This window comes from Chrysemys picta, chromosome 7 (genome assembly GCF_011386835.1).
Source record: "Chrysemys picta bellii isolate R12L10 chromosome 7, ASM1138683v2, whole genome shotgun sequence".
Lineage (NCBI taxonomy): Eukaryota > Metazoa > Chordata > Testudines > Emydidae > Chrysemys > Chrysemys picta.
In genome coordinates, this window is record NC_088797.1 from 34,601,123 (window position 1) to 34,844,915 (window position 243,793).

The following is a 243,793-nucleotide window of genomic DNA, read 5'->3' on the forward strand; positions in this document are numbered from 1 at the left end:
TCTGCGCAGCTCCGGGAAGAGGCTGGAACGTGGGGAAGGGGGGGCGGAGGCGCTGTGTGTGGCTGTTACTTTAGGTCGCGCCCCCAGCAGCTCCCATTGGCCGGGCAGGGGCGGGGCCTCATGGAAGGAGGGGTGAGGGGGCGGGGCCAAGGGCGGCGGGGGGGGAGGTGTCAGTAATGCGGCCCTCGGGCCAATGTACTAGTCCTCATGTGGCCCTCATGGTCATTTGAGTTTGAGACCCCGGGGCTAGGTGGTGGTACTGCTGAGAAGGATCTGGGGGTTATAATGGATCACAAACTGAATGAGTGATGCAGTTGCAAAAAAGGCTAATATTCAGGGGTGTATTAACAGGAATGTCATATGTAAGACATAGGAGATAATTGTCCCATTCTACTCAGCACTGGTGAGACCTCAACTGGAGTGCTGTGGCCAATTCTGGGCACCCCCACTTTAGAAAAGATGCGGAAAAATTGGAGAGTACAGAGGAGAGCAACAAAAATGATAAAAGGTTTAGAAAACCTGACTTATGAGGAAAGGTTAAAAAATACAGAGTTGTTTAATCCTGAGAAAAGAACACAGGAGGTGGACCTGATCAGTCTTCAAATATGTTAAGGGTTGTTATAAAGAGGATGGAGATCAGTTGTTCTTTGTACCCACTGAAGTAGGATGAGAAATAATGGGCGTAATCTGCCACAGTGGAGACTTAGGTTAGATATTAGGACAATCTTTCTAATTATAAGGGTAGCTAAGCTCTAGAATAGTGGGTTTCAAGGGAAGATGTGGAATCCCCATCACTGGAGGTTTTTACGAACAGGTAGACAAACACCTGTCATGGATGGTCTAGATATGCCTGGTCCTGTAGCAGTGCAGGGGGCTGGACTTAATGACTTCCCAATGTCCTTTCTGTGTCCATTAGCTTGAGAGAATAATGAAACTGTGAAGAGATTTGTGCATCAAGAGAATCCACTATTCATTATCTTCCCCAATCTGACTATCAGTCTAGTTTTCCCTACAACTGGCTTGTATAGATGCTAAGTAGGTGGGCATTGGTGGGACCATATGATGCATACTCTTGGTCATATAACACCACACAGTGTTAGGAGATACTGCTTGTCCAACAGCAGGAGGAAGGAGGTAATGCATGATTTTGTGTAGTGATGTCCCAGTTCTACTCAGGAGCTGTGGTTTTTTGATGGTGGTTATACTAGACAAAGATGACCCTTGCTCCTCCAAGATTTGATTGAAGAAAAAATGATCCAGAGCCTAAAATGTTTGAACCGACAATACCAATTATGGCTAACACAAAAGAGACTTAAATTGTTTCTATCGATCCATCTTTCAGAGGGAGTATCTACATATTTCTACAGAACCGTAGGTGTGACTAGTACTTTAGAGCTAGCACTGAAAGAAAAGGCAAATGAGGTGTAGAGAGGATTCTACAGAACAGACACCTGTTGCTACATACTTACAGTAGCTTGTCCCCATTTTGCTTGTTTTATTTGTATGTATTTATGTGGTCAGTTAACATGTAAGAGTATTCCAGGCACTGGAGAAGGAAGAGGTTGGCAGTAAAAAGCTAGCCAAACCAGCAGTTGTAAGGAAGGATCTGAAGGGGAGGGAGATGATCTGGTGTGCAGGAGGGTGAAGGTTGTTCCAGGTGTAAGGGGTAGTGTGAAGAGCCATGGGAGAGACCAGAGGTTTACTAGGGTAAGAGGAATTTGCAAAGCACAGGTCACAAAGCGGGTGTGTGCATAGAAGGGTTGAGATGTGGGCAGGGGTGGAGCTGTACATAGCCTTGAGGTGTAGCTAGACAGGAAGTGATTTAAGCGATTAGAGTAGGGGGGTGATGGTGTAGTCAGTATACTGGGGAAGGAAGATCAGTTTAGCTGTAGCATTTGGAATGGATTACAATTGAGTGGTGGGGAAGCAGGAGAAGAGGAGCTTCCATTACTCCATATAAGAGAGAACCATAGCAGGAAATGTTCTGGCAGAATGGGTTAAATTTGAAGGTGAGCCTTGATGTAGCCACCCCCCCCCACCCCCCGCCAGTACTCCAGGCTCTGATTCCTCCAGTAGAGCTGGATGCCTACAGAGGGGTGTGTGCATGTGTTTGTGTGTTTTGGGGGGGCTGCCTGGATGCCTGTGTAGGTGTTGGGGGGGAGGGGCACCTCACCTGAACAATGAGTCCCAGGGATTTTGTGGGTCTTTCCAGTTCCCCAGCTGGTGGGAGTGGATGTCAGGGCCACCCTTGACATGTATGTGGAGAATACTTTAAAAGTGTGTTGCATATTCTGATATCAGGAAGAGCTATTGTAGTTGAAACATACTGCCCATTATTGCTAAAACAAAAGGTACTGTGTATCACACTCAAAACTGGTGAGTGCTCCGTATCCAGAAGTTATTGGGATATGGTAAAGTGAGCCTGTGCCAGAACTTCATTCCAAATGAGGAATTTTCCCTAATGGACATGGCTGTCAGCAAAGCCGATAAGAAGTTAGCCAACAGACTAGGACATCTGGTCTAGCAAGTGTCGAATGATCAAAAACAACTCATTCTGTCAGCAGGGAATTGAGGTGAAAGTGAAATAGTGACATAATTCAGCCTCAGCTGTGAATTTATTCTTGAAATCAACACCTGGACTGTAAATTACAGGATGCTTCAATCCTTATTTGGAACTATTTGGTGTATTTTTACAGTTTACCAGGAACGGGAGGGGGGGAGAGAGAGAAGGGCGGGGCTTATCTGATAAAATTCCAGCAGTGCTTTGCTATGTCTTGAGTCTGGCACAATTCTTCAAGTGTGCTTCAATTGAAATACCTACCTGAACATCAGAAAGACCTAGTGAAATACCCATCTGATCCTCAGGCTGAATGAAATAGCCAGCTGATCTTGATTACAGCCCTAACTTTGATCCTAATATAGCTATTCAAACTGATCTTTGTTTGGACAAGAACTTCAGATCAGGCTGAATTTTATGAACTAAGTGGGTGGAGAGACTTAAAATTCAGTTTTACTGAAATTAGTAAATCCAGCATCACTTGTACTGTTTTGAAGGCCCAGGCCGTGATACCTCAGATGCTGAGGCAGGAGTGCTAATAATCTGCTGAAACCTTCTGAGATTGTCTTTGAAAGACATGATTTTAGTAAATATCTTTAATCTTCGTTCAGTATGGTTGGAAAGTCACACAAAGGTAATTGAGAAGTAGTTTACAGTTAACCTTCTCTACAAAGAAAAAGATGCAGTAGCTGGAAGGCAGCCATACTTCACAGCATGTTAATTTTGTCATTTTGTTTTAGGCTGCACAACAAAGACAGTAGAGAAAACCCAAAATGTTAACGTGGGTTTGTTGTGACTTTTATAAGATAGAGGCTGTATGTGTGTGTATTTTTTGGGTACCTGTTAATATGTCTAGCTGCATGGGTATAACTGGTAAGAAACAGCTATGCCTAAAAGTGATTTAATAGAGAGACACATCAAGATAGAACCAGACTTTACCAGCGATTTTCTCAGCATCTAAGAAAGCTGGATCACAGCTGACAATAAGCATTTCTCCACATTCTAATTCTTCTATGTTCAGATAAGAGCTAGCAAGACTTTGCAATAGTGTCATCCAGTGACTTCTAGTAGTGCTATGTAGTCTATTGCTTGTTGTGGCAGTACCATAAACTGTAGATTGGAGTGAAGTATGTAAACAGTACATCAGTTGTCAGTTACTTAGAACAGTGTAATTTCCTTGAAAACACCACTTTGAGAATCTTAAAATATGAGATTAAATAAATTTTGAAAATTTATCTGGTTTTAGCCACATGTCCTCTGTTCATGTGATTATTATTATTTTTTGTTGGTTTTGCTTTTCAGTTTACTTTAGTCTCTTTGGTATAAAATACATTAATCATTTGGGCAAAAATATGTGTAAAAAAAGTTGAAAGAATTCTGGTATGACGTTGCATTCCATATGCTTTATGGAAGTAGGCTTATGAATATTGTGACGTTGCACCCCATAAGACTTTATGGAAACATGCTTATGAATGTATATATGACATAACTGGAATATGTTTTATACTACATATGCCATGTAACATGTCCCTGTAAAGGTTATGATCTACTGAATTTATTCATCATATTTGTATTCATGTGTCGTTGTTGTATTTGAAGTTATGAATATTGGCTGTGTACTTGCTAGATTTCTAAGTAGCTTTTGTAAAGCATTTGGTCACCTTCTTGAGAAAGGAATTAAGTGCAAATTAAGTGCCCAATCAAGAAAAACTTAAAGGACAATGAATCTTGGAAGCCTCCACTCCACATATGAAGTCTACCTGAAGATGTTCAGGGTAGCATGTAAACAATGGCTGCTGCCTGTAAAAACTGAGTCATGCATGGACATGTGTCTTGCCATCTTGGAGCTGGACTTTGCATAGGAGAGTGGAGTGGGTCTCCACCGACAAGAGAGAGTCTATTTAAACCCCTAGGAAACCCCTCCCTTTTGTCTTCAGATGGCTCAAGAGATAGGCTCTCCACCCCCCAAGAATACCTGAAAGAAACTGGAAGAAAGGACAGTAACTACAGGGGTGTGAGTGATTGCTGGACCCAGACTAGAAGGAGACTAGTCTGTAAAAGGAAGCCTACTGGAACACCACTGAGGGTGAGATTTTGTCTGTATTTAGTTTTCTTACTGTATTAGACTCAGACTTGCGTGTTTTATTTTATTTTACTTGGTAATTCACTTTTTTCTGACTGTCACAACTTGGAGCCACTTAAATCCTACTTTCTGTATTTAATGAAATCACTTTTTACTGGAATGTGCTTTATGCAAAAGGTCTCTTGTAAGGTATCAGTACAAAGTTTATAATCTACTGTGTGTTCATCCTATTTGCATGCATGTATCATTCTTGCATCTGAAGCTAGAAATATCAAATATAACTCTGAGGTCCTATTGTAATTATTCAAAGTGCGGGCTATTAATGGTGATTTAGAATCTTGATGGTTCCCATTGACTAGGATAATTGGTTGTAAATGGCTATGTTTACTTGCAAACCTTCCTGTGTATGCGTGGGCTAGCCCAGGAAGAATGGAGGCTGGGGTCTCACAGGACCTGTGATCATGTCACCTGATACTGGAATCCATCTTAAATCTGGTACTTTTCCATTTAGAAGGAGGGGTGAGGACCCAGAGAGACAAAAGATTCCTGCCTTGTGCAAAGCTATAGAAAGGGGTGGAGCAGGACTTCTTCAGCTCCTGTAGATGAGGTAGCTTTATATACTGTATATAAAAGTAATTGATGTTGTTTGGATTCCCCGCCTCTGAACTCTGGGGCATAGACGTGGGGACCCACATGAAAGACCCTCTAAGCTTATATTTTACCAGCTTAGGTTAAAAACTTCCCCAAGGCACAAATTTCTTTCCTTGTCCTTGGACGGTATTGCTGCCACCACCAAGTGATTTACACAAAAATTCGGGGCAGGGTCACTTGGAATCCCTATCCTCCCAAAATATTCCCTAAGTCACTTCACCCCCTTTCCTGGGGAGGCTTGAGAATAATATATCAACCAATTGTTTAGCAATGTAAGTACAGACCAGACCCTTTATCTTTAGGACACTAAAATCAATTAGGTTCTTAAAAGAAGAACTTTATTATAAAGAAAAAAGTAAAAGAATCACATCTGCAAAATCTGGATGGAAGGTCACTTTACAGGGTAATAAAAAGATTTAAAACATAGAGGACTCTGGACTCAGCTTCACAGTTACAAAAGCAGGAATAAAGCTACCCCTTAGCATAGGGAAAATTCACAAGCTAAAACAAAAGATAACCTAACGCATTTCCTTGCCTTACTTACAATTTTTGTAATCTTAGATGGCTCATTTCAGGTATGTTTTCAGGAGATGTTGTACCTGCCTGCTCTATCTCTCTCCATCTGGAGGGAGAACAACAAAGAGAGAGAACAAACAAAACCTCCCCCACCTCACCCAGATTTGAAAGTATCTTCTTTCCTTATTGGTCCTTCTGGTCAGGTGCCAACCAGGTTATTTCAGCTTCTTATCCCCTTACAGGTAAAGCGATTCAGTACAGCTGCCAAGGAGGGATTTTATGCTACTCTTTCCTTTATGTTTATGACACCCCCCCAAATCACAGATGGTGCTGGACAGCCTGTTCCACACTGGCTGTGATTTCTCCCTGGAGCTCTGTCAATGGAGTGATATGCCCATTCAGTCCATCCTGGGGTGGCTGAGAACATCGTCATGAAGCTAGTGCACAGCTCCTTGATCTGCTGTTGCTGCATACGTCCGAGGGTCATGGAGAGGTTCACCTCTTCCACGCCACAGTCAATTTTTCCTTCATAGTATACACCTTCAGGCCACTCAGCGTCATCTCCTCCCTGGGCTGTAAACTGACAGCTTTAGAGAATTAACATGGTACACTTTAGGTTTTAGGGTTGAGTTCGGGGATGCTATGAGATAGTTAACAGCTCCCCGGTGCTCTTGGACCGTAAATGGCCCTTCCCACGATGTTTCCATCTTATAGGCCTGGAGCACCTGGACCATGACCTGGTCCCCTACTTTGAAGGAATGCTCTCTGGCATGTTTATCATACCAGGTCTTTTGCTCTTCCTGAGCATCTTTTAGGTTTTCTCTAGCAAGGGCTAAAGAGTTTCGGAGGGTCTTTTGTAGGTTGTTTACAAAGTCCAGAATGTTAGTTCTGGGAGAAGGTGTAAACCTCTCCCATTGGTGCTTCACTAACTGTGATTGCCCCTTAACATCGCGGCCATACACAAGCTCAAATGGTGAAAACCCCAAACTGGGATGTGGTACAGCCCTGTAGGCAAAGAGCAATGCTGCAACATTAGGTCCCAATCATTGGAGTGCTCATTTATAAATCTATGTATCATGGCCCCCAAAGTTCCATTAAACTTCTCCACCAGGCCATTCGTTTGATGGTGGTAAAGGGTGGCAACCAAGTGGTTCACTACATCAGCTTCCCAAAGGCTTTTCATGGTCCCTGCCAGGAAATTAGTTCCCGAATCCATAAGGATGTCGGAGGGCCAACCTACCCTGGCAAAAATGTCTGTTAATTCCTGGCAAACACTTTTAGCCCTGGAGTTGCTTAGAGCTACTGCTTCTGGTCATCGGGTGGCAAAATCCATGGAAGTCAGTATGTACTCTTTCCTTTGGGTGTCTTTTTTGGGAAAGGACCCAGAATATTCACAGTTACTCGCTGAAATGGAACCTCAATTATGGGGAGTGGCTGGAGACGGGATTTGACCTGGTCTTGGGGTTTTCCCACTCTTTGGCACATCTCACAAGACCGGACATAGGTAGAAACGTCCTTGTCCATTCCCTCTCAGTGGAATGACCTTCCCAAACAGTCTTTGGTCCTGTTCACCCCAGCATCTCCACTAGGGTGATTGTGGGCTAAGCTTAAGAGCTTTACCCGGTACTTAGTTGGAACTACCAACTGTCTTTGAGGATGCAGTCCTCCTGGTGCCCACCAGAAAGAGTTTCCTTGTATAAAAGTCCTCTTTCTACAACAAACTGGGATTGATTAGAAGCGCTGAGAGGTTGTGGGTTGCTCTGTGCCGCCGTCCAGGCTTCCTGGAGGCTTTCATCTGCTTCCTGTTCGCCTGGAACTGTTTCCTTGATGCTGGAGACATCAGTTCATCACTGGATTGTGGACTTGGGCTTGGTCCCTCTGGAAGCAATGTAGGTGATGGGATTGTTTCCGCTGACTGTGAACCGCTCTCTGCTGGTGCACTATATTGTATTTCAGGCTCCAGCTGAGCCTCTTGTGCAGGTTTAGCTGCTGCTGCTAGTGCAGTCTCAGTGGTTCCCTCTGGTGTTGGAGTTGCAGACGGGGTTGCAAGCACTGGATTCAGTGCTGGCAATGGTTCTGGTACTGGTTGCTCTGCCCGTTCTGGTTCTGGCACTGGTTCTGGTTGGGTCTCTGGGACTGGATTCACTACTGCTGTTGCAGTTGGTGGCAGGGGATCCAGTTCCACCACCTTAGTCTGGGTCTCTGGTAACACAGACAGGGCCCTTGTAGAAAGCTCAGGAACAGGGATAGGTGTGGAGGCTTGCTTAGCCTGGCTGTGGGTGACCATTCCCACCCTCTTGGCTAGCTTCACATGGTTGGCCAAGTCTTCCCCCAGCAGTATGGGAATGGGATAATCATCATAGACTGCTGTCAGGGTTCCCTCCCCAATCTGAACTCTGGGGTACAGATGTGGGGACCAGCATGAAAGACCTCCTAAGCTTATATTCTACCAGCTTAGGTTAAAAACTTCCCCAAGGCACAAATTCCTTTCCTTGTCCTTGGACGGTATTGCTGCCACCACCAAGTGATTTAAACAAACATTCAGGGAAGGGTCACTTGGAGCCCTATTTCCCCAAAATATTCCCCCAAGTCCCTTCACCGCCTTTCCTGGGGAGGCTTGAGAATAATATACTAACCAATTGGTTACAAAGTGAGCACAGACCAAACCCCTAGTTTTTTCATAGATTCATAGATTCTAGGACTGGAAGGGACCTCGAGAGGTCATCGAGTCCAGTCCCCTGCCCGCATGGACACTGAAAACCAATTAGGTTTTTAAAAGAAGAATTTTATTTTTTTTTAAAAGGAAAAGAATCACACCTTCAAAATCAGGATGGAAGGTAACTTTACAGGGTAGATAAAAAGATTTTAAACACAGAGGACTCCCCTCTGACTCTGCTTCCCAGCTACAAAACAGGAATAAAATTACCTCTTAGCATAGGGAAAATTCACAAGCTAAAACAAAAGATGATCTAACACATTTCCTTGCTTTACTTACAATTTTTGTAATGTTAGATGCTTATGTTAGGTATGTTTTAGGAGATGTTTTTTCCTGCCATGGTCTCTCTCTCTGTCCAAGAGGGAACAAAACAAAGAAAGCCCAAACAAAACCTCCCCCACTCCCAGATTTGAAAGTAGCTTCTTTTCCCATTGGTTCTTCTGGTCAGGTGCCAACTAGGTTAATTGAACTGATTAACCCCTTACAGGTAAGGGGATTATGTACCTCTGGCCAGGAGGGATTCTATGTTACTGCATACATAAGGGTTGTTACCCTTCCCTTTATATTTATGACAAAAGTTCACATTCCTGACCAGCCCTTGTACTGGACAGGCAACTTGGCTGTAGGCAAGTGTAAAGCATTTGACTTGAAGGGTTGAATCATCACTTGGGCCTCTGGGTTGATGAATTTGGGGTCCACTAAGGATTGGTGGATAGCTGACACCTGTGCTCTAGTGTCCCTCCATGCGATAACCTTCTTTCTGCCCACACTCACAGTTTCCCTTCGCTCTGAGGGTATCTGGGAAAGATCTGGGCTGGAGGACCTTTGGTGTGATTCCGGTGCAATGAACTGCAATCTGTTGGGGTTCTTGGGATAGTTGGCCTTTACGTGCCCCAGCTCGTTACATTTAAAACATCGCCCAGCTGACTGGTCACTGGAGCGAGGTGGATTGCTGGAGAATGGTGTGGTGGGACGATAAGGTGTCTGGGGTTTTCCTTGGGGTGTAGGTGGGGCCTTGGGCTGCCGCCAGTGGTAGGGTGTTGTCTTGGGTTGCCCCTTCTGACAACTCCACTCCAGTTGCTCCATCCAACTGCTACTAGCTTTCTTTTTCTCCGCCACCTCCACCCATTTGGTTCTGATCTCCCCTGCCTCGATTACAGTTTTGGGCTTCCCATCTAGGATGTACCTTTCTATTTCCTCAGGAACACTCTCTAAGAACTACTGCATTTGCATTAGGAGACACAGATCTTCCAGAGATTTAACACTTGCTCCTGATATCCAGGCATCCCAATTTTTTACAATGTGGTAGGCGTGTCAGAAAATGCCACGTCTGGTTTCCACCATAGTGCTCTGAACCGCCAACGGGCACACTCGGGTATTAGCCCCATTCTAATTCTGGCCTTTTAAAAAAAAAGTTCATAGTAGTTCATGTGTTTTTTAGGCATTTCAGCTGCCACCTCTGCTAAGGGTCCACTGAGTTGCGGCTTCAGCTCCACCATATACTGGTCTGTAGAGATGCTGTACCCAAGGCAGGCCCTTTAGAAATTTTCTAAGAAGGCCTCCGTATCATTGCCTACCTTGTAGGTGGGGAATTCTTCTTCGAGTGCTGTCCCTGTGGGTGCTCCACTCCAGGTGACGGTGGATCCCGGTGCCATTGATCGGAGATCTTCGGTAGCAGTGCCTGGTTAGGACGCATGCACTCAGCTGCTGTCTCGCAGCGTCATTAGGGTCTGCCTGAGTGCGTGCGTCCCGCACCCCCCTCAGTTCCTTCTCAACCGTCCTTGGCTGAAGACGGGACTCGGGGCAGTGCTCATCTCTTCCCTGGTTTCTGTAGGAAATAAGTAGAAAAAATAGAAATAGTTAGCTAGCCATTTCCCAGTTCTCCCTTTCCTTTAGCATAGTTCGTTAGTTTAAAATTCACCCCCCCCCCAAGTTAGTCTCTCATTGAGACTTCCCCGGCCACTCATACTTTCATTATGCCGGGGTCACCAGGCTTTAAGAAATGTGGCTCCTGCAAGAAGTCTATGCTGTGGTCTGACAGGCAGGCACTCTGCATTAAATGCCTCAGCGAGACACACGTCCCTGCAAAGTGTCTCCACTGCACCACTTAAAAACTAGAGCTCGCCGTGACAGAGACTTGCGTCTAAAAATGCTTCTAATGGAGAAAGCTCTGCAGCCGCCTATGGAGGAGGGCAGTAAACCCTCTCCCTCACACTCCCCGGCCAAGTCAGAACTGACCGGGAGCACGGCTTCACCCTCTCATGGGAATTGGCAGGAAGCCCTAATTTCTACTCTCAGAGACACTCAAAAGGATAAAGGATCTCTTGCAAGGTCTTTACCCTTGGTGCTGACAGCGCTGAGAGCAGGCAACACTGACCGCCCCAGCACTTCAGCAGCAACTCTCGTGGGGCGCAAAAGCAGAGACCCGACTTCCCGCAACGGGAAGCTCTCCTTGGCACCAGTGCTGCCGGCACCGATAATGGACCTGGTGCTGGCAACGCATTCCACCCCAGTGCCCACAAGAACGTCAGCACCGAGCCTGCCTGCCAGATTCAGACCCCCTGCGGGGCTCTCACAAATATCTTGCAGCTCCTACAAAAGCGGAACAAAAATCACTCCGGTCTGCCACTCACACTTCATGCTCCGCAGCACACCAGCCTATGGAGCAGCAACAATTCCTGCATCAGCAGGATATCTCTGTGGCCCCTGAGCCTGACTCTCTGCTCCTGGACATGGAGCACTCAGTTTGAACAGCAGCTCTCATCACTTGACCTGGCTACTTTAACTGACAGCGGGAACGACATACATCAGCAGGCAGAGTTCTCCCTGCCTGAGTCTCTCCCTCCACTGGAGCCATACACATCCCAAGACATGGTGCATCATAAGAATCAGCCTCAGTTTTCCTACTTTGTCCCCCAGTGGCCGGGACCCAACTTTTCCTACCCAGTGCCCTGGCCTCAGTGATATCCGTGGTCAGCTCCTGCCATGGCTCCTCCTTGCGCCCCTTCTACCAGACCGCAAGCTCATCCTACACCTATATCCCCAGCTCCATCAACATCTAGAGTCCTGAACCCCCTCTTGAAGAGGTGGGCTATGAACCCTTCCCGGATTTACTGGCTCCTGCCTCACCATCAGCCACAGAGGATGCCCTCATGCCTCCACCTCCACAAAACGTGAACGACTTTAAGCAATTCCAGGATCTTTTCAAGAGGGTGGCACTCAGTTAGGACATCCCTTTGGAGGAAGTCCAGGAAACACAACATAGACGCCTCAAAATCCTCCAACCCTCTGCACCCTCAAAGATCGCACTACCCATAAACTAAGCCCTCCTAGAACCAGCTGATACTCTCTGGCAGACCCCTGCCTCCATCCCACCAACATGCAAGAAAGCTGAACGTAAATACTACTTGCCTGTGAAGGACATCGATTTCTTATTTTTCCACCCACAACCCAATTCTCTTGTGGTGCGTGCAGCAACGCAGAGAACAAAGCAGCCACGCTACCGGCCCACTCCACAGGACAAGGACCTCAAACGCCTTGACCTCCTGGGCCGCAAAGTTTATACCTCTTCTACTCTACAATTTACAATGGCAAATTATTCCGCCCTCCTCGCAAGCTATGACTATGACAACTATAACAAGCTCTTTGATTTTGCCTCCCATATACCGGAGGACAGGAGAATGGACTTCAAGTCAGTCCTCATCGAAGGTTAGTTGGTGTCTAGGATGGCACTACAAGCGTCCATGGACATAGTAGATACAGCAGCCCGCACCACTGCCAGTGCAGTGGTGATGTGCCGGTCTTCCTGGCCGTCTCCATCCGGTATCCCAAAAGATTTGCAGACCAAAGTGGAGGATCTTCCCTTTGACAAATTTAAACTCTTTTCCAAAAAAAAAAAAAAAAAAAAACGGTGAAGTCTTTCACACTATGAAAGAATCTAGAGCCACTTTGCACACACTGGACATATACCCATCCATCCCTAGGAGACAACGCTATCAACCTTATCAGTGGCCCCATGCACAACAATATCACTGACCCCAGTCCAGACCGTATGACAATGGGAGAAACCGCAACAGACATCCTAGGTGCAGGCAAAACCAGGTGCAACCAACTACTTCCCACCCATCGGGTAACAAACAACAATTCTGAAGTGCTGGTCGGGGGTCTGAGCGACCACCCCTTGACTCCACCGCCTATTTGCCCATTTGGCTACCGCCTCCAGGCTTTCCACCATGTCTGGCAACAGATCATGCAGGACCGCTGGGTCCTGGAAATAGTTCAGTCAGGTTACTCCATCCCTTTCTTATCTTCCCCGCCCACCTTTTCCCCTTCCCCGTCCCTCTTCAGGGACCCTTCTCACGAGCACCTTCTCCGCGTGGAGGTGACTCGTCTTCTCCACCTAGGTGCAGTCGAACATGTACCAACGCAACATCAGGGAAAAGGGTTCTACTCCCACTACTTTCTGATGCAAAAGAAAAGCGAGGGAGGAGACCTATATTAGACCTACGCTGACTGAACAAGTTTGTACAAAAATTCAAGATGGTTACATTGGACAAAATAATACCCATGCTGGAACAAGGGGACTGGTTCACAGCCCTCGACCTACAAGACGCCTATTTCCATATATCCATTCACCCAGCACACAGATGCTTCCTGTGATTCACACTCGGACACGACCACTTTCAATACCCTAGCTGTAGTTGTAGCCCACCTCCGCAAACACGGGATTATATTTTTCCCCTACTTAGATGACTGCCTTATCAAAGCCAGCTCCTACGATGAGATGTTAAAAGCGACGAACTTTACCATCTCTCTTTTCCACAGTCTAGACTTGAAAATAAATTTCAAAAAATCTGCCCCGATACCTACACAGCAGATAGAATTCATAGGAGCTCACCTGGACTTGATTTGAACCAGAGCCTCGCTTCCACACCACAGATTCCTCACTATTACGCATCTCATATGCATTATCTCTGTTCACCCCAGAATACAGGCACGGGCCTGCCTACAGCTTCTTGGTCACATGGAAGCCACCACCTTTGTGGTCAAATATGCCAGGCTGAACATGAGATGCCTTCAGGGTTGGCTCAAGTTCTGACGGACAATATAGCATGTATGTTCTACATCAACAGGCGGGGGGAACATGATCTCACTCCCTATGCACAGAAGCCATCCGACTATGGAATTGGTGCATACAACATCAAATAGAAATCACCTGCCTGGGTGTCACAACGCTACCGCCAACACACTCAGCAGACACTTCTCTGAAGAACACGAATGGGAATTACGTCCCACAATACTCTGACAGCTCTTCTCCCACTGGGGCACTCTGTCAATAGACCTGTTTGCCACTCCTCAAAACCACAAATGCCATCTATTTTGCTCCAGAATCGGACTCGGGCACACATCTCTAGAGGATGCGGTCCTCATTCCTTGGAATGACTCCCTCATGTAAGCTTTTCCACCGACTCCACTGATACACAGGGTCCTAAGCAAGATCACAGAGGACAAGGCCCGGGTCATACTTATTGCCCCAGCTTGGCCCAGACAAACATGATTTCCTTACCTGTTACGCATGTCCATCCGTCCTCCAAGAACTCTCCCCGACAGACCAGATCTCCTCTCCCAGAACTGTGGTCAGCTTCTTCATCTGCATCTCCGGAAATTCCATCTGACGGCTTGGTTCCTTCATGGTTTCAATCCCACGAATTAACCTGCTCGGAACAAGTCCTCCTGCACAGTAGAAGGGACTCCACTCATAAGACTTACCTGCAAAAGTGGAAACGCTTCTCCATCTGGTGCTTCCACAGATGCCTGACACCCCAGACTGCAACCCTCCCTGACATCTTAGGGTATGTCTACACTACGAGAGTAGTTCGATTTTACTTAAAGCGAATTTGTGGAACCGATATTACAAAGTGAACGTGTGTATCCACACTAAGGACAGTAATTCGACTTTGTGAGTCCACACTAACAGGGCAAGCATCGAGACTGGAAGCGGTGCACTGTGGGTAGCTATCCCACAGTTCCCGCAGTCCCAGCTGCCCACTGGAATTCTGGGTCGAGCCCCCAATGCCTGCCTGGGCAAAAAAATGTGTCGAGGGTGGTTTTGGGTAACTGTCGTAATTCAACCCTCACTCCCGCCTTCCCTCCATGAAAGCGCCAGCGGGCAATCAGTTCACGCACTTTTCTTGTGATTGACAGCGCGGATGCCACAGCACCGCAAGCATGGAGCCCGCTGCGATCATCGCTGCAGTTATGGCCGTTGTCAACACCTCGCGCCTTATCATGTACCTTTTTCAGAGGCAGATGCTGAGAAATCGGGCGAGGAGGCTACGGCAGCGCGGTGAGGACATTAAGTCTGAGAGGGGCACAGACCTCTCACAAAGCACGGGACCCCGTGCCGTGGACATCATGGTGGCAATGGGTCATGTTGATGCTGTGGAACGGCGATTCTGGGCCCGGGAAACAAGCACGGACTGATGGGACCGCATAGTGCTGCAGGTCTGGGATGAATCACAGTGGCTGCGAAACTTTTGGATGCGTAAGGGAACTTTCCTGGAACTTTGTGAGTTGCTGTCCCCTGCCCTGAAGCGCAAGGACAGCCAGATGCGAGCAGCCCTGACTGTCCAGAAGCGAGTGGCCATAGCCCTCTGGAAGCTTGCAACACCAGACAGCTACCAGTCAGTCGCCAATCAATTTGGAGTGGGCAAATCTACCGTGGGGGTTGCTGTGATGCAAGTAGCCAACGCAATCATTGAGCTACTGCTCTCAAAGGTAGTGACCCTGGGAAACATGCAGGTGATCATAGATGGCTTCGCTGCGATGGGATTCCCAAACTGCGGTGGGGCTATAGATGGAACTCACATCCCTATCCTGGGACCGGACCACCAGGCCAGCCAGTACATTAACTGAAAGGGCTACTTTTCAATGGTGCTGCAAGCACTGGTGGACCATAGGGGACGTTTTACCAACATCAACGTTGGATGGCCAGGCAAGGTTCATGACGCTCGCATTTTCAGGAACTCTGGTCTGTTTAGATGGCTGCAGGAAGGTATTTACTTCCCGGACCTCAAAATAACTGTTGGGGATGTGGAGATGCCTATAGTCATCCTCGGGGACCCAGCCTACCCGCTAATGCCCTGGCTCATGAAGCCCTATACAGGTGCCCTGGAGAGTGAAAAAGAACTCTTCAACTACTGGCTGAGCAAGTGCAGAATGGTGGTGGAGTGTGCTTTTGGACGTCTGAAGGGAAGATGGAGAAGCTTACTGACTCGCTCTGATCTCAGCGAAACCAATATTATTGCAGCTTGCTGTTACCTCCACAATCTCTGTGAGAGCAAGGGGGAGACGTTTATGGTGGGATGGGAGGTTGAGGCAAATCGCCTGGCTACTGATTACGCCCAACCAGACACCCGGGCGATTAGAAGAGCCCAGTGGGATGCGCTGTGCATCCGGGAAGCTTTGAAAGCTAGGTTCCAGAGTGAGCAGGGTAACCTGTGACTATTACGTTTGTTTAAACAGAAGCTGAACCTGCCCCCGTTTCTTTACCCAGTTAATGTTGACTATCCTCTCCAGTTACCAACCACCTTTCCCCCCTTCCAACACACCTTTAAAAATAAATGAAACTTTGTTCATTAACACCGTTTTCTTTATTAAGGATTTCGCGGTAAAGGGTTGAAACTGGGACGCAGACTGTGGTGGGGAGCGGGTGTAGTGATGGAAAGGACACTTCTAAACTCGAGGAATGACAGGCTCCTGCTCCTAGAGCGGTCTGCAGTGGTGGACTGGTTGTTTCAACGGAGCCTGCCACCCCTCCTTTTCGAGACTCTGTGTGTGGGGGCTATGTGACTTTGTGGCGGGGGAGGGCGGTTACAGATCCCCTGCTGTGTGGCTCTGCCATCCAGGCTAAGGACCGCTGCATAAGATCTGTAACCACCCTACCCTGCCACAAACTCACATAGCCCCCCCCACCCACAGAACATGAAAATACCTCCCAGACTGACCAGGGTGCCTAGTGACTGCAATGTGTGTGTGACCCTCTGCTGAACCTGCCCCCATGTCTGTACCCTGGTAAAGGTGACTGTGCTCTCCAATTACCAACCCCCTCCCCTCCCTTCAAACACACTGTCCTCTAAAAGAACATGACGGAAACAGTAATTAACAGAAACGTGTTTTTTATTAAGAATTTCACAGTTAGGGGATGAAACTGGGATGGGGGCTTGGGTGAGGTGCATTTGGAGGGAAGGAAAGGACGTATCAAATCTTTGGGAATGAGAGCCTTCTGCAATTTGAGCAGTCTGCAGGGATGGAGTGACTGTTTTCACGGCCCCTGCCGCCCCTCCTTCTTGGGACTTTGGGTGAGGGGGGGATGGGACTTTGTGGCGGGGGGAGGGCGGTTAGAGATAGACTGCAGGGGGGCTCTGTCCTCCTGCCTCCGGTCCTGCAGAACATCTACAAGGCGCCGGAGCATGTCCGTTTGCTCCCTCATTAGTCCAAGCAGCGTCTGAGTCGCCTGCTGGTCTTCCTGTCGCCACCTGTCCTCCCTTTCGCTGTGTGATCACTGGTATTGCGACATGTTCTCCCTCCACTGGGTCTGCTGTGCCGCCTCGGCTCGGGAACAGACCATAAGTTCTGAGAACATCTCGTCCCGTGTCCTCTTCTTTCGCCGCCTGATCTGTGCCAGCCTCTGGGAGGGGGATGCTGGGGTAGCTCGGGAGACGCTCGCAGCTGTGGGATGGGAAAAAGGAAGTGAATTCCTCAAAAAGATACATTTTGGCAAACAATGAATATAGTCTTTCTCTGTGAACAAGACCATGCACAGTACCTACCACATGTGCACTCAGTACAAGGTCGAATTTTCTGTCTTCACCTTGAGTGCCTGGGGTCTTGCTGTACAGATCACACAAGTGGGGCCGGACTCCGGAATTCTGCTAGCAGGCGGCCATGGTAAGCTGTAGACTTTTGGCTGCTTAAAGCTTAATTTACAGCAGTGCCCTCCTTTCACGTTCCAAGCAATGCTCCTAGTGTTGGCCAGTTCCTGCTGCCGGCGATCCAGCCGGCATGAACTTTGCCCCTGTCCCACCCCCGTCGTGGCTGTCCCTGGGAAAGATCCCTGCATGCTGCCGGCGAACCGCTCAGCAGAAATGGTTCGCCTCCCCGCCCCCACCACGTGGCTGGGCTCGGGAAAGATCCCTGCCGGTTACAGTTATTTAAAGGAACAGGCAATCAGTCCCCATACTAAAATTCCCCTAATTCAAAGCAGGTCACCATGAGTGATATCACTCTGATGAGGATTACGGAGGCAAAGAAAGACCGCATGCTGCATGAATGCCAGCAAACACCAGGGCTGTATGCTGCCATGCTTTGCCAGGCAATGATACCAGAGTACCTGCTGCTAGCCTGTCGTGGAAAAGATTCCTACCATGGAGGAGACAATAAGGCCGCTCTCCCCAGGAACCTGATGCAAAAGCTTTCACATTACCTCCAGGAGAGGTTCGTGGAGATGTCCCTGGAGCATTTCTACTCTATCCCCAGACATGTTAACAAATTTTTCCAGTAGCTGCACTGGCAAGGACTAAAAAGTTAAGCGCCTAGGGCAAACTGATCATTAAAAACCCATTGCTAACATACCATGCCTATTCTATTCAAAATAAATGTTCAAAACACTTACCTACTGATGTTTCCCCTGATTCACGGTCTGGGTTACTGCCTTGGGAGGGTTGGTAGGGGATCTCTGTGAGGGTGATGAAGAGATCCTGGCTGTCAGTGAAATCAGCGTTGAAAGCGCTGTCGACTGCCTCGTCCTCCTCATCTCCTTCCTCATCTTCCCTGACTGCGAACAGCTCCGAGGAAGTGGCCATCGACAATACCCCATCGTCAGAATCCACGGACAGTGGTGGGGTAGTGGTGGCGGCCGCACCTAGAATGGAATGCAGTGCCTCGTAGAAACGGCATGTCTGGGGCTGGGATCTGGAGCGTCCATTTGACTCTTTGGTCTTCTGGTACGCTTGTCTCAGCACCTTGATTTTCACGCGGCACTGCGTTGCATCCCGGCTGTATCCTCTCTCCGTCATGGCTTTTGAGATCTTCTCGTAGATCTTCGCATTCTGTCTTTTCGATCGCAGCTCCGAAAGCAAAGACTCATTGCCCCACACAGCGATCAGATCCAAGACTTCCCGATCAGTCCATGCTGGGGCCCTCTTTCTATTCAGCGATTGCATGGTCACCTCTGCTGGAGAGTTCTGCATCGTTGCCAGTGCTGCTGAGCTCGCCACGATGTCCAAACAGGAAATGAGATTCAAACTAGCCAGACAGGAAAAGGAATTCAAATTTTCCCGGGGCTTTTCCTGTGTGGCTGGTCAGAGCATCCGAGCTCAGACTGCTGTCCAGAGCGTCAACAGAGTGGTGCACTGTGGGATAGCTCCCGGAGCTATTAGCGTCGAATTCTGTCCACACTAACCCTAATTCGACATGGCAATGTTGAATTTAGCGCTACTCCCCTTGTCAGGGAGGAGTACAGAAATCGATTTAAAGAGACCTCTATGTTGAAATAAATAGCTTCGTTGTGTGGACAGGTGCAGGGTTAATTCGAATTAACGCTGCTAAATTCAACATAACCTCCTAGTGTAGACCAGGCCTTAGACTATCTTTTCAAACTAAAACAGGATGGACTTTCCCTCAGTTCTATTAGAGTACACCTCATGGCCCTTACCACCTTCCATGACACTCTGGACGGCTATTCACTTTTCGCCCACCCCACCATGAAATGCTTCCTCATGGGCCTGCAAAATCTCTACCCTGAGAGTCATTCACCAGGAGCCTCCTGGAGTCTCAGCCTAGTTCTCCACGCTCTTATGAAACCTCCTTTCGAGTCCCTAGCTACCTCATCTCTGCTCCACATGTCCATGAAAGTGGCTTTCTTGGTTGCCATAACATCAATGAGAAGGGTTGATGAAATAAGCGCCCTGATGGCCTACCCTCCCTACACCATTTTCTCTAAAGGCAAGGTTAGTATGCGATCCCACCCCAAATTCCTCCCCAAGGTGGTGTCTACCTTCCACCTTAACCAGCCAATACACTTACCTGTATTCCATCCCAAGCCTGACACGACTCCACAGGAAACGGCGTTACATACCCTCGACGTCCGACGGGCTCTTGCATTCTATCTTGACAGAACTAAACCATTTCGTAAATCCCCTAGGCTATTTGTTTCTACTACTGAGAGATCAAAGGATGAGGCTATCTCTAAGCAAAGACTCTCCAAGTGGATCTCGAACTGCATCAGATCCTGCTATCAGACGCACAATGTTCAACCACCAGAGAGTGTTAGAAATCATTCTACTAGAGCAATGTCAACATCCATTGCCTTCCTCCACAACGTACCTATTACAGACATATGCAAGGTGGCCACATGGACATCTGACCACACATTTGCCAAACATTATGATATCACATAGGATACCACAGCAGACACCATAGTCGGCCATACAGTACTATCTACTGTTATCCCTCATGCAACTCCAAAATCCCACCAACCATTGTGGGTACTGCTTCACATTCACCTTGAGTGGAGCACCCACAGGGACAGCACTTGAAGAAGAAGAGAAAGTTACTCACCTTGCAGTAACTGAGGTTCTTCGAGATATGTGTCCCTGTGGGTTCTCCACTACCCACCCTCCTCCCCTCTACTTTGGAGTACTAATCAGACAACTGTACGGTAGAGAAGGAATTGAGGGGGGTGCGGGACGCACGCACTCTGGCAGACCCTAACGATGCCGCGAGACAGCAGCTGAGCACGTGCATCCTGACCAGGCACTGCTACCGAAGATCTCTGATCAACAGTGCCAGGACGCATCATCACCTGGAGTGGAGCACCCACGGGGACACACATCTCGAAGAACCTCAGTTACTGCAAGGTGAGTAACTTTCTTGGTGTTAGGCAAAAAGATTATTTTCCCCAAGAAATAGGCAAGCAGACAATACTGAAGGGGGTTTATTTACCGTACCGGGAAGACTGACAAGCAGCTTTGAAAATATGGTGCCATAGTGGCCAGTTATATATACTCTTTTATTAATTTATTTGTATATACAGAGATAGACTGTTACAAATCAAGAGGGAACCCTGAACAAAGATAAAAATAAGAACAGTACGTACATATAGAGGTCATTTTAATTGCATTAAACATTTATGACTACCTTATGGGGGAAGGAGGCGGGGTCAGGGAGGGTAGGATGAGTGCTTACAGACATCCAGTGGGTTATGAAGGAAGGGTTAGCATTGTTCTAAGAACTGAGTTACTGGGCAGGATTGACCATATAAGCAGAGCTAAGTTATCAGGTATTGTCAGAAACTATGTCCTTGCTTCTCAGCAGTTTCTGTCTTTTCTGCTGGCTAGATTTTAACTCCTTCCTGACATTGGAATGGGGAGTGGTACCTGGAGAAGGACTGCTAGGGTTATCTGGTAGAGCCAGCTTAGCCCTTTCCAGCTCTAAGTGCTTCAGCTTTAATTCCATCTCCAAGTGCTTCGCCTCCGCCTCCAAGCGTTTCGCCTCCATTTCCACCTCCAAGCACTTTGCCTCTTTTCTCTCCTCCACCTCCAAATCCAAGCGCTTTAAGTCCATTTGTTTTTTATGTTCCTTCTGTTTTTCTTCAGCCTCCAATTTGGCTAATTCCAGTTTCTTCTGGACCTCACTTTCAGTCATCTTTGCTAACCTTCCTGCCCTTAGCCTAGCCTCGTCTGAGATCTAGAAAAAAAAACAAACAACAGCTTGTGAATTCCCTTGCTTAACTACTCTGCCCCCAGGCAAAGAAAAAAAACTCCAGCTGCTCTCTGCTTAAAAAAAAAAAGTGTCCTTTTAAAATCCTGAGGTCTGTGCTTCTGGTTCAAAATGATCCCACCGCTGCCATGTCAAGGTTCCCCCCCACACTCTAAACTCTGGGGTACAGATGTGGGGACCCGTACGAAAGACCCTCTAAGCCAGCGGTGGCCAACCTGAGCCTAAGAAGGAGCCAGAATTTAACAATGTTCATTGCCAAAGAGCCACAGTAATATGTCAGCAGTCCACCATCAGCTCCCCCACTCCCAGCGCCTCCCGCCCACTGGCAGCCCTACCGATCAATGCATCCCCCTCCCTACCCGAACCTCCCAATCAGCTGTTCTGTGGCGTGCAGGGGGAGGGCGAGGAGTGAGGGCACTGCAGGCTCAGGGGGAGGGGGTGTGAAGAGGTGGAGTAGGGGCAGGGCCTGTGGCAGAGCCAGGAGTTGAGCAGTGAGCACCCCCTGGCACATTGGAAAGTTGGCGCCTGTAGCTCCAGCCCCAGAGTCGGTGCCTATACAAGGAGCTGCATATTAACTTCTGAAGAGCCACATGTGGCTCCAGAGCCACAAGTTGGCCACCCCTGCCCTAAGCTTATATTCCACCAGCTTAGGTTAAAAATTTTCCCAAGGCACAAATTTCTTTCCTTGTCCTTGGACGATATTGCTGCCACCACCAAGTGATTTACACACAAATTCGGGGCAGGGTCACTTGGAATCCCTATCCTCCCAAAATATTCCCTAAATCCCGTCACCCCCTTTCCTGGGGAGGTGAATAATATATCAACCAATTGTCTAGCAATGTAAGTACAGACCAGACCCTTTATCTTTAGGACACTAAAATCAATCAGGTTCTTAAAAGAAGAACTTTATTATAAAGAAAAAAATAAAAGAATCACACCTGCAAAATCCATATGGAAGGTAACTTTACAGGGTAATAAAAAGATTTAAAATACAGAGGACTCCCCTCTGGACTCAGCTTCACAGTTACAAAAGCAGGAATAAAGCTACCCCTTAGCATAGGGAAAATTCACAAGCTAAAACAAAAGATAACCTAACGCATTTCCTTGCCTTACTTACAATTTTTGTAATCTTAGATGGATCATTTCAGGTATGCTTTCAGGAGATGTTGTACCTGCCTGGTCTCTCTCTCCGTCTGGAGAGGGAACAAACAAAGAGAGCACAAACAAACCACCCCCCACCCCAGATTTGAAAGTATCTCCTTTCCTTATTGGTCCTTCTGGTCAGGTGCCAACCACGTTATTTGAGCTTCTTAACGCCTTACAGGTAAAGCGAATCAGTACAGCTGCCAAGGAGGGATTTTATGCTACTCTTTCCTTTATATTTATGACAGATATTGACTCCATTAAAAGGGCTCTCCTAATATGTAATTATACATTGTTTGTGTGGTTAGGAATGTGCTTAAAATTAGAAGCATAGTGTGTGTGATGGGGAAGAATAGGAAGGAAGGAAAATAACTTGATCACTTCCTTCCCTCTCAATATTTTATTTATAAAATAGTTTTAGCATGTCTAAAACTTCATGAAAGTTCTCTAACAGGCAAGTTTTTTGTACACCATGTGACTTTTGGTGCAATTGTGCAACACAACCATTCATTGTGAGGCCTGTGTGTTTATCCAGAATATGTATGCCCTGGCTAGCTTCATAAATAAAATGTTTAGAACAAATAGCAGAAACATAAAAGGAAGCTAATATGCAAACACTTTGAATTATGTAAAGTCATTCGAAATTGGATAAGCCATGTGATTCAACCACTCACCACTTGTAGCGTTGTTAGAGTGTGTAAGATCAACTGACAAGTAAAGACAGTTCTGCTTCCTCCTTTAGCCTCCCAGAAAACGTAGCTTTTTCAGAAACATTATTAAGGGGCTGGAAGACATGTCTCCACATTGTTCAATAAAGACTGTTGTGGTTTCTATACACAAACATTAACAAATAGCAGAGTCAAGGTTCTGGTGTTGTAGCATTTGGCCTTCAAGACCAGCAGTACTCCAGGCTCTGATTCCTCCAGTAGAGCTGGATGCCTACAGAGGGGTGTGTGCATGTGTTTGTGTGTTTTGGGGGGGCTGCCTGGATGCCTGTGTAGGTGCTGTGGGGGAGGGGCACCTCACCTGAACAATGAGTCCCAGGGATTTTGTGGATCTTTCCAGTTCCCCAGCTGGTGGGAGTGGATGTCAGGGCCACCCTTGACATGTATGTGGAGAATACTTTAAAGGTGTATGTACTGCATATTCTGATATCAGGAAGAGCTATTGCAGTTGAAACATACTGCCCATTATTGCTAAAACAAAAGGTACCGTGTATCACACTCAAAACTGGTGAGTGCTCCGTATCCAGAAGTTATTGGGATATGGTAAAGTGAGCCTGTGCCAGAACTTCATTCCAAATGAGCAATTTTCCCTAATGGACATGGCTGTCAGCAAAGCTGACAAAAAGTTAGCCAACAGACTAGGACATCTGGTCTAGCAAGCGTCTAATGATCAAAAACAACTCATTCTGTCAGCAGGGAATTGAGGTGAAAGTGAAATAGTGACATAATTCAGCCTCAGCTGTGAATTTATTCTTGAAATCAACACCTGGACTGTAAATTACAGGATGCTTCAATCCTTATTTGGAACTATTTGGTGTATTTTTACAGTTTACCAGGAACGGGAGGGGGGGAGAGAGAGAAGGGCGGGGCTTATCTGATAAAATTCAAGCAGTGCTTTGCTATGTCTTGAGTCTGGCACAATTCTTCAAGTGTGCTTCAATTGAAATACCTACCTGAACATCAGAAAGACCTAGTGATATACCCATCTGATCCTCAGGCTGAATGAAATAGCCAGCTGATCTTGATTACAGCCCTAACTTTGATCCTGCTTTAGCTATTCAAACTGTTCTTTGTTTGGACAAGAACTTCAGATCAGGCTGAATTTTATGAACTAAGTGGGTGGAGAGATTTAAAATTCAGTTTTACTGAAATTAGTAAATCCAGCATCACTTGTACTGTTTTGAAGGCCCAGGCTGTGAGACCACACTCAGATGCTGAGGCAGGAGTGCTAATAATCTGCTGAAACCTTCTGAGATTGTCTTTGAAAGACATGATTTTAGTAAATATCTTTAATCTTAATTCAGTATGGTTGGAAAGTCACACAAAGGTAATTGAGAAGTAGTTTACAGTTAACCTTCTCTACAAAGAAAAAGATGCAGTAGCTGGAAGGCAGCCATACTTCACAGCATGTTAATTTTGTCATTTTGTTTTAGGCTGCACAACAAAGACAGTAGAGAAAACCCAAAATGTTAACGTGGATTTGTTGTGACTTCTATAAGATAGAGGCTGTATGTGTGTGTATTTTTTGGGCACCTGTTAATATGTCTAGCTGCATGGGTATAACTGGTAAGAAACAGCTATGCCTAAAAGTGATTTAATAGAGAGACACATCAAAGTAGAACCAGACTTTACCAGTGATTTTCTCTGCATCTAAGAAAACTGGATCACAGCTGACAATAAGCATTTCTCCACATTCTAATTCTTCTATGTTCAGATAAGAGCTAGCAAGACTTTGCAATAGTGTCATCTAGTGACTTCCAGTAGTGCTATGTAGTCTATTGCTTGTTGTGGCAGTACAATAAACTGTAGATTGGAGTGAAGTATGTAAACAGTACATCAGTTGTCAATTACTTAGAACACTGTAATTTCCTTGAAAATACCACTTCAAGAATCTTAAAATATGAGAATAAATAACAGTTTTGAAAATTTATCCTGTTTTAGACACATGTCCTCTGTTCATGTGATTATTATTATTTTTTGTTGGCTTTGCTTTTCAGTTTACTTTAGTCTCTTTGGTATAAAAGACATTAATCATTTGGGCAAAAATATAAGTGTAAAAAAAGTTGAAAGAATCCTGGTATGACGTTGCATTCCATATGCTTTATGGAAATAGGCTTATGAATGTGATGTAACTGGAATATGTTTTATGCAAAAGGTCTCTTGTAAGTTATCAGTACAAAGCTTATAATCTACTGAGTATGGTCATCCTATTTGTATGCATGTATCATTCTTGCATCTGAAGCTAGAAATATGAAGTATAACTCTGAGGTCCTATTGGAATATTGTGACGTTGCACCTCATAAGGCTTTATGGAAATATGCTTATGAATGTATATATGACATAACTGGAATATGTTTTATGCTACATATGCCATGTAACATGTCTCTGTAAAGGCTATGATCTACTGAATCTATTCATCCTATTTGTATGCATGTGTCATTGTTGTATTCAAAGTTATGAATATTGACTGTGTACTTGCTTGATTTCTAAGTAGCCTTAGTAAAGCATTTGGTCAGCTTCTTGTGAAAGGAATGTGCAAATTAAGTGCCAAATCAAGAAACACTTAAAGGACAATGAATCTTGGAAGGCTCCAATCCACATAAGAAGTCTACCTCGGGACGTTTAGGGTAGCATGTAAACAATGGCTGCTGCCTGTAAAAACTGAGTCATGCATGGACATGTGACTTGCCCATGTGACTCCAAAGCTCCATCTTGGAGCTGGACTTTGCATACGAGAGAGGAGGGGGTCTCCACCCACAAGAGAAAGTCTATTTAAATCCATTGGAGACCGCTCCCTTTTGTCTTCAGCTGGCTCAAGAGAGAGCCTCTCTGCCCCCAAAGATACCTGAAAGAAACTGGAACAAAGGACAGTATCTACAGGGGGTGTGAGTGATTGCTGGACCCAGACTAGAAGGAGACTAGTCTGTAAAAGGAAGCTTACTGGAACAACACTGAGGGTGAGATTTTGTCTGTATTCAGTTTTCTTATTTTATTTGTCTCAGACTTGCGTGTTTTATTTTATTTTACTTGGTAATTCACTTTGTTCTGTCTGTCACTACTTGGAACCACTTACAGAAAGTAAGATGTATTTAATAAAATCACTTTTTACTTATTAATTAACCCAGAGTATGTATTAATACCTGGGGGGCAAACAGCTGTGCATATCTCTCCATCAGTGTTATAGAGGGTGAACAATTTATGAGTTTACCCTGTGTAAGCTTTATACAGGGCAAAATGGATTTATTTGGGGTTTGGACCCCATTGGAAGTTAGGCATCTGAGTGTTAAAGACAGGAACACTTCTTAAGTTGCTTTCAGTTAAGTCTGCAGCTTTGGGGTACGTGGTTCAGACCCTCAGTCTGTGTTGGAGCAGACTGGCGTGTCTGGCTCAATAAGACAGGGCGCTGGAGTCCCAAGCTGGCAGGGAAAGCAGGGGCAGAAGTAGTCTTGGCACATCAGTTGGCAGCCCTAAGGGGGTTTCTCTGATCCAACCTGTCAGAAATATGATGTAACTTAAATATGCTTTATGCAAAAGGTCTCTTGTAAGGTATCAGTACAACGCTTATAATCTACTGAATGTGGTCATCCTATTTGTATAAATGTATCATTCTTGTATCTGACGCTAAAAAAAAGAAGTATAACTCTGTGGTCCTATTGTAATTATGCAAAGTGCGGGCCATTAATGGTGGTTTAGAATCTTGATTGCTCGCATTGACTAGGACAATTGGTTGTAAATGGCTCTGTTTACTTGCAAACCTTCCTGTGTAGGTGTGGGCCAGCCCAGGAAGAATGGAGGCTGGGGTCTCACAGGACATGTGATCATGTCACCTGATACTGGAATCCATCTTAAATCTGGTACTTTTCCATTTAGAAGGAGGGATGGAGACCCAGAGAGACAAAAGATTCCTGCCTTGTGCCAAAGCTATAAAAATGGATGGAGCAGGACAGAGGGGGTTGCCAGTCATGAGAAAACCCCTAGTTTCCACCTAAGATGTCTGCTAACAAGGACTGTACCAGGGGAAAGGATTGGGCCCAGACTAGGAAGGAGTCTAGTCTGTAAAAGAAACTTACTGGAACATCTCTGAGGGTGAGATTTTACCTGTAAATAGTTTCTTAATGTATTAAGCCTAGACTTGCGTGGTTTTGCTTTATTTTCCTTGGTGACTTACTTTGTTCTATCTGTTATTACTTGAAACAACTTTAATTCTACTTTTTATACTTAATAAAATCACTTTTGTTTATTAATTAACCCAGAGTAAGTGATTAATACCCAGGGGAGCAAACATCTGTTCATATCTCTCTATCGGTGTTATAGAGGGAGGACAATTTATGAGTTTACCCTGTATAAGCAGTATACAGAGTGGTATGGTCAGTCAGGATCTGGTCGTCTGGGGACTTCAGATTCTGCACGGTGTGATTGGCAGGGTGTTGAGGTCTGGCAGTTCTGATCTTGGGGTTGTGTCCTGGAGTTGGTTCCAAAGAACTTCCTTTTGGACCCCAGTTTATTTATATAGTGAAACTTGAGTCCTGCTTAGCTGTACCTTAACCAATCATTTTAAACTAAAGTACTCAAAACTGTATTTTTCACCAATCTTAGCCCATTATGAAACAATTCTTTAGTCATACCCCCACCTTAATTGATTTAAATCTTGTAAAACTGTTTCTGTCTGTTGCATAATTAATCAAAGAACTAGAAAGGAACCATACAAATAAACAATAGAGAAGTTAGGGACCATAAAGGTAAAACAATAAAATAGATTTCACACTTACAACTGTTAAGTGATTCCTTGCCAGACAGAATGCCATCAAAGTTTTCTTTAAATATCTTAAGAGATTCCTTGCTTATCTAGTGATGGTGAATACTATTGGGAGGGGAACCTTAAGAGCCTGATATTACATTGTTTTGATATAATTTGATGGAATGCGAGGATGTGACTGTGACGATGTATCCCATAATGCTTTATGTGAAACATAACTGGAGTATGTTTTATGCTACATGTGCCATGTAATGTATCTCTGTAAAGGTTATGGTTTACTGAATCTATTTATCCTGTTTGTACACATATATCATTTTTGTACTTGAAGTTATGAATATTAGCTGTATACTTGCTTGATTTCTAAGTAAGCTTTGTAAGGCATTTGCAAAGTTAAGTGCCCAATCAAGAAGCACTTAAGGTACAATGCATCTTGGAATGCTCCAATCCACATAAGAAGTCTTCCTGGAGACATACAAGATACCATGTGGGCAATGGCTTCTGCCTGTAAAAACTGTGAGTCATGCATGGACATGTGACTTGCCCAGGTGACTCCAGAACTCATCTTGGAGCTGGACTTTGCATAGGAGAGAGGAGGGGGTCTCCACCCACAAGAGAAAGTCTATTTAAGCCCGTGGGACACCCCTCCATTTTGTCATCAGCGGGCTAAAGAGAGAGCCTCTCCACCCCCAAAGATTCCTGAAAGAAACTGGAACAAAGGACAGTACCTACAGGGGGTGTGAGTGATTGCTGGACCCAGACTAGCAGGAGACTAGTCTGTAAAAGGAAGCTCACTGGAACTGGTGAAGTGTTATTTGTGTTAAGTTTCTTAGATGTAGACTTGCGTGTTCTATTTTATTTTACTTGGTAATTCACTTTGTTCTGTTACTACTTGAAACCACTTAAATCTTACTTTCTGTATTTAATAAAATCACTTTTTACTTATTAATTAACTCAGAGTATTTGTTAATACCTGGAGGGGGCAAACAGCTGTGCATATCTCTCTATCAGTGTTATAGAGGGTGAACAATTTATGAGTTTACCCTGTATAAGCTTTATACAGGATAAAACAGATTTATTTGGGTTTAGACCCCATTGAGAGTTGGGCATCTGAGTATTAAAGATAAGAACACCTCTGTTAGCTGCTTTCAGTCAAGCCTACAGCTGTTAGGGGACGTGATTCAGACCTGGGTCTGGGTTTGCAGCAGGCTAGCGAGTCTGGCTTAAACCAGGCAGGGCACTGAAGTCCTAAGCTGACAGGGCAGGAAAGCAGGGACAGAAGTAGTTTTGGCACATCAGTTGGCAGCTCCCAAGAGGTTTCTGTGATCGAACCCGTCACAGTGACTTTCTGCTTCTTGGCTCATGACTGCTGCTCTTCTACTATGGCTGCAAAAAAAGGCCTCAGACGTTACAAGGTCGCTGATATTCTTTAAATAAAAAAGAACTGAAACCAGATACCCCACCAGGCACAAATCTCCAATACGCACATTCGTACTTGCTTTTTGTCCTTAATTCCCCACTTGAACCAATCTTTCCAGATTGACCTATTCTATGTAGACTGAGACTTCCGAACTAAAACACGCCAGTATCTGTCTTTCAGGAATAGGTGCTGATCTAGTGAAATCACAGCAGGAAGTTGTAAATTGTGTGTGTGTGTGAAAATAAAAATCCTACTAACCCAGGAGTGATGGGTGTATCAGGCCCTTTGAGGTCCCCTGCTAGAGGCCTCATGGACCTTCCATATTCTGCCCTAGAAAAGGATCAGTAAAGGTGGGTCCTCCAGGCCTGCCTAGAAAGGTTGCAGTGACACCGCCGCTCAGAGTTCAGCAGGCTCAGTTAAAAGGAGCTGCAGGGCCCCTGAGCAGTACAGTTGCTGTCTGGGACCAGAAGGGTAATGAAGAGTGGAAGGCTGTGAAACTCTCCAGGCAAGGAGGTCTGAAGAGACCCTGCTCAAACAGGGAACAGACAGAGAACCCAAGAATAGGAAAGGGCTATGTGGGAAATGGCCCAGAGAAGAATAGCAGCAGCTGTTGTAGGAAGCAGCATGTGACCGCTATTTATCGAGTCCCTGGGTTGGGACCTGCAGTAGTGACCAGGCCCAGGCCCCCCACCAGTCACTGGCAGTGTGGCCTAAGCCCTGAGAAGCGGATAAGGCTTGTTTAGAGGGCCAAGTAAAGGGCAGGACTTAGAGTCTCCAGGGAGGAAGCCCTGGGGGCATTGCTCTTAGGGTTACCAACCCTTCAGGAAAACAATGAGGGTTCTGCTGGCACTTTCAAGACTAACAGATTTATTTGGGCGTAAGCTTTCGTGGGTAAAAAAGCCCACTTCTTCAGATGCATGGAGTCCCTCCAGGATTGTCCTGGAGTCTCCAGGAATTAAAGATTGATCTTTAATTAAAGATTGTCATTTGATGAAACCTCCAGGAATATGTCCAACTAAAATTGGCAACCCTAACTGCTCTATACCAGGGCAGACATGGACTTAAAGCTAGCCCAGAAAGGGCTGAGGGCTGAGCCCAGAGACAAGGCTAACGACATTACTGAGGGCCCAGGGACAAGCCCTGTTGGACCTTTTTAGGTTGGTTTGTTCATTTATGCGTTTAACTGTGACATGTATCTGGATGGCTGAGTCACTGAAGACCTGCCAATTTTAATTGCTGAAAACCGGACCCCCCTGCTCTGCCTCTTCGCTTGAGGCCCTGCCTCCTCCCCCTGCTCCTCTCCCTCCTTCCCCATTGCTTACTCCTTTCCCTTCTCCCCCTTCCTTGTTGCTCGATCCTCTCCATCCTTCTTCCCCCACCTCCTAGCTGGACTCCCTCTGCTTTGGGGCTGGGACGGGAGCTGCAGCTTGATGTGGAGCCTCCGGGCCCATGATGTGCAGGTAGGAGGTGTCCCCGACTGAGCAGGTGCTGATGCAGGTTGATGACCCGGCACCTCTTCGTCCCTTCCCCCACCCAGATAACCAGACTTCTGATGTCTGGTCAGAACATCTAACTGGATACTGCCAGGTCCCCTTTTTGACCGGATTTTAGGGTCAAAAACTGGACACCTGGCAACCCTACACCTGAGGAGGGCAACAGCCGACAGGGGGTAACATGAACAGAGGAAGTGGAGGTTCACACCCAACTGACAGGAGGCGCTCACAGAAGGGTGAATGGGCCCTGTCACACCAGTCCACAGGGAAACTAGACAGTGTCTTGTACTATAATTGTTCTGTGGTATTTGTGCTACTATTGAGCTCACAATTCTCAGGAAGCCAGCTGTCTTGTGTTTATAAAAGAAAGACTTTTCTCTCACCCCACTGTGCAAACTCCAGATATCGTCAGTGAGCAACTAGGTTGGAGCTACTTTGTGCAAACCCTTTTTTTAAAAGTTGTGCTGAAACTTTAAAAAAAACTTCTTTTGGAGGAGTGAAGAAAGTTTAAAATGGGATTGGGATAAAGTTTTGTTTGTGTTAGTCAGGCACAAGTGCCAGCAAGAGTAGGGGATCGTGCAAATCACTTTTTACAAGAAACTGGTTTGGTGGCATTAATGTGTTAATTTCTTTCATCTGTTCAGTGGTATATCCTGGACCGCTTGGCCCTTTACAGTAGGTAGAAAACTAACTATTATGTGTACAGGCATCCACATTTCTACATTAAAATGTTTTCAATTTCCCAAACTTATCCTGACCCTAGGGAAAAAAAAGTCTGAGGGTGAATTAGTATGTACCCCCTTCTGGCATGTCCAGTGAAAGTAATTTTAAATGGTTTGGAGGCTACCAGAAGGTTCCAATATTAGCTATTTAATAGTGGAGAGGCCAAGGACTTTGGTGCGAGTTTATTCTTTACACGGATTTCCCATCTATGCCTCCCCTAGAAGGGTTTAAATTAGTCAGTGCCAAAAGGATGAGGTGGTGTTCGCCTTGTCATTCAAAGCCTTAGCCACTGGAGGGAGTGAGACTAACATAAGAGCTGAATCATTTGCCACTGTTGGGTTGAAAACGACCAGTTCTGCAATACATTCATAGGTTAACAAAATAAATACGTTCTCCTAACTGATCAATGAGTTTAAGTTTGACAGCTATTGCTTTTCTCTTTTTTTTGTAGGTTAATTCGCAAAGACCAGGAGTTGGTAAAGTACATTGTTCCCGTGTCTTGTTCTATCTCCACTGCATTTAACTCCTGGAGTTTCACCATCCATGCCAGTATCCACCTGATCTGAAAATAAGAATGTGATGGGTTGGATCACAGAAACCCCCTGGGAGCTTCCACCTGATGTGCCAAGACTACCTCTGCTCCTGTTTTCCCTGCCAGCTCAGGACTCCAGCACCCTGTCTTGCTGAGCCAGACACTCCCGTCTGCTCCAACAAAGACCCAGGGTCTGGATTATTTGCCCCAAAGCTGCAGGTTTACCTGAAAACAGCTCACAGAAGTGTGCTTGTCTTTAATACTTAGATGTCCAACTCCCAGTGGGGTCTAAACCCGAATAAATCCATTTTACCCTATATAAAGCTTATGCAGGGTAAACTCATAAATTGTTTGCCCTCGATAACACTGATAGAGAGATATGCACAGTTGTTTGCTCCCCCAGGTATTAATACATACTCTTAGTTAATTAAGAAGTAAAAAGTGATTTTATTAAATACAGAAAGTAGGATTTAAGTGGTTCCAAGTAGTAACAGACAGAACAAAGTAAGTCACCAAGCAAAATAAAATAAAATGTGCAAATCTATGTCTAATCAACTGAAAACAGATAATCTCACCCTCAGAGATGTTTCAGTAAGTTTTTTCCTCAGACTGGACACCTTCCAGGCCTGGGCACAATTCTTTCCCCTGGTACAGCTCTTGTTTTAGCTCAGGTGGTAGCTAGGGGATTCTTCATGATGGCTTCTCTCTTTGTTCTGTTCCACCCCTTTATATATCTTTTGCATAAGGTGGGAATCCTTTGTTTCTCTCTGAGTTTCCACCCCCCCTCACTGGAAAAGCACCAGGTTAAAGATGGATTCCAGTTCATGTGACATGATCACATGTCACTGTAAGACCTCAATTCTTCATTCCTCCCAGCCTGACTCACAGGAAGGCTTGCTTGCAAACAGAGCCCCAGTCAATTGTCCTGGTTGATGGGAGCCATTAAGATTCCAAACCACCATTAATGGCCCACACTTTGCATAATTACAATAGGCCCTCAGAGTTATATTTCATATTTCTAGTCCCAGATACAAGAGTGATACATTTATACAAATAGGATGATCACACTCAGTAGATTATAAGCTTTGTAATGATACCTTACAAGAGACCTTTTGCATGAAGTATATTCCAGTTACATTATATTCACTCATTACCATATTTTTATAAAACCATATAAACTGCACAGCGTCACAAAGAATAACACATCTCTGTTGCCTTTGGATAGATTGTATGTGTGTGTGACCCTATAAATGCCTTATGTGTTTGAAGAGATATGGTTCTACTGCTGGCACCAAGTTCAGGACTAATAGCATACAGAGCCGTACGCTGCATCAAGCAATCACTGACACATTTTCACAAAAGAGAGTTTGTTTATGGAAATATTTGCTTACATTTCATTGCTAATGACACTTCATTCTGTTTTACACTTGCAGTCTTTAAAGTTAATGTACTTGAACTGATGACTAGAAAATCGTATTAACCCTGGCAGGAGTACAGTGCCTTGAATTTAAGCTTTACAATTCCAGCTGGAAAGTGATGTAAAAATATTTTGATAGGTGTATTTTATTTTCAATCTGCTTGTGAGTTTAAATTTTTAGTTTGAAAAATACCCAAAGCTTACAATTGAAGCACTTGGTCAGTTTTGTTCCATTTTCTTCTGCAAATGCTTTTATTTTAATTGGTTAGTTGTACTTAATTTTTTAAGACCTTTTAAAAGTTTGCAAGATGAGATTTGTCTGAGACACTGATCTAAATAGTGAACTATATATGTTTATAATTTTAAAAACAGGAGCAATGAAAGTAAGTGGTGTATACATACAGGTAATAGTTTCAGGAAGTGCAATTCATTCTGTTCTGCAGTTTCTGGTAAAGTTGTTGTCAATGACAACTTATTTTTGTAACAGGGAGCTGGCAGGCAAATACTGCTTTCTTTTAGTTCAGATTGATTAGACTTTCTTTCTTTTAGTGGGCTTGTGTAATTCAGTTAAATTACACATGAATGCATGTTTCGTTAAGTGACAAATCTAACTGAAATCTTGATTATAGGGGAACCCTCCTCTGGGTTTCTATAAGAACTATGTAAGTACGATATTTGCATGTACTCTGCCTTCAGTTCTGTAGCAATATTGGTTAAGACTGGTATCTTGTCTCTGAAGTGCTAATGGAATTCACACTGCAAGGGATTAAATATAAAGCTCTTATGTGACCAATGAGTCATTCAAGTTTTAGTATTTGTCCACATCTTGTTTGTTGTTTTTTTCCTTAAATTTGCACTATACCTGGCATGATCACCTCTTATCCTGTTTTGAAAGTTGATTTTTGTCCATTTTACTATATATAGCTACATTGTTAACTCTCAGTCTAAATGCACAAGGTAACCACTCAAACTGACTTGCTGATGATAAGATTAACTTAAAAAGAAAGTAGTAAGGGAAATAATTATGGCACAAGTAACAAAACACTACATGGTCAAACTTGAAGGAACATTGCTTAATGTCTCTTTACTGCAACGAAAGGTGGAGATGTCTTGTGCTGCCAAGCTGTGAATTTGAGTATAGTTCTATTGTATTTTCACTATTATAACCGTCTAAAATATTTTGTTTGAACCCTTTAAATATATTCCATCAATGCAGCTAGAATTGAATTTTATTGCAATTATTCAGAGTCTTCTAGCTGGGCAAAATACTTACTGTACTAAGAGATTTCTGTTCTGAAACATGTACCTTTTAATTTGTTTGGTTTTTTTTAGATTAATGTCTGTAAGCTTCATAAGCAAACACAGAAAAATGAATCAGTGAATCGGTTTCTCTATTGCCTGTTGTATAGATCATTTCTTGTACACTGACAAAGTCAGTGGCACTAAACCATCAGAGATTGTGTATATTAAAAAAGGAATAATACATGCTTGAAAACTGTGGAAAAACCTGGTATTTTCCTGATTCTTTGAAATGTGTTGGTCTCTAATTGCACTAGACAACTCTCCTCCACCCTCCCAGTCCTCTGTTCCTTTTGTTGCATTTTAAGGAGCAGATGCTGCCTTCCCTAGTTCTCAGCCACTTTCTCTAACTTCCACTGTCCCAGGGTATGTAGCAGTTGAAGAGAGACTGTGTGCAAGGAGTCTGCACAGTGCCCATCTCTTCAGTCATACTTGTCTCAGTGTTTCTCATGCTATATTACACATAGGCTGTGAAACAGACTCCACTGGAACTTCCAGTTGGTTGTCTTAAGTGAATTGTACCACTAGGAACATTACAGAGACCTGATAAGCTAACAAAGCTAGTTAGGTAGTGGGAAGACACTTGCATTTGAGTGACTCTCCTGTGATGAAGTATCAAAGCTCCCCTTGTAACTCAACCTTGCAATTATTTAAATGTGACAAATATACAGATGAAACTCAGCCCCGATGTTTGGATAGTAACTGTGTGCACCATGGACACCCTTGAAAGACACTCTGACTCTCACAGATGGTATTGTAGAGATGGAAGGACAGTAACTGTAGGGCTGACATTAAGTGCTTTTCTTTAAAATTTTCAACTTTCCTATGTATCCAAGGATGGAGCCCTTAGGGCCTACATGCTCCTGAATTAAATTATTTTAAAAATTTTAAAATATAAATCACAATTCTCCAGCTAGCCCAAGTCTCTTGTTTCCAGAAACCACAACACACTTGAAAGAATGAGCAGTTGCTGCTTTACTGTTGTCTATTGTGCATCCAAGAAGAGTCAGCAATACTGTATTTACAAATGGTATTTGACTCAAATAAATGAATGTGGATAATACATGAAATGATTGAGCTGTAGGCTGTTCCACTTTGAGATTTTTTGGAATGATAGTCACTGATTCTTTTAAAATTGGAGAGTTTAAAGTCCTGGTCTCATCAAGCTAAAGATTCTCCAGTGCAGTATTCTGAATTTGAAAAACAATCATATGTATTAAACCTACAAAACAAGCCTCATGGACTTACAATGAAACCCCCTAATACAGCTGTCATAACTATAAAGGGAAGGGTAACAGCCCTCCTGTGTACAATACTATAAAATCCGTCTTGGCCAGAGACACCAAAATCCTTTTACCTGTAAAGGGTTAAGAAGCTCAGGTAACCTGGCTGACACCTGACCCAAAGGACCAATAAGGGGACAAGATACTTTCAAATCTTGGTGGGGGCTTTATAGTTCCTTGACCCACCTGGTGTCCAAGGTAAGTCACTCTGTTTAGGCCTATTTGACACTTTTTAGCCCTAACAGTTAGTCCTGCCTGCCTTATGCCCCCCCACCAAGATTACCTCAGATGTAAAATTCTGGGGGGGATTTCTAGATGAGCAGTTACGTCTGGCCTACTTCTTAATTTACTTAATTGTGTCAACCTCTTCATGTGCAGAGACCAATAAAAATCTCTTCTGTTCAAGGAGATCAGGTTCTAAGCCTGGATCTTGTTCTTTCTCTTACTGCAAATAAGTTAAAGAAGTGCTAGCCCCGATTAACAGGAAAAGGTTGGTGTCAAGGTTTATGAATTTACTTGTAATCAAAGAACTTGATGCTTGAAGGGATTTGGAGGTGCTCCAAAACTGCTTCAGATGCTGTTGGTAATAAATCTAGGGCTTAATCTTAGATAGTCCCAACAGATCTGGCATGATACAACATTAGAGACCTGGCTAGATAATAACTTGGTTTCGTTTTATGAATTAACTGGTCCCTCTTGGTTTTTTTCAGCATGCCAGTTGTAACATAACAGAGGTGCAGTGGCTATTCATTTCTAGAACCAGTGCTGAGTGTAGAACTTTCCCCCTGGAATGATTTCCAGACTCGGAGTCTGGAGGCCTGAGTATTTTAAGCGTTTGGGTCTTCTACATGCAAAGCATCAGTATGTTTTAGGTTTTTCTTGATGAATATGCAAACACTGTGTATGCCAGGGAAGCTTCTAGCAGAATTTGGTTAATCTCTGCTGTAACAATGGAATTTCTGAGAGTCCTTCTTGATGACTTCAATGCCTGGAAAGTGAGGGGAACTTGGATTAATTTATTCTGATACACTGACTGCTGACGGCTTTACTGCATGTTAGTGAAGTCGCAGATTAGAAAGGGCCATATGTTGGACTGATCTCATGGGATTTAATCTCCAGGGTAGATTCTCGCCCTGTGAGAAGATCAAATCATCATGGTCTGCTCTCCAGCATTAGGGTCTTACTTCCAGCCCCAGGATCAGACCTGTAATATTGACTGTTAACAAAACAGCTCCTTCAAACTATGAATGCAGGGTCATACTGAGGATTTTTGACTACTACACATCATCCACTGGGGTTGCTGATAGACATAAAGAAACGTACAACACAGGCATTGTGCCTTTAGGACGTCAGTGCTGGGCCTTTGTGGTTCTGTCGTTGTTACTCAGAGCACTGAGGCTGGGCTCAGCTTTTGGCGACTTTTGAACCTTAATGGCTCAACAAATTTAACTGCTGAATGGCATTTTTGGCTAGAGAATGATTTGCAAGTCTCCCTGCAAATACAAAAATGGTAAAGCAGTCTGTATTTGGTGAGTAACTTGCATAGTATTTTCTGCTACAGAACTAAATGAGTTTGATAAACTTTATGGTGTCAAGTATCAGAGGTGTAGCCATGTTAGTCTGTATCCACAAAAACAATGAGGAGTCCAGTGGCACCTTAAAGACTAATATTTATTTGGGCATAAGCTTTCGTGGGTAAAAACCCCACTTCTTCAGCTGCAGGAAGTGAAAATTACAGATGCAGGCATAACTATACTGGCACATGAAGAGAAGGGAGTTATCTTGCAAGTGGAGAACCAGCACTGACAAGGCCAATTCAATCAGGGTGGATGTGGTCCACTCTCAGTAATTGATGAGGAGGTCACGTCAATACCAAGAGAGGGGAAATTGCTTTTGTAGTGAGCCAGCCACTCCCAGTCCCTATTCAAGCCCAAATTGATGGTGTTAAATTTGTAAATTAATTGTAGCTGTGCAGTTTCTCTTTGAAGTCTGTTTTTGAAGTTTTTTTGTTAAAGGATGGCTACTTTTAAATCTGTTATAGAATGTCCAGGGAGATTGAAGTGTTCTCCTACTGGCTTTTGTATGTTACCATTTCTGATGTCTGATTTGTGTCCATTTATTCTTTTACGTAGAGACTGTCCGGTTTGGCCAACGTACATGGCAGAGGGCATTGCTGGCACATGATGGCATATATCACATTAGTAGATGTGCAGGTGAATGAGCCCCTGATGGTGTGGCTCATGTGGTTGGGTCCTCTGATGGTGTTGCTAGAGTAGATATGGGGACAGAGTAGGTAATGGGGTTTGTTCCAGGGATTGGTTCCTGGGTTAGTGTTTCTGTGATGTGGTGTGTAGTTGCTGGTGAGTATTTGCTTCAGGTTGGAGGGCTGTCTGTAAGTAAGGACTGGCCTGCCTCCCAAGGCCTGTGAGAGTAAGGGATCATTTTCCAGGATAGGTTGTAGATCGTTGATGATGTGCTGGAGAGGTTTTAGCTGGGGGCTATACGTGATGGTCTGTGGTGTTCTGTTATTGTGTGTGAGTATATCTATGCCTGCATCTGTAATTTTCACTCCATGCATCTGAAGAAGTAGTTTTTTTACCCACGAAAGCTTATGCCCAAATAAATCTGTTAATCTTTAAGGTGCCACTGGACTCCTCATTGTTTTTGATAAACTTTAGTAAGTATTGCAGTTTACTTTATCTTATAGGTATTCGCAGGAGGCCTGTTTGTCTCACATGTTGGCCATACATGCTGTGGGAAATTGGCTGTTGATTTATAATGTACCCAACTGCAACACATCTAACCCCAGGTCTACACTATGGGGACTAGGCCAGCATAGCTATGGTGCCATAGCTATACCAGCATAACCCCGTAGCATAGACACAACCTACACCAATGGAAGGGGTTTTTCCATTGCTGTAGGAGCACTACCTCCCTGAACAATAGTAACTAGGTCAACTGAAGCATTCTTCCATCAAACGACTAGCATCTATGCTGGGAGTTAGGTCGGCATAGCTATGTCACTGACCGGTGTTAAGTGCAGACCAGACCTTAGTGCAGTTCATAAGGGCTGTAACAGAATACGGGCATAATCCAGGTTGCCAACCAACCAAACACATGGGAAATGTGGAAAAGACCACTCTGCAATAGGGTATCCAGACAGGAAGTTAAGATGTTAGTGAAGATCAATATATGTTGAGCAGGACAAATATGTTGTAAAAAATCATTTAGCTTGCTATTGGGATTTCTTTTATTTTGCAGGGCTGACAGTTTCTTTAAGAAACTGTCTAATATCCCTTTTCACTGTTTACTCTCTTTTTCATTCAGACTGTCAGTGGCAACTGGATATTGTGTGAAATAAAATCAGTTTCTTTTGATTTTCCCTCCTCCCCGCACTAAGGACAAGGTTTTGTGTTTAATGATTTTTCCTGTATTCCTTTATGCAGTTAACAGGGACATAGTCAGATGCTGAGGTCTCAGTCTCTGTACTGTAGAGATTTCAGGCTAGCTTCAGAATTTTAGAGGTATTCTTGGGGATGTGGAATAGTTAGTACAGGAATCTGGAGACCTGGATTCTATATTTGATTTTTGTTGCTGACTCATTGGAAGAGGAAGATGTGAAATGACATCTTGTATGAGAAATTCTGATCCACTCTACGCAATTTTGTAATTTCTTTCTAAGCATTTTTATTTATAGTCGGAAACTCAACAATGCTATGCAAAATTAAAGGCAAAATATTTTTTTTGAGGGGGGGGGAGATTTTGTTTAAAAAAAAAAAAGGTTCCCTTCTGCTATGGACTTAAGAGCTGAGCTCCTATGAGCAGCATGCAAAGAAGAGGGGATGGGAGACTGCCTTGTATTTACCTTAACCCTTGGAGTACTTTGCAAATAAACTCCCTGTAATTTTACAGCAGTCAAATGGCTGCTCAACTCAAGGTGGCTACCCAGGCTTTGTGTTCCATGCTGTAAACAAAAACAGCCTTTTGCTGACTCACTCAAAAGGTACAGCCTGGATTAGGCCTTTACTCAGGCCAGGCTTTCAGGTTTTAAGAAGGGGACATTCTTCCTCCCCTGTCCCAGCTTTACCCAGAACTGCCCTGTTAGAAGAAACAACAAGCCTTTTTTACTATGTCTGTTGGTCCCTGTTTAGCTTCTGTCTGCTCCCAGCCCTGGTAACCGCTGGAGGACTAATTTTCATTGTTCTGCCTGCAGCTGATCTTGAGTGGCCTCCCTAGGCAGCTCCTGAATGTCTAAACTTGCTGCTCTTTTCCCCCCAAAAGAACACCTTTGGGTGGGGTGCACCAAAGTGGTGGTGCCTCCTGCAGGGGGCAGCAAATGCCTAGTACATCCTGTCACAGATGTATCTAGACCTAACTTCAAGTTCTTTCATACAATCATAATTTAAGTAGCTTTCAAAAAAGCAAAACTAGGGCTATATATTCAAATGTTAGTAGAATGACAAAAAGTTCTAATTCTATTTAATTTTCTCCCAGTCATAAAGAAAATCATTAAGGGTAATATTCTTTTAAAAATCTGCTTAAATCCAGGAAACCTACAGAGAACTTCACTGGATAGTAAGATTGTTACTTGGCATTTGCTTTTACAGACTAGCCACGTTTTCTTGCCAGAGTTAAATACTGTTGTCAGGTCTCTTCCACTTTTAAGTCTAAAAATATTCTGTGGGAGAGTTAGTAATTGGAGCAAGTCTTTGAAGACATTTTAAAAGTGTCTTCAATAGGGGACAAGTTAAAATTACATGGTGGGTGATTTTTCTTGATTCACTGAAGGCTGCTTTTGACTGTCCCCTGGGTTGAGATGATGTAGAAATGAGTTTATAGAAGTAATCTTGTGAGTGATCATTCACTGCAGATAACCATTTGAGTGCTTGGGAGTGGTAGCTTTTTTAGTGCTGTCATTGATGAAGGGGAAAAGAGTGGCCACTATTCCTATGTCTCAAACTCTTCCAATCTCCAGCTGTTGTGCAGCCAAAGATTCAGTTGCGTTCCTTCTATCCAGGTTCTAACTAGAGACCCAGGACCTTTCACCTCTGCTTCTATGGCTACATCTACACTGCACACCACTTGCAGCAGCGTGTAGGCTATGTGTAGCTACCTGCCTCAGGAAAAACAGGCAGCATCCACACTGGTGTGGAGCTACATGTGTCAGTGAAAGGCTTTGCCAATGGGAAGCCTGCCAGAGCCTGTCCCTGCTGCTGGAGTCAGTGACTGTGGCAAGGAAAACAGCAGTGTAGATTGGCGAGGCACAGCTTCAGCTGCAGAGAGTTGTGTAGGGTCTATACTCAGGTACATACCCCCAGGGGTCAGGTGTGTCTTTACTCACCTGAGCAGTGCCTCATCATCTACACTGCAATTTATATTCATGCTGTGGAGGCGTGCAGTGTAGGTATGCTACTTGTTACCAACAGGAGTCTGCAGTGTAGAGGTACCTTATGATACCATGACAGTAGGAAGTCCTGTTTCTCCACAAACCTCACACTCTCATTATCTCCTCCTCCCAAGGCTGGAACATGGCATAATGTTTTGTGAAGCATTGTTTGCCTGCCATGTCTGTCTCTTCCAAACATCTGTTCTAAACAATAACATCTTATGTAGATGCCATTGTTCACCAAGTCACTACTTCCCTACACTCAAAGCTATAATAAATTAGATTCTTTTGCCTCCTGCACATATGTATATGGAATAGGGATAGTGTAGGAATACAGAAAACATAACCCAGACATTTTAATCAACCTGCACTGAATACCCTGACTCAATAAATCATGGCAGCCAAACGACATGCCGTACAAGCAGTAAAAGTCTACACAGAAGCAGGGTCACAAATAACCACTTTGTAGACTAAACTGGAATTGAAAAATAGATACATGATAGACTGTGTGCTCCTAATACTTAGCTATTGTGCCACCCATTCTATACCCCAGGTGTAAGGGAATTGAAGCTGGTCTAACACAAATCAAGGAGCTGTGAGAGGCTGGGGGCTACTTGTACATCAGTGGTTCTCAACCTTTCCAGATTACTGTACCCCTTTCAGGAGAGTGATTTGTCTTGTGTACCCCAAGTTTCACCTCACTTAACTGCTTGCTTACAAAAATCAAACATAAAAGTATCACAGCACTATTACTGAAAAATTGCTACTTTCTCATTTTTACCATATAACAAAATTAATTGATTGGAAAATAAATATTGTACTTATATTTCAGTGTATGGTGTATAGAGTAGTTTAAACAAGTCGTATTAAATTTTAGTTTGTACTGACTTACCTAGTGCTTTTTATGTAGCTTGTTGTAAAACTAGGCAAATATCTAGATGAGTTGATGTACCCCCTGGAAGGCCTCTGTGCACCCTCAGGGGTACGCGTACCTCTGGCTCAGAACCACTGTTCTAAATGACACATATTTTATTTGCTTCTGGCTTTTCTGCATGTAAGGTATACAAGCTTTGATTCCCTTACATATGGATGGCAGATGTAAATAAGTGTCTCACTGAATAGTAAAGGGGGTCTAACTTATACATTCTATACCTCATTCTGATTTTGGCCCCTTGCTTCTTTCTCTTCGCTTCCATCAAGTACAGTGAATAAGAAATTCCCTGCACTGTGGTTCTGTCAAGTATCTGTGGGAGTAACCAGCACCCTCCACACCAAGGATGAGTGTATGTCATATCACTGACACACTCTTCCAGTAGTGACTCAGCTTTCCAGTGAGCTTGGCAACAAATCACTGCACAGCAGCCTGGCTCGGTATGTTTACTCTCTTATAGTTTTAATAGGACCTCTCCCTAATGGCTTCACCACCAGGAATTAGGCTTCCCCACAGTAGGACAGACTTTGTTGTCCTTCCTCCTGTGCTTCTAACTGCAGCATAGGGTGACCAGATGTCCCGATTTTATCGGGACTGTCCCGATATTTCCTTGTTTGTCCTGCGTCCCGACCAATGTTAGGTCGGGACACTGGACAAACAAGCAAATACTCCGGAATCCGGAAGTGCTCGCGGCCCCCCCACCCCCCCGTCCCGCCCTGACTCCGCCCCCTCCTTCCCCCATTGGCTCCCTCCCCGAATCCCCGCCTCTTCCCCAGGCTCGCCATTCCTCCTCCATCCGGCGCTTGTGGAGGGAGGCCCGGGAGACGCAGGGGAAGCGCGGGGCTGGGGTGAGTGAGAGTCCGGCCTGGCCCCGAGCGCAGGCAGGACTCAGTCGGGCGGTAGGGAGAGTAGGGGGGCGGCCCGTGGGGCCAGGCGGCGGCTGTTCTCCCCCCCCCGAGCAGCGGGACTTGGGAGCAGCCGCTGCTGCAGCTCCCACTGCCGCAGGGGGAGGAAGCAGCCGATGGTCAAGCTCGGCGGCTGCGGCTCTGGCGCCCGGGCCTGAACCCCCTGAGCCCGGGCCTGCTGCGGGGACCCAGCAATGCGCACGCTGCGCCCAGCCCCTGGCCAGTCGTGTCTGGGCTGCTGCCCAGCTAGTGCTATCCCGCGGCGGCCCCGAAGTGGGGGCAGCAGGCCCCAGCCCCCCCATCCTGCTCAGGTGCTGCAGGGGAACCAACGGGGCTGGGCTGCTGATGCCTCCGCCCCGGGGCCGCCGCGGGATAGCACCAGCTGGGCAGCAGCCCAGACGCGACTGGCCAGGGGCTGGGCGCAGCGTGCGCGCTGTTGGGTCCCCGCAACAGGCCCAGGCTCGAGGGGTTTGGCGGCGCCAGAGCCGCAGTCATCAGCCGCTTCCTCCCCCCGCGGCAGTGGGAGCTGCAGCAGTGGCTGCTCCAGAGTCCCGCCACCTGGCCCCGTGGGCCACCCCCCTACTCTCCCTACCGCCCGACTGAGTCCTGCCTGCGCTCGGGGCCAGGCTGGACTCTCACTCACCCCGGCCCCGCGCTTCCCGGGCCTCCCTCCAGCGCTTGTGGAGGAAGGGGTGTGTGTGTGTGTTTTTTTTTTTTTTTGCCCTACCCCCTCCCGCCACGCCCCCTCGCGTCCCGATATTTGACTTGGGTGATCTGGTCACCCTACTGCAGCATGTTCCCTGAAGTATGACCCTCTTTCGTCCCTCACTAGCCTCTTTAGGCACACTTTCGTGGCCCCACTGAGCTAAGCAGAGCTTCTCTGTAACAAGCTAGGGGGAGCCCCTGGGCCACTACAGCCTAGCTGGGAGAGTAGAAGCATTCCTAGAGATAGATCATTAATATTCCTATAGCTTTTCAGTGTAGCTCACAAACATGCTGTTTTTATTAGGGTATGAAATGAAATGTTATAAAAAGTGCCAAATGGAGACAAATAGCTGATTTCATGCCATCTGATTCATTGCATGGGATTAACTGAGAAGGAAGAACTGTTTTTTTCCCCCTGTGTGATCCCTTCCTATAGAACTTAGGCCTTGGCTACACTTACCCGCTAGTTCGGCGGCTGGCAATCGAACTTCTGGGTTCGACTTATCGCGTCTAGTCTGGACGCGATAAGTCGAACCCGGAAGTGCTCGCCGTCGACTGCGGTACTCCAGCTCGGCGAGAGGAGTACCGCGGAGTCGACGGGGGAGCCTGCCTGCCGAGTGTGGACCAAGGTAAGTTCGAACTAAGGTACTTCGACTTCAGCTACGTTATTCACGTAGCTGAAGTTGCGTACCTTAGTTCGAATTAGGGGGGTAGTGTAGACCAAGCCCCAGTGTCCTAAGTGTCTCTGTCCTGTGCAGACCCATCTGAATGTTCTCCCATAGGTTAGATGTGAAGAAGACATACTTGGTTTAGAGTTTCATCTGAAACATTTCCTGTTGCCCACAGTGGACTCCAGTAAACTTCGGCTACTCAACTCCTGGGCTGCTAAGGACCCAACTCCAGCAGTTAAAATGCTCTGCATCAATAACTGGATTCAGAAGCAGGGCCCTTTTAACAGCCCTGTCACATTCCACCAGCTTCATGAGGTGTATTAACAAATAAGTGTTTGATGTAGCAACCCATTCCCAGGCTTTTCTGGTGAGGTCCAAATGGAATGTGTGGGGTTTGTTTTGTTTTGTTTCGCTGACACCAGTACTTGTGTTAATTTCCCAGAGCTCGACGTCTTTTCCTGTATGTAGCCGAGTATTAGGATGAATGTGCTTTTCCATACATTTCTCCTGAGCAATGCTCAGTGAGTCACGCAAATATAAGCAAAACGTATGTACCTGAGTATAGACATTACAGGGTTTAACATAACAAGCAGATGCATGAAAGAGAAACAGTCAGCGGCACTGAATACAAACTCAGCACTAAAAAAATGCACAGCTTAGTCCCTGCCCGGGCAAAGTCAGTCAAAGAGTGTTTTCTTCCAGATTACACAGAAGTGAGGTTGAAATGAGTAACCTCCTGTTTATGCAAATCACGGGGGCAGTATGGGGTAGTGGTTAGAACATTGGGCTGGAAATGCAATGGGTTCGAGTCCCAACGATACCTTTGACTTGTTGTATGACACTGAGCAAGTCAATTAGGATATGTCTGCAATGGAGCTAGCTGCTGTAATTCCCAGTTTGAGGAGACATACTGTGCTACTTCTGATGCTAATGCACTGAAAATAGAAATATGGTACAAATGGTGGGAGGGGCTAGTCACCCCAAGTATGAACCTAGGGTCTTGGATGGGCTTATACTCAGAGCTGCTAGCCACTGATGCCACTGTGGCTATACTTCTATGTTTAGCATGCTAGTCTGATCACAGCTAGTGCATGTATGTCTCCTAGAGCTGGAAATTCTACCTTCCACCTCCTGTGTAGACATACCCTTGCCATGCCTCCTTTCATAACATGGGGCTAATGACTACCTAGCTTAGTTAAGTACTTAGATCATTGCATAAATAGCTCTATGCTTGTGTCACGGAGTGTGGGGGAGTCAGGGCGATTCAGCGTGACTCTCAGCCAGCCAGTAAAACAGAAGGTTTATTAGATGACAGGAACACAGTCTAAAACAGAGCTTGTTTGGTACAGAGAACAGGACCCCTCAGTCAGGTCCATCTTGGGGGGTAGGGAGCCCAGACCCCGGTTCTGGGCCTCCCTCCATTTCCCCAGCCAGCTCCAAACTGAAAACCCCATCCAGCTGTCTCACCCAGCCACACGCCCCAGCCCCTCCTCTAGCCTTTGTCCAGCTTCCTGCGCAGAAGGTTTAACCTGGCCCCAACCCCCTCCTGGGCTCAGGTTATGTGCTCAAGTATCATCCCTCAAGTGAAGGCACTCCCTTATATCCCACCACCATCTAGTATTGATGCAGACAGTAAGCTAGTGAAATGTCCATGCAGCATTACCAGGTTAATACTCCCTACTCCATCACAGCTTGTGACAAGTATTAATAAACACTTGCAAAGAACACATGCCTAGCGTGCTTTGCTATGACTCTGTTCCCCTGAGGGGCAAATGTTTTCAACTTGGCTTGGAAGAGGCGGGAGAGGGAGAACCACATCTGACAGCCATCGACAAAACCTGCTAATTTCCTTACCGTAGACATCTTAGAAATTAACCTTCTTCTACCAGCTCACTGTTTGCTAGAGTCTTCAGATACAATTCCATTACTTGACAAATGGACACTTAAAGGAGGTCTTTTCCAGGGTCTGTTGCACCAGGGGGACTCTTTAGAAATTAGGTTATCTCACCAGCTCCACTCAGGAGTCTGCTCTGAGCTGCAGGCAGGCTCACCAACCTCCTGTGGTTGAAGAACTACCTCTTAATTCCTGAACATGCCCTCATTCTAGAATTCATAGCCCTAAATTGAAGCTATCATGGTGTATTATGTTGCTTTAGAGTCCATTGTTTTTAATAATCCACATAATCGATTCAGAAATGCTCAGTTTGGGCGCACTCGTTTCACAACTGACAGCTGCTTATCAGACAAAGGCACCTCCTTTACTTGTTAGCAGCAAAAACAATCTATCTCGAGGGCTAAGGCTTGTGAGGGCATATTTGGAATATTACATACAGATGGGCTCAACAAAGGAAGACACAAGGGCAATGGGATTTACTTGCGGGGATTAGTCTGGACTGTCTGAGGAGGAGACTGACAAAAAAAGCCATGTTCCTCATTGAGAGGGAGGGGCAAGGGACCAAGAGGAAACTACCCACAGTATATACAGTAAGTGCCTAAATACTTGTGAGAGGTACCATGGGAGAGAGCTGCTTGGACTTCAGAGACAGACTCCACTGTGTCTCCGTCCTGATAGGTTTATACTAAATGTAACAGTAGAACTAGGTAATATTAGTGACCTTAAGGCAAGAATTAATGTCTGTTTGGAGCCTGGAAAGATGCCTATTGGCTTCAATTGGCACTGAATCAGGCCTTTAATGTGTTGCCCTGAAAAGCATGTAAGAAGCCGCGGGATGGACTGGAATGGACCTATGGTTAAATCTTTGCCCCCAGCTGCTTTGGCAACTCATCATATGACCAAAAACTTTAAGGGTTTAGTTTTAATAACTGCATGTCTAATTTGCAAACACAAATCGTGTGGACATGCAAGCTGGTATAGGAAGTTCAAACATGCTGTCTGATTGCTTGTGCGCTTATGAAAATCAAGCCCTAAAGGCTCCATAGGTATGGGTAATAGTGTGGTGTAGGGGGCTGCTTGATATATAAAAGGGCCAAATGGCCTGTTGCTGATGCCTGATCCACTGCTTCTCAGGAGCACCCCGTCTCTTTTGGCCTTGGTTTATAGTGCCCATTGGTACTTGAGCTGGTATAAGAATATTGCAGCTGTTCTTGATTGAGGAGCAAAGATATTTTTGCTGATGTGTTTCATAGGGAGTTCTCAAATGGAAGGATGAACATTGGACTTCAATGGGGGTTACAGGTTAAAAATGGGAATGCGTAAAGCTCTATTGGGCAAAGACTACTACCAAAAGAACCATAGTTACCATTTTGAAAATGATGCATTGTTATTTAAGAGGAGTTTCTTGCCTGTCTCTTTGGAATGATGTGGTTCTTTTCATTGCTGAAACAGCAACTGAGAGCAATGTAATTTCAGAGCAACAGAGGAGGACTGTACAGGGAAGACCCACCACATGAATTTGAGAGCAAACTTATTTTTGTGACAGTTAAGAGGATAAATTATTTTAAAATCTTAATAAACACAGACTCTCTTCCTGCCGCAAGGCCCTGATTCAGCAAAGCACTTAAGCACATGATTAAATCCCATTGATGTAAGAAAATATTTACTCAAAACCAGGAAAATAAAGACTTCAAACCTCTTTTGGATTTAAATGGAACCTGTGAGATTTAGCTGTGTGTTTAAGTGTTTTGCTGAATCAGGGCTGTCCTGCCAAAATGGAACATCCATATGCTGTTTATCGGCTCTGTTCTTTCCAGGACTGTTTACACGTACTCTAGCACATTCAGCAGAAGAGATTTCCTGGGAAAGGGGGTAAATTTGCTGTGGCATGAGTTGGAATCTGGGGAGGAATGTGAAGATACAGCCATGGAAAGGTAGATGTTTAACAATTACTGCACAGGTTGTTGGCAGACACACACACACACTTAAATTGGACTGTCAAAATAATCCTCATGTTTGTACTAATTGTCTGTAAGTGTCTATAACGAGGAGTCCTTGTGGCACCTTAGAGACTAACAAATTTATTTGGACATAAGCTTTCGTGGCTAAAACCCACTTCATCAGATGCATGGAGTGAAAAATACAGTAAAAAGAATATATATTATAGCATATGAAAAGATGGGAGTTGCCTTACCAAGTGGGGGGTCAGTGCTAACGAGCCAATTCAATTAAGGTGGAAGTGGCCTATTCTCAACAGTTGACAAGGGGTGAATACCAAGGGAGGGAAAATTACTTTTTATTATTTTTATTATTATTTCCCCTCTCTTGATATTCACCCCTTCTTGTCAACAGTTGAGAATAGGCCACTTCCACTCCTCGTTATTTTTGCTGATACAGACTAACACAGCTATCACTCTGAAACCTGTAAGTGTCTAGACTATCAAGATAATTTTATATTTGCAGTGTTGTAGTTGTCTTGATCCCTGGATATTAAAGAGACAAGGTAGGGAAGGTAATATCTTTTATTGGACCAACTTCTGTTGGTGAAAGAGACGAGCTTTTGAGCTAACACAGAGCTTTTCTTCACATGACCTAAATGCAGTATGGGAGATGTAGTCCAGCCAGGGAGCCTATCTCATAGCAGGAAATGGGGCATAATGGTCCAGAACTACAACTCCCATAAGGCAATGTGCCACTCTGGGAAAATTCAATTTAATATTGAAGTGATTTGAAACTAAGAATTTTGGATCAGTTCGATAAACTGAAACTAAACCTTTTAGTTTTGGTAAAGTTGATTGTTTCATTTTGATGAAAAATATTGAAACAAAATAGTTGGGCATTTCTGAAAAGAATTTTTTGGGATTTCTGTGCCACAACATTTTTTTGAAATTTCCACTTTTTGTTCCAATTTGAGACAAACAAATGTTGAAATGTCAGAAATTCTCATTTTTGTTTGTCTGAAGTGCTAAGCAAACAAACTTGTGTAGGTGCAGGGACAGGCTGGGGAAGAGACTGAGGGGAGACTGGGCAGCAGACACATGACTGTGGAGGAGTGGGGTATATAAAGATCACTCTTGATCCGCCTCTTTGTATGGAGGCCCTTCCCATTCTGGACCAACCTGCGCCTACAGGTTCTGCAGCCTGTCAAAACCAGCCATGCTTTGCTTGTTGGGCTGGGACTCCCTCCTTGGTGTGGTATACACGAGGTATACTCATGGTATTCCATGGTATCTCAGTCTTCACTGTAGCTAGGAAATAGTTTAAAAACATTTAATTGTACTAGGAAGAAACATGAGTGTTTGAGGTTCACACCTGTAGTGGCAGGGAGATAGACTGCCTAATCTCATAGGTCTGTTTTATTTTTAAGCAGGGTGGGTAAAATCAATGATTTTTCTTTTTTAAATTGGATTTTTTAAAATTTAAATCGGATTTTTTGTATTTAAAATGGATTTTTTTGATAAAATGCTTTTTGAGGACAAAACCTATCTAAAGATAGTTTTAATTAAGATATATTATAGCTCAAAGCTATCTCATCATGGAATAGAAATTATACATTCTAATTCTATAGTATGAGACAATATATTCATGTAATGTTTAAGAAAAGTTTTGTAAATGAGTTCCAATAGTTCATGCATTAGGGACCCAATCTTATGGAGTTCCAGGGGCTTCTGTATAGATTATTTAGGTTCATCTTTCTATCTATCCAATGGGACTCAGTGCTCAGTCTAGAAGATACCATCAGAGATGCTTAGTTTTGCAGTTCTCAAACTGTGGATTTGTGTCTCCAGAGATAACATACTTAACAGCAAAAATGTTTTTAAATAAAAACAATAATATATAGAGGTGAGAAATAACAGACCTCAACTCTATTGTCCCTCTGCAAATTTGTGTACATAGAGTCAATCCCTTACCTCTCTCTAAAAGTGCAAAGTTTCAAAAAGTTCAATGAATAGAAGATTGTTGGGGGTGGAATAGATCTGGACAAGGAGAAGAAGTCTGGAGATAAATGTAAGAAGGGAAGGACAGGCAGTAGAAACAAAAGTGAAACTGTTTGAGCAGCATATTCCAGAAGTCTTGAGGTCTTTCTGAGTGTAGCCTTCATTGATTTGAGATCTACCATACCACTCTCTCACTAGAAGAAAAAACCTATAATGGCAGCAGGCCATAAAAGAGACCCAGTTTGGGAATATTTTAATGAAGTTCCTCTATCTGTGGGTAGGACAGGCATGCATGCAAAATGCAAACAGTGCAACAAAGAAATGCAAGGCCTGGTTTCCCAAATGAAACAACATCATGAGAAGTGTTCCTTTTCAGGAGGAATCTGCATTGAAGACAATGAAAGGAACATGTCTGAACATGCAGGATCTTCAGGTTGGTAAACTTTTTTTTTTCATACTACTTCTTTAAGGACTGCCTGTCTTCCTTCAGGATTACCTTCAGGGGGGAGGGATAGCTCAGTGGTTTGAGCATTGGCCTGCTAAACCCAGGGTTGCATGTTCAATCCTTGAGGGGGCAATTTAGGGAACTGGGGTAAAAAAATCTGTCTGGGGATGGGGTTGGACTAGATGATCTCCTGAGGTCCCTTCCAACCCTGATATTCTATGATTCTATGACTATTCTTGAATTCTCATGTTTGGGCAAAAATATAGTTGTTACTCTGTGGTACTATCATTTTAGATGCAGTTGTGACAAAAAATAGATAGCTGAAATAGGCAGATCTTCCTTTTACAATTTCACCTTTAAAATAGTACTGCGTGTCAGTGAATGCAATGAGTAATACTAAACGAGCAGTCTGGTAATAATAATTAAATAACGGCATTAACTTATTTTGTTTAGGAGACTCCATCCTCAACATACAGGATTCGGAAGACTATCCACCTTCAAGATCACCATCATTTTCTCCAGTTTCAGAGTTATCTGCCAATGATAGTGTTTCAGTCACATCATGTATGTCACATAGCCACAGTATATCACCTGTAGCAAAAAGGAAAAAAAATCTCCATCATCCAGAAACAACCATAGATAAGTTTGTGATAAGAACCAGCAGATTACAAAAAGAGGTAATTGATGAAAAAATTGGCTGATTTGTTTATGCAACAAACTCTCCTTTCCGTATGATTGAGAACCCACACTTCATTAACATGGTTCAGTCATTAAGACCAGGATACAGCCCACCCAACAGAGCAGATGTTTGAGGCAAATTTCTGGATAAAGTGTATGAAAGAGAAATTGAGCAGTGTGCAAAAGGTCTAGAGGGTGAAATTGCTAACCTGAGTCTTGATGGGTGGAGCAGTCTCCACAATGATCCTGTTGTATGTGCTTCCATGACAACAGAAGAAGGGAATGTCTTCCTTAAAGAAACAATTGATACATCAGGAAATGCACACACAGCAGAATACTTACAAGAAGTAGCAGTAAAAACTATAACAAACTATGAAAAAAAGTTCAAATGTCTGGTATGCAGCTTGGTCACAGACAATGCTGCAAATGTATCCAAGATGAGAAGAAATTATTTAGAAGAGAGTGAGGAGAGTCCCAAGCTAATAACATATGGTTGCAGTGCTCATTTGATGCACCTCCTAGCCAAAGATTTCAGTGTTCCAGAAATAAAGGCTAATGTTATTGAAATTGCAAAATACTTCTGTAAGAACCACTGTGCAGCAGCTACTCTGAAAAAAGTGCGAGGAACCAAGCTAACTCTCCCACAAGATGTGCGATGGAACTCAGTAGTGGACTGTTTTGAGCACTATATCAAAAGGCACTGGCCTAATCTGATGACAGTTTGTGAACAAAATTGTGAAAAAATAGATGGCACTGTCACAGCCAAGGTTCTCAACATTGGGCTTAAGAGAAATGTTGAACACATGCTGAGTACCCTGAAGCCTATTTCTGTAGCCTTGAACAAAATGCAGGGAAATAGCTGTTTTATTGCTGACGCTGTTGAAATTTGGAAGGAACTGAGTGAGATCTTAAAACGAGAAATATGCAATGATAGAGTTAAATTACAAGCATTAAAAAAATGAATGGGACAAGCACTATCTCCAGCTCATTTTCTTGCAAATATTCTCAATACTCGGTACCAGGGTCAAATCTTAACTGCTGAAGAAGAGGAGTTGGCTATGACATGGACATCCAGCAATCATCCCTCCATAATGCCAACTATAATAAACTTCAGAGCTAAGGGTGAACCATTCAAGAAATATATGTTTGCTGATGATGTTTTAAAGAAATTCACACCAGTGAAACACTTGGATTCAGAGACTGTTGAAGTGATAATCTCACTTTTAACAGCAGTAGCTTCTTCTGCCGGTGTAGAAAGAATATTTTCTCCCTTTGGACTAATTCATTCCAAATTGAGAAATCATTTGGGACCTGAAAAAGCAGGAAAGCTTGTTTTTCTTTTCCAGATTATGAACAAACAGGAAAATGAAGGTGAAGACAACTGAATTAGCTGCAGAAGCCAATATTTTAAGTTTCTCATGTTGACCTGGCTGACATAGTCGATTTAATTTTTTTTTAAATATTTCATTTAACTATTTTAGTTAAAAACAATTTTAATAAAAACAAAACTGATTTTAAAAAACTTCTTCAGATGCAAGCCATCTGAAGAAGTGAGGTTCTTACCCACGAAAGCTTATGCTCCCAATACTTCTGTTAGTCTCTAAGGTGCCACAGGACCCTCTGTTGCTTTTTACAGATTCAGACTAACACGGCTACCCCTCTGATACTTTAAAAAACTTGAATGTTTAGCTGAATTCAAAAATTCATATGCTTGTTTTGTTAAAATGTTATATGTTTGCTTTGAGGAAAAAAATCCTGACTACATAATATTGTTTTAGTTAAATAAAACAATTTAAATGTCTTTCTGGTGATGTTCTCCTCCTAATACAGCATGGCAAGAAAATCCTCCAAATATTAATGATTAACCTGTTGAATTGGAGATAGGTCACCTCCCAATTACTTCATATATATCTGCTTCAATTATCTTTGGTAAATGAAATAACCAAACAATAATTAATTTTTAATATAGCTGTAAAACTAATCTGAAAAGTTTTCAAAATAAAGCACTTTAAAAATGTATAGTGAGTACCTTCTAAAAATGAAACCTACATCTATCTCTGAGTTATGAAGAATATGTATTAAGGTTATAACAACCAACAAGAATGCACTTTTATGTAGAAATACATGATTAAATCGAGTCTTCCTGACTAGTGATTTAAATCAAATCCAACTTGTTTCTAAGTTCTTTGGTTCAGGGATTTGTGAACTCCAAATAACTCTGTGAATCCAAATAATACCTTGGAACGTTTACACGTCCCTAGTGATGTTGATGTCTTTGTAAAATATCTTATTGTACCAATTGGAACTGGTCCACTTTCTAGCAATCTAAGGACAGTGTTCCCTCAAACTTTAAGATCAAAATAACATGAAACAGCTTATTTATAGAAATACATAGTATTTTTTAAAAGGGCTCTTGTCCAATCAACTATTAAAGATCAGATGAACCCACTCTGGAAAAAAGATGTCATTAAAATATTTCCTATGTATTGTCCAACTCAACCAGGAACAATTCACAGGAAGTAATCCTTGATTTCTAATGTATTTGGAAACATGGGAAGAGAGTTGGGATGGGGGAAATATAGAACAACTGCAGTGCTTGACTGCAGTGTCCCACGGGACCATCCAAATTCGTTTCTGTCACACCACTTCATAATAGTACTGTAATTTGCCATGTATTTACCCAGGAAAATTGTTCACAGCATCTGTTTTTCAGTGAAGCTCTGTTTTTAGCCTATTATTTTGAACTAAGATAACTAAAGCATGTGGAAGTTAACTGCCCAAGGTCAAAAACATGTCAGATTCTCACCAAAAAACTGAGGAACATCCTGGCTCTCAGTTCATTACTTACTCACTCAGGCATTCTGCCTTCCTAAAAACAGCTTTCTGTTTCCACAAAGTAAAACCCTAGTCTAGCTATTCACACCTAAGCACCAGAGAACCTTGCAACATGCTTTGGCAATTAGTCGGGCTTCATAATCCTCCAGTTTAGATCTTTACAGACATTGTCAGAGAGTGGGAGCAAGGGAAGGCATGTGTGTGTGTGTGTGGGGGGGGGGGGGGACGGGACGGGACAGTTTACACTCCAGTGAATTACAGATAGTACAATAATCTTTGCTGCTTTTTTTCCAAGACAAGACCATCTCAGATCCAAAGACTTCATTTTCCATAGTTTCTTTAAAACAGTGTCACTTCTGGGAGATCACTATAGTGTTACCCCTTTTGGCCCAGCGGTTAGCCAATATTCAGAGTCTTGTGGGTTGTTCCTGTTAGAAGGAGAAATTAATGGTAGACAGATTTTTTTTGATACAATCCTGTTTCTTTACAAAGAATTTACCCAAAGTCCTTTTCCCCTGAACACAGTAGGAGGCAAGCAATTGGAGACAGTTTCCTTGTTTAGTATTCCAAGCCTCTTTCCAGCCAGCACTCTGCCCAAACAGCTCCCTGCAGTATCTTTGGAAGACCATGTTATATGAAGTATATGAATGGTTTGCGTCATTGTAAAACAGGAATATACTCCATGCGGGGAGGGTTACCACAGCTGCTTCAAGAAATAAAAACAGTAGGGGATGATTATAGCAAATCACTCAGGTTATAACACCTCCAGAGAGGTAGCATCTCCTGGGGAGGTTCAGACTGGATTCTCCAGAGACTAACAGACTTAAAAAGGACTTTGGGATAAATAGCTGGGACTTAAACTGATTCGGGGCTTTCTTTCTGATCCAGCAAACAGATAGGACCTCCTTGTGGAAGGGTTGGAAAAGTTTTGGCCCACTGGCACCCCATAAGACTAATGGTGACCTCTAGTAAGATGTGAGCATGCGTATAGGTACTTTTATTGTTTTTGATATATTTTCTCTATAATACTTGTATCTGAAGAATACATGTGCTTGCTTAGAAAGAGCTGTGTGGTAACTTGTAACTGCCAGCAAGTGCACTGGTCAGAGCCCTCAGAGAGAAAGCAAAGCACAGGGGCTGGCCTTTTTATGCATACTGGTTTGCTGGGAATATTGCAGTATAATCCAGGGAACTACGTAGCCTTAAAACCATTGGTCAAGAGGGGGCCAGATGAGGGTCTCTGCCCAAGAGAGGTGACAGCTGGGAGTTGAAACCCTGTAAGTGGGTGCCTTCGATGGACCATGGAGCGGGAAATACAGGTTATCCTGAAACTGTTACAGCTCTCTCTCAGCTTTTTCCCCTTACAAGTGTGTCTCTGGCTGTTCGTAGCTTTCTGCTGCCTTCTCCATCTGCTTTTGTAGTGTTTCTGGCTGCTTCTGCTCTCGCAGAGACAGACACCCACACCCCACCATCAAAATACTACCAAGCCTTCTGTGTTTGCATTCAACCTGCAGTGATGCTCCTCCGCCCACATTGCTCAACCAGTCTTGCACGTGGCCCATGTGTTGGGTGATGATACCTATTGTTTCAGCTATTTTACTCCAAAAGGCGCTGAAATGCTTCTTAAATTTATCCTGAATGAAGGGTAGTTATTACTCCCACCAGCTTTTCTGAGGTTTCACCCAACTCCCAGCATAACAATATACATGTCATATAACACACGACAGCTGACTTGTTATGACTGTTTCCTTGCTGATGTGGAGAGACAACAACAATTATTTGTGAGTAAACTTCCCCTTTGCTTTCTGAAGATAAATATCAGAGGAGCTCACCATAAAAGCATGAGTGAAATACCAACAGGCTGGAGAGACCCTTATGACTGGAAAAAGAACAAGCTTGCTTTTCTGTTTAAAATATTACTCACAATGCACCCTGAGAACATGTCTGACTAAGGTACACAGTATACTGTGATGCTGATGATCTCATTCTCGGGCACATCCATGTCATTATGTTGTTGTTTTCTTTGTATTAATGCACTGTGGTCAGGCCCATACAGGCCTAGATGTTGTGAGAATATGAAAGCGCTGTAACAGATTGAAATCCTATACTAGTGTCTATATCTTTTGAGTATGCTATACCGGGGCTGGCATGAACTCCTACTGTAGTTAGATTTAGACAAAGTAAAAATCCTAGGGTTGAATCTTCAGCTAAGCCCACTATACACTGGGTGCAGCTTGGGAAGGGGGTCTTTTGTGGCACTCTAGTCCTGGAGCTGGTAGTACGGGCTGGGACCATGCTATACTAACTGGGAATTGCTGGAGCACTGCAGCACTCTGGCCACACACTCGTAGCATTAGGAGGGATGGGTGGTACAGAGCTGCTATGCCAGCTTTACACCACTAAGGGTGTAATCATTGGGTGGCTCCAATCTGGACTTGCTGGTAACTGCAGTTTGATGTTATGGAGAGAAATGGCAACAAAAGAATGAGCTGTGGAGTGCAGAGCCCTAACAAGTGAATCACCCAAGTGACACCAAAATTCTTATCTGTTAACATGAAAACTCTCTTTCTGTGCAGATGTCCTGAAGCTAGGATTGAAAAGTATTGCTGTTATACAGGCCACAAATCGCTGTCTGTCATTATTACACAGTACCGAAGCCTCCTGCAGATTCTGTGCTAGTCACACCAGGAGTTGCCTTCGTTGCTCTGTCCATTTTCAGGTTCTTCTTTCTTTCTTTCTTTCTTTCTTTCTTTCTTTCTTTCTTTCTTTCTTTCTTTCTTTCTTTCTTTCTTTCAAAATGGTTATGTAATTATCCTGTCATTACAAGATTTTGTTCTCGTCATGCAATTATGGTCAATAGCGATCAAAGAAAAATGACACGGTCATAAGAGCTCTGCACAACAATGCAATACAAAAATATTTAATGCCCAATTTTTAGTGTTGCATAAAAATAAAGTAAAACAACAATTGTAATGGTCCCCTCCACCCCCATTTGTGCACAATTTTTGATTGGCTTAAGCTGGCTTTTATGTAGCAGCAGCAATTGTCTCTGGTTCCTTGTCATGGTGATTCAGTAATACTTTACTGTTGTCATGGTTGCAGGCTTACAACTAAAGCCATCGCAGTTGCAGCGCTGTTTTTATTCATAGTTTGCGTATATAAACTAATTAAGTAAACTAACAGCAGCAGTCTATTTTCTGGGCCTTGTTTTTGTAATACTCTATTTCAGAATCACACTATTTTTACCATCATCATAAAAATCAAAATCCTGCAATGACTGCGTCTCCTTGGGTAATTCTAGCGTCCTAAGACTGCACAAAGTTCGCTGATTATTTGATTGCCTGAGAAATGTCCTCTTGGAATCGCAAAGGCTTCTGGAAAATCTTTTGAAGAGCTAAAATAAAGCTGCTAGTCCATGCATTTCAACTGAATTGCATTCCTTATTGCTGCTCTGCTCATGGCAAGCACCCAATCAAAATGTTTGGTTTCTGAGTTCATGCTTTGCTTTGTAAAAATAGTGGCAAAATGATATAGAGAGAGCCTTATCCCAGGCATGTCACTCCCCCAACAAGCAAAAAGGTCTGGGAGCAAGAAGTGATCAGGGTTCTAATAAACAGCCAAAAATACCAGCTTGAAAGTAGTACACAAAATGTTCTCCTAAATCTGGACAGGGTCAACTGATTCCATGCTATGATGTGCAAATTTATTTTCTATTTAAAAATTAGCATTAAAATAAACCACACCAAATGGAGACCCTGATAACACTGGGAGGGACCAGCATTTGGGGTGTGTGATGAGAGTGATATTTATGGCATGCAACAGAATTTTGATGCAAGCATGAATTTTGTCTTTGCAAATACTGAATGCTACAGCTGTATTTGAACTGAAGCTATATACAGGTCAGTAAGGGGCAATATTGACACAGTGCTTTTTGCTTAACTGAATGGTCAGGAAATGTGTGCCTTTGGTGTGGAGTTCAGTCAGCAACAATGATTTAAAAAAAATAGTCAATTCATAAATGTCCTATGGGCTGCCCCCCCTTTCCAAATGCACATGGCTGTTAGCCTGTTGCACTATTGGCGATATGTAAACTAAAGAGAGGACAAAGCTAGATAAATGCATATTTCCTGCTGAAACGAGACGAACATCTTAATGTGTTTCTACTAATATCACCCTAAGTTTGATGCAGCTCATCTGGACTCCAGTTTGGAGTTAAGCACTGCTTCATGGAGTCAGTCACTTCCTCTTCTCTCTCTTTGCTTGTAAACAGCGCTAGAAAAAGGAATGGAATATGTGGAATAGGCCTCAGTTGCATGACCAGCATTCTGCTAGGTCATTTAGCGTCCTAGGTCACTTTTGAAAATAGGTTTAAGCATCCTAAGTCACTTAAGCCCTTTAAAAATATTACTTAAAGCCTAATACACCTCTACCCCAATATAACGCAACCTGATATAACACGAATTCGGAAATAACGCGGTAAAGCAGTGCTCCGGGGCGGGGCTGCGCACTCCGGCGGATCAAAGCAAGTTCGATATAACGCGGTTTAACCTATAACGCGGTTTGGCTCCCTAGGACAGCGTTATATTGGGGTAGAGGTGTACTATAAAAAGTGCATTAAATACTCTGTAAAGACATACATCATTTAAGATCTGGGTTTGTGCAGTGTGCTTGTCCTCTGTACCTGCATCTGTCAATACACTCCTAGAGCAAAGCTAGCATTGTACTGGTAGGGCATCCGGTCTAGTGTCCTGTCTCTAAACATCTATATAAATATATGATTCTTTTCTGAATCCTGTTAGGCTCTTGATCTTAATGATGCATTGTGGCAATGAGTTCCACAAGTTAATAAAAATGTAGGCTGAACAAAAAAAGTTCTATCAGTTTTACACTTGTTGGCTTCCGATTTCTGTGACTGCTCCCCTTGTTTTTGTATTATAATGACAGGGTAAATAGGAATGTCCAATATCTTTTCTATGCTAGGCATTATGTTGTATATCCATATCATGCCCCCTCTTGCTTTATTTCATTTTTAAACTAAACAATCCTATTCTCTCTTCACACAGAAGTCTTTCCATGCTAACAGTCATTTTCATTTTCTTTTTCTGTCTCTGAACCCCCTCTATTTCTGATATATCTCATAAGATTGTGGTGACCAGACCTGGACACGGTGCTCCAGATGAGGGTGTACCACTGATTTATATAATGATATTATAATATTTTCAGTGTAACTCCCTAACCCAGTCTTTAAACGTCATAACACTTTGTTTGCTTTTTGACTGTCACTGCACATTGTTCAGCTGTGACACTCAGATCTTTTACCTGAGTGATTACAATTAAGATAGAACCCAGCAGTGCTTGGGTGGTGTTCAAATTATTCCTCCAATGTTTGCTACCTTGCATTTGTCAGCATTTAATATAAGTTTTGACAGGTCTTTCTGGAGTCCCTTGCCCAATCTTGACTAACCTAAATATTTCTGCATTCTTGGCAAATTTTGCCACCACACTGTTCTGTCCGTTGTCTAGATCACTGATAAATCTTTTAAGTGCAGGACCTAGCATAGGTTCTTGGAATACCTCAGTGTTACCGTTTTGTTATATTGAAAACTGACTATTCATTTGTACGTTTGTTTTTATCCAGTTTCTAATCCATGACAGCACTTTGTCACACCCTAAGACTGCTCAACAGATTTTACTCAATTATCTCTTGTGAGTGACTTTGTCAAAGGTTTCATGAAAATTTAACTACTTTTGTCTACTGGGGGTTCCTTTATCCCCTACCCTGTTGACATACTCAGAATTCTAGTAGATTAGAGAAGTATGTTTTTCCTTTGAAGAAGCTGTGCTTTTATCCTCCCAAATTGATCTAGGTGTTTTAGAACTCTATTAAATTGTCTGAATTGCTCATTAATCTAATAATGAAATAATAAAATTAACCTATTTCTTATATAGCACTTTTCATCAGTAGAGCTCAAAGCATTTTACAAAGGAGGTCATTATCATTATCTCTATTGCACAGGTAGGGAAACAGAGGCACAGAGTGTGGAAGTGACTTGGTTACTTAGCAAGCCAGTGGCCAAGCTGGGAATGGAACACAGGTCTCCCAGTCCCAGTTGAGTGCTCTACCCACTTGGCTGTACTCCCTAAAGTTTACCAGTCTATAATTCCCAAGATCACTTCTACATAGTCTGCTTTGGAAATTGGTGTCCTGTTGCATTTGTTACTTAGAGTGAATTTCCTGGTTTTCCTTTTGTGCATCTACAGTTGGGGTTTCCAACAGTTGCTGGGGTCCTTAACTATGGTGACTGAGGCTTGATATTTGCCATGGTGAGTTTTCTTTAGCTCAGCCACCTACTGGAAAGATATAAAGAGGAAGCATGCCTAGGAGCTCTGATCCTGTATAAAGCGGACCGATCTGGAATTGTGGAGAGGAGAGAAGAGAAAAGAGCAGAGTCTGGACAGTTGAAAGAAGGATTTTGACTTTAGCCTGGTCTACACTAGAAAATCAGGTCGGTCTAACTAGGTTGGTCAGGGGTGTGAAAAATCCATACCTCTGAGTGGTGTAAGTTAAGCCAATCTAAGTCCCCTGGTAGACAGCACTAGGTTGACCCAAAGAATTCTTCTGTTGACCATGCTACCACCTCTTGGGGAGCTGGATTACTTACACTAAGAGAATCCCTTCTGTCATTCTTAGGGAGTGTCTACACTTAAAACACCACATTACCATAGCTGTCACTGTAGCACAGGGGTCGGCAACCTATGGCACGCGTGCCAAACATGGCACGCAAGCCGATTTTGACTGGCACGCTGCTGCCTGCCGCGGTCCTGGCCCCCAGCCCCACTCAGCCCCCCCGCTCACCGCTATCCCCTGCGGGGGCAGGACACAGAAGCTTGTTCCTGCGGCAGCCAAGCTTCCCCCTCCCCCACTTCTTCCCCCAGCGTGGTGCTTTCCTGCCCCATCTCCTCTCTTTCCCTGCGCCGATCAGCTGATGGCCCTTGCCAGGGGGAGGGGGACGAGTGGCAGCACGCTTGCTGCTCCGTAGAGGAGGCAGAGAAGAGGTAGGGACGGGACCTTGGGGAAGGGGGTGGAGCCGCTCAGGGCAGGGGGCTGGGAGCACTCCCACAAGCCGAGCACCCCATCCCTCTACCCTGACCCCTGAACCCTCCCACACACACACAGTCTTCTGCCCTACACCCCCCCACGCCCCAGCCCTCTGCCCTGACCCCTGAACCCACCCCCACACCCAGCCTTCTGCCCTGCACCCTCCCCACACTCCCAGCCCTCTGCCCTGACCCCTGAACCCCCCGCCCGACACCCAGCCCTCTGCCCTGACCCCCGCAGGTCTGGGGTCCTGGCTGCCGGCCCCTTGCCAGCTGGCGTCCCGGCCGCAGGCCCTGCTCAGCCTGCTACCGGCCTAGGTGAACAGAACCCCAGGCTGGCAGCAGGCTGAGCAGGCTGGCGGCATAAGATCAGCATTTTAATTTAATTTTAAATAAAGCTTCTTAAACATTTTGAAACCCTTGTTTACTTTACATACAACAATAGTTTAATTATATAATATAGACTTATAGAGAGAGACCTTCTAAAAAATGTTAAAATGCATTATCGGCATGTGAAACCTTAAATTAAAGTGAATAAATGAAGACTCGGCACACCACTTCTGAAAGGTTGCCTACTCCTGCTGTAGCATTTTAAGTGTACTCTGAGAAATGGCATACATCTGCATGTTGGGTTTTGTGCCACAGCGAGAGAGAGGGGGAACTGTACTCTTTTCAAGTGGAAGTGTGATTAGCGTAGCTGCTGCTGCTGCTGGCATTCCCTGGGTTGTAACTGTGGCAAACCCTTAGCTTTCTGCTGTTCTGCTGATGCCTCCTTTAACTGGCTTTCAATATTCTGCATCCTTACATGGTTTGACTGATATAGAGATTTTACCTTTTTATCACAACAATATATATATATATTATTGTCCTGCAGTTGTAGAAATTTAGTGGTTGAATTTTCAATGGGACTTCTGTGCTCCTAAAAATCAATTAGCTTCCCTTGAAAATCATGCCCCTAATGTCACTGCTGAACAGCCCGTGTTTGGGGCACTCTTAGGTGATGATTTTGGAAGCTGAGGTGCCCCCCTTCACACACTTAGGCCCTGGGTCATTTTAATTAATCTGGCCTCGAAGAGATTGTGATATATGATTATCTGCCAAATAAATAATGTTGTGAGCTGGGTTAAACCTTGTTATATGTTGAGTTAAAACCTCGTTAAAACTGACATGTGAACATGTTCTTCAGTTCGGATAGTTGTGAGACAATTAAGAGGCCACATCTAAAACAAGGCCTACTAATCTGCTCAGAAACTAGAACCATGAAGGCAGAGGATTTGAGTGGGGAGTCCTTTGCCGAGGTGGGCTTGTGTGCTGTGTGTGAAAAAAGTCAAGCTGGGATGAAAGACACAGAAGGTCAGAGAGTCAGAGGCAAAAAATTAAAAGCTAAGCAATAGCTTATGAGCACAGAGTATTGGCTTGTCTACACACACAGCGCTGCAGTGGCGCCACTGCAATAGTGAAGATGCTACTACGCCAATGGGAGAGCTTCTCCCGTCTGTGTAGTTAGTCCACCTCCGTGAGAGGTGGTAGTGACGTCGACAGGGGAAGCTCTCCCACTGACGTAGTGCTCTCTACACCGGGGGTTTAGTCCGTATAGTTATGTCACTCAGGGTGTGGATTTTTCATACCCCTGAGCAATGTAGTTCTACCAATGTAAGTTTGTAGTGTAGACCTGGCCTATGGCTCTCTGGAAAAAGTTTGTGAGAGAGAGAGTGAGCTTTTAGGTCTTATATTGGCTAAAAAAGCTTGGGGCTGTAAGCTAAGCAACTATATCTTTGTTTCTGGTTCCTCCTGCATTCAGAGAAGCAGGACCTTGTATATCCCTTGCAAATAAACATGATTGCACTGAAGAAAATACCAGAATCTATCATCAATTTCTGCTCCCAATGGAACCTCCCTGGGGCCCCAAACTTTGACTAGCCACTTGGGTCAAAAAGGGGTGACAGTAAGGGAGCTGAGAGTTCTGACAACTGAGTGGCCTTGTAAACAGATTAAGCCATTAAATATCATAGGCCTTGGACACTAATGAGAAGAGTCTCTGCTTATTAATACTTGGTTGTCACTTTTGGGGGGGAATGAATTGATAGTTGCCTACTTCTCTTTTTAATCTCCCTAGCTGCATTTGAATGCAATGAAGTGATCTGTGAAGCCCTATTAAATGCTTACTGTGACTGCTCTCCAGGGATTCTTGGTGCTTATGGGCCATGAATTAAAAAATAAACTACTTCTTCCTCTTTCCTTCCCGCCTCATAGGTGAAGGTAAGAGTGTTTGGCAGGTTCTTCTGCAGTGCTGGAGTGAGAACCAGGTCACTGAGTAGACTGCCAAAACTTTGATGCAATTACTAACAATAACACCGTAAATATGGGCCTTTCTCTCTCCTGCGCCACGGTACTGCAGCAGGACACGAGGCTGAGAATGGAAATCTGGGACTGCTCCACTGGGAACGAGACATTAAATGTCTTTGTTGTGCTGATGGTGGTGATCTGAATGCATGATGTGGCAGGGCCTGAATGCCTGTGTGATGCCGAGTTCTAATCAATGCTGACATCAGATGCTTGAGCAACAGGATGTCCAAGAAAGATGCTGTGCCCTGTCTCATTCAGTAATGTACAGCAAACCAGCTCCATTTAGATGTTCTGCAGCAAGTAACGAACACCAGAGTATCTCAGCTAAATAGAAGGCCCTACTTCTAGAATTGGAACAGTTTTCATAAATCACACTGTCTGTTACTAAATCAATACTAATAGGCCAACAACAAAGAACCACCTGGATTAAAAGGAGTAGCCAGGTATATTTTTCTAAGTCTGGATGATTTGCCAAGTCATATTACCATAGTATTTCTTGTTCAGCCATGGTATATGGCATTAACCAAAAATCAAGACAAAACTGACACCTTCCATTGCCCTGGGCCATGAAGTTGCTGGATTAGAGGCAGGTTTCCCATCTGAAGAAAATCTACTTTTTAAAAGAAATGATGGCTATTCTAGAAGAAGGTAGTTATACGGAGTCAAAAGTTCCTGGTAAATTGCTGTAATTTTGAGGAATGCCATTCTTAAACTAAGAAAAATCCAATCTAGGCTTAATTAGATTTAATTGAGTAAAAAAGCAATCAGTGTTTTCCACCTTAATGCTGTTTTTTTTTTTACACCCAAATTTGGAAGAAAGCTATTTCAGTCTCTTAATTATATTTGTTTTTATAGCTCTGCGTGTATGCTGGGAGCATCAATGTATTCTGCAAAATGTAACAGTTTCTCTTTGACAACCAGTGTGATCAATTTCCTCTACTTGGACAGGAACTGGGCTGCTACAGCAGAGTGTGTGGGGTCGCTTACCTTTAGAGGTAGATACTGTTGTACATTTGCTACTAAAAAGCAACAGAGTCCTGTGGCACCTTACAGACTAACAGACTTATTGGAGCATAAGCTTTCGTGGGTGAATACCTACTTCATCAGACGCATGTGAGATGCATCTGACGAAGTGGGTATTCACCCACGAAAGCTTATGCTCCAATAAGTCTGTTAGTCTGTAAGGTGCCACAGGACTCTGTTGCTTTTTACAGATCCAGACTAACACGGCTACCCCTCTGATATTTGCTACTAAGACATACTTGAAATGATATTTCATATCCTGCTATCACCAACTGGGTTTGTTTTGCAATCAAACACAAAATATTAGAAATGTCTGTCTAGATGGTAGTGATATTTTCAGTGCTGTCGTCTAATTGAGTTAATTTTCAAAGCTAGAACAGCATAACTTACTATAACCTCACCTATTTAAAGCCGATTTCCAGATATTATTTAGCACTAAGCGTTTGAAAGGTGCTGAATACTCCCAATTTAAATAGTGTAATTATAAGAAGACATACTTGTAGAAAGCTTTCTCTTCCCACCCCCCAATTAGGGTTACATACAGTTTTTGTTACCTCTACTTGACAGCAGGCTGGTCTCAGAAAAGATTCCATAAACTCTAAAAGCAATTATCTTTTGCAGAAATGTTCTAAATTGTAGAAATACTTAGACTTACCTCACTCCTTGACACAATGTTCAATAGCTGGTTTTCTTTAGGAGGAATCTATTTACATTCTACTTTATAACTGCACGTTTGCAAGAAAAATTACTCAATGAAATATAGGGCCTGACTTGAGAAATGCAGCCTCCATTTTTTCAGACTCAGTTTTATGCCTGCAATTAATTGTGAATGTAAAAATGCCAGCTTAGAACCATTTTAAAAATCAGGCCTATTATCTTGTGTCACTAGATAGGGAAAGAAGAGATTCAGAAGAATAACCTCAACCAAAGGGGCATTACAGTCTCAGGGTATGTGAGTTTTTGTACTAGTATAAAATAGTTAAATATTAATGTTTTACATAGTAACAGTGTAGCAATGCTTATATGAGAACTGTAAAACACATTACAAATATTAATTTCCTCCAAGTATCTCTGGGGTGGTAGGTAAATAGAGGAGGGGGGGAAAATTCACAACAAATGTCGCCTCTGACTGTTCAAGAATAGACAGCAATTTTCTCTAATTGTGTTTATTTGAAATTACTTTTGAAGATGTCTGGTTGCAAGTATTCAATAACCGAAAAAGGAGGGACACACAGGGCTGTTGCTAAGTTTCTGTTCCCTAAGTTGAGCATCGTAACTCCTAGAATCAGATTTCTGGAGCAAATATTTGCAATTACATTTCTGAAATTTGCTTTCCATAAATATTCTGGAATGTTGCTTTGTTCGCTTTTTCAGCAACTGTTCTTGCCACTAAGCTCATTTTGCTAGAATTTGTTTGAAAAATAAACACAAAAAGGGACACACATGGGCATTGGGATTACATTTATGTTACGCATCCCTGGTACACAATTGGGGATCAATTACAACACTTAATCCTTTAGCTCAAGCTGCAGAGCTCTTGAGGGCCTGGTTCAATCCCTGTTACCTCCAGGAGATGGGGTTCATCTCATGAAAGGGAGGTTCACGTGGGATTCAAACTGCTGTGCCCTCGGACGCTCAGGCAGTCTTCTTCTGTTTAGACGTTTGAAAGATGTAGGCTAGCCACTTAGGAATCTATTACCCCCACGTACACAGTGTGTTTCCCTAAGTATGCACTTAAGGAATTTTTTGATCAGAAATTTCCCACTGCTATAGTGACCTGCTGGTATGAAATGTCCATTTGCAAAAATGTAAGTCGCTGTCTAACTCTGACTTAATTTTTATTTTTTTGTCCACAGTACAAGCGTGGTTTTGTGTTTGAATATTTGTATGGAGAGGATTGTGTGTACTGAAAAAAGAACCCTCTTTGGAACAGCACTGATAGAAGCAGCATTGTTGTTCTACGCTTCTCTATACAGTTTGTAGGGACTCATGCTGCAAGAGCCTCTCAGATAAAGCACAGCGAAGGCCTATGCATAGCAATCACCACAATGAGAGACTGTGTCCTGCTAACGTAACTCATTTGTCAGGGTGAAATGTCTGGGAATACAAAGTGATCATTAAAAACGAGTGCATAGGAAAACTGTTTCCTTGCTTGTGGTGTTTATGAATACTCTGGCTATGCAGTGGATAACTAATGTTTAATATTCTTGTACTGTCAGCATAACGAGACAAAGCAAGAGCCTTGTAGTTATATGTGAAATAACTTCATTATTTAATCTTTGACCACAAATCAATTTGCCAACCAATTTGCATTGTTATTTCAATGACCCACCACCCACTCCAGGGCAGCCATACAAATTAACTGTATAGGTCCCCAATTGTCAAATGAAAGTGCTACAAGTTAGGTGAAAATAAAAACAAACAAAAAAACCTGCAAAGGTCTTGACCATTTTTGTGGTTTTCTTTGACTTCTATGGGAGTTATGGGTGCATAGCATTTATGAAAACAAGGTAATTTCATTTAGTACCTAATTTTAGACACCTACTTCTGAAAACTTTAGCCATCTTTTCCAAATGCAACCACATCTGGGTTTAATAGTGCAATCCCTTAACAGCACAGAACACTGTTACATCAGTTTAGGGAGGGAAAAATGGGTGGACAGAAAGCTGGCTGGCTCAGCAGGTAGTGATCAATGGCTCCATGTCTAGTTGGCAGCCGGTATCAAGCAGAGTGCCCCAAGAGTTGGTCCTGGGGCTGGTTTTGTTCAATACCTTCATTAATGATCTGGAGGATGGCGTGGATTGCACCCTCAGCAAGTTTGCAGATGACACTAAACTGGGAGGAGTGGTAGATACGCTGGAGGGTAGGAATAGGATACAGAGGGACCTAGACAAATTAGAGGATTGGGCCAAAATAAATCTGATGAGGTTCAACAAGGACAAGTGCAGAGTCCTGCACTTAGGACGGAAGAATCCCATGCACTGCTACAGACTAGGGACCGAGCGGCTAGGCAGCAATTCTGCAGAAAAGGACTTAGGGGTTACAGTGGTCGAGAAGCTGGATATGAGTCAACAGTGTGCCCTTGTTGCCAAGAAGGCTAACGGCATTTTGGGCTGTATAAGTAGGAGCATTGCCAGCAGATCGAGGGACGTAATCATTCCCCTCTATTCGGCATTGGTGAGGCCGCATCTGGAGTACTGTGTCCAGTTTTGGGCCCCACACTACAAGAAGGATGTGGAAAAATTGGATAGAGTCCAGCGGAGGGCAACAAAAATGATTAGGGGGCTGGAGCACATGATTTATGAGGAGAGGCTGAGGTAACTGGGATTATTTAGTCTGGAGAAAAGAAGAATGAGGGGGGGATTTGATAGCTGCTTTCAACTACCTGAATGGGGGTTCCAAAGAGGATGGATCTAGACTGTTCTCAGTGGTACCAGATGACAGAACGAGGAGTAATGGTCTCAAGTTGCAGTGGGGGTGGTTTAGATTGGATATTAGGAAAAACTTTTTCACTAGGAGGGTAGTGAAGCACTGGAACGGGTTACCCAGGGAGGTGGTGGAATCTCCTTCCTTAGAGGTTTTTAAGGTCAGGCTTGACAAAGCCCTGGCTGGGATAATTTAGTTGGGGATTGGTCCTGCTTTGAGCAGGGGGTTGGACTAGATGACCTCCTGAGGTCCCTTCCAACCCTGATATTCTATGATTCTACCTATCTGAAACTGCAGGGGGAACTCTTGTAGGCAGAATGTAGTTAAATTGATATTTGGAGAGAAGCATGGGGCCAACAGGCCTGCCTTTAGCTCTTGTATTTTTCATTGAAAGACAACCTCCAAAAACAGAGTACCCCCTAATGTTATGCAATGGAGTCAGCACTGACTCTGAGGGGAAGAGTGCCACCTACTGAATCACTCAAACGACTTTTTAAAGAACACTGGGTTTTAACCATCCAAGTACAGATAAACCCTGCTTTTGAGAGCCGCCAAGCTCACTCATGGCCTAAGGCGGTATTATATCTAATTATAACTTTACATGGATGTTCCCTCCTATAATCAAGGAGATCATCCTCTTAAACAGTGAGGCTGTTCCATTTTCTAATAGATGCCTCTGCATAGAGCCACAGTGTTTTAGGTCCTTCCTTATCTCTGTTGTGTATATAGTGGAACCCACTATTAGTGACCTTGATTATAATATGTTGAAAAGGAGTGAAAGTCCAGAATTTCTTCAGTTCACTTCTGTGGACTTTGAATTCTCTAATAGTGAAAATCCATTTAACCTGCAGTGAAGTTTAACACCTCTCTTCCCTTGGAATGCAGTATACAGTGCTGCATTCCAGCTACCAGATATGCATTAAGTGCTTTTCTTCTTCTGTGCTGTTTGAACAGAGGTGAGATGGGAAGAGGAGAAAAATTGCCATTGCTCAGTGGGAATGAGGAATCCCTGCTTTTGATTTGCTGCAGCTGCTCCAATCAGGAGTAGGGACAGAAGAGGGGTCCATCTTGCTCCAGCTGCTCCCTATTATGAGTAAGAATACAACTTTATTATTATTATTTAATCATGTTTATTATGGCAGTGCTTGAGGGCAAACCAAAAGTGGGGCCTCACTGTGCTAGGCACCGTGCAAACACGGAATAGCAGTCCCTGCCCTGAAGATCTTACAATCTAAATAGACAGGTCAGACACAGGGCAGGGCGCAGGGGTAAAACACATACTGAGTGAACAATGGGGTGCCAGCAAATGCCATGTATGTTAGTTCCATGATTTTTTAAGGTGGGTTTAGTGAGGAAGGGATAAGCAAATTGTGTGTGTGGTGGTGGTGGTGGGGAAGTGAAGGGAGAGGAGACATTGAAGGAATGGGGCATGAGGGGGACAGGGTACAGGGTAAGAGGGGCAGGTGTGGAGTGATGCTGAGATGGAGACTGGGTATGTGAGATGTGATTGCTCCTGGTGTAGCTGTACCAGAGACAGCTCTGATCTAGCTCAAATAACAATAGCAGTGTAGTCACGGCAGCAGGGGTGGTGGCACAGGCTACCTCCCTGCCCAGAACCCCATGTGCATACTGGAGTGGCTAGCCAGAGCCGCTGTCCAGGCTGCTGCGGCTTCACTGCTATTGTTACTTTCAAGGAGCTTTGATTTAGCTAGATCAAAACTAGCTTGTGTATGTCTCCATGTGCTATAATTACACCTCCTGAGGGCAATGTAGACATACCTGGGAGAATGGGAGAGGGCTGGAGCAAACAGCCAATCAGCACAGGGCAGAGAAAGTCCAGATAAAACTGTAGAAAGTCCTCTGAATGTCCAGAGGTCCCTGTTTTGGCTGCTTTGGCGCTGGTCCTACTGGCTGGTTTCTCTCTGCAGTTTTTCCCCAAGGCCATATGGCAGGGCAAAGGCCCCACCATGCCCTGGTTTCAGAGTGTACTACAACTGTAGGAGGTAAAGCGAGACCATGCCATCAGTCCCAAGCTACAAAAGATGGAGATACATTGCTCCCTTGTTTGTTGTCGAATTCTGCCAAAGGGCACTTTTTTGTGCTGGGGGAATTGATTATGAAAGGTCCACTCTACTATTCAAATGTCACCTTCCAGACTGTGTTCTTTCCAGGGCATTAAATAAGTGTCCACAGTGTCAGTGGCATTTTGTATTACATTGTGCATGTGTAGCGAAGAATCAAAAGCAGTTTTATGTTTTGAGACGTGCAATGACCTTTGCAAAGCTGTAACGTTTTTTAGTGGGGAAAAAGTTTGGGGAGACTAGAGATTGTGGGAGAAGAGTTCAGATGACTTGTAAGAAAGATTTCCAGTACTTGTTTTGGTCAAGGATTATTCAAGAAGAAATAATCTACCAGGTGGATCACCTATTGGTCAGTATTTATTCTAAAGCAGCAGCAGTAACAAGCCTGTAGAATGTCACCACATTAGAGCATGACATCTCCTCCATCATCCTAATTAATCACATTGTACAGATCGTTATTGTGGTCCTCAGGCTCAGCAGGCCCGGAGAGCCTAGCAATTAAAAGAATTATAGCAACTTACAAGGCAGGCCCACTGTTATTGCCTTATAACTGCATTTAAAGGTAACTGAATGGATTGTTTGGCTTCCTAGGCCCCACAAAAATAGTCTGCAGGAAGGAATGCTGCATAATGCCTGGAAAAGCTAGACTCTAATTGATAAGTAACTGCACAATAAACAATGTAGTCTTGATTAAATAAATATCATTTGTCAGTTGCAGGTGAGTGTTGCTTTCTTTGCTTACAGCTAAAACTTTCAAGCCATTATCTGCAATATTGTATTTCCATTAAAATATGAGTCCGCAGGATAAGGAGCATATTTAGCTATCAATGTGCATGGAATATCCCTGCCTCCCATTAATAATAAATATGAGCTTATGAGCTTCACGTGCATGTATACTCTCGTCGCATTACATCACCAGCCCTCAAGCACCTGTGGACTCTGGCCCAGATTGTCAGAGGTATTTAGGTGCTAATCTCCCTGTGATGGAGTGTCCACCCCACTCTAGACTGAGTGGGGTTAAGGTGGCCGGATAATCTAAGTAACTGCCTAGGGTGCACCTGAAGGAGGAGGCAGGGAGCAGAGAACTGAGTGACTGCAAGCAGGCCCACCTGTGCAGCAACAGGCAGGGCCTATAAAGCCAAGTAGCTGGCTACAGGGAAGTAGGCTGCAGTCACTCCCTGAATGGAGGAAGTTGGTAGGCTGTCAAACCCAGAGACAGGGGGAAGCCAGATGGGTAGGAAAAAGCCCAGAGAAACTGCAGCGAGAGGTAGGATGACACAGAGACCATGGCTGCTTGTTATAGGGTACCTGGGCTGGAATCCCCTACCAACCACTGGGAAGGGGTGAGGATGTTCAAGATGCCAGCCAGCCAGTGGGTCTGGAAAGACTGAATTCCCTGAAAGGGGAGGACTTTAGCGACCTGGCCAGATGAGCTACGAAGAGGAGACTGCAGTTGCTGGAGTGAGAGGGGCTGCACAGTAAGACAGGATGGGGGAAGACAACACTGAAGGGGAAGTACAAGCCTGGTTGAGCTAATTCCCAGGACAGCCAGCAGGAGGTGCCACTGCAGTGAGAGGACCCTGGTATACTCCCATTGAAGTCAATGGGAGTTAGGTGCCTAAATACCTTTAATGATCTTGTGACAGGTGACCCCAACTTTCAGCGATCCCTCAGTGGAAGGTTGGTTCATAGTAGGTATGCTTTCTAATAACTTGGGGGCAGAGGTGCAAGGAAACCTGGTCTTAATGTTCACTGGGGCCTCATGTGTCCTCGTGTCTGATCTATAAGCATAGCTTAGTATCCTGGCCACTGGCTTGATGAGCTTTGCTGCAGATTTGTCTGGGGATGCCAGAGCGCACACTATGTTAATGAATAAATTGAAACCTTCCAAAGGTATGTTGTACACGGGCATGTGGAAAATATTTGGAGGAGCCAAATAAATTTTAAAAATTCAAATGAAGGCTTGGACAAATTTTTCTTTTTGCCACGTGGAAGGCTGAACCACAGTTCATTGTTGTCACTCACTTAGATGTGTGTATTTCCCCAGAAAAGAAAAGTCCCATGTGGCAACTAGCTGAGACGACATAAACCTTCCAGCTTCATCTCATTGATGAACCAAGTTCTCTAGCATCTCCTTAGGTGCTGGTTAAAATCTTTCCTGTCATGATGATGTAATGGATAGAGTCTTTGGTGGACTCTCTCAGGTAGCCATTTTGTCTTTTCAAACTGTGTTGCTTCCTTGGTATGTTATGACTTCTCCCGCAGCATATTTACTGCATAACTTCAAATGATCCTAGCCACCCTAGAGAGTATCATTTGCAGGATAGAAAGTTGTCAAGGAGGTCAACTTTATCCTCACGCCCCCTGCCCCCCACCAAAAAGAGCAGTAAGATATGGGCCAGATCCTGTCTTCAATGGAGCTATGCCAGTTTACACCAGCTGAGGATCTGGCCCACTTTGAACTGGAGAGGAATGTGGTAAAGAATCTAGTTCATAGTACTGAGTATGAGGTTGTCTAATAGATTTAAAGACTCCTGGGAAGGCTGAGGTTGGTGGTGCTCTCAGAATATCCAAGTTAATACTATTAATTATTGAAACAGAAGATGCAGTTTTTCTTAGAGCACTTAACACCATTCTGTGAGTTAGTGATGACAAATGATAGTTAACTTCAAGGGTCAAATGGCAGGAGATAAACATACATTATTTGGATGGTAAGCTGTTCGGGCCAGGGACGGTCTAGTACTCTGTTTGTACAGTGCATGGGGCCCCGCTCTTCAGTTAAGAAAAAGTATCATAGAAGGGGATCAAAGGATGAAAATTCCCCATAGTTGAGTAATTGCTACCTTAGCCCCGGATAACTCAACATAACACTCATGAATGGTAAATCTCTTACTCAGCTTGATGATCAGGGTATTTTGATTCCTGTTCTGGAAAAGGATTTAGATTTGTAGTGAATTCTATTTAGTAATAGGCTCAGGGGGACAGTAGCCATTTAAACTAAATCAAATATCCTACAAACTGACTATGCTACAAACACTGGCATCTGAGAGTTAGGTTCCTAAATCCATATTTGGACATCTGCCTGATTTTGAGCTTAGCAGTGGAGGGAATCCTGTTGGGTGTCTGGAGGCTGATGGTTATTAGCCGGGGGGAACTTATAGTAAATGTGCTTGTAATAATACTGCAGAGATGGTCAGTACAGACACGCACAACAATAAGTTCAGCTTAAATATTCAAAAGTGAGTAGTGATTTTGGGGGGGGGCCACAACTTTAAGGTGTCCAACTGAGACACCTAGGAGTCAGATTTTCAGAACTGCTGGGTACCTGCCCTCAGAAAATCAGTCTTCTTTAAAGTATCTAAAGTTGGGCACTCAAAATCATTAGTCACTTGTGAGACCTACATTCTTGATCGTAGAACATAAATTTAATTAATCACTTTGTTAAACAGCATAGATCAAAAAAATTCTTGCTGCTCAGACATGGGGAAGATATAACATCTTGGTAAGAGCTAAAGGAATTTATGGGAAGTCACAAAGACTATCTAATTTCATCCTCCAACAGCAAGGACATAGCTGTTTAGTTTGGAGGAAATCTCTGTTTTGAGGGTGTTTCTATGTTGGCTGAGACAATGGTATCCTAGGAAGATCATGTGTTTAAAAACCTGTGGCAAACTACACTGTTTCCCCTTACAATCCTTCCTATGCAAACATTTTTGTGTAATGCTAAATTCCTTTGTTGGAGTATTTTTCATGAGGACAAAGGTTCTCTGAAAGGCAGGAGCCTGCTGCAGTCAGGATGCTTCAGAAGTAACTTACCCATTTTCAATTTGCAAACTCAGAAATGGCATCAGATATTTGAAAAGCGTGAGGAAGTGAGAAACTTCATGTTAACGGCTAGATTTCTTTTTCTGCATTTCATGGTAATTAATACTCCTTAGAATGTCACAATTTTGCACACGATCTGTTTTCTAAATTCTGTTTTGCTTTCCTTTTTTTCCTTGGACCAATTTGTCCAGCAAGAACAAATTTTTCATATCTATGGAAATGCCTTTTGCCCTAACAAATGCTCCACTTTCAGTTTTCTCTTGTGAAAAGCGCTTTCACAAGCCTTTTATTTTAATGGGAAAAGTGAAAAATTTGAAGAGAAGCTGTAAAACTATTTCCTATCCCCTCCTTCTGTTGGATTTGCCAACTCTTTATAAATTCACCCTGCTCTAAAAGCAGCACTTTGACCCTTCTGTAAAGTCCTGTAATTTGCCTTTCTGGCTCTTCTTTTCAGGGGTGATTAAAAACCCACTTATGGAACTTCCATCCCATTTAAATATTGTGGGTTTGAGTTTTAAGTGAAAGAATATTCCCTTTCAGGCTGGTTGGTGTGGAGAAGTATTTGGCTGTTTGCTGAGTGTCTCATCAGCCACATAATCAGATTATGGTGTTTGGCTTAGCAGCCCTGAAGGAAAGGAAGTAACAGACAGACTGTAGTAGCAATATCTGTCTTGTTCAGCATGCTGTGGTTTAACAGTATAGGGAAAAAATCAAGCAGCAGGATGTCTAAATAGAGGGGAGAGATGAAACAATTGCAGCAGTGGAAATGAGGGCCTGGCAGCTGGAAGGCTACAATTATTTGGATCCCAGCAACTGAGTGTTCCTGGAACCCAAGAAGAATGATTTTATTTTACGGCTTGTCCCCAATGTGTTAGGTGCTGTACAAGCACAAAGGAAAGAACAGTCCATGCCCTGAATTGCTCACCCTCTAGTAAGACTAACCGACTTCTTTGCAGAAAGGGGTACAACATACAAATAAAGTGGGTCTGCTGATGGTTGCAATGCATAGTTTTTAGTAAGTTATATAGGCTACCCACAGCTGTCCCTCAACTTCGGAGAAGGTGTCAGAAGAGAGGTTTAAAAGGGTGACTAAGGGAGACAGAGTGTGGGTGGGGAATGAGTAGGTAGGAAGGGATGAGGTTACAGGAACAGGTGGATGGGTTAGCAAATTGCAGGCAAGAAACCTCAGCATTAGTTACCAAACTGAGATTATAATGGTGAGAGTAAGAGGGAAGGTCTGGGTCAAAATCCAAGAACAAGGTGGATGGGGGAGTAGATAACAGCTGCATGGATCGCAGTCTTGAAGGAGAAAGGGGATGGAAGCAGCAGGGATCCAAACATGCTACTCCTTTGGTGATGACTGGGGAAGGGAGGCTGCTAGCAGAAAAAGTACCTGCAGAGGTAGTGTTACAAGGGATAATCCTGGTATGGGGGTGTGCAAGGAGATGAAGAGAGTGAATGGACATTAGGAAGTAAAGTAGGGCAAAGAGAGAGTAACAAGGCCCAGACTTTCTACTCCTGGGAGACCTAGATGGCTCAGGGAGGTGTGATCTTTTCTGGGGCGGGGATTCATTTTCTATGTTAAAAACAAGCTCTAACAGGTCTAACAATGATTTGAACAAGAACAGAATCAAGCCTTTGAGGCAAAAGGATAATCTTTTGGATCTCTGGTAATTTGGAAGGTTCTTCCAGCAAAGAAAAACAGGAACTGATTAGTGCTTGTCAGATTAAAGTACTGTGCAAACATTGATCATCATAATGTCACTCTGATACAGGTATCGCCCGTTTTACAGCATGAGATTAGTGACTTGAGTCACTGAGGGAATCAGTAGTAGAGAGGATATTAGAAATTGGGCGTCTCTGGTTCTCAGTTCTGTGCTTAAACCCCTAGACAAGGAGGCAAAGTTAGAAGTGACCTGAGAGAGTCTGCAAAACTGAGGAAAGATTGGTTACAGGAGACATGCTGGCTGGAATAATAGAGAAAGTGCAGGCAGCTGAGAAACACATGTTGAGACAAACTGAACTGAACTTGGTACATTTAATTATGAAGTTATTTCACTTTTTTGGCAGCAAAGCATCACTTAGAAAATTATATAAATTAGATTATTCTGGCCCGATGCTGATCTCACATTCATTTTTACATCAGTAGCTACATTGACATCAATGGAGTTACTCCTCTTTCACACTGGTGTGAGACTCATACCAGCAACACCCAAACTACATGTGAAAGGCATGTCTAGCACAGAGCAGATTTTTAGAATTCACATGAGAAAGGGCATCCGAGAGCGAGAAACTGGAGACGCTATTCTGAGTTCTGTATTATATCCTAAAGATGGGGTCTGTGTGCTGAGAGCAATCCACTCCTTGGAAAATATTGACTATTAGGGATAGAATACTACTTTTCTTTCATCAGTGATGCAAGGTATAAGGAAATGGCACTTCTACAGAACATTTTTGGGCATAGTTCCCCCAAAAAGTGAGCTCAATGAGACCACTTGTGTGTCAAGCTAAACATGCAAATGTATAAGCAGGATTGGGACCTCTGTTACCTTTTGTCCATTTTTTTATGTCCCACATAATGGATCAAGCTTTGTTCCTGGATCAGACAATCCATGCATGTATCTACACTGGATTAAAAAGTAAAATATAAATGAGGCAGAACACGGAATCTGATATTAATTTGTGAGCTAAGAGTGTCTACGGCTAAAGCTGGCCTTGTTATGCTAACGGTGCCCCAGCAACTACTGGCCTACCACTTTCGCATCAGAAAAGTCACTGAAGGAAAAGCATGGGAGCCTTTTGAAAACACTGGAGCTAATCTGAAAATGAACTCTTGGCAGGTGCTGAACTGGTAGTGTGTGTCCCACGCATATGTAGCTGACAGTGTTTTGAAGGCAGCAGAAATTAACTACGTCAGAATTTATATCTGAGTAGGCACTATTAATGCACCCATTACTGCAGTTTCCAAGAAAAGACTGTGTCAACGTGATTCTTGCATGACACCAATGAAATTAATGCACTTCTGAAAATGACAAGCTGTTTCTTTCTCTGCTGATGACTACGGCATGTTAGGAAGTGGTCTCTGTTTATACTTTCTAAAGAAAGATGGGACTGAAGGTTAGAGCTGGTTGCAAAAATTAGATGAAAAGAAAAATTCAACACTAAATGGAAACACATTTAAAAAAAAAAAGCATTTTGTCTTTTGTATTCCCTTTCAGCCAGCTCTACTGGAGGAATATATAGAACAGGGAATCTTTTCAGAGGGTGTCTTTCTAATTGCAGCTGGCCTTTGATCCATTTACAGTTTGTAAATAGAGTTGTCAACAGCAAGAAGTGAACAATGTTGGGAGGGATCTGTGCCAGAACCAGCACAGCCCACATCTTAGGTCCTGGGCCTTGACATAGCCCCTTTGTGCTGCTCCAGAGGTGCAAATGGGCTGTGAAGGGCAGCTGAGGTCTGTGTGGACATATCTCGGGTTGCAGAGGGCCAGAGTATCCAGGTCTATCCAACTCCCTGGCAGCTGCTGGTATAGGTGTTTTGGGGACATGGCTGGAGAAAGAGTATGGCTAGAGAGTTTCTGTGCTTACCAGATGGTGTATTGGCCCCTGGGCAGGGGCCACTACCAGCTGGCACAAGTCAGGGGCAGCAGAGCTATCCCAAAAGTGTGTGTGGGGGGGGCAAGGGCCCCCTCTCCCTATGTGGCTCCATCCCTGCCCCTCCTCTTTCCCCTTAGCTCCGGCCAAGCCAGAGCAGAGCTGGGGAGCCCAGGCCCCTCCACCTGCCTGGGGTGGGAGGAGCATGAGAGCAGCCTCTGGTCCATATCTCCCCACCCCCCTCCCCGGACCTCATGCCCAGGGCAGGTGAAGGGTCTGCAGCTCCTCACAGCTGCTTGCGTAGCTCTTACCCCAACCTGACTCCGGCTTGGGGGGTGGGGCCTCAGAGCCACAACCCAGCCATGGTAAGAGTTGCCCGGGCAGCTGTGGGGAGCCACGGATCCTCCACCTGCCCAGAGCAGAGGTCTGAGGGGTGGGGACATAGGCCAGTGGCTGCTTTTGGGGGGGGGTCCCCCCACCTTGGGCAGGTGGAGGGGCCTGAGCTATCCACAGCTTCCAGCCTGGCCGGGAGAGGGGGGGAGAGGAGGGGCAGGGGCGGGGCCCATGGTGACAAATGGCGGGGCCAGGCCTGTCCACTTTCAAATAGTGGGAGGGCCCTGCCCTCCCCCATTCCGGCACCCATTCCCACTCTGAGGTTGCTTGAAATTGCACCAGGAGGTGAACCAGTGCCTGGCTAGCCCCAGGGATGGGTGTTGTGGGGTGATTCAGCAGTGTCAGTGTAACCCACACACCTTGTGGGTGTGGTATTCTGTCCCATCTAGTGCCATCAAGAGATAAAATGAGTCTGCTCTACAGCCTCAGGGCTTGTCTACACTGGCAATTAACTGCGCTGCAACTTTCTTGCTCACTCAAGGGTGTGAAAAAACACCCCCCTGAGCGCAGCAAGTTGCAGCACTGTAAAGTGCCAGTGTAAACCGTGCCCCAGTGCTGGGAGCCGCGCCCCTCGTTGAGCTGGTTTTTTTAGAGCGCGCTGTGCCGTGACCACACAAGCCACATTAACATTAGCATTGCCAGTGTAGACTAACCCTTAGCTAAGAGCCAGTTGGCTTTTAGCTCATGCAGTAGAGCAGTGGTCCCCAATGCGGTGCCCACGGGCGCCATGGAGCCCGCCGGGGCATCTATGTGCGCCCACCTACTGGCCGGCAGACGAGCATGCACCGAAATGCCGCCGACAAACAGCGTCATCCAGAGGCGTCGCCGCCTAAATTCAGCAGCGACACCTCTGGATGACGCTGCTTGTTGGCAGCATTTTGGCGGCGATGCCTATTGATGTTGCTGCTTTTCAGCGGCATTTCGGCAGATGCTCATCTGCCAGCCACGGTCTGCAGTGGCTCGTCATCTGGCGCCCGCCAGACGAAAAAGGTTGGGGACCACTGTGGTAGAGGCTCATGCACTAAGCTCCAGAGGCCCCAGGTTCGATCCCACCTGCCAACGACCGGGGTCTGTCGGCGTTACATCAGCACTACTCAGCTGGACCCAGCTCCCGGCCCTGTAACCCCCAAGGACCTGTTAAATGGCCTGTGAGGGTGATGAGAAGGGTCTATGTTAACTGGAAATTGTATGCTATCAGCTCTGGTTATAAGTGTCAGGTGGAATTGTTGTCTGGGGTATGTTATCGGATGAAGACCCAGACACAGAGGCTTTGATTCCACCTAGCCTGCTCCTTTTAAACTGGGTTTAATTTAAATAATTGTTGGCTGGCTCCTGAGGCGAGAGAGAGAAGGATCACAGTGGGTGTGGGGGTGCTTCAGTGTGGTCAGAAAGGGAACCTCTGCTGGGCTCTTATCAGTTTAGGCTTTCACTCTGGGAGTGAGAAGTAGAAGGGTTACTGAATGCCTTTGTTATGTTTAATCTGGCTAAATACCTTTTTAGTGCCTTTTCAAACCCTGAGGTAAGGTATTGTAGAGATCTGAAGAGCCCTCCTAATACATTTAGGAAAGCAGCCAGGATCGCTTGATCTGTACAGGCAAGTGTCCTAAGACAAAGCTTAGAGCAGGGGAAAGAGCTGTACTAGTGACCCAGAGACACTGGTGGTGAACAAGGTTTGTGCCCAAAAAGGGGCAGATCATGACTCCTGGCCAGTGTTTCTCAAATGCGGCCAACAGAGGCTTTTCTTGTGGCCACAGCCTCCTGGGCAGTGATTGGGGGGGGGGAGGGGGGAGAGCAGTGGCCCCTATCCTGGGGCTGCCAGCAGGGGTTGGGCTCTGCCCGCATCTGCAGCCACACATGCCAGAGGAGCAGGCAGCTGGTGTGAGTTCCCCACCTTCCCAGGGTGGTGGGGCTTGGGCTTCCAGCTTCAGCCCTGGGGTGACAGGGGCCAGGCTCTGGCTGCAGGGCTTCATGCTCCATCCCCCAGCCTGGGGGCTTTGGGCTCCAGCCCGGGCTTACGTCCCCCTACCCCCATCGACCCTGCCCCCACTGCCTCCCTACCCACCTCTCCATCCACAGCTTAATTCGTCCCCTGGCTTGCCGGGGCTGCGTAAATCTGCTATGAAAAGCGATATTTGTATGTTTGTTAATATCACTCTTCACTGCTTCCCAGCTAGCTGGTAAGTCTGCTGTGAAAAGTGATACAATACATACAAATATACATATATCAGTTTTCACAGCAGCAGCCTTACTAGCTAGCCATGTCTTAAAATAAAGCAGACAAAAAAGCAAAAGAAACAACCACAAAATAGAGAAGACTGTGCAAAGCACCTTATTTTGTTTCTATTCTGTTTAGGTCCAGTAAAGAATAGAGACAACTGTACATTATTTTTATTATTGAGTCTGCAAAAAAACCTACATAAATTACAATGATTTGGACATGTATCTGTGCATATTTGTTCCCCCTAAGGTTAATTAAGTATTTTAGGAAAAATTGTCAGTGGCCACCAGCAAGAGTTGGTGGTTGCGCTCTCAGACCACCAAAAAATTTCTTGTGGGAACCCCTGCTCTAGGCAACCATCTTCTCTAGCCAAAAGTTTTCTTCTTCATTTTCAAGGTCAGAAGTGTCTTTCCTTTCTTGACATGATTTCCTAAAATAGTCTCATGATAGAGACCCAGGCATTTCTCCTCTTCCCTTTCAGAGTCCAGGGAAAAATATTGGCCATGGTAATGCTATAATAACATGGTAATCACTAATTCATTTGTATTCTGTGTTGTAGTGTTAGTCATAATGAACTCATTTGATGCAATATCAAGCCAAGAGGGGATAACAGATTTGTGGCAATCAGCATTAATGGGGATTCACACATCTTTCATTTCAAATGGTTTTATTCCTTAGGGTATGTCTACACTACAAAATTAGGTCGAATTGATAGAAGCCAGTTTTATAGAAATCGGTTTTATACAGTCGATTGTGTGTCCCTCCACATAAAATGCTCTAAGTGCATTAAGTCGGCGGACCGTGTCCACAGTACCGAGGCTAGCGTTGACTTCTGGAGCATTGCACCGTGGGTAGCTATCCCACAGTTCCCGCAGTCTCCGCCGCCCATTGGAATTCTGGGTTGAGATCCCAATGCCTGATGATGCAAAAACAGTGTCGCGGGGGGTTCTGGGTACATGTCGTCAGGCCCCTCCCCCTCTGTCAGAGCAACAGCAGACAATCGATTCGCGCCTTTTTACCTGGGTTACCTGTGCAGACAAAATACCACGGTAAGCATGGAGCCCGCTCAGCTCAGCTCAGCGTCACGATATGTCATCTGGGTGCTGGCAGACGTGGTACTGCATTGCTACACAGCAGCAGCATATTGCCTTTTGGCGGTATGACTGGTAGCTGTCATCGGCTATCTGGGTGCGGGCAGACGTGGGGCTGCATTGCTATACAGCAGCAGCTCCTTGTCTTTTGGCAGTAGATGGTGTATTACGATTGGTATCCATCATCGTCGTATTCCTCAGTGAGTTTGGTCAGAGGCACCTGGGCAGACGTGTTTTGTCTCCTGGAGACTCAGTCCTGCCGGCAGTCCTATTGAACCGTCTTGACGATGATGGCTAGCAATCGTAATACAGCATCTTCTGCCAAGCACCCAAGATGCCGATGGCTATCAGTCATGCTGCACCGTCTGCCGCCAGCCTAAGATGTAAAAGATAGATGGACCAGATTTGTTCTGTATTCATTTGTTTCTCCCTCCGTTCATGAAATCCACGGCCTGCTAAACCCAGGGTTTTGAGTTCAATCTTTGGGGGGGGCATTCTGTGTGATAGTTGTTTGTGTTTCTCCCTGATGCACAGCCACCTTTGTTGATTTTAATTCCCTGTAAGCCATGTCATCACTCGCCCCTCCCTCCCTCAGTCAGACAATAGTTTTGCACCTTTTTTCAGCCCAGATGCCATAGCACTGGGATCATGGAGCCTGCTCAGATCACCGCGGCAATTATGAGCACTATGAACACCATGCGCATTGTCCTGGAGTATATGCAGAGCCAGAACATGCCAAAGCAAAACCAGGCGAGGAGGCGATTGCAGCGAGGCGACGAGAGTGATGAGGAAATTGACATGGACATAGACCTCTCACAAAGTACAGGCCCCAGCAATGTGCAAATCATGGTGTTACTGGGGGAGGTTCATGGCGTAGAACGCCAATTCTGGGCCCGGGAAACAAGCACAGACTGGTGGGACTGCATCGTGTTGCAGGTGTGGGACGATTCCCGGTGGCTGCGAAACTTTCGCATGCGTAAGGGCACTTTCATGGAACTTTGTGACTTGCTTTCCCCTGCCCTGAAGCGCCAGAATACCAGGATGAGAGCAGCCCTCACAGTTGAGAAGCGAGTGGCGATAGCCCTGTGGAAGCTTGCAACGCCAGACAGCTACCGGTCAGTCGGGAATCAATTTGGAGTGGGCAAATCTAGTGTGGAGGCTGCTGTGAACCAAGTAGCCAACGCAATCGAAGACCTGCTGATATCAAGGGTAGTGACTCTGGGAAACGTGCAGGTCATAGTGGATGGCTTTGCTGCAATGGGATTCCCAAACTGTGGTGGGGCGATAGACGGAACCCATATCCCTATCTTGGCACCGGAGCACCAAGCCACCGAGTACATAAACCGCAAGGGGTACTTTTCAATGCTGCTGCAAGCCCTGGTGGATCACAAGGGACGTTTCACTAACATCAACGTGGGATGGCCGGGAAAGGTACATGATGCTCGCGTCTTCGGGAACTCTGGTCTGTTTCAAAAACTGGAGGAAGGGACTTTCTTCTCGGACCAGAAAATAACCGTTGGGGATGTTGAAATGCCTATCGTTATCCTTGGGGACCCAGCCTACCCCTTAATGCCATGGCTCATGAAGCCGTACACAGGCAGCCTGGACAGTAGTCAGGACCTGTTCAACTATAGGCAGAGCAAGTGCCGAATGGTAGTAGAATGTGCATTTGGACGTTTAAAAGCACGCTGGTGCAGTTTACTGACCCGGATAGACCTCAGTGAAGCCAATATTCCAATTGTTATTGCTGCTTGCTGTGCGCGCCACAATATCTGTGAGAGTAAGGGGGAAACATTTATGGCGGGGTGGGAGGTTGAGACAAATCGCCTGGCCGCTGATTACGCGCAGCCAGACACCAGGGCGGTTAGAAGAGTACAGCAGGGAGCGGTGCGCATCAGAGAAGCTTTGAAAACGAGTTTTGTGACTGGCCAGGCTACGGTGTGAAACTTCTGTTTGTTTCTCCTTGATGAACCCTTCCCCCACCCCGGTTCACTCTACTTCCCTGTAAACTAACCACCCTCCCCTCCCCCCTTCGAGCACTTGCAGAGGCAATAAAGTCATTGTTACTTCACATTCATGCATTCTTTATTAATTCAATCACACAACTAGGGGGATAACTGCCAAGGTAGCCCGGGAGGGGTGGAGGAGGAGGGAAGGAAAAGGACACACTGCAGTTTAAAACTTTAACACTTATTGAAGGCCAGCCTTCTGATGCTTGGGCAATCATCTGGGGTGGAGTGGCTGGGTGGCCGGAGGCCCCCCACCGCGTTCTTGGGCATCTGGGTGAGGAGGCTATGGAACTTGGGGAGGAGGGCTGTTGGTTGCACAGGGACTGTAGCGGCGGTCTCTGCTCCTGCTGCCTTTCCTGCAGCTCAACCATACGCTGGAGCATATCAGTTTGATGCTCCAGCAGCCGGAGCATTGACTCTTGCCTTCTGTCAGCAAGCTGACGCCACCTATCCTCTTCAGCCCGCCACTTGCTCTCTTCAGCCCGGGATTCAGCCCGCCTCCTCTCCTCTCGTTCATATTGTGCTTTTTTGCACTCTGACATTGACTGCCTCCACGCATTCTGCTGTGCTCTTTCAGTGTGGGATGACATCTGGAGCTCCGAGAACATATCATCCCGAGTCCGCCGTTTTCTCCTTCTAATCTTCACTAGCCTCTGCAAAGGAGAAACATTTGCAGCTGGTGGAGGAGAAGGGAGAGGTGGTTAAAAAAGACACATTTTAGAGAACAATGGGTACACTCTTTCACGTTAAATTTTGCTGTTCATATTACACAGCACATGTGCTTTCGTTACAAGGTTGCATTTTTCCTCTTATATTGAGGGCCTGCAGGTTTGATGAGAGAGATCACTCACGCAGTGCCAGGCAACAGAATTCGGCTTGCAGGCAGCCATGGTAAGCCAGTCTTTTGGCTTTTTTAACCTTCATAACATGTGGGAATGGTTTCAAACAGCAGCACCCTCATTTCCCATACCAAGCACCCGTTGGGTTGGCCATTTAAAATGGGTTTGCAATGTAAAAGGAGGGGCTGCGGTTTCCAGGTTAACATGCAGCACAAACCCAACTACCCCCCCACCCCAATTCTCTGGGATGATCACTTTACCCCTCCCCCCCACCGCGTGGCTAATAGCGGGGAACATTTCTGTTCAGCCGAGCAGGAACGGGCACCTCTGAATGTCCCCTTAATAAAATCACCCCATTTCAACCAGGTGACTGTGAATGATATCACTCTCCTGAGGATAACAAAGGGAGATAAGGAATGGATGTTGTCTGCATGCCAGCAAACACCGGGACCATACGCTGCCATGCTTTGTTATGCAATGATTCCAGACTACGTGCTACTGGCCTGGCGTGGTAAAGTGTCCTACCATGGTGGACGGGATAAGGCAGCCCTCCCCAGAAACCTTTTGCAAAGGCTTTGGGAGTACATAAAGGAGAGCTTTCTGGAGATGTCCCTGGAGGATTTCCGCTCCATCCCCATACACATTAACAGACTTTTCCAGTAGCTGTACTGGCCGCGATTGCCAGGGCAAATTAATCATTAATCATTAAACACGCTTGCTTTTAAACCATGTGTAATATTGACAAAGGTACACTCAGAGGTCCCTTGTGTGCCCTCAGGGTCTGGGAGCACGCCTTGGGTGAGTTCGGGGGTTACTGGTTCCAGGTCCAGGGTGATAAACATATCCTGGCTGTTGGGGAAACCGGTTTCTCCGCTTCCTTGCTGTGAGCTATCTTCCTTGTACTCCGAACCCGCTTCCCTGTTGTGTAATTCTCCACTGATGGAGTAAAAACACACGGTTGGGGGTAGTGGTGGCTGCACTCCCTAGCATGGCATGCAGCTCCGCGTTGAAACGGCATGTTTGCGGCTCTGCCTCGGACCTTCCGTTTGCCTCTCTGGCTTTGTGGTAGGCTTGCCTTAGCTCCTTAATTTTCACGCGGCACTGCTGTGCGTCCCTGTTATGGCCTCTGTCCTTCATGGCCTTTGAGACTTTTTCTAATATTTTACCATTTCGTTTACTGCTATGGAGTTCAGCTAGCACTGATTCATCTCCCCATATGGCGAGCAGATCCCATAGCTCCCGTTCGGTCCATGCTGGAGCTCTTTTGCAATCCTGGGACTCCATCATGGTTATCTGTGCTGATGAGTTCTGCGTGGTCACCTGTGCTCTCCACACTGGGCAAACAGGAAATGAAATTCAAAAGTTCGCGGGGCTTTTCCTGTCTACCTGGTCAGTGCATCTGAGGGCAGGTCTTCACTACGGGGGGGGGGAGGTGTCGATTTAAGATATGCAAATTCAGCTACGCGAATAGCATAGCTGAATTCGACGTATCGCAGCCGACTTACCCCGCTGTAGGGACGGCGGCAAAATCGACCTCTGCGGCTTCCCGTTGACGGCGCTTACTCCCACCTCCGCTGGTGGAGTAAGAGCGTCGATTCGGGGATCGATTGTCGTGTCCCAATGGGACGTGATAAATCGATCCCCGAGAGGTCGATTTCTACCCACCAATTCAGGCGGGTAGTGTAGACTTAGCCTGAGTTGAGAGTGCTATCCAGAGCGGTCACAATGAAACACTGTGGGATAGCTCCCAGAGGCCAATAACGTCGAATTCCGTCCACACTACCTCAAATCCGACCCGCAAAGGCCGATTTCAGCGCTAATCCCCTTGTCAGAGGTGGAGTAAAGAAACCAGTTTAAAGGGCCCTTTAAGTCGAAAAAAAGGGCTTCGTCATTTGGACATGTCCAGGCTTAATTCGATTTAACGCTGCTAAATTCGACCTAAACTCGTAGTGTAGACCAGGCCTTAGTTAGCATCAGAGCAACTTATAGAGTCTCTCTTGTTTTAAGATGAATAAAAGATTTAACAGGGTTGGACATAACTTGTCCTAGTGATTTCTAGGGGTGCTTATTTACATCATTAGGATTGTAAGTCACTTGTGCTGTACAGTGGTAGCACTGAAAGGGGATTCTGCATCTGGCCGATCAGGCTTTGGCCGTTATTAAGTCTTGTCCTGAGCCTGTCATCCCTCCACCAGCCCAGAGCATCTCTGTTCTTTCTTCATAATAACCCAAGCATTGCATTAATAACAGATGTATCTGAAGCAAGTTAAGAAATCTGAGTAACACCTTTGTCATACCGGAGTATCCTCCTTGATAACTGGGCACAGAGGGGACCAGCCACAGGTGGATCTCTCCATTTTGAGTAGAAGGGGATGTGGTACCACCCCGTGTGCCTCCCCCACAGACAAGGAGAAGGACATTCCTTGGGGTCTGGGCAGTAGGAAGAGGGTGGAGACTGGATAGGCCTAGGAAGCGGCCAAGCCAGGGTGTGTTTTGTCCACCCCCAGGTCCATACAGAATCCTGGAGAAGAGACTCTCCACGCAGAGGTCCAGAAAGCAGGTTTGGCTAGGGGGAGTCCTTTTGTTTATCATTTTTACAGTGCAAATATTTATAATAAAAAATATACACTTTGATTTCAGTTACAATGCAGAATACAATATATATGAAAATGTATAAAAACATCCAATATATTTTATAAATTTCGATTGGTATTTTATTGTTTAACCGTGTAATCACAGTTTTAATTGATCGCGATTAATTTTTTAAATTGCAATTAATTTTCGCATGAGTTAACTGTGATTAATCAACAGCCCTACTAAACACTAAATACACGGTGTGACGGGGTTGGGACTCATCATCTGGCGCCTCCTACTGGTTGTCTTGGGAATTAGCTCTGTCCAGTGGAGTGCCCCCTCCTGGTGGTGTCCCGTCCGTCATCTCGCCCTCGGTTGGCGTGTCCGGACCCACGTTGCTAGTCTCCCAAGCTCGTGGCATCCTCTTCGAGCCACTGCCCTCTGTTCCCCTTAGTCCATCCTCGCCCCCTTCCGGGGGGGATCAATCAGCTGCCTCTCTGCGTCCTGGCCAATGTGGCCAACTGCACCCTCAGAGTCACTCCCCTCTTGGCAGGGGGTTGGTGCAGCTCTAGATGGCTGTTCTGTCGGCCAAGTGCAAGGCAAGGGGGAAAAGGGGGGAACCAGGCCCGCCCACTATTCTGGGTCCCAACCCAGGGACCCTCTAGTGGCAGCTGTCCTGCCCTCCTTCTCTCCCTCCATCTGTCCACGTCCCTGGGCCACTTCCCCTTTGGCTCCTCACACCGGCTAGGCCCTTCCCTTCAGGGCCTGCAGCCTGACAGACATTGGGCTGGAGTTACCCTCTGCTCCCCCAGGCCTGCCCAGCACTGCGCTGCGCTGTCCCGGGTGCATCTCCCAGCCTGGAGACAGACCTTCCCCTGTCAAAGGCCTGGGACAGACTACCTGCTCCTGTCCTGAGCAGCCTTCTTATAGGGCTGAGCCTGGCCCCGATTGGCTCCCTCCAATCTGGGCCCTGATTGGCTCCCTATAAGGCCTTCCCTGATTGGCTCCCTGTCTGTGCAGGCCCACTGGCCTGCTGCAGCCCAAATTCAGGGAGTGGGGTAGCTGCCCCACTACACACGGTTATAACTCTAATATTTAGTTTGCTAATGTTAACACACACATAAGCCAGACTGGTTTCCAGCTATGCATTTGTAAGTGTTCAAATATACCTAGAGACCTGGCATGAGGTGGCACCTGGCCTGCCAGTGTCACAGTAATTCTTTGAACTCTGCTTTGGATTTAACTATCTTGAGTAATTTTGTATCATTTGCAAATTTTGTCACCTCACAGTTTACCCCTTTTTCCAGATCATTTATGAATATGTTGAACAGCACTGGTCAGTAGAGATCCTTGGGGGACATTCCTATTTACCTAGCTCCACTGTGAAAACTGACCATTTATTCCTACTCTTTGTTTTAACCATTACTGATCCATGAGAGGACCTTCACTCTTATCCCATGACTGCTTAGTTTGCTTCAGAGCCTTTGGTGTGAGACCTTGTCATTGCAATCTCATTCAGTCTTCCTTACTGGGTCAAAGCAAGAAGGCAGCCTTTAAATTAGATGTTGAATTAGAGTGCAGTATTGCAATATAGGATACTGAGTCAATCACTTTTTGTGCAGTTCCCTCCTACTCTACAGGCTTCCACTACCACAAAAATTGGTTGTTGCCAGCAGAGCTGAGTGAATAATTTGCAGTTTCATATTTGTTTGAGATATTTCCCTTCTTCCTCTGTTCATTATTTGTCCATGAACAGATTGATTTTCTTGAATTTATGTTTGAAAATATGTGCAGAATAATTTCAGCAAGTTATTCTGTCTGTAGATCACTTGGAGTAATTTGTTGTCAGAATTCAGTATTTGAAATTTGTGCTGCATGTGTTAGTTTGGATTGGACTTTCATCTTGTGGTATGGTCCTGCTTCCTAGTTGTGTGAGCAGAACACTATAGAATTCAGTACTCACTTAAGCAGACTTTTCTGAGAACACTTCCACGTGTAAACTCATTTTGCTAAAATATTTATGGAAAACTAATACAAAAAGGGTTTGAACACACTTCAAGTTGTTTAAAACCTCAAATATCCACTAAAATCTTCCCACCTCTAAAGAGATTATCTAGACAATTCACATCTTGAATCTATTTGCAATCATAGTTTCTTCTGTCTCATCCCAATTAACTATAATTTCAGAGTCTCACAAGAGTTGATGTGATTTGCAGGAAATATGAGACACAAGGTGGTCAGGTTCCAAATGACGACCAAAGCTATGTACACTTTCAGCATAGGGGGCTATTTAGTCTCCAGAAATATTTCCAGGACCGCACTGACTATTGCTAAATCTTAATGAAAAGTTTCGTAGTTTTAATTTGATGTAATTTCTTGGGGGCTAGATCCAGTTCCCATTGAAGTCAATGGAAAGATTCCCATTGTATTCAGCAGCAGCTCAGTCAGGCTCTAACGGCAGAAATGGATTATCCTGAAGTTCTTTTCATCTAAAGATAAAGTATTTAACTCTTTGAGACCAGTTTAAAACAATGATTGTAACAAATATCTAAATCTAAACAGTTAAAATTACTGAGTTTAGAACTGGTCAAAATTTTCCAAATCTTGGTTTGACCCCTCCCCCCCAAATGTTTTTTTGTTTTTTAAAAACAGCTTTAGGGCTGATATAAAAAATCCAAGATTTTGACAAAATAGAGGTAAGATTTTTGCAAGAAATTCAATAAAAGTTCTGGTGGTCAATCAGCTGTAACTGAGAGTTGCCTGGTTATGATGCATCTTTGCAACAAGGTATCTATGCAAAACCAGAAGTTAGTTCAATCAAAAGATTTGTGAAGCTTCTAGCAAGACAATTTAATTAATCTGTTCTGAATGTTACATGAATCAGTGCAGGAGAAGAGACTTAATGCACTTCACTCATGTGCCCCAGGCTGTCACCTTTCTAGTAACTTCTGCTACTACTCCAGGAAACTCTTCTGAGATTAACTGAAAAGTGAAATCTCTCTCACTCTCTCTCTCTCTCTCTCTCTCTCTCACACACACACACACACACACACACACACACACACACACACAGCAAGTCTATTATATAAAGGAAATATTGGTGCTAATGATCACTAGACATTACCAGTTATTTTTGATGGTAGCTCCTATTTCTTAAAGGCACATAAACAGCCAGGAGTTCAGAATAGTATCTTCTATTGCGCTCCTGTTCTGGGAAAGGGAGCACACTTTAAGGGAACTCAAATTTGAAGAGAGATGGAATTTGTCTTGTTCTACAAATTTTTTTTCAGCAAATGTGACCATCATCAATGCTAGACAAGGTGTATGCCAGAGGCTAAAGAAAAGCTACACGTATGAGAAATTACTATTTTATATACATGTGATTTTACACCCTTCACCCCAAACTGAAAATTCCTACATAGCCTGCAAAGGTGAGTGCTTGTTTGAATGATGTGTCACAATAGACATTTGCTCGGGAGCAATTTAATTTCTGCTTTTTAGACCTTTCCTAAGTTTTTATTAATGTATTTTCTCTTTTTGTTTAGGTCACCAGCCATTGTTTTCTCCATTTGGTTCTCAACTGTTCACTGAAGCCAATTTCCAAATACCCATTTTAGGCACCTGTATGCCAATTTGAGCACCTACATTTAGTGCCCAAATTTTAAAAAACAGTCTCAGAGTGCACTGGATGTGTGTGCCACTGCACAGCCAGAAAGTCTGAATATTAATTTAACTTAAATTGGTGAGCCACATTTTTCTACTTTCCCAGCTAAGATATGTTTCTAAGTGAGCTCCAGCCAGAACAGGCTCTCAACCTATAAGAAAAAGTTATAAAACAGGCAGCCCCAAATGAGTTATCAGGTAGCAACACTGAGCCATAACAGAGAGTTAACCAACACCACCCATTTCATGGCTTGGATTGTAAGTTCACCATTTAACAGTAATAATTTCAAATTCAATGACTGCATGGAAGCAGAATTGCTGGGGGCTCAAAATTTGAGTCTCATCAATTAACATAAGGCCAGCAGGTGAAGCCAAATGATCTGATTGGCTCATAAGAATTCTCTGGGTGTTGGCTGTGATACAGCACAGTTAGGCTTGAAAATCCCCAAGTAATTTGTAATATGTGTAAAATCACAATAAGGCATTATAATGTGAGAACTATATTGTATTTGCATCTAATTTTAGTGGGGTAGCACTTGGCCAACACGCTAAGTAGGAATTAATACAATACAATTCATGCCCTATCATGTCATATTGCTTGTCTTTCTGAGTGAGCTTTTTTATTACTTTGCTCATAAATCTAGTCCCTCTAGACAGGAAAATTATTATGAAGCGGAATAATAATAGCTTACATTTCAGAGGGCTGCCCACCTTTTCCTCCAGATTAAGCAGATCAAGCTGCCCTAGGACTATTCTCCTCTATTCTGGTATTAAAATGATGCATGTTTGGCAGTGGCAAATGAAATCGACACTTCTAGTCAATTATTTAGTTTAGCAATGTTGTGTCCATCTTCTAAGAACTATTAGTACTATGCATAAAGGGCTGAACTCCAACAGTAAGGACAAATATTTATACCTACATTGAGCAGGTTTCATTTTACAAATACCTAAATGTCAAATTCAGTCATTCCACATAGCTAAAAGAAAGTATTGTCTATGGGCCTGATCCAAAGTCCGCTGAAAGCAGTGTGGGGTCTTTCCATTAACTTCATCAGGCTTTGGTTCCAGTCCTGTCCACTGTAAGACTTCTTTAGGAGTATCTCTTCTCTATGCTCCAGATCAACAGGTTTGAAATTGATGGGAGCTAGGCACCTAAATACTTTTGAGGATCTGGGCCTACATACTTACCATATGTTGCTGTGTCCCCCATGTTACTATCTATCCACATTTCCATTGGTGTTGATAATGAATACTTTTTAAGGTATTAGAGAATGCTATAGCCCATACCAAATATACTCACAGAAAAGTAAAGGTACCAGATAGCATATTCCTACTTAGGATGGAGGTGGGGTTAGTTTTATAAACCAAGTCCCTATTTAAATAAAAATATAGAAAAAACTTTAAAATATGAATAACCAATTATTTTTTAAAAAAATAGTATACATGGGTTTCAGGGTCAAGATTTCAAAAGCAGCATCTCTGAATTTATACCTTAAATGCTGCAAGGTCCAGGTGTTGTAATCTTTTTGGCATGGGTAATTCTGCCTGCACAAAGTAAAAGGCTGAGAAATGGCCACTTTTGAAAATTGGCCCAGAAGCTAATTTAAAAAAAAAAATTCCTCTTTCCACTAGAAGTGGACTTCAAACATAATAGCATGTTATAGTTGGGCTTTACTCATAGTTCTTAATACCTAATTAAATAAAAGGGCAATTAATTCACAGAAGCAAAGCAATAGATTTCTCTTGTACTTCCCATGTTTAGCTGGATATTCCCCCCTCCCTAAATGATTAAATTACACATCTTATTTGATTTTCTGATACTTATGAACTTACAGATGGCAGAAACTGTGATATGGTGGTGTGTACAGTATTTTAAGGATTGGCTAGAGAATTGCTTCTCTCCTCCCCCCACGCCACCCGCTTGCCTCTGTTATATAAATATATATATTTTAAAGTGTTTAATCTAATTGTTAAAGAATAGCATATGTGAAGAGTAGTAATAGAGCAATGTGAAATATATCATGAGTCCAGGGGAATAAAATATAAGTAGCCTATTTTCTTTCACACACAAGAGAGAAAAAGCACTTGGATTGAAAAAAGAAATTAAATCTACTGTACATGAATCTGTCTTAGTGTTCATACTCAGAAACTAGCTGATTGCATTTATACCTCTCTGAGGGCTGCAATCCAAAATAGAAACAGCATAGGCTCAAAAAGCAGTGTTTCCAGCTTGATTAGCCAGATATAATTTAAATAACAGCATTGTCTGCAGATTCATATGCAGTTTCCTACCTGTGGCTCACATCTACCTATCACAAAAAGGAGCTCTTTGTTAAATTGTATTGCACTATGCTGGCTTCACTGGATCAAGTGATGTGACGTAGTACAAAATAAAGTACACTGTACACCATGTACCCTTATTCCACGGGGCAGATATAATCTCTGTAATTATACCATAACCACATGGCAAATAACACGTAAATACATAGTAACTGCATGTTTCTGTAGCTTACTCGTTAATTATGCATTGTTACCAAGTAGTTCAAAGATAAATTACCATGGAACTTGCAGCTTTTAGCTGTTTGAGGGGTCCTAACTTTAGAAACCTGTATAACAAAGTAGTTCATACAGCTACATTGTTTTTTATCCATTGTCCACTGGAATGGGGAAGGGACATAGTCCACTTATTTCCCCCCAAAACACCAGAGATTCAGTGCAGCTACCTTATTGGGTATCTCTAGTCATGTCTCTATAGTATGCTTGAGATGCAAAGCTACTTGAAATTTCTACTTGGAGGTCCGGAGAAGTTCAGCAAACTCCTTCTAACAAATGTACCTCTCTCAGTTTGAAAACTCTATTAGTCATCCTACAAAAATATCTTATTGGAAATCATTCACACCTATGCAGTGAAACTAGCTATGTTTTTCTGACACAAGATTCAATTATGCAGGCTAACAGGAAGAAATCATGGTCCGATTGACTTTAGCAATGCTAACATTTCACCCATGGAGTTGACTATCAAGCAGTTCTTTAAACAGCCTATATTCAATTACACAGAAATAGATAAAGAGGTACAAGAACATTAGGTAGCCCACCTCAACTCTACTCTGTGGCCAGAGTTACATTTATTCCTCCATTTGTAGACTATACTTTATAATTGAATTAATGATATTTGTTTAACCTAGAGAAATTTGCTCTCCCCAAGGTGAATCTTCCTTCTGAGCTATAGTTTTGTAATGGTTTGGTTGGCTGGCTTGTCCTCTGTTATAGGACTAATGCTTGATCTCCATGACTGTTTCTCTTTTCCTATTTCATTACATTCATGTGTCCACATTGAACCTGCAAAGGGCTGCTGATGGGTAAAACTGCTGCTTTAAATTTGAGAGATTATTCAGAATTAATCTCCTCCTTGGCAACAGATACTAAAGTTTTGGGTTATTTATGCTGCAGAATTTAAGCTTTAAACCATTCATCAGCTGACTTAACAGTAACACACTTTTTAAAGACCTATTTTATATTAACCTATTGCAAGGAAGAAATTTCCTTTTCACTGAAAATTTTAGTGTCTCAATATATAAAGTTTAATACTGATAGGAATAGTAGGCCTCTTACAGTTTGAGGTTTTAAATAATGTATTTCTTCTTATTTATTATTTGTTTTATCATAGTGCCTAGGACTATAGTCCTGGACGAGGACTCCATTATGCTACATGCTGTACAAACACAGAGCAAAGAGATGGTGTGTGCCCCAAAGAGCTTGCAGTCTAAGTATAAGACCGATGGGAGCATACCAGGAAACAATGAGACATTCTGGGTCAGCATGATAGGCTGTGGTATCAGTGCCCCAATGGGTGAACAATAGTCTAGTTTTTTGTAGGCATCATGGAAAAGGAGAGATTTGAAGAATGATAGTGAGGTATCTTTGTGGAGGCAGCATGGGAGAAAGCGTGAAGGCATGTGTTTGAAAACTTAACAAGTGAATGACGGAGGCTGGCATCATGGGCTTATTAGAGACAGGTGTTGACATCTTCATAGTGAATGACAGATGATAGAATGGGGATAGGCTGTGAAGGGCCTTCAAAGTGAGGACAAGTAGGTTATGTTTGATGTGATAACAAAGAGGGAGCCAGTGAAGCGATGGAAAGAGAGGGGTGGCATAGCAAAGTGACAGGTTAGGAAAATGCATTCTGAATGGGTATGAATAGAGCAAGATGGCATTTGTCAAGGCCAGAGAGAAGAAGGTTGCAGTAATTGAGAAGTGAGATGGTAAGAGCCTGGATGAGAGTTTTAGATGTGTGGTTGGATAGGAAAGGCCACATCTCAGAGATGTTATGCAGAAAGAATCAGCAAGTTTTGGACCTAGCCTGGATGTGAGGTCCTAAAGAGAGGTCTGAGTTGAAGATGAATACCCAGATTACAGACGTGAGTGACAGGCAAGAGGTGGTGGTGTCCACAGTCATTAAGAAAGGTGTTAACAGGGATGATTTGGGAGGGAAGATTAAGTGTTCTGTTTTAGTCATGAGCTGATGGTTAGACATCCACAAGGAGATATCCGAGACACAGGCTGAGATTTTAGTTCAGACAGAAGGAGACAGGTCTGGAGTAAAGAGACTTGTGAGCCATCAGCATAGAGATGGTAATTTAAACTTGTTGATGAGATTACCCAGAGATAAGATTTAGAAGTAGAAGAGAAGGGGACCAAGGACAGAGCCCCATGGAACCCCCACAGAAAGTTGGAGGGGGGATGAGGGCACACTGAAGGAGTGATTAGAGAGGTTGGAGGAGAACCAGGAGAGGACAGAGTCATGGAAACCAAAGGAGGATGAGATATCAAAAACAACAGTATGGCTGATGGTGTTGAAGGTGGCTGGCAGGTCGAGAATGATGAAGATGGAGTACTGGTTCTAAGATTTGGCTAGGAAGAGGTCATTAGAGACTTTGGCAAGAGCAGTTTCAGTGGAGTGCAAGGGGCAGAAGCCAGACTGGAGAGGTCTTAGGATGGAATTGGAGGAGAACTCCAGACAGTGATTATAAATAGTGTTCAATAATCTTAGAGATGAAAGGGAGAAGGGTGATGGGATGGTAATTGGACAGGCAAGTGGGGTAAAGAAGATTTTTTTTTAAGATAGGAGAATCTAAAGAATGGTTTTATTATTAGGAGAAGGAACCAGAGGATAGTGAGCAGTTAAGGAGAAAAGTAAGGGAGTAGATGAGAGGGCTGTAGAGGTGATCAGGAAATGGGATGGGAAGGGATCACTGGGGCATGTTGGAAGGGGTAGAGGAAGAGAGCAGATGAGAAACTTCGGCATCTGTGACAGAGGAGGAAAGAGGAGAAAATTGTAGGAGTGGAAAGGGGGAGAGGGAAGTTCACATTGTTCATTGACAATTTTCTCTTGGAAGTAGAGCTGGGGGACATTTTCTCAGTAAATAGTTTATTTGTCACAAAATACAGTTTTAGGTTGACCAAAACTGTTTGTGAATTCAGGTCAAATTCTGTGAATAGTTTTGACCAAAAAAAAAAAAAAAAAAAAAAAGAGGGGGGGGGGGACTGCAAAAAGTAAAAATATTTTGACATTTTCTAAATTAAATATTTTGACTTTTGGTTTTAAAATATTTTGTTTAGAAATGTAGATAGATTTAACCAAAACACCCCCCCAAAAGATAACCCTCCTCTGACAACTAAACCAAATTTTGAATTTCAGGTTGATTTGAAATTAATTTTTGTTTGGGTTTTTATTTTAGCAAGAAAAAAATTAAAATTTTGTGTTTCATGTCAACCCAAATCATTTTTTTTTTGTTTTGGCCACTGAACTGAAAAAATCAATGAGATGCTGTGCAGAATGAAAAGTGGAAGTTGGAGGAGGGGAAGGGTTTGAGGAGTGAGTCAAAAGTGCTAACCCAGGAACCAATCCCTGTAATAAACCCTGTTGCCTACTCTGTCCCCATATCTACTCTAGCAACACTATCACAGGACCCAACCACATCAGCCACACCATCAGGGGCTCATTCACCTGCACATCTACTAATGTGATATGTCATCATGTGCCAGCAATGCCCTCTGCCATGTACATTGGCCAAACCGGACAGTCTCTACGTAAAAGAATAAATGGACACAAATCAGACATCAGGAATGGTAACATACAAAAGCCAGTAGGAGAACACTTCAATCTCCCTGGACATTCTATAAAAGATTTAAAAGTAGCCATCCTTCAACAAAAAAAACGTCAAAAACCGACTTCAAAGAGAAACTGCAGAGCTACAATTCATTTGCAAACTTAACACCATCAATTTGGGCTTAAATAGGGACCGGGAGTGTCTGGCTCACTACAAAAGCATTTTCCCCTCTCTTGGTATTGACACCTCCTCATCAATTATTGGGAGTGGACCACATCCACCCTGATTGAATTGGCCTTGTCAACACTGGTTCTTCACTTGTAAGGTAACTCCCTTCTCTTCATGTGCCAGTACATTTATGCCTGTTTCTGTAATTTTCACTCCATGCATCTGAAGAAGTGGGTTTTTTTACCCATGAAAGCTTATGCCCAAATAAATCTGTTAGTCTTTAAGGTGCCACCGGACTCCTCGTTGTTTTTGTGGATACAGACTAACATGGCTACTCCTTTGAGAAAAGGTGGATGTGATTCAATTAAACTGAAGTAGAATTGTTTAACTAGGTAGGAAGAGAGAACAAATTTGTAGTGTAGGAAGTAAAGTTAATGTTAAGTTGTTCATGCCATATAATCTTCTAATATTTATGATCCAATGTGTATTAGCTGTCCTTGAACAGTGAACACATTAGAGCTGATAATTGCTGAGATCCATGTGTTTTTTCTCCCCAGAGGCTACTCAGCTCTTCAGTGAGAAAACTTCATAATACACAGAATCTAACAATATGCTTGTCATTTTTAATAGTAAAATTGTTTTTCAAGTAACCATTAAATGGGTTTAGAATGAAGAGAGGCTATACATTTTCAACTCCTCACTTGGTGGGATGAATAATGCAAATTGAGACAGGTTAATCCAGTAGTTAGGGTTGCTACTGATTTATCTTCGGAGAGATCCAGGTTTGGATGGGGATACACTGTTCCCGATTTACCCAGTTTTAAAAGTGTTTTTATTCCCTCATTAATCCCAGTAAAGCACCAGAGAAATGCAGGAAACTGACAGAAATTCTTAGAACTTTTATAATTGCACAGAGAAGAACGGTCTTAGTAATACAAAATGAAATGCAAATTCTTTCTTCACACTTGGGAACCTGATCTTGCTTCTATAGAAGTCCATGGCAAGATTCCCACTGACTTCAATAGTAGAAGAATCTGGCTCTAGTAACAGTGATGCAAGCTTATAATTCCTGTAATGCAAATGCAGGCTAAACCTAGTGAATGGAGAACATACACATTAATAACTGTTTTAGAGGGACATGGTTTCTCTGAAACTCATGTTGTTTTGAGAGTTGCCTTTGCCAAAAAAAAAAAAAGTCTAATACATGGGAGAATTAATTAAAATAAAATCAGGAATCTCTCATAGAAATAGTCAGCAGAACACTGCATTCAAGATCAGGACAGCTGCCAATTAAAAGAAATGTCAACAACTCAGTGGCAGCGATTTCAAAGGGGAACCTTTATTCCTCACTCTCACATGCATTCTTCATGAGCAACATCAAGAAGTGTAACATGCTAATAGCTAATAACACAGAGAATATGATTCACTAATTTACTGACTGAATAATTTAATGCATATCAAAGGAATAATTTTCTCACTTCTTTCTTTTTTTAGATCTCATACTAAGCTGGGTAGTATCAAGAGGTTGGAAGTGCACAGACTACGAATCATCTTTGAATTTGTCCTTCCTGGAACATAGTTTTGTTGTTCATATGGGATGCTTGTTCATGGTTTAATGAACCAAGTATGCTCCACCCTCATTATAATGCTTGTAGTAACTGCTCTCTGATAAGATTACTGTACTCTGGCTATAATCTCCATTAAGCTGTATTCCAGTTACCTCACTGTAATTTTATTACAACTTTAGAACACTCAGATGTTTGACTCTCCTAGAATCTCTTGCTGCCTATCTCTTGTTCTATTTCTTTAGAGATACTACTGTCTCTGGTTACCATTCTATAGTGTCTTGATGCAGCTGTCTGCTATTTTCATTCCAAATATGGAGTGCAAACCTCTAGAGTTGCCTGATCATGTCCATTCTGATCCCCTGTCTTCAGGTGCTCAGACTTTCTGAAACATTAATCTTTTCAGGCAGAGTGTTGTTGTTTTTTTTAAAAGTGCTCCCTCTCTAAAGATTCGTATTTGTGTAACAGCTGCCCCAACCAGTATGGCCCCATTTGTGCTAGGAGCTGTACACATAATGTACTAAGAGACAGTACCGCCCTAAAGAATTTACAGTCTAACTAGACAAGGCTTGGGAACTGAGGCACAGGCAGATTGAGTGACCTGTCCAATTTGAAACACGAATTCTGTGAACGAGCTGGGAAGTGAATCCAGATCATCTGAGCCCCAATCCCACGCTTTAAGCACAAAGCCAGTCTTCCTTTCAGATAACTTTAAGCCATGTATTTTCAGCCTTTTTGGGGAGTGAGAGAACTTGGAACAATACTTTCCTTATTCATGTACATGTGCACTGAGTATAAGTATTTAGAATGTTGTTAGCAGATCTAGCAGCTAAGTGACTAGATGTAGAAAGTTGGACTATTTGACAAGTACCTTTGAATGCTCTAGTGAAAACTGGATTTGATTTGACTGAATCATGACCCACTGAAAATAATGTTTTATGTATGCTCAGTAAATGTTGAATGGCAATGCCCAGCTCTTGAAGTGCCCAGCATGGTGCATGGCTAACTTTGCTGTGTATTGACTAATATACTAAAGGTATGCACTGAGAAACCCTTCTCACAGTGCATTTTAAGGCATGATTTTGAGTGGTGCACATTTGAGGAGCTCTTCTGATTTCAAAGAATGCTCTACTTCACCTACAAACTATTAATATCTCAAATACAATGTGCAACCAGCTAAAACTATCGCAAGAACAATCAACTATCAATAGGTCTTTTCGCTTCAATTTTTCAAATTGTGTGTCAATATCAATGAAGCCTCATCTCAATGACTCAGATTAGAGCCAATGACAGTATCAAAGATTAGCCTAAAATATGTCAGTTTTCTCAGTTTTCTGTGGGTTCTCCTGGATAACAAATCAAATCTTAAACAGGGCATGCTACTGTAATGGGCTACACGTTGACTGATATTGCTTTCCTCTACTGATATTCAAACAGCAAGCATAATGTTTTGGGTGATGTCCCTTTAACAGGAGCTAGGACAGAATGTTGGAACCCAAGGTTCTGTGGCAGATGGAGCGACATTTGCAATTGGGAAGAAACAAGGATAGGCTGCCAAAATGTTAACCAGAGGCTCCCTCAAAAATGTTCTGCCTCAGTCAAAGATACATATGAATTCTTCAAGTAAAATACGGTACTATTCCCTCCAAAAGAAATGCCATCATTCCAATACTCTTTCCCTCCACAAAAAATAATAAATAAATAAATAAATCCATTAAGTCTACAGTCTCCTCCCAATCCAACCCCACGTCCAATTAATAAATTAATTCTCCCTTTCACCCAGCATGTCTCCAACACCACAGTACCTCCTGGAGGCTCCTCTGGGTGGCTCTCCTGCCTGGCAGGTGTTTCTCACAGCAGTGGAGGTGGTGATAAGGGGAAGACTATCTGGCAATCTTTGGCTTTGGGGTGGTTGGTCAGGTGGCAGACTTCTGGCTGTTGACTTAAGTCAAATGGGGAATGGACTCCCTTTGGTTCTTGAAGCAGGTAGGTCTCCCTTGACCATTGCTGAGAATGCCCCCTTGTCCTCGTATTGCAAGAAGGGTGTCTAGAAATTCCTGATCTACCTTCTCTATCCCATTTATTTTGTATGCTTTTGTCTGGTCCCTTCTGATATGTTTCCTCTCTAAGGTAAACAGACCCCATCTTTTCAAACTTAGAACATTGCTTTAGAGCACTTCAGTGAACTTTCATCCCATGTGTAGGCTGTGCCAGATTTTGGGCACACAATTCCCTACTAGTAATGTTCTGCTAGTGGTTAAGATGCCTGATCCCTGTCTTTTTGCTACAGCTTTCACTGATACAGTTTGAGACCACTAGTGGAGCTGCATCCATGGCGAGTTATCTGTTTTTCCTACTGAGGACAGGGTCTTGGATATCAGAAGAACCTTCTGCTAGCATTTCCACTGTGGTGATAGGACAAAGGCAGGTTGGTCCTGCTTACACCTCACAGGTAAAGATAAAAGATAGTTCTTTCTGGTTATAACAGATCTCCACTTACTATGGAAAGGTTTTGGAGGATGGTGAGGGATGGGCAGCATAAGCAGTTTTATCTTTAATTTCAGTTCAAACTTTTCAAGGCAGTAGTGAAGGAGGCTGACTACTCTTATGTTTATTTAAGATAAGATTATAATAGAGAAGGAGTCTCATCTACTTTAGAATAGATTAGAGACTCTGCCTCAACAACACAATCTGCTATGGAGTAAGGTTATCCTTATAACTAATACCAGGGGACATGGACAACACTTTTCCTCCATGGGATGACCCTGATATTGACACTAGCTGCTGGCTCTCCAGCAAATAAATACTCAAGCACTGGTGTGTCAAATAGAGAACTAGATGGCATGAAGGATGCTTTGAACCATTAGATTAGCATCCTTATATCAGATGTTGAATTAGGGCACGGAGATATGTGGAAAGTCCACATCACAGTCAAGTGTGTTTATGGTAATCCTAGCTCTCAGGCGAGTGGTGCTTCTGATGCTTCTGTATTTTCATTTTCCATCTTCAGACCTATCTCTAGGCAGTGATTTTCTGTCAGAAGTTTGGGTACTTGACACCTGCTCCCCATTTTTTTTCCAGGTATCCTCCTAGGTAACTTGATTACCACTTTCATCCAAGTACCATATCATAATATCCTCCAACCTATTTTAGTATACTGCAGCACAGACAGAACAATGTAAATCTCACATGATCCAGCTATATTTGAAACTCTGTCAGCCTTGCAAAATTCTCTTTGGCTGCTTGAACAGACAAGGATATTTTAACTTGCTTTTCTTTGATGGGAGTAAAGTACCTTTATTTTTTAATGACAAGCATCATTAAGGTTATGATAATCATCTCAGTTCCACAGATACCATCTTATCTAACAAGCAAAAATCACTACATATGTAAAAAGTACTGTAAATGCAGGCACAGGGAAGACTTCTTTTCTACATGGCTGTGTTGCTAGACTCATTTTTGCTCTAGATCAGCAGTCAGCAAAACTGCTTATTTGGTATTAAATGCTACAGTAAAGAACAGTTGATGGTATTGTATCTTTGAGAGCTAAGATATACTAGAGTCAATAGAGTGTGTCTCAACTAGCAACACTTCAAACAAGTCCTGTGCTTCTATCTACTTTATAAAATCCATCTCCTTTAAAAGATGAAAAAAATAAATAAATAAAAAATTGAGTAACAAAGTTTACACAATCTTCTTCCATATAACAGTTTTTATTGTAATAATCACTATTGGGTTAGTTGTGGCCCTATTAGATTTGCTTGGATATTTTTATCTAACTTTTCTTTGTAATTTAAAAGTTTCTTTGGTATACCATACAAACCAAAGCTAAATGAGAGGGGAAAAAAGTTATAAAACAATCTATAGTTTTGACAATAGTACAACAGTCTCTTCCTTCTGATCTGTTGATGGAAGTAAAATCTTTCCTTTGCTTTATTGAGTTAAGGACTGTCAATGCTATAAAATGGGTACTGGTTCTGTTTTCTCCTTTCCGTAACTTAGGTTTCATGCCCATAAACCTGAATCATGAAATAGGATGATTAGAACCACTGAAATGATTTGCCTCTGAGAATTTAGGCTCAGCCCTCTAATTTTGATGTATGTGTTTACAAACTTAGAACACTTAACACTATACAAGTGTGACATGTATTACATTTGAATTAAATATCCCTAAAATATCATATTATATGTCATAAAGCCATTGAAAATATGGAAAACAGTCAAAGACTAGCGGTGAAATCCAAGCCCCATTGACTTAAGTGGGGCTAGGATTTCACTCCATATCTTTTCCATGATGAGAAATCCTTCTCGTACCCAAGTATTAGGCATTGTCTACACTAGCACTTTTGTCGGTCAGGGGTGTGATAAAAACCACACCCCTGACCAATATAAGTTTCACTGATAAAAGCACCAGTGTGGCCAGTACTATGTTGGCAGGAGAGCATCTCCTGCCAACATAGCTACCACTGCTCATTGGGGGTGGTTTAATTATGCTGGTGGGAGAGCTTACAGCAGTGCAGCTGCAGTGGCACAGCTGTACCACTGTAAGGTCGGTAGTGTAGACATAGCCTGAGCCCTGGTCTACACGGGGGTGGGAGGAAATCGATCTAAGTTACGCAACTTCAGCTATGTGAATAACGTAGCTGAAGTTGACGTACTTAGATCGACTTACCGTGGTGGCTTCACCGCGGTAAGTCGACTGCTGCCGCTCCCCCGTCGACTCTGCCTGCACCTCTCATGGCGCTGGAGTACAGGAGTTGACGGGAGAGGGCTCGGGGGTCGATTTATAGCGTCTAGACAAGATGTGATAAATCGATCTCCGCTGGATCGATCACTGCCCGCCGGCATGTAGTGTAGACATACCCTGAGTCATTAGTGTTCATACAATATTCCTGAAGTGCAGTGTCCCAAGAAACTTGGCTTTTAATCAGGTTTCACAGTGACAATTCTTATTTCTGTTACTGTATAAACATAAACGAGCACTCCTTTCAAAGGACGGTCTTCCCGTTTTTAATAATAGACTAATGTTAGTAATAATTGGAACACAGAGAGGAAATGGGATAGGCAACGAATTACTGAAAGTAAAGGTGATTCTTTAACTTGTGCATATAAGGTAGTTAAATGCTCTAATCAGTTGCTGCATTCCACCCCAGAATGAGCTGTACAGCTTTGCCGAGTGAAATATATTTAATTTATAAAGCAGTTAAGGATCCTTGTGAATGATAATGTTGAGTCCTAAATCACAGACAAATAAGACATTAAAGAAACAGATATTAAGAAATGTCAACTTAATCTTCTTAAGATCAATAGTACAAAATACACAGAACATAGGAAATCGTATTTTCCATCAGTAGCAAGACATTATGTTTAAATGATCTGTACTTAGGCCATTTCTAGCTCTCATCCTCCCCATATACAATTTTTACAGCAGTTTCCTTCTTTAAGGAGTTAGCCCAATACTTAGGTACTGTGTGATGGTCTGCCCTGCACTGCTGGCATAACTTGGTGTAAACCTGGCTTAGCAGGCCCCGTGAGGATCACCCTCGTAAGAGGATGATTGTGCAGTGGTGTAGAGCCCATATAGGGACTCGTATACCTCACACCCTCCTCACTGATTGCATAAGAGGAGCACATGGGTGTGGCTATAGAAAAGGAGACATGGTCAATACGCCCCTCAACTATTGCCAGTCTTGGGCTGTGATTTTAGTGTCCTTTAGTCATTAAAGGCCAATGTAAGCTAGAGCAGTTGTAAGGCTGCTCTAACATAACACAGGGGCCATGGTGTGTGGAAAGCAGCACCGGGATCAGAGCAATCCAGGTGAGAGCTTCAAGTCACTTTTGCATTTCACCTACTGACTGTCCAGTTTGATTATACTGGAGGATCTGGCTCCTCATAATCAGGAAATATTGGCCAATGTTCAATGTTTGTCTTAGACTCTATTTTCATTATCCTCTTGTCCCTTGCACGTGCAACATAATGCCCCTGGATAGGGGCAGCAGTGGCAACTACTGAACTCAAGACTTCTAGATCTAAAAGCACCAGCCTCAAACACTCTGGCAGATTCAAACCTCTGAGGACTAGCCACTAAAAGGGGACAGACGGGCACACTGTTAGCATAGATTACACGTGGCATAGTTAGATTTATTATGGAGATATCAGTAACTCTACAGTTAATACTTTTCCTAATTCATATCTTTACTCATGTTACCAATGATGTTTTGCATCTAAACATACAGACATCAGTTAGAAAATCTGGGTTCTATTGACAACTCTGTCTTGACTCACTATCCAACTCTGGGTAAGTCATTTAACCGCCATGTACTTCAGTTTCGCAGTCTGTAAAATGGCTGTACTTCTCTTTCTCTTTAAATTATTTGAGCTCTGTGGATGAAAAGTGCAATATGAATCAAGTTAATTATGATTAGATTAGTCTTGACTACATTTGCCCGGTTTAAAAATAAAACTACGGGTTCCCTTCTAGTGCAAACCCGAACTGAAGCTACTTCAACATGCTTTGTCTGTCCCAGGTTTTCCCCCCCTAATTTTAAATTCTTTGTCAGTGGAACAGCAATAAAAGTGAGATTGTGTAATCCTCTAAACCCTTCCATTTATCTGTTTTTTCCAGATAAGTTTTCTAGAGCTTTATTTTTTTTCATACATTGCTGCTTCTCTCTCCCTTTTGTAATTTTGGACCATTCATCCCTTTTGCCTCCCCCCCCCCCCACTTCCCTGATTTCCACAAGTTCCATTCTGCTGCACACTGTTGCCTAGCAACATGTTCTTCTCTTCTGAAATTTCTTCTCTACCAGAGAGGAGCAGATCAAAGACACCCACAGTTCTGATTTATTTTATAAATTAATTTAAAGAGACACTCTCCAATGTTGTATTACTTTTGGGGGAGATCAAAAGTTGGCCTATCTGGTAGAAGTGTCAGGAAAATTAAGTTGTGCTCTTAAAAAAATGCTTTGATTATTAAACATGTAATATTTACATCTTTGAGTCTTTTTTCAGAAAGTGTCATTGATGTTATGCTAGTTACTTTCATGCTATGAAATTAAATGCAGGCCTGTATGGTAAGCTAATGTACATTTATACTGCCTGTCAGAGGCAACCACAGCGTTGTTTCATCATCCAATAACAATTTTTTAAACTCCTTCCACCTGTTGCAAAAAAAAAAAAAAAAAAAAAAAAAATACCACCACCATTTGGAAAGACTTTATTTCCTAAACTATAACTACCTTCTTATACTGACTAAGCGGAAAGCAAATAAATCACAAGGTAATCATCATGTGACATCGGGGATGCTGAGGGTGCAGCAGTACCTCTTGGCTTGAAGTGGTTTCCATCATAAACAAGGTTTACAGTTTGGTTCAATGGCTTTCAGCACCCCCACTATAAAAATTGTTCCAACACCACAGTGTGTGACATGTCGTCCTTCTCACCTTCATTTTATTATTATAAAGAAAGTCCATATTATTAATCTATATCTGATTTTAGCAGCCCTCAATTGAAAAAGAGAAATTAATACCCCTGTGAAAGGACTGAAAAATGTAAAACTTAAAAAAGTCATAGCGGAATATTTGAGCTTAAAAAGAAGGGTTCTCTCACCATGCCAGTCCTTCTCTGGCATCTGTTCAAACTTACTTTTCAGTACAAATTGTGAGATTTTTCAAGAGTGTGCTGGCAGGAAAAGTCAGCACTTCATGAAAGGTGAGAATTATTTGCTTTCTCAAATTTACTCAGTTCACAACACCATCAGTTAAAAAGAAAGAGACAATGATAGTAAAGAATAAGATTTTTGCGGGTGGAAGAGCTTGGAGATTATCATCTTTGCAAACCCCTAAGGAAAAAAGAAGGGGACACTAAGCACATAGCTAAAGCAGTAGCCAGACAACAGAAAACAGACCATGTAAGTGCAACACAAATCTCACTGGCCAACTGGCTGCTGAACCTGCACCTGTGAAGTTGCATATGCAGATCTAACAGTTGTCTGATCAACTACTGAATTTGCTTGTGAGCAGATTCTGGTTTGGTTCGTGAGAACCAGTGCTTTTGCAGTCCTACAGGCACAAATTCAAAGGTTTCTTTAGAAAAATTGGCCCCAAGTGTGAAGTTTACATTTTTGATCACATGCCATGTTCTTTTTTTCAGTGCCCAGTGGTTGCTTTTAGCATTCCTTTCAGAGAAGTGATTCTGCATTCAAAACTGAGGGCAGATTGCAAATTATGATAATATTTTTGAGATTAACTCCTAATATACTCTAAGATTTGAAAGGTTTTATTCCTACATACATAAATCTACACAAAATGCAACACGAACAGAAGGATGGTATTTAATAATGTTCATCCCTTCTTTCAGTGAGAAAGCAAGTGCACATCTTTAATTACACCTAACAGATCAGTAAACATACAACACAACCAACTCTTCAAAGTTTTATTATTTATGTTCTGCATTTGGGTCGAGCTATCGTGCTACAGTTACTGTATTCTTGAACTGAAATAAAATAATAAAGGTATGTATTGAAAGAAGATGCAGCTTAGCTAGCTTTTCTATCATTTACTAAGTATCCGCTATATTGCTGAATGGTGTATGAACGCAGCTGAATAGTGTATTTCATACACTACGTGGCCACGTGGTGTGTGTTTATGTATATAATTTGGACTGCAACTGAGTTGTCAGTGGTTAACAGCTCTGGTCTTTGGCTGAATTTCTGAGGGTGAAGATCTGTGACTTGCATTCCAAGTTTTTGTTTTTTTTTCCTGGAGAACAGATTCCACAATCGTCTATGGGCATCCCTTACAAAAAAAAAAAAAAAAAAAAAAAAAACAGGGCAACCTTCTAAAAGGAAATTTAATGCTTCTGTAAAGTATTGACTTGTCAGTCCTAGAGACTGAAGTATTTTAGTGATCCACATAACTAGCACACCACAGGCTGTCCTGCAATTCTGTGCCCCCTTCCCACCTGCCACAACAATTGTCCCTTCAATAAGAATGCATGGACCAGTTAGAAAAAGAATGCCTCCTACAAACATACACACACTTGGTTCATTTCTGAAATGCTTGGTTAAAGATCCCTCTCAAGTCCTCCTGAAATTGATCTTGATCACTCACGCTTTCCCTCTTACCTGCTGGGGAAGCTGATCTTGAAGAGAAAGGACAGTGTGATGTTGCACTCTATAGGTTCATGGAAATATGCACTCTGTATGTTTATGGAAATATGCTTATAAGTGTAAATATAAGCAAACTGGAATATGCTTTGTGCTAGATATGCCATGTAACATATCTTTGCAAAGGTTATGATCTACTGAATATATTCATTGTATTCGTCTGCATATATCATTTTTATAACTGAAGTTATGAGCATTGGCTCTATGCTTGTATTTGAAGTGTTTGCTGTAGGAAACACATAATGGAGGTTTGGCCAATATATTGTGAAGGGGCCATTCAAGTAATTGGGAGTACTTAACTAACAATGGACTTTGGGAGACGCCAATCCACATCTGAGCTTTCCTGGGAACATTCAAACTAACATTTAAACAATGGCATCAGCCTGCAAAAAGCTGAATCATTCATGGACATGTGACTTGCCCAGGTGGCTACAAACTCCATCTTGTTGCTGTGATTTTGCACAGAAGAACAAAGGGGCTTCCGCCCACAAGAGAGAGAATATAAAAGGCTCTGGAGGCCTCTCCATTTTGTCTTCAGCTGGTTTAAGAGATGGCCTCTCCACCCCAAAGAGATGCATGAAAGAAACTGGAACAAAGGACAGTAACTACGGAGGTGTGAGTGATTGCTGGACCCAGACTAGGAAGGAGTCCAGTCTGTGAAAGACGCTTATTGGAACATCTCTGGGGGTGAGATTTCATCCGTAATCAGTTTCTTAATGTATTAGGCTTAGACTTGTGCTGTTTTGTTTTATTTTGCTTGGTAACTTACTTTGTTCTTTCTGTTATTACTTGGAACCACTTAAATCCTACTTTTTATATTCAATAAAATCACTTTTTGCTTATTAATGAACTCAGAGTAAGTAATACTTGGGGGGAGCAAACAGCTGTGCATATCTCTCTATTAGTGTTATAGAGGGTGGACAATTTATGAGCTTACCCTGTATAAGCTTTATACAGAGTAAATCAGATTTATTTGGGGTTGGGACACATTGGTGTAGATAAATCTCTAATAATTTTCATATGACTTTACATTGTACCTCTTCATATAACCTTGTGGTGGGTCTACCCACGTGTGACCTCTGTTTTCACGGGACTTTGTATCAAAGCCTCATTTAGAAACTTTGCATTGCCCTTGGTATAATATTATAGCCCCTAAAGATAAAATAAGATAGAAGAAAATTTTCTTTTTGCTAGCAGTAGAACAAGAGCTCTCCCCCCCCCCCCCACTCTTAATCAATTGCCCTGTTGAATGAATGAGGTGTGGATGAGCAAGGCATGGAAGGCAGCACTTCCAGACAGCCTCAACTGTTGGAGAGGGGCTGGGAGCCAGACCCAAGGACAATAAAACATGTCAAGTGGGCTCATTAAAAACAAGCAGACATACCGACAGCCTCGGGGGTTAGAAGCAAGCACCTTCTTTTGGAAACACCCTCTTTGCAGCATTGGGACAACACTCAAAAGAAAGCAGCACAAAGGATCAATGGACACAGACACAAAGTTTAAATCTGGTATAGATTTGCATAAGAGGAAAGCTGCTATAAAAGTAAGGTGTCTTGCAGAGGACCCCGGGTCTCGTCTTGTCAACATGGGAGCATCGATCCGGATCGGCAGAAGCCCGGCTCCACCCCCTCCCCCATCTAACTCACCTGGCCAGTGAAGTTAAGGGGAGCAACTAATTGGTAACAACAAGACTGAGTGTGCTTGTGTGTGTGTGTGAGTGTAAGTGTAATATATTATATGCATATGATACAGTGTTAATGAATACATGTATTACTAATAAATGTGGCGTTTTGCCTTATTCCCCCTGAAAAGATCCTGTGCAGTACTTTAAGTACAACATTGGGAGTTGGGTGTCTGGGTGCTGGAGACAGGAGCACTTCTTAAGCCGTTTTCAGTTAAGTCTGCAGCTTTGGGGCAGGTGGTTCAGAGCCTGTGTCTGTGTTGGAGCAGACGGTCATGTCTAGCTCAACAAGGCAGGGTTCTAGAGGCCCAAACTGGCAAAGAAAATGGGCTCAGAAGTAGTCTCAACACATCAGGTAACAGTCTCAAGGGGATCTCTGTGATCGAACCCGTCACACAGTGTCCTCTTATTACTTCTGATATCTTCAGAGGGTAGGCTGTGAGACTCGCTTCAATTTCCTTTAGTGGGCAGCTTGGCTGTGTACTCTTGCCCAGGAACAGCACTCAGTGGAAGAGTTTCTGGGTCCTGTTGCTATGGGGAGTGCCTGCCCGCTAGCCTTTATGGTGTGTGGGGTCAACAGGTCCAATTAGACTTTCCCTTAAAAAAAGATAGTACAGGCCTAACCAGACTGTGTTCGGGTGGCAAGATTATCTGGCCACTGATAAAATAAGGGAAGTATAAACAAGTGAAAACAAATGCATCCCATGTGTTGGGTGGAACAAGAGATGGTTAAGACACCCCAGATTTTAAAAGAGCAGCAATGTAGAGCTGGAAGGGACGTCACAAAGTCATCAAACTCTGCTTCCTGCACAGAGATAGAGGTTCACCTGGTCCTATCTCGGACAGGTGTTTGTCCAACCTGTCTGATAAACCTCCAATAAGGGGGATTCCACAACATTCCTTGGCAGCCTATTCCAGAGCTTAACTACCTTTATAGTTAGAAAGTTTTTCCTAATATCTAATCTCCCTCGCTGCTGATTTAAGACAACTACTTCTTGTCCTACCTTCAGTGTACATGAAGAACAACTGATCACTGTCCTTTGTAACAACCCTTACCATATGTGAAGACTTATCAGGACCCCTCTCAGTCTTCTTTTCTCAGGACTAAACAGCCCAGTTTTTTTAACCTTTCCTCATCTGTCTGCTCTGATATTGTAAAGATAGAACATACTAACTGTCTTCGTCACACGTGGTTGCATCCGAAGAAGTGGGTATTCACCCACGAAAGCTCATGCTCCTATACGTCTGTTAGCCTATAAGGTGCCACAGGACTCTCTGTTGCTTTTGGTTGTAAATGTCATTGACTACAGCATTCAGCCTTCTTAATCAAGTCAGTGTTTAGGGCACCTTCATGTTCTGGAAATGACTGTGTTTGTCAATAAGTATATAGATATGTATCAATATCTGTTAATCCTATAGAAGTGGTCTCACGGCTTATATTATTAGTACTGCTACTGTGAAGCACTTTTAGTGTATATACCATATTCTAGAATATAGCCTTTGTGTGTGTGTCACAGGTGTTAATAAATACCAATGGATCAGTGTGCTGCTGTTTGATATTTTCTCCATTATAAGAATTAGTGATATTTTCTAAAAGCTCCAGTTATTTATTTCATAATACCTGTATTTACTCTCTGCTCTTGGAAAATTGAGTTATTTGGAGGTTAACTGGTCCTTTCATGTTTTTGTAAAGTTTTCTTTAAAGAAGGCAAAAGTGACCCAATGTAACTTGTGTACCATGTGCCCTGGCTGAGTTTTTTCTTGCTGTGAGAGCAGTGACTGTTCTCTAGAGGGAGTCAGTCATTCTTTCAGACAGTATCATTTTTACCCCCAAAGGATGGTTTTTCCCAGGGACAAAGTAGAGTACACATCAGGGCTGCTCTGGCCCTGACTCAGTTCTTGGGACAGAGAGAGACTGCCATTTCTGAGATGTCTGTACAGTGCCTAGTACAGCAAGGACCTGAATGGCCTGGCCTCTAGGCACAATGAAAATGCTAACTAGTAAGACTAGATGTTTGACTAATTGCTTGAAGGGAGTTTTCCTGCTTTGTTTGGAACAACACTTTCTCTTCTAAAATCTGGAGTGTCTTAATCATCTCTCTTTAAGATCAGAGCTTGGATTTCAGACTTGCTAAATGCAACACTAATCATACAGCTGCATATACAGAGTGACGTTCTTTCCCAGTCTTCTGCCATTCAACTAGCAAGCAGAATCTTCTGGGTGATGTCCCTTTTACAGGCAAATGGTTAGATTGTTGGACCTCAACGGTTCCATGACATTTTGGCAAATTGGGGGGCCTGAAGAAAGTGTGGGTGGCAGTATGAGGTGCCCTTGAGGGAATTGGTAGGAAGGGGAAGTTAATAGGCAGGAGGCTGTCCTGAAAGTGTACAGAAGGAAAGAAAAGGATGAAGTAGACTGACAGTGAGAGCCAACAAAGAAAGAATGAAAAAAATCCATCTGGAAAAATGTAAGCTCCTTGTAGTCTCTTTCCTTGCTACCTCCTCCAGTCCCTCATGCATATAAGAAATATAAGTTGCTCTATTTTAACAAATGGGGTCAAAGAGAAGTTACAAGCCCCCCACCAACCACCAAATAAACGTTTGAAAGTTTTTTTCTAACACACTTGGTGCATATTGCCCCAGGAGGTTATGAAATTTATTACTGAAGTACCACAAAACATGGCAGGGAGATTTGTCACAACCATCTCTCTCAGAATAGGTGCTCCAGGTCATCTATGCTTAGATACATCTAGGTCAGGGGTAGGCAACCTATGGCACGAGTGCCAAAGGCGGCACGCAAGCTGATTTTCAGTGGTACTCACACTGCCCGGGTCCTGGCCACCGGTCCAGGGGCTCTGCGTTTTAATTTAATTTTAAATGAAGCTTCTTAAACATTTTATAAACCTTATTTACTTTACATACAACAACAGTTTTGGTATATATTATAGACTTTAGAAAGAGACCTTCTAAAAACGTTAAAATGTATTACTGGGACACAAAACCTTATATTAGAGTGAATAAATGAAGACTCAGCACGCCACTTCTGAAAGGTTGCCGACCCCTGATCTAGGTAGACTAATCTATTAGAATTCTTTGAAGGGGTCAACAAACATGTGGACAAGGGGGATCCAGTGGACATAGTGTACTTAGATTTCCAGAAAGCCTTGACGAGGTCCCTCACCAAAGGCTCTTATGTAAATTAAGCTGCCATGGGATAAAAGGGAAGGTCCTTTCATGGATTGAGAACTGGTTAAAAGACAGGGAACAAAGGGTAGGAATTAATGGTAAATTCTCAGAATGCAGAGGGGTAACTAGTGGTGTTCTCCAAGGGTCAGTCCTCGGACCGATCCTATTCAACTTATTCATAAATGATCTGGAGAAAGGGGTAAACAGTGAGGTGGCAAAGTTTGCAGATGATACTAAATTGCTAAAGATAGTTAAGTCCAAAGCAGACTGTGAAGAACTTCAAAAAGATCTCACAAAACTAAGTGATTGGGCAACAAAATGGCAAATGAAATGTAATGTGGATAAATGTAAAGTAATGCACATTGGAAAAAATAACCCCAACTATACATACAATATGATGGGGGCTAATTTAGCTACAACAAGTCAGGAAAAAGATCTTGGAGTCATCGTGGATAGTTCTCTGAAAATGTCCACGCAGTGTGCAGAGGCAGTCAAAAAAGCAAACAGGATGTTAGGAATCATTAAAAAGGGGATAGAGAATAAGACTGAGAATATATTATTGCCCTTATATAAATCGATGGTACGCCCTCATCTCGAATACTGCGTACAGATGTGGTCTCCTCATCTCAAAAAAGATATACTGGCACTAGAAAAGGTTCAGAAAAGGACAACTAAAATGATTAAGGGTTTGGAACGGGTCCCATATGAGGAGAGATTAAAGAGGCTAGGACTCTTCAGCTTGGAAAAGAGGAGACTAAGGGGGGATATGATAGAGGTATATAAAATCATGAGTGATGTGGAGAAAGTGGATAAGGAAAAGTTATTTACTTATTCCCATAATACAAGAACTAGGGGTCATCAAATGAAATTAATAGGCAGCAGGTTTAAAACAAATAAAAGGAAGTTCTTCTTCATGCAGCGCACAGTCAACTTGTGGAACTCCTTACCTGAGGAGGTTGTGAAGGCTAGGACTATAACAGAGTTTAAAAGAGAACTGGATAAATTCATGGTGGTTAAGACCATTAATGGCTATTAGCTGGGACGGGTAAGGAATGGTGTCCCTAGCCTCTGTCTGTCAAAGGGTGGAGATGGATGGCAGGAGACAGATCACTTGATCATTGCCTGTTAGGTTCACTCCCTCTGGGGCACCTAGCATTGGCCACTGTCGGTAGACAGGATACTGGGCTAGATGGACCTTTGGTGTGACCTGGTATGGCCTTTCTTATGTTCTTATGTTCTAGATGTGAGAGCACGTGCCTTAGCAATAATATTCATACACTGAAATGAAGGAGTATGAAGCAGAGGCTTCTCCCCTCCCAGGGAACCCATGGGAAATATCATCGGGATGTCAAACCTTTTAGGTACCTGTTATCTTTATGAAGAAAGGGTAAAATGGACCCCCAAACGACACACACACATACCACATAAACAATACAAGCATGTGTAGCAGACTGTAACCTTGAGGGAGAAGCTGGGCAAAGGTCTTCATTCTGTTACAACACTATCTTTACTAGGATTCCATCCATTTGGGTTAGCTACGTATGTAAAGATAAAACGGGACAGCATATGGAAAATGTTCTGAACCCACAAGAACTGAAGAGAATTTAGCAGCTTTGGTAGTGATTGACAGATTATTAGGTGAGTAATTTATTGCAGGATTAAGGACAGAAATCTGAGAGAATTCCTTAAACTAGGTAAGAAGCAACCTTCATTTATGCTTTGTGATAATAAAGGCAGAGGCAATAAGAAGCAAAAAATGACTTCACCTGTTTTTTTAAAAAAAAGGGGGGGTTGTTGACAAAAGAGTGGAAAACATGGCATGGGATAAAGCTTTGGATACAGCTCCCTTCTTTTAAGATTAATAGAAACATTGAATGCAAACAGGAGAAAATTAACAAAGAAGTGGCTTTCTTCTGTGAGACCATCTCTCTTCACTCTAGTGTAAGAGATAATTGAAAGGAAAGCAGACCTTCTGATAGTCAAGATGGAACCATAATTTGTCATAGGTATGGACGAGGTAGGACTTATTGCCAGGAAAAATGACTTGTGAAATATAAAAGCCCTATTATGAGTTGTCAGAGGAGAATGAGAAGATAGGGTTATCCTAAGAGGAGTCAGGAATATATTGTGGATTCTCTGCAGACTTCACTAATAAGTCTTAGAGCCAAGACAAATGCCTGAGACTGAAAAAAGATGGAGAACTTGAGTAAGGCGCATATTCAGCACTGCTAGCCCACCAAGATGACGGCCAAGACTCCAAAGCAAAGTGATCAAAGTTCAAATGGATAACACTGTTAGGGTAAATAAGCAATTGCAAAAGAATATGCTAGAGAGGCAGAACAGTCTCCTACTAGAAACTCAGAGTTCTTGCAGTGAATCAGAAAGACTGCAAGCTGTTGAGCAGGAGTGAATCATGACAAGTAAGAAGATGCGACTCTGTTCCCCCCAGAACATAAGCTAGTTTCATCGGACAATAGTGCAGTCAGATCTTCCACAGTTGCAAATGAAAATGAAGAGAGCTGGAATGCTGGAGTGTAGGAATGGTTGGTTAGCAAGGGTAGATAAGTAGAAAATGGAAACTTCAGCAAGATGCACAAGAAAAAGTGAATTTTATAAAAGAGACCATAAATAACTGCATATAAGATTGTTGAAGAGTATTCCCCCTTTATACTGTGGAAATATTGAGCATTTAGCTCATATAAATCCATTTAAGTTGACTAGTAATCTATCAGTTGTTGCAGTCTTACTTCTTGCAGCAAGCTGGAAAAAGCAAGCAGCTCCAAAAATAGAACAATGAAACTTATCTGGGAGATAATACTGCTGGAGAGACTGACAAGCATTAAGATGACTTAGTTGAATATCCCATCATATGAAAATCTTTTCCTTTTTAAGAGGAAAATATTCAATCATAAGTTATTCAAGATATTTGGAAGAAGTTGCTGTATATTAAAGTAGTGTCTGTGGATCTTTTTCAAAAAGGTGATATGAAAGATAAGATTTGTGAATTTTATATATAATACTAATAGAATTTACCTGGAAATGTATTTAGATTTGTTCCTAAGAAGTCCTTTAGTTGTGTAACTTTCTTCTGTTTATATATAAAATTTAGTTGTATAAAATTAAGAAAAGAATTTAAGTTACAAGGAAGGTATTGTTCATCAGATAGCAACAGCTCTGGCACAGTTAGCATCGAAGGCTACAGGAACTGACAAAACTTGAGTGGAAGACTAAAGACAAAATGAGAAAATTAGGAAGAACATAAATTGAGTTCAGCAAACAAAGAGTGGGTACTTATTATAGCTGAAACAAAAGGACTTGAAATAACATGTCTATTGAGAACTGGGATAAGCTACTGGAAGAGGAGCCTAAGTACAATGTTTGGTTTTGATTTTAACCATACCAAGGCTTCTAAACCAGACTAAACCACTGTTGGTGTTGAAATAATCATCATTCGGAACTATGGAAATATACTACCACCGAGGCAAAGCGAACAAACTATCTAATGGGAAATCAAAGCCTAATTTCACTGCTGACTGTTGACCTGATATTAGCACTAGGCAAGAACAATGAGAGCAAGAACAATAAATAGGATGCAAGACTTATAGAGCGGTTAAGCGTCAAACTCAGACACTCCACTTGTGGGCAGACCAGAGATGGACAAGAACACAGAATACAACACAGGAACCCACTGAAAACTTGTTTATTTGACAGACTACTCTAAAGAATAGGCAAAAGGGTATATACAAAGTTCTCATCCAAGTCAATTACAGCAGAAAGCAAGGGTCACCAGGAATCTGAAGGGGACTGCCATACAGACCATTAAAGATTCCCTCTACATGTTGTACTTCCGTATCAATTGGTCCTGCTTTGAGCATGAGGTTGGACTAGATGACCTCCTGAGGTCCCTTCCAACTGTGATATTCTATGATTCTATCAGTTTGAGAGGCAAATACCTCAGATTACAAATGGGAGGGCCATGAGAAGAGAGAGAGAGAGAGAAACTGTAGTACCAATGGCTAGAGAACTGTTCAACTTATGACCAAGGGCTGGGGGTTATGGCTACAATTTTAAGATCTTTATTTGAGAGTTTGTGCATTTAAATTAATGTAAAAAGAAACAACATAATAGAAGAATGAAAGGCTTCACTTTCAACAGTGAGATAAATGGAAAAATTAAAAGAGGAGAATCTATCCACAGAGCAGTGCTCTTATCCCATTTGGTGTGGGTACACACATAAACAGGAAGGGTTGGGAGGTTTTCCTTGAGAAGGGACAGAATGTCTGGGACAGTTGGAGAGGTCTGAAGAAAGTACAGTGAGCAGCAGGTACTGCTCTCCCCACACAGGAGAGAGATGGGGAAGAAAAGTTAAAGATAGCCAGGTAAAGAATGCGAGACTATATGAAGTGTCCCCTATGGGCAATGCAGATATGCCCCCTTCCTAGTCTACCCTACAGACACTGTGCACAAACTCAAGTGCACTCTCTTTTTCAAGTTTGTCTTTAACAAAGAAATCAATAACACTCATCTCAAACCTTCAGCACTGGCTTAGCTGCTCATAAAGAGTCCTCTCTCATCACAGTTCAGTTCGTTCCAGAAAGCCACTCCTAATTCTCTTATATTCAGATTGAATGAGTCACTGACTGTAATGAGTCAATTTTAGCCTTTCCCCAGCCAGATTGATACCTGTTAACAGGGTAACACTGCCAATTTGTACAAACAAGTTATTTCATATCTGTCTATAATGAGATTTCTTGCACCTTCCTTTGAAGCATCTTGACCCACTGCTCTGATCTTGTATGGCCATTCCTCTTTTGACACTTCAGTCTCTAAGTGCTTCATCCAAATTACATAAATTGTAGGTCAGGGAAGGTGTCCCCACTTTATCCTCAGTGGTGAAGAAGGGGGCAAATAAATCATTTAGGTTCAATGACTTCTCCTTAATTGCTGCCTTAACTCTCTTGCACTCCAGGTCTCCCACTGATTCTCTCACAGGCTTTCTGTTTCTGAAATACTTAAATGATGTTGTATTTGTTTTTGTCTTTGGCTATTTGTTCTCAACAGGTCTTCCTATTTCCATCTTATTTGTGCCTGCCATAATTTATGCTCCTTTTCTATTGGCTTCACTTGGGCCAGATTTCCAATTTCTTCAAAAATACCTGTTTGGCCTGAATAATACCCTCACCTGGGTCTCAGTCCTGTTCTCTCTCATTCAAAATCTACATGAAACCATTGGGGAGTGTGTGAGAGAACACAGTTTGAAGCTCCAGCAATGTGCAGATAGCACCTTGCTCTACATCAGCTTCACTGCAGATTTAAAGACCATTTCCAAATCAGCACTCAGATCTCCTGTAATTTTTTTTTTACAGCTATTAGTGTCACAGTATTCTTACTCCCACCCATCTATCTATCTAGCCTCATTCTGTGGGGAGCTGCTTTTAAGTAGTTTCTCTTTTTCTTGGAATGTATAGTGAATTCATTTTGGTTCATGTTTTTTGTGTATTTATTTTTTTAAATGGTACAACCATAATGTTTTATTTTTGTAACTGATTTGAATGGGGTGCTCTTGCTTTGTGTGCATTTCAGGGACTGGTTGGAATGTTCTAGAGACTCAAGCAATGCATGAAGTAGCAAATGGCAGCATAAGATCAGTAGTGTATAGTTTTCAATGAAACTACCTTTACCTTAGATGACCAAAAAGCTTTGAGCATGGGCAGTCTGGCCCTTTTTGACACTAGGGCCCAAATCTTCAAAGGTATTTCAATTTATGTAATGTCTGAATGTGTAGAGTACAAAGTTTCAGGCAATTATGAGAGGAGAGGGAGAGGATTTATGTTGGGACCAATGTTGGGACCAGAACAAATGGCTATAAAATGGCCATCAACAAGTTTAGGCTTGAAATTAGGTGAAGGTTCCTAACCATCAGAGGAGTGAAGTTCTGGAGGAGCCTCCCAAGGGGAGTAGTGGGGGCAAAATCCTCATGTTTAAAGACCGAGGTTGATAAGTTTATGGAGGGGATGGTATGAGAGGTTGCCTACAATAGCATATGACCCAGCTGCTATTAGCAGATATCTCCAATGGCTGGAGATGGGACACTAGATGTGGAGGGCTCTGAGTTACTACAGAGAATTCTTTCCCAAGTATCTGTCTGATAGGTCTCACCCACATGCTCAGGGTCTAATTGATCACCATATTTGTGGTCAGGAAGGAATTTTCTCCTAGATCAGATTGACTTTAGGAGTTTTTTCCCACCTTCTGCAGTGTGGGGTATGGGTCACTTGCTGGTTTGAATTAGAGTAAATAGTGGATTCTCTGTAACTTGAAGTCTTTAAATCAAGATTTGAGGACTAACCGTAACTCAGCGACAGGTTGTGAGCCTATTACAGGAGTGGGTGGGTGAAGTTCTGTGGCCTGCAATGTACAGGAGGACAGCCTAGATGATCATGATTGTCCTTCCTGGTCTATGCGACATTGGCATTGAGATAATTATGTAATATTGGGCAGGGTTTTAGTGTTGCAGCCATTACTACTGCAATAGGGTATTCGGGACCAGTCACCCTTAGTTACATATTAAGACGGAATTACTCCTGATTGCATCCAGTGTGTCTCTTGGATGTTTTGACCTCTCAATATTGTTCCATACAAAGAAGATATAGAAATCTTGCTCTGCTGGAGTTGGAGCCACATAGGGAATAGTTCTAAATTGTGGCAGGATTGAGCAGGATACAGTGTGGCAGATCCTCAGACAGGAAGTACACTGAAGTCAATGGAGCTATGAAATTTACACCAGCTAAAGATCTGTTCCAAAGACTCTTCATCTTTCACCACCCCGCTAATTGGTTCTGCTGAATCCTAAATTGTTGAAGTTTGTTCAGAATACTGATGGAATCCTCAATTCTTCACCAGTCCTGACAGACTTTCATTGGTTTCTGACCTGAGATTAGATTAATTTGTAATCTTTTCATTAGTTGTTTAAGAGTCTGAATGATCTGTCATAAAGTTACACTAACTATCTTTTAGGTGTTCCTGATCAAACTCTGTTCTTCCTTGCCTGTACCTTTCACTATACCTCGGGTGCAGACTCTATTGACCATCTCTTTTTATTTTTCATGCTCTGCATCTGTGGCATTAATTGTCCAGTTGGTCAAGCTCTGCTGAATCTTTGGATTCTTTTAAAAATCACCTGAAATTCTCTCTCCTCTGTCAAATCCCCAATTAATTGCAATGTTTATTTAGTGTCATATTTTGTACTACTGTAAACTATTCCAAGGTGTTTTGTTGTAGCATCCCTAACGTTATAACAAAACTTAGTGATTGCACTTTGAAGAGGGAATCCATTTGAGCCTTGGGATGAAGGCTAAATTAAGAAAATGCTCTTACTAGATATTCATGAATACCTTTGGAGAAAGTTATCTGAAAAGGTGCTGCATATTTTGTCCACTGATTAAAAAAAAAAAAACTTTTCAGGAAACATTTTTTTTTATTAAGGACTTCCACAAAGTTTCCTGTATACTTCATTTTACCATCCTTATAGGCTACATCAGTCACTCTTAGATACAAATGTCCTCCAATCAGGGTTGAGTTACCATTGCTCAGGAGGGAATCAACCAACTCCCTAGGAAACAGTCACCACCAAGTGAGTCACAAGAGAATATTTATTTTAGGTGCCAATCCGAAATCTCATTAAAAATGAAATGTATCTTTACCAATAAAATATTAAGCTTGGTATAAGGCATCTGCAGTATTTGCCAGTTGCCCAGCATTGAGGAATACTGAGACACTATGTTGATATTTCAAAGATAATATGTATGCTCTGCCAGAAAATATCTAAGGCCAAATCTGGACCTCTTTAAACAATTTCACTAGCTGAAACTGGAGTGAGCAAATCATCACCATAATACTGGAAGCAGGTTAGAAGGGGACAAGAGATCTTATTCTGGCAGTTCCTATACCACTGACTGCATTTTGCCATACTTTTAAATTTATATCCAGATCAGTAACCAGTTGTGCTTGTCAGGCCTATGTGAATAGAGTTGGTTTTATATATACTTTTGTTGAACAGGCCACCAAAGACATTTTGGAAGGTTTTCTGCTAGTGTTAAATCTTTAGCTGTAGGTGAGTTGAGGTTTATTTCTTATTACTGCGTTTCTTTTAAAATAACTGCTATTATTGTATTTGTGTGGAGAGAGCAAATTTTAAATCCTTCTAATCTGTGCCAATTTTAGAAAAACAAACAGACTATGCCAGTTTTATATTGTCGGGTTTGGACATCACACAAGTCTGTTGGCACAGTGTGAAGCAAAGTATTGCTTGATGGTATTTCATATCTCAATGGACTTGTATTTTGTAGGCTGAAACCTCCTAAACCAGCAAAATCAAAGCAAGAGGGGAGGATGGTCCATCTTCTCAGAGGCATTTGTTTTTAAAGATTTGTTTTCCTTTTATCTGAGCAATGATGTTCAAAAAACTAAGCAGTTTTTATTTTACTTTAAATAAAGGTAAAAAAAATAGCACTTCTAAAAGTATAGAATACATTACCTGTTATGTTATGTCCCCTATTCTTAATGCACGAGGTAAGTGGTCTTCAACCTGTGGTCCACAGACTGCTGGGAGTTCGCAAACTAGGTCTAAGATTTCCAAAGGGGTCTGTAGCGCCACTTGAAATTTAAGGTCCGCAAATGAAAAAAGGTTGAAAACCCTGCTCCAGGTTAGCATTTATAGAGCTGTACAGCATAATGTGCGCATAGCACAAAGCAAAACCTGCTTTTTATTCAGTTAAATGCCAACGTTCTCCAAAGCAGGAGTTGGTGGGAGATCCCTAGAGGAAGAACATGACTTCCTCTCCACTTGCGCCCGGCATTATTTTTGTCTTTGCCTGAAATCGAATCGCGGGGAGCCAGGGGCCCAGCCAGCTCCCTCATACGGGCAGTTAGTGACCACTCAGCCCGGGAAGTTCACACTATTCAGCTCGCTTCTCTCATTGGCTGACCTACGTGCAGCAAACTGTCTTTCCTGCCCAGCACTTGTACAGCATGACATGTAGACTGCTGCGCAGAAACGGGAGCGGGAACAGTGCCGTGTAACTCCCACATGGAGCCCGCTCTTCTGGGCGTGTGTAAATGTGTGAGACTTCCTGCAGCGCTGGAGCCAAGCCCGAGGGGGAGGCCAGTAGGCTGGATGCCTCTCACCCAGCACCCCCCTCCCCGAGTGCGCTCCTCCCGTCCTGAACTCGCACGACCACACTTCACTGGCATGGGCCGCTGCCATCGTGCCCAGCGGGGCAGAGCTTCTGCCTGGAAGCGGCTTTGCAGCGCGCCCGGCCATTCCCCTTCTCCTGCCGCCGAGCGAGCCTCCTCCCCGCCAAGTCCTCCACACCCCCTCCCCTTTCCAGCCTCCCTCCCCCGAGCCCCTCTTCCAGCCCCCCGCCCACGTGACTCGGTTCGTCTGCCGCCCCCCCAACTTCCAAGCCCCTCCGCGTAGTAGCCCCCGCCCGCTCGTGCGTAGGGCGCATGCTTGGGTTATGCAACAGCCCTGCCCGGCCGCCCAGGCCCCGCCGCCCGAGTGCCGCAGCCGCAGGCCAGGGGTGCCGTATAGGTGGAAGAAGCCGGGTCGGTGGGGCACGCTCGCGGCCCGGCCCCCCGGGTGCTGCCCCTGAGGCTACTGTGTGCGCGGCGCGCCGGGCCCGTGAGTGGCAGCGGGGGCCGCCGCCAAGTCCCGCCTGTTCCGCTCTCCCTGCTGCAGGCGGCGGCGGCGGCGGGCTGGCTTCCTGCGCGCTGTGCCGCTCCCCCTCCCCCCGGCAGTAGGAGCCGCAGCGGCAGCAGCCCGGGTCCCTGATCCATGGCTCTGTGAGAGCAGCACATGGCGGCCGCAGCTGCCATGAGCCCCCAACTAATCCACACAACTCCCCCCTGAACGGCCACCTCCAGCAGCAGCGCCCCCACCGGCTCCACCGCTCCCACCCCGCCCGCAACTCCAGCCACAGCCCATCGCCCGGCCAGCACCCAGACCCCGCCGCCGGGCCTGCGCTCGCCCGCCGCCACCGCCCGCCCGGTCCTCGCCATGGGAGTGCAGGGATTCCAGGACTACATCGAGAAGCACTGCCCCAGCGCCGTGGTGCCCGTGGAGCTGCAGAAGCTGGCCCGGGGCAGCCTCGTGGGTGGGGGCCGCCAGCGGCCCCCTCAGACCCCGTTGCGCCTCCTCATCGACGCCGACAACTGCCTGCACCGGCTCTACGGCGGCTTCTACACGGACTGGGTGAGCGGCGGGCAGTGGAACCACATGCTGGGCTACCTGGCGGCTCTGGCCAAGGCCTGCTTCAACGGCAACATCGAGCTCTTCGTCTTCTTCAACGGGGCCCTGGAGAAGGCCCGGCTCCACGAGTGGGTGAAGCGCCAGGGCAATGAGCGCCAGACCGCGCAGCAGATCGTCAGCCACGTCCAGAACAAGGGCACCCCGCCGCCCAAAGTCTGGTTCCTGCCGCCCGTCTGCATGGCGCACTGCATCCGCCTGGCCCTCATCCGCTTCCACATCAAGGTGAGCAGCGGGGCCCAGTGGCCTGCCCCCGCCCGCCGCACTTCTCGGCCTCCCCTACCATGGCACCAGCGCCCCCCCTCGCTGTGCCCCTCGCTTCCCCATCTCCACCATGGCACTAGCGCTCCCTCTCGCTGCCCCTCCATCTCCACCATGGCACCAGGGCCCCCTCTCGCTGCGCCCCTTGGCCCCCCCATCTCCACCATGGCACCAGCGCCCCTTGGTCCCCCATCTCCACCATGGCACCAGCGCCCCCTCTCGCTGCGCCCATTGCTTCCCCATCTCCACCATGGCACCAGCGCCCCCTCTCGCTGCGCCCCTTGCTTCCCCATCTCCACCATGGCACCAGCGCCCCCTCTCGCTGCGCCCCTTGGCCCCCCATCTCCACCATGGCACCAGCGCCCCCTCTCGCTGCGCCCCTTGGCCCCCCATCTCCACCATGGCACCAGCGCCCCCTCTCGCTGCGCCTTTTGGCCCGCCATCTCCACCATGGCACCAGCGCCCCCTCTCGCTACGCCCCTTGCCTCCCCATCTCCACCATGGCACCAGCGCCCCCATCTCCACCATGGCACCAGCGCCCCCATCTCGCTGCGCCCTTTGGCCCCCCATCTCCACTATGGCACTAGCGCCCCCATCACATGGCACCAGCGCCCCCTCTCGCTGCGCCTCTTGGCCTCCCCCATCATGGCACCAGCGCCCCCTCTTGCCGCTTTCTTCAGTCCCTCTGGCCAATTCCCGGCGCTACGGCCTGGGGAGGCTTGGGAGGGGTAGGGCTCTAAGATGGCAGCAGGATTGCCCTCCCGGTAATGTCCGTACCGAGTTCAGCGAGGGGAGGGGGAATCGTGTATTCCCATATCCGCAAAATGTCGTCAAAACCTGGCGGGGAGAGGAGGTTCGTCGAGCTCCCTGGGAGCGGCCTCCACTGGCCAGCGGCAGCTGCACAACTGAACGCGGCCAAAGTTTATGCTGCTACCGCTGCCTTCTCCGCGGACCCCCTTAGGCTGGAGCAAAACTAACTAGCCTCGCTGCTGCCTGGGAGCTGCAGGGTGCCCTTAGCAGGCAGAGGAGAGAGTGTAGTGGGCACCCTGGTGTCCTTAATCTCCGCTGGGATTTTCTATTTATACATACCTGTCAGCCTGTGGAAGCAAAATGAGGGTGATTTACAGCCTCCGGGGCGAGCCCTTCGCTAGCCGAACTGCCCAAATGGGCTACAGAGAGGAAAATCACAGTTTCAGCATGCCTTCAAAATGGGGTATAGGAACAACTTAATGGTTTCAAAAACAGGACTAGCTATGTTGCTCTCCCTGGCTTTCCTTTTACTTGTTCTTCGCTTCTTTCAGTGCATTTTATATTATTTGTCCTTCTTTCCATCTTTCTTTATTTTATTTTATTTTTACTGTGGGGTATCCTTATTTCCCCTTTCTGTTGTAGTTTCTATCCCTTCATTTGTAGATTCTCTTCTTCACTCTTTCACTACTCCCCTTCATGTCGTCTTGGGGTAGAAACCATCAAATGTGGCTGATGGATGGTGTTTTGTAGGGTGACCTGAATTTGCAGGTATCATCCTCCAAATGCTGATTAGCTGACAGTCTTGTTTATATATAAAGTTGGGTAGTTTCTTTTGCTTTAAAACTGGGTGCAGTATTCTGTGCTAGATCCTCTGCCTCTATGTTCTTTTGGGGGTCATTGTTCCATTCATTTATCTGACTTGTAAAATGTCCCTTGCTGCCCTGAGTTCCCTCTTTTTAGAAACATACTTAGGTAATTTGCTCCACAGATAACAATATACTCTACATTTTTGCACCTTCAAGTGCAGTATTACATATTTTTGGCCAAGAGTTTAAATAGGCCGTATAAAAAAACAGTTACTAAAAAGTCAGCAAAGTTGTATTGTACTTGATAGGCCAGCAACAAGTTCTACCATGAGGCAAGATGTTAATTTGCATTTAAACTGAAGTTTTGCCTAAATGAAGTGTGTTATCAGAGGCTAAAATGTAGATGTTCAGAATCTATGGTAAAAAGCTAAAAACAACTTGTAAAATATAAAGAGGCCCAGAATACTTCCATAAAGGGGTTTCAAGTAGTTTAAACTAATTAATCCATTATTCTAAAATAATTAATTAACACAAAGTAGTGTCATAACCTATTTTTCTTGTAAACTAGAACTGCTTAACATATAGTTATGCAGCTGTAGTTTAAACTGTTTTTATTTCAGACAAGTATAAATTTGTTGATAGTTTTGACTGCAGGAGGGAATGTCTTTGAGGCTTTATTATAATCTAACTCTAGCATCCAAGAGAAAGGTTGTAAAACATTTTATATACTTTTTATCCAGCTTTCCAGATTTGTAGTAATCTTGCAGTAATATATATATATTTTAAATTATGACACATATTTAATGGATATTATTTACCACAAAAATAAAATTTTGTAACTAAAACCTGGAATGAAAATTCCAGGAATTATTTGTTTAAATGTCCACTAAGGAGAAAAGAGCAGAAGAAGTTGGAACACATACTGACTAGTTGCCAACTTTGTCTATTACTTCGGTAGCATAGTAAATATTATGTGACCTTCAGAGTTGTGCCACTGATCAGTAATTGGAGCTTAACATTATTCGGCTTTTGTACTGTCCGTTTTGGCAGATTACACCACAGCTGTAACTGGGCCAAAGGATAACTTTGAGCTCAGGACAAGTTTCTGTAAAGATCGCTGTCTTGAAAGTGTATTGAAGAAGTGATTTTTTTGGTTAAGTTTTTCAGTGTTCAGCAAAAGGGAGAAACAACAAAATAACTTATTTTCTGGAATTTTGTGAGGTTCAGTGAGACCTTAGATTCACAGAGGAAAACGTACCATTTTATTTTCCATCTGGGATTTAAGGTTGAAAGGCCCAGCGTTAAAAATCATCCTGCATTTTAGAGGCAGTTACAGCTCAGCCTAAGCTGATGGTGGAAGTCCCACCCCTTGATCCCATTGTAACTGGTAAGAAATTTTATAACTCTGTGGGTTAATCTATCTAGTATAGTGATTGGTTAACAGGAATGACAGACGTACAGTGTGTTACTATTATTGACAGGTTAGTGTGAATGATTGTACTGTTCCTGTATGTATTTAGATTTAATTTTTTTTGTGTGTGTGTGTGAGAGCTTGCGGCTAACAGGAGAAGTGAGATTTCGCCTTCCTGTGTTAATCAGATGTGGCATATACCTAGAATAAACTAGAAATCCCTCAGGGTAGAAACTCTCTCTTTCACAATAGTCTGTTATGTACTGCAAAACACTGAGGCCTGACATTTATTTAAAGTTAAAGTCCTTATTTAGTCACTGGTTACTTTTGTCATGATGGCAGCTATTCTTTTTCCCATGCAGTACCTGGCCATCATGAAATAGTTTGATTAGTTATGATTTCTCTTAAAACTTGAAGGATTAGTCCAAGTCTGGTTATGTAATGTGATTATATTAGTCTGTTTTTGTAGCTTGAAAAAATATTTTAATGCTTTCTAAATAAAAGGGCATTAAAGATCACCTGGTGGAATATCAAGTCTGATGTGAAATTATTGTTATAGTATAATATGTCCTGTTGTCTTTCCATGAAATAGATATTAAGATTTTTTTTTTTAACTCAATTTCTGGAACCCCTGCATGATGCTTTTGCTACTGTTTAAATGGATACTGTGATCTGATGTCAGGGTGTATAACGTGCAAATTCTGGGTTCTGAAGAATATTTTTTGCCTCTTAGCTCCAGAGACCTGAGGATTTCCCAGCAGTAAAATAAAGGTTTTTTCCTAACTTTTTTTATAGATGAAATGGATTGTTTTGGCATTGATAGCTGATTAACATGCAGCAAATTAGTAATAAGTTTTAACTAGCTGTTAGTAGCTGACTATATCTACACTAGCACTTTTGTTGGTCAGCGGTGTGAAAAAACACACCCCTGACTGACATAAGTTTCACAGACAAGCGCTGGTGTGGACAGCATTATGTTGGCAGGAGATGCTCTTCTGCCAACATAGCTACTGCTTGTTGTTGGGGATGGTTTAATTATGTTGATGGGAGAGCACTCTCCTGTCAGCATAGAGCGGCTACACAGGAGACTTTACAGCGGTGCTGCTATAAGATCTCTAATGTAGACATAGCCATAGTCACTTAAGCAATATGTAAACTGGATTTGTGTGTTGTTTCTATTCTTCTGAGTACATTTAATGTATTTAAAGTTGCTGAATTTGACAGCTTTGTGGCTGTTCACAAAAAAGAGGAGCTGCAGCATGAGTTTTTCTGTAGTTCCCTGCCAGCATGCCTACAACTTGACCTGAAGGAACCAACTTTAGCGGGGAGAGAACAGTTCATACTTATTGAATCCTTGGCCTTTTTGCTGAGATTGTGAATAAAGGATGAGTTGTGGTGGGTTTTGTGGACACATGTCTCTTGGGGAGCTGGATTTACCCCACCAAAGCACTTGGAAGTTATCAGAGAGTAATCCTTTTTTAGTCACTGCCAATGTTGGAGAGATTCAAATTGCTGACCTAAAGATAGAAGGCAGCTCCGTATTGCTCTATTTCTTTGAACTGGCCAGCCCTCTGTGAAATGGGGAGAATTTGTTAGTAATCCAAATAGATGATCAGTTTATACAACCAACTAGGATGCTGTGAGATAGGACTATATATAGATAATTTTAAGATTAGACCATAAACTTCCTGCTTTTTACTAATAACTTATTTTCAAGAATATATTTTTTTAAACTCAAAACTAGCTACTTTTTTGTTCTCATGCACTATTTTCTTTTACTGATCATAGTTCTGGTGTTCTATTTTATAGTTCTCAAATATACTTTTCTCTTCTTTAACCCTTATCCCAAACCCCCTCACATTCTACTTACCCCACAGTTTCTGACAACATTCTGGGTGGGCAAGAGTAAATCGAACTTGCATGTTTAATTTTTTTTTGCATGTGCATAAGGCAATAAAACCTCATTGCACAATGAAATGTCTTATTTTATTTTGGTGTTTCAAGAAGGCTTGTTTTGAGAACATTGGTAACAAGTTTTAAATATGAATTAATCTTCAGTAATCTTATTGGAAACAGTTGTGATTTAAGGCCTCTCTGCATTCTTACAAACTATCCATTAGCTCGGTTTATTGTGCTAAGAAAAAAGTAAATACTTCCCACCCAGAGCAGTTTTAAATAATTTTTAAATTACTTCAGCACAACATAAGCTAACACAGATTTCTCTGAGATATTAAATGTTCTACAGATCCTTATTTTTGTTGTGAACGTCTGTTTGTTGTCCATTGAAAGAAATGTAATTCATGAAACAGAAACTTGTTTTTATGCCAAGCACGTTTGTTAGAATTTAAATGATTAAGCAGTGCACGTACCTAGCATTGTTAGTGCTTTGGCAGAACCTCATTTTCTTTTCCGTGTGTGTCAGATAGTAAATCTTGAATTATTTTCTCTTTTCCTGGTCTGGCATCATTTACACGTGACTGAGATTTAAACTTAATTTTTTGCCTTTTTAAGCACTGAAAATTGTTTCAGGTCACATTGCTTTTCCCCCCAGATTTCTGATTTTCACCTTTGTGCTTTATTTTGGCATAACATGCATGTTCCAACTAGTTTGATTTGTACAACTTTTAAACCTCTTATCTCTAGCTTTTATACTTGTTTTGTGGCCCTTGTATCCGGTTTGGGTTTTGGTAAAGTTGAAAGTTCACTGTACCTTGACAGGCAGCCATTACAGCTCTTCTTCATATAACAGCTTAATTATTTGTGTTACTTAAACACAGTTGTTCAGTAATATGAGCCCAACATATACACGATACATATAACTTGCTAATACTTATGAAAAATTTAATAGTTAATCATAAAAATTGTGCTAGTAACCTTCCCAAGTTTAAAACATTTTATAGATCTGATTTTTGAACTCTTGCATTTTTCTTTGTGAGTGACTGGAATCATCTTTGACAACTTGATAACCTGCCACAAGGAGTTTTTCAGTCTATCTTGAACATGAAGAAAACAGCCACACATACCACACCAAATGGTGATGTAACTAATTAGATACTTATGAAAGGACTCTTAAGATGTTACCTTTACGATGGGTACTTTGCTAAGCAAGGGAATACATTGAGAAGCTTTGTGCACCGTTTACTTTAAATGCAGATTGTTGCAATCAGGATAACTTTGACATGGAGTTAAAAGATGAAGATAGAAAAAGTGAAACATAGAAGATCATAACTTTTTCTTCATCCCTTGATACTTAACAAATATACCAAACATAGTTTCCCTAAGAAACTAGGTAAAAGTTTAAGAAAATTGTATGTTTTAGCAAACTTTAAATTGGCTATATAAACAAAATACTGAGTAAGATGCTGACTGTCCAGTAACTCAAGTTTCTAAATATGAGTTAATCATGAAGTTACATGTGTAAATCTCAACTTACACTCTTGGTATCCTTACTCGAAGCTTGAAAATCAATAGAAGATCAATACAATGTGTCTGTATTACATGCATATAATATGGAATAATATTCAGAGCACAAGGGCTGCTTTGTTCAAACAACTTTTTAAATTTGCTTTTAGAACTAAAGCTTTTTTACTAAGTAATAAAGTGTTAGTTTAAACTATTCTGGTTTGACTGAAGAGTGATAGAACTATTATGATTATTTATTTTATTATATGTGTTATCATACTGCATAGGAGACCTGGTCATGGACCAGGATCCCGTTGTGCTAGGTGCTGTAGAAACACAGAACGAAAAGACTGTCCATGTCCCAAGTATCTTACAAACTAACACTTAAATTTGATTAATTTATCACTAAGTCTAAGTTTATAACTATATAAACATATGTATTGTGGTGAATTGAACTGTTGTTTTACCCTTGTGTTTGCTATTTTTCTTGGGTTTGAATAGGTATCTCAAGGCATTTTACTTTTAAATTCAGATGCTTGTTGAGGCTAGGTTGTACCAGCATGAAAGCTTTCGGCATTTTTCCAAATCACTGACTAATAGTTTGGGATGTAGGTAACAGCAGAGGACAAAGGAGTAAGTTTTCATAAACAATTTTTTTTTAAATTTGTTTGAGGCGTGATATTGCAGTTGTGGTTCCTGTAACTCGTTGGAATCATTGGAAGTTCAGTGTATGGAAGGGCAGACTGTGGAGTGTTGGATACTTATCTGACTATTTTAAAAATTCAGAGGGGTAGCCGTGTTAGTCGGAATCTGTAAAAAGTAACAGAGGGTCCTGTGGCACCTTTAAGACTAACAGAAGTATTGGGAGCATATGCTTTCGTGGGTAAGAACCTCACTTCTTCAGAGCATCTGAGGAGATATATATACACACATACAGAGAGCATAAACAGGTGGGAGTTGTCTTACCAACTCTGAGAGGCCAATTAAGTAAGAGAAAATTTTTTTTGAAGTGATAATCAAGATAGCACAGTACAGACAGTTTGATAAGAAGTGTGAGAATACTTACAAGGGGAGATAGATTCAACGTTTGTAATGGCTCAGCCATTCCCAGTCCTTATTCAATCCTGAGTTGATTGTGTCTAGTTTGCATATCAATTCCAGCTCAGCAGTCTCTCGTTGGAGTCTGTTTTTGAAGTTCTTCTGTTGTAAGATAGCCACCCGCAGGTCTGTCTCCCAAGATCTGTCCTCGCTTACAGACAACCCCCCAACCTAAAGCAAATACTCACCAGCAACCACACATCACTGAACAAAAGCACTGACCCAGGAAGCTATCCTTGTAACAAAGCCCGATGCCAGCTCTGTCCACATATCTATTCAAGTGACATCATCATAGGACCTAATCACATCAGCCATACCATCAGGGGGTCGTTCACCTGCACATCTACCAATGTGATATATGCCATCATGTGCCAGCAATGCCCCTCTGCCATGTACATTGGCCAAACCGGACAGTCTCTACGCAAAAGAATTAATGGACACAAATCTGACATCAGGAATCATAATACTCAAAAAACAGTGGGAGAACACTTTAACCTGTCTGGTCATTCAGTGTCAGACCTGCGGGTAGCTATCGAAAGCTTATGCTCTAATAAATTTGTTAGTCTCTAAGGTGCCACAAGTACTCCTGTTCTTTTTGCGGATACAGACTAACACGGCTGCTACTCTGAAACAGGACCCTCTGTTATTTTAAAAATTATTATTACACAAACCCCTTGTTGTCTGATCAGGAAGTTTACTTATTTCCAATGTCAGAAGTTGGTCTTTATTTGACTTACTTGAGCCTTCTGTAATTATGCCTCCATTGGGACCACTCTGTTCTAGTCCTTTCAGTGACTAGGAAAGTACATCCTTGAGAATCTTTTTTCCATAAGTTGGCTGATATTGACTGGTGTAGTAGTGTATGTCTGTATTTTGAAAAACTGTTAAAATGTAACATAATCCAATAATGCTGAGCTGTCTTTAAGTGATATCACTTCTGTCTGAATATCTTACAGATCTTAGTGTTTTCACAACATGCTACCTATAGCATTGTATGAAATCTCTGCTCAAAATGCATTCTTTGGATCTTTGTTTTATTTTAATCTTACTCCAAATGTTCAGGTTCTCCTTAAGCTATAGATATGGATCTCAGTGTATCATACTAAATATGAGAAAAGACTTAATGCTTTTTTCTCTTCTTTTATAGGTTGCACAGAGCATTGAGGATCACCATCAAGAAGTAATCGCTTTCTGCAGAGAAAAAGGTTTCCATGGTTTGGTTGCATATGACTCCGATTATGCATTGTGCAACATCCCTTACTATTTCAGTGCCCATGCCCTAAAACTGAGCCGTAATGGGAAAAGTCTCACAACAAGCCAATATCTGATGCATGAAGTTGCCAAGCAACTGGACCTGAATCCAAACCGCTTTCCTATTTTTGCTGCTCTGTTAGGTAGGTTAAGTAAAGATAATTTTACATATTGTGACTAGTGAAATTTACAATTTATATTTATATTAACAATAAATGATTTGTAAAAGATGTGTGTGTATAATATCTTTAACAAAGCTCTTTCCTTGTATGACCTGTTTCCCTTTCCATTGTTTTTGAGCTATTATATTCTGTCACTCCATACTCATTGCAGCTTTAGGTTCCTTGTGGCACTAACTTGTGCATGTCTGTGAATGCAATCAACTTTTGAGTCTAGAAAGGTGCTCTGTGAATAGCTACAAAGCTTGTGAAAAGAGTAATGCAAATCTCTTATGGAAATAAAGTAAGAGTTTTGCAAAAGCTCTCACGAGCCAAAGCATTTTACTTCATGAATGGGATCAAAGTTTTCAGACAGCTTTAGTCATATTAATACACAGTATTTAAGCTCTACTTGTAATAACCATGGTTTGTCTTAGTAAGTTTTCAGATAGACAGATGTACTTGTGTACTCTATCCATTCATCTAAAAATGTTGAATTGTGTAGTTATCTTGCACTTTGAGAGTACTTTTTATCTCAGATATGAGTGTTGTACAAGCATTAGTAGTGCCTCAGCTGCCTGGATCACTTCTCTGTCACTGAGGTGGGTCTGAGCAACTGTTTCACTACAGGACAATTTATGTCCAGAACTGAAAAGTATTGTATTTAATTGAAACTGCAGGGAAGTACTGGTAGGCAGTATGTAACTATCTCAGCTGGAGTTTGGCTAGAACGCTCTCCTGCCTCTGATGGTACATGCCATGAGATCTTTAATGAGCCCAACTAGTGAAGACCTCAGTTCCATGTCTCATCTGAAAGTTGTCACTTTTAGCAGCACAGTACTGCCCACACCATTCTAGCACTTTGTTCTATTACTGACTTGCCATTTACTGTATCACTAGTACCATTGCAGCACTGAGGTTTTCTACAGGAGACCTCCAAAGAATAAAACTTACGTAGACTGGTATCCTAAATTCTATATGGGCAAAAAGTAATGAATAATTGTTTCCATTATGGTATGCTGGATAGAGCACCAGACTAGGCTGAGAGACTTGGATTCTATTTTCACCTCTCCCATTGTCGTGCTGATTGACCTTGGGCAAATCGCATAACCTCTTTAGTTCTTTCTCATCTGTAAAATGAGTATAATACTTCAAGTGCTTTGAAATCTATAGATGAAAAGGGCTATGTATTGCTCCCTTGACGTGCCAGTGCTCTAGTAAACACTAACATTCATATACACATGTACTTTGTCAAGGCTAATATTTTCCCTACTAAAAAGTGAAATCCTTTACATAAGAATAGAAAGAACCATACAGCAGTGAGTGATTCAAAAAACATTTGCAGTGGGACCATGCAGGAAATAGATAATATTTCTGGTCATGTCAGTTCATGTTTTCTTTCCGTATCAAGAATAGTTATCACCACCGCTCCCCAAATTGATAAATTGTTATTAATACAAAGTACTGGTAAAACAGCTAGTGATGCTAGGAGTTTTATGTGGGTGGTGGTTGGTATTGCTGTTGCTAGAATCTGTCTAAATTGACACTTTAAATAACAAAATAGTCCTTAAAATTTGTTTTTAGCAGAGAAAACCTTGTCTTTCTGTGATTTTTAATGTTTTGAATGGCTTGTAAGCTTTTTGAAGTCCATTCCACTGAAACTTATTTATAAAACAAGACATTAGCTCTTTGAAACAAAAAAAGTTACCAGGTATTTTTGTGGCTTGCTTCATATTGGTTCAGACTGTGAATAACCATTGAGCTAACATCCTGATTTGTTTTATTGTTTTCTTAATTTTTGGAGTCTGAGTGATGTAGTTATAGAAAAGGTTCTGTATGAACTCTGGGCACTTGAACTCTAGGATTCTGCAGGTTTATCAGTACTATGCTGTTTGTATTTGAATATTATTATGAATGTTACTGAATTTAGGCACTGCAGTACTATAAATAATTAAACTTTTATAAAGGTTTATAGGAAGGGTTGTTGGTTTATTTGGGAGTAGTGTCCCTAAGGTCATCTCAGTATTTTGAGATATTACTTGTTCTTGAAAGATATTGTGTAATTCTAATCATATCTTAAATACAGTTAAAGTTGTATGTAGGTAAATGTTTAAAAGCAGCGCATCTTATGTAACCTGAATAAAACCATAGGTGGGCTGCAAGTCTTGAAAGATGTCTCAGACTTGGCTCATGTGGTCTCCAGGTGTCCTCTAAACCTCATAGATGGGGTGAAGGCATCACTTAGCGGTAAGGATGCCTAAGGGCTTGTCTACACAGAGAAAATAACCAGCACTGCTGTAGTGGTATAATGATTCTACTATGGCTATGCTAGTATAACTCCCCTGTGAGAACATTCTATTCTGGAATAATTACAATTAAGATAGTATCTTAAACAGCAATTACAATTTATTCCAGAATAAATTACTGTTATATCAGAATAAAGTCACTTATTTCAGAGTAGTGCGTCAGCATGGGAGCGTTATACCAGCATAGCCACCGTGGAATAATTATTTCACTATATAGTTATGCTAGTCAATTTCCATGTTTAGACAAGCCCTTAGTGTTTCTGTTTTTAATCTGTGTTGCTAGTTCCCTGTTAAAGTTCACCTTTTGGGCTGAAAGTTTCTATACCTGGTGCTACCCAAAGGTAAATTGTTCTTGAAACTTTGAGGGTGAGAGAGGCTCCACCATTATTGAATAAGAACAGAGCGAAGACAAATGGTGACTTTTTTTTTTTTTTTTTTAAAGAAAGACAGAATGGCTGGGGTTAAAAAGTTGAAACTTGGCAGGGAAGCGCTTTTGAGTATTGCAGCAAAGTGTTTGGATCAATTTGGGGGGCTTAAAAATCACACTTTGTGATGTGAGTGTGGGTATGATTTTTTTCAATCTTCTCCTGAAGTATTCTCTAACTAGAGAACACAGTTTGTATTGTTCAGGTTTAACTTAGCTGCTTATTGTAGGAAGGAGAGTGCCTCAGATATTGGGCAGTTAAGATGCTGTCAGGGACACCCTGTTTTGGGTAGTGTGTGCACTTAAAGACGTCTGATCCAACTCGAAAACAGTGGAAGTTTGGATCGACTTGGTAAGTATTGACTTGTATACTTGAAAACCTTGTGTGAACCTTGGTTAGCAGAAAACTAAGCACAATGTGACGTAGAGGGCTCTTATTTAGTGTACTCCTTATATGGGGCAATGTCTTTAATTGGTGTCTAACCTTTTTATTTAAAAAAAACCCCAGTAAATGTCATAAAAATGGAAAAATAATAATAAAAAATTGAGGTTACATAGTTAAGCACTCAGATCAGGAAATAGCAGCGCTAAGGTTGCTTGTGTAACCTTAATCTCTTATCCATTGTGCGTATGCAGTATAAGAAGTCTAATTACTCATTCACATGCTATTTCTCAAATGACAGGTTGTGGGGTTTTTTGTTTTTGTTTTTTGTTTTGGTTTTTTTTTTGGTAAAAGAACTTCAGATACATTTTGTAATTTGCAGTATCTTCTATGTATGATATATCAGACATAGTACTTAAGTGCAGCTGCATCTTCTACTGCATATCTTAAATTTTATTTAAAAATTCTGTACTTGAGAAATGATCATGTGCTTATATTCATTATAGCAGTTTGTCTCTGCACCTTGAAGTCTTTAAACCACGATTTGAGGACTTCAGTAGCTCAGACATAGGTTAGGGGTTTGATACAGGAGTGGGTGGATGAGATTCTATAGCCTGCGTTGTGCAGGAGGTCAGACTAGACGATCATAATGGTCCCTTCTGACCTTAAAGTCTATGATTCTAGGATCAGAGTTAACTAGATTGACCCAAGGAGACATGACGGTTGAGTATCAGGCCCAAGGGCTAGAAACATAATTATTTAAAAATGAAATCTTAGATCCCGCTGAAGTTGATGGGAATCACCCAGGAAGGCTTCCTACTTGTCCACGTTGAGTGGCTTTTTCAGCCTTGAGTTGAGGTTTACTAATCCTTATTTAAATTGGGCTCCAGTGACCGACCTAGAGGTCTGTAGCGATGAAGTAATTGCTCTATGAAAACTGTTTGATATTAGTCCTGTTGTTCTTAATGGCCACATGAGGGGACACAACATCATTTCTCTCCTTGATGGCAGTCTCAGCAGGAAGTGAAGGATTTGAATGGGCATGTTGACTAAATAGTTTGTCCATTCAGGTAAGGAGTGAGATATTCCGTTCGATTAGTTTGAAGAATTTTGAACTGCTTTTGTCTCTGCAGTTGTTGTTAAAGTTGGCAGTCCTCAAACTGTGATCCAGAGGGCATCCTCTAGTGGTGTGGAGAGGGTGACTAACAGCAAGGTACTGGTTTCCCTCAAGTCAGCTAAAATACATTACTTTCCTAATATTAATTTTCCTTGTAAACAGTTGCTGTGGTTGCCACAGCAAAATGCGATTTGTGAATGGGAAGGAAAGGCTGCGGGCTGATCTACACTGAAAAATTAGTTTGACCTAGCTGCATCTCTCAGGGCTATGAGAAATTCTGCACCATAGTTAGGTTGACCTAACACCCAATGTAGATACAGTTAGGTTGATGGAAGAATTCTTCTGTTAACCTAACTACAGCCACTCAGAGTGGTGGTAATGGAAAACCCCTTCTGTCAGTGTAAGAAGTGTCTACGTTATGGCATTACAGAGGCATAGCTGTAGTGCTGTAGCTGTGCTGCTGTGGAAACTGTAGTGTGGACGTACCCTAAGATGTTGAAGCAGTGAAAAAGTTTGAAAAATCCTGCTTTAAATATATTCACAGCACTAGAGACTAAGCCTGTAGCTTTTTACAAACTTATTAAATATGAAAAAATACTTTGTTGCTACATTTATGATAGTTAAATTTAATTGAGTCTGTTAGGATTTCTTCTCATGCTTTGTAAAATCCATTTTCAGATGCTGTCATCAGTGACTCATGTTCTTGCTTTATTAAAGTTGTTTCTTCCCATTTCTTCAATCCTTTTTTTCTGATTGCAATATACTATGCTTTGGAATATCAAAATTATTTAAATAACTTTCCACTTTGCTAAAGTGGTTTAGGTGGTAAATGACCACGTAGCTTGGTCATTAACTTGCCAGCCCTTTTCATTCCCAGGCTAACCAATTGACTTGAGGTAGTATTTACTAAATAATTAGTAGAACTGCATTGCTTAATAAACTATCTTAAAATTAGCCCATATTAAAATGAGCAAATATAATAAAAATATGGGGAGAGAATAGTTTCAGATGGTGGCATAGTTACGTTTTTGAAAGTAGGATTTTATGTTAACCTCTTGTTCACTCAGCATTGCCAGACTAAGCCAATTTGCCTGATATTTCTCATGCGTATTGTTTGCTGAGGGCAGACTTCTGTTGCAAAGGTTTTCAAAGCTAATTGGATAGGCCACTTGAAAAACACTAGAGCTTTTAAAAAGAACAGTCCTCAATATTACAAAAGTTTCCCAATGGTTTTCAGCAACCTTGTCTCAAAATGGCTTTGCCCAGTTACTTCAGATTTGTTTTTTTTCTATTGGCATCAGTGAATTGGTATTCAATTATTTTTGGAAAGTGTCTGTTTTAGCTTGAAGTCATTTGAGGAGTATTAACTAAATCTGGTAGATGGCTGCAGAGTTTGTTTGTTACCCAAGTGCCTCATATGGAGTTCAGAAAGAATCAGCCAGGATGGGAGACAGGGTTAAGTGTCTTCAGATGAAGCTTTAAGAAGATATCTTATTAACTTCTGTAGAGGCTGCATCTCCCACATGAACCACAGCTCTTTCTGTGTTCTGAATTGTAGTGACTCCAGATATAAAACTTAAACACAGATTTAGAATAGTATATATAAATTATTTATTTCAGAAAAAATTTAGAACACTTCAGCTATTAAAACTTAGATAATATAATTACATTAATCTGAAAATTCAAAGCTAAGGTTGGACTTGAAAAATATGGAAATGCAGAGTTAATATTTTGCTCTTAATATAGGACCTTCAGGTTTTGAAATAATTGTCCTTCTGTAACAACATTTTCTTCTTTGAGTGCTTGCTCATGTCGATTCCATTATAGGTGTGTGCATGCCCACATGCGTGGTCGTCGGAGATTTTTTCCTTAGTGGTATCAGTAGGGCAAGCTGTGGCATCCCTTTGAGTGCCGCGCTTATGTGTCGGCATATCAGGCACTGCCAGGCCTATGCCCTCTCAGTTCCTTTTTACCACCCGTGATGGTTAGTCGGAGCACCTTTCCTTGCATAGGAAGGGCTAGAGGCTTCCTTTCTTCTGACTTTGAGCCTTAGGGTCTTGTAAATAGTTGTTTATAGTAGTTTAGTTAAGGGCATGTCTTCACTACCCGCCGGATCGGCGGGTAGCAATCGATCTATTGGGGATTGACTTATCGCGTCTAGTGAAGACGCGATAAAATCGATCCCTGATCGCTCTGCCGTCGACTCCGGAAATCCATCGCGGCAAGAAGCGGAGTCGATGGTGGAGCGGCAGCGGTCGACTCGCCGCCGTCCCCACAGCCAGGTAAGTCGACCTATAATACGCAACTTCAGCTACGCTATTCACGTAGCTGAAGTTGCGTATCTTAGGTCGACACCCCCCCCCCTCCCCCGGAGTGTAGACCTAACCTAAGTGTAGTTAGAAGTTAGAGTCCCAGCAGGGACTTTGTCCCAGGCAGGCCATGCCTTGGTCTCTAGAGTTTAAGCCCACCGAGGACTGTAACAGGTTTATGCCTGTAAGTGACCCCCCCCCCCCACAGCAGCTGCCTGACGCTTGGGGGAATCACACAGGAAGGACAAGAGTAGTATTTGTAAAAAAAAAATTCGACCCAGATTGAGAGAGAGCGAGATACTCATTTGCGGGCTCTCCTTATGGAGGCTGCCCTTTGTCGGGCTTCCGAGCTGTCCCGCCAAGACTCGCCTAGTGCCTCGGCCTTGGTGCGCAGCGCACCCCCAGCACCGCTCCCCACCACCAGTGCCCAGAAAGAAAAAGAAGAAGCACGGCTCCCCAGCACCAGGCAAGAAAGGCCCTGGGGCATCGGGCAAAGGATTCAGTTCGGTCACCCTTTGCCCCTTCAAGGATCCACCACCGACTCCTGGGAGCAGAAGGGGACCCAAACTTCTGATGGCATCGATGCCTTCCCAGCCTCCCCCGGCACTGAGAGAGCAGAAGCTTGCTCTGGCACCACGCATGCTGCAGGAAGTGGCAAAGGCTCCCTATGAGGGCAAGCCAGCTGCTAAGACCCCTTTGGGGGCAGTGCAGCGCCACCGATCCCCCCAAGACAAGGCAGCACTCTCCATCTCTGCACCGCAGATCTCTGGTGTCGCAGACCAGATCCTCTGGGGCTCGCCACAGTCCACCCGGCACCGGTCCCCTCGATACTGGCATCAATCCTCACTCCAAATACTGGTCTCCGGTGGCGACGGTCAGCAGGCAGACACAGGCATCGATGGCTCCACTGTGGTCACTGGAAAGGGATTCCTCTAGCACAGAAGGACAGTTCAGCCCTTTGCCAAGACTTCATCGGCATGAATGGGCACCTGAGGCCACGTCAACGTTTACAGTGCTGCCTTGGCAGCACGGCCAGTGGCCTTATTGGAGTTTGTGGGGCATGCTGGTGATGACGATGTCCCCTTTGCACCGCTCATCTGCCACCACCTTGGAGCAACAGTTGGCAGCACTGACTGCACCAGGCTCAGTGCATGAGACCTGCTCGGAGGTCAGGGTAGTGGAGACAGCACCCACCCCAAAATCCCCCTTCCCCATGGGGGATGATGCACTTGAGCCTCCCCCGGTGGTACAGTCGTCGTCCTCATCCCCAGACGAGGCGGTCATGGGACCCTTGAGGGTCAGCCTCCCGGATGATTTTAAGGAACACCAGGCCCTGCTTTGACGGGTGGCTGAGAATTTGGGCCTAGAGGTGGAGGAGATGGCCGAGCAGATGGACATCTTGTTCAGTGTCCTCTCAGCCTTTACCCCGGCATGTGTTGCACTACCAGTTCATGATGGGGTCCTGAAAATTGCCAAGGCCCTCTGGCAAACCCCATTGTCCATCCCTCCCAACTCCAAAAGGGCTGAAAAGAAGTACTTTGTCCTGGCCAAAGAGTTTGAGTACCTTTATATCCCCCCACCTTCGGGCTCACTGGTTGTCTCGGCAGCCAACGAAAAGGACAAGCAGGGGCACACTAGTTCAGCTCCGAAAAATAGAGGCCAAAGGACTGGACCTTTTTTGGAGAAAAATTTATTCAACAGCCAGCCCGCAATTCCGGGTGGCGAACCATCAGACCCTCTTGGGCAGATACAATTTTAACTTACGGGGCTCCCTCCGTAAGTTCAAGGAGTCTCCCTCTCAGGGTCTGGCCTAGGAATTTGGCAACCTGGTGGAGAGGGCACTGCGGTGGCTAGGTGCTCTCTCCAGATGGCATGGGACATGGTGGACTTGGCGGCTAGGATGGTTGCGGTGGTCATGAGGCGCAGCTCCTGGCTTCAGACCGATGGCCTGTCCCAAGAGATGAAGACCTCTATCCGGGACCTCCCATTAGATGGGAACGGTCTCTTTTCAGAGCAGACTGATGGGAAGCTGCATGGGTTAAAGGACACTCAGGCCACCCTTCACTCGCTGAGCATGCATATGCCGCAGTCTGCACGGAAGCAGTTCTTCCACCCCCACCCCATCGCCAAGGCCTTGCAAGGAGAAGGGATAAAGACACGAGCTTTAGTCATCACTGCCTTTCCTCCTCCCACTCACCCGCACAGCCCAGTCTGGCGAAGCATCCCAGGGACCAGAAGCACTCATTTTGAAGGTGCGCTCAAGAGCGATGCCCCAGTCAATTCCCCGGATACACCTCGTTCTTTCCTCGATCATCTTCATCCCTACTATTCGGCCTGGTCGCAGGTCACCTCTGGGTGCTGGACATAGTATCTTGGGGCTATACCCTGCAATTTTCAACCGCCTCTCTCTCCAAACCCCCTTTTTCTTTGTCCTTCTTCAGGGACCCTCCTCACAAGCAACTCCTTGTCCAAGAGATCAAGAACCTCCTCCATCTGGGGGCTGTGGAAGAGGTCCCTCAGGACATGAAGGGAAAGGGTTCTATTCCCTCTACTTCCTAATCCCGAAAGCAAACGGGGGCCTCATACCCATTCTGGACCTGCGTCGCCTCAACAAGTGTCTCAAAAAGTTGAAGTTTTGCATGGTCTCCAACACCCCATCCCTGGATCTGGGAGACTGGTACGCCGCCCTCGACTGGAAGATGCATATTTCCATCTTCCAAGGTCACAGATATTTCCTCCCATTTCATAGGGGGCGCATGCCATTTTCAATTTATGGCGCTGCCCTTTGGCCTCTCATCAGCCCCAAGGGTGTTCACAAAATGTATGATGCCAGTGGCTGCTTACCTGGCTATTACCAGTGTCTGCTCAGAGGATTTCATCCTGGATCACGGCCTGCATCTGCTACTGCTATAAGCTGGTGAGGGTGTGTCTGCCGGCGATCATGACAGCACACTTGAGTAGGGTACAAGCATTATCACCAGCCTTCCTGGCACAGGTACCAATCCAAGAGATCTGATCGTCTGTCCACATGTTCCCGCCTGGTTATGCGCTTACCCAACAAGCTTGAGACGGCACTGGCTTTGGCAGAGCAGTGCTGCAAGCTGCAAGACCATGAACTCTGAGCCCACCTCCACTGATGCTGCTTATGAGTCACCTAGAATGGAATGGACATGAGCAAGCACTCGAAGGAGTTACCTGCCTTTTGTAACTGTTGTTCTTCGAAATGTGTTGCTCATGTCTATTCCATTACCTGCCCTCCTACCTCTCTGTTGCTGGCAAGAAGGAACTGAGTGAGAGGGTGTAGGGCCAGCGGCACCTGATATACCGCTGCATGAGCGTGGCACTCAAGGGGGCGCCACAACTGGCCTTAGGGATTCTGCTAAGGCAAAAATCTCCGACCGCGCACATGTGTGCGCGCACACCTAGAATGGAATGGACATAAGCAACACATCTCAAAGAACAACAATTATGAAAGGTAGGTAACCATTTTTTAATTAGGCTTTATGAAATAATAGATTTTTGTTTACAAACTTAATTCCTCCTCTGCCCCCTAGGCTAAACCTATATGTATTTGGGTTTGACTGCAAATCTGCTTTGCTGCATCAATCAGTTTTGCTGCAGAATCAGTTTATACAAAGTGTTTGATTTTTAAAGGTGTACTTTTTTTTAAAAGTTCTGCATGTTGTATATTCTAGGTAATCACATTCTTCCTGATGAAGATTTGGCTTCCTTTCATTGGAGTTTACTTGGTCCAGAACATCCACTAGCCTCACTTAAGGTACAAACCTAATCTGATTTTTAGCAGTTAAACATTATAGTCCATTATAGTAACAAACCACAGCAATATGTGCTTCATAGGCAGCTGATTCACAACTTGGGTGCTTTTTGAGGTACAATAATGAAGAGTAGGCACCTTCAACTCCTCAGAAATACACCAATAGCTTTCTAATGACAATTGGGTGCAAGGTATGGTACTTTAGTCTGCCCACCTTTTAATGACCTACTTCCACTGTCATTTACCTCAATGCTAAAATTGGCCCCTTATCTGTAATAAAATATATTTAAAATTTTGTATGTAATTTTAAAAACCTTTTAAAATTACTTCGGACATCTAATCCCTCTGATTTCCCATGAGTTTGGCTGTCCTGTCTGTAGCAATTCATGGCTCAGTGGCCGGTTTAATTCTTACTTTCTGTTAAATACTAACTTAAGAATCTTTTTCTGCTGAGAGTTAAAAGTAGTAATAAGCTAAAAACTGCTGCTGATAGGGCAGCTGGGTTCATTGGGAGATGGAATGATGGCAGTAGTTCAGAACTGTCACTCTTTCCTCCTCTTTACTCCAATTTACTTAACTTTTCCCTCTGTCCTGAACTTCACAGCTTAAGCACTCAACTTTCTGACCTGCATTTTAAGTTAAAAATTGCCTGGCTATTTTTGTGTCAAGTATAGCCTGAAAAAAAATCAGGCAACTTTTAATGAAAAGCAATTAATAAAAATCACACCAAAAAAGTTGCTTTATTGTCTCTTGAAAACTGGGACTGGGTGACCAAAGTAATACTTTGGCATGCCACTGCAAGAAAGGTAGCAGTGGCATTTGTAATGGAAACAGTCATTTTCTCTGCCATCCCAGCTAAATGTGGAAGTGGTGGAGCACTTTTCAAGCTAAAGCTTAATTTAGAAATTTGAATTTGGAGACAGATTTAAGGCTCCCAATTCAGTTATTAAGCTGAAAAATTAGGGGAGGAAGAGAGGGACTCCTGTCTCTTCAGAATAATCTTTTAGTCCCCTGGTTCTTAAACCATTGCTGGGAAACCATCAGAGACCCACACGGCTCTTCTCCATCTCTTTAGCTAGATTGTTGGGGAGAGTTATTGATCCATGAAAGGATCATTCTGTGATGAAGTCTGCGGAATGGAAAAAAGTGGAATCAATAGTTTGGTGGAAGAGAAATCCTCAGAGTTGTATAAATCCATCTTTGTTTTGTTATTTAAAGAGGCATAGGGATTTTCCTTTTTGTTTGAGAGCCCAGATATCCACCAGTGGGAGCTGATTTACAGGTGTAACATTATTCAAAGTCAGAATAGCCAATTCAGAATATGGCTTTGAACAATATGTCCACAGTCATGTTCCATAAGATACTTGCCAAATATATGCTAAATTTTACTTGGTTATTATGAAAACAAAATCATTTTAATTAAGATGTATTCTGCCTTGTTTGTTTTTAAATTCACTTTATTCTTTATTTAAAAGACTCCAGTCAGATACTTCCAAAAAAGTTGTTGGTTTTTTTACTCTTCAGTTTCTCTCAACTGCTTTTTTGCTTTTCCATTTGACAGATATTGCCTTCCTGAGTTTCCAAGAGAACTAACTTAACATGGCTTAACATCTTTAGTTCCATTTGACATAGCATCAGTGATGTCATTGCAACTCTGGGAATAGTGGGTTTTTGGTTAACTGCAGGTGTGGCAAAAACAAAACACAACATTTATTTTTTTCCAGACACTACAAAAACAAACCAACCAACCCTTCCAGGCACATTTACAAGCCATAGACTTAATAAGATGAGTGGGGAGAGCAGCTAGGCACTGTCTAAGTCTTGGATCAATGACCTTGGTGAAAAGCCTGGTCTCTCGTGCAGATGCTGTAAGTGGGAAGGTGCTGTGATTCCAAACCGGGTCATTATACCTGGATTCAGCTTGGGAGCTCGGGGTGGTGGGTTTTTTTTGTTTTTTGTTTTTTTTTTTGCATCAGTTTATAGTCACTAGGAATTTGATTATTTGGCACCCCCTATAGCTGCAAGAAGCAGGGACCTCTCATTCCTTCTCATGAAAATCTGAGATTTAGAAAATTTCCTGTCATTTTAACAGTGTAAAGACAGTGTCTTTTTTTTTTTTTTTTTTGGAGATATATATAAAATTTGTAGAGGTGCTGGTTACCTTTACTTCCTTTTGACTTAAGTTGGAGTGCCTCAGCACTTCAGAAAACTAGGACCTGGTTTTTTATCAAGAAAAACAGAGACTTGATAAATTAGGATCCCTTGAGTTGTTTTCTTTGTGACATTCTCTGCCCTTTTTATTATGCAGTAGCAAAGTAATAGTGCTATAAAGAATGAAGCTTTACTTATCAGCCTGCTCAGAAGCATGGAATGGAGGCATAACAAGCACCAGTGTTGTTGGATAACATTTTATAATTGTACTTTTCTCCAGTGTGCCCAAGAATTAGCAGGGTGAGGTGGGGAAAAGCAAAAGTAGAATAACCTTTTTGCCCTTTTTCAAATGGTTAACTGGCCAAACCAACTCAATTAGAAGCGTCTTGAGCAATAATTTGTGGAGGCGAGGGAGAAGAATCAAAACTCCAAGCAGTAAAATTCTCAGAAAGAGAGCCCCCAATGTTTCTTGGCTCTGTTGCTAGCTGTTCACTTCTAGAAGATTTGAACCTTGCTGTTCTGACTTTGGCCTCGTTCAGTCAGCTAGACAAGTGGGCAAAAAGCCTTGCCCTGCAGAGGGCCACAGCAAGAACCACCTTCCCTTTGGAAAAGGTGTGGAGTGTTGTGGTTAGCTTAAAGGGAAGAGATCTGAACTGCTATTGCTGCCACAAAGGAACTGTTTAGACCGTAAGCCCTTTGGGGCAAGGGCTTTGGCTGTTTGTGTTTGTAAAGTGCCTGGCACACTTTCAGTGCTACAGATAAATAATCATGTTTGGAATGAATGAGATTAAACATCCTGCTAATCAATAGAGAGTAATGACTTCCTGAATGGCACCTGGAGCAGGAAACTGATTTTAGGTTGAGAAGGGGCAGGAACCACTAGACACAGTGAGAGAGAGTTCAGCCACAGTGCCTGCCTAAGAAGGCTGGAATCCTACTACTACATTTTTTTTAAATCGAGTAATCTATCATATACTGGGTACAGACTTCTTTTTGAACAGACCTTTCAGGGGAAATAGAGAAGAAAAGAGCTCTTATCTATGCAAAGACTACTGAGTACCTGAGACATATTTGTAGCACCCGGTGATCAGTCATAATAAGGGCCCTTTTTGTGCAAAGACCTGGAATGATCACCTGATTAGAGGATGGGGCATATAGATTCACAGCTCTTCATGTAGAGTTGGGGCTAGGGGAATTGGCACCTTTTCCTCCACTGGACTGATCTTTTTGCCCTGGAATGAGCTGGACTGGGCAATCCAGGAGAATTTGGCACAAGTGAATGACCGTTTCCTTGTAGGTCCGTGTCATAACTATAAAGGGAAGGGTAACAGCCCTCCTGTGTACAATACTATAAAATCCCTCCTGGCCAGAGACTCCAAAATCCTTTTACCTGTAAAGGGTTAAGAAGCTCAGGTAACCTGGCTGACATCTGACCCAAAGGACCAATAAGGGGACAAGATACTTTCAAATCTTGGTGGGGGGAAGGCTTTTGTTTGTGCTCTTTGTTTTGGGGGGAGTTCGCTCTTGGGACTAAGAGGGAACAGACATCAATCCATGCTCTCCAAATCTTTCTGAACAAGTCTCTCATATTTCAAACTTGTAAGTACAGCCAGGCAAGGAGTGTTAGTTTTATCTTTGTTTTCTCAACTTGTAAATGTACTTTTTGCTAGGGTGTTTACCTCTGTTTGCTGTAACTTTGAACCTAAAGCTAGAGGGGGTTCCTCTGGGCTCTTTAAGTTTGATTACCCTGTAAAGTTATTTTTCATCCTGATTTTACAGAGATAATTTTGACCTTTTTCTTTAATTAACAGCCTTTTTTAATAACCTGATTGATTTTTCCTTGTTTTTAGATCCAAGGGGTTGGATCTGTGTTCACCAGGGAGTTGGTGGAAGAGTCTCTCAGGGCTACCCAGGGAAGGGAGTTAGCCCATTGGAAGTGGTGGCAGCAGACCAGATCTAAGCTGGTAGTTAAGCTTAGAAGTTTTCATGCAGGCCCCCACATCTGTACTCTAAAGTTCAGAGTGGGGAAGGAGCCTTGACAGTCCGTAAGGAATGTAGTCCTAGAACCTATCCCCATTGTTACTTTGCTTCTGAAGGAATTGGCCCCGGGGGAGGATCTGGCAAAGCTACACTAGATCTGCCATCCTAATCGGAGGTAAATTGTCCTCCAGCTAAGGCAATTCTAGAGATCAGCTCACCAGGCTCTGTGCAACCACAGGGCTCGGTAGGCAGAGAGACTGATTAGAAAGGTTATATCCTAACCTAAAAGAAATCTAAATGAAAAGTATTCCCTGATGGAATCTACCTTAATAGAGCCATAGTCATTTAGGCTGAATAAACAGCTGAGCATTATCCCTGCTTTACAGTCCATTTGAGTCTTTATGGGTCATTGGAAATCTATTTTGAGAGTGGTCTCATCTACCTGGAGATGTTGGACTCTCTTTTGGAATAACAACGATTTAAAAAAAAGAGTCCTAAACCAGGGCATTGAGCTGCTAAGGCTCCTGTGGTTTAGCATGTCCAGGGTGTTTAGCCATGTCCTTAACAGCTCCTTTTGGTTCTCCAAAATCTTCATCTTTCAGATTAAGGGTCCAGGTCAGCTGTTCAATTAGAGTAAAAAGAACCTCTCTTAAACAGCCTGATCTCCATGGAATCCTAACTCCTCTTACTTGGGCTGATGTATTCCATATCATCCTGTAAATTGGTCATATCCTACTCAGAAAGCTGAACCCATGGGTGTTACTCACTTCCAGCCTCCAAGATTGGTAGATTCAGTTTCAGACAGGTTCCAGCGAGCTAGGATTAAGGCCTCTCAGAGGGTATTTTGTGGTCTAAAAATCACTAAATGACAAAGAGCTGACAAAGTAGACTATTTTGGACTGCACCCTTTGATGACAGGAAAGGTTGAAGATGCATGAAGACTAAGGGTCATGTGTGTTGCATCTTAATTCAGTTTTACCCCTAACCTGAGCATCCAACAGTCCAAGTGTTGAAAAGGGGCCTCTTAATCTGGGACCCCTTTCTTATTCTCTGCTAACTAGAGAATGAGAGAGATCACAACCTGGCAGCTTGTCTCTCCATGGAGTGCTCTAATGGAATGGAGAAGTGTGAGGGAGAGGATTTACCTCTCACTTGCAGCAAGCATTAAACTAAACCTATCAGGATTGGGGGGAAATTGCCCCCTCTCCGCCCCCAAAGAAAAAAGAAAAACCAAACAAACTTCAACTGACTAGAAACCTCCCTGTTTAACATAAGAATGGCCCTACTGGGTCAGACCAAAGGTCCATCTAGCTCAGTATCCTGTCTTCCGACAGTGGCCAATGCCAGGTGCCCCAAAGGGAATGAACAGAACAGGTAATCATCCCCTGGTGATCCATTCCCTGATGCTCATTCCCAGCTTCTGGCAAACGGAGGCTAGGGACACCATTCCTGCCCATCCTGGCTAATAGCCATTGATGGACCTATCCTGTTTGATTGGGAACATGGATAGTGCCATGTCTGATCAGAACAGTGTTCTATCTAATGCAGTATCCTATTTCTGACAGTGGCAAGTACCACATGCATATGGAATAACCAGCCATAGGGGAAATTTCTTTTATAAACTGTGAGTTTGGTTTAGGCACTGAAACATGTGGGTTTATTTCCCTTAGGGGAAAAAATCAAATATAACTAGATGTTCTCCTGATTCGTATGAGTGTCTAATTTTTTTTTTTTAAACCTCCTAAATTTTTTGTCTTGGTATCTTGTGTCAGTGAGTTCCATAGGTAAATTGTGTATTATATGTTTGGGGGAAAATGTTTTCTTTGTATCATATTTAAATACCTTTTAAATACATATGAATACCTCAGGGTTTTTGTACTGTGGGTGCTTTTGTTTATCCTCTCATTTTACCTTGGCGCAACCACAAGATTGCTGCTGAAGGATGTAAAGCACTCTTCCTCCCTCACCCGCCAGTGGAACACTTTACTTTAAAGGCTACCAATTTTAAAAAGGACACTTAATCTGCCTTTCTGATTCCATCTGATAGTTCTTTTTTATCAACATAACGAGATCTTTCTCATGCATTGCTTTCCATACAACTTCTTAAGAGTTCTCTCTGGTAGAAGTGTTTTTTCCCCCTCTCTTCTTTCCTCGCCTTCCTCCCGCCCCATAGATTCTAGCAGGGGTTTTCTTTCAGCTACTGGAGGGAGGTCTTCATTTCTTTATTTTCCCCATCTCATTTTCTACTGCTGGAAAAGATGTTCTTCTCACTCCTTTTCCTTCTCTTCAGGAAAAGGACACTTATTCTCACCTCTGAAATCAGGCTGAGTAAACTTCCTGCCAGTTAGGCCAGGTCTACACTTAACTTTTAGGCTGATATAGGGCTTGTCTACACTACCCACTGGATCGGCGGGTAGCGATCGATCCAGTGGGGGTCGACTTATCACGTCCAGATGCGATAAATCGACCACTGAGTGCTCTCCCGTCGACTCCAGTACTCCACCAGAACAAGGAGCGCAAGCGGAGTCAATGGGAGAGCGTCAGCTGTCGACTTACTGCAGTGAAGACACTGCGGTAAGCAGATCTAAGTACGTCGACTTCAGCTACGCTATTCACGTACCTGAAGTTGCGTATCTTAGATTGACCCCGCATGGTAGTGTAGACAACCCATAGTTACATCAGTGATGGGTGTGAAAACTCCACGCCCTTGAGCAATGTAGCTATGCTGACCTAAACCCCAGTGTAGATGCAGCTAGGTCCACAGGAGAATAATTCCATCAACATACTGTCACTATGGGTGGTGGAGCTCCTACGTGGATGGACAAAACCCTTTAATTGGTGTGGGCTGTATCTGCGCTACAGGGTTATGCTGTCCTAGCTCTAACCATGCTTGTATAGTTCCTGCAGTATAGATGTACCTTTAGAGAGTGGTGCTGAAGACATGAGGTAGTGGTAGCATACATGTGCTTCGTGGGTGCTCAGCATGTACCTAGAACATGTTCTGGGACCCACTTGGTTGTAAACACAAGCAAAGAATTTTTATTTTTAGGCTTAAAGTAAAGTGGATATACATTGCTCACCTGCCATTCAAATGGATTGCTGTAGTGAAACATAACACATGAACACTGATCAGTAGTTCAGGAGGTGAAGACTCCTGAATCCAGTTGAAATGATATGAGGACTTAAATAGGTAGAATATGAATTCAGGCCTAGGCACAGATTAACATCCCTAGCCTTACAAAAGTTCAGTGGAATCATTAATTACTACAAGTAGTTAGGATTTCGGTTTTTCAGCCCCTCCAAAAGATGGCTTATTAGCTTACTCTTTATCATAGAATCTTGTACCTGGGCCTTATGTTTTGTGGAGTATTATTTGCTCTGCACTTACTTCCCATGACACTGAATTTTTGCTGTAGTTCCATCACTTATATATGATATGATATTAGCTACTCTTTGACCATTTATTTGGTTTCATACCATTATTTACCACAAATAATTCCCATTAACATTAAATTCAGATTTAGCTTGTGGTTTATTATTTTCTGGTACTATTGTTCTGGGAAGTGTTTGAATTCCTTTCATCCAACAGTTTTAGAATAAAATTAAGTTGAATACCTGTCTCCTGCAGCAGCAACAGAGTAAATGCTGAAACTTTCCTTTGTGGACTTTTATGGATTTCAGATAGAGGATGAAAATTAAACCTGTTCCAGGATTAGAGTTCTTCTTCTGAACTACAAGTCTCCAGGTGTGATGTCACTACCTTCCACAATATTATCAGAGTACCGTAGTTACACTGGAAATACTGTGGTACTATTTTTGGATAAAGTGTATCTTATGCTGATGTAATGCATTTTTATCTTACGGCTGTAGGACTTGTGGTGATGAATTCTGGCTCAATTTCTGACAAAATGTGTATGTAGAATTAGTTTCCTTGCCCTTCTTAATCTTTCCAAAATGTACCAATAGAGCACTTTCCTTTTCTCTTCAAATCTGGAATGTGAAGAGGAGATGAGGAGAGATTAATAAAACTGGGAGTTTTTTCTTTGGAAAAGAGATAAGGGGGATATAAAATCATGACTGATGTGGAGAAAGTAAATAAGGAAGTGTTATTTACTCCTTCTCATAACACAAGAACTGGGGTCACCAAATGAAATTAATAGGCAGAAGGTTTAAAACAAACAAAAGGAAGTATTTTTTCACACAATGCACAGTCAACTGGTGAAACTCCTTGCCAGAGGATGTTGTGAAGGCCAAGACTATAACCGGGTTCAAAAAATAACTCCATCATAAGCCTGTTCGTTTATAAGCCGACGGCCCCCACCCCCCAAGATGGATAAATAAAAATGGAAAATTTTTATGACCCATTCATAAGCCGACCCTATAACTCAAGGGTCGGCAAACTTTGGCTCCCGGGCCATCAGGATAAGCTGCTGGCGGGCCGAGACGGTTTGTTTACCTAGAGCGTCCGCAGGCACGGAGGTAAATCTAAGTAAACAAAGTGTTCTGGCCCACAAGCAGTTTACCCTGACGGGTCAGGACAGCAACTGATGGTGAAATTTGGGGGGGGAGGGGGCAGAGAAGCTGGGGGTCTGGGGAGTAACCCCTGTGACCACCCCTAGCCCAGGACCCCCACGCTTTCCCCATCCCTTCCCACCTTATCTGGGGCGGGCCAGGGGAGGATGTCTCTGGCCTGGCCACTCGTGGCTGCTGCCTGCTCCAGCGGACCAGACCGGCGGCGCGGCCGCTGCCTGCCAGCCCTGGAGCTGCAGCTGCTTTGGAGGCTGTGGGGAGAGCAGTGTGGTCAGAAGTGGAGAGACTCTGGCCCCGCCTCTTCCCTTCTGGCTCTGCTGGCTGTGCTGTCTCTCCTTGCCCCCTCTGTTGGGGGGAGGGGCTGTGTCCCACCTCTCCCTCTCTATACCCGTTCATAAGCCAACCCCCTTCTCTGATGCTTCCCTTTTTTACTAAAAAAATTCAGCTTCTGAACGAGTATATACGGTAGTTAAATTAATGGAAAATAGGTCCATGGATGGCCAGGGATTTTGCCAGAAGCTGGCGACGGGATGGGTCACTTGATGATTACCTGTTCTCTTCATTCCTGCTATGGCACCTGGCATTGACCACTGTTGGAAGACAGGACACAGGGCTCGATGGACCTTTGGTCTGAGCCAGTATGGCCGTTCTTATGTGAACTTTTATGTTTTCAGTTGGGGAAAAAAAAAAACAGGATCCTTCCCAAATATTTTCCATTTAAAACCTCTGTCCCCTATATCTCCTGTTTAGGAGACCTTATCTGGGTGAGAAGAAACCACTTGATGAATATTCAGTAAATTATGATTTCAAGGCTTATGACTTTGTTTTGAAACACTCTGAGAGTATCATAAAAAATAAGTTTGTATTAAACCATTTACAATTTTTAATTTTTTTGCTGCTGAGATAGTTTCCTAATTTTTCTTTGCTTCTACTGGTTACTAACTTCTTGACTAGTCTATTCTTTAAATGTACTTATTATAAACTTGGTATTTAGAAGTCTTACAGTTTATCTTAAAATATGAAATTTCAGAGTTTACATTCTAATGAAAATGACATTGATGTTTTAAAAGGTTCTTGGTGTACATAACAAAGCAACTTGACCTTTTTTGCTAAGATCAGGAAACAGCTTTTATTTATATTTAATTTTGAGAGAGATCTGAATTTTTGTTCTCAAATTGCTTTCTTAAAAGCTGTTGAAATATTAAATTCACTCTGTATGAGTAACTGTTTCCTGTCCCCATATATAGACTGGATGGTTGTTAAAATAAAATCCAGATATCTGCAGGCGTCTCTAAATTTGCAGTATGTATTTATAAAGGGCTCTCATTTTGACAGTTAAAATGCTCATGTGAGCTGTTTGTGAGGTACAGTAACTGTCCTGCAGTTCTCAGTACTTGTTAACAAATTACTCATATCAGAATGACTACACAGCTGAGGTTCTTGCGTTAAGCTTCTGAGCATGTCCACTGTTGTGAACTAGATATTTCCGGAGTCTGAACGGGATGCTTGTGTACTTACATTCTGTGCCCTCTCTCTTCACAAACCTGGCTATTTGAAGTTTATTAAATATTACTGTGTTCTGGAAGTTATATAGAATTAAAGATGGATCATTTGCTTTCACTCAGCCTAATAGATGTGTAAGGAAACATTGCAGAAAAATGGATGTCAGTTTAAGCAATAATTTAAATAATTTAAAACACGCTCCTCCATATCCCTCATTTCTCATGAGAACGAGGACAACAGATGTGCTGAACTCAAGTAATTAGCATAAAATAAAAAGTGTCCAATTTAGCGATCAGTACAGTTGGTGCCATAAAGGACTACAATAACTCTGGTTGGTTCACAGCTTTTTGTGTTCTGCTTTTGGGTCTGGAGTGGACTATGTTTGGAAAGCTCTTGGCAGCTTGTGTAGCTTTTTCCAATCACAGCAACCCGCCTCTACTGGGCTCAGCTGGAGAACATCATTAATAGATCTTTTCTCAGGTTTTTGTTGTGGGTGTTGGAGAAGGGTTACAGATTTTCATTTTGGTTGGTTCTATTACCAGATCTGTTTTTCAGGTGTCAGTTTTTAGTTCTTGGGTTCAGAACTGCTTTTCCTCTGGTATCCAGTAGATGGCATCAATGTACCACAAATGCTTCTGAATCCATTCTTTGTCGGCAGAGGTGCCATTCTGATTCCAGCATCAGATTTCCATGAACAGTTTGTGTTCCAAGTTTACTAGGGTGACCAGACAGCAAATGTGAAAAATCGGGATGGGGGTGGGGGGTAATAGGAGCCTATATAAGAAAAAGGCCCCAAAATCGGGACTGTCCCTATAAAATCGGGACATCTGGTCACCCTAAAGTTTACCCTTGTGTATATCAAATATTTAACCACTCTTCACCATGTTTGTGCTTACACTAGAATGAAATACACAGAACAGAGGGGGATTCAAGTTACAGATAATTCCAACCTTTTGTTTGAGTATACAGATTGGTGAATATGCATTAGTTTTGCTGTAATGGTACTTAAAAAAAAAAAGGTTTTTTTTGTTTTCAAAATTCTGGGACAAATCCTTTCAAGATTAGTAGTACTTACTGTTCAGTGACTCCTAGTACTACAGATGTTGACATGGGTGTGTTAGTAATTGTTACCTTGTCGTTTAATCTGAAATGGAGACCTCTATGTAGGGATGTTTTGAGTCAAACTCACTTCTATATTTTTTTAATTAGAAAGCATTAATATGATTTGACTAGCTGTTTGTAACTGCCTCCTAATTTCATTTGGTTAGTCCAGGAGGGTTATTCAGAAGCCATAAGAGCGACAACCATGAATTTATTATTTAAGGATTTTAATCCTCAACACTGATCTTACTTGGCTCAATAGAAGATGGAGCTGGGAGGGGCGGGAAGGGAGATATACCTATCTCATAGAGCTGGAAGGGACCCTGAAAGGTCATCGAGTCCAGCCCCCTGCCTTCACTAGCAGGACCAAGAACTGATTTTTGCCCCAGATCCCTAAGTGGCTCCCTCAAGGATTGAACTCACAACCCTGGGTTTAGCAGGCCAATGCTCAAACCACTGAGCTCTTCCTCCCACCCCCACTGGCTGAGACTAGAACCAAGCAGAGTAATTTTGCCGGAGAAGATGATCTTCCACTCTACATTAGGGGTGATTACCCAGCCCTAACCAGAGATGAAAGTTCATTCTCTGCTACACAGAGTTTCTGCAAGGTGCAGTGGAGGTGGGGGACCAATAGAGAGTTGATCATAACTCCCTGATTTTCTGGCCAGGGTCTTGGCAGATTTTAGAGCAGAGTAATGGCTGCTCTAAACTCTACCAGCTTGCACTGGTCCCCAAAGGTTGGTTGTCCTAAAGTTCTCTCACATACATGTGTATAGGTGTGTGTGGGAACAGAGGTTCCCAAGGGCTTGCCCCAGGGAATTTCCAAAGTGCAGTCTACTTAACCCATGCCCTTATGCCTGTGAGGGTTGATGTAGGAGCCAACTATCCAATTTCTACACTTGTTTGTGGCTCCTCTATGTCAGGGGACTCACCAGCTGGGAAGCTTTGCTAGTTTTCTCATTTTGTGACATCTGAATGACGCAAAGGAGATGAGCAGACCAATACAGCCCAAAAACTTTTCCCTTGGTATGACAGAGCAACAGAAGCTTTCTGCCCTGTTTCCACTGAACTCTGACATTATTACTACCCTTAGATATTGTGGAAGAGGAGCCACATGGGGTGGTGATGTTACCATCTTTTCTTTGTTTTTTTCATTCAGAGAGAGGATCTTTTGCTGCACAATCTGAAGCAACTCTTGGCTTCTCAGACCTTCTTGGAACCAAAGTTCTCATGGAACTGGATTTCAGTATGCCCTGAGGGCCTGATCCAGTGCCCGTTGAAGTCAATGGGGGAGTCTTTCCTTTTGATTAGAAGGCTTGGAGCAGTCTCCTACTCTATTTTGCAAGTTCCATGAACAGCTTCCATCAGCATGGGCCAGAGACAAATCTATGGTCCTTATGACCCAAATCGCAAACTTCAGAGAGAGGGACCATCTATTGAGCAAACTTCCCTTACCTAATCAAAAAGCCATAGAATATGGGAGTCGTGCACATTTTTTTCAAAGGAATGGTTGAAAATAACATTCCCAGGCATTAGGATCACAGACGTAGGGAGGAATTCAAACAGTTAAAAAACAGATCACAAATTCTCCAGTTCTGAATTGTTTGGTCAAGTGCCCAACCATTTTCTTCAGAATACATTGGGACAACTAAATGTGCAGGAAGAGCAGCCAGTTGTATTTGCATTGAGCTGTCTAAATGGAGTAGAAAGAAACCGCACCAGTTTGCAAATGAGATAGTGGCAATTGTTAATTCAAAGCACCTTCCTCTCTCTCCAGGTTTTAACTTTAAGCATCTAAATCCTTGTACAATTGGAGCCAAAGTGATTTATTAGTTTAGTATGGTTCAGCAATGTGGGTTTTGCCTACATACTCAGGGTCTAACTGATTGCCATATTTGGGATAGGGAAGGAATTTTGCCAGAGACCCTGAGAGATTTTTGCCTTCCTCTGAAGCATAGGGCGCGGGTCACTTGCAGGTTGCAACTAGTGTAAATGGTGAATTCTCTGTAACTTGAAGTCTTTAAACCGTGATTTGAGGACGTCAGTAACTCAGCCAGCGGTTAGGGTTCTCTTACAGGAGTGGATGGGTGAGATTCTGTGGCCTGCAATGTGCAGGAGGTCAGACTAGATGATCATGATCGTCCCTTCTGGCCTTAAAGTCTATGAATCTCTGAACAATGTCAGGTTCCCATACGTATGTGTGAGAGTATATTATAAGAACATAAGACTAACCATATTGGGTCAGAAAAATGGTCCATCTAGCCCAGTATCCTGTCTTGCAACAGTTGCCAGTGCCAGATGCATTAGAGGGAATGAACAGGGCAATTGCAGAATGATCCAACCCCTGTCATTCAGTCCGAGCTTCTGGAAGCCAGAGGTTTAGAGGTGTCTAGAGCATGGGGCCATGTCCCTGACCATCTTGGCTAATATCCATTGATGGATCTATGCTCCGTGAACTTATCCAGTTCTTTTTTAAACCCTATTATACTTTGGGCCTTCACAACATCCCTGGCAACAAGTTCCACAGGTTGACACTGTGCGTTGTGTGAAGTACTTCCTTCTGTTTGTTTTAAACTTGCAGCATATTTATTTCATTGGGTGACCCCTGGTTCGTGTGTTGTGTGAAGGAGTAAATAACACTTCCATATTTGCTTTCTCCAAGCTATTAATTATTTTAGAGACTTCTATCATATTCTCTCCCCACCATAATCTTCTCTTTTCTAAGATGAACAGTCCCAGTCCTTTTATTCTCTTCTCATATGGAAGCTGTCCATATTCCTAATGATTTTTGTTGCCCTTCTTTGTTCTAATTCTAATGCAGACGCTCCCTCCTCCCCCGAGTTACGCAATCGTTATATTCCAGAAAGCCTTGCGTAACTCAAATTTTGGGTAAGTCGGAAACGTACACCCCTACGTTATGCAAAAATTTCCACAACTTGAAAATCCTATTTCTGGCTTATGGAACTTTTTCCGTAAGTACAAATTTGCGTAAGTTGGGTCTTGCATAACCCAGGAAGTGTCTGTATCTTTTTTGAGATAGGGCAATCATAACTGCGCACAGTATTCAAGGTGTGGGCATACTGTGGATTTATATAGTGGCACTATGATATTTTCTGTCTTATTGTCTATCCTTTACCTTATGGTTCCTAATATTCTGTTCGCTTTTTTGACTGCTGCTGCACAGTGAGCAGATGTTTTCAGAGAACTCTCCACAGTGCTCCAAGATCTTTCTTGAGTGGCAACAGCTAATTTAGACCCCATCATTTTGTGTGCATAGTTGGGATTATGCTTTCCAATGTGCAGTATTTTGCACTTATCAACATTGAATTTCATCTCCCATTTTGTTGCCCAGTAACTCAGTTTTCTGCAATCCCTTTGTAACTCTTTGCAGTCAGTTTTGAACTTAACTATTTTGTATAATTTAATCTCGTCTGCTAACTTTATCACCTCACTGTTAACTGCCTTTTCCAGACAATTTATGAACAAGTTGAACAGCACTGGGCCCTATACGGATGCTTGGTAGACCCTGCTGTTTATCACTTTGCATTGTGAAAAAAGACAGTTTATTCCTACCCTTTGTTTCCTATCTTTTAACTAGTTGCTGATCCATGAGAGGACCTTCCCTTTTATCGCATAACTCCTTACTTTGCTTAAGAGCCTTTGATAAGGGACCCTGTCGAAGGCTTTCTGAAAATTATAGTACATATATCCATTGGATCACCTTTGTCCATGTATTTGTTGGCACCCTTAAAGAATAGTAATAAATTGCGAGGCATGATTTCTCTTTACAAATGCCGTGTTGACTCTTCCCCAACATATCATGTTCATCTGTGTGTGTGATAATACTGTTCTTTACTCTAGTTTCAACCAGTTTTTCTGGTACTGAAGTTATTCTTACAGTCCTGTAATTGCCAGGATCGCCTCGGGAGCCTTTTTAAAAAATTGGCATTACATTAGTGGTCTTCCAGTCATCTCGTACAAAGTCTGATTTAACTGCTAGGTTACATACCATAGTTGTTAGTTCTGCAGTTTCATATTTGAATTCCTTCAGAGCTCTTGGGTGAATACCATCAGGTCCTGGTGATTTATTATTGTTTAATTTATCAATTTGTTCCAAAACCACCACCTCTTGATACCTCAATCTGAGACAATTCATCAGATTTGTCTAAAAAGAATTGGTCTGGCATGGGAATCTCCCTTACATCCTCTGCAGTGAAGACCTATGCAAAAAATTCATTTCGCTTCTCTGCAATGGCCTTGTCTTCCCTGATTGCTTCTTTAGCACCTCAGTCATCCAGTTGTCTCACTTACTGTTTGGTAGGTTTCATGCTTCTGATACACTTAATTTTTTTTTTTTTTTTTTTTTTTGCTAGTTGCTCTTGAAATTCTTTTTTTGGCCTGCCTAATTATACATTTTATAATTTATAATAATTATAATTTAAATACACCTCTACCCCGATACAACGCGACCCGATATAACACGAATTCGGATATAACGTGGTAAAGCAGCTCCTGGGGGCGGGGCTGCGCACTCTGGCGGATCAAAGCAAGTTCGATATAACACGGTTTCACCTATAACGTGGTGAGATTTTTTTTGGCTCCCGAGGACAGTGTTATATTGGGGTAGAGGTGTATAATTTATACATTGACTTGCAAGAGTTTATGCTTCTTTCTATTTTCCTCAGTAGAATTTGACTTCCAATTTGTAAAGGATGCCTTTTTGCCTCTAATAACCTCTATTACTCTTCTGTTTAGCCACCGTGATATTTTTTTGGTCATCTTCCTGGTTTTTTTTTTGTTTGGGGGATACACCCCTATTAAGGTGTTTTTAAATAGTTTCCTGGCAGCTCGCAGGCATGTCACTCTTGTGACTGTTCTTTTTAATTTGTTTAACTAGCTTCATTTTTGTGTTCCCCTTGTTGAAGTTAAATGTTACTATGGTGGGTTTCTTTGGTATTTCCACCCTACAAAGATGTTACACTGAAGTATATTATGATTGCTATTGCCGAGTGGTTCAGCTATACTCACCTTTTGGACTAGATCCTGTGCTCCCCTTCAGACTGCATGTGCGCTCACCTGAGAGAGAGAACTTTAGATAGCCAAACACATCTCTTTATTCACTTTTATGTACAACATAACTTGCTTTAAAATCCTTTGTCTTTACCATCACCTGGAATCCAGTTTGTGAAACCAAGCTGCATGTGAAGAGTATAGTCCAGGTATATTGCAATACAGGACCCTTGATATTAAGGATTATGAGAGTCTGGCCGCTTTTAAAATTTTCTATATGTCTACTGTCAGAAATAGGTTTTGTTTTGTTTGTTTGTTTTTTTAAAGGTAAATGTGTAGTTTCTAGGAGAGAAACTGACTGCTGAAATATACTGGGCTAATAAATCACTTAGGTCCCCCCACACTTGCAGAACCTTACACACATTCCTAAAGTCAAGCACATGTGCAAAGTCTTTACAGGATCAAGGCCTTAGCATTGCTTGAAGAATTCTTCAGAACAATCATAGGCACATCAACCAGTTGGTAAATGGGTGGCTCACAATTTATTATTTAGTGTTTCACCTCGTTTTTTGAATTCTGAATTAGTCATCATACTAATAGCTATATCTTGTCTCACACCTGTATTTTTAAGAACTGGTAACATGAATTTTCACTCCTTGTAATTAAGAAATAAAATTCCCTTTGCCTTTAGGAATATTGAATGTCCTTTATCCCATCCAGTCATTTGTGTACTAAGTCTAAACTTTTGGTGATTGCGGTTTTTGGATTATTTGTATTACAGTAGCAATTACAGGATTCTAGCCACCATTGGAGGCTCACTGTGGTGTACACAGTGTGAACAAAAATATTAAAATATATATATATATATATATATTCAGTCTTCAGAAATTAGAAGTGAGTGGTCATATTTTAGGCAGTCAGCAAGACCACTTGAAATCAGTGGGGAATTGTATCAAATTCTGTGGACTTTTCTTCTCTCCAGATTCGATTAAACATTTTGAAGATTTCAGGGAAAACTCTCTGCGAGTTTATTTAAAAAACCCTACAAAATATTAAAACATTTTCGAGCAGCTTTAAATAAAATATGGATTTATTTCAGTGTTGTCTTAACAAGAAAGACACACCCCTTAGATATTTTTTTTTCTCTTTCTGGGTTTCAGTTCCTGTACCCAAGGAGATCTTCCTATTCCTCTAGGCTTTTTCTTACTTGTCCCTCTTAGACTCCTAAATTGAGTACCAAACCTTGTCAAAATTAAATGAGCATTTTTTAAAGACTTGAAACCACGTTCCTTTGAGAGATCTTTCAAATGATTGTAACTATAATCCGTAAAGCACAGTAGCTGGGCATTTGTTCTAAAATGTTAAGCAGTAAAATCATTAGCAATTGTTGACATTTTACATGTCTGTCATTGTTTTAGAGGTAATATTTAATGGAATTGTATGGGACAATTAATACCCCCCCTAGAAGTATTGTTGTATCACTTCAAATTTGGAAAGTTATCCTTACAACACAAAGGGGGGAAAAGTCTGCAGAAAAGTTGAAATACCAGAAATCCACACACTCTGAATCTGCCCTATAGCATGGAATTTGTGTTTTATATATTTATAATGGACTGTCAGACTAGTCCTCAGCTACAAAGCTGAAATGTTTTGGAGCTTTTTTGGAGTTACTTAAGCCTTTTGGATGTTAACAAGTATGTGTTTTCATAGGTACGTGCACACCAGTTAGTTTTACCACCTTGTGATGTAGTGATCAAGGCTGTAGCTGACTACGTCCGCAATATTCAGGACACCACTGATTTGGATGCCATAGCAAAAGATGTTTTTCAACATTCACAGGTAAAGTAGGGCCGACACAAAAATACATGGGTTTGGTTCAGCTAAAATTGTGTTGTGGATCTTTGTTGAGAACAAATACAGTTTATATTTCTTGTGTATCTATAATGTGTTGATTGCCAAAACTTAGTATTCAGCTGTTTTGAAAAGAAATACACTGTCCTTGTCTGCACTTAACAGTTGGGTAAATGATTACTGAAATGACACTACATTCTTTCTACCTTGCCTTTTAGCTTTATTTATGTTCATTGTCATTATGAGCCCATTCTTATAAAGTTTGCTTTTCTAAGCTCGAAATATGCTTTGTTCCATTGGTGATTGTTGTTAAAAGTGGATCTTGTATCCACTCAATCACCATGATGATTATTAAAAATAATTCTCTGTACCAATGTGCCACAGTAAGATGTTAGTTTGTTGATTCATAGATAATAAATTTATTTTTATATGATGTAGCATAGATAAGCATGTTACAATATTATGCCATGATGTATAGGTCACATGGGTATATTTGTTTACAAAGCCTGTTTTACTCTTTATTTTAGTCTAGAACAGAAGACAAAGTTACTCGATTTAAGAGAGCAGTTGCATATTATTCAGCAACTAATAAACCTATGCCATTTCATCCACCACATTACCTAGGTAAGTAACAAAAGTCTGTTTATAAGAAAATTGACGGGGATAATCCTAAATAAAAGATAGTGATGTTGAGGAGGTTGTCTTTATATTCATTACCTCTATTTTTTTATCAGATTACCTTTAAAAACCCAGTATTCACTGCAGTGTTTTCATTTCTTTTAAAATAGGGTAAACAGATAATTTGGGGAATGAGCTCAACCTGAGTTTCCGTTACAACAACAACACCAATTGTCTTTCATCCTAAATAGTGCCTAATTAATTTCTGTGTTGGGAATCCGGATACGTAAACAGTTAACAAGTGAAAACTGGTCAGCAACTTTAGCAGGAAAATAGGTGTACTATACTTCTTTCACAAAACAGAGTTCTTGCTTCTCCCAAGTTTTTTCTGAGAGAGATTCCTCCATTGTATACATGAGGAAATAAAAACACTGAAATTACATGTTTCACAGACATGATAGTTCATAGTTTAAGTTAACTGTTACCACCAGAGCTTGAATATGCAAATTCTAAATGTGACCAAACTATTGTAGTAACTTGGAAACTGTTTCCTCCCAGCTTACTGTATATCCTTTGTTATAAATGAAGGGCTAGACTAAAAGTATGTTAAGGTTGCATAGTCAGGTACTCAGAAGTTTACTTGAGCTCAGATACGTTGTGCATTTTTTATCTCTTGGTGCTGCAGGCTGAATGGCGTTGGTAGTCACATGCTACTACAACTCTTCCTTGCAACCCTGACTTGGCTCTGTCCCCATTTATCTACCTTCATTCCTTCTTCCTTGTGCAGTTAACACCCTGCCACTATGGTCTCCATCCTGCCCTCTGAGTTGCCACTACTTTTGGACTTCTCGCCACTTTGGGGCTCCTGAACATTAACTCATCTGAAACAGAGCCTGTTTTAAGTCCCCCAAGACTTGCATTAGGGTTAAAATACTTGTGTTTTTCAGTCTGTCAGTTGGTGCCATCTCAACTCACAATTATAGTTCTTGTCACTGATTTTCCTGTTCTGCTAACCCTAATTAACCAATCCACGTTGGGTAGGTTGCAAGCCCAGGTTGGTATGGAGGGAAGATAGTGAGTGCAAGGGAAGCTCTAAGGAGAGGAAGCAGGTGATCTCCAGATAGTTTTCATATTACAGTATACTAACTACCTTGCATCTTTCTGAGGAAGATGTAAATAAGATTGTTTCTGCTTAACAAAGACAGCATGCTGCTACTGTCTGACAGTGTTTTTTCTCTTTTGAATGCTTGTTGGACAGCCAATATTCTTATAGTTAGTGTCTAGAAACATCAAGTTCCACTACTTCTGCTGTATTCTAGTGGAAATGCAATATGTTGAGAATGTCAAGCCACTTTCACTGAAGGGTTGTGTGGATTGAGTTCTAGATGTGATGGGATTTGGAGAATAAAAGTAGGCAGAATGACGAGAGCGAAATAGAATCAAAATAGAGAGAAACCAAAACAAGTTAAAATTCACTTGACAAACTACAGAGTTGGAGAGAGAATTATATAATAAAAAAGCAGAAATGAGCTTAGAATCGTCAAAATAGACACACGGGAATAAAACAAGAGCAAATAAACTGTAAGGGCAAAATATATAAATAAATTAAAATAACCAGGTCAAGTGTAAAACTCAGTGAGGTTTGATTTTTTTTTTTAACATATAGATTAGTTACTTAAAATACACATTGGACAACTGTGTTTTGACCAGACTGCCTGTGTGGGGATGAGTATATAAAATGAGTACTATTGTGTTTTTTCCCATTTTTATTTCCACTCCTTTTCCCCCATTTGCTAATTAAACAGCCAGAACAAATCAGTTTGGGATGCCTGGGATAGTGCCACCGTATGTTCCTTCTCAGATGCTCAACATTCCACAGACCTCTCTACAAGCAAAACCTGTGGCAAGTATTTTCTTCTGCTTTTCTTGACTTAATAACCATTAGAAATGTGGTCTGCTAGACTCATGAAAATCTAGATAAGGAGATAAAAACCTAGCCTGCTTTTCACAACCAGAGTTGATTGATAAAACTCATCTTGTAACTGCAGTGACTTGGCAGACTCCAATGAAAGCATTTCTCGTGAGCAGTCTGGAAGGCTGAACTCAGACGTTAAAAAAAAAAAAAAAAAAGTCTATTTAAATAACAGAATTCATATTATAACAACAATCTTTTTGTTGTTACCTTTGTGTTTTTTTTTTTTTTTTTTTTAAATAAAATTGTATTAGGCCCCACAGATGTCCAGTCAGGGTGGAGCCCAAGGTCCGGGTCCATACCCATATAATCTCTCGGAGCCAGCCATCACCTTGGAAGCAGGTGGGAAAAATCTTTCTGAGCAGAACAACTACAGTAACATTCCTCATGAAGGAAAACATACTCCATTGTATGAACGATCCTCTCCAATAAACCCAGCTCAGAGTGGGAGCCCCAATCATGTGGATTCAACCTATTTTCCTGCCTCTTCTACATCATCTTCCTCTGACAATGATGAAGGCAATGGAGGTGCTGTGAAGTAAGTAATGGATAAGATCATTTCAGTAACACTTTACATATTTTGAAATACTTATTCATGAGCAGAACCTTTTTCAGTATCCTGTGAGTACAGGGAAAGCTTGAAGGTTACTGACAGAAAAGTTGTACTTTGTTGGGTCACTCTGGCTGCCAGTATATCTGTGTACTCTAGCCATTTTTCTAAAAAACAAAAAAAACCCACTACTAGCAGGTTTTTTTACCCCATACTCTTTCATTGTTCCCTAAGAAGAAAAATGATGCATTGTGAGATCCTGATAAATGAGAGCCTCCTCTCTTCAACTCCACAGTGGAAAAACACCCCAAAGCATTATATATTAGAGTTCTAATAGATAAAAAAAATATAAAACCCTGCTCAGCTTACAGTTTTTGCACTTTTATAACTTTGGGAAAATGTAGTCATGCAGTGAAGTTTAGAGTTTATGCAAGGATTAACAATTCTAGAAAGTGACTGATGGCCCTCATCCACAGAACAGATACAGCACAGAGAGTAGCGCTGAAAACTTCCTTGTTCTGCCCTACCATTGTGCCTTATCCCTTGCTTGGAGTGAAAAGGTAATTCAGACTAATTCATATGTTCAGGTTTATACTAGATCATTGGTTCTCAACCAGAGGTTCGCAAGCAGGTTTCAGGGGGTCCGTCAAGCAGGGCCAGCATCAGACTCACTGGGATCCGGGGCAGAAAGTTGAAGCCCCACTGCATAGGGCTGAAGCCCAAGGCCCTGAGCCCCACCACCTGGGGCTGAAGCCTAAGCAGCTTTGCTTCATGGGGCCCCAAACAATTGCCCTGTTTGCTACCCCCTAACGCTGGCCCTGGCTTTTATATGCAGAACATCAGTTGTTGTGCACAGGTGGGCTGTGGAGGTTTTATAGCATGCTGGGGCTGGGGTCTCAGAAAGAAAAAGGTTGAGAACCCCTGTACTAGATCATATGTCCATTTTGGTAAGACAGTTGTGGAGTCTTTGTTGTTACTGCTTACTGATTTCCAACAGGAGATTTCATAGAATCATAGAATGTCAGGGTTGGAAGGGACCTCAGGAGGTCATTTAGTCCAACCCCCTGCTCAAAGCAGGACCAATCCCTGGACAGATTTTTGCCCCAGATCCCTAAATGGCCTCACAACCCTGGGTTTAGCAGGCCAATGCTCAAACCACTGAGCCCTCCCCTCTCCCCCCCCCCCCCAACTATCTGGGTGTACTATGGGTACTATCTGCATGTAACCTTAAATAGATGAAGACCTGGTGCGTACACCACGGCACATGACCATACTTAGTCTAAAGATGCCTTTAGAAGTTCAAATCTCTGGTGCTTAGTATGCAGTTGTGAATGCATCTCTTCATGGCAGTAAATTCTGAGAGTGTCTGCAATTAATGGCAATAACCCTAAATTTTATTTTTTGTGATGTAGTTGGTACACACTGGGGATATGTGGACCACATTATGATTGCTTTGCTTAATGAACTATGTACAATTACTTAATTATCCACAATTAAAATTTTCAACTTATAAAATTGATACATCTATGTTAACAAGATATGTACACTAGAAATTTTTTTCACAATAATGCGATTTGTTTTATGCAGTACATTCTGAATGAATTATGAAATTGGCATCCAGACAATATCATTTATATCACTATGTTTAGAGACAGTCTCTTAAGTGGGAAACTAGTTGGTAAATTGACAGACATTGGAACTTCATTTAAGATGTTTTTCTACACTAATAGAAGATAAGGTGATAAGTAACCGCATGGATTAGTCAAGAACAAATTCTGTCAAATCAAACTATAGCTTTCTTTGACAGGGTAACAAGCCTCGTGGAGAGGGGGGAAGCAGTAGCTGTGGTATATCTTTAGTAAGGCTTTTGATACTGTTTTGCATGACTCTCTCATAAACCAACTAGAGAAATACAGCCTAGGTCCTAGATGGAGCTACTATAAGGTGGTGCATAACTGGTTGGAAAACCGTTCCCTAAGAGTAGTTCTCAGCGGTTCACAGTCAAGCTGGGAAGGCATAACGAGTGGGGCCTGCAGGGATCGGTCCTGGGTCCAGTTCTGTTCAATATCTTCATCAATGATTTAGATAATGGCATAGAGAGTACACTTTTTTATAAAGTTTGTGGACGATACCGACCTGGGAGGGGTTGCAAGTGCTTTGGAAGGTAGGATTAAAATTCAAAATTATCTGGACAAACTGGAGAAATGGTCTGAAGTAAGTAGGATGACATTCAATAAGGACAAATGCAAAGTACTCCACTTAAAAAGGAACAATCAGTTGCACACGTACAAAATGGGAAATGACTGCCTAGGAAGGAGTACTGTGGAAAGGGATCTGAGGTCACAGTGGATCACAGGATAAATATGATTCAACAGTATAATGCTGTTGGGGGTCGGGGGGTGAATGCAAATATTCTGGGATGTAATAGCTGGAGTGTTGTAAACAAGACATGAGAAGTAATTCTTTCACTCTACTCCATGCTGATATGGCCTCAACTGGAGTATTGTGTCCAGTTCTGGGCACCACATTTCAGGAAAGATGTGGACAAACTGGAGAAAGTCTAGAGGAGAGCAACAAAAATGATTAAAGGTTTAAAAAAATATGACCTATGAGGGAAGATTGAAAAAAATTGGATTTGTTTAGTCTGGAGAGAAGACTAAGGGGGGGAACATAAGTTTTCAAGTGCATAAAAGGTTGTTACAAGGAGATGGGTGAAAAATTGTTCTTATTAACCTCTGAGGATAGGACAAGAAGAAATGGGTTTAAATTGCAGCAAGGGCAGTTTAGATAGGACATTAGGAAAAACTTCCTACCTGTCAGGGTGGTTAATTAAGCACTGGAATAAATTGCATAGAAAGGTTGTGGGATCTCCATCATTGGAAGTTTTTTAAGAGCAGGTAAAGGATGGTCGAGATAATACTTAGTCCTTATAATTATAAAGGAATCTTAAAAGTTTTTAAAAATTACAATCCAAATATTAACAACATTTAATTAATAATTATGGGGATGTTACACTGCTTTCTAGACACTCCTGTATATTGGCATTTCTAATTTATGTGGTGTCTTTTTTTAAAATTAGAGCATTCACTGACTGATAAAAATTCTCATTGACTATTAATAAAGCTATTAAGATGCATCTTACATTTTGCACTAAATAGGGTAGTTTTTCTTTTTGTGTATTTATTCAGCCATGTCAGTGGGAACAAAATGAGTTGGGAAAAAACAAGAACACAGTCGGAAAACCAAGCACATGGAGGAGACCCAGGAGACCAAACAAAGGTAATACCTTAAGTTCCAAACCTCCACATTTATTGCTACAGCCTTACAAGCATATGGGTAAAACTTTCAAAAGCACCTGTGAGAACTTAAAAAAAACAACAACCCTGTAATATACAGTGAGAAATGGCTTAAAATATGTCATGATATGCGTACAAAATTGTAAACTCAGTAGACTAGCTCACCCTGTCATTCTTGGCTATTTCTGCATATTTCATATACACGATAATATACTGTGTTGATTTCAATATGAATGCCTTTAGTAGTCTTAATGTAGCAAGGATGTTTGCTATGTCCCTCAAGCTCTGCATGGTCTATCTGTTGAGAGCAGTTCCATTATGGATGTTTGAAGGTAGGGCAAAAATGCACAACTCAGAGCTGTATAGTCATTATTATCAATTAATGTATGAGAATTCAAAGATGGAAAAAATACTATTACTTATCAGTTAGAGATTTTACTTTTACAAATGGTTGGGATGAATTTCACAATGAATAGTAAAGTAATTCTATGAGTTTGAATGGAACTACTTAATGTAAGGATGGTACAGTTAATACCTTAAGAATTCAACATTGATTTAAAATTGTGCTAGTAAAAAGCAAGTGCCAAAACCATTGTCAATTTGAAGGACATCATTCCAGACATGCCAAGTTTCAACTACATTTCAGTGAAAATGCACATGTTTTATACCTCCAATATAAGCCAATGATGAAGGCTAGCCATTAATTTATTCTCAGGCAAAAAATATAATAGAAATAAAGCCAAACCAAAGTCTGGAGTTATGGTGGAAAGACCTTTTTTCTTAGCTATAAACCCTTTTGAGAATGTGTTAGTTTCCCCCTCTCTCCCCCTCCCCCAAAATAAAATAAAAGTTTTTAATCTGGAAATTCCAGTCAGATAACACCTTGGATCTGTCCCTATAGTGCTAACCTGATAACTGTCAGAAACAGACCACACCCATCCATACTTATCCCTGCAAGCCACTCCCGGTGTGATAGCTATCTGCATGTGGACCATTCACAATTTGCAGAATGTCCATAGGGCCATACAATTTGCAAAGTATGCAAAAAACTGGTGAGTAGATAATCAGATGGACACATGTATATACTAGTATCTATGTACATTTTAAAGTGTATACTTTGTGTTTCTGTGATAACAGTTTTAAATCTGTAATTGCTTCCTTACCCTCCCCTAAACCAGTTAAAAGCAATTGTATTTGTTAGCACTATAGGAAAAGCCAAGTCTAGAGTTTGTAGGTATATTTATTTCACAGAGAAGTAGCCAAAATATTGGAAAAATGTTTGAAAGGTGAAAATATATTTTTAAAGTCTAGGTCCTCTGAAACTTTGTGTATGTTCAAACTTTCCAGAAGAATTTCACATTGGAATCAGATATGGCATGTGAAGTTTTAAGGTAGATCATTTAGGGAGTTGAAAATCTCGCCTATAACAGAAAGCTAGCACCAACCCTGATGATAATGTTTCCTTTCTCTTATCCTTTGTTTCATTTAGTTAAATTGCAAGCTCTTGGGGTGAGGACTGTCTCACTATGCATTTATCCAGTGCCTGGGACAATGGGCTTCCCATCTCAGTTAGGCCTTTTAGGTATTACAGTAATAAAAATAAACGCTAACAATAATAATACTCCTAACTGTGGAGGTACTAGTAGTCTCTTGGATACCATTGTGTTGTTTGCAGTGTTGGGTGCATTATGTAGGGTGGATTGATTTAAATTACTGATTTTAATCATGTATTGCAATTGTACTTTTTAGTTATTTTCCTGAGAGAGGTTGGTAACCATTAAAACATGTTGGCTTGCAACTAAATATAGCCTGTGTGCTTAATTTGGTTCTGCTTTTTGCTAAACAGGAGGATATATTATGTCTATACACATTTATTTAAGCAATTCTGCAGCTTAATTTACCTTTATTCAGATTCTTAATTTTTACATTTCTTACTATGTTAGAAAATGGGGAATGATGCATTTCTTATTTATTCAATTAATTTTTTACTTGTGATGTGTGTCAAGCTCTACCTGGATGGACATTCATATTCAGTTAAAAATGGACAAAACCGCATTTTAATTTTTTTTATTAAATAAAACTACCTTAACTGCTGGACACAGAGGGGAAAAATGTTTATCAAAACATGTCTTGCATTTAAAACCAATTCATTAAAAGAGGAAGTATTATCTGTAGTTAGTGAATTGAACTGATTTCTGGTAACGATGTCATCAAGACTTTAGAACTAGTAGACTTAATCTTTTCACACCTAGTTTTTATTCATAGATGGGAAGAGGAAAATCAACTTTCCTTCTTTTTCTACTTCCAATTGGTTTCTAAACTTTGAACGAACTGGTCATTGAACTGAACTAGCTGAAATGAAGGTGATGGTCTCTCTGTACCTGCCGAAGAGGCTACAGCTGTCAAAAGCTGGTTTAATACTTCAGCAAACTCTGGTTCCAGGTGTAAGCCATTGACTTCCACCAGTTCAGTGGTCTTACTTTCTTTGGAATTTATCAGCAAATATGTACTCAATATTTTTGTATGTAATGTTTTTAATAGATTATAAGTTTAGGCGTTAACATAGGTTGTCAATGTCAAATTTATTTAAAGAATAAAAATCTGTATTTTTAAAAAAAATCAGATTTTTAAAATTTTCTAAACCAATTTTTATTCAGACTGGTAATAACCTAGAATAGTGCAAATACATGAGAGTCTTGTGGTAGTACACTTCTTTTTTTAACTAGATTTCCCCCCTTTCAATAGCAGCACATTGTTTTGTAAATTCTTATTTATAGTGCCATTTCAGCATCTTTTAAAATCATTCTTAGCGCTACTAGAATTGGGGATAGGAATCTGTTTACAATAATTACATCTAAATAAAAATATACCATAAATATGACACTTTAGTGCTAACTAAGTGTACTTAAAAAAACATTTTATATCTGACAGCTATTGCTTGAAAAAAGTACTAGCACAGATTGTTTTGTTCTAACCATTCCTTTTGTATCTAACCTCTTTTTAAAAACTAAATCTGTTTTTGAAATTCCGTGTTCTGAGGGAACACCTTTTTGAATAGTGAGCCTTGACTTCTTTAAAATAAAAAATCCTTAACTTTTTAAATAAGGATTTGTCTGCTTCCCTTTTGGTATTTAGAAAGATTTGATGGATGTACCTGGAATTACCTCAAACATGCTGGGGGCCCTGCACACCTTTCTGTGTGTGAAGGGATGTTCACATCTGCAAAACCATGAAACTGATTAATCATAATGTGCTGTCACATGCACAAAGTTAACAAACCTTAGTCTTTCAGTTATAGCAACTTAGGAATTACTTGTTATAGTAGTAGATATTAAATTCAGATGAAAATACGACTTATCGTGTCCTCCTAAATTGAGAGATTACCAGATTGTTGTTAGTGAGATTTTTTGTGGGTTTCTCTGCTTCTACTTCTAAGCATCTCTGAAAGCAGTTATCCAAGTATTTTTTCATTGTTGGATAAGTCCAACAGTATGTCACTTTTGGCTGTAAATCTTAATAGTGAATTGAATTTCTAGCAACAGAATTGAATGCTATACTAGCAACTCTTAACCAGAAGAGGTAGCAAAAATATTGTGCAGCCCTTTTAACACAGGGAACATAATTTCATTCATAATGGGGAAAAAACCATAGGCCCTTCAAGATCAAATCATGTTATGTGGTCGGTGCTCGTATGTTTTCCCATTTTGTTCAAGAAATGAGCAGAGGAAGGTTTTGTCCCCCCGTCCTTCTCCACCTCCCCCCCCCCCTTTTTTTTTCTTTTCTTTTTTTCTTTTTCCCAGGCTGGAGTTGAAGGCCCTTTGTTTTGCCTTTGCCCAACTAGTCAATAACTCCCCAGAAATGTTTATCAGAGGTTGTTATTGCTATACTGGGAAAATATTAATGTAAAGAAAAATTACTACTTTTTAATATGATGAAAAGTTAAAATTTAAACTGCACGATGACATGAATATATCTTGTTTTTAATAATGGTTATTGGCAGGAAAACGACGACTAGAGTAACCACAGAATAGGAAGAATTTATTTTCAGCATTCTGTTATGGTTATAATTTTGATTCACTTATGAATATAAAATCATAGAAAAGTAGGACTGGAAGGGATCTCGAGAGGTCATCTAGTCTAGCCCCCTGTACTGAGACAGGACCAAGTATAGACCATCCCTGGCAGGTGTTTACCTAACCTGTTCTTAAAAACCTCCAATGATGGGGATTCCATAATCTCCCTTGGCAGCTTATTCCAGAACTTAACTATTTTTATAGTTAGAAAGTCTTTCCTAATATCCAAACTAAATCTCTTTAGCTGCAGATTAAGTCCATTACTTCATGTCCTGCCTTAAGTGGACATTGATTTCAGCCCTCTTTGTAACAGCTCTTAACATATTTGAAGACTGTTATCAGGTTCCCCTTTAGTCCTATTTTCTCAGGACTAAATATGCCCAGTTTTTTCACCTTTCTCCTTTGGTCAGGTTTTCTAAACCTTTTATCACTTTTGTTGCTCTCCTCTGGACTCTCAAATTTGTCCACATCTTTCTTAAAAGTGTGGCGCTCAGAACTGGACACAGTACTCCAGCTGAGGCCTCACCAGTGCCAAGGAGAGCAGGGCAATTACCTCCTGAATCTTACATATGACACTTCTGTTAATACACTCTAGAATGATACTAGTCTTTTTTTGTAACTGCATCATGTTGTGGATCACAAATTGAATATGAGTCAACTATAACTCCCAGATCCTTTTCAGCGGTACTAATGTCTAGACAATTATTCCTCATTTTGTAGTTGTGTGTTTATTTCTTCCTAAGGTTGTCTACACACTTGTGGCAGCATTTAGAGTACATGCACTATACATGTAGCTAGGTGCTGCTGTGAAAGGCTCAGGCAACAGGGAAAAGCTCTGGTAACTCCCTGCTGCAGGAGCCTTTCACTGTGACAGGGAAAGGCTCTGCCAGAAGAGAGGCAGCGGGACACTATACTGCTAAAAATAGTGTCCTGGGGATTCAGGCATGTAGGACACTCTACTCTACCTGCCTAAGCCATGCCTCACTGTCTACACTGCTGTTTGTACCCATGCTAGCTGGGTGTGTGGTATCTGTACTCTACATACGGCTGTAAGTGTAGATGTACCTTCAGTGTAGTACTTTACACTGTTCATGTTTGCAGCTTCTGTAGCTGCCTTTGGTAATCCATGCTACATGTTCGCACTTTTGTATAGTAAAAAAAAAAAAATGAATGTTTTCATTTGTCGAACAAGGTGGGTGATGTAATATCTTCTATTGGACTGACTTCTGTTGGTGAAAGAGACAGCTATAGCATTTCAAATGTAGACAAGCCAAAGTTTTCAGGCTACACAGAACTCTTCGTCAGGTGTGGGAAAGGTACTCAGGGCTTGTCTACACTTAAAATGCTACAGCTGCACTGCTGCTGCGCTTCAGTGTAGACACCATCTATACTGACAGGAGGGGTTCTCCTGTCGGCATAGGTAATCCACCTCCTCACCAGGTGGTAACTAGGTTTCTTCTGTCGACCTAGCACTGTCGACACAGGGACTTAGGTCACCTTACCTATGTCGCTCAGGTATGGATGTTTCACACACTTGACCAATGTAGTTAAACCGACCTAATTTTCTAGTGTAGACCAGGCCCCAGAGAGTGTCTTCACAGCAAAGAAAAACCCGAGGCTGGCCCATGTCAGCCGACTTGGGCTCGCAGGGCTATTTCATTGCTTTGTAGACTTCTGGGCTGGGGTCTGGACTCTAGGACCCTAGCACCCTGGAAGTTTACACAGCAATGAAATAGCCTCTCGAGCCTGAGTGACATTGCTATGTTGACATACCCAGAGTGTCACAGCTAAATACAAGGTGAAACAGATGGTTTAGCATGAATAGTTAACACATTCTGAGACACCATTCAAGGTGAAGTGGCCTGTAACACCTCTGCAGTCATAGGCCAAAAAAGGGGGCAGGGGGTTGCAGCTTGTTGTAATAAGCCATTAATCTGGTGCCTTTATTAAGGCCATTATTTTTAGTGTCTAGCAAAGTTATCAATTTAAGCTCCCATTGTGGGTGCAGGGAGAGACATGCAAAGTGCTTTTTTTCTGTTAATGTACAAGTTTATTTTTCTATGTAACCAATAAAAGCATGTTTTCTTTTGTATGATGTATTGCAGGCAGAAGGTTCTTCGACTGCCTCTTCAGGAAGCCAGGCAGCTGAAGTCAAAGGGAATCAAGCCAGTAGTCCACAAATCCCATGTCTGTTGTCAATGCCCACCAGGAACCATATGGATATTACCACCCCTCCATTGCCTCCTGTAGCACCTGAAGTATTAAGAGTGGCAGAACACAGGCACAAGAAGGGATTAATGTATCCCTACATCTTTCATGTCCTAACCAAGGTATGACTCTCAAACTCAGGTATTGTGAAACACTGATTCTGTAAAGGTAAACACCTGACCAGACATCATGAGGGGTGATGCACACTTGCTCTTGCTTAAAGCTCTGGCCTATTAGCACTTCTAACGATTGGTGAAAAAGAAACTCCAGACAGTAGTTCTAGGAGTGAATTGCACAATAGGTGTCTGACCCTCATTGTTAAAACTGCTTACTCACAAAATAGCTGATTTTTTTTTTCTGAATTTTCTCTATTTTTCCCTTTTCTATTTTAAAAAAGTTTGTGTGTGGTGCTTCTTGAGGCTTTGACACCTCTGCCACTCTCTCTCTGACATTACCTGTTTCAGAATTGTTTAGATATTTATTTTGATGTGATTGTTGTCTGGCTCTCTTGTTCCCCTCACTGTTTCTTTTTCTCTTGATATACCTGAAGAGAAACAGCCCGGCAGCTTTAAGAAATTCCTCCAGGTGGGGCCATAAAATGTTCATTATGGATAAACATGATTGCTATCTTCAACGCCCGGCAAATACATGGCAAGCGGACAGGTCTTAGGGAGATCGCTTGAACATCCCTGCTCTGCACTCTAAGTCCAACAGAAATCTCTCTGGATGGCCTTGGAGAGCAAATCTTCCACGGCAATGGAGGAGAGTTCCTCATCTTACTACAAAGAGGCTGTGTCAATGCCAGTTGATTCAGTGTAGTTTTAATGGGATTTCCCAAAGCTGTGTGTTTTGGAACTATCAGAGGTCAGCACTATCTCAGTCATTAGAGCCAGTGGGATTCAGGGATGCCATTGGCACAACTCTTTGGTTTTGCTTAGTATAGATTCAGAGGACAAGATTCAATCCAAAGCTCCCTCTAAGTGCAGGCTGAAAAGATCCTACAACTTGATCCTTCTGACCCTGTTTCATCTTCTTACACTCCTGTTCAAAGCAGCCTAATGCCAATAGTAGTTCCATCCACAACAGTTGTGGCAGCAATAAGTCCAGTCACTGGATCATTACACATTATTATATTATTCTCATTGATATCCTTAAAGCCAGAATGTCATTTAATTTGCAGATGGACATGCCATGCTCTCTTTGAGGCATGAACTGTCACTTTGCTATGTTTATACAGTGCCTCGCCCAATGGGGATGGGACTCCTCTGTGCAATAGCAATATAGATAATATTCCTGGGGGGCATTCTGCGCACAGTATTTTAAAATTCTGCAAATTTTATTTGTCAAAATAACACTACATAATCACACTAGTTTCAATTATTTTGGCAATTTATTTCAGAACCTGTCAGTAAGTATGCCTGTAACAATACAGACACACAAAAATTCCCCCAGGGAGTAGAGAGTTAAAGATACCCCTATGACAATCCAGTTTCTGTTTCTCTGCCCCTTATCCCTCCCTCCCAGCCCAGCTGCAGTAGCTGTGTGTGTGCCCTGAGCACAGTTGCTGGAATTTTTGTCCCCAGCAGTATCAGTTGGATCGGCTCCAGCGCCTTCTGGTGCCATGCTCCATAGCGCCGTTATAAAGAGCCTTGCTGACCCCACTACCCCTTCAGTTCCTTCTTACCACCCGTGATGGGTGCTGGAACCCTTAATTGCTCAGACAGTTCCATGGCAACAGACATTTCCTAAGATTTGTAGTGAACCAAGCTCACTACCAGTTTGTGGTGATTCCATTCGGCCTGTTAGCCACCCCGCAAGTCTTCACCAAATGCGTGGCAGTAGTAGCAGCCTTTCTCAGAAGAAAGAAATCCATGTATTTTCATACCTCGATGACTGGCTAGTCCAGGGCTGATCCAGAGCTCAAGTGGAAGCAAACATCTGTCTCATTCAATTGACCTTCAGAACGTTAGGTCTTTTGTTGAACATCCAGAAGTCCACTCTTATCCCGATCCAAAGGATGGAGTTCATCAGTGTGGTACTCGACTCTGTGCAAGCAAGAGCTCTACTTCCGGACAATCGGTTTCACTCAATTACATCCCTGATAAGATCCCTCCAAGCTCATCTGATCACAACCGTATGAAAATGTCTGAGCCTCCTGGGCTACGTGGCATCATGCACGTACGTAGTGCAACATGCGAGGCTATGTCTCAGACCTTTCCCAGTCTGGCTGGCCATGGTATACTTCCCCTTTTGTCATCACCTGGACTCAGTGCTTACGGTACCTACCCAGGTCCTCAGCTCACTGTCATGGTGGCAGAACACATGGTATGTACAGGGGTACCCTTCTCAAGACTTTAACTGTTGTCCCCAGTGTCCGATACATTGGCCCTCTGCTGGGGAGTCCACCTAAGGTCCCTCAGGACTGAGGGCCTTTGGTCCAAAGATGAGCTTTCCCTCCACATCAATGTCAGGGAGTTCGGGGGCGGGAGGGCGAGTGTCTAGCCTGCCAGGCATTTTTCCCTCACATGACGGGCAAGACTGTTTTGGTTTTCACGGACAATACGATGGCTATATTCTACATAAACAGGCAGGGCGGTGCACGTTGTTCCCCCCCTGTGTCAGGAAGCAATCCGCCTATGGGAATTCTGCATTGCTCAGTCCATCAGCCTGGAGGCATCCTACCTCCCAGGAGCACACAACCAGCTGGGAGATCACCTCAGCAGGTTTTTCTCCGCTCACCACGAGTGGTCTCTCCAGCCAGACATTGAGAGGGACATCTTCCAGCGGGGGGGCACTCCCCTTAGAGACTTGTTTGCCACCTGCAAAAACAGGAAATGCCACCAGGTTTGCTTCCTGCAAGGTCACAGCCTGGAGTCTTTCATGGACATGTTCCTGTGGACAAGACACCTGTATTACTCATTTCCCCCATCCCATTGATCCACGAGGTTCTGATGAGGATCAAGCAGGACAGAGTGCAGATCATTTTCATAGCTCTGGCGTGGCCCAGACAGCATTGGTTCACCAACCTGTGAGCCCTGTGAGTGGAGGCATCACTAAGGCTTCCACTACACCCAGACCTGATCTCCCAGGATCATCATTGGCTATTCCACCTGAACATCAGCTCTCTTCATCTGACAGCTTGGAAGCTCCATGGCTGAAGGGCATTAAAAAGCCCTCCACCAGGGCTACTTACCTTGCAAAAATTGAAACGGTCTCCATCTTGTGCTCCCAACAAATTCCACCTTTGAGTCATCTCTACAGCTCATCTTAGGGCTTGTCTACACTTACATTTTATAGTGCTCTAACTTGCTGGCTCAGAGGGGTGAAAAATCACCCCCTTGAGCGCAGCAAGTCTGAGCGCTTTAAAGCACTAGTGTAAACAGGCTCCGAGCACTGGGAGCCAATCCCCTTGTGGAGGTGGATTACCAGGAGCGCTGGGGGAGCTCGACCACACTTGCACTTCAAAGCGCTGCCGCGGGAGTGTTCCCGTGACAGCGCTTTGAAGTTGCCAGTGTAGCCATGTCCTTAGAATACCTTTTACAGCTGAAACAACAAGGTCTAGCTCTCTTCCCAGTCAAGGTTCACCTAGTGGCTATCTCTGCCTTCCATCTCAAGGTGGATAACCAATCTGTCTTTTCATACGAGATGGGGAGCCGTTTTCTCAAAGGCCTAGAGAGGGTGTTTCCCCCAGGTTAGAGATCCCATCCTTCCCTGGGACCTGAACCTTGTCCTATCAAAACTTATTGGGTCCCCGTTTGAGCCTCTAGCAACGTGTTTGTTGTTACACCTTTCCTGGAAAGTGGCCTTCCTGGTGGATATCACTTCGGCCAGAAGAGTTTCAGCGATCCGGGCCCTCACATCGGAGCCCCAATATATGGGTTTCTTCAAGGACAGAGTCTAGTTGTGACCACACCCATTGTTCCTTCCTAAGGTGATCTCACAATTCCATTGCAGTCAAGCAATCTTCCTACCGATTTTCTACCCTAATCCACATGCGAATAGAGAAGAACAGCACCCCCACTTGTTGGATGTTAGGTGGGCCCTGGCTTTCTGTATACAAAGGACCAAACCATTCAACAGATCTACTCAGCTGTTCATAGCGATAGCGGAAAGAATGAAGGGTCTCCCCATTTGTGCACAGAGAATCTCATAGTGGATTTATGTTATGTTCTAACACATTGAAACGAATCCAAGTATCTGCCCATGGCATCAGCAAGGTGCTAGTGACGTGACTATTTTTCATTTTTAACTACCTAAAGTCCAGTTTGTTTCCCAGGGGTAATGGGTGTCTAACTACACATCTCATGTCAAAGACTTCATTTCACTGCACAAGATCTAGGACATTGTGGACCAGATTTTCAAAGTTAGGCATAGAAGATTGTTTGCCTATATTTGCACCTGCATAATGTGATCAAATACCCTGTCAATGATAGCAAATCGAGTGGTAGTAATATTATTTTTATTTATTATATCAGATTTTCATGCACACAAGATATTTGCATGCCTGTGTTAGGTATGCACAAATGCACGTGCACAGTTGCACTCCCTGAACTTTCTAGTCCACAGTGTCTGGCAGAAAGGATGTGCCAGAATCAGCAGGTTTCAATGAGGATCATTAATACTTGTTATTAACACAATGAAGGAGTCCTGAGGAGTGTAACAGGTATATCTCCCCTTAAATCCGGGAACCTGAGGTCTCAGTGGTCTCAAACTAAATGGAGAGTTGGGCTGAGATTTTCAGAATGTTTAAACACCTAAAGAAGCGTTCTGATTTTCCAAAGTGCTGAGTACCCTGCTGTTCCCAGTGATTTTAAAGGGAGCTGCTGGCTGCTCAGCACTTCTGAAAATCAGCCCACTTATTTAAATGATAAATAAGGATTTATGCTCTTAACTTTAGGCACCTTTTTTTAAATCTTGGTCTTCTGCATTGCATCTGAGTGACAACCCTCTGAGTGTACTAGCTCAGTGTCATTCTAGGGTACTGGCCCATCTGTGGTGAAACTGAGGGCAAATAATTTAAGCATGCTTATAGCTTTTTAGATCCAAGCAAAGGGGCTGATGTAATACCTATTTTTAGAAAAGAAAATATCTTGCATCTATTTCTTGGTTAAGAATTAATATAGTCACAGGAAATCCACACTTGCTTGCCTTTCTTATAGAATTAGGAAATTATATATTTTTCATCTCATTAAATTGACTTTTCAGTATTAGCAACTCTTAGTATCCAGGACTCCAGCAGATACATGCACGCTGTCCTGCTGTTTGCTGGCAGTCAGGAATTTTGCAATAAGACTTCTCTCAGTCACACATAAGGTACGCATTCTGAAGTGTGGATCTGTTGTGACTACAAATCTAAGAACTAGAATTGCAAGTGAGTAGTTTTCTTTGTTGGTTTTATGGATTATTATAGGTGGTTATGGAATTGATACCCCCCCACACACACGCACACACTGCCTGTAAGCATATAGGTGGGTGTGGCTCTCCCTCGCTGTTCTCTCTGAGGGAGGCCATGCCCCTTTGCTACCCACGTAAATGGGGAAATTAGTGGTCTCCGGCCCCAACCCATAGTTTAGGGGCTAGGCCCTCAGCCAGGGCTGGAGCCCCAGCAAACAGTCTAGAGTGCTGGTAGGGGTTGAGTGCCCAGCAAACAGCTTAGGGTGCTCAGGCAAAGGGTGTCCGTGGAGTGCAGGCCTCCTGACCTCAGGAGGGGGAGTACTGTGACCTGAGGGTTGGGGTGGCAGGGGGGATGCCAGCCCGCCCAACTCCACTGCATTCCAGCCCAGGGCCCTAACAGTGGCAGAGTGGTCTGCCACTAGGTCAGTGGGGAATCCACCCGCAACACACTGACCATGTCTCCAGCGGCATCACAGCAAGAGAGTAATCTGGTTCCCCATGGCTACTTCCTATACTCCCCTTTAGTGTACCTGCATCCAAAGGTCTTCCGTAGGGTTGCCAACTTTCTATTTGCAGAAAACCTAACACCCTTGCCCTGCCCCTACTCCACCCCTTCTCCAAGGCCATGCCTCTGCTCACTCCATCCCCCCTCCCTCTGTCGCTCACTCTCCCCCACCCTCGCTTGCTCATTTTCACTGGGGTGTGAGAGGGGGTGAGGGCTCCAGCTGCAGGTGAGGTCTCTTGGGTGGGGCCAGAGATGAGGGGTGTGCAGGAGAGGGCTCTGTGTTGGAGTGTGGAAGGGGATGGGGCCAGGGATGAGGGGCTTGGGGTGCAAGAGGAGGCTCCGGGCTGGGGCAGGGGGTTGGAGTGCGGGAAGGGGTGAGTGGGCCAGGGTGGGGCCAGAATGAGGGGTTCAGGGTGCGGAAGGGGGATCTGGGCTGGGGCAGGGGGTTGGGGCGCAGGAGAAGGTGCGGGGTGTGAGTTCCGGGTGGCGCTTACCTCAGGCAGCTCCCAGGAAGCAGTGACATCTCCCTCTGGCTCCTAAGTGGAGGCGTGACCATATGGCTCTTTGTGCTGCCCGCATCTGCAGGTGCTTCTCCCTCAGCTCCCATTGGCTGTGGTTCCTGGCAAATGGGAACTGCTGAACTGACATTGGGGATGGGGGCAGCGCACAGACCCCTGTGGCCCTTCCTTTACCTAGGAGCCAAAGGGAGATGCTGGCAGCTTCATAGGAGTTGCGCGGAGCCAGGTAGGGAGCCTGTCTGCGCCGCCAACCAGACTTTTAACGTCCCGGTCAGCAGTGCTGACTGGAGCCACCAGGGTCCCTTTACAACTGGGCGTTCTAGTCGAAAATCAGACACCTGGCAATGCTAGTCGTCAGGCGTCTCCCCGGGGTACACTGCAAGCGGCAGTCCCAGCAACTCTTCAGTGTCGGGCATGTCACGCAGTCCAGGTACCTGGCGGTCTCCTCGGTACAGCCAAAGTCTTCTGTGGGTTCTGGCTCCAGCAGCGGTCTGGAAGCGTCCGCCTCCCTCGGCAGCTCCTGCTCAACTGAGCTGCAGGGCCCACCTCTTATATTTCCTGTTCCTGTCCTGCCCTTCTGCTTTCAGTGTGGCGGCCTAGGCCTTCCAGGTTCCCCACACCAGGGGACATCTGGCTCTCCCACGCTGTCAGTCTCTGAGGGAGACCACGCCCCTTTGCTACACTGCCCCATTCCTAAGGCTTGGTTACCCAACAAAATAGATACTCAAAATCAGTTTTAAAAAAATGTGCATCATGCTCAAATGTTTGAATGGGGGTTGGAGAAAATTATATAAACTTGCCCTTCCCCCACACATTAAATATAAAGCGTACAAATAAAACCTAATACAGTAAAAGCCGCGTATGCACTTTAAAAACCACGTTATCTGGCACTTTACCAACCAGAAAGTTCTATAAACCAGCATTTCTGATCTTCATTGAAAGTCCGGTTTATAGTCTGGCGTGGGGCCGGCAGGTTCTCCGCGTGGTTTCCCTGAAGCGGCAACACGTCCCTGCTGCTCCTAGGTGGAGGAATGGCCACGAGGGGTTCAGAGTGTGGGAGGGGGTGTGGGGCTGGGGATTGGGGCGCTGGAGGCCGTGCAGGGCCTGGGCTCTGGAAGGGAGTTTGGGTGCGGGAGGGGGCTCGAGGCAGGGGGTTGAGGTGTGGGAGGGGTTTCGGGGTGCCGGATACAGGCGGCGTTCACCTTGGGCAGCTCCCCGCAAGCAGCGACCTGTCCCTGCTGCTCCTAGGCAGAGGCGTGGCTAGGCGGCTCTGTGCACTACCCTGCCCCAAGCGCTGACTCCGCAGCTCCCGTTGGCTGGGAACTGCAGCCAGTGGGAACTGTGGGGGCAGCGCATGCGGGCAGAAGCAGTACGCAGAGCTGCCTAGCCGCGCCTCCCCCAGGAGCAGCAGGGACCGGTCGCCACTTCCGGGGAGCTGCCCAAGGTGAGCGCTGCCCGGATCCGGCACCCCGCACTCCCTCCCATGCCCTGACCCCTTACCGCAAGCCCCCTCCCACACCCAAACTCCCTCCCAGAGACCATGCCCCGCACTCAAACTCCCTCCCTCTTAGTTAACCGGAATTTTCCACTTACTGCCTCCCCGCCCCCAATTCCCCCAACATGCCGGATAAAAAAGCTTTTACTGTACTTGACTTGCACACAAAAATGCTTAGCAATGAATTTTTTTTTTTTAATTCACGGAGGACTTGTGACTAACCACATTGCATATCAAAAACTAAAATTTGTGAACACGGATTCTAGAAATCCATTTACTGTGGAAAATGCAGAATATGCGTTTTTACAGAGAATTTTTAGGTTTTACATTTCGTGGGGAAAAAAAAAACATATACTAAGTGTTAATTAAATTTTACTGAAAATACCAGTGTCGTTTATTCAGTGCGCATAACCTCTTCCTCTTGCAATTAATTTTTTTGAATGCTCTTTAAATTTATAGTGGAACCCTGTTTATCTGATCGACCAGAGGCAGATCGGATAATCAAAAATTGGGATAATCAGGAGGATTGGCAAAGAACTTTGTATCTCTTATTTTAAGATGGGGTCGGGGGGTTGGGCGATCAGCCCTGAGCGGTTGGTGATTTGATTAATACGGAGAGCTGGATAATGGAGGCTTGGATAAACAGGGTTCTATCATGGAAAACTAGGATTCCTGCTTGTGAGTTTGCCTCCATTTCTAAATTATATAAACAATGCACAATGAAGTTTAATACAAATATCTGTGCTGACTTCAGGTATCTACTATATATATAAAAATTTGGATTTTAAGTACTTAGTATTAAAATATCTCCCATCTAAAGCTTTGAGCACCCTTGTATTTTAAAAATACACTAAACAAACCTATCAATTGCCCTGGCAACAACATAGATATTTGCATAAGTCTACCAAAATCGGCAAACCAGGCATTTAATTTTGAGCATCCAAATCTTCTGTTAATCTTTGCATAGCTTTTTTTTTTTTTGTCATGGAATTCTGTTTTGACAAATATATGTTTAGCAATGTATTTCAGCACAAAAATGGACATTAATGCAGTGTAATGATTGAGAATTGAAATATGTAAGTGTACCTGCACCAGAGTTTAGTTTTGTGTTTCGTTGTGTTTCAATTCTCAACCATAACATGGCATAGATACACTTTTTCTCCATTTACTTTCCTTATCCTTAAAAGGAAAACACAGAAGCAAATGTCTGATTAATTTCTTTATGCGAATAGTCAAATGCTATATTTGATGTTGTTGTTTAAATGTACTATCTGAATATGTGATCATAGAATGCAGAAAAGTATCCAAGCAATTAAACATCCAAAGAAGAATTATCCTAAATTGTGAGGAATCTGTTCCAGCAATAAATAAAATTTAGGGACCCCTGCATTGAATACAGTAGGGCAATCAATATTTAAAGACTGATCTGTTTTTTCAGTTAATAGAAATGATATTTGACATCTGCAGGCAGGGTCCAATGTGTTATATGATTACATTGCCACGTAAATTGTTGCATAATTGTGGATTATTTTTAAATGGCCACATAATTGTTTTCCAGAATCTAAAGCTTTCATTTGTCTATAACCCTCATGTTTATAGGGAAACCTTAAAAACATAAGCTGAGTGTAACTGATGCGATGTTTTCTGAGTTTGCCAAGAGCCTAAAACAAAGGTCTGGGAGGTATGAACTTCATTGTTCATCTCTTGGATGTGAACACTGAAGTCTGTTGACGGTTTAAATTACCTTTTTATCAGAAACCATTAACTATTATGCTTATTTGTCATTGTTGGATGTAGTGGCAAATATTGGGGAAGGATGCAGTGGAGCAGCTAGTTGCTACCAAGAATTATTACTCTCCCACTTCCAAAATTAAAAACACCTCTGCCCTTCCCCTATATGGAGGGGAGGGTACACCTTTCATCCCCTTCCAAGTACCAAAAGCCTTGACTACTTGCTGGGTACCAAATACAAATTTCAGACCTTCCTGGGTACCAAAAGCCTTAATGACCCCCTCCCCAGTTTCCAAAAAACTCCTGTGTTCCCCTGCCAATTACTACAGTACAGTTACTTTGTCTGTACAACAATCTGCAGCACACTGAAAACCTAAAAACGGAGAGGAAGGGGATTGAGGTAACAGTATTGTGTCATGTTGGTTATCTTGCCATGTGACTTCAGGGATGTTGCTGCTGCTTGAAATACAGCTTGTAAGGAATTTAATTCAAAAGGAAAAGACAAAATAAAGTTTTAATTGTGGGTAAAGTAAATGAGTGTATATATAAACAAAATATCGAATACTTGTATTCATTGATGTGTAATATATATAATATGTAATACTATAGAGAAAATTGGGATTCTAACATCTTAAATTGAAACTCTGTGAGGGGAAAGGTAAGTTAGTAGTGAATGCTTTTAATTTTCCTAAGAGTCCTATTTAAAATAAAAAAAGGTGGGGGGAGTGGGTACAGGTTGGTTGACCCTGCTGGAATCTTACTAGGGACATATACTACTCTTGTGCAGTTCACATTGGTATTGGTGGCATTTCTGGTGTACTTGAAGGACAGTAGTCTACAACCCTACAGAAATTATTGGTGCAGACTTTGTCAGAATAGAATAGGAATAAGGAATAGTTAAGATTTAAAATTCTTAACAGGTAGAAAGTGGTATTAGTTGTTTGCCTGGTATCTCTTAGTTGCCTGTTTCATTTTAAGTGGTCTCTTACTGCATGTATGAACCCTTATGCTTAACAATTTGTCCCAACTTGTATTTAGCTTAGACACTCTGGTTACATTCCCCAGACCTGAAGAAGAGCTCTATGAAGCTTGAAAGCTTGTACCTTCCACCAGCAGAAGTTGGTCCAATAAAAGATATTACCTCACCTACCATGTCTCTTTCAATAAAAATAAACACAATCAGCCTTTAAAGCCATGGGGGTGGTATAATTTGTGGTAAGCAGAGAGAAGTTTGCAGTTGAGCTTCTGTCAAAACATACATTAAAATCTACTTTGCTAAATTTAACTTGTTTGTCCTTTTAGAAGGGAGGAGTAACTTTTGTGGTTGAAACAGTTTATAGATGCTTATATGATAGGTTTATGGGGAAAATAATGACATAACCTAACACCATCTAGTGATCTTCGTTCTTCTGTGTGTAGCAGATTTCAGTTTCAGTACAGTTTCCCTAATTTCAAAATCTGAAGACAAGGGAACATGTATGGGCTAATTTAAGATTCTGCCTTGTGTAAATCCCCTCCCCTCCCCAAATTAAAAAAAAATCACACCATGATCCGTGGAATGGAAGACTATGATTTTCTAATTCCAAGTGTTCAAATGCTTATTGATATAGTATTTTTATAAGTAGGAATGTATGAATCTTTGATTTTAAATACAAATCCAGACATCTTAAAATATGAATGAATCAAACATTGATCTATAAAACAGAGTAAGTCTGAATCGCCACAGTCCAAGGACATTGCAGCTGATACATGGACTTAGAGTAGTATAACTTGGATGTTCCTCAGCCTAACTTCTACTCGTATTGCTAGTAAATTTACAGATGAGCCTTTATGTGACACTGTACTGTTTTGACAGCAAGCACACAGGCACTACTATTTCTGATAACTTTAAAAATATGCTAGAGGCATTGTAGATGGCAAAAACCGGCAGCCTTGTTCATTATGGAAACACTGTTAACATTAAAACAAAAACAAAAAAAGCTTTCAGCAATTGTAATATTTATAGAATGAGCTGTTTGTACACACCCTGTAGCTGTGCATTCATGGTGATGATTTATTGAAAACTGATCAGTACACGTTGGTGGTTGCATTACTCCATTAGACTCTCCAAAATCTATGACGAACAGAGGGATATAGGATTGTCTATAGATTATTTGTTCAGGAGATGGTCAGAAAATAGAAACCTGCCTTGATTGGAAAAGTACTCACTTTGTAATTCTCTGAAGATCTCAGCAGCATTTGTCATGTAGAAAACTCCCCAAGTTCTTATGATTTTTATCCTCAAAGAGCATATATAGTCTGGCATGTGTGCTCTGCCCTACTCAGCATGGTCTAACAATAAGTATTTCAGGGGTTCCAGAACATTTTCCCCATATCTTTTAAGAGCAGGAAGCAAGAGCTTCACCCTAACCTTCTAATTACACAAAGATTGCAAAAAATATTTCTTCAAAGTGACTAACATCAAAGCTCAGAAATGCGCAAATGAGTAAGCACTCCTACAGAGGGTAAACATATTCCTTTCTATTCAGAAACCACCAAACTCTTGAAGTGAGGCATATGGGTGTGTGTTAAGTAAGATACAGTCCTCAAAAAATCAGAATGACAGACAGGTAGAGAAAAGAGCAGGGGAGAAAAAAGCATATCCTAGAAAATATCAGATATGACCACTTAATGGCTTGTAGGATGTGTCCCAAGAAATGAATGTATTTTGTGATTCTCTAGCTTCACACGAATCAGGTCATTCTAATATGTAGTCAGACAGCCACACAGACATGATCCTTGTGGGAAAAGCTTGATTAGGGCACTGATGTCAAATGAAACTAGAAAGTTGAATGGACTTCTTATACTCATTGAGCCAAAATGACTTTACACAAGAGAAAGTATTGAGATATCTGGAATACAGTGGCTCAAAATGGGCATTTTTTAATTTGCTCTTTACTCCATGAACACTCCAAGCCATGGGCGACTTTAATAAGGAGTTGAAGTGTCAAACCCTGTAAAGAGCCTGACCTCATAAAGGTTGGGGAGACATTGATCTACCTTTGTGTTCTCCAAGAACCCCCAAATGTATTATGGTAGGAAGAGAGGTTAGTGATAGTCTGAGACAGAGTAAAGAAAATAGTCCATGTCTAAGTTAATAAGTGATACATCTGGGCCCATTTGTACCGCATTAGAAATTTGCTATAAAAATTCTTCCATGTTAGGGCTTGTAGAAAGCAGTCAGGTTTGACCACTTGCATAAAGACACTATGCTTGCAGAGTTCTGCCCTGTCAAGAGCCACACTGAAATAGGGGGAGAACAGATACTAACATTATGACATCCTTGTAAAGTAGATAGTATTTATCTCCAACATTACAGCGAGCAGATTGAGACAGAGAGTTAAGCAACCTGCCCCAAGCCAGTACAACCAGGGAGTAGAGTTGGGAATATAACTCAGACAGTCCTAGCCCTCAGCCCTGTACTTAATGCTGCTCTTTCCCAACAATTTTTATCTACAAGAAGCGCTATACTTATGTAATTGTATTAATCCTTTTTCGTAGTGAACACAAAAGTAAGCTATGCACTTTATTTTTATTTTAAAATTATTGTATATACACCATATGTATCTTTTCAGTTTATACAGTATTTTAAATTAAATTGTTCACTTAGTGCTTAGTATTCAAAACTTAGTGAAAGCCACACAAGATATTAAATGGATAGCTAAATAGTGTTACTTAAAGCATATTTTAATTACAAATATACTTCTAACTTTTATAAAGCGGCTTTTACTGATTTTCAAAATATTGTCTTATCTGACTTTTCCTATTAAGTCTTTGAATATAATTGGCTAGTATTTGGGATCCATTAAAAAAAAAAAAGGCAGATTCATCATATCCCTAATTGTTTCTTTACTGGTAAAATGCTCAATTTTGAATATTTTTGCTATATTAATAATACGTTTCTTGGCTATTTAAAAAGCTTTGCGTCACCTGCATAATTGTGTGTGTCAGTGACTGAGAAGCAAAAACTTATTTCAAACTTGGGGGGGAACTACCGGGGAAGATTTTCAAAGTCTCTAAGGTATTTAGGAGCATATGATCAGTGAGACTTGTGCTGCTAAGTCACTTGTGATTTTGAAAGTAGTCCCTAAATTCTAGCTTAACTCTTGGCATCTGTTCTTCAAATATATATTTTGTATTGATTAAATATATGACTGAAATGGTTTTAAAGCAGGATTGTGTTAGCATACTTTTATGTTGAATGGAAAATGTATATATACATATGTGCAATATTATTCTGCTTTCTTCCACGCAAAGGGTGAAATCAAAATTGCTGTTTCTATTGAAGACGAAGCCAACAAAGACCTGCCTCCTGCTGCTCTGCTTTATAGGCCAGTTCGTCAATATGTTTACGGAGTCCTGTTTAGTTTGGCAGAAAGCAGAAAGAAAACTGAAAGACTTGCTTTTAGAAAGAACAGACTTCCACCAGAATGTATGTACTCTAGCCATCATTTTTCTCTTCAAAACTCCATAATCTTATGCACATTTTCAGCGTGATCAAAAATTAGAGTAATTTAGGGTTACCATACGTCCTCTTTTTCGCGGACATGTCCGGCTTTTCGGCAGTCAAACCCCCGTCCGGGGGGAATTGCCAAAATGCCGAACATGTCCGGGAAAATGGCGGCTCTGTTTAAGAGCCGGGCTGCCTGAACGCTACCGGCTTCGGGCAGCCCCGTGCCTCGAGACCCTGCACCGCCGGAGCCCGGGAGGGGAAGTGCCCGGCTGGGGGCGCAGGGTCTGGAGGCACGGGGGCTGCCCGAAGCCGGTAGCGCTCGGGCAGCCCGGCTCTTAAACAGAGCCGGGGTTGCTGGAGCCTCCAGCTGCCGGGGCTCTGTGTAACTGACACAGTGTCAGTTACACAGAGCCAAAGAGGAGAAAAGCCTCCAGCGGCTGGGGCTCTTTGTAACTGACACAGTGTCAGTTACACAGAGCCGCAGCCGCTGGAGGCTCTGTTTAAGAACCGGGCTGCCCGAGAGCTACCGGCTTCGGGCAGCCCCCTTGCCTCCGGACCCTGCGCCCCCAGCCGGGCACTTCCCCTCCCGGGCTCCGGTGGCGCAGGGTCCGGAGGCACGGGGGCTGCCCAAAGCCGGTAGCGCTGGGGCAGCCCGGCTCTTAAACAGAGCCTAAGAGGAACAGAGCCTCCAGCTGCGGGGGCTCTGCTCCTCTTCGGCTCTGTGTAACTTATACAGTGTAAGTTACGCAGAGCCACCGGAGCCCCGGAGGGGAAGTGCCCGGCTGGGGGCACAGGGTCCGGAGGCATAGGGGCTGCCCAAAGCCCGAGCGCTACCGGCTTCACGGTTTGCTGGGCAGCCTCCAGACCCTGCGCCCCCGGCTGGGCGCTTCCCCTCCCGAGCTCCAGCTGCGCTGGGGAAATGCCGGCTGGGGGCGCAGGGTCTGGGGGCTGCCCGGGAAACCGTGATGCTGGTAGCACTGGGGCAGCCCTTTCCCCCTGGCTGGGAGTGGGAGGGAGGAGGGGGCGGAGTTAGGGTGGGGAAGGGGCGGAGTTGGGGCGGGGCTAGGGGTGGGGAAATGGGCGGGGCCATGGCCCGTGGAGGGTCCTCTTTTTTTATTTGAGATATGGTAACCCTAAGTAATTATTAGGCTTTCATGAATGTCACTGAGATAAAATTTTAATGTTCTGTCAAAAATGGGTCCTTATAAATAAATTACTTTATAATCTTTTTTCTTACTATATTTATTTCCTTTAGTTGTTTAATGAATATAAATGATAGGAGTCAATAAGCAAAATTGGAGGTTTATAGTTGGAAAACTAACACGAAAAAAATGTACAGTCTGGCTACTGCCTGACTTTTTCTGAATAGTCTGTCATTTTTGGTCCTGGTATGCTCTTTAGATTCAAAGTATTATGTTAGAACTTGAATGTAAGAAATTTCTCTTCCTCTTTCACACAAATATTAAAATAGTTTTCACAGAAATGTTAAATGCATATGTCAAATGAATATGTCAGCTTTCCTGTTTTTCCCCTCTGCGTTTCCAGAATACACTGTCTAGTATATTTCCGTTGAATTTAGTTTTCTCTCTCTTTTTAGCTTGCAAATGTTGACACATGAAAATTTAATTTTTATTACACTGTAGTTTGCTTAGGCTTCAGGTATAACAACTTGGTCATAAACCAACTAACAATTTAAAAACTACACTTTTTTGTGAGCAGATTTGTTACAGGGGCTGTTTGCTAATGCAGTCAAAAGCATGAGTGCTAGTGCTGACATTAATCAGATATACACATTTTCAAATCTGTAGTTGCCAGTGATTCATTTCATTTGAGAAAATCCCAGTTTATATATGGAAAGGTTTTCTTAATGTCAAACTCATACCAAAAAATGGTTGAACCTCTGTAACAAGATCTTGGGAAGGTTAGGGAAAAGCAAAGTATTAAATAGATGATTGTCAACAGGAGAAAAGGTAACACATTTATTTGTAGGATTCTGCTGTCAGTAGACTAAATTTAAAAAGCAAATATTTAGACTTGTTTGTTGTGAAGATGTCCTTTGCAATTTTCATGTCTAAGGCTACATACAGTAATCATTTGTATGGCTTATTTTCATTTACACCTCTCCCTCCCACCAATTTTAGTTGGAACAAGCTATTGTGAAATATTTTGTGACTCGTATAGGCAGGAGGAGAATGTTTCACTGAGATTCAAAAGTCATAAAGTAAGAAATAGTTTGAAATAAGTAGTCAGATTACCCCTTTTGTGAGTCTTTTTTTTATCCGCCTTTCTCAAACAGAATAATTTCCAAACCCCCAAGTTCACACACGTAGATTCTAAACACACTTGTGTTTAACAGAGTTTTAGGAGATTGGCTTTGAAATAATAAAGTTCTTTGCAATGTTCATTGTTGCTGACTTGGATTACTGTCCTTAAAGCTGCTGTATAGATTTACTTAGTTTTATGCACCTAAATAGCTAAAGTGCTTAAAGCTGTAAGTGCTGAAACCCTTAACTATCTTAGCTTTATGCAGGTTTCCTTTTTTCTCTTGAAAAACTTCAGAGTTCCCTAGAGTTTTTGAGCTACCTCGCTGGGCCCCCCCCTTCCCTCCCTTAGTTTATACTGCCCTTCAGACTTTCCTTAGTCTGTGGAAGCAGAAGTTGCTGCTGACTTAGGAACATCAAAGGATAGTGAGCGCTAAGGAGGGTGGCGCCACTAACAAGGAAATAGGGGTACCAACTCTCCCTTTTGGTTTCCTTAAACTTTTATGTTTCTAGAAGTAAAATGTCTTCTATTTCAGCCAGTTAAACATTTATTGACTTGCTTTAAATTTCTGAATCACTTCTATTGGCTGCAGTCATTTGCTTCCATGAGTAGAAAACTCGTAGCAGAGGCTCTCTTTTTCTTTTAATGTAGGAAATTCTCATGTGATGATGTGTGTTTATTGCAGTAGTATCCCAGCGCCCCAATTGTGGTTGTGGTTCTTATTGTGCTAGGTGCAGTACCTGTAATTAAGACACAGAACTTGAGTTCAAGAGGAGTTCAGTTTTCTGCTCTTCCCAAGCATGTTGGTGCAAATAAGGATTATTTTTTTACTAATATAAGTAAGAAATACAGTGGATTCCGCTTAATAGTAATCCTGATATTAATGACTTCCAGTTAATAGCAGCATTTTGCCAGGAACCAGTCCTGTCCCATTTACTTTAATAATATTCGGATATTGGCAACAGGTTTGTAGCGTATGACAACTTTTTGACATGCCTTTCTTGCCTGCAACACTGCAAACCTGCCTACAGCTGGGAGGGGAGGCTGCAGACAGGGCAGCAGCAGGAAGGGGAGGGCTGCAGCCTGGATACTGGTGGCTCTCCTTGGGGAGTAGGGATGCTGGGGGCCTTCAGGACTGCATGGTACCTCTGTGCTTTCCAGGCTGTACCCTATTCTGGCACCAGGGGCCTGATCTCAGCATGTCCCAGTGCTTCTTTCCCTGGCTGCAGTCCCATAAACCTGCTTGTGGGGCTGCACTTAGGGAAGAAAGTGCTGAGCACCAACTGCAGACAGGTTTATGGGGCTGAAGGGAGAGGTACCGAGCACGTTCTCTTCCTTGGCTGCAGCCCTGCAAACTGTCCACTTATTTGCAGCCTCCAGATAATAGCTTCTTTTTGCTGGGAACTGAGAGGTTGCTAATAAATAGAATTTACTATAATGTTAATAAGAACCTGCAGTTTTTGAAGAGCTTAGAATCTAAAAAGACAAAAATTAAAGGGTAGAGGCAAGAGATAAAACATACAAGCAAAGTGCTCAGGGTTTTGATGGTTACGTGCTAATTTCTTGTATGTTTTTTCAATTTAAAGTATTTTTATTTCTTTATTTTTTTATTATGGTGGCCAGGGGTATGGCAAAATGGGATGAGTAAAGAAGATCAAGCCATTTTATCAGAAAGCGGAAGGTGAGGAGAAGAGGGAGGGAAGGGACAGAGATCAAGGAGACCACAGAGAGTTAGTTAAATTATATTTAAGGTGCCCTATACATCTAAAACATGCAGCATTAAAAAATGAACTGTTAAAAAGTATGGAAACAAACAGCTAAGGCAGTGTGCATAAATTATTCATTACGATTACAGTTTATATATTCATTTAATGGCTGTACTGATGCCTAAAAAACTGCCGTCTTTGTTATACAAACTTTAACTCTGGTCTACAATACTCGTTGAAATCTGTCAACACGAGCTTCGCTCATTTTATATATATTGCACAGTCTAATATGTATAGTAAGTAATGTGTGTATTTTTAAGAGTATGTACCTGTCATGAGTCGGAGTTAGGTTTGTGAAATACACATGGTAAACTGTGTCAGTGCTGTCGTTGAATATGCAAACTGTAGGGTAATGAAATATTTATATAAACTAACTGACCACTGCCATACTTTTATATTGTGATGTTCTTTGTATGTAATTATCAAAGTCATAAAAAAAAATTCTGTTAGAAGATGCAATTAGTGAACTTATTTTTTTTTCAGAAGGCCAAACAAAACCAAGTGCTGTTCTTCAAGAATGGTTCTGTGTGCATGCACCCAAGGTTGGGATCTTTTGAATAGCAGCAGCTACTGTGCTGTGCCTGTACCATGCATGTCCTTGTGCTCCCACTCACCCACGTGAGGGCATAAAGAGCAGAACAAGAGCACCTGCACCAGACCCTTATGACTTCTTGGATTGATTGTTGCTGTGTGTAAGGATCTGGGGTCTAGAACCTGGATCTGCAGAGCTTGGGACAGCTGATGTTCCCACAGTGCCACAAGGAGGCCATGCAGAGGCACAGCCGGGGAGCACTGTGGAGAGTAGGCACCACAGGAAGTACCACCCAAGAGGCCTAGAATAACATACCTTGCAGCCCTCTGATTGGCCAAGCACCCTATTTAACCCCAGGAGTTGCCCCAGAAAGTTGCCTGGGCAATGGACAGATTTCAGCCTGCTGCAGTGCCAGACTTTGCTTGATCTCCGGTCTCCGATTCCAGCCTGATTGTGACCCTCATTCCTGCTTCCTGATTCTAGCTGGTACTGCCTCTGATCTCCGGTCTCCAACTCCAGCCTGACTCTGACCCTGATTCCAGCTTGGAACTGCCTCTGATCTCTGGTCTCCGACTCCAGCCTGACTCTGACCCTGATTCCAGCCTGGTACGGCCTTTGATCTCCAGTCTCCAACTCCAGCCTGACTCTGACCCTGACAGTCTCGTAAACTCTAACTTTAGCTCCAACATGTAAAAGAGCTCACATGAAATATTATATACTGTCACAAGGATCTGAGTACCTTTTTTTCCCAACCAGTACCTAATTGGTTAGTGATGATGTAGCAAATGAACATAACCAACAGCTTTCTAAAACAACATCACACGAGGAAAAATCAAAATCATTTGGATCTCTTTGGTCATAAGATCTACTTAGTACCAGTTTGCAATTCAGAGTAGCAAACTACCCTATCAAGCTCTTATGGCAAAATACAATGACATCAATTATAATAAGCTTGCTTACTTTATTGAGCAACTACCATAAGAGCATGAAACAATTTCAGTTCATCATCTCTGAGGGTCCTCTTACAGCCAAGCCATCTCAACAGGCTGTTTTAGATGCAGCAGATATGGTGTCCTGATTCGTGGCTACTGCAGTAGTTATGCTTCATGCATCCTGGTTCCATCCAAAAGAGGTCCAGACACTCTCATTTGGGGAACCAAAACTAGTCAGTGAGAGGACAGCTGAGTCACTTAGTTCACTTAACATTCCAGAGCGATCCTCTGTTCTCTTGGCATCTATACTCCTGCTAACAGAAGAAAATCTAACAGGCCTCAGTCATTTCAGAGTTTTGTTCTGCATAGATAGTGTTTCAGCAAAGAACATTTAAGCCATTCGGGAAATGGCCAAGAATCCAGAACGAGAGACCTTGACCTCTGCAAACAAGACTACATAGCAACAAGGAGTCTGGTGGCACCTTAAAGACTAACAGATTTATTTGGGCATAAGCTTTCGTGGGTAAAAACCTCACTTCTTCAGATGCATAGAGTGAAAGTTACAGATGAAGGCATTATATACTGACACATGGAGAGTAGGGAGTTACTTCGCAAGTGGAGAACCAGTGTTGACAGGGCCAATTCAATCAGGGTGGATGTAGTCCACTCCCAATAATAGATGAGGAGGTATCAATTCCAGGAGAGGAAAAGCTGCTTCTGTAATGAGCCAGCCACTCCCAGTCCCTATTCAAGCTCAGATTAATGGTGTTAAATTTGCAAATGAATTTTAGTTCTGCTGTTTCTCTTTGAAGTCCGTTTCTGAAGTTTTTTTGTTCAATGATGGTGACTTTTAAATCTGTAACAGAATGACCAGGGAGATTGAAGTGTTCACTTACTGGCTTATGTATGTTACCATTCCTGATGTCCGATTTGTGTCCATTTATTCTTTTGCGGAGGGACTGTCCGGTTTGGTCAATGTACATGGCAGAGGGAAATTGCTGGCACATGATGGCATATATAACATTAGTGGATGTGCAGGTGAATGAGCCCTTGATGGTGTGGCTGATGTGGTTGGGTCCTCTGATGGTGTCGCTAGAGTAGATATGGGGACAGAGTAGGCAAAGAGGTTTGCTACAGGGATTGGTTTCTGGGTTGGTGTTTCTGTGGTGTGGTGTGTAGTTGCTGGTGAGTATTTGCTTCAGATTGGGGGGTTGTCTGTAAGCGAGGAGCCAGATAATCCTCCTGTAACAGTGCCAATGCCTGAGATGATGGGGCGTCCAGGATTTCCGGGTTTATGGATCTTGGGTAGCAGATAGAATACCCCTGGTCGGGGTTCTGGGGGTGTGTCCATGTAGACTTGTTCCCGTACTGTAGCTGGGAATTTCTTGAGCAGATGGTGTAGTTTCTTTTTGTATTCCTCAGTGGAATCAGAGGATAGTGGCCTGTAGAATGTGGTCTTGGAGAGTTGCCTGGCAGCCTCCTGTTCCTAATCTGACCTGTTCATTATGACTACAGCACCTCCTTTGTCAGCCCCTTTGATAATAATGTCAGAGTTGTTTCTGAGGCTGTGGATGGCATTGCGTTCTGTACGGCTGAGCTTATGGGACAAGTGATGTTGTTTGTCCACGATTTCAGCCTGTGCACGTCTGCGGAAGCACTCTATGTAGAGGTCCAGTCTGTCATTTCGACCATCAGGAGGAGTCCACGCAGAGTTCTTCTTGTAGTGTTGGTAGAAGGGTTCCTGTGGGTCAGTGCACTGTTCAGTGGTGCGTTGAAAATATTCCATGAGTCGGAGACGACTAAAGTAGGCTTCCAGATCACCGCAGAACTGTATCGTGTTCATGGGGATGGTGGGACAGAAAGAGAGTCCCCGAGATAGGACAGACTCTTCTGCTGGGCTAAGTGTGTGGTTGGAAAGATTGACAGTGTTGTTAGATGAGTTGAGGGTACCACTGTTGTAGCCCTCTGTGGCAGGTAGGAGTTTAGATAGCTTACTGTCCTTTTTCCTCTGTAGAGAAGTGAAGTGTGCATTGTAAATGGCTTCATCTGGCAAGTATTCATTTTCATATGCAGGTTGAGAGCTGCAAACCATGCTACCATTCAGATTCAAAGTTCCAGTCTCCTCCTCTTCTCCCGTTATTTAGAAATGATCTGACCAATCTGGGTGTTCTGGGAAAAGATAACATCCAACAGATGGATGTGGGAAGTTTATATCATCTGGTTACACCATCCACTTCCATTCTGTGCTGGCTCCTCACCCACCTTCCTTGCTGGTCTCTGTGACCCATGAACAGACTAAGCAGATTACAAGCACCCCAAAAGATACAGATCTAAAAAATTACTTATTTGGAATAAAGGACAATTCATCAGCATCACTGAAGCTATGAATTGTCAGTTACGAGGCCTTATTTGCAAGATACAATTTGGGGTAGTGTGCAAGTTTAGCGGCGAAGGTGAATATAAGACTCCAGAGCAGAACTTGAAAAGCATTATTGTGGAAGGTCAGCTAACAGTTAAAATGTTGCTAACAGGCAGCCATGAATGCATCGGACATTCTAGCTTGATCTGCGGCCATTTCTGTGACTATTCGCAGAGCTTTGTGTCCACAAGCCTCTGGCGTTTCAAAAGAAACGCAAAGCACAACTGAGGATTTGCCCTTCAAGGGCACAGAATTATTTAGCACTCGTACAGATGACAGTCCCTCAAATATTCCAGGACCACATTCCACTCTGTGAGCACATACCACAAACTGTAAGCCGGTTAGGTGCTGGGGCAAACTAGGCAGAAGACTTGTAACACCAATACAGATGATCTGAATATCCACCCAAGAAGAAACAGAGGTTTTCTCAGAGGAGGCATTTTCCTCAACTGTTGTCACACTGCACTGGCTTCCAGGGAGAAGGTTTTCACAAGAGTTCATAGTCACACTTGAACTACTCAGGAACCATCTCTAAACTCTAACTTTTGTACGCCACCTTGCTTTCTTCCATCAGGCATGGTCTATGAGGACAGACAGGTGAGTCCTGGAAGTATCATCCATGGCTATCTCATCCACTTTTGGTTCTCACCCCCTGCTGACCCCATTCCCTGCGCCTCTTCAGGACCTTTCTCATGAAAATCAGCTCAAATAAGTGGCTTCCCTACTTTGCCTAGGAATCATAGAAGAAGTCTCCTCTGGAATATAGGGGAAGAGGCTTCTAATCCTGATATTTTCTTATTCCAAAGGAAAAAGGGGATTTTGTCCTATTCTAGACATGAGAAGACTGAATAAATATATATGCCATCTCAGATTCAGGATGGTAACTCTAGCCTCCATCATCCTTGACCTTCAGGCTCAAGATTGTTTCATGGCTGTCTACAAGATGCATCCTTCCATATTACCATCCATCCTACCTGCAGAAAGTACCTGCAATTCACAATGGGGTCCAGTCACTACCAATACAAAATGATACCATTCAGTCTCTCCACAGAACCAAGAGTCTTTACAAAATGTCTATCTGTGGTGGTGACATATCTGAGGTGATGTCATTCACTTTTAGCTCAATGTAGATGATTGATCATAGGCAGATCACATCAGGAAGTTGCCACAACCCTGACATATGTTTTTCACCTATGCAAACAGCTGAGATTCATGATGAATTATGGGAAACCATCTCTGAGCCCATCACAGATAATAGAATTTATAGGAAAACATAAGGACATAAAAATAGCCAATGGTCCATCTAACCCAGTATTCTGTCTTTGATGGTGGCTGTTGCCAGATGCTTCAGAGGAAACTAACAGAACAGGGCAATTTATCAAGTGATCTATCCCCCATCATCCAGTCCCAGCTTCTGGCAGAGATTTAGGGACATCCAGAACATGGGGTTGTGTCCCTGACCATCGTGGCTAATAGCCATTGATGGACCTATCCTCCATAAACTTACATTATTCTTTTTTGAATTGAGTTATACTTTTGACCTTCACAACATCCTCTGACAATGAGTTCTACAGGTTGGCTATGCATTGTGTGAAGAAGTACTTCCTGACGTTTGGTTTTCAAACCTACTGTCATTGGGTGACCACTGGTTCTGGTGTTGTGAAGGGATAAATAATACTTCCTTATTCACATTCTTCACCCTTCATGATTTTATAGACCTATTTCCCCTCCCCCCCCCATCCTCTCTTTATTTATTTATTTTTTTTAACTGAACAGTCCCAGTCTTTTTAAACTCTCCTCATATGAAAGCTGTTCCATGCCTCTAACCATTTTTGTTGCCCTTCTCTGGACTTTTTCCAATTCTAATTTATCTTTTTGAGATGGGGTGACTAGAACTGTGTGCAGTATTCAAGTTGTGGACATGCCATGGATTTATATAGCAGTCCCAATCAACTCCAAATTAGCAAAAGCATATCTTCCTGAAGAAGGATTTTTCTCTTCATACAGTAATCACTGGTATCAAATCTAATCCAGCAACTACAGTAAGAAATTGCCTCAAACTTCTAGGCCACACGTTTGCTCGCACGCATGATGCCCCTAGCCAGACTTCACCTGTGTCCATTACTAGGCTGGTTAAGGTCAAGGCATTGTGACAGTCAGACTAGAAGGCTGCAAGAGGGTGCTAGAAGGCAGATAAATTAGCCCCAGAATGTTAAAGGCCCTCTTCCCTAGTAGTTGAGAAGCGGTTACCTCAGGTCAGTGAGGGACACCTGATTCCAATTAAGGCCTGCCTGAGGCCTTTAAAAACCCCTCCTCTGGTGAGAGAAAAGGGGGAAGAGAGAGACACACTGCTGCCAGGCTAGTGGCAGTTGGGAAATAAGCTTCTCCAGAGTGGGAGGCTGGACACCTTCCCATAAGGGAAGCTGTCAAACCTGAGGCCTGCTGGGCAAGACACCCAGGGCAACCAACAGGGCGACACCCTGCACCCGGGAGGAGGCAGAGAAAGATATCCCACTGGGTTTTCTTTGTTTATGGAACTATATTTTCCTTTGTTTGGTGGAAGATCAATCCTTAAGCCAACCTTCAGGCCTACCCTTAAAGTACAACTAAGGGAGCACAGAAGGGGGAAGGCAAACTCTGCTGTGAGTGGGGCTGATTACCCCAGGCCTGCCATCGCCAGAGAGGGAAGCACTAAATCTGGTGAGAAGAAGGAGGTGCCTTGCCACAGCATATAGTGAGCATGCAAATGGTGGTCCCAGTGCGTATCCTATCAGCTCTGAACTGGTGGGTAGACCACAAGAATGTTCAGAGCCCTCTTCTCCATATCTCCCCTTGAAAGATGTTGGTCACAGATGCATCAAGTATAGGTTGGGGCACACATCTGGATTGTGTCCATAAACAAGGGACTTGGTCTCAAAAGGACATGACTCTTCACATAAACATACGAAAATTATGAGCAATCAGGTTAGCTTGCATAGCATTCCAGCCTGTTCTACTGAACTCCACAAAATCTTGCCCACAACATATCTGCAGTGTACTGTATGAACAAGCAAGAAGCTACCTTCTTATCATCCCATATCAAGAGTCAATGAAGTTATAGATATGCTGTTTATGAACATGGGATATCCTGTCACTTTTCATCTTCCAGGAGCCAGCAACAACCTAAAATACTTCCTAAACAAGCAATCCATCTCCAACCACAAATGGCCTCTGAACAGCTCCATCCTTAAACCAGTATAATGGGAAATTCTATTATAGACTTGTTTGCCACTAAAGACCATATGAAATGCCCAACCTTTTGTTCTAGGGAGGCATGAGCCCTCAATCATTGCAAGACACCTTCCTTATAGAGTGGGATGAAGGTCTTATGTATGCAATTGTGCCGAGTCTCTTGATTCCAAGAGTGATGTGCAAAATCAAACAGGCTGCAGTCATACTGTTACAGATATCTTCAGGATAGTTCTAGCTAACATAGCTCCTTAAAATGTCTGTCTAGGCTTCTGTACCACTGCAAGACAGTCCATTCATAATATCACAGAAACAAGGTGAGGTATTTCATCCATGCCCAAAGTCACAATATTTGATAGAATGGTTGTTGGTCACCTGAGTGCTACCAACAGAAGCTGCTCACTACAAGTACAAGAGATCCTGCTGCAAAGTAGAAGGCTCTTCACAAGGAAGACTTACTCCTTTAAATGAAAAGATTTTCAATTTGGGCAGCCCAGCACAATCTCAACCCACTGAAGGCTTCTGTACCAAAAACCCTCAACTATATTTTATATTTGAAACACCCTGGACACTCGGTTCTATCAAAGTCCACCTGGATGCAGTCTCACCACACTACCCTCCAGTACAGTCATGCTCAGTTTTTTTCTCATACTCTGAGATCCAGATTTCTAAAGGTGTTACTGCATTCTTACCAACCAGTCAACAGAATGCCCTCCAAGGTTGGATCTTAATGTTATTCTTACAAATCCCATGGAGCCCCCCTTTCAACCTCTTTCTGAATGCTCTTTATATCACCTTACTCTGAAGACAGCCTTTTTAGTCACCATTACGTCAGCGAGAAGGATCAGCAGACCCCAAGCTCTCATGGCTGACCCTCCTTACACAGCATTCCACGGAGATAAGGTTTGGTTGGCAAAAAATAACTTACATGGACACTGTCTATTCAGTTTTAAAAGGATAAGTATATGTGCCTCTGAATCTTCTTTAAAGTTTTTATTGTTTTTCACCCATGCTTTCCTTTAAGGTTTTTTCTCTCCTCTTTCACTGTGTGAAAGACTTACACAAACAGGGAAATCTTGATTATGGTTAAACAATATACAGAAAGTGAACAAACTGGAAAAAAAAATAGTTTTTTTCCCCAATAGCTTTCATTTACAGTAATAGGAAGTTTGGCGTGGGGAAGTAGGGAGTTTTTTTGTTTTGTTTTGTTTTTTGGACACAAGTATTTTTAGTTGACTGTGTCCTTTTAAAAAAAACTCTGAGAAATGTATTATTCCTTTGCAGTAAATAGTAACCTTTATTGTTGAGCCTGATGCAGAGAAAAGCATGTATTTTTTTCAGGAAGAAGCAACCTGTTGAACAAACAAAATCGTCTTGGAAATTAGGATGAAAAATTATATGTAGCTATTTTCCTCCTGGCAATTAACTTAAATTTGTTCGTATGGAATTTCCAATTATAGTGACTAATTCATCCAACATTAAATTTACCAAGATGATAGTATTGCCTGTTTATCCCTTGAGTAAGGGTAGAGTTACACTGCAATCATTTAGTCTTCTGCCAAGATGTTTATTCATTGTTCAGACCTAAACAAAGCTGTTTTTACTTTACAGATTTGATTTCAGAATGCCCTTGGGCTTTGTGTAGGGCCAGGTCTTAAGTCCCACCAGTTCTTCCCATTGGATACCAGCTTACGTCTAATTATACATAAGAACTTAAGTTGTCTTCTTGCATATATGAAGTGGAATGAGACCACAGCTTATCTTCTGTTGGTGAAACAAATTAGATGGAAGAAGCTACAATTTGAATTTCAGCCATTATTTTCTTCCTTTTGTGCAAAGGAGTCAAGTTTCCTAATTGCAATGTCCACTACAGCACTGAGATCATACAGTTAAAAAGTACACAAAAATACTCAGTCCTGGCCTTGTGCATATGCTGAACGAGAATGGTAGCAAGATGGAACCCTGCAGCACCCTGCACAGGAATGTCCTTAGGATTGATGATACAAATACAATCTTCTGGGGCTTCAGCCTTCAAGGAACAAAGCTGCTCAAGGAGCCCCATCCCACTCTCACATAGAAATAACTTCAGGCAAGTCAACAGTACTTAATGTTCACTGGAACTGAAGGCAGCTGATAAAACTAATATCAGCGTAGACACCTGATCGCTACCCATTGCTGGGATGAGATTGTTGTCCAATGTGACATGGGTGGTTTTTATGCAATATCCAGATCTATAACCAGATTGATGGGGGCTAGGGAGATCTAAGGCTTCTAGTTATTGTGACTCTTTTTTTACCAGTCTTCTCAGTTACCAATTGTGGCAACTTGAGCAGCTGTGTATTCATGTTATATAGTATTTTCTGAGAGAGAGATTTTATATACAACATATATTGCACACCCATATGCGTGAATATATAATTCTTCAAGTATGTGTCAGTGTCTATCGCTGTAGGTGTGCATGGCCGGTAGTAAAGCTGGCTTCTATTCCCACTCAGAGGGGACATAGAGTCGCACAAGAAGACTGATCTTATAGATAGCGCTTAAACTGAAGGAGCTCATGAAGCATCGCTCTTCCAAAGACAAAGGCCCTAAGCAATCAAAGATCCAGTACTAATATGGTGCTGATACCCCTGACAGTTGAGTAAGGACCCAAGATAAGCCGTGGAGGCATGTTCCTAGTACTGAAGAAGTGACTAGAACTGGAACCAGCTCCATATTTCCCCATGGCACCACCTTCTGAAGAAGAGAAATACTTCTCCGCACCATCACCGACACTCTTTGACAACGTCAAGCAGAGATCCATCTCCTATGCCATTGGAGAATGACCCCAAAGAGAGCATAAGGGCTTCAGATCACTGCCCAAAAAGGTTTGAAAGTGGGACTCAGTTGGCCTCTCTGAACCACATCAGCATCTGTATGGCATTTCAGCTTGGCCATATTGGCATTACTGAGGTCCTTCTTTGAGACACAGGATGAAATTACCCTCTTGTGCTTCTAGCAGGAGGAGGAGATCCCATTCTCTGGCACGATCATTGGTTAGGTCATCCACACTGGAAACAGATGTGGGGCTGCAGGAGATGATTGGGGGGGGGGGCTACCACAATGATCCCTTTCTCCACCCAAGGAAACCTTCTTATCTCTGGATGAAGCAGTGACCCCAGCCTAATCCCCCACTACCATGATCAGTGACTTTAAATCCTTCCAAGACTTCTAGTCCAGAATTGTGGAGACCCTCGATATTGAGACCAAATTCATACAAGAAAGTCTTAAGTTTTTTTATATTTTCAGTATGACAGCACTGGCCAGGTTCACCCTCCTACTCATTAACGAGTGGATAGAGGAACTGGAAGGACTATGGTAGATCCTGGCCATTTCTCCGCTCACTTGGAAGTGGAAAGAAAAGAAGTATTACGTGCCCTAGAAGGGCTTAGAGTGTTTCTACGCCGACCCAAACACAAGTACAAGAAAAACTGAAGTTCACTAAACATATTCATATGGACAAGGATCCTAAGAAATTAGACCCTTTTTGGATGCAAGGCGCATTCATCAGCCTCACTGCAGCTTTGGGTAGGGAACTACCAGGCATTATTCACTAAATACAGTTGCTTCACATGTGAGAGGGCCACTTCTTTCCTTTCAAAAATCCTGCAGGAGTACAGTGATGAAATGAAGGAAAGCATTAAGGCGGTCCAGATGGATACAAGGATATTACTGCAGGCAGCCATGATCACATCTGATACATCTGCAAGGTCAGTGGCCATGGCTGTCACAATCAGATGAGCCTTGTGGCTCCCGACATCGAGGATACCAAGTACAGTTCATGATAGAGGACCTATCCTTTCAGGAGATGGAGCTCTTCAATCAAAGGACAGACAAATTATTCCATTTTCTCAAGGACTCAAGGGTCACACTATGGTACGTCGGAATTTACACACTGTCTCCCTACAAAAAGCCATACAAGTACCCGCCAGCAAAGGCAGAGGATGTTGTCCTACCACCAGGGCAGACAGCCCACAAAGCAAAACCCAGGTATTGCGGTGGACGCCAGTCTTCTGCCTCCTTAACCAACCCAGTGTCTTCGCAGAGAACAGATTTGACAGGAGAGTGAAGAGTTACATCAGTTTGTCATATCACAGCTGATCTGAAGCCTGCCCCTATGTCCAGGGACCATCTTGCCCCTTTCCACCAGGCCTGTGTGATTATCACAGCTGTCAAATGAACATTAGACATCACTGCCCAAGGCTTCCTTTTCCATTTCCACTCCCTGTGCACCCCTCCTTTCCAGTCCTCCTTTTTTGTTTTGCCACCTGTTCATCACCATTAGCTGCACAAAAATAAAGTTGTAGGGATGAAAGCAGCCGATTCTTAGGAAGTATTTTGTATTTATATGCTGTTTTGGGAAATAGTCTTCATTTTACATCCCTCCAACTCTTTAATCAAACATGTAAAACCGAATTAGGAGAATATCTGTGTAAAAAGAGAAATTAAGTAGCTTATCTTCCATTATGCCATTATGATAGAGAAAAATAATTTGGATAATTAACTAATTAGGTTAAAAACAAGTTGACAGTAATATTCCTACAATATATTTGTGTTTTTATGAAAACTCTTGCATATTAGAGAATGTGTTGAAGTGAGTGTATGTGAAAGAAATAATCCTTCAGGACCTTGCTGGTTGGCTACTAGTCATGCAAATTAGCATACATGATACAGAATCAGTACAGCCAATATAACACCACCTGGGTTAAAATGACCTATTGATTGAAATGGGGAGGCTATCTGTATATGAAGTTTAAAATATACAAGACTTTGAATTTTTTTTTCAATTGTTTTTGTTCTGTAGTTTCACCAGTGATAATTAAAGAATGGGCTGCTTACAAAGGAAAATCTCCCCAGACCCCTGAACTGGTGGAAGCGCTTGCATTCAGGGAATGGACCTGTCCCAATCTGAAGAAGCTGTGGCTGGGAAAAGCAGTAGAGGACAAGAACCGAAGAATGAGGGCATTTTTGGCCTGTATGAGATCAGATACACCAGCAATGCTCAATCCAGCTAATGTGCCCACTCATCTTATGGTGCTCTGTTGTGTATTAAGGTGAGGGCTTATCAATCACAAGTTAAAATAGCATAAAAGAAATGTGTTACTACACTGTATAATATATTGCTCTATCAAGTCTTTCTCTAATCCTGCATTAAACCATGACTTTGAAAATTAATAATTCATATTGCAAGTATTTTTGGAAGAAATTACTTCCTCACTTCTGTGATTCTTAAAAGTGTGCTGGCTGCTTGTCAGTTTTTCAGCTAATTCCATAGAGAGTTGAAAGAAGAAAAATTGGCTGTTTTCTCATAGTTGCATCTTTGCATTTGAATTGATTTAGACTTGTTATATTTAAGGCCTCTAAGTAGCCAGGTACAAACATTGCCTTTTGGGTCACAGAAACTGGCACTGTACATTCTCAAAGAAAAACCAAAAGGTGCTGCAGAAAATAGTTGTTTAGTAGCTTTATGGGATTGGAAAGCTCATGTAAATGATTTGCCATATACCAGGTACTAGGATTCGCTATACTAGGCTTGCTGGTTCCCTTACTTGATTTGACTGGCCCACATGAGAGGTGCAGAATTAAGAAGGAAGAGACTAGCCTTCAATTTCGGAGCTCAATTAGGAATGAGCGCTCCTGTACCTTTGGCCGGGGGGGGGGGGGGGGGGGGGGAGGGGAGGGGGAGGGGAAGGGAAATCCCTAGTCACCTAGTAAGACCCAGCTCTTGCTTCTTAATCTGGCAGGACCCAAGATCTCAAGCTGAAAGGTGAGATTTGTATGAATGGAAGAAAGATTTTAGGTAAATTTTTGAGATGATAAATGTAAGTTTGCCTCCAATTTAATATTAATGTATCTTGCCTTTTGAGCCATGTATAGTTTTTCTTTGAGCGATTGGTTATTGTATTTCACGGAGGGTTGTGAGCATGGACCCGGAGCCGGAGCTTTTAAAAGTAGTAGTGTCCATTGTTCTGCGCATGCGCCCGTGGTACTGCCTCATGGTTTCGACCAAGGCGATAAAGAGTGGGGTGGAATTATAAATAAGGCACTTGGCTTTGTAGGAGTAGAATATAATAGTTCCAATAATATTTTATTAAAACCCTTAACACATTTTAAAATAGTTTTTCTGTGATGTGACATAAATAGTTTGTGAGGTATAAAAGTTTTATTGGCACTTGTTTGGAATGACCTGCATAAAACTTGCTGTGACTTCACTTCGGAGTAATGTGTTCATCTCTGATTCATGTTGATGAAGCCTTTATACTACACCATTATTTCTTATTTTTATATGTATCATCATGCATTTCTGCTTTAGGTAGTATTTTTATGACCTATCCTACCCTTTGTTATTGAAAGCAGTGTGGGGTTCTAATGATCATGTGTGCTGTGGGGTGAGTTCACAGGCAGTGTCTCATCAGTATATTTTGCTTGGACATTTACATCACATAATGGATATTTTCCTAATTCATCTGCTCTAAGGACCCAGCTCAAGGGGTATAATGTAAAAATATTGTCAAACAACATTACTATTTTTCTTTGAGTAACTTTTGACCAAATACATATTTTTATACTATGCAAAAGTATTTGGATCAGCACAAACTACAACAATTAATTTAGACAGGGTGGGTGAGGTAATCTTTTATTGGACCAAATTCTGTTGGTGAAAGAGACAAGCTATCGAGCTACACAGAGCTCACCTACCGTGCCTCTCTCATGGGATCAATAGGGCTGCAACAGTACTGCAAACAATAATTAATTTGTCATTTTTAATTAGAAGCATTATCAAAATATTGTCTGGCATTAAACCCTAAGAAATCACTTCAATCTTTTTAGCTATGTCTTATTTTTTAATTTGAAGCCTGAACAAAAAGTTTTTGGCTTCATTCTGGTGGCTTTTCTGTTCACACAGTAATACTGTTTACTTTAGCTGTTAAAGTGAGGACTCTGAATAAGTCGTCTTTGAGTGATTGCACATGTCCATTACACTGTAGGTATTTGTGCTTTCCAGTGCACAGTTGTTGAAGAGTTTTTTTCCTTGATAGTACCTGTCGGGGCAGCCTGAGTACTCTCTGCTGCCTCATACACATTGGTCAGGCATAAAGGGCTAACCCCCCCCCCCCCACACACACCCACCTCAGTGCCTTCCTACCACCTGTTACGGTTATTGAAGCTCCCTGTCATTGCTTCTGCAAGTCTTTCTCAATACCTATATATTGTACCTATGTGTAGTTAGTGCAATCTAGTAGTTCCTCAGTTTGTTAGTTTTAAAAAAATTGTTTTTATTGTTTGAGCATGTACGAGTCCCGGTACCGGAGGTATCCCCCACACTCTCTGGATTTCAAGCCCTGCCACTATTGCGGCTATGCCGAATAGGGACCCTCACCCCCAGCTGCCTTAAGTACCTGGAGGAAGTTCATGTGAGGGACGAGTGCAGCATTTGTAAGGGCTTTAACCCTGTTCAGAAAAAAGACAGGGCAGTCAGGTTAAAATATCTGCTCATCAAATTGGCTGTGTGGCCTCCATCTACGTTGCTCTGGATATAGAGCACCTTGGCGTTGGTCAGTAGCGCACTTGCCACGCTACTGGTACTGAGAGGCAGATTGGCATCCCCAGTGCCGGAGAAGAGGCATAAGAATCGGACTCGGCACGAGGACCATCAAAGAGGATGAACTCTAATAAAAACTCAGAAGGGTGATCAAAAAGGAAGCACTCCCCAGAGCACACCTCTAAACAGGGGAGTTCGTTGACTCCAGAGGCCAATGTGGGCCTGTCGAGCCTGGTTCCCCAAGCATCTTCATTGCCATCTCCTTGCCCCAGTGTACCACACAGTATCTTTCTGGTATCCAGTCTACTCCTGAGGTGTTTGAGGCTGCGAAAGGGTTGTTGAATCTCAGTGCTGCCATCACCAATGGTTCAAGAGTCTCACCTGGCACCAGTGACGATGGTACCACCTCCAGCGCCTTCCCCTCCCCACTAAGCAGTTCCACCAGATGTGGCATCAAGGTACCAATGAGACCGGTACCATCTAAGGGAAAGGCACAGATGATATCCCTGTCTCCGCTTCAGAGTCAGTCTTCCTCTGCAGTCCAAAGGGTACCGTACCACCTTGGTCTCAAAAAAAAGCTTCATCCTTATCAGACTCTGAAGTGGTTTCCTATGTTTCCCAACCTAGCTGGTCCCATTGGGGGAGAGATGCCACCTGCCCGCCCGGGTTTCTGCCACAATACCAGCAGGGAGTTTACAGGAGGTATCCTTGGACTGTGTATAGCTGGGGTCCAGTGACATATTAGTGGCCCTTTCGGGACCCGTAGGTTCCTCACCCCAGTCAAGAGCATCCCTGCAGCCATCTGAGCTGGCTCCATCTGCTGGGCGCTAGGAGCATCGTCGCCACAAGCATCTTGGTACTGAGCAGACTTGGGATCTCTTACATGAGCAACTGTAGGAACTGAACCATTAGTATCCTCTTCCTCCTCTCCTGATGAGACAGTCATGGTGGAGCCTATTTCTCCACTTCTGGGTGATTTATTTTAAGACTCCATCAGGAGCTGTGAGGAGGATGGCTAGGGCACATGATATCCACCTGGAGGAGTGGGAAAAATTCCACAAGCTAGTGGCTGTTCTAATCTAGCTCCAGATAGAATAGCTCTGCCAATAAATGCGGCTTAGAGCCCACAAAGATTCTCTGGCAGACCCCAGCTTCTCTGCCTCTGACTGCTGAAAGAGTAGAGAGAAGGTACTATCTCCCCTCCCGGGGGTTTGAGCACTGTATAACCATCCTCCTCCAGTGCCCCTTGAAATTGCAGCAGCCAATGAAAAGGAACGATAGGGACACCAGACTTCAGCACCAAAGAATAAAGAGGACAAGAAGTTGGACTTATTTAGGAGGAAGCTTTATTCCACAGGTGGATTAGAGCTTCACATTGTGAACCAGCAAGCTGTGCTGGGATGCTTTGATTTCACTCTAGGGGGGATGGGTTTGAAATTGAAAGACAAGCTCCCATGTGAGGCAAAACAGGAGTTCCTCACTTGGATAGAGGAGGGCAAGTTGGTCGCCAGAACAGCTCTACAGGCATGTCTCGATGCAGCAGATTCTGCTGCACGCAACATGGCCTCTGCCTTCACTTGAGACGCTCATCCTGGTTGCATTCTTCTGGCCTCCTTCCAGAGATGCAACAGACCATTCAGGGCTTACCCTGTGAGCAGCCATTCTTCTCAGAAGAGACAGATGAGACTCTGCATAGTCTCAAAGATTCTAGAGCAACTCTGTAGACCCTGGGCATTTACACTCCAGCAGTGAAGCAAAAGGTGTTCTGTCCTCATCAGTCTCAGCGTTTTCAGTGATTTACTTCTTGAGTCCAAGACCTATCATAGAGAAGGAGCAGAGATTACAAATGGTAACCCCCATCACTGTCCTTTGTATCTGCAGCCACTGGTTCAAGGCAGGCAGCATCTTCCAAGAACTAATTTTTCATGGGCAGGTTGAGAGCAGTCTGCCAGTTCCAAGAGTGCCATCCTTTATTATTCCAATTCTTCCAAAACGCCTGTCCTACTTCAATCATCCTTGGGCCCACATTGCAATAGATTGGTGGGTTGTAAGCATGGTAGAAGTGGGATATTTGCTCTGTTTTATTTTTGCCTCACTTTTCATTTTCCTTTCCCCATCCCTCTTCAGGGACAACTCTCACAAGAAAGCAAGTCTGCAAGATATATATTTGCTTCTCCTTGTTAGGAGCAGTAGAGAGTCCCTCCCTTGTTCAGGGGAAAGAGGTTTCACTCCTGATATGTCCTGATCCTGAAAGCACTACAGACAAGTCAGTCCTGTCTCCAGTAGAGAAAATAGAATTTATTGGTGCGGTTCTGGAGTTGACAACAGCTAGGGCCTTGTTACACAGACGAGGTTTCTTGCAATTCAAAGCCTCATTCTGAACTTGAAGTTTATCCTCTCACCATAATGAGGAACTATTTAAGACTGCTGAGGCACATGCCACATGCACTTATGTGGTACAGTACGCCAGACAGTGCCTGAGAGCCCTTCAGGGCTGGGTGGCAGAGGTGTATTCTCCAAGAAGGCACCACATAGGCATGTTAGTGCATGTCCCAAGTTGCATCTTATACTCCCTAGACCGGTGGGTAGTCCCAACCAATGTATGCAGGGGAGTTCCTTTCACTCAGCTTCAGCATTCACTTACCTTAGTCAGGGATGCCTGGATCTGAGGTGGGAGGACTCACCTGGGATACCTGCAAACACAAGGTCTTGGTCTCCCAAGATCTCAGTCTGTACATAACCTGCAGCTCCCTGATGTTTATCCTTTTAGCTTGCATAGCATTCCTCCCTCACATCAGGGAGTGGACATATTTGTGCCAACCGGCACTGTGATCATTAGGTTTTATGTAACCCCATCTTCACTAGCTAGGAAGCAGTCCTACTCTGGGATTTCTGTATCAGCAACTCTCTGTTTCTGAACAGGCCCACCTCCAAGAGGCTCAGAACACACTGGCAGGGTGTAAAGCTTATACAGGGTAAACTCATAAATTGTTCGCCCTCTATAACACCGATAGAGAGAGATGCACAACTGTTCCCTCCCCCCACCCCAATATTAATATATATTCTGGGTTAATTAATAAGTAAAAGTGATTTTATTAAATACAGAAAGTAGGATTTAAGTGCTCCAAGTAATAACAGACAGAACAAAGTGAATTACCAAGTAAAATAAAATAAAACACGCAAATCTAAGCCTAATACAGTAATACAACTGAATACAGATAAAATTTCACCCTCAAAGATGTTTCAATAAGTTTCTTTCACAGACTGGATGCCTTCCTAGTCTGGGCATAATCCTTTCCCCTGGTACAGCCCTTGTTCCAGCTCAGGTGGTAGCTAGGCATGATGGCTGCCCCCTTTGTTCTGTTCCACTCACTTATATATCTTTTGCATAAGGCAGGAATCCTTTGTCCCTCTGGGTTCCCACCCCTCCTTCTCAATGGAAAAACACCAGGTTAAAGATGGATTCCAGTTCAGGTGACGTGATCACATGTCACTGTAAGACCCCAAGCTTTCATTCCTCCCAGTCTGACTCACAGGAAGGCCTGCCTGCAAACAGAGTGCAACGTCACATTGCCCTCCTTCCCATTTCTATCAGAGTCATTCCGGTAGGGAGGAGCTGAGGGGATCCTGGGGTGGCTTAGTCCTTTATGCCTGCGTAATGTGCGCAAGACAGCAGAGGGCACTCAGGCCGTCCTGACAGTAACTGCTAAGGATAAAAACTCTCCAACTGTGCATTGGAGTCCACAGACACCTACATGGAATGGACATATGCAACATATTGCGAAGAACAGCAGTTACAGAAAGGTTGGTAACTGTTCTTTGTTTGCTTTTGCTGTAGGTATATGGTGCAGTGGCCAGGGATCCGTATACTTCGTCGCCAGGAACTTGATGCTTTCCTTTCTCAAGCGTTGTCTCCAAAACTCTATGAACCTGACCAGCTACAGGAACTTAAGGTAATTCTTAATCTAACTTCCTTCATTAGAGAAATCTACTCCCAACTAATCCATAATATTAACATTGACCAAGTGATGTTTTTCTCTAAAGACATTAAGCATTAAGGCCCAGTTTTTTAAAGGTGATTTAAGTATCCACTGTGACTTGTTTGTGCTGGGAAGCTTCTCCAGGATCATTTAATCTCCTGTGTTCTGAATATTGTACAGCTCTTTAAAGTATTCTTTCCATCGCTTATTCAATTCTTAGAAGTAGTAAACATCCTGATAGAAAGATGAAGAAGAAAAAAGGCACTGGGAAGTGACAATGTCTAACCAGTTTAGGAGCCTATTTCTCATTTTCAAAAAGGATTTAGGCACTTGAAAGTCAATGCGATTTTAGGCTCCTAAATCCAGTGTTGCAACACTGAGCACCATAACGCCTAAATATCTTTAAAAATCTGGTGTGTCCCTTCAATGTATATAGGTCACTTAGTATGTGAAATGCAAACTTTAAGTGCAGCAAAGACTGGTACTCACTCAGTTGTAGTGTATTGTTTATATTATGAAAATAAAATTTGATGGGGGGGGGTTTGGTGAGATTTTATTCTTACTATTTTATGATAGCCCTTTGAAAGCTTAAACCAGAAATCTGTTTCTGAAGAGAGCTCTATTTTCCTTCTTGTGAGGTTGCTCTTGAATCATCATCTTGCTGATTTAAATAAATAGATTTCTTTGTTTAGGGTCAAAAGATCCTTGTAGCAGTTATTTTGGGTGGAAAAACACAGAGAAGTTTATGTAGACTTAAAAGCATAAATAAAGGGGTGGGGGAAGCAGTCTTCCAGCATTGATTGTGTTCCATAAATATTAACTTGCATACTTTTAAAAGACTTTAGCAGAGATACTTATCTTTCTAGATACAATTATATATTATGAAGTAAACATAACTAGCTAATCCAGGGGTGGGGACCTTTTTTTCTATCAGGGCCACTGACCCACAGAAAAAATGAGTTGCAGGCCACACACAGCCCTGCGGGGGTGGGGGCGCGGAGGCTCGGGGCTTTACTCCGCAGCAAGGTGAGCTGGCGCTCACATCTCCAGCCCGCAGAGGGCAGAGGCTTGTGGCTTCCCCTAGGCTTGGGGATGCGGCCAGAAATGAGGGGTTCAGGGTGTGGAAGGGGTCTCCGGACTGGGGCAGGGGATTGGGGTGTGGGAGGGGGTGAGGGCTCCAGCTGGAGGTGCAAGCTCTGGGGTAGAGCTGTGGAGTTTGGGGTGCAGGAGGGGGCTCCGGGCTGGGGCCAAGGGTTTTGGAGTGTGGGAGCGGGCTCAGGGCTGGGGCAGGGGGTTGGAGTGCGGGAGGAGGTTTGGGGTGCGGGCTCTGGGAGGGAGATTGGTTGCAGGAGGGGGCTCAAGGCTGGGGTAGGGTGTTGGGATGCGGGTGGTTGTGTGCAGTCTGGGAGGGAGTTAGGGTGCGGGGGGGGGTTCCGACCTGGAGCAGGGGGTTGGGGTACAGGTGTGGGTGTGGGGAGGGAGTTAGGGCATGGGAGGGACCTTTGTATGTCGGTCTGTCTTCACAGTGGCACCTTCTTAGAACCCCTATCCAGAATTCTGTGCCCCAGAATGGAGAAAATGGCAGGGTTTAGTCCTGTATTTATAACAGACAGATGGATCTTGAGCCCATCCAGCACTCTGCTAAATTAAAACGAAAGAAAGCTTTAGTATGGGGCAGGGAGTTGGTGACCTGAAGCAACCCACTCAGTCTTCTTTATGTTGTTGGAAGACGGCCGATGGGAGAAGGAACAGGAAGCGTTCCACTTCTGCGGCCTCACACTAAAGGAATAGTTGTATGTAGTCTAACAGAGTCCCCAGTATAAGAAGTAGAGCCCAACCAAGCCAGAGAGGACTGTGTCTTCCTACAGTGACTTGAAGGTGATTGCTCCAAGCCAGTGCATGAGCATGTGCTGTACTGAACTGAATGGGCAGATAGCAAAAACATCTTTTTTCCCCAAGTTGAGATCCACAGTTTGAAGAAGACCCTGCGGAGAGCAGGGAGAAGCAGCAGGCCCATGGCATTGCTCTCCCTAGTAGCTGGAGCAATGCAGCTCACCTAGATTTCAACTATCTAGGGTCAGACAGGTATGATGCATTGTGTTTCTTCCTGCCACCAGGATCCAGCCAGTGGGAATGCTGCAGAGATCATGCATTGTCTGTATGTTTTCCTATGGTGTCAAGCAGGCTATATCTTGTCAGAGCCTTACCTGCCTGTGTTTACTGCTAGCCCCCAGCTGTGTATTCTCTCTGTCTGATCCTTTAAGCAAGTCAGATATCATCTTTAAGAAGCCATCTCCTATTTCTCCACTCGTTTCAGGAAGGATCCTCTGGCTATCATCCAGCCGTAAAAAGAAGTTGCATAAGAGATGCATACAAGAAAACCAATCAGTTGACCCCAGTGAATCCCACTTTTTAAGCATAAAAGAGCTAATAAATCCCATAAACGATTATGCGAAAGAAAAAAATCCTGAGTCTCGATCAGAATATTATTTGGATTGTTATTCAGCAGATGGAGAGAATAAATCACTTTCCAGGATCCTTGCAGCCCAAGGGATGCCTGAAAAGCCAGACTAAAAATATATATAGTATATATATCCAAAAGGAAATGAGGGAAGAGAGATTCTTCATTGTCATCTTTCTCTTTAAGCTTTTAATTACCAGAAGAAAGGAGATAATGAGACCTAGGACAGAATGCAGTCAGCCAAAATGAGCACATGCTGGGTTCTTACAGGACTGCTCATCTGTCGCTCTCAAAGCAAAAGCTCTCAAGAAACCTGTTTCAGCCACTGCGAATGGGATCATTTGCAGAAGTTCTTCTCTGATTGCTAAAAAAGCAACATATCAGATTCCTGAAAGCAGCATCACTAAGTCCTCCCATCATTCACAATTGCCCATGTGGAGCCTGAACTGAGTCATTCAGGACCGTTGCTGAGATCAGTGTCTCCATATTTTCTCATACTCAGTTAAGGAAAGTCTTAAAATAAATGTTTTAACCATTCAGCTACAGTGTGTTACCTTCCTTCAGGATAAGGTGGTTAACGGTGCTGACTCAGTAGTCAGACCAAAGGATAACTATCTTTTGCACCATCAGAGAGACAGTGCACATCTCTCCAGGAAAACACATAGAGAGCTTTTGTCCAAATCATGAACATCCCTTGAGTGAAACACCCTAAATGTTTAGAAGTACAATCAGAATATATTTGCACATGTCTGAGACCTACAGAAGTCAACACAAGTACTTTATCCTGCAGCAGGCTGGGGGGCATACAAAGTCCCAGTGGCAGGATGGATCAAGACATGTATCTCAGGGTCTCACAAAGCTAACTGGGCAACCTTACTTGTAGGTATTGATGAAAACTCAAATGGCAACTTCATGGCCAAAAGGTAGGATATGTCATATGAGGAAATCTGCAAGGCAATAACTTGGTCTTCATTCCTCACATTCTCATAACCCAACAATGTAGACATAAAGTCCTCTGCAGATTTTGTTTTGTGTGTGTTAACAAAGTAAACAGTCTTGCCCAGTCTCCAATTTCAGTGGGTAGAGGCGGGAAACCCCACTATGAAGACTGCTGGACACAAAGGTTCCAGCAGAAGAATCCCAGAGGAGAATAAATTGTTTCGTCTCTGAGAAAAATGAGTGGCAGTGACAAGGCCACTGATAAACAGGATATTTTACCTTAAAACATCATGTATTTGTTGATGGAGAATTTTTTTTCTCCATCAACAAGTTTTATTTTTAGGTTGTGTGTAGGATTAGTATGGAATATTTCCATAATACTTGTTGGTAACTGCAAATGAAATACTTAATGCTCCATTGTTACTGTCTTCACACACAGCTGCTGCTTTTTTTCTGTTGAAGTCAGGCACAGAAGGAGCATGTGGGTTTGAACACAGCTGCATATCTGCAAAGTGATTTGGATCCTCTTTTTGTGATCTTGGAGATTTCTGATTTATGTGCATGAAAGATAAAGCAATTTAATTACTATTGAAAATTAATGGCAAATGTTCCCAGGGAAGGATTGACATCTTCACGTATCAACTGAACAGGCAGAGTTTACTCCTGAAGGCATTCTGTGCCAAAAAATTAAAAATTTTGTGCACAATATTTTTTAATTCTGTGAAATTCTGCAAGCTTTATTTGTCAATAAATAAATGCAGAGGCTTCAGCATGGCACAAGCCACTGGCTTCACAAAGATGGGAGATCACTCTGCAGCCTCCCCGCCCCCAGGATACGGATTCAGTGGGGAGGCTGCACCCAACCCTGACACAGCTCACGGCCTGGGCCTACCCGAGAAACACCATGGGGCCCTGTCCCTCTGTGCCAGGTGCACCAGCTGTGGGGAAGGCAGGCTCAACCAGGCAGGGTCCAAGTGTGGAGGGGCTCAGTGTGGGGGGAGAGGATTCTGTGTGGGACAATCTGGGTGCAGGCAGCTCTGGAGGGGGGGGGGTCTAGGTGTGGGGGGATCTGGATGCACCAAGGCTTGTTTGGAGTGCACGGGGTTCCAGGTGCAGGGGCTTCCTGGTGAAGGTGGTTGGGGCTCAGTGGAAGAGTCTGGGTGTGGGGGTCTCAGCAGAGGGTGCTGAGTGGCATGGGGGTCTAGATGTGGGGGGTCAAGGGAGTGGGCCTTGTCAGGGTGGGGGTTTGAATGCAGGGAGCTCAGTGTGGGGGTGGCCTGCGTGCCGGGGTGGGGGTCCAGAGGCAGAGGGTCTGAGTGCAAGGAGGTTCCAGATGCAGGGATTGAGGCTCCATGGGGTGGGGTTTGGGTATGGAGGGCTAGGGGGGTTCTGGGTGTACAGGGTGAGGCTTGGCAGGGGTGTCAGGGTATGGGAGGTCCAGATGCATGGGGGTTTGGCGGATGGGGGAGCAGCTCCCTGTACAGAGACCCCTCCCCCTGCTGCTGAGGCGCAATGGGGGCAGGAAGCAGGGGAGGACACTGAGCTTCCTGCAGCTGGAGGAGGTTTCTGGGGGCGGGTCTGACACAGCCTCAGCCACTCCTTGCAGAGGAAGAGGAAGTCCCGTCCTCTCCTGCCCAGCCGGGACTAGCAGCTGATCCCAGCTCAGGGTAGGAGCCACTGGCTGGGGTGTCCCCAGCCCTGCGGTGATTTACCTCTCCGCCAGTTGCTCTGGATGCCTGAAACAATGTACCTGCGCTGGTAGGAAGTGGTGCGAAACTGCTCTTGCTCTTCCCTTTGCTTCCTTGTAAGAAAGTCATTTTTCTGCGGGGAAGCAAAGAAATCTGCAGGGGACATGAATTCCGTGCACACGCAGTGACGCAGAATTCTCCCAGGAGTAAGAGTTCTCTTGTTCACGCACCGAAAATAAATGCTCCTTATTTTCTTTCCATTATCTCCTCTTATCCCTCAATCAGTCTGTTATTTTACCATCACATACTCATTCTGCATTCTTTCAGCTCCAACTCTTCATTAATAAAATTTGTTTTTTCTAATGATTGTTTTTTCTAATGATACAAGACTGCCTTTCCCAATTTCTACAGATGCTGACACAATTTTTCAAAGATGGCAACCTAGAGCTAATAGAAATTCCTTTGCAATGGAAGTGGGCCTGAGGGGGAAAACTCAATGTTTCAGAACTGAAACATTAAAAAACGAAATCTTAAAGTTGAGCACTCCTGAGAGTTTCCAGCAGTAAACCGCAGAAAATACATTGAAAACATCAAAATATTTTTTTGCTATCTACAGTTTAAACAATATTAAATGCAAACATTATCAGAGAATTTCATGGAAATCTCTTAACCTTTATTTGCTGTAACATGTTCCAAGACTGTCTGAAAAATTTATGTAATCAGCTGCATATAATACATGTTATGGGTGCTCTTAAAGCAGCACTGAACTGTAGTGTGCACCTTGTAAGATTTTTATACTTAAGCCCCAAACTTTGGGGTTCAGCTGAGATGTTCTTAGCACAGGATCTAGGGAGTGAGGGAGACAAGGATGGTTTTATTCCTCTTTCCTCAATCCAGTGGCTAGTTCAGCTCCAATGCAATTTATAGCAGTCTGAGTATTTTCAGAGTTTCATTAGAAACCACTGTAATCTAATTCAAACTACTGTAACTTCTATCAAAATGGGTTTAGAATTACACTACAGGTGAGTGGTATGGGGCTTGTTCACACATGGATAATCATAATCACAATCACCAAATGACATACTCTGTTAAACAGGAAATTATGGTAGAGTTCAGCACATTGCTTTTGTTGTAGACTTAACTGTCAACTTCTTTTAACATCAGATCACAAAGAGGTAAATGGAAGCTGGATTCTGATCTATGTGCTAACTTCAAAATTCTATTCTTTAAACAAAAAAGTTTCTTTAGTGTGTATGTGGGGTGGGGGGGGGTGGGGGGAGGTCACCTACTTGACTGTCCAAATAATTACAACCAACAGAGGAAATAAAAGAAACGTTAATTTCTTTTCATTTTGGGAGAAGATAGGAGAAGAATAGCATTGATATTTCTTAACCTGCGCTTAACTTCTAGCTCTTTTTAATACTTCTAGTTAAGCAAGCCCAACGCTATTTGAAGATATACCTTTTCTCCCAGGGATGTGGTGAAGTCAGAGAGCAGCTTCTCAACTGTCAGTTGCATGGAAACATTACTTTAAATCTCACAATGGAGATCCTTGCTTGACAACCTAAGCGAACAGTGCTGTCTTTGTCCTACTGTGAAAAGAATTAAAAAATTATATGATTGCTACCAATCATTAAATCAGCACAGGGCATATTTAAGGCAGCCTTCCTCTTATTCCAGTCACATGACCCCTTCCCTCTTCCACCATCATTTGGGTTTTACTTTGGCATGAATTTTATTAGAGATATAAGGTAGGTGAGGTAATATCTTTTATTGGTTAAACTTCATCTACCTTGTGTGTCTCATATCCTGGGACCCACACAGCTATAACACTACAACAAACATGAGTTTTTATTCTTCTCTTCGTTAAATCTCATTTCTGTAGCTAATCTACTTGTCATGACTCATGAATGAATATTAAAATATGAAATGTAAATTTGCATTATTTGAAATCAAATGTTTTCTTTTGGAGTGCTGGTCTGGGAGCAATCCTTAGAATACTTACTTGTTCTGAAAGCATTTGTAGTGGTCTGCCAAAGTATTTCTAGCTTTGGAACTGGTAGGTCATGGCACATTGGACATAAAAACTGTTCTTGATACTCTTGTTTTTCTTCCTAGCTGTTTCCAACATGATTTTAGTGAGAAATATCTCAGTAATCACTAGAGTTGAAGATTTTGTGCTTTATGCCAGTGATTTTTGAACTGGGGTCCACGGACCATTGGGATCCACAGACTATGTCTGGGATTTCCAAAGGGGTCCGCACTTGCATTAAAAAATTTGTAGGGGGTCTGCAAATGAAAAAGGTTGAAAACCACTGCTTTATGCCATTTGGAAGCCGAATGCCAAGCTTACAACTAAATGGTTTTGTATGGATTTTAAAGCAGTTCTCTAGCAGTGCTTAACGCAATGGCCGCAAAAAATCATGTCATATTTTACATTCATGTGATAGGAAAGCAAGCTCTTAATCAGAATGATGTGAAATTAAGGTTTAGTAGCTCATGAGCTCCTAGATCAGGGGCGGGCAAACTTTTTAGCCTGAGGGCCGCATCGGGTTTCAGAAACTGTATGGAGGGCCGGTTAGGGGAGGAGGTTGTGGCTTGGCCCCCACCCCTTATCCGCCTCCCCCCTGGAATCCTACCCCATCCAACCCCCCCCCGCCCCCCCCCCACACACACCGTTCCCTGACAGCACCCCCCCCCCGAGACCCCGCCCCTATCCACCCACCACTCCCTGTCCCTGTCCGCCCCCGGAACCCCTGCCCCGCCTGCCCCTCACCTCCCCATCCAACCCCTCCTCTCATTCCTGACTGCCTCCCTGGAACCCTTGCCCCATCCAACCACCCCTTCTCCCTGTCCCAACTGCCTCCGGAACCCTGCCCGACAGTCCCCTGCCGCCCCATCCAACCCTTCCTCTCTTTCCTGACTGCCCACCCAGGACCCCTACCCTCATTCAACCCGTTCCCCGCCCTCTGATCACCCCGACCCCTATCCACACTCACGCCCACTTTCCACCCCCTGCCCTCTGTCCAACCGCCCCCCCCTGCTCCCTGCCCCCTTATCGTGCTGCCTGGAGCACTGGTGGCTGGTGGTGCTACAGCCATGCTGCCCGGCTGGAGCCAGCCACGCCGTCGCCACCGGGCTCTGCAGCTGCACTACCCCAGAAGCTTGCAGCCCCACCACCCAGAGCATTGCGCCAGCAGTGGAGCTCAGGCTGTGGGGGAGGGGGAACAGCAGGGGAGGGGCTGGGAGGTAGCCTCCCGGGCCAGGAGCTCAGGGGCTGGACAGGAGGGTCTGCGGGCCGTAGTTTGCCTACCTCTGTCCTAGATCTAGAGACAGTTGCTATATATAGTTAGAAAGGTAAGAGATTCCCAGCAGTACACAACGTTAATTTCTAGGTGATTCATAGGGTTTCCTTTAAATTTTCACTGGCTCCCTGACTTTGTAGTGAGATTTGTCACTGGTCCATAACTGAAAAATCTAGTCATTTTAATTCCTTTCTTTGTTTGTGTTTGTATGGCATCAAAGGTTTTACTGCCTTTGTGTCTTTATTTTTATAGGGGTGACAATCCAGCCTCCTTGAGCATTGTAATTTTGGATGCACAGGTAGCAGACTCCAGTACCTGCACACACAGGTGGTTTTGTGTACAAAGTTGCTCACAAATAAAAGTCCACTTATTGAAAATCCGACTCTTAACAATTCTGCTTTCAAAATAGACATGAAAATAATTGGCATAAATTAATAACTTGGAATTCTATCTGATACTTTCCGTATGTTCAACCCAAATTTCATTTTCCTTAAAGATTGAGAATCTGGATCCCCGAGGAATTCAGCTGTCTGCTTTGTTTATGAGTGGTGTGGATATGGCACTCTTTGCAAATGATGCTTGTGGACAGCCAATCCCATGGGAGCACTGCTGTCCATGGATGTATTTTGATGGGAAACTGTTCCAGACCAAGCTCATCAAAGCAAGCCGGGAGAAAGTTCCTCTCATTGACCTCTGTGATGGTCAGGTAGGTAGTTTCTGAAATGCAGTTTTTTCATATGTTCTGAATTTTCTTTAGTATCTAATGCAGTTTATCTGGCAGTTATTGTTGATTTAAGAGAGTGTGGTCTTTCTATCTGGAATATAGATATCTTTGGGGATGGGAAATGGATCTTAATTATTAGGGCTCCTCTTGGGGAGAAATGGCATTTTAATAGACTTTGAAGGAAGTAGAATGACTTCTTTTTTCCTCTGTCCTGTAATCTCAATAAACAGACTCAAGGATTTTCTAGTTACTTTGAGGATGTACATGAATTCAAATTATCAAAAGACTATTATGCGTACATTTGTAAGATACATATCCGGAAATTGAAATCTTGTACATTCTCAAGGTAATGAGCAAATCAAGGAGAGCTGGCAGCTATCTCTGTTCCTTCTCAGCAGTAGCATCTTATTTTGCATCAAGATGGCAATGCTGTCAGAAAGGGCTATGCTAACATTACTTTTACAAACAAACAAAATCCAGTACCTGATATATTTGACAGAGAATTGAAAAGAGTGAAGTCGGGCTTACAACACCTATTCTCAAAAACCCTTAATTTCTTACAGAAAACAGATTTTAAAAAAATAAACAATGTACGAGTATCACAAAATATCACCAAGTGATTGCTCATGGTAGTTAATTTTACTTCAGTATTTCCTTTTCTAAGAAGAGGAAATACTGCAGTAGAGTGCATAGTATAATAAATGCTCATCCCCTTTTTTGACTTCCTGGGTGATCTAGAGAGAAAAGAGTTGGTAAGACTACCATTTGGCTGTATTTGTTTCTGACACTTGGAAAATTGATTGTAGATTACTATATTAACTTGAATATGGGGATTTCTTGTGAATCAGTGAAATGTGGATAGTAGATTGTTACTCACTATAGCAAATTGTGATTTATCCATTGAAAGCTAGCTTTATTAAGAAATATGGGTGTGTCCCAACACCAGTCTGCATTTAGTATTCCCTCAGTCAGGTTGATAAACACAAATTGCATAGCACAAATACAAGATTTTAACATTTATTTGTGCACTTTTGTTTACTTGTAGGCTGAGCAGGCTGCCAAGGTTGAAAAGATGCGTCAGAGCATCCTAGAAGGATTAAATTTCTCCAGGCAGAATCATCCACTCCCTTTCCCACCTCCACCTGCCATGCCTTTCTATCCAGCTTCTATGTATCCTCGGCACTTTGGGCCAGTCCCACCACCTCAGGGCAGGGGGAGAGGTTTTGCTGGTAAGTGAGTGGTTGACAGTACATGCACATGGATTCAAATCAGTATGAAATAAATACTGTCATGTCATTCACATTCCAAGATTGTGTTCTGATTCATCAGCCCAACTTCATAGCAGTAGTGCAGTAAAATAAATGCTCAGAATATGGTCCAGCGTGTCTGTTGCTGGAAGTATAATTTTTATTGGCTGTGCCCTAGTAACTGAGGAGCCTGTAGTAATAACATTTGTTTCCTTCAAGATTGTAAGTAGCTGTGCCAGTGCAAAATGCCTTGGAGGCTATTGTTTGTATGTAGAGGAAAAAAGAGGAGTAAATCCACATAAGAGGATAGGAAAAGTACAAATGATAAAACTGCCTTACTTTAAAATGTTCACATTTGTAAGTGTAGAGCAGGGGTAGGCAACCTATGGTACGTGCGCCAAAGGCGGCACGTGAGCTGATTTTCAGTGGCACTCACACTGCCTGGCTCCTGGCCACCAGTCCCGGGGGCTCTGCATTTTAATTTAATTTTAAATGAAGCTTCTTAAACATTTTAAAAACCTTATTTACTTTACATACAACAATAGTTTAGTTATATATTATAGACTTCTAGAAAGAGACCTTCTAAAAACATTAAAATGTATTACTGGTACACAAAACCTTAAATCAGAGTGAATAAATGAAGACTTGGCACACCACTTCTGAAAGGTTGCCGACCCCAGTGTAGAGTATGAACGAATGGCTTAATTTATGAAAGGAACAGGATAGCTGTTGGGGCTGAAGACAATGCCCCCACCCAATTTTTAAATTTAATTTTGGTACTTGCATTTAAACAGAGGCATGTCCTAGAGTAAGCACAAGAGATGACTGAATGATCACGCCATTCTCAATTTGTTTCCCTTCCTCATAGCAGTAGCCCCACCCACAAAGGGCTACATATGAATTTATATTTAATAGTCAGGAAGTTTAATAGTTATGGGTTTGGTTTTTTTTTGGTATGGCAAGTGCTATCATGGAGGCTTGCTGCCTCAAAACTTGTAAGGATGTTAACTTATGCATTGGAGGTTCAGATCTCCAGATTCACAAATATACACCTCTACCCTGATATAATGCGGTCCTTGGGAGCCAAAAAATTTCACTGTGTTATAGGTGAGGCCTCGTTATATCAGGGTAGGGAGAGGAACCACTCCCCGCCCCAGCTCACCTCCGCTCTGCCTCCGTCTCCTCCCTGAGCGTGCCGCTGCCACTCTGCTTCTCCCTCCTTTCCAGGCTTGCTGCGCCAATCAGCTGTTTGGGCCGGCAAGCCTGGAAGGTGGGGGGAGGGGGGGGCGGAGGAGAAGTGGAGCGGCGGCGGCACGCTCAGGGGAGGAGGCGGAGATGAGCAGGGAGCAGTTTCTCTGCGCCCTCCGTTACTTGTTGGACCCTCCCTGGGACCCCCCCTCTCCCCGCCCCAGCTCACCTCCGTTCCACCTCCTCCCATGAGCGCGCTGCAGCTCCGCTTCTCCCCCTTCCCTCCCAGGCTTGCCGTGCCAATCAGCTGTTTGACGCGGCAAGCATGGGAGGGAAGGGGGAGAAGCGGAGCTGCAGTGCGCTCATGGGAGGAGGAGGCAGAGCGGAGGTGAGCTGGGGCAGAGAGTGGTTCCTCTGCGCCCCCCCCCCCTTACCTGCTGCAGACCCCCGCCCCAACTCACCTCCGCTTCGCCTCCTCCCAGGAGCGTGCCGCAGCTCCGCTTCTCCTCCCTCCCAGGCTTGCCGTGCCAAACAGCTGATTGGCGCAGCAAGCCTGGGAGGGAGGATTAGCGGAGCTGTGGCACGCTCCTGGGAGGAGGTGGCGTGGAGGTGAGCTGGGGAGGGGGGCCCCAGGGAGGGTTGCAGCAAGTAACGGGCGTGCGTAGAGGAACCGTTTGCGGTAACACAAATTCGGATATAACGAGGTAAAGCAGCCCCGTCCTCCAGAGCACTGCTTTACTGCGTTATATCGGGGTAGAGGTGTATTTCCTACCCAAATAAAGGGGTACACTTAGTGGCTAGGAAACACATAGGCCAAGATTGAAGTTACTCTGGATAGGACCCTCTAACTAGTGGTGAGTTGCTCCTGCATTTCATCAGCCTCTGATCTGTCTGGGCAGTGGGGCTCCCATGTGGCTCTAATCCCTCAGGCTGCTAAACCAGCAGCCTTTCTCCTGCCTTATGTGTTGAATGGCAGTAGTCACTGTGGCTCTAAAAGGAACATGACAGCAGCTTATCTTTCAGGGAATTCCCATATACCCAGCCCCCTCACAGCTTTTCCCCTGTCTTTCTTTACCCTGGGTCTAACAGGAGTCTGTGGCTTTGGAGGCCCTTATGGGGAAACAGTAGCAACAGGCGCTTACCGGGCCTTCCGGGTGGCAGCAGCAGCAGGACACTCCGGAGCCTTCTCTGGCAATGACAACAACAGGACTAGCAAGTTTCAGGGCGGTAATTATACCAAACCCCTTTTCTTAGAGCTTCTGGCAACAGCTTCTTTCACTTCACAGTCTGGTCTCAGGCTTTCCACTGGCTGCCAGTTTTCCTGTCTCCCTAACTGTCTCCAGCTATCACTCTTCTAGAACCTTCTCGGGTTGCTGTGAACTCACTCACTGACTGCTGTACTCTACCGGAATCTTTTCCCTAAGTCCCTGTGGCAAAGTGGTCTCGGTGCCAGTCTGCCTGTTACATTCTTGTTCCAATATAAAAATGCTTTAACATTTAAGTAGAAATTCTGTCTTGTGCTTCATAATGTTAGGATATGTTATAACAAGCTCAGCTTTGCTTGGGTATGTTAAAGATTTTCTACAATTGGAGAGCAAAAAGGCATCTTGAAAAAGTGACACCGTAGAAGTTCTTGTATTTGTGTTACTGTTAATCCATCCTTCATTGGTGCCTCATGTCAGTTTGGATTTCTGGCCTAAGTTAATATAAGTGTTTAGATTTCTTTGTCCATTGTTTTTCTCTTCTGTAAAAGGGGACACTGGAATTCATGGATTTCTAGTTACTTACTTGGGCTACAGGTTTCCCATATACCTAGCTGTATTCTCTAGTATCTATGCTTCTATTTAAAAAAACAAGCAAATATTTCTAACACTCTATTGCAAAAATAATCTTGCCAGTGTAAACAGTACACAATTAAAGCTGAAAGAATTGTATAGAGAAGTATGAACCATCTGCATTTAACCAGGGCTGTCATTTTTAAGCGTATTAACCTTTTAAAAACTAACTACATCTGCATAAATGCCATTTTTAACCCTTTCATTGCCGATGGTCTTACCAGTAACATCTAGCTCTAGTGTGCTCACCTGGATTTCTGGAAATACGTTATGCCCTGATCTAGCATTAACTTTTAAGGACACTAGACAGGTATAAAAATGCAAATTTTGAATGTCAGTGATACTGATATTCTCTGTTTTTTGGATACTAAGGTTTTGCTTATGTCATTAAAAAAGGAGGGTAAAAGTAGTGTTTACAATTAAGTCAACTCAAATGCTACTTCTATAACATAGTCCAATGTTAGTAATTTTTTAATGACCTTTCTTGTGTATCATGCTGATGAAAGTACAATAGTAAATCTAGGACAAGAGAATCTAAAAATAATTCCTTCTCAGTTACCTTCATGCTATCACCTTGTTTAAAAAAAATCCTTACATATTTTTCAAAATTTCCCTTCAGACTCTCAGTATCTAGCTAAACATTTTTTCGAATTACTGAAACTGAAGTAGTCACATACAAGTATTTATTTTTTAATTCATTTATTTTAATAAAGGACTTCTAGACTCCAATTTTAGCTATAATTTCTTTAAACAACCACATAATGAAAATTAGTTTCACAGTATCAGAAAAGGAAGCTCTTTGTGTAATGAAGATTGACAGAGCATATTTTTCCAATCACTAATAACTTTGATTTTATGATTGTAAAGAACAATTTTTGGTTTTGCGTTTATGTGCAGGAGTCCAACCTATTCCTTCTCAGGGAGGGAAACTTGAAATAGCTGGCACTGTCGTCGGCCACTGGGCTGGAAGCAGACGTGGACGTGGCGGGAGAGGGCCATTTCCTCTACAGGTGGTTTCTGTTGGAGGACCAGCAAGAGGGTAAGTGCAAAACCACAGAAACTGTTCTTAACATAATTCAGTGATTCGATACACTAGAGAATCCAGGATGGGGGAATGAAGTGACAGCAGAGGTTGCATAAAGTATTACGATTACATTTCTTTCTGACTTGCATGTGGAGTGGACTAGGTAACAGTAATGCCATTACTCAGGAGTTCAAGAGCACTTGTATGTTAATTTTAACATGTTTTTTCTCAGTAGGTCAGATAATGGTCCTGTACCAGGATATGACTCAGTAGTATTTCAGTTACAAGGTTCCCAGAGATTTATGATCATTATTTGTGTTATAGTAGCATTTAGCAAACTTAATTGGGATTTCAGCTCCATTGTGCTAGGCACTGCACAAATAATTTAAACCCCAAAAGTTAACAGGAAATTAATATATTTTGTGTCTATAATTATTTGCAATCAGGTGTAGTTTCAAAGGAGCAGAGTAAAATAGGTGTATTAATATCTCTTATATAGTAACCTCTTCCTCACTCTTCCCCACCATTTACAAAACAGTATCAAACACCTAGCATATAGGCCACATCTGGCCTCAATTGATGTGGTTGTGACCTGCATGACATTATTAGATCATGCAAAATCTAAACTTTTATTTTTTTTTAAAAAGTTTATAGCCCCTCAGGTTTTGAAGGTAGCCCCTCAAATGTGAAGTGAATGTAAATGCAGCCATGTCTTCCTGGGTCTGCGGGTAGCCAGAAACAATGAGTCTGGGAGGCATGATTTCCCCTCCCCCTGTTAATTTAGTTCAGATATAAACTATAAAGCTCAATGCTAACTCTTTAACGTCATCATTGACTATTTCATTGCTGATCATTTTATTGGCCAGAATAGGGAAGTGGGTAGAAGTGAAGCCCTTGAATAGGTAGAGAAAGAACTGGAAGTTGCTGCAGGGAGGGAAATGCAGAGAGGAAGACCAGAAGAAACACAGTGACAGGCAAAAGGGAGACAAACAGAAAAGAGGATGGGGAAGGAAGGAAAAAAATAAAGGGCAGAAATAATAGTACTAAAGGGAACAGATTTAGATATACATAAAGATATATTCTGCGCTGCTTCTTTGTACAAACAATCCTATGGGCTTCAGTGGGAGTTGAGCTTTGAAGTGAGGACAGTATGTAGATATAAATTTATTTCACAGTAAATGGGACTCCCTCCGACGCCTCTTCACATGGCTTCCCAATAACTCAGTTCAACACCAGGTATTGACACTTCAGGTATTTTTATGTGGCACATAGCAAAGCGATGCTGAGTTGACCAGACTCAAGCATAGAGGGTACCACACATCCAAAATTGCACAGAAAACTTCTTCCTTTATATACATTTACACATTACATTTACTATACACTGCATCAAGTTTTGAGATTGGCTGGGTTACTTTGTAGGAACTAATGTCTGTACACCATGCTCTGTCCACACCCTACTTACTTTTTACCTCATCTTCCATTCCAGGCTTATCTTGTCCATTGTAAATGATTCCTTGGGGGTTCCACCTTTTGTTGGCTAGTGGAGGTTTCTGTCTCTTAGTTTATTGACCCATTTACCTCTCTTAGTTATACTCCTGAGGGTATTCTGTGCCAAAAATTAAACATTTTTGTGCTAAAAAAAATTAAAAATTCTGCACACAATATTTTAAAATTCTGCAAATTTTATTTGTCAAATAAATGTGGAGGCTCCAGCATGGCATTGGGGAGTACAGGCCACTGGCTGCACAGAAGTAGGAGATGTCTCCCTTCCCCGGACACGGATTCAGCGATGAGACTGCACCCCCAACCCTTACATAGTGCAAGGACTGGGCCTGCCCCAGAAACACCTCAGAGCCCTGTCCCGCACTCCGTGCCAGGTGCGGGCAGTCAGGCTCAGCAAGGCAGGATCCCAGTGTGGGGGGATCCAGGTGTGAGTTGAGAAGGTTCTATGTGGGGCAATCTTGAGTGCAGGCAGCTCAATGGGGGTTCTGGATGTGGGCGGGATCTGGATGCACAGGGGCTTGGGGGGATCTGGATGCACAGTAATGGGACTCTGCATGGGGTTCCAAGTAAAGGTGGTTGGGGCTCAGTGGTGGGCTGGGGGAAGGGATAGAGCTTGGCAGGGAGGTCTTCGGTGTGGGGGGTCCACATGCTGGGGGAGTGGGGCTCAGTGAGGGGCGGATCTGGGTGCAGGTGGCCCATTGGGGTGGTCCAGGTGCATGGGTAGTGGGGCTTATTTGGGGGATGAGGCTTGGCGGAAGGGTCTGGGTATGAGGGGGTCTGGATGCACAGGGGTTGGACAGACGGGGGAGCAGCTCCCTGTACAGGGATCCCTCCCCCTGCAGCTGAAGAGTGATGGATGCAGGAAAGGGCAGGGGGTGGAGTTTGCAGAGATTCCTGCAGCTGAGGGAGACATCTGGGGGTGGATTTGACCCGGACATAAATTCTGTGCATGCGCAGTGGCGCAGAATTCCCCCAGGAGTATAGTTAGTACAGACATTCTGTTTCCAGCCTGCTGATCCATTTACCTCCCTAATCCTGTCTCATGTCAAGCCAGGCCTATAGTCCACTGCTTTTGCTTTTCTTCTTTATATAAGACTATACTTTCAGGGATCATTTCTATAGTTTGTTTTATTTGCATTATATTCCTGTTTTGTGCTTTTTTGTAAGTTTATTACTCAGCAACATATTAAGACAAGAGTAGTTGTAATTATTTAGACTATTATTAATACTAATATTAGTAATAAAAGTCTGAACCAGGGAATGCAAGCTTCCCTTTTATAGTATAGCTTATCAGGGTGTAATTTTACATTATAAGCTTGCTCTGCCTTTAAAACATCCTTTTGTAATTTTAACTTTGCTTTTATTTTAATTACATTATAAAAAACTGGTACAAAATATTTTTTTTTCATGTATTACCATAGGAATTTTAGATGTGGAACAGAACATAGTCCAATTAAAATAACATTCCCTGGGTCCATACCAGAAGTGGTCCATTTCAGCTGTTACACAATACTTGTTATTATCAGCATAGGCAGTTTTTACTTTACCAAAGTCTCAGCATTTCAATCGTAGTGTGCAATTTGGAGACTGTTCCCCCAGAGTGAACCCAGATACTGGCAACTTTGTCTGTAAGATCTTACACCTGCCTATGTAAGTGTCCCCCAGGTGCAAACAGCCCTGCACATTTGGGCTTTTCAGAGCTTGCATTGCCTTGCAGCAGTATTTGAGGAGGAAAAATATTGTGTGGGTTGAAATGCTTTTACATTTACCTTTATGGTATTGGACCCTTGTTAATTTTTTTACCCTGCACCTTCTAGTGTTATCTTTTCTGCATTAAATATATAACTTTTTTGTGGTGATAAGAAAGCAATTTTCTTGCTCCGTATCACATAAGGCTGCTTTTACTTTGTATATCATGTATTTTTTTTACATTACACACATTTTTAGAACACATTGACTTAATTTCATACTTAATATTTAAACCCTTTTAGTGCCATTTCCCTTACTGTTAGGTAGTGGCCCTTACAGTAAGGGATATCTTCTTAATTTACTCCAGATGTATGGATTTTGGGTTTATTTCAGTGTTGTCGCTGAGGTTACTTTACCTGTTCCAGACAAGTGTCATCCAAGTCACGGCACCACTATATGTTGGGATTTCATCTGAGACTTCTTTCCACTTGGCTTCCCAAGAACGCCATTTGACTCCAGATTTTGTCACTTAGGTATTTTTATTTGTCATGCAGGAAAGCAATACTGAGTTGATGAGACTCAAGTATACGGAGTAGGTATGCAGCGTACTACACATCCAAAGTTACACAAAAACATCTTCCTTTATATATATTTATACTTTACGTCGCATTTACTATACACTGCATCACATGTTTTGGGATTGGCTTGGTTACTTTGTAGGAACCAATCCCTGTACACCATCCTCTGATCACACACTGTTCATATACAATTTACTTTTCCCCTCATCTTACGTTCCAGGCTTATCTTGTCTATTGTAAATGGTTCCCTGTGTGTTTCCCCTTTTCTTGGCTAGTGCAGGTATTAATAGGCATTAATTAAAAGGGGAATCTGACCCTATCCGTAGAATGAGTTCAATATCCCGATGTAAGCTAAATATAGTACTTCTGATTACAACACTGTCTGTGGAAGAGTTCTGGTGATGTATATTGCCACAGTCAAGGGGGAGGGGATCCAAGAACAGAATATCCGTGCATATAATTATGATATGTAGTGGCCAGGGCATTACCATTAGTTCTTTGAAGGCACCCTCACATAGACAAGCAGATGCACAGTGGATAAGTGATTCACTTCACTCATTTGCATTGGAGAGGAGCCCTTCTATTTTCTGGGTACTAGAAGAAGCAAATGCACAATCACTAGCACCCAGACACCTATAATCAGGATGCTAAACTGGCATCCTTAATAGGGATCTCGCTGTGTCTGGGGGAGCAGTCAAATTGCTGCAAGGATATAATCATTTCCAGCAATACCTAGATGGAAAAGAGATGTAGAGACACACTCTGGTGGTAGCTTGCTAGAGGGAAGATGAACTAAAGATGCTATGTTTGGGTAGGCAGTTTATTTTGGGAGACTTGTTATCACCTCCAAAAGCTGAAATTCTTTGCAATGTCAGACCTGCTCTCCTGTAGCCAAATCATAATGGAAGCTCACCTCTCTGTATCTGGAGCTACTAAAAATGGATCATTCAGAGGGGGAAAAATGCCATTGACCGGAAAGTGGCAGTCCCCATAAAGGGCTGACAGGAAATACACACTTGTGTCAGAGTCCTCTCAAAACAGGTGTTTGAATGATTGAGGACTTCATCTGTGGACTTGATTTTCTACCAAACAGCAAAAGTTACTCTGCACTGAAAACTGAAGACAGGGACACCATTGTCCATGCTTTGTCACTTAATCCAGCTCACTTTCTCATCTCTTCTCTCTTAACAGAGGACAGATCACGTCCTGGCTTACCTTCATTGTTCTCTCTTGACTCCATGCAACTTAATTCTCAAATGGCTTCTCTACGCAATCCACTGATTTTCAGTCTTCTCCATACCGTTAAGTGTGACCAACACGCTTTCTTTAACTTTGATCCATCATTATCCAATGAGATGTGAAATCTGAATTGCAAAAACCTATTTTTCAACTATCTAGAGGGCAGTCACTTCATCCTAAATATAATTAGTAAATGGGATGGGTCTGTCTTGTTTTCTTTGTAAATTGATTGAAAAATGCATACCAGATTAAAATAAGAGTAGTCAGATGTGTAAAGTATTCATTTCCTCTTTTGGTTTCCTTCTAATTCCATTTTTTATTACTTATTGCATTGTGGGTGTGCATACGGAGACTGGGGTTGGCACTTGAAGTGAGCTAATCTAAATTAGACATAACACAGCAAAAATGACAACAAATTGTAGGAGTAGAATAAGTGGAAACATTGGACCGGAACTTGGCTCCTCCTTTGACTGCTTTGTCCCACTCTGGCACCACAAAGCAGCCTTAAAGCTAGCAAAATCAGCTACTTGGAGACTCCCCTGGCATAGGGGCATCCTCAGGTTGTGTAGAGCCAGCTATGCGGAAAAGGAGGCATGGATGGCGAGCTGCAGAAATCACCAGTTGCTGGAATGGCTCAGTGGGGGCTGGTGCAGCCAGCAGAGCATAGAACAGCCCTGACTGAGACTGCTCTAACCTCCTAGGGAGGTTGTGGAAGCTCCTTGGCCGGGGGTTTTCTAAAGGAGGCTGAAAAGCCATCTGTCTTAAATGGGTTAGACCCAACAAATGCTGCATCTTGGCAGGGGGTTAGACAAGATGACCCTTGTGGTCCCATCTAACCCTATAGTTCTTTGATTCTAAGTTGCTCCTATGGACCTGATCAGCCCCTGGCTGTCCTATTTCTCATTCCTGTTCTGGGCCAGGCCTAAGGCTCTGGCCCATTGGTTTTGATATATATACTTGGAGTAAAGTCAGGAGCAGCCTGTTGCTGTTAGATTCCAATACTGACAATGAAAGCTAATTTATAAGTGGAAGAAAAAAAGCTCCTAACATTGTGGGTAGAGTACATTAAGGTTTTTGTATGTAATTGCTTACTGTAAAGCATACATTTGGGGTGTACGTGGGTCTTCCACCCCTGGAACCTGGGTCCAAAATTTGTAATGAAGGGCAAATTAAAATCTGTGCGGATCTCATCTAATCCTCATTTAGATAACTTGAAACCCTACTATATGATTTGGTGTGACTGGAGCTCTGCTTAAGAGTGTCCCAAAGCTATAAATCATAATTAACAGAGTGTAGCAGAACTGTGTTGATAAGCTTGTACAGTGTCTGCCTGGACTAGGTGTGGTTCAAGCGACTCCGTCCCTTTCATAAGCACTTAAATCACTGACCAACTTTAATATTGCAGCAGCTTTGCATTGTTGAATTATATTTTTATGTGAATTCTCTTGAGTTACACATTGTGGGTGGAAAGTATTATTCAGTGGAAAGAATGGTCTTATTAATATAAATAAATAGTTCAGAATGGCTGTCTTTTGCCAGGCTTTTAGTATATATGCTAGCCACTGATGGAAAATTGGTATGTATTTTAAAGGAATTTTAAGGATAACTTGATGGGAATTTCCATAGAGTTTGAAAGTACTTCTCCATTGCTTGTTTTGAAGTGAAATTGTGAAATAGCCATTTTATTGCTAGGAAAACAAGATTTTAGAAGCAGCAGTCATAGACTTTACACTCTCACAAGTAATAAAATCTTAAAACACTGAATGATTAATCAGGTTGTTTCTTGGGATGGGGAGGGAGTGAAACTTTTCTATAATAATTAGATGGCATTAGCAAAAAAAACCCTTTTCTATTTAGTTTAAGGTATTTTTAAACAAAGTTTAAATGCATTTGTTGTTTGTTTTTCTTTAATACACATAGGCGTCCTAGAGGAGTTATTTCCACTCCAGTGATAAGAACATTTGGAAGAGGTGGAAGGTACTATGGGAGAGGTTATAAAAACCAGGGAGCAATTCAGGTAATAAAGTGGTGTGATTTACTTCCATAACTCTGGTTTACAGGCTAGTGTGGTCACAGGCTCCCTAGGCCAGCAGGAGTTGCTGACAGCTCTTGGGAGAAGGGCAGGATAGAGTGCTTCTTGTACAGTAACTCCTCACTTAAAGTCGTCCTGGTTAATGTTGTTATGTTGCTGATCAGTTAGGGAACATGCTCGTTTAAAGTTGTGCAATGCTCCCTTCTAACGTCTGTATGGCAGCCACCTGCTTTGTCCACTGCTTGCAGGAAGAACAGCTCCCGTTGCAGCTAGCTGGTGGGGGCTTGTAACCAGGGTGGACCGGCAGCCCCCCTGTCAGCTCCCCACTCCCCTAAGTTCCCTGTGCTGCAGCCGCCCAGCAGGCAGGCAATCAGCAGTTGAGCTGTCCCTCCCCCAACTGCCATGTGCTGCTCCTGCCCTCTGCCTTGGAGCTGCTCCCCGAGCCTCCTGCTTGCTGTGCAGGGGAGGGGAAAAGGGGGGGGCCTAATGTCAGGCTGTCCCCCTCCCCCCTGCTCTTGCATCCCACTTACCCCTTCTTCATATAGAGCAGGGAGGAGGTACGGATAGGGAGAGCTTGGGGCAGCAGCTGGCTGTCTCAACTTCCTGATCCACTTAAAAAGACAATGCACTTAAGAGTGGGTCAGCTTACTTAAAGGGGCAGTGTGCATCTCTCTCTCTCTCCCACACACAAGGTGTGTCTCTGTCTGCTATGCTTTCTCCCCCCCCCCCCCCCATTCCTGCTGCCTTGTAGAGTGTGAGAGGCTACATTAACAACAATGTGTTAACCCTTAAGGACTCAGCCCGAGTGCTAGTTCATTCCCTGGGAAATATCCCACCCTCTTCCATCCTCTAACTTCACCACCTCAACCAAGCTTCACAATCATCATAGCTGTGAACAGTATTAAATTGTTTGTTTAAAACTTATACTGTGTGTATATCTATATAATATTTAGATTTTTGTCTGGTGAAAAAAATTTCCCTGGAACCTAACCCCCCTCTATTTACATTAATTCTTATGGGGAAATTGGATTCGCTTAACATCGTTTCACTTAAAGTCACATTTTTCAGGAACATAACTGCAACTTTAAGCGAGGAGTTACTGTAGTTACCATGGTGTATATGCTGGTCACTGAAACAATGAGCTATATGGATAGCGATGACAGTTCTCCCAGTGTTGTCCATCTCATTCAGAAGCAAGCTTTAGTTATCTGATTAGAAGAGAAAAATGCACCCTGCTATGAAGAATATACCTAGGCCCCATGTGGACAATCCTGATCACCTGAAGGGGAGGGATATGGGACCTTAACTGAAATCAGTGAGCAAACACTAACGAGAAATATGAATTGAAACAAATTGGTATTTTACATTCCCCACGGCGAACTCCCCCAGTTTTTGTTCACTTTCATTCTGGTCCCCCCCCCCTTAAAAAAGAAAAAAAAAAATACAACAAACCAAAAGGTAATGCTAGGATTCTACCTCTAGAGTACTCACTGTAAATACTAATAGGGAATTATGGAACAGCCTCTGTCCCATGTGAGCACACAGTCCCATCTTTTGGTAATGGTACAAAGAGTCCATAAATCACAGCTTCTACCTTTTCCATGATTCTTTGAAATCATGTAACTGAAGCAAATTGGTGTTACACATATAATGCCAATTTGTTTCAGCTTCACATTTCCCCCTGTTTTGCTCAGTCTTTCTTTCCAGCTGCTCAGCACTTTTGCAAGTTAAATGAGTCCCAGGGGAGATGGATTAGTGGGCAGCTAGTAGACGAGGTGGACAAAAGTACATGATAAATATATCATGTGGCTCTGCGTTGTCACATGGATAGTAGCAGATAGGAGTTGGTGGGGTGGGGTGCTAACAGCTAGAGGAGTGCTCTCTTGTGAGAGATGAGGGAACTCTGAATTTCAAGTAAAACTCTTTTCAAGTTTTCTAGATATAAAAATGCAAGCTTGTTCTATTTATTTCTTTGTAGTTATTGCATCCTATTTTTCTTGTCAACGTTTGTGGAAATTGATCTAAATTTCAGTGTGTGTGTGACATCTGGTGTTAATTTCTGTATTTTTAAAGCTTTAATTCTCATTCCCAGCACCCCAATGTAAAGTATTCTGCTGGAATTCTGTACTGAATTTACAGGCCTGGAAACAGAGGGCCTCTGTTTACCGATAGAACCAATATAGTATGTGCACAGCAGTCCAAGTTTGCTAATGTCATAAGTCTCTTTCCCAGGGAATACCTTTGAGATTGAGAGGGTAGACCAGTCTCCATGGTATGTCAGTCTTTGGGTATCAAACAGCACTTAAAAGCAAGGAAAAGGATGTCGTAAGGAAATGAATATTGTAAATCTTCCACTGCAGATATAGGGCCAGATTTTGATACCCTTCCTTATAATTAATCATGTTTATTATGGTAGTGTGTAAGGGCCAACCAAGAATGGGGCCGCATTATGCTAAACACCACACAAATACTTCAGTAGGTGGTCCCCACCCCAAAGACTTTACAATCTAAGTAGACAAGACAGACACAAGGTGGGGAAAGAGGTAGATCACACAAGCAGAATGAACAATGTGATGGCTGCAAATGTCATGTTAGTTCCAGTTATTTTTTTGAGGGGTAGGTATAGTTAGGAGGGGTTCAGCTAAATGAAAAGAAAAAGAAAAAGGGGGATAGGAACAGGGCAGGGGAGCAGAGGGTAAGAGGGGCAGGTGGGCAGTGAAGCTAAGATGTGAAGGCTGAGAGAGGAGGGGGAAGGTTGGAGCAAACAGCCAGTCAGCACAAAGCAGAGCAAGTACCCACAATAAGTAGCATCTTGCCCCTCAAAGAGTTCCAGTGACTTAATTGAGACGACTTGTAAAGTAAGGTGCTACTCAGCAGGAGTGGAGGAGACAAGTTGCTGGTCTATAATGAATACATTCTTAAGATGTATAAAGAAATATATATTTTGTCACAGGATAACACCCTTAACTCTGACTCGAAATAAATGCTGTGCTTTCTTAGTAGTTTCAAAATATCAACACAGCAAAAAACAACCTAAATAGGACACCTAAAAAGAATATGTGACCATTGGTGACACAATATTGATCAGCCTCAAATGCAAGGCTACATAACGTACATAAGTTCACTTCGTATTGATATTATACACTTTCCTAGCAAACCACCTATGCAACACTAATATTAAGGGACAGCAATTTGAATATTTTACCAAATAAAAAAACAGCAATTCAGAAATACCTTAACTAATATTTCCCATAGTTAAAGTTAAGATTGTTGTTGTGAAATTGGGGGCTGTATAAGATTTACACCATGTCCTTAATGTATTCATTTACTTGCTTTTTTGCTTTAATCTACTCCTGTATCTGAGGACACTGGGGAGAACAGCTAGTGTGCTTTAGCAGGGTCCACATGGACATTTAGTGCCTGGCAAGCTAGTGCGGGGTAGATTTATGCTCCATTTTGCCACAAACTGGAGTGTGTTCATGTAGAAAAACCCTACGTGTTTTGTGTTTGTAATAATGTGAAAAGTTGTCATTTAGCAATCTAAATTTTAAAAAACCCCGAAGTTTTATTGTTGTGTGTTTTGGAATTGTATGGTTTATTATTGCAGCTAATGAAAAGTTAAATGTAGTTTTAGTTCTCAAGCCCTATAAGTCTACATTTTCAATATTAGCTTTATGGCTTTATTTCATCTGTAGTATGTTTTCTGAGTATTTATGTGCATTTTGTATATAAGTCACTTTCATGGGCTCTCTCTTACATATGCACAGTATATGGTATTACATGACACTACTCGTACCTTTGTTAAAAAATATTTTATATTGTATTTGAGAAGTAGTATGTGATCATATCATTAGACTACATTGCGTGCAAATGAGTTAACGTTGTGTGCTAAATCTTAATTTTGGCATTTCCTGACTCTTGTTTACTTAATTATACAGTCCAAACAGTGTAATTATTTCACCTGGTGCAAAGTGCAACTTCCCATGGGCATGTCAGAAAACTGGGCTGAGCTAAAAGGTGTTCACATTAATTTTCCTTTAAGGACTGAAATTCTTTGAATTATGGTAATCATAATTATGGTAGCCAGCTCTGACATTTTTAGCTCTTGGTCATAAAAAGCCAATTCTGTAACTGGTTAATTTAAAAAAAAAAAAAAAAAAAAAGTTGGTTTCTTTACTGCATAAGCCAGGGGAAGCCCAGATATATTGTCTCTGTTATTCCCCTAAGGTGAAATTGGCATTAGATGCTTTGTTTGACCTTGTGCAGCCCTTCCACAGTGAGGTAAATTTTCCATGTCTGTAGATTGAAATGTTCAGTCTTTAAATCCGTGCTACTCTGGGAATTTAGTATGGTATGCTAACTCTTGTTACAAAGTAGATTGTGTTTTGAATATTCCAAGTTAACCTGTAATAGTTCCGTCTGTGTCCTACAGCACACTATCGGAAGTGGTGTCACGATAATCAGTTACAAATGTACAATGGTAGCTTCTTTAATAATGTATTTTCTTCTTTTAAATTAGGGCAAACCTCCTTATGCTGCTTCAGCAGAAGAAGTGGCCAAAGAACTTAAGTCAAAATCAGAGGAATCTAAATCCTCAATTGTGTCTTCAGATGGATCCCTGGCTGAAAATGGAGTAGTGAATGAGGAGAAGCCAGCTTCCCAGATGAATGGGAATACAGGAGACGTCAGGGGTTCCAACCAGTCTGAAAGTGCCTTGAGTAATGACTCTAAAATGTGCAATACAAATCCTCACTTAAATGCACTAAATGCAGACAGTGTTTGCCATAAAGATGATACTCTTGAGGCTGCTGTCTTAAAAAAAGAAGAGTAAACTTATTTTTTATAGAGGGTGAAGGATGTTGGGAAGGGTCAGGATTAGGAATATCTGGAAAGAAAGAGAGCCTACAGTTACGTACATTTTTTCCTTTCCGTAAGAGAAAAATGAGGACTTTGGAAATTCGGATCCCTCTTTGATGTCAGAGATTTAAACAACACATTTTTAGTTTTAACCAGTTGTAGTCAAAATGCTACAATAAAACAAAAAAGAAAGAGAATGAAGAGCATTTGACTCCCGCACTTAAAATGAAGTATACATAAAGTTTAAACTGGTTATGACAAAAGCTTGTAGTTTTGTTTCTTGAAATATAAGGAAAACAAATTTTGGCAGTCTTTAAGTATATATAGCTTAAAATATAATTTTTAGTACTTGGCACCATATGTATGCCATTATATTTGATTTTGCATTACTGTGTCACAATAAAGCTTTCTTTAAGGCTTTGATTTCATGATTATGGGGGAAAAAAGGCACAACCACAGTTTTTCTTTCTTAAATTTCATCACTGTTGATGTGGTTCTTTTGTGTTAAAATGTGCAAACTATCGAAACTAAAAATTATAGAGTAATATTGCAGTTCTGCTGATTTTAAATATACATCATACATACTTTACAAGGAAGTTAAATGGAGATAAACTTGAAATCATAGAAGATACAAATGACCTTTCAAAATAAACACAATGTGTTCTGAAACTTTTTGTGACTAATACCATGCATCCGTGATCAATGAACTATGTGGTTTTGAATCAGACGTAGACCATTAGTACTACTATTTGAGCTAAACTTCTGCATGGTTCATGATTTTTAAAGTGTGTAGTTAATATTATGCATGTTATTGTCCTCTTCCATTCTTACAAGTACTGTGCCCATTTGCAAAACAAAAAGCTAATAATCAGTAATAGTCCTATAAAAGATGTTAACTATGTTTAGTCATTGACTGATCTTGCTCTAACCTTAAAATTTTGTGATTATTGACCTCTGTTGCATTTATTCTAAAACTTAAACAAAAAAATTATCTAGCCGTTTTTTGAATATCAACGTTACCCTGGTGTACTCATTGCTGTATGCATTATTGTTCTCTGTTGCTGTTTTATGCCTTCATATTAGCAAATATGAAATTCTGTGAAAAACAAAAAAAACAAAAAAAGCTTTGATCTTCAAAAAATACCCCCTTCTGTAGCAGGAAACAAATGGCTTGTTCTTGAGAACTTTCCCATCAAGAATTTAGTATAAGCAAATATACCTGTATCATTTTGATGTTTTTGTTAGTGTTTCCAAACTTAATGTACTTCAAAATCAGAATCATTTCTTTATATTCGTTTTCATATAATTCTCCTGATGCTCTTCATCACACATTAGTGATCAGAAATGAGGTGTAATTCCCCATTCCCTGCCCGCAAGAGCTAAGTAGGTATCTTAATGTAAGTTGAAGGGAGTTCTGCCCCAACTCATGGATTGTGCAAGAATGAACTACTGTTGGGTTTGATTGGTTGTAGATGGATTGTGGTGTGGTGTATTTGAAGGCTATTGAATGCAACTTACAATGCTTAATAAAAATCTTTATTCTTTTAGTATAAAATAATGTATGCCTTTTTTATTGTCATATAGACCTTTAATTAAACATATTGTGAATAAGTTTTCCTGTGCACAAATAAGCTGGTTGTTAGTGAATGACATGATCTCCTACTAGCAGGTAGAGACAGGAAGCAAAGCATTTTGTCATCATCCTTATGTAGGGGGATGTCGCCCTTGATGAGAACAATGCTCAGTCCTAGTCATTTTGTTGAACAATGCAGGTTTCATTACTTGGTTAGTAAGTTGCAAGTGTTCAACTTAACTGTTGAGGGCAGCTACAAAAATATAATTGGTCGGGGGGGGGGGGGAGGTATATTTTCTCTGAAATATGACATAAGTTAGTCACCAAGGCCTCCAATTCAAGACCCTGCTGGCAGAGAGAATTAAAAATGCAGTAAATAATTATTGTTGTGGTTACTTCAGAAACTACCGTATTTTTGTATTAGCAAAAATGGATGAAACATTGAAAAGCAGAATTTCAGAAGCTAAGGTGCTAGAATCTTCCCAAGGAGAAGCTTTTATTCTCAAAAGAAATGGTGCCCTTTGCCCTGTTCTGGTTCTCTGCAAATTGAACAAATAATGAAGGAAAATCAAATGCCATGTGGCTTATCTGGCAAACATAATCTCTTCTCTCAGCTCTCAGAATTGATTTGGGTTCCTTGCTCTTCAGGATGCCTCACTAGCTGTGTTTTTTGCCTTATGGAGAGGCTCACGATGAGCAGCAGCCACTGCCAATACAATGTTAGGGTGAAAGCAGTACCCTGGATATTCACCAAGTGCTCGTTAGGGCTTGCCTGCACAGGAAATGTTTCCAGTTACATGGTTTAGTTATACCACTATAATTCCCTGTGCAGGTACTCATATTCCAGAATGAGAGGTTCCTCTTGGTTTAGCTTAAACCCCTGGCCAGAGCAACATAAGCTAACCCAAAAAAGGCACCCTAATTCTGGAATAAGAACATCTACATGGGGTTACACCAGTATAACCATAAATTGACCCCTTAGCTTATACCACTATAACTTTCCAGCACAGACAAACCCTTAGTGGCTGCTGCTTCTCTCCAAAACAGATCTATTGTTTTATTGTCTTATATGAGCGCCTAGAGGCCCTGATAGAGCTTGATACACATTGTAGGTGACAGGCCCTGCCTTGAGGATTTCACAGTCTGAATAGACAACACTTATGCAGGTGAGATAAGGGAAGTATTCTCCCAGTTTTAGAGTTGACCATGCCCAGCTTACACACACAGAGGTGTTAAATCCTGTCTTAAAACTAAGGCTACGTCTACACTATGGACCTTGTAGCGGCACAGGTGTACTGCTGCAGCTGCACCGCTATAAAGTCTTCTGTATAGCTGCTCTATACCGGCGGGAGAGCTCTCTCCTGCCCAGCATAATTAAACCATCCCCAATGAGTGGCGGTAGCTATGTCGACAGGAGAGTGTCTCCCGCCAACGTAGCGCTGTGAGTGAAACTTACATCAGTCCGAGGTGTTTTGGTTTTTTTTATACCCCTGACTGACAAAAATTTTGCCAGCAGACGTGCTAGTGTAGACAAAGCCTTAGTAATGTTTTTAAAATGTGTTAATTAAAACACTTGGCTAACAGTTTCAAAGTCAGCCATTTTCCTAGTCTAGACAGGGTATAGATAAGACAGGATTGGCAACCTTTGGCACACAGCCCACCAGAGTAAGTCCCCTGGTGGGCCAGGCCGGTTTGTTTACCTGCTGTGTCTGCAGGTTCGGACGATCGCGGCTCCCATGCTGCTCCAGGCCAATGGAGGCTGCAGGAAGTGGTGGACAGCACATCCCTCGGCCCATGCCGCTTCCTGCAGCCCCCATTGGCCAGTGGGAGTCACAAACGGCCAAATCTGCAGACACAGCAGATAAACAAACCGGCCCGGCCCACCAAGGGGCTTATCCTGGTGAGCCACGTGCCAAAGGTTGCCGATCCCTGATATAAGACCTGGAACTGTATCATAGCCCTATTGTGCTGCATCTGTACCACAGCAAACAAATTCCCAGCAGCTCTGCTCAGAGCTCAAGTATTCAGGCTACTGACCATTGGATTTTATTGGCAATCCTCCCTTCACCGTTGTCCTGTCCCGTATTTCTGCTGGCAGTCCGTATACCCATTGTCCTGTCCCTCCTTATTTCTCCCTGCTGGCAGTCTGTGTGCAGACTAGTTGATGTTGCAATCAGAATACTGCACCCTGGGTAAAGGTATGGTATATTAGCCAAAAATATAGGCCACCCCTTGTCTCAGAGTGAAGGGGCTGAAGCCAGCTCCTTGCGATGTGTGGCCGTCGTTGGTGAGTAACCAGTCAAGTCCCAACAGCAGAAAAAAACCCAATGAGAATGTGTTCATGGACAGTGGTAGGACTTGTGTGGTGTGTGGTCAGGCTGGAGTTTTTCTTTCTTCTCCATGTGGAGTAGTGAGATTAGGAAGATCAAGACTGTCCCTGTCCAAAAGTAGGAATAGATGTTATTCTTTAATGTGTGTGTGTTCTGTCTATGTAATCCATCTTGTTTTTATGGGCAACTAAGACATCATTACCCCCCTTCAGAATGGGAGCCAAAGTGAGAGAGTGTCTTCCCTGCACAACAGTGTGATTTATACACAGAGATTTATACATAGAGATAACTGTCCTGAGTTAGCTCTCCCAATGCACAATCCTAGTGGAGACAAGGCATAGGTAGATTCTACCTTGAAAGAGCTGGTCGAGGTGAGCCCTGTAATTACTGCCTGGGGTTGACTTCAATGGCAAAGTTGAGGAAGAAACTACAGATGATACATTCGTGTAACTAACTCAATTTTTAAAACACACCTTTGATTTTATTTTTTCCGTAAAGTCAGAGCTCTAACGACTCTTAATTTTCAAGCAACTAACATGTAAAATGAGACAAGATGGGTGAGGTAATACCTGTTATTAGAACAACTGTGGGTGAAAGAGACAAGCTTTGGAGCTACAGAGAGGTCTTCTTCAGGTCACTTTGTCTTATTCACGGACAGAGATTGGTCCTAATGTCCTGGGATCACCATAGCTACAACAAGGCTACTGCTAGCATGTAAAATGTTTCTCTTGGAAGTGTTAAACTGCAGCAAGTGATGGAGCCTGCCTAGAAGAAGCAATAAAGCAACAGGGGTCCTTAAATGATCTGCCTGGAATGAACTTTGCCGCCTTAGCTGCCCCTCTGCCTTTTTGTTCTTTATTTGTAGAATTAGTTGCTAATCATTTTAACTGTGGTGTTAACTTCCTAATAATGATCTGTCCAGGTTCCAGTTAATGTATTGTTCTATCCAATGTTTCATGAGCCAGGTGGATAATTACTGACAATAGGGCAGATTTAGGGCCTTCAGTAAACTGTGTTGTGTACTGAAGGGCTCAGGCTTAAATGGGTGAATTTGAAGGGGTCACAAATTTGTGGAGAGCTGATTCTGGAAGGATAGTACTGATACCTACCACTTGTATATTATAGCAGTTTTCATCCATAGAGCTCATATATGAGGGTAAGCTTTATTATTTCCATTTTACAGATGGCAAAACTCAGGGACCGAGACTAAGTGACTTGATATGTGATGCAGCGAGTGAGTGGCAGAGCTGTGAGTAGTCTCTACCCCTCCTGACTCCCAGTCTAATGCACTAGGGTATTCAGGAAAATCCTGTCTTTTCTCCCACTGCTCACAGTTGTGTTTAAATGGCATCATTTGATTAGATTATGAAGATATTAGCTTGTCTCAACCTTAGCTATATTGTACAGAAAGCGTATAAAGAGTGGAAGAGGGGAGGGATCAGTAAGGAAATGTACCTAAGTGAAGTCAGAGAATGTAGAGATAGAGTGAGAAAGGCCAAAGGCCGTGTAGAGTTGGACCTAGCGAGGGGAATTAAAAGCAATAGTAAGAGGTTTTACAGCCACATAAATAGGAAGAAAGCAAAGAAAGAAGAAGTGGGACCGCTGAAGTCTATTGCCAGAGAGGAGATTAAAGACAATCTAGGCATGGCGCAATATCTTAATGAATATTTTGCATCGGTGTTTAATGAGGCCAATGAAGGTATTAGGGATACTAGCACCACTATAGAGGGGCATTCGGGATGGGGGATTACCGTATCCGAGGTGGAAACAAAACTTGAACGCCTTAATGGGGCTAAGTCGGGAGGACCGGACGATCTACATCCGAGAATATTGAAGGAATTGGCGCGGGAAATAGCAGGCCCGTTAGCGATAATATTTAATGAATCTGTAAACTCGGGGGTGGTCCCGTTAGACTGGAGAATAGCTAATGTGGTTCCTATTTTCAAGAAAGGGAAAAAAAGTGATCCGGGTAACTATAGGCCTGTTAGTCTAACATCTGTAGTGTGCAAGGTGTTAGAGAAAATTCTGAAAGAGAAACTAGTTGAGGACCTGGAGGGTAGTGGCAATTGCGATAAATTACAACATGGTTTTACGAAGGGCAGATCGTGCCAAACGAATCTGATCTCCTTCTTTGAGAAAGTAACGGATTTATTAGATAAGGGAAATGCGGTGGACCTAATATACCTGGATTTCAGTAAAGCGTTTGATACTGTACCCCATGAGGAATTATTGGTTAAACTGAAAAACATGGGGATCGATATGAAAATCCAGAAGTGGATAAGGAATTGGTTACTGGGGAGAATGCAGCGGGTTGTATTAAAGGGTGAACTGTCGGGTTGGAGGGAGGTTACTAGTGGAGTGCCTCAAGGTTCGGTTTTGGGACCCATTTTATTTAATCTATTTATAACTGACCTCGGAACCGATTGCAGGAGTGGGCTGATAAAATTTGCAGATGATACGAAGGTGGGAGGCGTTGTAAATTCGGAGGAGGACAGGGATATCCTGCAGGGAGACTTGAATGAGCTTGTGAATTGGAGTATCAGAAATAAGATGAAATTTAATAGTGAAAAGTGTAAGGTGATGCATTTGGGGATGACTAATAACAATTTTAGTTACAAGATGGGGACGCATTGGTTAGAAGTAACGGAAGAGGAGAAGGACCTAGGGGTTCTTGTAGACCGCAGGATGACTGAGTCGACAATGTGACGTGGCGGTGAAAAAAGCCAATGCTGTCTTGGGATGCATTAGGCGAGGTATATCTAGTAGGGATAAGGAGGTCCTGCTTCCGTTGTACAAGGCGCTGGTGAGACCTCATTTGGAGTACTGTGTGCAGTTCTGGTCTCCCATGTTTAAAAAAGATGAACTCAAACTGGAACGGGTGCAGAGAAGGGCCACTAGGATGATCAGAGGAATGGAAAAGCTGTCGTACGAAAGGAGACTAGAGGAGCTTGGGTTGTTTAGTCTGACAAAGCGAAGGCTGAGAGGGGATATGATTGCTATCTTTAAATATATTAGAGGGATTAATACAAGGGAGGGAGAAGAATTATTCCAGCTTAGTACTAACGTGGATACCAGAACGAATGGATACAAACTGGCCGTGGGGAAGTTCAGACTTGAAATTAGACGAAGGTTTCTGACCGTCAGAGGGGTGAAATATTGGAACGGCCTACCGAGGGAAACGGTGGGGGCGACGGACCTGTCTGGTTTTAAGATAAAGTTAGATAAGTTTATGGAGGGAATGGTTTAATGGTAAAACATAGTAGTCAAGGAAAGCCAAGCAATGGTGGGTAAATAGTATAATGGCTAACGGGGTCGGGCTGGAGAGTCTTGCCTATATGCTCGGGGTCTTACTGATCGCCACATTTGGGGTCGGGAAGGAATTTTCCTCCAGGGCAGATTGGCTGAGCCTCTGGAGGTTTTTCGCCTTCCTCCGCAGCATGGGGCAGGGATCTCTAGCAGGAGGGTCTCTGCCGATTGCAGTCACTAAAAACAGGATTGGGGACTTCAACAGCAGAGTCCAGGGAAGGGGTAGGGACGGTTTTATGGCCTGCAGCATGCAGGGGGTCAGACCAGATGATCATAATGGTCCCTTCTGACCTTTGAGTCT

At 42.8% G+C, this 243,793-nt stretch overlaps 1 protein-coding gene and 2 long non-coding RNA genes across 6 annotated transcripts; 2 read left to right on the forward strand and 1 right to left on the reverse strand.

Moving 5' to 3' along the window:
• Nucleotides 1–5,607: 5,607 nt before the first annotated feature.
• LOC122173643 (uncharacterized) lies at nt 5,608–14,292 on the reverse strand. The gene is made up of 3 exons (XR_010589090.1): nt 14,090–14,292; nt 10,101–10,351; nt 5,608–8,009 (listed from the first exon to the last, which is right to left on the reverse strand). It is a non-coding gene; the product is annotated as an uncharacterized LOC122173643 (long non-coding RNA).
• A 36,359-nt stretch (nt 14,293–50,651) lies between these two features.
• On the forward strand, nt 50,652–53,661 carry LOC135972602 (uncharacterized). The gene is made up of 2 exons (XR_010589091.1): nt 50,652–50,954; nt 51,420–53,661. It is a non-coding gene; the product is annotated as an uncharacterized LOC135972602 (long non-coding RNA).
• Nucleotides 53,662–122,338: 68,677 nt separating this feature from the next.
• On the forward strand, nt 122,339–237,838 carry FAM120A (family with sequence similarity 120 member A). 4 transcript variants are annotated; one of them, XM_024102956.3, is made up of 19 exons: nt 122,450–123,070; nt 131,721–131,967; nt 142,216–142,298; nt 160,281–160,409; nt 160,949–161,045; nt 162,845–162,942; nt 163,266–163,549; nt 164,038–164,121; nt 166,750–166,840; nt 173,036–173,260; nt 187,078–187,252; nt 203,256–203,505; nt 209,833–209,947; nt 218,864–219,073; nt 220,137–220,320; nt 222,616–222,753; nt 224,259–224,400; nt 231,315–231,411; nt 235,946–237,838. In XM_024102956.3, exons 1-19 carry the CDS (start codon nt 122,597–122,599, stop codon nt 236,255–236,257), a joined length of 3,435 nt encoding a protein of 1,144 aa, XP_023958724.2. In that variant the 5' UTR covers nt 122,450–122,596; the 3' UTR covers nt 236,258–237,838. The 4 variants fall into 4 exon arrangements, with proteins under 4 accessions (XP_005307211.2, XP_023958724.2, XP_023958726.2 ...); XM_005307154.5 differs by lacking the exon at nt 164,038–164,121 and having other exon boundaries at nt 122,339–123,070; XM_024102958.3 differs by lacking the exon at nt 231,315–231,411 and having other exon boundaries at nt 122,453–123,070.
• The last annotated feature ends 5,955 nt before the right edge of the window (nt 237,839–243,793 follow it).

What these genes read in the sequence shown, in the direction of transcription:
- FAM120A (XM_024102956.3), top strand. Translation starts at nt 122,597, where the DNA reads ATGGGAGTGCAGGGATTCCAGGACTACATCGAGAAGCACTGCCCCAGC. An exon ending in TCATCCGCTTCCACATCAAG is followed by an intron (nt 123,071 to 131,720) that starts GTGAGCAGCGGG and finishes CTTCTTTTATAG; the next exon opens with GTTGCACAGAGCATTGAGGA. An exon ending in GGCAATGGAGGTGCTGTGAA is followed by an intron (nt 163,550 to 164,037) that starts GTAAGTAATGGA and finishes CCTCATCCACAG; the next exon opens with AACAGATACAGCACAGAGAG.